Genomic DNA, 264,647 nt, shown 5'->3' with positions numbered 1-264,647 from the left:
CCGATTATTTTTTCTCTTTCTCATCAGAACATTTGGTACGTTAAATATTGCCGAAATCTGCCTAAACTATCAATATCCATCTGGAATTTATTCAAAACAAAAGCTGTTGTAAAATCATCTGACCTTCCGACATAATTATCATGTCAGACCCATTGTCAGGTAAACAATGTCGATCTATTAGGTCTGATCAAAAAAAAATTTTTTAATCCGAAACTAACAGTGCCAAAGTTGACATGTGAAAAGTTTGATTCACTTTGGTTTCTCCCTCTATAAATTTAAAATTTAAAAACCCGAGTGTATCGAACTTATTTGATTTACGGCTTATATGTCCAATGCTAAATTAACAAGTGATAATAGTTAGATAGAACAATCAACAAGTGATCGAATATTAATTACTCGATACGGCTTCTGTTTATGGCACACGCCAAGGATGATTTATAGAATAACTAATCGAAGAATTCAAATAGAGAAAAATAGTCAACGAGTGACCGAACAAAACATTAATTCACGAATGCGCGTAGCGCATGAGTTAATTATCAGTGTTGTTCGGTCACGAGTTGACTATTTTTCGATATTTGAATTCTTTGTTTAGTTATTCTTTTTTTTTTTATGAAATTAAAGTAGAAAATGTAAGGAACTATATCTTTTTCTACGCATTCACAATTTGTTATGATCCGACGTTATCGACGTCTTGACAACGCCTATTGTTGTATGACGTCAGAGGAGTGAAATAACCACGTTTATTTCACATGTGAAATAATCGGTTTTTATTTCACTGGGAAATCAATGTAATTCATTGCAACCAATGTAATAATCAAGGTTATTACCGGCATTAATATAAAAGTGGAATGTTGTCAAAAGTTAAGGTAGATATGGGGGGGGGGGGGGGGGTGGGGGGGGTCTCAATTAAAATCCACAGAATTTTTTAATAATTTGTCAAAATGTAGTTTATGTCATGCTTTTTTAAAAAATATATGATAAAAAGTATAGGTTACCGGGCTTTTTATCACACTACAGGTTGTGCAAACTTGTCAGATTTTGTATAGATTATGCATGGAAAACCCAATTTTGTGTGATAAAAAGAAAACTACGACAAAGAATTTTAAGATAAAATATGAGAAGATAGCTCTAATAATATGCTTTCAGATAAGAAAAAGAAAAAATGGGGTCACCGAACTCGTTTTCTTGCTACATAATAAAATACTAGGTAAATTCACAATACATCCTATAATTAATTTAAAGTTACTTCATCTGAGTTATGTTCCCTTATATCTGAGTTATCTACCCTTATGTGGCAAAGTGGGAAAAAAGTTAATCAAACAAAAATATTCTATTTTTTGTAAAAAAACAGCCATAAATATGATAAAACACATAATTTTCTATATTAACATAACAAGTCTTGCACATGAATTACATACTACTCTCAAAATTTGCTCATTTCATTAAAGATCTAGACCGATTGCTATCTGCTATTTCAAAATCCAAGATGGAGGAAGAAATCCCGACTACCTTAAACATCGTTATCGATCGGAAGGTTTTGATACCGAAATAACATTTAATAAACTTTCAACTCGGCAAAAGAAATACTCACTATTTTACACTCTAATGCGGACATTAAAGGACCAGAGAGCATGATCGAGAGGTCCCAAACTGACAGCAGAATCAACATTGACTCAAAGACAATACACATCCTCTCCAGTTAAGATTATCAACCCCACAAACTGTTACAACTTAATACAAGGATCAGGATTACTTTAGCAGGTTGGGGAGGATCCTCATAAATCGGTAAATCCGTTTTCAACTGATTTTTATAGTGTGTTCTTATCTTACACCACTGTTCCAGGGAAGGGGGAGGGTTGAGCGCTCACAAACATGTTTAACCAGCCACATTCTTTATGTGCCTGTCCAAAGTCAGGAGCCTGTAGTACAGTGGTTTTCGTTGGTTCACGTCTGTCATATTTGTTTTTCGTCAATTGTTTTGTTTTAAATTAAGCCGTTAGTTATCTCAATGAGATTCTTTCATATTTTTCATGGCAGGGCCTTTTATAGCCGACTTTAAAGTATTGGTTTTTCTCATTGTTGAAGGCCGTACGGTTGCCTATAATTGCTTACATCCACTTCATTTGGACTTGGATGGATAGTTATCTCATTGGCAATCATATCGTGACAAAATATGGTAGTATCAGGCATTCTCAGAGTTGGACGTAGACAATAACAAACAATAATTGGTGACCTCGCATGGTCATTTCTTGGAGTCATTCTTGGAATTATTTACTTTTTTGTTCGGAATAATTTTTTAAAGAATAACGATTTTCAGGGAAAGAGTGGACACTTAGAGATGCATCATTATAACTCAATGTTTTTGAGATAAATTTAAACCAAACCATCATGATGAACTGGAATGTTGTTATTTTTTAAACTCAATGCGAATAACCACAAATGGTGAAAATTAAAATTGCCCCTAAATATTCAATTGCTCTATGTCATGTATGTTGAATATAAAACACAAAATAAATTTGTTTGTAGAAAAAGTCAATCCTCCATTGTCCTAAGTTGCTCTGTAGACGGTACAATTTTATATTAAAAGATATTTGTGCATTAATATACTTAACAATAATATGTTCTTTGGAAATGCAATGTAGAATTATCATTTCCATGCCATTATAATTGAAAAATATCTAGATATCTGATGCTGTTAGCCTTTCCTGGAAAGTAATATGTTTGATTATAATCAATCTGTGCTATGAAATCATAAATCCTGTAGGTAACTGCCTTTTCTGCGCATTCAAGCTTTGATTTTAGATGTCAAACGTATCCCTTTTAATCCTAAGTGTAAATATTTAATACACATACATCAGAGCTACAGACCGTCTAAAATTCAAACGGACCACACGCACTATACACGTACGGACGATACACGCACGTTGAATGCACGGTGAATGAATGATCCACGATCCACGCACGATGAGCGATAAGCGTTACACGGAGGATTACAAAAAAGAATGATGAATGATGAACCCATGATACACGCACGGTGAATGCTGAATGATGAACCCACGATACACGCACGGTGAATGATGACTGATGAACCCACGATAAACGCACGGTGAATGATTCTTTGACGAATGAACGATGAACGCTTAACACACGATTCAAAAAGCCATTTTATTTAGAATTACATTTAAAATTGAAAAACAGATGATAATTAAAATGTTTCAGGGTATACAAATTTTAAATATCGCGCTTTCAGTGTTGATTGGTAGGAAATTTTACTAAACATTCAATGTCATAAATATATTAATTGTCGTATATTTTTTAGTGTATTTCCAATATCAATGAGTGTTGTCAAATTACAAAACTCATCGATTTTTATAATTTAACTTAATATTAAATAAGATAAATGATTTATTTATAAATTGTAACATTTTTATAGTCACAATCGTCGTCAGACATTTAGCAGTGTTTAGGTCACGATAAGTAGGGAAAATGTAGCAAGTTGCGTTGTTTTAACAATAATGTGACTTTATACTGGTGAACTGCTTTTTAAAAATCAAGCTGCTGCTCAGGATACATAAAATATGAGCGTAATTTTGATATGTTAGAAGCAGATTCACGAAACTACGACTTCAAGTCAAGCAAAATAGTGGGTAAAGGGACGACAATATGATAATTTCGGGGTAAGGGCAGGAGGCAGGAGGATGTTTTATTTATTTTCATTTATGTACACAACTGTTTGTTTGTGTTGCGTAATATTCATTTTCATCCTTTCTTATGAAATTTTATTTAATTACAGCCCTGTTTAGAATTATAACACGTGTTCACATCACCAGAAATCAACAACTACTGATCATGCTGATGACAAATATTATGACCAAATAAACAAAAAAATCTTGAACATTTCTGCCACTTTTAAATTCTAGTTTGTTAAAATCCTACAAGAAATGATTTCAAAATAGTTTTATGGCAAAAAAAAGTACGTGATGAATGCTAATGGCCATTCACTGTATAATTTGATAGCTTGGCATCTACATATAATCAGTATATTTATTATTATATTTATCGCACCTCTGGATCCGTAGTAGGTCAGTAGATTTTATATGGGTATCATGATGTCACGTCTACTATTTATGGTGATGTCATCGATTAATGTATTTGTAATTCATCGCTAATTTTTATACATAATTTGACAGGAAAAGTCCTGCGTGCGATAAAGTTGTTATATGGTTCACTACTGATCCATACGGATCAACAGAGAGTTAATACATAGGAGATTTGGCCTTTCGGCCTCACCCCTATGAATTCTCAATGAATCCGTAGTGGGTCAGTAGCAATCCATACAACTTATAATATATCATACCGCTTTGTTATCATGCTTATTATTTATCGAAATACTTTATTATCACCTTCTGACATTATATTATTTCTCCTTATTTTTTTTTATTTTTTTTTTTTTTTTGTAATTTTTCCAAATTAAAAAAAATATTTTTTTGAACAAAATTTTTTTTATGTGTCTTGGATCTGCACTTTCAGTCATAGCTCATTGAATTTGGATGTTTTCCTTAGTTAACATGTTTAAGTATTGCCATATTAATTTTAACATTTGCTTTATACTGTCAAAATTACATAAAGGCTAGACATATCTCTGTTATCAGATTTATGAGTATAATCCCCGAAATCAGGGAGTGATTATGACATGAGAACTAAATTCAATTTTGAAAGGCCATTACCTTTCATCAAAGTTATATTTTAGTAGTGGTGTTTTTGGGTGAAATGTTATCTATTACATCTGGTGCGTCTAAACACTACTAAGGACTTATAATATACCACTAAGGACTGTTACATGTAAAAAAAATCAAATAATGGTAGAGATTGTTATTTAATGCATAAAATCCATTTTTTATAGAAAAAGAATCACAAATAAATGAGTAATTGAACAATGTTTAGGCACGTGCCTTTTTTTCTTTGATATTGCAGAAAATCAATGGACCGTTAGACACGTGTCAAATTATATAACTTATAACAATATTATCTTTGGAACAAGTAATTAACAGTTGTATCAACAAGATTGGTAAAAGTTAGATACTAATAAATTAATTGTTTTTTAGTTTAAGATTATTTCAATGATCAATTTTTGACGAGTGACATTAATCATAAAATTTCATTTTTAATGCACCCGCCTAACATACGGCTAAATCATATGGTCCGAGGACACAGTTATCGTCCTTAGATTTTCGTTGTCTACAAATATAGTCCCTAGTGTGGACAGTGTACTTGCAAATTGTTTTCAAACACTTTCCAAATTTATTTCTTTATATTTTATGCATGAAATATTAAGTAAGGGGATGAAATTACATGTTAAAAAAATTTAGTTGCTGAATCTTGATGTTAAAAATTGATTTGGTCAGTTAAAAAAGGTCAAAAACTTGTATGTCTGAAGCTGTCAAACTGAATTTTTGACCCCCTTAACATAGAATTGTCAATATTTTGAGTTAGAGCTGGTAGACTTTTCTATAATTTTGATATTATTTGTCCCAATAGTAGCACACTACACTGTAAAAATCTTTTTGAGATAGAGCAGGTGCGATTTTTTTAATTTGACTTTATTGTCTAAAAGAAATGCACTACAAAATAAATGTGTTCTCGGGCCATATACCACTTGAAAGCATACCATCTGTACTATCTGTTTTGCCCGGTCGTCAAATATTCGTACCGTGCAGTAATAGCGTTTTGTAAAAGAAGGAAACACCTGAACAGAAACATATAAATTGTATTGTATGTCTCTGTGCTGACTAACCATATTAGTTTTGATATTGATGTTACTACAGCTACATGTAACAAATAAATGTCCTTAATAGAAACTGAAATATAAATAAGTCTTTGAACTTACTTGGCCAAGGTTTTGCATTCACATTTTATGGTAGATGTGCCATAAAATATTCTTATTTAAGGTATTCAGAAAACCAGGGCACTGTTTTAGTAGATCATCTGTCACGCATTGATTGAAAATTTGCATATTAAAGATAACATATATACAATAAGAATAAATATGGTTAAAATTAAGTTATATTAAACGATATATATTTTGACGATTATTGTGAGAAATGAAAATTGCGGTTGAATTAATCATGTTTTAATAAGTTTTATGTCATTTAAAACCAATTCATTTTCTAGGATATTTGGGTTTTTTTTTTTTGTTTTTTTTTTTTTACATAAAGCCCTTTGCAATTGACCTGGCAGCGATTTGTTTTACTATTTTCTCACTTTATTTTAATACTAGAAAAGAACAAGATGGCTTATATATTTAATTGTCTAATCACAAAAGTCGCATAAATATATTGCTTGCCAAAATACTTGGTTAGACGTATTTTTTTTTCCAAAAAAATAGATTAAAAAGGAAACCCCTAAACTTTATCCAAACAATTAGAAAATTGTTTTTTTTCACCTTCCAATGCTTTGTATGATATAATGTGTTCGTTTTGTTTTCTAATGGTGCGAAGATCTCAGAACTGCAACACGTATCTGATATTTTTAACATGAAAAAAAAACATACAAAATGGAATTTATGAATGTAAAAAAAAAAAAAATGTTTTAAGATGAGTTTACTTGGCCTCGGTTTTGCATTTACATTTGATGGTAGATGTGCCACTTAATATTCTTATTTAAGATACCAGAGCTCTATTTTAGTAGATCATCTGTCACGCATTTATGCAGAATATTAAATTAATCTTAATTAACGATAAAACATGTAGAATAAGAATATATTTGGTTAAAATGAAGTTATGTTAAACTAAAATATATATATATAAATAATAATATAACATCTTCACACGCTTAAAACACATGTCTTATGTCTATCTCTAGATTCGCCTTACGTGACAAGGTAACACTACGACTATTGAAGTTATATTTTAATAGCGGATGTGGTCGTGTGGTCTAGAGCGCTGGACATGAGGCTAAGCGATTGGTGCTGTAGTGTATCAAAGGTGTGAGTTCGAATCCCGTTGAGGGACTAAAATTTGTCAGCATAAAAGTCTAATTCTAACACTGTTGGGTGTAATTTTCAGACTTATATAAATATTTGTATTAACCCTGTGTCTCAAACACACTGAGATCCAGTGGGCATATATATTGTATGGTTGTCACTTGCTTAGACTTGTTTGTATGATATACTTATTTCTAGTGACTGTATAATGAATTGAATCATTATCCCATACGGTATATAAAAATTGTTGAGTTAGATTGCTGACAAATAACAAATACATTGTGTATTAAATAATAATATAACATCTTCACACGCTTAAAACACATGTCTTATGTCTATCTCTAGATTCGCCTTACGTGACAAGGTAACACTACGACTATTGAAGTTATATTTTAATAGCGGATGTGGTCGTGTGGTCTAGAGCGCTGGACATGAGGCTAAGCGATTGGTGCTGTAGTGTATCAAAGGTGTGAGTTCGAATCCCGTTGAGGGACCAAAATTTGTCAGCATAAAAGTCTAATTCTAACACTGTTGGGTGTAATTTTCAGACTTATATATATATATATATATATATATATATATATATATATCATTTATCGATATCTGAGTTTTAAGTCCTGTTGTCTTTAATTGACTGATCTTTGAACAAGCTAGTTACCTTTTCATCGGTTGAAAGAAAGTAGATAGTAAGGAAGCAGTCATATTAAGTCCTGCTGTCTTTAATTGACTGATCTTTGAACAAGCTGGTTACCTTTTCATTGGTTTAAAGAAAGTAGTAGCAAGGAGGCAGTCTCAAACTATAGCCAAAGAAACACAGTTAACACCACGACCAAAAGAAAAAAAGTAGGACAAACAAACAACACGTCTTAAACACTACACCGGAATGTACGAACACTGTCTAAAACCGATGGTGATCGCAGTTGCTTAGGAAGGGTATTTAATCTTCCCCAATTTTTATTTTTAGTAAATAAATATAGGTTATGTACTAACATAAAAAAAAAAGCCGGATTTGTGATTGAAAAGCGCAGGTTGCGATACAGTATTCAATCGAATATTGAATGAGAATTCACTTCTTAATGTTCTTAGACTTCGAAAAACATGTTTGTTCTGTATATACCTTGTTTTATTTCTTATTAAAAATTTCATTACCCGTTTTTTAAATATGGTTTATCATTTTCTCCTGATATTGACAATATTATCTAAACAAAGAAAAGCAAACGTATCCGTATTTACAGATGGTGGTATTTAGGGCAACTGTAAAAGCTTCGTTAGAAGTCTGAATTTTGACTTATATCATATAAACTGCAGTTTAAAACGAAGAAATAAAATCCCTTGAGCTATTAACGATAAATTTATTTTATTTTTGACATATAAATATTGATACCTCAAGAAATGTTTAGCTTTTAACGCAATCCTATCATTTTTTGGAGGTTTTTTAAGAATAGCAATTTCTGTGTAAATATCGCGCAATTAACATGTTGGTTTGCATTTGATTTTGAATTAGGGTATTTTGTTTTATAATGTTCATATGATTTTTGGAAAAAAAAGAGATCATACAAGAACCTGAAAAGGGCATTTTGTATAAACCTAGCAAAATTTAGGAATGTTCATTCTTGACCTTTGACCTTGATTTAACAAAAAATGCAACCTACGAATTATTGTCGACCGGGCAAAATAGAAAGTGCAGGTAATAAGTTTTCGAATGAAATATAATACAGCCGTATGTTAGGTGGGAGCATTAAAGTCGTTAACTAAGCGTCTTTTTGATAAATGTCAATCGCCTGTTTTGATTTGACTTCTCAGGGAATAAGTTGTTAAAATTTTATCTATGTTTTTCTTTTCAGGAAGATTAAGTATTTTGACATTATTTCTTGTAAATAATAAGATTGTTTCCTGTACAATTTTCTCGACTGTCGTTTTTACTTTGATTTTCATAATAATAAATAACTGAAATATTGGTGTTTTTAATATTTTAATTCAAAAGATCAATTGTCACTGATTTACACATCTTATCAACCATGAATGCCTGTTGAATATCTCCAATAACAAAATTGATCATAAATTCCGTTCAATGTATCCTTCATGTTACAAAAAATGCTCCTATCAGACATGCCCTTGTTTTTCTGTGTTATTTCCGTATTACTCTGATCGTTCGCCTTAATTTGTAATCTCACCTTATTATTGATAATTTGTTTTCGTTCAGAAATGTTTGAAATATTTGCCACTTGACATTAAGCAAAAAACAAGCAATCATCTAACACATATCCAAGGGATGCCTTCAAATAATTATTGTGGTGTCAAAAAAAAAACAAACTTTATAACATTTATACATTTAAACAAATATTTGTTTTATCAAAATGTTTGGAAATATCGATAAGTAGCAGTAAACATTAAAGAATATGGAGGAAAAGAAATATATATCTATATGAAAAATAGCGTGCAAGGTGAATGCAACATTGCAGATAATACTTTTTAAAAAATCACATTAAAAATTTTAGGACTTTCCAGTTTAGTATTTTGACGGGATAATGAAGTTTAAGAATTTCCTGGCCCATAGAAAATACCCCCAAGAGATTAAAGAAAACCCTCTTAGATAAAAAAAAAACGTCTTAGATGGCCATTGTATATAATATTATTTTAGAATTTAGTTTAAACTTAATAATTTGAACATCCGTGTTCCTTAATCTGAACAAGAAATTGTTCAATCTAAATAAAGGCAACAGTAGTATTCCGGTGTTCAAAAGTCATAAATCAATTGAGAGGAAACAAATCCGGGTTACAAACTAAAACCTAGGGAAACACATCAACAACAAAAACAAACGCCAACATACATAGACACGAACTATTTGATAACAACTGCCATATTCCTGACATGGTACAGGACATTTTAAGAAAAAAATGGTGGGTTGAACCTGGTTTAATGGCTAGCCAAACCTCCCGCTTTATGACAATGTTAAAAAATATCGCTAAAATGACAACACTACATGACAGAAATATAGCACAAACACATAATATAATAGTCGACACAACATGCAAACCGCAGAACAACAACAAACATATTCCATCAACGACAGACACCACAGGAAATCACAAACAGTGACGCGCTTATGTAACTAACATGCAATCTCGAACTTTATACAATAATTTTCACAATACTCGTCCAAACAATTTTCATGATAATAATGTTATGGAAAGGCAGTTTTATAATTATTTCGACTATAAACGATAAGACATAACAGATTATCCAACCGAAACCATAACAGAAACATCAAAAATAAATACATGAATGTTGGATATACAAAATACCGAGACACGTATAAATTTCACCATGTCAGGTTATAGTGTATTATTACTTATTAAATATGAAGTCATGCTAAAGAATGTCAATTTCCGTCTTTGATATAAAAAAAATCCAAAAACTATTAATTTTTTTAATATATTGGTCTAATTACCATTTAATTATTTGGCACGCGCCGATGTTGTCGGTAAGTCTTTTTATCAACCAACACGTGTTATATATGCAGTCAAGCATTATCGGGAGTTTAAGACAAAGTTATGCTTTTGATCGTCTGTGACGAATTTTCGAGAATTGAAATTTAAAAGTGTAAAATAATTCATTGTTTTATTTGTATTAAATCCATTTTTTTTTAAATAAACATTTAATTGGTTGTCATGCTCTCTCTCTCTCTCTCTCTTTGATGTCTTTGCAGACAAAACAATTTGCTGAATTAATTTAAATTGTCAGACATTAAACTCTCTCTTATTAAACTTTTAGCATTAAAATTTAATAAGTATTCTCATCACTTTTGCGGATGACTTTAATATCATTTACCTGTAAAATGATTTTATTACAGAAGGTATTGCCCGAGGGAAATATGATTTATTTTAAGGTTTACAAATCTTCATAGCTGTAATATTTTGAAGCTTATGTAACGAACATATATCTCTTCTTTATTAAATTGAAATGGAAATTAAACTCATAACAATACTGTCTTTTAATTATAGTATAAAATTTATTTAAAAATTACCGTTATAAGGTGTTGTTTTCATTTATAAAAGCACTGGATCGATACCGCTGCTGGTGCACTATTAGTAACTGAGGGTATCATCAGCTCAGTAGTAAGTACTTTGGTACTAACATGATTCGTAATAAACATTTCTTAAATTGTCTGTTTATAAATTTAGAAAATCATGAAGAAACGAAGGTTTCAGCTCCCTCGGGCAAAGTTGACCCTAGATGGATTTAGCTCTTCTGTAAAAATAAGGAGAAGTGGTATGATTGCCAACGTGACAGCTATCCACCAAAGTTAAAATGAAGAGGATGTAAGCAATTATAAGCAACCGTAAAATCGGCTATAAAAGGCCCCTACATGAAAAATATGAAACAATTCAATTGAGAAAACTAACGGCCTAATTTATAACAAAGCAATTTACAAACAAAACCAATATAACAGACTTGAAGTAACGACAACCACTGAAATACATGCTCTTGACTTTGGACAGGCGCATAAAGAATGTGGCGAATGCGTAGGTCCTTTATGGGTCATATAGCTCTTCACTCCTTTCTTTTTATATATATTCTTGGCTTTCAAATACTCAGCTCTGAGTGTTCCTGGTGAAAGTTAATCCATAAAATCGTTTCGGATGGATGAAATTTATAGAGTGTTTTGTGAGGGGATCGTGACGTAGGGATGTGAATGAGAGGTTTAGGTGTGCAATAATTTCGGTCTCCTAACTATAGTGTAAATCTGCAGTTGTTTCATGTTGTTGCTATACAAATTATAGCAATCCTTAGGATAAGATGAATGAGTTAATAGTTGGTTGTTTTACGTCCAGTGGCAACTGTTAGATGCATTATTATAACATTAATTATGATATAAATTTGAACAAGGACGTACATATGCAGATGTTCAAAATTTATTTTTAATTGACAATTTCCGATCCCTGGCGTCAAAATCGAATTTAGACTTGTGTAAATTTATGAAACATACATTTCATTATTTAACCAATGTAAAACGTTCCGAATTCACTCCACATTTCTGAATTTATCCTCATTATGAAATCAAGAAGAAAGAATTTTCAAATGCTCAGGCAAAACAAAAATATTACCGTTTTGAGCTATAAAGCCAAAACAATCCTGTGAGAAGGATACACATAAGACCTAACAATTCACCTTTTATTATGTTGAACCAATTTGAAAGTCAAACGTAACGTACTACATGTATATTTGATGGATGAATTCTGTATTCTGTATTATTCCCCACAATGAAAGTTCGGATGAAAAAGAATTGGAATGATTTAAAAACCAAAGTTGAAAATGTACACGAACAAAGAAGTGTACTCCATGTCATTGGTGATTAACTTGCATGACACATAGTTTGACTATTATCGTTTTGAATTTGCCAATAATGCACAGCACTTTGCAGCAAGCAAACAACATTCAACCTTATTTATAATATGACTTGCATTTACAGGAAGAGAACATGTTTTCCGATACACACTGACAGTGTGCGCATTACTAGACCAAATTACTGAACAGGATCTTTTTACCTTGATAGATGCATACGAAACTTCAATGAATTATTTGTATTCATCAGAATAACTATTATATCCGATAAAAATGAAGAAAAAAAATCTATCGGATAAAAACTACCGTTGTTTTTCCTATGAGACAAAATATATCCTATATTGGAGTCAAATTTCTCCTATGGATTCGTAAAGGACAAAACTATCCTCAGTAACGGAACAAATGTTTCCCCAATGGTAGAAACATTCCGTCATTTTTTAATAATCCTAGAAGGTTAACAAAGTTCTAAAGAAAATTATATTTTCGGAAATAATCCTTTTGACATACATTAAAACGATGTGCCAGATTTGCAATCATGAACACGATGAAAAGCGCAAATTAATCCGAGAAAGTGTGAAATTTTATTTTAAATGAAATACAGAATTAATATGATAATACCCTAAATTCAACTATTTCGTCACAAAATAAATATGTGTATTTTAAACCTGTAAACACAATTTCAGGTAAAAAATGTTCCTATATTAAAATCGTTCTTAAGGAATACTTGATATATTTGCCTGATCTTATATTTGTTTATTTACAAAATGCCCTCAAATACATCTGATGTCTATTTTTTTTTTAATTCTTCACAAACGTATTTAGCTTAGTTTAAATGATAAAGAACAGAAAATAAAAATATTGTTGAAGAGAAAATACATATCCGTGTTGAGTTCACCACAGTCTATTAATTCAAGTTTGACATTCAACTTCTAAATCCGCAATCCACATTCACCCTACAACCTTGTATATTGTTTATTTCTGATGGAATAACCTCAAGTACATGTGACCGTTAGGAAATGAAACAATTATGATATCTGTTATGATATTTATCAAAACATAAATGAATGAAAATATCTAAGTAGAATATGAATTTGCCAAAAAAGCGTATATACATTGGACATGATCTTATGAAATGATATTATCAGAAGTTCGTTTCTTTAAATTACAGAATTCTGATACTATAGTTGTGGGTTATAAGTTCCTTTTCAATTATAGACTTAAGTAAAGTTTATAACACAAATTTGAGAATAGGAGATTTGATATTTGCTGTTTCAAATATAATGCAAGTAAATACAGATAAAGTTAAGAATCAGAATACACATAATAGTTAACCTATTTTTATAACATCATAATAAAATTATACATGTATGTAAATGAGAAAATTAGTACTCTCAGAATAAAAAAAATGCTTCTAGTCAGTACGTAGTGGTTATATACAAGACTGTAAAGTATTTTTGCAAAATGAATTAAAGACTGAATGAATATCAACCGATTTAGAATTAACAAACGTTGAGTCCACATTTCACGATTAAGAATCATGAATGAACTTCGAGTGCACTTTACACGTTTAAGAATGAGTGAACGTTGAGCGCACTTTACACGATTAAAAATTAGTGAACGTTGAGTGCACGTTGAATGGCAACACACGGAATGATAAACGATGAGCGCACGCACGTTGAATGGACGATGAATGAACGGAACACACACGCAGAACGGACGATGAATGATGAATGAACGGGAAATAGGTCAGTTTGAATTTTAGAAGGTCTGTAAAATATAAAAGATAGATAATAATTGGTACAATAGACAAATTATAGAGAAAATGGTCTTAAAAAAATAAAGAATGAAGAAATGAACGATCCTTAATTCTATTAAAAGTTTTAAAAAGTTGATTAAAGTAAAAATTGCTTAGAACTTTATTGATTAAAAAATGCAACATTGGTATTGTCGGTTCTTACCGTTTACTGTAAAGGCTTTAAGGAAAACAAGGTAGGGAAGGGGGATCGAGCTAGATTAAAATCGATATAATGTTTCTGATAATTTGCCAAAATTTTAGTTTATATGATGTTTTTTTTTTTAATAATATGATTAAAAGTATGGGGCGGGGCTTTCAACCTACAGTTTGTGCAAAATTGTAAGATTTTGTGTAGATTATACATGATAAACCCAGTTATACAATTTTGGATGATAGAAAGAAAACTATACGATAGTTTTGATATTAAATATGTGAAGATAGGTCTTACAATATGCTTTCAGCAAATAAAAAAAAAATTGGAGTTGCAGGACTCGTATTCATGCTACAAAACAAAATTATTATGATTTTCCAAATTATTAGAGTTATCCCCCCTTGTATGATGAAATTGAAAACAAATCAATCAAACAAACAAAAATTCCGTAAAGTTCTTCAGTTAGATTAAGGCTTACAGATAAATTACATAAATCTCTCAATATTTGCACATTTCATTAAAGAAGTAGACCGATTGTTTACTTCTATAATTGTACAATCCAAGACGGCGGAAGACACCCTGTCTGCATTAAGCCAGGAACGAATGTAATGAAATAACCATATAAGCTATACTTTAATATTGATGTGAAATCAACAGCCAGTTCGATATTCAGATTTGCTTAACCAACTCAAATATACCTTGCCCCTGTTTAAATAAAGGCAACAGTAGTATACCGATGTTCAAAAGTCATAAATCGATTGAGAGAAAACAAATCCGGGTTACAAACTAAAACCGAGGGAAACACATCAAATATGAGAGGAAAACAAAGAAACAATAGGAAATTTGAAGTGCAACAAAAACAAACGCCAACATACATAGAAACGAACTATTTGATAACAACTGCCATATTCCTGACTTGGTACAGGAATTTAAAGGAAAATTGATGGGTTGAAACCTCCCGCTTTTATGACAATGTTAAAAAATATCGCTAAAATGACAACACTGCGTGACAGAAATACAGCACAAACACACACAAGAACACTCATCACAGGGAAACGAACAAACAAATAATATTATAGTTGACATAACATGCAAACCGCAGAACAACAACGAACATCTTCCACCAACGACAGACACCACAGGACATCGAAAACAGTGACCCACTTACGTAAGGAACATGCAAAGTAAAAAATATATGAAAAATAATTTCCTTTAGTGATTTATTAATGTTTATCAATAGAGAAAAGAAATGTGTGGATCTAAATACAAAGAGTCAAACAACATGTGAAAAATGTATAACTATGGAACGCAAATGGAAATGATATGGGGCATGCACAATTTTTCACAGACAACATGTAGACAGACAGAGTAATTCCTATGTAAACACTTAACTTTATTGACGGAAGGAATTTTATGTAAAGTTTGTGAGTATGCGCCCCGGTTTACACATCAGTAACAAAAATGTGTTTAATCCTTATAATTCTTAAGCCAAACATTCGCGATTTTTAATTAACATTTTTTTGTTTAATGGCTACTATTTACCATCAAAGGTACAATAGACTATTTTCATATTACCGACTTTTGACTCCAGATTATATAATTTTTCGACAGGTTACCTAATCTGTGGTAGGACATCCTGGTACTCGGTCAGCTAAGAGCAACCAAAAAAAGTAAAATCAAATACTAGTATATAATTGGTGCAATTTTGGGGGAAAGTTTACTTTTTTCCGATTATTTTGTCGTGTATAGAAAACATAAAACAATTAATTTCCTCCCAATATTGTACCGATTGAAAGCCTGATTTTACTTCTTTACGTTGCTCTTACTTGAACAAGTACCAGGATGTCCAACCAAAGAGTAGGTAACCTGTCGAAAAAAATAAACTCCGGAGTCAAAAGTCGGTAATATGAAAATGGTCTATTGACATGTCGTAACTAAAGAGTTATCCGCCATATTGACTTTCTAAAATCCATAAATGTTCGATAAATACAATAGAATCTAAAATGAAATAGAACCTAGCTAAAAAACTTCATTTTATTGAGATATTATCCGAATTTGAAGCGTACAAGTAATGGAATAATATTTAGCTTGAAAGTTTTCATTCGTATGTCGTCATGTTTTGCCAATTTGTTAATTCGCTAAGATCATTCATGAAATTTCATCTAATCTTAATTTTAAACATTTTCAAAGCTTTAGCACATTATTTCTTTCAGTTATATATGTATTAGAAAAGAAACAACAGTTATATATCTGTTTTTCAATCTCAATTTGCTTAAAATCCAGGGATCCCATATGCATGTGAATCGCGCATTAATAGATTACAGTAAAGGTTACGAAAGTAGTTTCGGAAACATGGTTTATCGAAGTGTACACCAAGGGGAAAAATTCTATCTGACCAATCCGTTTCAAGTATTTATAGATATGCAAATCATATAAGAATTATCTTAAATTATTCAAGGTAAATGTAACGGCCAAGATGATCAAAATGCAACTACCCTGCTATTGATATGGTTATAAAATAGACATATTTTTATCATTCAGTCATCATGATCAGAAGAATTCTTAACAAACGACGTTCATGAATATCTTACCCAAGGTGGTACATTATATACGGCATATTGTTATATAAATGGATTGAAGTGTTTAAACATAAGATCTTTGAAACATTATGAAATAGAGAAAATAATTAACATAATATTTCATAAAAGTCATTTATGGAAAAAAGGGCACTGAATATGATTGTTTGTCGATGTTAAAACTTACTACTTTTACTGTGGTATATATGGCTTCTATCATCATCGTTTTATATCACAGTCAAACCTGTATATAATGGTCACCCTCGAAACAGGAAGAGGTTGACCCTGAGGGTTGACCTGACTAGACAGATTTTCGCTTAATAGAGGTGACCTTTATAGCATGTGTGACTGTAATATTTATGTTTGTTACTGTATAACTTCATTTTGTATTTAGTTCTTATCGTAATATAATGGAGGATAACTCTAGATATATATTTTCCATGAAACCTCATTATAGAAAGCACCCATGGAAAAAACTCTTCAACGCCCTTTGTAGAAATGCACTTACATGAAGGTGTCAATTGGTTATGGCAAAATGTTGTAAATATGTCACAACTTTTGTTTGACCTGTATTACTTCAAACTAATATTTTGTGTATTTTAAATTTGCTTTTAATAAACTTAAACTAACATTTTTGTACAATTATGAAAGATCATTTTACCCTGTTTTCACATTCATACCAACGGCGCGGCTACCATTGTGTATGTGTGTGTAAGGCGTTTCTAGTTGGAGTGAGTGTAACCGTTATAGGGCACCACAACCGTCTAGAGAATATGAAAATTACAAACTTTGTTTCTTAAATTATAACACAATAAAAACATATAGGTTAATCGGAACAAATCAAACTGCAGTCTGCACAAAAAGTCTTGTGAAAATTCGTTTCAAACCATTTTTTATTCGTGAAAAAAAATGCCATAGTCCTAACTCTGTACTGACACTTTTACATGAAAAAGTGTTGTTTTAGTCTGTGTTTTACTGTGATTAAACCGACCTCTTTCTTGTGTAAAAATTGTTTCTAAATGCAAATAGGGTAGACAAGATTTTATATTTATTCATTAGCAACATGCCCTAGAAATAAAGAGTAAAAATGTTAACAATTCCTATACTCCGACTTGTTTTATTAAAAGAGATGTATAATAAGGCTTAATTTAATCAACTTTCAATTATAAATAGTATTGACTGATACTTGTGGAAGAAGAAAACAATGCAAGCGTGTTATGTTTGGCAATGCAATCATAGAGATTTCCAATAAAATGACATACGTACCTAACTCGACTTACGCACGTAACGGGACCGGTTATTGCTAACATATTAATTTTGTTTAGTGCGTCACTCAAGTTTTAAGTGCCTGTCTGCCTAAGGATCAGGCAGTGACCAAAACATGATAGTCTCAGATTTTGATGAAAACTTGCACAAATCATCTCAATAACAAGTTTTAAAGAAAAAAATACTTTTCAAACCATTAACATATGGTTGCTATGGTAACCAAGCCATTTGATTTTTCCAAAGCAACAGTTATTGAGATTAGCATAAAACTCACAGTTTTTCACTATTTCAGTCTCATGAAAACTGCTGATAATATAAAATCTAGTATTTCTCCATTATACTGCAATTTTTTCAACTATTGAATATTCTTGAAGAACAGTTGTTATGATGAAATTCTATTTCATTCTAGAAATTTTTGGGTACGGATGGTCTCCATGTCCAAAATAGCCAAAAAAGGCCAGAAATCAAGTTCAAGTATTTTCTATTACCAGAACAGCACATAAATGGTGTTACTTAATATGGAACAAGTAGTGGTCATTCTATCATTATTTCATAAAAGCTCGGTGGGTTTTTTCCAAATATTGAGTAACCATAGCAACAAAGTTAACCCTATAGCAACAAAGCTAAAAAACAAATTGTAACAAATGTATTCAATATTAAAGTCTAAATGCATATATATGGACTAAATAAGATTTATTTAAGCTAGTCACATTCGAGTGTTGTCAATTGTTCCCATTTTTGCTCAGAAATTATTACATAGCAACCAAAAAATGTCCTTAACAACCAAAATGAACAAACTTTTAATTTTGTTTTCTTTAAACAAAAATATTCTCCAGTGCAAAAAGTGACATTTTTGTGATCAGATATCAATCATTTCTATATAGAATAACTAAATTAAACAATATCTACATTACATTAGCAACAACTTAGACCTCCTAGTAACAAAATGGATTCTTACCATGCCAATAATTAAAATAAAAAAAGATAATAAAAAAATTCTATCAACATGTATTTTTTTTATCTAAAGAGCTGTATTTTAATAAAAAAAATCTAGGAAAAGCCATTATAAATATTGTGATGGGTTCTCATTACCCCCTTACTTATAACTGATAAACAGTTGAATTCTTATACTAGATTCATATTGGTTTGAGACCTATCATTATAGTCACTGACATTATCATGCTTTAAATTTTTTTATTACAACCTGGTTGTTGTTTTTTTTAAACAAAGGGATCTGCATAACAACCATGAATACTCCTTAGCAACAGTTAAGTATGCATATTCCACCTTCATTCTATCAAAATTATAGGATATTATCAAAATTATGCAATGTTCTTATGTTAAATACTTCAATATTGAATTGCTATTAATACTTGAAAACTGACCGGAACTAAAAAACCTTAGCGTTGACCTTTGAATCGTAAAAATGAGATCAAGGTCAGATGACACCGACTTCTTAGACACATACACCTTGGAATCGTACTATACACCAAATATAGTTTAAGCAATTGCTTACAGTACTTGAAAAACAGACCAAAACTCACTAAAAAAAAGTTGACCAATGAACCCTGAAAGTGATGTCAATGTCATATGAAACCTGCCAGACTGACATGTTCTTATAATTATTTCATACACCAGAGAGGGTTTAATACCTATTGCTTTAAGTACTTGTAACATGGACCAAAATACAAAAACTTAACAATGACTAATGAACCATGAAAATGGGGTCAAGGTCAGATGGAACCTGCCAGATATAGACTGACATCTATCCCTTACAAATATTCCATTCACCACACATAGTTGACCTACTGCTTATAGTATAAGAGAAATGAACCTATTCATACATGCATGTAACTTTGACCTTGATCACTGATCCATGAAATGAAGTTGAGATCAGGTGAACCCTGTCTGACCGACATGTAGACATAGCCAGTAACCCATATACCAAATATAGTTATCCTAATTTTACTCATAATAAGTGAGAAATTCACATGACCAAAAAACAAAAAAAAATCAAGCAGTCGCTAAACCATGAAAATGAGGTCCAGGAAATTGGACATATGACAGACGGAAACTTTGAAACATAAGGTATCTGCAAACAAGCTCTTCTTATTTATATGAAGAATGCAGGTCTTCTACCATCTAAAATATAATATATGAAGTTGACACTGCAACCGTTAGATAGTAATGCCTTTGTCTGGCATACTGCGAGACAAAAATGTATGTCATAATAAACATGCAACATTTTTCAAAAAGAAAACAATAAATTGCACAAATTATTGCATTCATTTATTATAATGTTTTTAAAAATAACTGACCAAAATTAGAGATAAATTTGTGCTAGTACAGGAAAGGCTCATCCAAATTCTGATTTCAGAATGCAAGTTCTTATCATTGAGATACTCAACCAATCTCAACATTCAAATGTTTATAAAAATTTACAGTATTCAGATTGTTCAGAGTCTTATTATATTTATCATGTCTTATTATTTAATCTGTCATTCAGATTTGGTATATCTGTTCTTTAGGTTCAAACATGGCTATGCAATCTCCATGAATAGAGGCTATAAGTTGTCATCCTTCACTTCAGAAATGTTAATCAATTTGAAAGCATGCTATTTCCTTACGTTCCTTCGGTACAAACATTTTGATCATCCTACTCCAGTGTGCAATATTGGCATCACAATTTGATGAGCCACATTGAACTTTGCTGTAGTCGAATCTTTTAATCATAAAATCCTGCAATCATATGAAATTTCAGTTAAAATCAAAATAAATATATTAGCTATTTATTTACAGTTCATATTGATAGTTTCAAGTTCAATGGATCATTTTGGTTGAATAAAATGTAAATGATTGAAGTTTAAAAAACGAACACTCAGGCAACAGCCATGAATTTTGGTACATGTATCTGGACAATGGGACCAATATTTAAATTTATGTGCAAGACCCTAGGTGGAAGATTGTTTTTTCTTACTTACCAGTGATTTCGCAATCACTCGTCGTTTTTCCCTTTATAAATATCAAAAGTATTTCTTCATTTTTTGTCACTAAAATATGTAAAAGTTAGTTTAAAAATAAACTTGACACAGTCTGTATGTTAATTTGATAGAAAAATTCAAATGATGAAATCAAATAGTTTTACTCTGAAATGTAAAAATATACAAAATATTCAAAGTGAATGAACCATTATAATTACTGAAAGTAAAGGGCCTAAAAATGTTTGTAGAACTAAGAAATGCCATTAATGCTAAAACCAACTGCATACCAAATAAGAGGTTGGTAATGGGGGTACCATCATGACAAAAAACGATAATAAAATGCTCCGCTGGGCGCAGCTTGATATGACCGAAGAGGTCGAACCCTGAACAGTTTATATTTCCTGACGTCAAACACGCGAAGCAATGAATGTGGTTGTTAAATTTGATAGATACTTTTTGTGCTTCTTTTTTAAATATTTGTTTGTTATGAGATTGTGACACAGTGATGACTGCTGTACCCATATTTTGAAAATTTTACCTGTTATATCTGTTTTATTCACGCATCGTGAAAAGGGGGCCTATTTGGTCAACTTATATGGCATATTATCAAGTCAAAGAGAAACGAAGAGTGTTATTGAGATATTAGTGTTTCTAGAACATAGGAACATACAAGGATAAACAAAATGTTTCACTGGCCTTCTTAAAAAGCTTGACATGTTGCTTTATTAATTTTAATAGGATCATGAAAGTATTTATTTAACATCCTTCAATTCATCATGGCATTTGCCTTAAATAAATTTATCAAAATTAAAGAAACATGCGCGATATTTTGAAAGATTGTGGACTTTTAATTTCTGTTAAACAGACCACATGTGTATAATCTGAGCAGCTTAATAACGTTGTAAATATAGATTAAGGATTTCAGACCATGAGCAATGCAAAAACATTTAGATCTATATCTTAAAAAGTTTTAGCATTTTACTTATATATCTTTTTTGTCAAATAGAGAAGGGGGAAATCCCCAATTCATGCATAAGTAATTGGACAAATCAAATTTCCTTTTTTGTTACATCAAGTTAATAAATTGTTATTTCAAACAAGTGTGGACACAGATCAGTGTAGATAGTATATTTGGATGTTTGACAGTGTTTTATAAGACAAAAGAAGTACTATGTTTTTCCCATTGGGTTCTATATTATTAACTGTGTTGCACAATATGACAACCAACCTGAGCATGAGGAGTGTTGTTTATTTAATATTTAGCTGTTTATGTTCAAGACGGGAATGGAAGAGACACTAATTGCATTGATTGCCAAATGATTATGATAGAATATGTTCCACATCTTTGATTTGGGATACACATAACAGGTTCATTTTTTCATGATGTGATTTTTTTATATGGGAGATGGTATCTGAGAACATGTATTTGCTTACTATTTGTATGGTTCTATTTATTATTACTTTGTGGTGGATTATCAGTATCATAAGTAAAAGATTTCGTTTAAATGTCGAAATTTGTTTCTCAGATTAGAAGACTTTTAATGGTTTTTTGTAATTACTCAGATTAGAAGACATTAGTAATGACAATGCCTGACATGATGCTTGGGGCTAGATGAGCTAAAAAGTAAACTTCTGTGTTATTTTTTATTAATTCTTTGAAAATATTTCTTCCAAAGCAGGTCAAAGCAAAAACAAATTGGCCAGTATGAAAATGATATCATCAAAAGAATCTTTGTGAGCATGCTTCAAAGACTCATAACTGCTACAGAAGTCATCTGATAAAATTTCAAGTGGATATGAACATCTACTTAATATGTCTAAAGATCTAAAAAGTTATAGTATACAATATGAAAAAGGTATCGCAAAAATATTATCTTTTCAATTTATTTTGTTATATGGATACAAATTTATATAAGTAATACCAATACAGTAAGGCAGTTCTGTTGTGGTTATGAAAGTGTATTGCAGTAATTAATAATTGCTGTTCATTCACACAAATTAAGAAATAAACAAATGAATGATAAATGTTGAACCTGTACAATGAAATATAGTTTTAGAATTCAATTAGGCCAGATAGGCCTTATAAATTTTGGTCTTTTTTTAACATACTGAATGATCATTTACACTCAGGACTAAGTCGTCATGTAGGCAGTACAGATGTATAAAAATAAAGTGTAACATAACAATCTAGCATCATATTGCTAGTAGCAAGAGTAGCATTGTTTGGTAAATTTGTGTTTTTTTTTTTAATTTGGCTAATGAACAAACAATGTTTGATTCAAATCTAAATAAAATGCTATTATCTCCCTATTACTTACATTGTACATAGAATGGATACTACTTTGATAATTTCTTGTACATGAGAGTTGTCTGTCAAATCTTTATTTCACAAAGAATGAATTGCATAACAATGAACTGAGCTCAAAGCAAAGCACTTTCATAATACACTTAGACAAAGAGCTCAATCCAGTGATATACTTTGTACTACAGGTCCTTCATGAACATCCATCGACCAAAACCATATCTCAATAACATGCCATACTACATGGTTAGATCAGAAGTCCTGAAAAAGACATGAATTTTATTATTGTATTTTAAGTATGTACACCGGTTAAAACTTTCACAAATTTGTGGTAAAAGCATTCAGTATCTAGCAAATATCAATCGCTTCATGCACAAGTTGATATAGGTTGAGTGCCCCTCTGTTGGAAATAAGAACATATCTCCACCTAATTTTAGTTATACATCCTGTTACAGGCCTATAAAAATGAGAAAACCCCATACTGTTTATTCTGCTGTAAAAAAGCCCAACATGTTTATTTATACACTTTCATGACATCAAAATTATTTGCATTTGTTCTGTTGATTGATAGCTATAGTGGTACAATGTACATGTACATGAGGACTGGGATGAGGGTTAGGGTTAGGGTTAGGGTTAGGGTTAGTTTCATGGTAAATAAGTTGTAGTAGGCTGTAGTAGGCTGTTTGAAGTTTGCAGCATATTCAACTTTGAACATCTTTTTCAGGTCTGCAATCCATATAAAAAATGCAGTATATGTGGTATGATTGCCAATGAGACAACTATCCACAGAGACTCAAATAACAAAGTAAATATAGGCAACAATACAGCCTTCAAAAATGAGAAAACAGTCCAGACATGTTAAATAGGCAACAATTAAATTGAGAAAAGTAATGGCCTGATTTACAACTTATAAACAACAGGTTGGGACCCCCCCCTCCCAAAAAATAAATAGTTCTAAAGAAGGTAAGAACATGTAGCCTTTACAACTTATAAAGGGGGATCTGGAGGGGATTCATTACATTCCAAACAACTTTTTTAAAGGATGGATACATATAGAAATTACAATGTGTAATATATAATATGATTGCCAATGAGCATGATAAGACAACTATCCACAGAGGTTCAGATGACATAGCAATTATAGGCAACCATACAGCCTTCAAAAATGAGGAAAACTGTCCCGTCATGAAAAGTATGCATCAAAAATGAGGAAAACTGTCCCGACATGAAAAGTATGCATAAAAAATTAATACAATTGAGGAGTAATGGCCTGATTGACAATTCCACTAATAAACAGGTTTGGAACATCCCTCCCCCCAAAAAAATGAGGGATATTTTGCGGTTTTAAAAAAAGGAAAAAAAAGATGTAGCCTTTTTAACTTATAAAGGGGGTGTGGTTCATTACCATAGGAACAACTTTTCTAAAAGATGATTCCACTTATATTGAAGTGTATCTCAGGCATCTGGGAACAGACTTTTGAATTGAATCGGTACATCTATACATTTTTGTTCAGGGGCCAGCTGGGAGTTTCTCGCTGCATTGAAAACTCATTGGTGGCCTTCGGCTGTTGTCTGCTCTTTGATTGGGTTGTTGTCTCTTTGACATATACATGTATACCCCATTTCATTCTCAATTTTATGTATTGAAATATTCCAAATTGTTGAGGCATTTGGGAACAGACTCAACAGTATTTTATGCATGTATAAAATGTATTCCAAAATGTCAGTGGACAAACCCAAAATATGGACAAACCCGATATCAAATGTTCAACTTTGAATGCAAACGACCCCTAAATGGCTAACAGATATTGATATAAAGAATAGTCCATGAGGATACTTGATAAGAGTTCATGAAATGTAAACCGATTCTGTCAGTTGAACGGACTAGAGTGAGATTAGATATATATTATATACATATGTACATAACGGTCAATTCAACAGTTGTGGTGTAAATCAGTTGTATTTTTTAGTTGACACATAATGTATACATGTAGATCATTGGCTTTTCTACACATTGATATTTTACAATATCAATTACAATGTATCTGTTTAACGTTCTATTGCTGGTATTTTTCACCTCCCTAAAACTTTTAACACTACATGAACTCCAAGCTTGATAGGGTCTCCTCATATTATGACGGGGCTTAAAAATTTTGGTTGACATATTTATATATGTCCTCTTTTCATGGATTTTCGTGCTAGGTATCCGGTCGTTCCGTCCCCAAACCGATCCGGCCCCAAGTCGATCCGGCCCAAAGTCGATCCGTCCCAAGTCGATCCGGCCCACGTCGATCCGTCCCTACGTCGATCCGGCTCCATAATAAAATATGAATAAACTGTATTGACTTTGGAGGATTTTGTGACAATTTTTAACAGTATAAATGGAATTTGTAAAAAGTATCGTTGATGGATGAAAACAGGTAAGTGAAGTATTGGAGTACCAGTCAAAGAATTATTTTACATCGATACGAAAATGAGTGTGATTGTGGCTGTGTTTGGATATACGCCAGAGGTGGCCTATGGTTATCCATAGGTACCTTTGGTTTGATATTCTATATATCAAAATATCAAACCATGGGTACCCAAAGATACCTATGGGTAACCATAGGCTGCCTTAGGCGTATATCCAAACACAGCCTGTGTCTGTTTGTATAGCAGCTTCAACATATTTTAATATGAAGTTATTTTCCATGATAACTTTGAATGTCATGGCGATTTTTATTTTATTTAATTCACACACAGAATAGCTAAATAAATATTTACAGTCCAAAGGAACCTATAAAATTTAACTCATCATAATGACTTGTTTAATCAAATCATTAGTCTATAATTGGTTTGTTTATTCAACAATTGTCTAATGATTGTGAACTAAGGTAATGCCACTCCTAATCACTTAATTCAATCAAATCCTGATTGATTGAAGTTACGTAATCAACAAGGTCTTTATAGCTTGATCTTTTGTTTGGTGTTATGTGTTATAATAATTAATTGTATTTTTTTTTTAAGGTAACATCAGAGGCTTCTATAATACATGTTTTTTTTTTTTTTTTGTAATACCGAATATAGTCAATATATTTTTTTTTAAAGTTGACAATATTTTGAATAGTTGTGTGTAGATAAAAAAACAAGTTATATGAGTATCCATTATTCTTTATTGCAAGATAATAACAAAATAATTACACTGAATGCACATTTTCACTCTCTAAAATATAAAATCAGCATTACTATAATATAACAATAAATTCATACACACTAACAAACACACTATCTCTGACACTCACATAAATATATATAACTCTTAAATCATTTACACTAACAGTTACACTGTCACTTACATAATATAAAAGGGGTCACACTTGCAGCACTACAATAACATATACAGTAACTATCATACGCAGTACGTATACATATATAATATATATCCATTAATCTTGAAAACTTGTGATGAAAACATAATCAACATAGTTGTTTTAAACTCATCTGAAGAAAATATTTGTCAAAGGCCAATTTTTTTTTTACCGTACACCTTTTACATTATAATAAAATTCATAAACATTTATGAATTACAATTAATATATATCTTTAGTTTTATTCCTTATAAATATATTTTTTTATTGGGCCGGATCGACTTTAAATATGGGCCGGATCGACGTTGGGACGGATCGACTTGGGCCGGATCGACGTGGGGCCGGATCGACATGAAAGCTTCGTGCTATTAAGAATGCATTGTGGCGTCACAACTTCCATTGAAAAGACATGCATAGTATTTTTTTGGTTGACACATTATGTATACATGTACAAATCAACTGAAAAGGCATGCATAGTACGAATTCATATGACAAATGTATGACGTACGAAAACATATGATCTGGCCATATATGTACAGATTATCAGCTTTTCAACACATTGATATCCTCAAATATTAGCCAGTGAAACGCAATGAACCTTCTTAGCGAGTGAGCGCAGCTAATACGCTAAAATGAATCAAATTGTGTCCTCAGTGGGTGATATCTTAAGGTATCTACATTGTATACAAAGAAAACCTGATTATCTGTTTATCGTTCAATTACTGGATTTTTCATCCCTTAACTTGGCAAGACAGTTTTTACCATAGACGAAACCAAGCTTGATAATGACTCCTCACACAGTGACATGTATAGATTATCAGCTTTTCTACACACTGATATCATAAAATATTAGCCAGTGAGCCGCAATAAACCTTTTTGGTGATGAGGTAAGTAAAATGAATAAAATTGTGTCCTCAGCGACAGTGGGTGATATTTTAAGGTATCTATACACCTTATCGCTATTTGTCCGCCATTACTGGACATCACATAGGTTCCCGTAAAATTTTGACGTCATAATACAAAATATCTGACGCAACAATGGAAACGTGATTGTTGTATGACGTCAATAGTTCAAACCGGACAGATTCTTGGGTCAGCCGGGAATAGCGATAAAGTGTATACTAAGATAACCCGATTATCTGTTAATCGTTATATTATATTACTTATTTATGCATGTATAAAATGTATTCCAAAATGTCAGTGGACAAACCCAAAATATGGACAAACCCGATATCAAATGTTCAACTTTGAATGCAAACGACCCCTAAATGGCTAACAGATATTGATATAAAGAATAGTCCATGAGGATACTTGATAAGAGTTCATGAAATGTAAACCGATTCTGTCAGTTGAACGGACTAGAGTGAGATTAGATATATATTATATACATATGTACATAACGGTCAATTCAACAGTTGTGGTGTAAATCAGTTGTATTTTTTAGTTGACACATAATGTATACATGTAGATCATTGGCTTTTCTACACATTGATATTTTACAATATCAATTACAATGTATCTGTTTAACGTTCTATTGCTGGTATTTTTCACCTCCCTAAAACTTTTAACACTACATGAACTCCAAGCTTGATAGGGTCTCCTCATATTATGACGGGGCTTAAAAATTTTGGTTGACATATTTATATATGTCCTCTTTTCATGGATTTTCGTGCTAGGTATCCGGTCGTTCCGTCCCCAAACCGATCCGGCCCCAAGTCGATCCGGCCCAAAGTCGATCCGTCCCAAGTCGATCCGGCCCACGTCGATCCGTCCCTACGTCGATCCGGCTCCATAATAAAATATGAATAAACTGTATTGACTTTGGAGGATTTTGTGACAATTTTTAACAGTATAAATGGAATTTGTAAAAAGTATCGTTGATGGATGAAAACAGGTAAGTGAAGTATTGGAGTACCAGTCAAAGAATTATTTTACATCGATACGAAAATGAGTGTGATTGTGGCTGTGTTTGGATATACGCCAGAGGTGGCCTATGGTTATCCATAGGTACCTTTGGTTTGATATTCTATATATCAAAATATCAAACCATGGGTACCCAAAGATACCTATGGGTAACCATAGGCTGCCTTAGGCGTATATCCAAACACAGCCTGTGTCTGTTTGTATAGCAGCTTCAACATATTTTAATATGAAGTTATTTTCCATGATAACTTTGAATGTCATGGCGATTTTTATTTTATTTAATTCACACACAGAATAGCTAAATAAATATTTACAGTCCAAAGGAACCTATAAAATTTAACTCATCATAATGACTTGTTTAATCAAATCATTAGTCTATAATTGGTTTGTTTATTCAACAATTGTCTAATGATTGTGAACTAAGGTAATGCCACTCCTAATCACTTAATTCAATCAAATCCTGATTGATTGAAGTTACGTAATCAACAAGGTCTTTATAGCTTGATCTTTTGTTTGGTGTTATGTGTTATAATAATTAATTGTATTTTTTTTTTAAGGTAACATCAGAGGCTTCTATAATACATGTTTTTTTTTTTTTTTTGTAATACCGAATATAGTCAATATATTTTTTTTTAAAGTTGACAATATTTTGAATAGTTGTGTGTAGATAAAAAAACAAGTTATATGAGTATCCATTATTCTTTATTGCAAGATAATAACAAAATAATTACACTGAATGCACATTTTCACTCTCTAAAATATAAAATCAGCATTACTATAATATAACAATAAATTCATACACACTAACAAACACACTATCTCTGACACTCACATAAATATATATAACTCTTAAATCATTTACACTAACAGTTACACTGTCACTTACATAATATAAAAGGGGTCACACTTGCAGCACTACAATAACATATACAGTAACTATCATACGCAGTACGTATACATATATAATATATATCCATTAATCTTGAAAACTTGTGATGAAAACATAATCAACATAGTTGTTTTAAACTCATCTGAAGAAAATATTTGTCAAAGGCCAATTTTTTTTTTACCGTACACCTTTTACATTATAATAAAATTCATAAACATTTATGAATTACAATTAATATATATCTTTAGTTTTATTCCTTATAAATATATTTTTTTATTGGGCCGGATCGACTTTAAATATGGGCCGGATCGACGTTGGGACGGATCGACTTGGGCCGGATCGACGTGGGGCCGGATCGACATGAAAGCTTCGTGCTATTAAGAATGCATTGTGGCGTCACAACTTCCATTGAAAAGACATGCATAGTATTTTTTTGGTTGACACATTATGTATACATGTACAAATCAACTGAAAAGGCATGCATAGTACGAATTCATATGACAAATGTATGACGTACGAAAACATATGATCTGGCCATATATGTACAGATTATCAGCTTTTCAACACATTGATATCCTCAAATATTAGCCAGTGAAACGCAATGAACCTTCTTAGCGAGTGAGCGCAGCTAATACGCTAAAATGAATCAAATTGTGTCCTCAGTGGGTGATATCTTAAGGTATCTACATTGTATACAAAGAAAACCTGATTATCTGTTTATCGTTCAATTACTGGATTTTTCATCCCTTAACTTGGCAAGACAGTTTTTACCATAGACGAAACCAAGCTTGATAATGACTCCTCACACAGTGACATGTATAGATTATCAGCTTTTCTACACACTGATATCATAAAATATTAGCCAGTGAGCCGCAATAAACCTTTTTGGTGATGAGGTAAGTAAAATGAATAAAATTGTGTCCTCAGCGACAGTGGGTGATATTTTAAGGTATCTATACACCTTATCGCTATTTGTCCGCCATTACTGGACATCACATAGGTTCCCGTAAAATTTTGACGTCATAATACAAAATATCTGACGCAACAATGGAAACGTGATTGTTGTATGACGTCAATAGTTCAAACCGGACAGATTCTTGGGTCAGCCGGGAATAGCGATAAAGTGTATACTAAGATAACCCGATTATCTGTTAATCGTTATATTATATTACTTATTTATGCATGTATAAAATGTATTCCAAAATGTCAGTGGACAAACCCAAAATATGGACAAACCCGATATCAAATGTTCAACTTTGAATGCAAACGACCCCTAAATGGCTAACAGATATTGATATAAAGAATAGTCCATGAGGATACTTGATAAGAGTTCATGAAATGTAAACCGATTCTGTCAGTTGAACGGACTAGAGTGAGATTAGATATATATTATATACATATGTACATAACGGTCAATTCAACAGTTGTGGTGTAAATCAGTTGTATTTTTTAGTTGACACATAATGTATACATGTAGATCATTGGCTTTTCTACACATTGATATTTTACAATATCAATTACAATGTATCTGTTTAACGTTCTATTGCTGGTATTTTTCACCTCCCTAAAACTTTTAACACTACATGAACTCCAAGCTTGATAGGGTCTCCTCATATTATGACGGGGCTTAAAAATTTTGGTTGACATATTTATATATGTCCTCTTTTCATGGATTTTCGTGCTAGGTATCCGGTCGTTCCGTCCCCAAACCGATCCGGCCCCAAGTCGATCCGGCCCAAAGTCGATCCGTCCCAAGTCGATCCGGCCCACGTCGATCCGTCCCTACGTCGATCCGGCTCCATAATAAAATATGAATAAACTGTATTGACTTTGGAGGATTTTGTGACAATTTTTAACAGTATAAATGGAATTTGTAAAAAGTATCGTTGATGGATGAAAACAGGTAAGTGAAGTATTGGAGTACCAGTCAAAGAATTATTTTACATCGATACGAAAATGAGTGTGATTGTGGCTGTGTTTGGATATACGCCAGAGGTGGCCTATGGTTATCCATAGGTACCTTTGGTTTGATATTCTATATATCAAAATATCAAACCATGGGTACCCAAAGATACCTATGGGTAACCATAGGCTGCCTTAGGCGTATATCCAAACACAGCCTGTGTCTGTTTGTATAGCAGCTTCAACATATTTTAATATGAAGTTATTTTCCATGATAACTTTGAATGTCATGGCGATTTTTATTTTATTTAATTCACACACAGAATAGCTAAATAAATATTTACAGTCCAAAGGAACCTATAAAATTTAACTCATCATAATGACTTGTTTAATCAAATCATTAGTCTATAATTGGTTTGTTTATTCAACAATTGTCTAATGATTGTGAACTAAGGTAATGCCACTCCTAATCACTTAATTCAATCAAATCCTGATTGATTGAAGTTACGTAATCAACAAGGTCTTTATAGCTTGATCTTTTGTTTGGTGTTATGTGTTATAATAATTAATTGTATTTTTTTTTTAAGGTAACATCAGAGGCTTCTATAATACATGTTTTTTTTTTTTTTTTGTAATACCGAATATAGTCAATATATTTTTTTTTAAAGTTGACAATATTTTGAATAGTTGTGTGTAGATAAAAAAACAAGTTATATGAGTATCCATTATTCTTTATTGCAAGATAATAACAAAATAATTACACTGAATGCACATTTTCACTCTCTAAAATATAAAATCAGCATTACTATAATATAACAATAAATTCATACACACTAACAAACACACTATCTCTGACACTCACATAAATATATATAACTCTTAAATCATTTACACTAACAGTTACACTGTCACTTACATAATATAAAAGGGGTCACACTTGCAGCACTACAATAACATATACAGTAACTATCATACGCAGTACGTATACATATATAATATATATCCATTAATCTTGAAAACTTGTGATGAAAACATAATCAACATAGTTGTTTTAAACTCATCTGAAGAAAATATTTGTCAAAGGCCAATTTTTTTTTTACCGTACACCTTTTACATTATAATAAAATTCATAAACATTTATGAATTACAATTAATATATATCTTTAGTTTTATTCCTTATAAATATATTTTTTTATTGGGCCGGATCGACTTTAAATATGGGCCGGATCGACGTTGGGACGGATCGACTTGGGCCGGATCGACGTGGGGCCGGATCGACATGAAAGCTTCGTGCTATTAAGAATGCATTGTGGCGTCACAACTTCCATTGAAAAGGCATGCATAGTATTTTTTTGGTTGACACATTATGTATACATGTACAAATCAACTGAAAAGGCATGCATAGTACGAATTCATATGACAAATGTATGACGTACGAAAACATATGATCTGGCCATATATGTACAGATTATCAGCTTTTCAACACATTGATATCCTCAAATATTAGCCAGTGAAACGCAATGAACCTTCTTAGCGAGTGAGCGCAGCTAATACGCTAAAATGAATCAAATTGTGTCCTCAGTGGGTGATATCTTAAGGTATCTACATTGTATACAAAGAAAACCTGATTATCTGTTTATCGTTCAATTACTGGATTTTTCATCCCTTAACTTGGCAAGACAGTTTTTACCATAGACGAAACCAAGCTTGATAATGACTCCTCACACAGTGACATGTATAGATTATCAGCTTTTCTACACACTGATATCATAAAATATTAGCCAGTGAGCCGCAATAAACCTTTTTGGTGATGAGGTAAGTAAAATGAATAAAATTGTGTCCTCAGCGACAGTGGGTGATATTTTAAGGTATCTATACACCTTATCGCTATTTGTCCGCCATTACTGGACATCACATAGGTTCCCGTAAAATTTTGACGTCATAATACAAAATATCTGACGCAACAATGGAAACGTGATTGTTGTATGACGTCAATAGTTCAAACCGGACAGATTCTTGGGTCAGCCGGGAATAGCGATAAAGTGTATACTAAGATAACCCGATTATCTGTTAATCGTTATATTACTGGCTTTTTAACCTCCCTAACTTGTCCTAGCCCAGCCCTAAGACAGTTTTACGCTAGACAAAAGCAAGCTTGATAACTACTCCTCACACATACACCTAATCGCTATTTATTCCATTCCGGATAAGTTCTAAAATTAAACAACTTTTTCATCCAGTTGAAGCTATCTGGGGCCCTGTTTAAAAAATGCACCATGCATGATACTTTTTAATGAGATCTTTTTAAAACATCGTAAATACTTCAAACAAAATATTTTTTGACTATACTTTGTGTTTCGAATAAGGGATCATAATCTATCAAAGTTTCGTATGGATCGCTTTCTAAATTTTTCCCTCCCTCAGCTCGTTACTGTTGACCTTTGTTGTTTACCTGTTCAAGGCCTGTTGACCCAAACAGGAAGTTGTCTAAATGACTGGTTTTTTTTTCGGATTGGACTAAATAGCGATAAGGTGTATTGTGACGTCGCTGATTACATCTCCTCAGACTTATGATGCGAGTTATGACGTTGCTTATAATGCCTGTTTTCGTCTTAAAGCAGCGATATGAGAATACGGAGCGACTGAGCCATAATTGCCAACTGTCACTATTTGCGGGGGTTTTCCCTCATGGAGGTTCCCAAATGGCAATTTTGAAAGAGCAATTTTGTCCACAATTTTAAAGGGGCACTTGCTACGAGATCCATAAAATATCTAACATATTATTTTTTTTGCTCAATCATTATATTAATGAAATGGAAAAAGGGAAATAATAATTCGCTTTTAGCAGCCAGTATGGTTTAATTTTATTAAAATAAGATAAAAGAATATTGATTTTGAATTATTCACTTGCAAGTGAATAATTCGACCTCATTGAATCCGTATTCATGTGAACTTCAATTTAACCTCTTAGCGTGAGATGGATAACACGTGAATTGTATATGTAAAGTTATTTAAAGAAAAAGAATGTCAACATTGAAAGTGAAACAAAGGTAAATCATTTCATTGACTGATTCTATCTACAAAAAAATCTTCCTTATACAGGTAAAAACGATGATAAACATTTATTTTTCATCTATAATATGAAATTAAATAGACCTAGAAAAATCCAGCAGCAGGAGTTTGCTTATTCTATTTATATCTATATTTATGTTTACGTCGCTTATATGGTCATCGGATGACTTTAGAGGTCAACTCGATAGTTAATTAGATGGCCTCTAGACTAAATTACACACGAAACGAAGCTACGTATTTTTATGCCCGTGCCCTGATAATTGTTTATTTTAGACTTTTAATAGTTTGGATAAATGTTTTACATAGTTATAAATCAAATATGAGAATTTGATTAAAATTGGGGAACATGAATATGACAGCTAGTGCACCTTTAAAAAAAATCAATTTTATATTGGCTATAATTTTGTAAAAGTATGAAGAAGCCAAAAAACACCATTATAATATATTCGAAGGCCCCCTTAAAGGTTTTGTAGGACTAGAAGAGCCATATTGGACGTAAAAAACCCATGGGTATTTCGAAAAGTTGGCAGGTATGCTGAGCAGTGGCGTAGGGAAGGAGTAGAGTAGAACACCATGTAAAATCATGTTTTTGTGACAAATCAGTTTGTCCTTTGGATATAAAATTTGTTCTTGTAATCCTCGGGAAATTGTGGTACCCGGGATATGCAGAATTAAATTGAGAATGAGTACATCAGATCTGACTGGACTAGAGACTTCATGTGTACAAACCTGATGTCAAACTATGTACTATAGAAGAAGAGACAAATAGTATCACATTAAATCCTATCACATTACATCTAAAGATAACAATAATCCAAAGTACATTACGATGTCAATGGAAGAAATTCAAATGTCATGACTGGGATAAACCAAAAAGAATTTTAGGTCTAGCTATCATTCACATTCCGATCAATTTACTCATTTAAATAAAATATATATTTTAACTATATTTAAATTGGTTTTGAATTTAGTTAATCTATTATAAAAATGATTAATTTCTCGCAGACAAGCCTTAATACTATACACGAACTCGACACTGAAGGTAAAAAACCCTAAAACATAATGGTATATGGAATCGTCCAAACGGATTTCCTAATATTGGTAAAGGTGAACTATGTAGATTTTGAATTGTGTACACAGAAACAAGATTAGAAATAAAGCCCTATGAAAGCTGAAAACAGAAACATACAATTGTATAACATCATTGTTATTAAATTTGCTTACATAAGAACCGTGAAGTTAAAATTTATAACGATTCCGTGTATCCTGTCAACCCCTGAAAAAATAATAATGTCTTCTTGCCTACTTCCGGACGCGGTGGTCAGGAAAATTATATTTTGTTATTTAGTATGTTAATAATTATAATCTGTTATATCAAATTGATAATCTGTTAATAGCAAATAGCAAAAGCAATAAAAAGCAAATGGAAATTAGGAAATATATGCATTATAAGAACAGAAGAATCGGTCTACCCGTATCGCTCCCTCGATTTGTGTATTGTAACTGTTATGAATAATTTACATTTTCAGCACTGGAACAATATACAAAAGATACCATTTACAATTATATGTATGATTAAACGATTTCTATGCGTTCGAGTTAAAAAAAAAATGATAAATAGAAATAAGAAGATGTGGTATGAGCGCCAATGTTACAACTCTCCATCTAAGTCACAATGTGCAAAATGTAAACAGATATAGGGCACAGTAAGGCTTTCAACACGGAGCCTTGGCTCACAGTATATTTTGTTCTACTGTGAGTCTATCGGAGCCAAAAAGTAACACGTTAGTGGAAATTCTTATTGGAATCTATAGGTTGTGTCTTTGGCGAGGTACATTGAATAGTTTGCATTTTAACAAATAGTGTTCCGTTGTTTCAGGGTCTCCACAAACACACTTCGGTGATTGTATCAAGTTTCTGTCATAGAGGTGTTTGTTGAGTCCACTACAGTTCATTCTTAATCTCGCATGATATATTTACCAGACCTGGAACCACAATAATAAAATTATTTTTGAAGGCGAGAAGGGACTGACTATTTTTTAGTTCAATAGTCTGCGAGTTTCAGGATTTTACTGTTGATGAGAGAAAAAAGTCAGAGTATAATTTTGTTCTAGCTGCAATAGTTTGAAAATCATTCGCATTACGCGTATTATATTCATCATGTATATTACGGAACCGTTCAGGTAAAATGTTATTAAGATAAGATGGAGTAATATTGTTAGTCATTTTGTACAAATATATAAGTCTGTGGGCCTCTCGTTTATCCTTTAGTTTTTCCCATCCCGTTTCCTTGTAAAGTAAATTAATAGATGTTAACCGTGTTCCTCCAGTCACAATCCTTGCAGCCTTTATTTGGACGCTGTTTATTTTGTGAACTAAAATCAATGTTGATGTATCCCAAACTACATCAGCATATTCAAGAACTGACCTTATATAAGAAAAAGAAAGTTGTTCTAAAGTTTTCTGTTTAAAATGAATTCAAATTTTCTAAGTATATTTAAGCGGGAATTTTTAACTATCATATCGATATGCTTGTGCCAATTACCGTCGTTTGACAGTATCACACCAAGATGCTTGTGTTCATTTACAGATTTAAAGGGAAATTATTCTTCTAAAGCGGTGGATGCAATGGTTTTTTAAGTTTCCGGGATATGGTCATGCTCTCAGTTTTATTTGCATTAAAATTAACCAACGACTTCTCTGACCAGTAGTGAATTTTCTTTAAATCGTCATTTAACTTTAATGCATCATTTTCAGGATTGTCCCCTATAAGACTTATTAAGAAGGGATATAGTTACGATACTGTTGTCAGGTCATTAAAGATTGCACATTTTGGCTTTAATATTGATTCACTTATAGGGTCTTTGCTTCGGAATTAAACACATTTATTCTAAAACCAGTTGTTGGCATGACACGGGTTATGTTCTTCTCATATATTTCATGATGGTGTAATACTAAACCCCTTACAGGAGGGATTGTGCCTGATATTCATATGATGAAGGCATAATTTTTCAATCAGTTTATTTGAGGTCTGGAGCTGGCATGTCAGTAACTGCTAGTAGTCATTTGTTATTTATGTATTATTGTCATTTTGTTTATTTTCTTTTGTTTCATATTCTGACATCGGACTCGGACTTCTCTTAAACTGAGTTTTACTGTGCGTATTGTTGCGCGTTTGTTTTTCCTACATTGGCTAGAGGTATAGGGGGAGAGTTGAGATCTCAAAAAACATGTTTAACCCCTGCCGCAATTTTGCGCCTGTCCCAAGTCAGGAGCCTCTGGCCTTTGTTAGTATTGTATGATTTTTAATTTTAGTTTCTTGTGTATAATTTGGAGTTTAGTATGACGTCCATTATCACTGAACTAGTATACATATTTGTTTAGGGGCCAGCTGAAGGACACCTCCGGGTGCGAGAGTTTCTCGCTACATTGAAGACCCATTGGTGGCCTTCGGCTGTTGTCTGCTCTATGGTCGGGTTGTTGTCTCTTTGACACATTCCCCATTTCCATTCTCAATTTTAGACTTGTGTCATCTGCAAAAAGTTGTATTTCTGACTGAATTTCAGCTACAATATCATTTATAAATATTGCAACTTTAAAAAAAAATATTATCATAATTACGTTTTACGTGACAGCAAGCCTACAAAGATTGTAGGAAATGATCCTTCTTTATGAACAGTGTTAACATATTATTTGTTGTTTGAATTATTTTTTACCTGCCGTTTGTTTTAGGCCAAATAAAAATATATGTGTGGTTCCAGTTACACTACCTAAACCTACGTTTAAGTCTTGATAATAGCATACCCTTAAGATTATTTCTTTCAATTTTCAATAAGCACTGTTAAAATCAGAATATTGCTCACATACACATAACATGCATAATGAAGTAAAAAAAAAACATCAAATAAAAAAAATCTATACATACATACACTTACTTTTTTTTAATGTATCTGAAACCATACATACTATTTTATTTTGTCTTATGTTTTGGAAGATATTTTTTTTTTCAAATAATCGATCATATAAATATACATTTATTTAAAAATCTTTTAACAATATCATGAAATTCCTTAGATGACGTCACAAAGAAAAGGCCAAAAAAAGTATGTATGTTTACTGTACTCCTACATACCCTAATGTTTATCCCCAACCCTAAAGTTTTATTGGCCATTTTTTATTAAGCACTGTTAAAGTCACAATGTTGCTCCCATAGACTCAATGTAAAAAAAAAAAATTAAATAAAAAAAATCCCTACGTACCTACCCTGTTTTTTTTCAACATGTGACAGTAAAAACACATACTTTTTGTTTGGACAAATCGGTTTTTAGATATTCTAAAAGTAACCACCTTTGCTACAGCCGTTTTCTATTTACTTTCAAAAATATAGTTTAACATGTGACAATTCCTGAGCAAATCAAATTAGTTAAAATGTATATGAATTAATAATACTTTCTTTTATTTTGCCGCCCTATTCCAAATTATTATGACGTCATGAAACATTGAAAGGCTATGCTTCAGAGTATAAAAAATAATAGCCTTTCAAGACTTCATAATTGTTAGGACTATTGACTATTGCCACAATTGCGTTCCATATGTACATGTATAAATAGAAACGAAGCATCCCAGGTAACACTGTAACATGCATATTAACTGAGCTATGCAATTTTAGCCTTGGTGTCTAAAATGACATAGATTTAAATAATACATTTAAAATAACATTATTTACTCGGTGTAAAGATGAATTAGCCCGCTAAATAAACGTTTTTCAAACAAGTTTACTTGCAACGAATGTATCTATGGGGGATAACCACAAATTAATACCCATGGAACGTCTAGTAAACAAAATCAGCATCTTAGCTAGCCAAGGGTTACGATCCACTCCCCTCCTATGGACAGGAGAGGAGGGGAGTGGATCGCCTTGGCTAGCGAAGTTGCAAAATCAGAGGAAACAGTTTAAACAAAAATCTAAGCAGTGGCGTATTTTGTTTGAAATTAAATAAATATACAGCAACAATACCGTTTTTTTTTGCTCAGTAAGAATTATTCCAACAAGAACACGAGAGGACTTGATTTTTGAAATTATGTTTTTATTCTTACTATTCATCAAGTTTATATTTAAAAGATTATCATTGGCCTATTTTTTTAACAAATCGATAATCACATGAATACAAGATATTATATATCCTGAAATTTTGCCGCTCTATTGTTAAAAATAACAACACAATTTATAAACCTTATAAATCTGTATTAAAGGGATACTAGCTACGAGATATTTAAAAACAAATTTAAAATATGATTGTTTTGGTTCAATCATTAATAAAAGTGAAATAGTGAACATTTTATTAAAATTCGCTTTTAGCAGCAAATATGGTTCATACAAAGAACATATCTACCACTTGTTAATGTCATACAAAGAACATATCGTCCACTTGTTAATGTCATACAAAGAACATATCTACCACTCGCTAATGTCATATACAGAACATATCGACTACTCGCTAATGTCAAACACAGAACATATCGTCCACTTGTTAATGTTATACACAGAAGATATCGTCCACTCGGTAATGTCAAACACAGAACATTTTGTCCACTTGTTAATGTTATACACAGAACATATCGTCCACTTGTTAATGTTATACATAGAACATATCATCCACTCGTTAATGTAATACACAGAACATATCGTCTACTTGTAAAAGTCATACACAGAACATATCGTCCTCTTGTTAATGTCATACACAGAAAATATCGTCCACTTTTTAATGTCAAACACAGAACATATCGTCAACTTGTTAATGTCAAACACAAAACATTTCGTCCACTTGTTAATGTTATACACAGAACATATCGTCAACTTGTTAATGTCAAACACAGAACATATCGTCCACATGTTAATGTTAAACACAGAACATATTGTCCACATGTTAATGTCAAACACAGAATATATCGTCCACTTGTTAATGTCAAACACAGAACATATCGTCCACTCGTTAATGTCAAACACAGAACATATCGTCCACTTATTATTAATGTCAAACACAGAACATATCGTCCACTTGTTAATGTCAAACACAGAACATTTCGTCCACTTGTTAATGTTATACACAGAACATATCGTCCACTTGTTTATGTCATACACAAAACATATCGTTCACTCGTTAATGTCAAACACAGAACATATCTTCCACGTGTTAATGTTATACACAGAACATATCGTCAACTTGTTAATGTTATACACAGAACATATCGTCCACTTGTTAATGTCAAACACAGAACATATCGTCCACTCGTTTATGTCAAACACAGAACATATCGTTCACTCGTTAATGTCAAACACACGTCAGAACATATTGTCCACGTGTTAATGTCAAACACAGTTAATTAGATGGCGTCTAGACAAGAATACACACGAAAAGAAGCTACATATTATCGAGCCCATGGCCTGTAAATTGTTTATTTTAGACTTTTAATTATTTAGATAAATGTTTTACATTGTTATAAATCAAATATGAGATATTTATTTCAAACAGATTTTTTTTACAGTTCTAAGCTAAGTGACTGTGTTCAAGTTCAGACAATTCATTTAGAGCATTATTGACTATTTTTATAATTGGTCAAAAAGTTACAGCATATTTCGAATTTCGAAAAATCGAGTCTGGATGGTTTACACCCATTTCATTATTGTGTTCATTTGTGTCTTTCACTTTAGTCCCAACGTTTTCCTTTTTGTTATAATTATTTTCTTTTCATTTATAGTGAGTATAAAAAAGTTTTTAAAAAGATATCAAAATCGAAAAGGTACACCTTTCAATTGGACATAACATGCACATTGTATTAATTCATCTTTCTATAAACTGATTTTGCAGTTGTTTCATCATTATTTTCTTTTAACTGACAGATATCAAAAGTGGAGAAATATGAACGGAACATCAGCTACTTCTATGATGGTCTCCCTGGTTCAGACTTCCGGTCCATTAATGACGGAACGCATAGTTTGCTCTCATGAAAGAGGAATTAGTTATACTTGTAAAGTGTGTGGTAAGGAGTGCAGTAGCAATGCAGATCTAGAAGAACATATGATAACTCATACTGGAAACCAAGCTTTCAAATGTAAAATCTGTAAAAAAGAGTTTCGTGCATATAGTGTTTTACAGATGCATTTAAAGACACACGCTAGATGTCATATCTGTGATAAATGTGGTAAAAGTTTTCGTAAGGATGATGACTTAAAGACACACTTGAAAATTCACTCTGAAGGTAAACCTATAAAGGTTTTTAAATGTGATGTATGTGATAAAGGGTTTAATCAACTTTGTTATCTACGGGTCCACACGAGAACACATACGAGTGAAAAACCTTATAAATGTGGTGTATGTGATAAAGGGTTTAGTCAGCTTAGTAATCTACGGGTCCACATGAGAACACATACTGGTGAAAAACCTTATAAATGTGATGTATGTGGTAGAGGATTTGTTTATAAATATCACATGCAAAAGCATATGAGAACACATACTGGTGAAAAACCCTATGTATGTGATGTATGTGGGAAAAGTTGTGGCGAGCTTAGTAGTTTACAGAGCCACATGAGATCACATACAGGTGATAAATCTTATAAATGTGATGTATGTGGTAAAGGGTTTACTACTAGTTGGTACTTGAAGAGACACATAGCAGCACACACTGGTGAAAGACCTTTCAAATGTGATATATGTGGTAATGGGTTTAGACGAAATTACGACTTAATGAGGCACATGAGAATACATACTGGTCATGACGATTATAAACAGTATAAATGTGAAATATGTTTGAAAGCGTTTAGGAAGAATCAGCACTTAACAACTCACACGAGAACGCATACACACGAGAAACCATTTATATGTGATGTGTGTGGGAGGGGGTTTAGCCAGGGAGTAACCTTACAGAGTCACATGAAAACACACACTGGTGATAATTCTTATAAATGTGATGTGTGTGGTAAAGGATTTAATAAAAAATGTCACATAAAAACACACACGAGAATACACACTGGTGATAAACCTTATAAATGCGATGTGTGTGGAAAAGGATTTAATCAAAAAGGTCACTTAAAAACACACATGAGATTACATACTGGTGATAAAACGAATAAATGTGACGTAAGCGCGAAAGAGTTTAGTAAGAGTAAGAACTTGAGGTCTCACTTGAGTTCACACAATGATGATAAACCTTTTAAATGTGATGTTTGTTGTAAAGGGTTTCACCAGAGATTGACCTTACTGACACACATGATAACACACAACGGGACTAAACCTTATACATGTGATGTATGTAGTAAATCATTTCGTAGTTTTCAACCCTTACAAACGCACATGAGAATACACACTGGTGATAAACCTTTTAAATGCGATGTGTGTGGAAAAGGATTTAATCAAAAAGGTTACTTACAAACACACATGAGATTACATACTGGTGATAAACCTTTTAAATGTGGTTTATGTTATAAATGTTTTACACAGAATATAAATTTACAGAGTCACATGAAAAAACACACTTGTATTTAGACACGCACTTACAATTATCTACTGTTTGGCCGTACAGTTACATGGTTACATTCACAAATTGAAAGAATGTTACTAAATAACAAAAAAAAAGTTAAAAACCAAAAGACTAGCTTTGTTCTTGTTACTATTTTGGTTATCGTGACTATTTTTGTTATTATTATTATTGAAGATTTAATTGTTGTACAGCCATACAAATTACGACTCGGATGATTCGATAATTGTTTTTTTATGTTAACATTTACTTTTTATATATTATATATATATGAAATAGGATCCCAGTTAACGGATACAAGAGCAGTATTCACGAATGAAGTCACTTTTACCATCTTTTTAACATGTTAAATGGGATATTGTACAGACATGAAAATTTTGTAAAGATGCTTCAATAAACTTTAAACTTTCGATTTAAATTTAATTGATTCTGAAATGTATAGGGTGGATTGTTATCTGAGAAATAGTTCAATTAAATTTTTAATTTTATCAAAATTACTCTATTAATACTCAAAAAAGTATTGCTCTCTTAAATGCCGATCAATAAATAAAGGCAACAGAAGTATACCACTGTTCGAAAGTCATAATTCTCCTAAAAACCACGAAACTGAAAAATTAAAGTCTTATATAGTGAATAAAAAAATCTGCCCCTCAATTTGGATAAAATTGCATTGAAGTAATGGGGGAACTGATTGGATCCCTGTTTCACATTTAATCGTATTTGCTATTTAATGTTACCATAGTTACTTGTCAGTTTCTATTATAATACATGTCACACATGTACAATTTTTTGTTTGTTTACATGTCACACATGTACATTGTTTTGTTTGTTATTTTGTGTTTTATAAGATGCATTAAAAGAATCCTTGATGCCAGTGTGTTATTATTTACTCATAATCCATTAAATTATTTACAAACGCTGCATTATTTTTACGAACAATGAACATAAGTAATAGATCAGTCAAAAACAATGTAAATATAAGTAGCTATATGATTGCCCATGAGACAACTATCCACATGAGTTTAAATAACTAGTGGATATAAACAATTAGTTACAGGTCATCGTACGGCCTTTAACAATGAGACTCGAAATACTGAAGTACTGCACATCGGATGACCGCAAGCTCTTGATTTGATTTGATTGTTTTTACGCCACTTTTATGCACTGCTTTTGGGCTATTTCTTGGCGGCCAGTTTTTATTGGTGGAGGAGGCCGGAGTTATATCGTTATCTCAATATATACAAATCGTTATTTCGATATAATTAAATCGTTATCTCGTTATATTTATATCGTTATCTCGTTATATTTATATCGTTATTTCGATATTTCGATATTTATATCGCTATAATGATATATTTATTTCTTTATCTCGATGTAATTATATCGTTATCGCGATATAATTATTTCGTTATCTCGATATAAACATATAGTTAAGTGGGGTTATGTCACCTTTTTGCAAAAAACTCAAAAAAATATACAGATATCAAAATCTAGCAGAGAGTAAAATTGACCACTGTACATTGTGATCTGCCTCTGTCGAAATTTAAGTTCTGGTTGATCGGAAAATTCGTTTCAGAGCTATGGCTTTATTTGCATTTTTCTCATTTTTTTATAATTTTGACAATATCTTTAAAATCGTAAAAGCTATGGCCTTTTTTATTAATGTTATTCCAAAATATTTCCTGTTTACAATTATCTTAGTCGTCCAGGTAACAGATTAAGGTTCCCGGTTTGCAGAAATGCTATCTATTCAGTGTCAATAGAAAGTAACGCATTTTTGCGATAGCTACAGATCGATACAAAACCGTTAACGATATTACATTTTAGCACCGGCAGTTCGATCGGCTTTCCTGGTCTATCGCCATCTTCTTTTCGTTCCGATTAAACATGAAATCTTTGCGACTGGACGTTAAGCAAACAGCAATCAACATAAACAGAAATTGACATATCAAGCAAGCGGATCAAACTGCCAGCGAAAAAAAAATAAACAGAGTTTTCAAAAACATGTTTAACCCCGCCGCATTTTTGCGCCTGTCCCAAGTCAGGAGCCTCTGGCCTTTGGTAGTCTTGTATGATTTTTTTATTTTAGTTTCTTGTGTATAATTCGGAGTTTAGTATGACGTCTATTATCACTGAACTAGTATAGATATATGTTTAGGGGCCAGCTGAAGGATGCCTCCGGGTGTGGGAGTTTCTCGCTACATTGAAGACCTATTGGTGACCTTCTGCTGTTGTCTGTTCTATGGTCGGGTTGTTGTCTCTTTGACACATCCCCATTTCCATTCTCAATTTTATGTTTAATTTCTGTCAAGGTTTGACATCCATCTGAAGCGCGTGAAATGAAGAATTATTGATTAATCCCCTATTGGGGTTAGCCAGCGCTGCCCGATAGTTATCTGACCTCGGTATATGTGTTTTCAAATTATGAGATGTTTCGTTGCCTAACTTTTTTTATTATTACATGTAAAATGTCGGTTTATGGCTCATTTTAAAGAAAATGAAATATACTTTTGAAAATTTAAAGATGTTGATCCAGACAATTTAGTTGAGGTCTAGAGCTGGCATGTCAGTAACTGCTAATAAATAGTCCTTTGTTAATTTATGTATCATTGTAATTTCAAACTAAGTTTTACTGTGCGTATTGCTGTTTGTGTGTTTTTTCTACATTTACTAAAGATATAAGGGGAGGGTTGAAATCTCACAAAACATCGTTTAACCCCGCCGCATTTTTGCGCCTGTTCCAAGTCAGAAGCCTCTGGCCTTTGTTAGTCTTGTATGACTTTTAATTTTTGTTTCTTTTATATATTTCTGAGTTAAATATGACGTCCATAATCACTGAACTATTATAAATTTTTGTTTAGGGGCCGGCTGAAGCACGCCTCCTGGTGCGGGATTTTCTCGCTGTATTGAAGACACATTGGTGGCCTTCAGCTGTTTTCTGCTTTTTGATCGGGTTGTTGTCTCTTTGACATATTCTCCATTTCCATTCTCATTTTAATATTACATAAATAAAATACAACGAGCAAACGAAGGCCATTTTCATGATTTGTCGAATAACTGACCTTGTGTATATTATAAAAAAAATAAAATTCAAGCAAACCTGGGGCCTATAGTTTTCAATAAATAACTAAAATTATGCGAAAATCTGCAAATTTGGCTATTTTAAGAGAAGCAAAATTTGAAAGTTTTGCCCACAAGAACTTATTATAGCACTTAATGATCTGAACAATTTGCAATTCAAACTAACTAAAGGCTCTAGCTTTTAACCTAAAATTTGAATTGAATTGATTTGATTTGATCGATAAAAACAAATAAGAAACAGTAATTTTGAAAATTTAGGCGAAATGTATTTCTTACTCTAAAAGAAGTATATAAATAAACAAAATGTATACAGTGTTGTATCTGTATATATATATTTATAATTCCATATCTACTACATGTACCAATGAAAACCTTTATGTACTTCTCATGCATTTAAATTTTTGATATCATAATGCATAGGGAACTGTGTATTTCTTTTAAGTTCGATGTCAAATAAAGGTTAAAGTGGACTTTGATAGCGTTCTATTGCTCCTGGATAGATGACATTTCTGTAAACAGGGAAATTTGTCTGTTACCTGGAAGAGTAAGATAATTGTAACAAGAAATACTTTGGAAAATTTATGAAAAACTGAAAAAGGCTCTAGCTTTTACGACTTTCAAGATATTGTCAAAATTAAGATGAAGATTTGAAAAAATGCAAATAAATGCCAATAGCTCTTGGATAAGTTTTCCAATCAACCTGAACGTAAATTTTGGCAGAGATAGATCATTATGTACTGATCATTTTACCCTCTGCTAGAATTTTGAAAAATGTACAAGTTTTTGAGTTATTTTTAAAAAAGGTTGCACCTTAAGTACATGTATATAAATATCGAGATAAAAATATTATTATATCGAGATAACGAAATAAATATATCGATATAACGATATAAATATCGAGATAACGATATAAATATATATCGAGATAACGATTTAATTATATCGAAATAACGATATACATATTGAGATAACGATATAATATTATTTTTTTGTTGGTCCCCTATGGGCTTCCGTAAATATAAACCAATTGTAAAATAAAAAACAAAAGAAACACGCGTTAAACTTTGGATTTTCACTGTTGTCTTTGTTGATGATATTAAATAGGAATGAGTGTACGGTTTGTGCATGACTTATTGATATTTAGTCTCTCAAAAAAAACCCAGTAAATTACTGTTAGGGTTAAGTGTGATCAGATCAAAGATCACCAGTAATGATATGAGAAATTAAAAAATTGATAAAATGTGGAAATTATGATAGTTTATTGACCAGTTTTAACAGATAAATAAAAGTCATATATTCAATGCTTTATTTGAAGTGCTTAAAATGGTTGAATCATGGCCAATACATTGTTTAACATCTTCTCAGTAAATAATTATTGATTGATTTGCGGGGGCCTTGGTGGCCGATTGGTCTAAGTAGTTACTACTGTAACCACTAGCCAGTCAACACTGAGGTTGTGAGTTCGAATCCCGCTCGTGCGGGTGCACTCGACTCCAATCTTAATTGACTAGGATTGTCAGTTTTCCTATCGAAGGTCGGTGGTTTTCTCCGGACACTTCGGCTTCCATAATTAAAAGCTGACCGCCACGAAATAGCCTAAATGCGGTGCTTACAAGTGGCGTTAAACACCAAAAATCAAATTGATTGATTTGGTATAGTATAATAAGAAAGAAGTGTGGTATGATTGCCAATGAAATAACTATATCCTTAAGTAAAACTGGAGTGGATGTAAGCAGTTATAGACCGTACTGTGACCTATAATGGTTTACTTTTATAAATTTTGACTTGGATGGAGATTTGTCTCATTGGCACTCATACCACATCTTATTATATCTATATAGGCAATCATACAGCCTTCAAAAATAAAAAAAAAACCCATACAGTATAGTGACGGTCGCCATAAAAATCAATCAACAAGCGGAAGAAAAGAAAAGAAAAAAAAGTTCTCTTTTTCATGAAAGTGAGATTAACACAAACAAATGAATTTTAATAACAAAAATATACATGTCGATCATTTCTGACGATGTGAGACAAAAATTTAATTTACAGTTAAAGTTAACGATAAAACTTTTTTTTTCAATTGGATCATTCGTATTAGACAGAATGAAAATGATACACAGTTTTCTATCAATTGTGATGTAGCCATTTAATAGTATAACACCTTTTGATGAACAATTTATTCTAAAATAGTTCAAAACGTTTGATATTTTAGCCTGCCAAGTTCTCTTAACCAATTTATCAAACGAAGAACAACCTTGACCTCTTAACCACTCAGACTGACCTATATTAACTACTTGTTTGTCCTTGGTTTACCTTGTATATTTTACAAATATAGCACAAGGATAAGTATATAATAAATATGTTTCGTCCGAATTACGACGATTGGCACGGCCATAATTTCTCATTCTGAAGGTGTTTTTTTATATACATATATATATACCGATTTTTTCATTCGCTTAAAAGTGATCTTAACTTTTCCTTCCTTTACTTCAAACAGGAAAAGCATATTATGTTTATAACATGTATAAATAGTGAAATTATAATTTGTATAAATAAAAGACAAAGACATTTAAATACTTAATCAGTAATCTGTAAAATACGTAACATTTCACCTTTGAGAGGGGAAGTGATATTTTTATAATATATGCCTCACTTGAAACATAACTTAATGAAAGGGAAGTATACTACTCCAACCAATTATAGATATACATGTAGACAAATATGCCGCCCAATCGGTATTAAAGTGGAGCGCTATGTCTTAGATCATATTACATGTATTGTTCTCATATACTCTATAATACATGTTTCGCTAGTATTTACTATATAAATTGTAATATGTAGTATACCATAGGACGTTCTATACTCCATGGCGCTTATTACTGTGTTTGGTATTGTGGTTTTTAGATATATTTTCATAGCAGGTAGGATTATTTGCACGGAAATGAATATCCGCATTATAAATTAATGTTATTCTGATCGTAGTGGAAAGTTATTCATATCATTTAAAAAAAGATAATATTTACAATTAATTTTCGTCGTTCTGAACGAGCTCGAAGTAGCCCAGACCTCACAGTAACCAGTGTCGTTAGAATATAAAAGACGTGAACATTTTTAACCATTTCATTGTGTTCATTGCTCACTCACAAAACAGTAAATGCAGTTATCAACAATATAAATTTCAATAAAAAATATATTTATATTTATATTTATGTAAATGATACTATGGAAATCAAATGAGGTGCACTGTATTTTAGTATGAACCCTTTAAAAAATAAAAATCAGATAAAACTTGATAAATTTGTTTCGTCCTATGCGCTTTTCTGTATTTATCTTCATATGGAAAGATCGTACCATTAAAAATTTATAGCAAAGTTACCTCAAATTATAATATATAATATTTACTGAGTTAAACTAAAATTGAAAAATATGTTGTTTGACGCGTGTCATCAATCTGCGAGTCAAAGGGGATTAAACGTTTACCCCGTCCGTCAGGTAATTCTCCATTAAGTTTTTCCGCTTCTTTTTCTAAATATCTTCAATACATTTATTAGATGTAATAAAAAATCATTAGATTTTAAGGATGTTCGCTCCTCTGGTTTTTTCATGTACTGCCATTAAATTTTTTCCCAACTTACCCCTACTTTTCTTTGCATAATTTGATAACATACAGTTTTACTGTGCTTATTGATTTTTTTTTTTCCTACATTGGCTAGAGGTATAGGGAGAGGGTTGAGATCTCAAAAAATATTTTTAACCGCATTTTTTAGTCTTTCCCAAGTCAGGAGCCTCTGGCATTTGTTAGTCTTGTATTATTTTAAATTTTAGTTTCGTTTAAATATATTTCGGAGTTTTATATGACGTCCATTTTCACTGAACTAGTGCATATTTTTGTTTGGGGGCTAACTGTAGCACGCTTCCGTGTGAGGAATTTTCTCGCTGTATTGATGACCCATTGGTGGCCTTCAGTTGTTTTCAGCTCTTTGGTTGGGCTGTTGTCTCTTTGACACATTCCCTATTTCCATTCTCAATTTAATTAAATGTAATTTTTGAGAATCTTATGAACCCTTGCTATTTGTTCATAGTTATTGAAGGAAAAAGGCACCAATGTTAAGTGTAAGAAGAATTTACAATGAAATATTTCCAGCCATATTTTCAAGGGCTTATATATATCTCGAACACAAGCACAGGGACCCTTCATTTTTTTCTGCTTTTTTTAGTTTCTTTATTTATATACTATCCATTTATAAATTTACAGTCTTTTGAAAAGCTTGTTATTTTAAAACAGAGTAGCGAACATCCTTAAAGAGAACTTATTAGTAGTATCTTTCTTGCTTTAGCGCAACTTTTGCGGCAGTTGTGGCCATTGAAATCGACACAGTGAAATTGTTTTAAAATATCTAAAAGTTGAGAGTAACGCAAAATGTTCCTTGCTAATTATTTCATTTTTAGTGCAATCAATGTCCGAACTTTTTACTGTCTGTTTTTTTTTTTTTTTTTTTTTGCTATGATGCTGTCGTCATCCCTCTGTTTCATTTGGAGGGTTAACGGTATTGAATGTTTTGATAAATCAAGACCATGTAAAAAATATATCCGTAAATAAGAGCTATTTTCCTAATGCTTTCTGTTTAAAGGTTTGGTTGGCTTGCTTGCTTTGTCTTAATTAATGTTTTCTCAAACTATCATTATACAAGCTGATGCTCTGCATGTCTATTGATTGCATATGTCAATCTTAATTACAAGACTGAGCAAACATTTATATATAACTAGTCATGTTTCCAAGAAAATATGTTTTTTCTATTTGTATTATTTCTGATTTTCTGTGTTAATTTTTTTCAGAGGCAGATTCTAATTCCAATAGTTCGTGTTTCCCGGTACCTGTGCAAAATGACATGTGTAAAGCCATAAACATTAGCTGTCCACAAGGATCGGTAATTTATAAACCAAACATCGAAGCTTCATCTGACGAATGTCCGGCTTCTGGTGAAAATTTTCAGAACAGTGGATCTCCTTGTGTTGGCAGACCAGGCGATCTTGAAGCAGATATAGCTGATTGCTTTTGGAAACAATCCTGTTTAATCCAGTTTCCTTTGCAACCGATTTATACACGAAAATGTATAAATGTGGCCCAATCAATCATAGTTCATGACTGGATTTGTATCAAAGGCAAGTAATACAAAAAAAACCAGTGCAACATATGCACTATAAAAATCAGTTGAAAAGGACTTTACTCATCAGGTCCGAGTACACAGTTATTTCGTAGTGCATTTCTTTTAGACAATAAATGAAAATTAAAAAAATCCCACCTGCGCTTTCTCAATAATATTTTTACAGTGTGTTGTACTACTTTTGGGACAAATTATATCAAAATTATAGAAAACTTCATCGGCTCTAACTCAAAATATGGACAATTCTATGTTAAGGGGGTCTTGAAATCTTTTGACAGCTTCCGAAGTGCTAATTTTTAACCTTTTTCAGCTGGACCAAATCACTACTTTACCGTTTAAAATTCATGACCCACATTTTTTTACAGTGTTATTTCATCCCCCTACTTGCTATTTGAGGCATAAAACATGAAGAAATACATTTGGAAGGGGTACTAAAAAAATTGGCAAGCAACACACTGTCCACACTAGGGACTATAAAGGACGATAACTGTGTACTCGGACCATCAGATCGATACAAAGCACAGAAGCAAGGAACAAATCAAACAGTGCAGGTAGAATGACACGTATACATCCCCACAACAAAAAGACACCAAGTACAGATATGAGAGTTCTCATAGTTACTGACAGCTAGCCCAAAGCCAATCAAAAATAAATAAAAAAATCATGCATCTATTAACAAATGATTAAGACTGAACCTTATAATTTCTACATCCCAGCAAACCAAGTTTAGAAAAACAGTACTTTGAGCTTCTCTATTTTACCACCTTAACGTTTATCTCAGACTACGTTTTGATTTCTTTGCTAAGTGTTTTAAGATGTTTAACAAACTGAGGAATATGTCAGGAGTTTGAGAATTCGATTGACGCTGAAAAATGAGTAAAATTGAGAATAAAAATTGGGAATGTGTCAAGAGACAGCCCGACCAAAGAGCAGATAACAGCCGAGGGTCACCAATGGGTCTTCAATGCAGCGAGTGTATGTTACATAGTTTAGAACTTAATTAGATAATTATGACAATCAAATATTTCCTTTGAAATCAACTTCTATGTTTTGTTCACCTTTTAGCTGAACAGACTAGTGTTTACTTTAAAGAATTAATATGTAAAAGCCAGTACATAGGAAGACATGCCAAAAGTGGTGTAATACTGAGCCATCAACATATACCATGGAATTACGACAGAACGATGTTTGATGACAATTTGAATAAGTTACAGATTTTAAAACCTGAGGAAACTTGTGAAACTACAATAATCGTACCTACTGCAGGCGGAAGCAGGGTTTTAGTAGAGATAAATTTATTTGACATCGATATACAGAACGATCAGCTGACCATTAATGAGATCATGGTTGACAAGGAAGATTTTCATAAAGAATTCCCGCCTAACACCCAGGTCAACATCAAATTTTCGTCGAAAACTGACAAATCTAAATCGGGTAAAGGCTTCGTTATATGTTTCAGAAGTAAGTTTAAAAGTACAATACTTTCAGAAATAGAGATAACTAGAGGATAAATATGGGAGCTTTCATACTGGGTCCACCGCTAGTAAGTAAGTGCATTGTTATACAATTTTAGAAGAACTCTGGGTTATCAAATTTAGCTTATACAAACGGAAGACATGCGTTTAATAGGTGCTTAACTAATGCATCCCCACATTGGCCCACAACATACTGTAATGCCTTCAAAATGTCCATGGTCAATGTAATAAAAAGAATATCTAATCGAAAATAAAAGAACTTCAACTCGTGACCGAACAACATTGAAAATAAACTCATGCGCTACGCGCATCCATGAATTAATGTGTTGCTCTGTTAATCATTGAATATGTTTCTATATTTGAATTCTTCTATTAGTTATTCTATAAGTAATGGTTTCTTGCATGTTCGCGTAACACGATCTTGTGTAGCGAATTATAAAACCGAATATTGCATTACTCAACTCCATTTTTTTTTTCAAAAGATGGAGAGCGGAAACAATTCATTAGTGACGGACGGAAAACACTGATTACGATTGGCCGGGTCATTTATAACAATGACACGAAGTTCGCTAAGATTATATGTAACACATAGTAAAGATAACAGGAATTACCAAATTTATTGGATAGCAGGCTACACCAACCACACAATAGTCGTTTAAACAAAGACAAACAACACACGGTGCATATAGTCTTACTTGATGCAGCAACAAAGTGGTGGGGTGTTAAATATCAATGTTCGACAGCTTGTCTTGATATCACTTTTAATTTCTTTGCCATTATAAATAATGATCAGAAAATATTCCACAATACTACGATAAAACTAGCCTTTTGTCATTTTAGAGCTGAGTACACATTCCATGTAGCAACTTTTTATTGTAAAAGAGTGACAGAAGATAACACATGGATATTTAAACTCATAAATCGAAACAAACTGACAATGCAATGGCAAAAAAACGAAAAACGACACAAAACCAACAGTACCCAAAACACAGCATAGAAAACTAAAGAAAATGCAACACGATCATCACCAAAAACCGGTACTGATCTCAGTTGATCATGAAGAGTAAGCAGATGTTGTAAATACAAACCTGGCTCGTAACAGTTGAACAATGCAATTTGACTGATACTAGATATTTCTTCTTCAGTTGCTGTTTTTCTGCTACACGTATACATATCACATATTCTTCTCTATATGATCAGAATAGAACATAATCTTGAACTACGTGCTTACATTATCTTTTTTTTCAGTACAATTGATGTCGGCATAAAGAGAGAAAATAAAATTCACTAAATAATGATTATAATAGATATTTTTTTGTCAATTTACAGGACTTTACAAACAAGAAAGCAATAACAAATCTGCATGTGACGGAATTTTCGGGTTTGGTAAAGACCCAAAGCTAACATTTGGTAAGATTAATGCAATTGCTATATACAAAAATTCCTTAAATTCATGATTACGGATAAAAACGTATTGTATGTTGGTACATTGATGTAAGCAACACAAAACCTTATCTCTTGACCACATGAATATATGGTGTTTTTTATGCACACCAGTTTTCCGGTATTTTAACTGAGCTCTGTTTTAACGATCACAGAAGGTTGCAACTCACATATAGATATATAAGGCCTTTGTTAGTCTTGTATCATTTTTAATTTTAGTTTCCTGTGTATAATTTGGAGTTTAGTATGACGTTCATTACCACTGAACTAGTATACATATTTGTTTAGGGGCCAGCTGAAGGACGCCTTCGGGTGCGGGAGTTTCTCACTGCATTGAAGACCCATTGGTGGCCTTCGGCTGTTGTCTGCTCTATGGTCGGGTTGTTGTCTCTTTGACACATTCCCCATTTCCATTCTCAATTTTATAAGATAGATGTGGTATGAGTGCCAATGAGACAACTCTCCATCCAAGTCACAATTTGTAAAAGTAAACCATTATAGGTCAAAGTAAGGTCTTCAACACGGAGTCTTGGCTCACACCGAACAGCGAACTATAATGGGCTCCAAAATGACTAGTGTAAACCATTCAAACGGGAAAACCAACGGTCTAATCGACATAAAAAAACGAGAAACAAGAAACACTTATGAACCACATAAACAAACGACAACTAATGAACATCAGATTCCTGACTTAGGACATGTGCAAACAAATGCAGCGAATTTAAACGTTTTAATAGTACCAACCTTCACCCTTATCTCAAACAGTTGTGTAACATCACAACATAGAAAGGCACACTATAAATTATCAATTAAAATGGCTTAACTCAATCAAAAGACATATTAACACTAGTGAACATACATTGAACGAATAATATATATATGTGGATATATACTGTCATCTGACACACATATCTTACCGAATTGATTATTTCGATAAATGTTTTCGTTTACTGCAGCACATTTGCATGAAATAGTTGCCACATGACGTTACGTATCGACAATCAATCAATCAATATGTACGTGCTTGCAAAGAAACTAACAGCTCATACCCGCATATATCATTCTTTCAAGCAAAGAAATGATTATCTTACTTATGATGGCGAGTGTAAATCGAAACGTTTAACATAGACCTACCGAATTATACTTAAGTGTCTAATTATTGGGTTTATACTTACGCGAACAACACGACGGGTGTACGTGTCACGTGTTGAAAATGGTCGGATTCGGAGCACATGATATCACCCGTTGCTCAGTTTCATTATTGTGTTTTGATAGTGTTGTTTGTCTTTAGGTTGTTTTTCTGTTTTTTTGTAATGCCATTGTCAGTTGGATTAATGTGTTTGATTATTTCTTTAGTATATAACGCCTCCTTTTGCCAACATGTTTTGTATGTTTCGGTTAACGATGCTTTACTTGTATTATTTGGGAATAATGCTCATTCTTAGACAAAATCTTTCAATTTTTTTGTGCATTCCTCAGGCGTTGATAATTTTACTCGGCGATCTGACATTGTTTAAAAAGAAGGTTAAACATTAATTAGAAATTGAACGTTGATTTTTGTAAATTTATTGGGGTGTAAAAGCGTTGATCGAAGTACAATTTTACATTTTGTTTCAGCGCTTCATTCTAAAACTGTGCGCACGGTCAATACTTTGACAACCCTATGAAAATTCTAAAAGAAGCATTCAATTCTTAAATAATGTTTTAGCTTCTTTTTGAACACTGTCCGATCGCCGAGTAATACGTTCAATATTTCTAATTATATGTTTTGCTACAAACATGAAAACAGGATTTCTATAAAAAAATAATATTTACCTCAGCACTTTATTGTTGAAGCTCGTGTAATCATGAATGTTACATTTCATTTTGAAATGAAGGTTAAATTAAGAATGACGCGACATTACCGTTATGCAATTAAAATAACGTATTAAAATAAAATATACCTGTAATGTAATTATTAGCAGCCCAAAGTACATATTTGGATGTGGTAAATTTCAAAGGAGTTTTTCAAATTGCTCTTGGGTGAAATAAATTCAGGAGAAATGAAAATATTACGACTAAAATGCAAAATTACATGCATCATATTTTTTGTGAAGTTTTTCGTGTAAATTATTTTTAGTGAAAAACAAGAATGTGCATATAGTACACGGATGCCCCACTCACACTATCATTTTCTATGTTCAGTAGACCGTGAAATTGGGGTCAAAATCTAATTTGGCATTCAAATTAGAAAGATCATATTATAGGGAACATGTGTACTGGGTTTCAGGTTGATTGGACTTCAACTTCATTAAAAACTACGTATACCTTGACCAAAATCTTTAACCTGAAGCGGACAGACGGACGGACGAACGAACGAATGGACGAACGAACGAACGGACGGACAGACGAACGAACGGACGAACAGACGAACGGACGCACAGACCAGAAAACATAATGCTCCTCTACTATCGTAGGTGGGGTATAAAAATCAAAATTATGATTTTGTACGGTAATGAAGCGATAACCTAGCCACATAGACAAAACAAGATTATGTATGTATCAATTAAAAAACAATGACTTAATAATCAAATGAAATAACTTAAGACAATAAAAAATTAAAACTTCCACTAGGCAATTATGAAGGAATATGATATCAGAGATTTACAGAATTACACAGTAGTTCGGGATGGCCTAATACCCCCCCCCCCCCCCCCCCCAAAAAAAATCACTCGGACAAATGTAGACATTACAATTATAAAGCTTTCAAAGAAAAATGAACAGTTGATAATTGAAGACAATTTAATGTTTAACTCTGTATCTTATGCGAAATCAACATTTGAAAATGAATATCTTATTGCAGACGAAGACATACAACTAGAACAAGGAACACCAGCTCCAACAGAGGATAGTACAACAGTAGCTACAACAGCCATAAGCCACACAACCAAACCAACGCCTAGTACTGATCAACAATGTACAAAATGCTTGGAAAGAAAACGTTCGAGAGAAAAATGTAAAACACTTTGTTGCAAAGGGCAAGTAACTCATCCACAATGTCAGAGCCAAGCGTCTCCAATAATAACAGCAACACCTACTCATGGAAAATGTAAAGTCAAGAAGAACAGAATCGATAAGCTTTGTAAAAATTGTGTCAAAGGCAAGATCAAATGCGCGAAAAAAGACAATTGTTATTCATGTTGTCCAGGCAAAACCATTTCTGCGAAATGTAGGAAGGGAAGACAGGGTCGTAACAGAAATAGGAAAGACAAGAAAAAGAAGAAAACGAAAAATAAGAAAGACAAAAACAGTTCTTGAATTTCGAACACTCTTTAATAAATGTTGTTTCTTTGGTTATATTATCCAATATACACATTAGAAAACATATTACAATAAATAAATTTGGTGTATTTACTGTCTTCTGATTGGTTAAAAGTATTACCTTTATTTTCAATGTTGTGAATTTTTATGGCGGATTATTCAATGTGAAGAATCAAAAATTAATTTTATGGTTCAATAAATTCAAAATAAATAATAGCCATTCATTAATTAATCAAAACTTTAAAAAATATAAGATACAATGGGGGAAAATAAATTGGGATATGACGTATACGTCAATGAGGCAGCAAGCCAACGTAAAAAAGACATCTAGAGATAAAAATACAGTCTCCAATAGTAGAATAGTGTCTATACAATGTGTAAAACTCCAAATCGTCCATCGTTTACGCAAGTTGTGAATAATTAAAGAGAAATTTTAAAGATATGTTATCAACAGCAACATTCTACGCAAAATTTATTATAAGTCTCATAAGATTACCACGGTTCCTCGTATGAAATAGGCACATAAAATTGTGACAAGTTAGGTTTGCCTTAAAAAGTCGTTTTCTTGCATTTTCATATTTTCATATTTTCTTACATTTGGTAGTTGTATCTTATTTGAACAGATAAAAGAGAGGCAAAAGATACCTAAGGGCCATTCAAACTGAGAACGTCATGGTTAAAAAAGAAAAGACAAAAGACAAACAATAGTACACAAAACACAACATATAGAAAACTAAAGACTGAGCAACACGAACCCCATTCAAACTGGGTGTGATCTCATGTGTTCCGGCAGGGTAAACAGATTTTAAATCACATGATTTGATGTCAATGTTGTTTTATTTACAAGAGTGCACACGTTGAAATGTCTCGCCATCTTTACTTATCATTGATATTAATGTGTATAGCCCTAAATATAAAGTTTTACTACAACTATCACATAAACTTAACATGATCCAACAAAATGAGGTTAAGGTCATATAAACCAAACAAGAAATACATGTTCACCTTACACTCATTCAATACACTAAATATAGCTGACCTATTGCATATAGTTTCTAAGAAACAGACTTAACCAAGAAAACTAAACATTGACCAATGAACCATGAAAATGAGGTCAAGGTCAGATGAGCCATGCCAGCAAAACATGTACAGCTTGCAATCCTTCAATACAATAAATATAGTTGACCCATTGCTTATAGTTTTAGATAAAAAAAAAACCAGACCAAATCACAATAACGTAACACTGAGCAATGAACCGTGAAACTGAGGTCAAGGTTAAATAAAACTGTCATGTACATCACGAAATATTTCCATACACCAAATATAGTTTACCTATTGCATATAGTATTAGAAAAAAAGACCAAAACTCAAAAGCTTAACTTTGACCACTGAACCATGAAAATGAGGTCCAGGTCAGATGAAACCTGCCAGCTAGACATGTACACCTAACAATCATTACATACACCAAATATGGTAGACCTATTGCATACAGTATAAGAAAAACAGACCAAAACACAAACACTTAACTATAACCACTGAACCATGAAAATGAAGTCAACGTCAGATGACACCTGCCAGTTGGACATGTCCACCTTACAGATCTTCCATACACCGAATATACTAGACATATTGCTTATAGTATCTGAGATATGGACTTGACCACTAAAACATAACCTTGTTCACTGATCCATGAAATGAGGTTGAGGTCAAGTGAAAACTGTCTGACGGGCATGAGGACCTTGCAAGGTAAGCACATACCAAATATAGTAACAATGTATCCTATAACTCATAATAAGAGAGAAATTAACATTACAAACATCTTAACTTTTTAAAAGTTTTCACGAAACCATGAAAATGAGATCAAGGACAATGGACATGTGACAGACGGAAACTTCGTAACATAAGGAATCTATATACAAAGTATGAAGCATCTACTTCTTCCACCTACTAATATATAAAGCTTTAAAGAAGTTAGGTGACGGCGCCGCCGGATCACTATCCCTATGTCGAGCTTTCTGCGACAAAAGACAAAAACATAATAACAAAATTGATTTGATAACACTATGATATCCTCTATGATAACTACATCGGTGGATTGGTGCTCATCTAGTTAGGTGCGGGATGTATTGTGGTCCAAAAAAGTGTCCTGTGAAAAGGTGTCATTTCAATGTGACTTAATTTCATGATAAAATACTACTAAATTCCGTCATGCAAGGTTGATTTTCAATAAGAGGACACTGAAATGTTTTGGCTATATTTGATTTTCTATTACTAAAACCGACCAATCAAGAAGAGGGTTTCTTATCGTCGAGTTGCAAGTTGCGAGTTGAAAAGGCCGAGTTGCGAGTTACAAAAGTCGAGTTACGAGTTACGAATGTCGAGTTGCGAGTTACGAATGTCGAGTTGCTAGTTATGAAAGTCGAGTTGCGAGTTACGAAGGTCGAGTTGCAAGTTACAAAAATATTATGTTTCTCTGATTTCTTAAGAATTATATATAAACGGTCGTGTCGTCTGATTTTTGAAACAGAATTTTCAGGTTTACTTCGCATTTAATAAACAAAGCATGCATGTACCCGAACTTAGTTATACATTGCACGAGGAAGGGTCCCGGTATTTTGATTGCAGGATTTGAAAGAGTTATGTGATACTTATTTATAAGAGTCTGTATGTTGCAAAGTCAAGCACGCTTAAATTTCTTTCATGAGAACGACATTGTTCATTTTCTAACATAAAACAGGATATACTGTAGATATAAGACAAAATGTATACCGTACTGAACAAACCAAGCATAAGAAGATAAATCATGTAGACAAATGAAATATACCTTCAAACAGGGGCGGATACAGGCGGGGGCGTAGCGGGCGTGCGCCCCCCCCCCCCCCCTAAAATTTGCAAAGCATGGGTTGTCCTCAGCTTAATAAAGTATCTAAAGAGACGACGAAAATTAAAGTCGTCGCATTCCATTCGTTTTAACATTCAAATTGTATTATAAACAGTAAGTTTAACAGAACCAACGTGAATTGATTACTCATCAACTGAACTACGGTTTATTTAAGTTCTATAAATATTATATACTTCAAAGGAATGTGTCAAACGCGGTAGTGCGTTTGATGACAAGTATTAGAGGCTTTTAGCAGTTAAAGTAAAAACAATTGCTACATTGGTTTTTATAAACAATTTCTTTGATAATCGAAGTTTCAAAACATCCCTAACTCACATTCCCACGAAGTAGGTGAATGTGCCCTACCCGCGGTTGGGTTGGTTATTTCATCATGGCACAGCCAAGACAACAATCCAGGTTAAATTCATTCTTAATGAAAAATAGAAATACTGTTTCAAGCGAAAGGTTTGTTTATTAATTTGTATCATTATTTAATATCTCTGTGTCTATATATATTTCTCACTTGCAAAACTTAAATTTTGCCGAAGTATGCATAAACGATCAAGGCCCCCGACCCGTACCACCGTATTACATGGGATCCCAAGAAAATAAACATAACTTCGTAAAAGCATCTAATTTTGATTTTAGTGGTTTGCGGCGAAAACAGTATATATAAAGTCTGGCACGACCTCCGAAAATCAAAAAATTAAAAACTCATTATGAATCTCTTAGGGCGTAAGCTAGGGATGTTTTCTGGTAAATATATGGGGTTAGGTCCGTGTAACACTTATCAATTCAAAATTTTAAAACGTTTTGAAATTTTCGATTTTTTTAATTTAGATCAAAGTTTTAAATTTTTTTAAATTTTCACCAAATTATTAAAATTTCAAAATTCTAAATATCGTTTTTAAATTTGATAGTTTAGATATTTGGTCAAACTTTGAAAGTACTAAACTTACAGACATACAGTTTTGATAATTTCGCTTTTTGAAATTTTAATTTTTTAAATTTTTTGATGAAGATATCAAAAATAGAAAAGGGGCGAAAAGAGGGGTACCTGTAAACTGCGAAACGGAATAAAAGCGGAAAGAAACGAAACAAAATGAAATGAACAGTTGCTGTTGCTAAAATGTCAATGTATAAAATAAAATCAGGGGCAGACAGTTGTAATCGGTGAAAAATTGGATAACAAAATAAATATTTCTCAAAAGCGGTGAATTCACGGCTCTGATTATGATCATTCTTAGTTAGGAATAAAAAGCCCGAAATATATCAAATAATGTTTAATTGCAAAATAAAAGATTAAAAGAAGAAGTCGTTTTTTTATTAAACAAATTGGACATCACATGAGATAACAGTATCCTGATATTTTTAAGGTTTTGCATCTATTGCAAATTTTTTATTTAAACCTATTTAAACCGGCATCAAACAAGTAGATTTACTCTTTAAAAAATCTCTAATATTAGCTTAGCGTTTCAGATAAATAATTCAGATCTATTTGATTTCCCCAGCGCCCAACATTTAGAAGTAACAGTGAAAACTGACCAACTCGCGGTAGGCCAAATAGTATGGTAACTAAAGGTTAATTATGTTTATATTTTCTGCTGCACTTTAGGCAATAGAATAAAATTCCCTTAAATTTGATTTCATTTTTTTGGCTATTCGACTTCTTACTAATTGTAATCATGTCGGCCTAGTCAGGGAACGACCGTTTTACTTCTAAGGGGGTGGGGGTGGGGGTGGGGGGGGGGGGGGGTATGTTTTTTTCTGAAGTTCTGAGTCCAGATTTTCCCCATACCTTATAGTGTTAAATCTTGAACCAAATATATTGATTTATAGCGTTGAAAAAAATAATAAGATTAGCGCGAAAAGAAATTTCTCACTTCGACAAATACCTATACCCCTCCCGCTTTTAAATTAAACGGTTGCTCCCTAAGACAACGGTTTTGACTTATGCTTGTAAAAGGTATATGCATTTATCATATATATAGCTCCACTAGGGGTCCCAAATCCGCCACTGATTTTAAATAGCAAATAAAAGGAAACGGGATTTTTTTTGTATAATGGGATAGTTCCGTATTTGTTATTTGTACATTTTTAAGTTACCGCACGACAATCAACTTTCAGCAGAGTAAAAGTACGCAGCGAAGTCTAGTCGTCAGAATAAGGCGTATAGAAAGGGTGCTAAGCTCTCTACACGTTAAGAACCCCGGCAGTAACTCGTAGGTTTGCTGCAAGGCAACATTTCAGTCCCTATCCAATATACCCTCATTTTCAAGTATGTGTCATACAAAGTCAATCCTCACCATGAACGAACTCTTACATGACCTACCTGTTGTATTTATTGTTAATTTGTTATCGTCCTGAACATGCATGAAATATTTGCCACTAGAAACCAACAATCAATCATTTAAAATAGGTCGCTTATATACAAGTCATAAAGAAACTTAGGTTTCAACTCCCTCGGGCAAAGTAGCCCTTAGATGGATTTTGATATGTTTAACTTTCCTTTTGGCCAAACACCTCTTCAATTGTTTCGGTTCTTATATTTACTTGACTTTTAAATATTCAAATTTCTCAGCGTTTCGTAGATAAATGCTTTACTTAAAATTCAGCGCTTTACATTGTCATGGTTTTTCGAAAACAACATTGGTGTATGGCCAAAATGGTAAAATCCATCCTCTGAGCGTGGCACTCCCTTTAGACGCCCCATTCTGACTGGACGTAGCTGCGTACTTGTACTTTGCTCAAATTTGATTGTCCTACGATAACTTAAAAATGCGCAAATAACAAATACGGAATTTATCTATTGATACAAAAATATCCTGTTTCCTTAAATTTAAGTCGCTATTCAAAAACAGAGGCGGATTTAGGGGGCCGCCCACCTCTAACGGAGCTACATATATAATAAATGCAAATCCTTTTTACAAGCATCGGTCCTAAGTTGTCTAACTAGGCCCCCACATTTTCAAATTCATGGATTCACACCTGAAAAAATGTACCATTATCGAAGCCCCCCATGGATGTATCCAAGTCAAATATAGTGTCACCTTAGTGACAATATTAATATTTCCGATTCTCAAAAAGATTACCATCTAGATTGGTCACTTGATCATATGTTAATCGTTGATATGAACTTTTTAAAATTATTTCAAATTACTATTTCAAAATGTCGACACCTACAAATGAATATATGGGCGCTTAATGTACAGCGGCAGCTATTACATAAATATGCAGGCTTAAAATAATTAATTATGGTTACGCTTATATGGTATAAATGTATTCAGCTTTTAGAAGACTAGCACGATCAGTTGGATGTTAACATTAGATACATTAAAACAGTATCCTGGCTCCAAGCTACTGATATTTGATGTTACTCTTAAATTCAGCGTGTATAGCAGGTAGCAGTGTAAAATAGATATCAACAACCTCCCAGATTCGTGGCTAGCACAACGTTCATTGCGACTTCTTTTTATAATTATTTATTTTGTAATTAAAAATGATGTGAAATATTTCGTTTTATTCCTAACAAAGGAACAGTTTTAGTGAATGTTATGGCGTGTGTTTTTACGGTATGAGCACGGAAGCCTTGTCTGTCACAAGTTCACAGTGGGATATCCAGTGAACGAGAACAAAAGAAAATTCACTCTTCTTATGATAAGAGTCGAAAAAGTCAATTATAAAACAATGCCGGGACGATACTGATCAAAAGCTATTTCTAACTGATAATTGTTCATTTTAAATAAATTAATTGTGAAACTGTGTTATAAGAAGTATACATGCAAATACACGATGTTTTATGTTCAGTATTTATCGAGATAATTGCATTAGAAGCTTGTGAAACTGAGATATAAAAAATCATGAACATACAAAATCTAGAGATCTTTCGGGTGACCAATTTTCTGAGTGTTCCAAAAAGTCCTTAGCATGTTACAAGTTCCCAAGGTTTACTTATTTTTTCACACCTAAGTTATCAAGCACACCGGTCTGCTCTTGTCAGATGTACATCCAGAAGAGAAATGTTGTCTTTTTGTGAATATAAAAATTTAAAAGTCTTTCTGTGCAGGTTAAGAAATTAAAGATAACTATTTTTATAAAGTAGGTATCTTTCTTCTATTTTTATACAATTTTAAGAAAAGGTCGTCATAAGTTTTGTACATGTATTTGCGGTCTTCTTGATCTATTCACATTCAATGTTTACATCGAGATAAGGTCCGTTTGAATTTGCTTAGTAACTTAATTTTAAAAGTGCCAATCTTTGCTGCATATCAATCGATTCCTTTGGAATTTTTTCCCTGACTTTCTCAGATCTAGCTGTGTATATATTCGGATAATCAGCATGTTCCAGAAAGGTATACAGCCAGTAGAAAAATAAATTGAAGTTGGTACTCCAGGAATTTATTCGCATAGCAACATTTTAAACCAATTTTACATCAAGCTTCTATAGCCTGCTGTACTCGTCGTTTGCTACTTAAGGAGGGAAATGATAACATTGAATGGAAGTTTTGTTTTTATTTTAACTTATTTCTATTTTTACTATTTACCAGAACGTTTTCCCGTGAATCCATAATTGATAGCGTCCTTCCTAAAATGGGACAAACATTGAGAAGATCTAGTTTTCAATATTTACAGGGGAGGTAATATGTTGTCACTAGATTTCCCACTGATGCAGCCTTGATACAAATGTTGTAGTTTCAGATATCAGCTGGGTATTGTACATTTTTTTTAAAAAAAAATGTGCTTCCTTTTCATTTTAATATCATGTTTAGCCTGCCACTATAGCACCTGAAAAAAAGTTTTACCCAGGTAAGTATGGCATCAAGTTGTACTTTCGGGCATCTGCCATCCATATTTTGGAAAAGCGTAGGTTTTTTTTTAAAGAATAGTTTGATTCTGAATTCCTTGAGAAAAAAATTGTCTAAAATGGAAGTGAATAAATTTAAATATTATTTCTACTGAAAATTAGGAGAAAACATATATATATTGATAATAAGTTTCTAATAAATTGTTCGGATTTTAATGAAAACAAAACACATTTGGTGTTTTATTTCTGAAAATATTTGAAATAAATGTATCCTTAAAGGACGCATGCACCCCAAAAAAAAATGAATTAAATAGCCATTGTGCATCATATAAAAAAACGTTTTAAAAAAGTCAAAAAAGTTATTTGTCAGCATGTTATTCCTAAATTAACTTGATTGATTTGGTTATAATTAACCCGTTTTTTAGAAAGAAGTTACACATTCCAATACTGCTTCTTTTGTCTCTTTTACAAAAGTATCTTTGACAGCTACATGTATAGAATATAGAATGGAAACGGGGAATGTGTCAAAGAGACAACAACCCAACCAAAATATGCAAGTCAACCCAAGGCCACCAATGGGTCTTCAACACAGCGAGAAATCCCACACCCAGAGGCAGCCCCGAGTAGGCCCCGAAACACAATGTACACTGTATCAAGAATATGGACGCATTTCTATGCTCCAAAACATGTAGATGAACCAAAATTAAAACATATACAAGACCAACAAAGGCTAGATGTTCCTGACTTAGGACAGACGCAAAAATGCGGCGGGGTTAAACAGGTATTATGAGCGCTCAACCTTCCCCCTTCACCTCTAGCCAATGTAGACATAAAAACGTCCACAATTTTGAGTGCCACTGTCAAAGAATAAATTTTGGGGTTCCTAACAAATATTGACTCTGCAGCTGCCACAAAGAGTCCTATAGAAGGGTCTTTAACATATATGTACTATATTTTTGTTGCTATCAAAATTTAACGAAATCTGCAGAAGGGGTCTTTTACATATATGTACTATAATAGTTTAGTTGTTATTTCCCTTTACGTTTAATATGACGGTGCTATCTATGAAATTTAATAATAATTAGAATACAAGCCATCCGCTGTATTTAAAAAGGCTATCTGTTTCTTTAGAAAATAACCATACTTTGCGTAGTGATTATGTAAGCAATCCATTTATTTGTTTTACACGAGACTCAGATGAAGCCCAAACAACAAAAACGTCCAAACAACAAAAACACCAAAAAATTAAAATAGTTTTCCCCATTTTCACGCAAATCTAATTTTGTAACTCGCAACTCGACTTTCGTAACTCGTAACTCGACTTTCGTAACTCGCAACTCGATTTTTGTAACTCGCAACTCGACTTTCGTAACTCGCAACTCGACATTTGTAACTCGCAACTCGACTTTCGTAACTCGCAACTCGACTTTTGTAACTCGCAACTCAACTTTCGTAACTCGCAACTCGACATTTGTAACTCGCAACTCGACTTTCGTAACTCGCAACTAGACATTTGTAACTCGCAACTCGACTTTCGTAACTCGCAACTCGACTTTAGTAACTCGCAACTCGAGTTTTGTAACTTGCAACTCGATACTCGACAACAAGTGAATCTCATTTTTATTACACTCGTGGTGACATCTTTGTGGATTATTTTGAGATCTGCTGATTAGAGATGACATGCTTCTCTGATTACAATTATAGGGATTATTTTGACAGATTAACATACTGTTTAATTTATGGTTGTTTCTCAATGAAAGGTTAATTAGAATTCTTCTTGGACGTAAAATATTGCTCAAAGCTAACAATGAATGTTACTTATAATTGAACAATGTATGTTTGGTTCTCATGTTAGTTCACAAATTATTTTAGACCTTTACACCCAATTTAAAATAACCTTGACAAGTCTCACTACTAGCCTTGTTTGTAGTCTGCTCGACTGTCTTCTCTACTACTTGATTGTCTATTATTGTCCTTTGTATCCCAATGAATTCTTTAGAAAACTATTTAGTAACGCTTCGAATACCAGATAATTAGTTTGTTTGGTGTTTAAAGCTCTTCAATTACTTGATTACTCTTCGTTGCCTAATCTAGTTTGCTAATAGATATCATGTAACTCAAAAGGCATGTTTGTTTCGCGTTGATTTTTTCGTTTGAATTGTTTCACATTTTGTCATGTCGGGGCGACCACTTTATATTCTAAGGGGGAGGGGGGCAATATTGTGAAAATCAAAAGTATTGCCTGGTTGTAAAATAATTTCCATCCGACAAAAACCCTACCCCTTAAAATGGTAACTGGTTGTCTCCTTAAATTTCTCATTGGCAATAATACCATTTCTCCTTATTTCATATACGACTTTGAATAATCAATGCAACAAATTGAAATATATAATATTTTATAAAACGACCTTGGCATAAAGATATAAGTATACAATGGGCAAACGTATTCTTTTCACCAATATCGAGTTTTCATATGCCATGATCTGGTCAGCAAAGTAACACATTAACAAAATGAAAAACATGTGAATATTACAATATTAACAGGTAAGTTTATAAAAATCACATTATAATTGGTATATAACTTAAAATGTCACAGTCCAACGGGTGACCATATCTTGGGTGGCTTAGACTTGTCCTCTTGTGCGTCTTCGTCGGTACTACTGTTGTAAACATCGTCTGCGGGTGTGGAGTAAGAAAAGTAAGGTGATTGTAGTGGTATAACTTGGAGAGGCATTTGATTGAATTTGAAAGAAGGATTACGCGACGTCGAAGTATTTGATTATATAAATAGGATTATACGAAGGCTGCATGGATACTGTATACTGGTCAAATAAGTGCTGTGATTGAGGTTGTTGTGGCTGGCACGTTAGCACAATTAACTGAAGGGTATTGCGGAATCATGTTATACGGAGTGGGATGGTGTTGAAGAACTGTTTGTTGAAATTGTTGATTCTGGTATGGCATATTGCTATACGTCTGCAAGACATTTTGATTTGGTTGAACAGAAGAACGTGCCTTTTTAAAAGTACACAAAGCTTTCATTTTCAGAATCCGAATTTATTTCTCGTTTCTTTTCATCTGCCCTTTCTACCATTTTAGGAAGCTCAATTCTGTCATTTTGTGTGACAGGTGGGATTTTACCATTATAAATAGACTTGAGACACATAAGATGGCGCATCAGCACATTTGGTTTAGAATATTTCAAAGGGTCTATTTTTCTTAAACGGCCTTTCATTACTTTCATAAATGAAGCGTCGTTTCTTTCTTTGTACTCGGAGAACTGGCTTTGCTCGGTTATGAGAGACTCTACCTCTAGACGTATGTTTCGAATTTTTGTCTGCAATGATTTTCTTTCCTCGCGAAACTCTTTGTGTTTTTCTTTCTGTCCACAAATCAGATAAGTAGAACAGCGGTCATTCTTGCACATATTATTTCCTTTGTTGTTGTCAGCCTTATGACCTCTAATGTGACAGTTTGTGCATCTAAAAATCAAAATAAACCCTTAAGAATGTGACAAATAAAAGTGTTCGTGATGACTTTTTTGTACTTGCATGACATTAAACAAATCTAGAATTTAAAATTGATACTATAAGTTGAAAGAGCATTAGTTAAGCAACAGAATAAGCTAAAACAAATATAGGTTATGGAGCTCTTTTCTGAGATAGGAATGTGACGTACTCATAAGTACCGGTATAATTCGTTTGACTTCTATAACATGTATAAATCTTCAGAAAATAATTCTTAAAAATCAACATTTTTTTTCTTGATGTAGGTTTGTTTGTCATATACGAACTCTGACTGTGAATATCATAATTTTGGGCCAACAATAAAAAAAAGTTACCCATCAGTCTATGTTGGTTCTATTTTTTTTGATAAAAATTAATACTTGATGAAGTAAGTATGAATAGTGTAACAGCCTTCTATTCAAAACAAAAACATTAGACATGTGCTTTAAACCTGTTTCATTGTACCATGTAACTTTTCTCATTTACATAACTATGACCAGCAACAAATTTGGACTTCATTTTAGTTATATGTCATCTGATTACTAAACTTTCTGACTGTATACATGATTTTTTATTTTTCATTATTCAATTTCTATAAGAAACCTTAGTAATATTTTCAAATGGACATTTTTAAAAACAACCTTAGTCAGAGTTCGTATATATCATACATTAACATACGTCAAGAAAAAAAAATGTTTAAGAATTATTTTCTGAAGATTTATAGAAGTCAAACGGCTATTTTATAATAAAAGTTGTGTTTGCTTTAAGCAGTCGATGTATGTCGTACAAACTAATTAACGAATCTAGTGTTCACCCGAATAGATAAGATAGCAAAAGAGAGAAAACATAATAAAGTAGATGTCACGACAAGAAAAAAATCTCAGAAAATCATAGATTGAGGAGCAAGAAAAATATATACAAAAAAAACATTTACCTATAATTTAAATTTCCTTGTGGTGGCGGTTCCTCTATTGGCATTTCCAGTTGTCTAAGTTGATGCTCTTTATCTGCCAGTTCTATCTTTTTCTGTGATAGTCTGTCTTCAAGCTTTCCAGAAATTTTGTTGAGTGCTGAAGATTCAGGTTCAAATTTACAAGTTTCTCTTTCATTTACGGCGACATTTTTTAATTCCATGAGGGCATTTTCAATTTGTCTCTTTGTAATACAGTTCCAAAAATGTATTGTATAAATTCCGTCCCAATTTGAGAAAGAAATTCAGTCACTGTCATATTATCCATTTTGGCAGTATATAAATGAATAAGATTGAATTATAGTTCATTTATAGTAGAAAGGATGGCATGTGAGTACTTTAAAAAAAAATGATAAACATGCATGTACTTGTAAGTTAAAAAAAAACCTGTTTTCAAATATAACGGTTCTAAATGTAAAAAGCTGAACAGTTATTCACATTCCTTCAGAGTACATGTAATATGATCGAGCAAAATTCATTTGGAAGATACTATGAAGTTGGAAAGGCTATTTATGTTGTAACAAGAAAGACTATTCTAGACGTGTATTTATCTGGAAACCATACTTGTGCATTTATTTCAAAACACTGTGCATACGTTGTCCAGGCTATACGATACTATAAATTTTGCCAGCCATCAATTTATGGGAAGGAAATTCAAAGTAAGTTATTGTCTGATGGAGTAACGACAAATGATCTTTTACCAAGTCTATCTTCAATTTCAAAAATTTTGAGAAATGACTGCCAAATGTCACACAAAAAATTAAAAGCATGTGCTAAAAAAGCTTTAAGCGCTGAGAACCAACGACGATTTGATGAATATGTAAATACTGTCTCTGCAATTAATCCTTATACTTTACATTTCTTTGACGAATCATCTGTCATAAAAACAACTGGAAATAGACTTTATGGACATGCAACAGTCGGGGAAAAGGCTATAGAGGTACAAAAATATGCTTCCAATACCACCCACATGGTAAACCTACTTCATGGGCCATTTGGAATTGATTATTTCAATGTTTTAGATGGACCTTCAAATGGAAATCATCTCGTTGACTTTTTTCTTATACTTTACAGGAATTAGATCGATTTGGAAATTATTGCTTACATCCCGGGGACACTGTTGTTTTGGACAATTGTGGCTTCCACCACGGTAGATTCGCCGAAAATACCCTTAGATTTATTTTGGGACACCGTCACGTAGACTTATTATATATCACCCAGACTTGAATACATGTGAATTATGCTTTAAAGTAATGAAAGACTATTTGCGTTTTAAACATACGATTTACGCACGTGAATTGACTGAGATGGCTATATGTGACGGTCTAGGACAAGTTACCGCTTCAAAGTCTATTTCTATATTTCGTGGATGTGGTTATTTGTAAAAACACTTGCTTAGTATATCATATATATATCCTTATAATTAATTCAATTAAATTTGTTCATGTAATTCTTTAGTGTTGTGTAAACTTTGAGGGTGGAGGTAAACAGATCTATTAAAAGTATAATACTGAAAAAGAACCTTTATCAACTGATTATAGCTGACTATGCGGTATGGACTTTGCTCATTGTTGAAGGCCGTACGATGACCTATAGTTGTTAATTTCTGTGTCATTTGGTCTCTTATGGAGAGTTATCTCATTGGCAATCATACCACATCTTCTTTATTATCTTCGTATGATTGTTTATTTATAAATCGGACATACGATGGATACCAATATCATGCCCCGCCTAGCTAGTTAGACAAATGAAATTTAGCTATAATAGACTATTTATGACATAACAATGATTTATCAACTCAATGACGAGTTTATACGACCAAGCCAACTAATTATCTGTTATTCGAAGCGTTACTAAATAGTTTTCTATAGAATTCATTGGGATACAAAGGACAATAATAGACAATCAAGTAGTAGCGAAGATAGTCGAGCAGACTTTTAACAAGGCTAGTAGTGATATTTGTCTAGGTTATTGTAAATTGGGTGTAATTGGGTCCGTGCAACACTTACCAATTCAAAATGTTAAACAGTTTTCATTTTCTTTAAATTTTGATTAAGGTTTTGAAATATTACATTTAATTTTTTAATTTTTACCAAATAATGAATATTTTAAAACATTCTAAAGTATTTTTTCAAAATTTGATAGCTTAGATATTTAATCATAAATTAAAAATGCTAAACTCAACGTACAGTTATAATTATTTAGCCTTTTTTAAGTTTAATTTTTTTTTTTTTTTTTTTATTAAGAAATTATAAATAGAAAACGAACGAAAAGAGAATATCATGTATGTATCAATACCGTGTTTTAGGGTGCAAAGTGCAAAAAGGAATAAAAACGGAACGAAACAAAAGAAAAGAAAACAAACCGGAACGAAACGAAACGAATCGAAACGAAACGAAACGAAACGAAATACATTGGATTTAGTTAATGTAAAAATAATTAAATAAGAGGCAGATAGATCTTATCGGAGAAAAAATTGAACAAAAAAATTATTATTTCTCAAAAGTGGAAAATCAATTTTAGAATAAGAAACACTTTGATCATGATCGTTCGTAAGAATAAAAAGAACGAAACGAATTTAATCATTTATAATTACAAAAAAATAAAAGATTAAAGAAGAGTTTGTATTTCTTTAAATAATTCTGACATCACATGAGATAGAAGTATTCTAAATCTTTTAAGGTTGTATAGCTTTTGAAAACAAAACACAATTTCTAAACATGTTTAAAGCTGCATTAAACAGATTAAACTTACTTATTAAAAAAGCCTAGAACAAAAGCTTAGCATTTCAGATAATTCATGCAGAACATTTTGATTTTCACAATTAATCGAAAGGCAACAGCGAATACGATTTATTGGTAGAAATGGACAAAAGGAGCTCTAGGTTGGATATTTAACTCCTTTTGCACTATTGTGTTTGTTCTACACTTTAACACAAACGTCACTTGCTTGATAAAGCGCCCATCATTTAGGAGTACTGATGTTGGTACTTACATGATGTATCATAAGCCTTTCTATAATTGTACCTCCAACGGGGAATCGGGAACAGAAATATGGTAACTTTATAGGTCCTGTTCCGCCCGGCAATAAAACCCTTGCAAATGTGGGGCGTCCGTTTGGCCGTGCAAGATATACAATTATACAGTCCCGTCCAGTCAAAATGGGGAGTGAAGAGAGAGTGCTACGATTTGTTTAAGCTAAGAACCTTTGCGACAACTCTTTGAGGGGTCCGTTGGTAGCCTGTTGCAAGACAGTATTTCTGTCCTTATCACAAATTCTATACAGAATATATCACAATTCTACAGTGTCAGTCGAAATTTCTTCGACCTTCATTCTAGACGGCCTATATAATAGGACATTCCTATTGTATTTGTTCTTAAATTGTTCTAGTCCTGAACATGCTTATGTTATTTGCCACTGGACTTTAAGCAACTAACATTCAATCACCTAAAATCGTCCGTTTGCAAACATTTTTTTTAAAGAATTTAATATTTCAACTCCTACAGCCAAAGCTGGCCTAAGATGGATTTTAGTCCCTTTTGCTCATTTTACTGTTCCAAATCTTATATATATCATTGGCTTTCAAATATTCATCTCAGAGCGTTTCGAATGTCGGTAAATCCAGAAAAGTGCATGACATTTATAAAGTGCTTTTTTCATTTTCCTCTGGATATTCCTTCACTTCAAAAGTTATTGTCAATGGGAAATTATAGTACAAGGTGGATTAAGTGCTGTTTTTGTTTGTTTGTTTGTTTGTTTGGGTTATTTTTTTGTGATCACACGGAATTTTTCTGATTTTTCTCTACTATTCCTTCGTTTTCTTACCTTTTTTAAACTCTAGGGTTCGCCACTGTAATATATAGCAATCATAAAATATTATTGACTACAAAAACAAAGGTAGCTAGAAATGAAACTCAAAATGAGAAGATTGTGAGTACTCGGATGTAAAGATCGTTTTACAAAGGACCTAATGAATTCTTATGTATCGTAATACTGCAAGGCTATTGTAAAATGTTTTAAAAACAGAAAATTATCATTAAGTCGAAATTTTTTTAATTTGATAAACATTGTTATGTTTGTGTGGCTTACTGAGAATATTATATAAATAACATATAGCTGAGAGGGTGATAGAGAAGATTGTTACCCTGAGAAAACATTGTCAACCGCGGCGAAGCAATCTTCTCTATCACTCTCTCAGCTATGTGTTATTTAATTCATTATACTGAATGTCCTATCATTATTGTCTTTTACAGATCAATTTTATTTTAAAAGTATTTTCTATGACGTCACGTACATAACAACGTAACGGGTATTAGAAAAAAACAACAAAAGTGAGGCAAGATGTTTTTTTTTTTTTTGACAGTCAAATAATAAAATATTAATACTTGATGTAAATTCAATTCATTGTCCTTTAGATTATCGATTTTTGATTGGTCTAGACGAGAGGGTGTTCTTCGTTATATACAGTTATAAACTAGAACAAAATCAGTTTCGAATACTTAGAATGCCTTCTTTCTTATTCACGTTTTCTTCAAATACCCAGGAATGTTTGTTAGAAAAACCTAGACATTTTAAATGTTGATCTAAAAAAAAAACCTGGACAATGACAATTGCAGATATGTTCCTTGAAAAAGGACAATCGAAAGTGATATTTTGTCAATAACGATTGTATGAACAGTTGCTTATTTATAAAGTAAACTACAACGATATAGTCATGAATACAAATACGACGAATATTTATCGTGACTTTTTTAAACTAGAGGCTCCAAGGAGTCTGTGTTGCTCACCTGATATTTTTGTTTACAATTAATGCATGAAATGATGCAACAATTATACTTTTGCTTTAGTTTCAGAGGTATAAGCCAAAAAAACTGCATTCTACCCCTATATTCTATTTTTAGCCATGTCTGCCATGTTGGATGGAAAGCAGGGTCATCGGACACATGTTTTAAACTAGATACCCTAATGATGATCATGGCTACGTTTGATAAATTTGTCTCAGTTGTTTCAGAGGGTAAGACTTTTGTAAAAGATTACAAAAATTTACAAAAATTGTTAAAAATTTACTTTAAAGGGAAACAACTCCTTATAGGGTCAATTGACCATTTTAGTCATGTTGACTTATTTGTAGATCTTACTTTGCTGAACATTATTGCTATTGTTAGTTTATCTCTATCTATAATAATATTCAAGATAAAAACCAAAAACTGCTTAAAATTACAAATTCATGGGCAGCAAACCAACAACAGGTTGTCCGATTTGTCTGAAAACTTCAGGGCAGATAGATCTTGACCTGATAAACAATTTTACCTCGTCAGATTTGCTCTAAATGCTTTGGTTTCAGAGATATAAACTGCATTTTACCCCTATGTTCTATTTTTAGCTATGTCGGGCATCTTGGTTGGTGGGCGGTATCATCGGACACATTTTGTAAACTAGATACCCTAGTGATGATTGTGGCTAAGTTTGGTTAAATTTGGTCTAGTAGTTTCAGAGGAGAAGATTTTTGTAAAAGTTAACGACGACGGACAACGACGACGACGACGACGGACGGACGATGAACGACGGACGTCAAGAGATGAGAAAAAAAGCTCACTTGGCCCTCTAGGCCAGGTGAGCTAAAAAGGAAAGTCCGTGATCAAATAGCAAAATCAAAAGCTCTAACACATCAAACGAATGGATAACAACTGTCATATTCCTGACTTTGTAAGGCATAATCATCTGTAGAAAATGGTGTATTAAACCTGGTTTTAAAGCTAGCTAAACGTTCTCACTTGTATGACAGTCACATCAAATTCCATTATATTGACAACGATTTGTGAACAAAACAAACAGACATAATAGGTAAAAATGTCAAAAATAGGGGTACAGTCGACAACATTGTGTTATCATCTTAATCACTATAAAAACAAACAAATATGTAACAAAGAAACAAAAAATGGCATATAGACCAAATATTAAAGACAAGAATACACAAATTTACCATAGCACGATAACACAATGACGGGATGTACAAGTATAGAGCCAAGTTATATATGTATCAAAGAAACATAAAAAGGCATATAGACAAAGCACATTAGCAAAAATGAAAGACAAGAATACAAAAATGTTTTACAATAGCATAATAGTGGCACTGTATAAGTACAGTGCCATGTCATATGTACCAAAGAAACACAAAAAGACATATAGTCAAAGCCCATTAGCAAAATTGAAAGCCAAGAATACGAGAATTATCATAAAACAATAACACAATGACGGGATGTACAAGTGCCGAGCAACGTCAAATGGATATCAATAAAAACAGACTAAACAGTAAAAGTAATACCATATAGACAAATAAAAGAATAGTATAACACGTTATTAAGATGATAAACAACGTCATTACCCAGAATCTATACTTCAAGACCATCGTATATTATTTGTGAAGTTGATACGGAATATTTATCAACAAGTTCTTGGTACCTATCGATGAACTTTTTTAGGAAAAAATTACTAGATGTTCTTTGACATACCCCTGGTTCATCAACTGTCTGCTCTGACACTGGTGACATTTTACAAAGTCTGAGTAGGAGCTGCAGGCTCTTGAATACCGAATTAGTTGGGAAATGTATATCCCATATGCAGGTGAAGTTTGTATATTGCTACTATGGTGGGGGAAATTGATAATTTCAAAATTAAAATCGTCCCGTTTGTCATAGAATCTGGTACTAAGATAACCGTGTCTGTCAAATTCGAGGTATAGGTCTTAAAATGAGGCGGAGGAAGCCGTTTCTATTGTTTCTTTAATTTCAAGTTCTGGGGGACATTTCAATGGAATCCAATCAGAAAAGATTGGCTTGTTAATGGAAAGAACATCATCAATATATCTGAATGTGAAATTAAATGACCTGGCTTCTTTGATCTTCTTGTTTTTGACAAGTGTCTGACGGAACTCCGATTCATATGAAAATAAGAAAAGGTCGGTTATGAGAGACGCACAGTTCGTTCCCATAGGAATGCAGACAATTTGTTGAAAAAGTCTACCTTCGAATTCAACAAATATTTAAATATGTTGTCAATACAAAACTCCAGCATACTGATCATTTGTTCTTAAAGATATGTGTAGCATGTTTTACCTTTTTGTTCACTATTAATAAAATAAGGTCACCTTTAAGGTCAATTTTACCATGGTAGTAGTGCTGGGTGTTTCAAAATATAATCTTTATGTACCCACCTTGAAATTTCACTATGACGTTTTTTTTTGAAAGATGGTCGCCACGAAATATTAAAATCAACATGTATCCCTTATATCAGTTCAAATATGTCATGTTAGTAGTGCTAGGTGCTTCGAACATTATTAGCTAGGAACCCAAATTAAAATTTCAATATATAAAAAAGAAGATGTGGTATGCATTACAATGAGACAACTCTTTACAAGAGACCAAATGACACAGAGATATGGCAGTTGTTTCCTAGATGACCGGGCTGCCTTCAGTACTTCCTTCGACACTTGACATTACTTCCTAGATGACCGCCATAAGTTATCAAACTCAACAAATAATCTTTATAAAAGGTTAAAAAGTGTTTTGATGTACCTTTAGTGTTACTAAGTGCCACATTTATCATAAAGCCAAACATTAAAAGATTTTTGGGGAGAGTAAAAAACGGTACCATTCTTGCAGAAAAGTTATCAACAACGAGGGTTTACGTATAGACAATTGCGTTAGGACAATATTTAAGCTAGACACAATTAGAATATATGCTTCTAGACTCGAACAGTTACTTTATGATCAACTGAAAGGGGACACAGTAATGATCAGTGGCGTAGCTAGGTCATTTTTACGTGTACACCCGAACCTCGGTGAGGGACATGAAGGCCCAAGCGGGTCCAGGCCAAAGAACCTGCTGGTAGTGGATTAGCGGGGACGAAGCCTCCGGAAGTTTAAGAGTTATCCAGAATGACATTCATCACGAAAATTAACTCATCATAGATACCAGGATAAAATTTTGTACTTACGCCAGACGCGCGTTTCGTCTGCAAAAGACACATTGATCAACGTCGCTCGAAACAAACGTGACAAAAATTCCAGATCGTCTGATTTAAATTCCGTCTGTAATTTTAAAACTGAAAAATGAACGAAAAAAATTTTGCTTCAGAAATTAACCATGAAAAAAAAAAGTTTCATTAAATACGACGAAGGTATAACAAAGTAATTGAAATGTAACAAATTTTAACCCCAGACTGTTGATGCAAAAAGAAATTCCTTTTATCCATAAAACACGGGAACACTGGTCATATATAATTTCGTCATTATGCTCTGGATACTCTTTTGACCATAAACAGTTTTTGTCCAGCTACCATAAAATTTTACGAAGGTTTGACAAAGTTATTGATATCTTTAAACTTTAACCACATACTGAACCTACATGTACATAGTTATAATATTGTCACTACTGACGAAATTTAGGATCAAAATGTCTCACTTTCGCGACATAAATGTCAATGGCTCGACAAAAATGCAAACCACATATCCAATCTTAGCACATAATGCATTGCATTAAAAAAAAAATGCTTCGCTGAGCGCAGCTGGATACGACAGCAGAGGTCCAACCCTGAACAGTCGGGGCAAAAATGGACACAATATTCGCACTTGATACAGATCTGAATTTGGATTGTAATTAAATATTTGACACATAATAGGTTTCTGACACAGAATAATTGTAGTCAAAGAACTTGAATTGGTTATGTGATGTGAATTTATTTTAATTTTTTTTGCTTTTGTGCAATACACTATGATGTTGCGAATTGTCCAACCCCCCACCCCACAACCCCCGAAAATTTCTTTATCTCTAGATAAAGTCATAATCTCAATTCAAATTTCAAATGGAGTTTGCAAACATAATAGCCCATATAAATACATCATAAAAGTCTTAAAAAAGAAAATGACGTACATAATCATGGCTAAAATTAAATTACCTTCATCAGCATTTTTAAAATAGTAACTTCAAAAAAGAAATTGACAGCTAATCACCTCAAGACAATACAACATTTCTTTATATTCAATTTAAAAGCAATGTAAGGAAGGTAATTCAAAATGTTGTGTTTGAATCACTTTCCTTACACTGCTTTTAAATTATGTTGTGTACTTAAGTAATTGTCCATTAACCAGGACACCCTTGTTCCCCCTTTTATGCCCATAATTCCTAAACGGTTATAGCCATAACGCCCTAAAGCCAAATTGAACCATCCCTTTGTGGTATGGAAACTTGTGGTATAATATCAGAGAGATCCATACACCATTCCACAAGTTATTGTCTGAAAACTAGAAAAATGCTTATTTGGGCCACTTTTTGGCCCCTAATTCCTTAACTGTTGGGACCATAACCAAAATCAATCCAAACCTTCCTTTTATGGTCATAAACCTTGTGTATAAATTTCATAGATTTCTATTTACGAATACTAAAGTTATTGTGCGAAAACCAAATGTCTTCGGACGATGACGACGACGACGACGTGATACTAATATATATACGACCGCAAATTTTTTTGGGGTCGTATAAAAAGGAAAGTGAGTGTAGAATTGAGGGGAGATTTAGACTTTGACAGAAAATGTACAAATATATAACATGCTACTAATTTTCGTCACTTTTATTCGCAATTACAAGCCATTGAAGAAATACTTAGAAGGGTGGTGAACTGTTAACCAATTCTTTTAATTTTATTTAGATGAAAATATTTTTTTATACCAAACTCAAGTGTACGCCCGGGCGTTTTGACGTAAACGTAGCTACGCGCATGATGATCTAGAAAATTGTAGTAATCTCAGACTTGTAAGGCCATTAACAAGACAGGTGCTTATCTCTTTTGTTTAATGATTATTTTGGCGATGTAATTAAACGAGCAACAACCTGTTTGAAAGACAAAGATATTTGAAAAATCTGCACATGCAGATATTTCAAAAATATATGATTCGTTTGGGTGCTGGGACCAGGGAAGAAGGTACTAAATTACCAGTTTACGTTTGTCGTTTATAAATGATCCAATCATTCAACATGTACATTGGATATGTGGTTCCTCCCCCACATCCTGGTGGTATTAAAACAGCAGCCGTGTTCAATATTGACAGCAATACTAGTTCAACTACGGCTAGAGAATCGTAAAATAAAACGACACTTTCAATAGTTTAGCATTTTCATTGCCTGACTTGACAATTCGTTTTAAATTTGTGTTTGAAATATATGCATTTCCATTTTATCATTTCGTGTATTTTAACCAATATATTATGCACCAACACAACTGTTCGTACTATTCCTATAACATATTACTATATAATAAGATATATCTAACTACTAACCAAATATAACCATGCTTTTCACACTTGCATCTAGTAATTACTGTTTTATGAATATGCACTCTGTCAATTGTCTAACCAGAAATAAACGTATGTTATCCTGGTATAATTATTTTTCTAAGCTTATACTGACAAAAAAATGATACTCGCTGTAAAGAGCAAATTATTAGTTCACTATTTTACTTTCATGAAAGATTGTAGCGAGTACTCCTAGTGAAAAAAGTGTCGAAAGTAGAGAAATATCGTATTGCAAGAGATTCGATGGTGGAATCTCTTTCTCAAATGATTTGTAAAACTATATGTAGACATACTTTTCACTGATCTACAAAAAAATGTTTCCTTTTTTAAAAGTTGACGTCATCAGTCTTCAAGTATAATCACCTTTTTTCTTGACTTTACAATAGACCTTTCTAGGGACATCAAGAACATTTGATGAATTGAATCTTGACAAGTGAAAAACTGATATCAAAGAAAACACACGTCGATTATAAAACGGAGACGTTCGGGAAAAGTATATCAGGTCAGAATTAGAGAAAATATTTATACCTTTGATTAACTGTATTTTACATGTTTGCGTATAAAGAATCCATGAATTTAAATTGAATTTCAATATCGGAGTGTTTTATACAGTTTACGCGAATTACACTTTAAAATATAGCATAAACCGAATTATAATTCAACTTGAATTTTACGTGAAATTACTCGTGATTGCATATGTTTTTAAAACACCTGAAAAATACATACAAAAACAGATTTATCACAATTCATTCCAGTTCTTTCAATATTCAGAAATAAATCATTTAATAACCAAAATCATTAACAATTAATTGATCTCCATTCTTTTTCATTTTGTTAAACAAAGTTCTACTCTCCTCATTTACAAAAATATGCTGTCAATTATTTAAAAAGTTCTCCATAATGTATTTTTTGTTCATTACGAAAGGAGTCATATTTCCTTTTTACAACAGTTCAATACATGTAAATTACTTTAAATGTTCAAATCAATTTCATTAAGGGTATTTCCCATTCTAACATTAGACTAAAAATAATCACTTCTTTCATTTCGAAAATTTCCATTTTCTTATTGTTATATCCGATAGAAACACGAGGAATTCCACCACAGTTTGTTAATTGCATACCTTGATAAATACAAAGTGTTCATTTAAAAAGGTAAGTTTGAAATTGATTTTTATCTCTTTTAACTTTGTTTGCAATATCATTTTGATTATGTCAATTTAAACATTAAAATAAACCGTTGTGTTTAATAAACGTATTTATATTTATTAAAAAGAAATTGAAAAGGGGAGAGAAATTATTATTTTTGTTATTTCTTTTTTAAATAATTTTCCGCAAATGTATAATAATTTCCCTTCTGATGAATTATTCTTTAATCAAATCTAATACGTTATTGCAAATTTTTTCTTGGCTCTTTTGAAAAATTGCGTTTTATGTCAGTAAAAAACATAAGTTTTCGGAAGGTTATAACTTATAGTTGTCCGTCATAAATTGTAACTCATTTGCTGGATTGTTCAATGACCAAGGTATAAAAATAACCTATAAGTATGTAAACAAATAACTATACTGGAGGTAACATTAGTAAGATAAATTATGCGTATAGGTATAACGTAGTATAATTTGGTTTTGATCAGTTATTCCTAGTCGTAGAAAAAACACAACGTATTTCAAAAATGGTAACATTCTAAAAACTGCATAACATATCGCTTGTCTCATCGATATATACTTGAATTTCCTTATTATTCAATATGAAATAAGGACAAGTGGTATACATACCAATTAGAAATACAAAAATCCGAATACCAAAGAAAATTCAAAACGGAAAGTCCCTTATCGATGGCTCAAACAAATCAATCGAATAGAAAACAACTGTCATATACCGCAGATGGTACATATAAAAAAAAGATGTGGTATGATTGCAAATAAGACAACTCTCCACAAGAGACCAAATGACACAATTTAACAACTTTAGGTCACCATACGGCCTTCAACAATGAGCAAAGCCCATACCGCATAGTCAGCCATAAAAGGCCCCGAAATGACAAATGTAAAACAATTCAAATGAGAAAACTAACGGTTTAATTTATGTACAAAAAATGAACGAAAAACAGACATGTAACACATAAACAAACAACAAACACTGAATTACAGGGTCCTGACTTGGGACAGGCACATACATACAGAATGTGGCGGGGTTAAACATGTTAGAGGGATCCTAACCCTCCCCTAACCTGGGACAGTGGTGTAACAGTACAACAAAAAGAACGAACAATAAAAATCAGTTAAAAAAGGCTACTCTCTTTGTTGGTCAAACAAATATCTTTGTCTCTGTAATTACAACAAATGTATAGGAAAAGTTACACTATGGCATTTACATAAGCAACACAGGCCTTATTTCATAAATTACATATGGATAGAAACAAGTGCAATACTGCCAACAGTGCCTTTGATAAGCAGTATAACTTTTACTGTCTTTTAGGTTTGTTTGTTTGTTTTTATTTTTTATTAGCATATTGTCCTTTTGTCCTAGTCTCAAGTTTAATCTGATTTTGTTGTACATTAAACAAGTAAAATGTGCGTTTTCTTCTTGTCTGCTTGAAGTTGTCGTCTGCTATCCCAGGTGAAAATTCCCACCAACTATCCATTCACATTCTGTATAAAATGTAGTGTTCTTGCTTCTCAAAGGGAGAACTCCGTCAGGGGAGATAATAACTGAAGTTCCAAATGGGATAAATTACCAAATTGAATCATTTCTTTTTAAACATGCATACTTTGGGTAATTTGTGGTAAAGAAATCCTAGTCTTATTAATCTATCAGTAATACAAAGATTACGTTCATAGACAACCAAAACGTCACTATAAACACAGGAACAGTGAACTGGGGTATATCAACGCAATAAGATGATGCCAAAGTAGCATCACCGACCAAAATAAGAACAATAATCAATAAGAACTAAGAAGCGAAAAATCGTCGCTTTAAATTTTTGTGTAAAGTTTTCCATGTTTAAATACATATAAATCTAAGACAGTTATTGCTGTTTATACTTGATTTATATAAAGTCAGTTTCTTTGGCTTTCTATCAGCTAACTATCAAGCTGCGCCTGATCAGTTTAAACTCATCAGGCTAAATGACGAAGTGAAGGATGACTGTAAAGTGCATAATTACACAGGAGATTTAAATCATCAATGAATTTAAATTACATTTGAATTTCAGACTCTAAATATAAAGCGGTATATTTAATACAATGAAGAATATTTAATGGTTTTACGTGAAAAACCCACCACATCATATATGAATGCATTAAAAAATTCTATAAAATATAAGAGATTTTTATTTGAAATTAAAAAAAATATCGATGAGTCAAATTATTTTGGTATTTACTTATTGAAATAGTAGTGATGAAATAATTGAATACTAGTAAATAAGTATGTAATATTATATGTTTTTGTGAATACTAGGTATTGAAAATGCAAAACGAAAAAATAAACATGGCGATTTTTAATATCGTCAAACCCAAAATACTACAAAATTAAAAGTCGGAATCAGCAGTCATGTACTAGTGCTGAAAAAGATTAAACAGATAAAATGGCCGACCTAGAAAATATTTCAAAGGATACTTTGATATACATTATATATTCCAATAAAGTCAGTACTTAGTATCATCTTCGTGTGAAGGTATATTCTAAATAAAATAAATCAGAAATATGTATTTATTAAATTAATAATAGCATAGAAGCTTGGGAAATATTGAAATAGAATAAAACAATACAAATTGAGTCAAAATTAGAACATATTTCAGTTCCTCTCGATAATAAAACAAATATCAAGAGTTTAATAGATGATATGTTTCAAAAAACCTTTGTCTGCACAACCCTATGTAAACCATTTTTACAAATACTTCAAGCGCTAGGGAATCCTTCCGCTATGTTAAATTTGTTTTTGTGTTATCTATGCGACGAAAACGTTGATAGAAATAGGTATCTATTTGAATGAATTCTATTTATCAGGTCAAATATCCCTTTAGTTTATTTCGAATTTGTATGACTCTTTATTTACTTTTTCTTAAACCATAACTACAAATTTCAAATACTACCTTTTTCTAAATACAAATACATTGTATTTCTATTTACGTTTTTCAGCCGTCCATGCTTTATGATCAAGTGCAATTATTAAGTAAGATTATATGAACCTTTCACTTGTATTTCCTTTTACAGAGGTGACATGTCCTGCAAATTAGTTTTCCCCTTTTAAAATATAAGTAAAGGCAATCTTAATTAAAGTCACTCCCTAAAAGGAATAGACTAAACATGAACGAGATATATTCTCAATGAACGAAAACAGGAAGTTTAAATGTTTTCGATTATGACGTTTACTTTCTACGTGTGACAATTTTGATTATGTGTAATCAATAACGTTATAAAGCACATGTTAACAATTGCCAAATAATACCTATATATGGTCTAAAAATAGGAACAATCTACATTCAATCTATCATGACATGGTTCAGTGTGAAAATGAACTGCTTTATAACGGTATTGATTACAAATAATAAAGATTGCCAAACAGAGAAAGCAATATATACATAGTATAGGTCTTATTAAACTTAATGAACATTTCCACATATTTGCAATGTCCCCATACTGTTCTCTTGAAATTTCAGATGAATGAAGAATAGATGAAGATAAGAATATCGTTCCTTGCCATTGCATTTATATCCATAACTACTTATAATGTGACAGGTAAATATAGTTTGTGAAAATAAAAGCATTAATAATAACTTATCGATCATATAAAGCCAAAAATAAAACTGATAACATAAATACATTTTGTACTTTTAAATAGCAACAAAAACAAAATAATAAAAAAAGTGAATAGATGTAAGATTTATTGCAAAGACCCCGAAAAAATATTTCAGTATTTAGTATATGTAAGAGAATGATAATCCCTTTCTTCATGAATAAGTACGAGCGTTACTCATGAAGTAAGGGATTATCATTCTCTTACAAACTTAGAATATTGTAAAGTGCTCAAGGCTCAAATGATCTCTTGATTGGTTGTATTCAAGAATTAGTTTCATTGTCAGTGCAATGTTTATAATTGATGCATGACTTCCTTTTTCGGCATGTCATTTATGGATAAGTTTTAGTGATGTGAGGACTTTCTTAATCATTTGGGAAATATTTTTTAAAAAAATGCGTTATAGATATTAGGTGACACAACAGTAGTAAGAAAAGGTAGGAATTGTATGTTTCCTGATTGTGAGTATGAATGTAAATCATGTGAGGAATTATCCTATTTTATTTACAGTTTAAATCAATTAATACATTAGAGTTACAACTAAATTTTATTTCACAGCCAATAATTTGGTCCGGCTTTTTACATCAAATACTGTTTCATTATGTCAGGGAAATGCTCAAAAATAATGCCCTTAAAAGTTTTTAATATGTTTAAAATTTAATTCCTTTTTTTTTATCGGAATAATTGTATTTGAAATAACTATTCTCCCCAACCGCTGATCAAGTTATCAAAGTTTTGGAACGCTAAAGATTTAGGTTATTTTTTTTTTTGCATTGCTTTGGTATTGTTTAATTTTATAGTAATTTGAAGTTATTAATATTTTCATAATAAAATTCACGGTACCAATTTTTTGCTGCACCAGTCAAACTTCAACTTATTTTGAGATTTTTGTTTGTTTCACAATTCAGCTTTTAGTCAGTTTCAATCACTGTGTGATAAATCCTTTCAATCTGATAAATGTGCTTCTGGGCAGTTGTAACTCATTTATAGAAACTCTTTGTTTTGAACTGTAAATAGACCCAAATAATAGGATAATCCCTTACTAAGAACATGATTTACATTCATTCTTCACAATTAAGAGGCATCCAATTCTACAATTTCATTGGTCGAGAGTACTTTGCTATATTCTAATTATATTAAGCGGTTCAGACGTATCAGGTATTAAATAATAGTTTCACATTAAGTTTATGGGACATAACTCTTACATTAAAAGACTGGCATATTTGTGTAAAACATTTTAATATAGATGATATATGTATCATATACTACAAAGATAAACAAAAAGTTTTAACTCGGTTACTCACCAATAGTTAAATTATTGTTGACTATATACCTTATCAATAATGATTTTAAATTTATGTACAGCGGAGACAAGTCTTTGTCAGATTTTTTACACATTTGATGCTCCGAAATTTAAAATCCCTTTCTTTCATATCATATATGAATGTGACTTATCTCTTGGGATTCCTGTCTCATTAACGTTTATTCTGCATTTCATTCTATTCATATTTTAACCATGTCGTTGTCAGAATGACTTCTATTTATCAGATCAAATATCCCTTTAGTTTATTTCGAATTTGCATGACTCTTTATTTACCTTTTCTTAACCCATAACTATAAATTTCAAATACTACCTTTTTCTAAATACACATACATTGTATTTCTATTTACGTTTTTCAGCCGTCCATGCTTCATGATCAAGTGCAATTATTAAGTAAGATTATATGAACCTCTCACTTGTATTTCCATTTACAGAGGCGACATGTGCTGCAAATGAGTTTCAGTGCGATGACGGAGCTTGTATTCAATCTGTTTATAGATGTGACGATAGCTTTGAATGTACTGACCGTTCTGACGAATTAAACTGTTGGTATTATTATAATAGTATAATACCATATTGTGGTGGTTTTATATAGTTATTTAAGTATCTTTTGAAGTCCATAATTAGATTTATCCATCGTCTCTATCAAAGAAAAAACACATTGCATTGGTTAGGCTTCATTCAACTACACTTAAGCTATTTAAATAAATATTATATATCTATTTAGAAAATTCCAAATTTGTGCTACCATCAAATAAAACAAATATGTATACGGGTCATGTCCTTCAAATATTTGGCTTTGAGCGTTCCTGATGAAGGTAAATCCAGAAAAGCGCTTTGAACGCATGACATTTATAACGTGTTGTTTTCAATTTTTTTACCAGCACTGGGTCGATACCTCTGCTGATGGACTATCAGTCCCCGAGGGTATCATTAGCTCAGTAGTCAGTATTTCGGTACTGACATGATTTATAACATAATATCTAAAATTTCCCGTTTATAAATTTTGAAATTATACAGAAACTCAAAGTTGACCTTTAGATGGATTTGGCTAATTATTTTTAAGGTTCTATTTTGTTTATAGCTCTTCAACGTTTTCGGTCCTTATACATCCTTGGCATTCAAATAGATGGCTTTCAGCGTTCCTGATGAAGGTAAATCCAGAAAAACGCTTCGAACGCATGAAATTTATAACGTGTTGTTTTCAATTTTATTTTCATCTCATACATTTTATGATTTTAATATATGTATCAGTGTCATTTTGCTTAATTTCTTCTGTTCTGACCACAGACTCGGAGTTATTTGAATTGAGTTTTACGTTGCGTATTTCTGTGTGTTTGTTTATTATACATTGGCTAGAAGTATATAGTGGAAGGTTGAGATCTCACAAAACATGTTTAACCCCGCCGCTTTTTTGCGCGTGTCCCCAGTCAGGAGCTTCTAGCCTTTGTTAGTCTTGTATACTATATTGTTTTAGTCCATTTATATAATTCAGTGTTTAGTGAGACGTTCATTTTCATTGAATTAGTACACATTTTATATTAGTGGTCAATTGAAACTGAAGACTGGCCCAAGGTATGGGATTTTCTCGCTGTGTTGAAGACTCGTTGGTGGCTTTGGGCTGTTTGCTGCTCTTTGGTCGGGAGGTTATATTTTTGACACATTCCTCATTTCCATTGTCAATTTTATTTCTTACTATCTTGTTTCTTTCATATTACTGTCTTCGATAAAATCCCACTCTCACGTGCCAAACTATATATATATATATATCACATCTGGTGATCCTATTATTTGGCAATCGCCTATGGCAGTCAGCAGGGTTTAAGAACATCAGTTGTTCGATCTGCTAGTCAAATGCGTTTGTTAAAATATACTTTTTTGGTCTTTTCGAAAATGTTGTTTGTGCTGTTTTTAGACCTTTCTACCAAGGGATTTGTTTTGCATGCACACGTATAAAAATTGCGGTTTTTATCCAACGCAATCATAGGTTTGAACGTTGTTTTCAATTTAGACTTGTTTATATTTTTTCGTTTGGGCTTGTATTATGTTTGCCTTCGAGTTTATATGATCCGTTCATTCTATTTCGACTCTTCAAAATTCAAGAGTCGATCCAAAATTGAGGTAAATTATATAGCCTTCCAAATACCGTTTCGATTCCTAACATCACTGAAGAGACATTAATTGTCGAAATCCGGATATGGTGTACAAATTTTTGCACCTCATGTTCGCGGTATACCATCTTTTCCGCAAGTTTATTGTTTTCTGTTTGGTATTAAATAAATAATAAGATCCATTTTTACATTTGATGTTTCTATTATTTAGCAATGTTAAGAACATCAGTTGTTCGACCTGCTAGTCAAATGCGTTTTGTTAAAATATACTTTTTCACTTTTTTGGTCTTTTGGAAAATGATTTTACCAAGGGATTTGTTTTACATGCACACGTATAAAAATTGCGGGTTTTATCCAACGCAATCATAGGTTTGAACGTTGTTTTCAATTTAGACTTTATATATATGTAGTTTGCATTCATACTTTTTAATAATTTTAACTTGTTTCAGCCTATGGTGGGATATGTCAATTTTATATTTAATGAAATATAAAAATGACTTCACGATTGCAAAAAGCAAATTTTTGATACTTGAACATAATCTGTTTCTGTTTAACTTAGTAGTTTGTTGTTGTGATCCATTCAGGTCACATTTTAAAATATTGTGGTTTGCCAAATCCATTCACAAAGGTTCGACAGTAGGTTGGTAGGTAGGCATTTTCATTTTTCTTTTTTCTTTTTTTTTCAAAGAGATTTTGAAGTGTCGAATGTTTTTAGTCTTCATACCTATCTGAAAAAAACAAACATTTTCACATCAGGTCAATTAAAGATTTTGAATAGGCAGCTATTTTCTAGGTATGCAGGCTTATGGCAAACAAACATTTTCTTTGTGATGGCCTCATCTCCCTTTTATACTATAGTATAGTAGTTTTGTTATCAGGACATTAATTTCCAATTCCTTATTTATTTTTTAGGTGTAGTTGCACCACACTGTGTGGAGGGATTACAAAGATGCATTCAGGGGAATGTGTTGCTGACATCACCGATTGCCCTTTGGAAACATCCGAAATACAGACATCAACAGCAGGATCACAAGAACAACCATCAGGTAACGTATTGTCATTTTGTCGCACATCTGCTTTATAGGACACTTATAATCCCTCAGGTAAAGTTGACCTTAGATGAATAAGTCAATTATATATATTTTTTTTTATTTTGGTGTGATGAGGTTTTTTTCGGTGACATGGGCGTTCAACTGTTCTGATAAATTCTTGGCATTCCAGTATTTGACATTGAGCCTTTCTGATAAAAGAAAAACGCTTCAAATGATTTAAAATTTTTCAAGTATTGTTTTCAGTATTAATTTAATATAAAGTATATTTAAGCAAAATTTCAATTGTAAATTATAAACCTACATTCAATTTACATCTTAAGTTTGTAAATAGGTACACTTTAAGAAATTGTATATAAAAAGCTTTTATATATAGATGAATTTTGACTTTTAACATCCATTAAAATGATTTAAATTCACAGCATCATAGCTCATAATTGGCATTAAGGTTCTGGCAAAAGTATGACTTATTTAAAACAGGGCAACAAATTACAAATGTCTAATGATTGTCTGATAAAGCTTTGTTTAGAACTTATCCAAAACGTCTTTCAATAGGACATCATAAAACAAACATTTAGAATAGTGTTGACAATAAAAGAATCATTTGGCTTTTGGTTTTATCAAAATACGTAAATTATATTCTTCACTAGGCCGAGTGGGTCTGGAGAAATAATAAAATTGAGAATGGAAATGGGGAATGTGTCAAAGAGACAACAACCCGACCATAGAGCAGACAAGAGCCGAAGGCCACCAATGGGTCTTCAATGAAGTGAGAAACTCCCGGACCCGGAGGTGTCCTTCAACTGGCCCCTATACAAATATGTATACTAGTTCAGTGATAATGGACGTCATACTAAACTCCAAATTATACACAGGAAACTAAAATTAAAAATGATACATGAGTAACAAAGGCCAGAGGCTCCTGACTTGGGACAGGCGCAAAAATGCGGCGGGGTTAAACATTTTTTTTGAGATCTTAACCCTTCCCCCATTCCTCTAGCCAATGTAGAAAAAACAATCGCACAACAATACGCACAGTAAAACTCAGTATAAGAGAAGTCCGAGTCCGATGTCAGAATAGGAAACAAAAGAAGATAAACAAAATGACAATAATACATAAATAACAACAGACTTCTAGCAGTTACTGACAGGCCAGCTCCAGACTTCAATTAAACTGATTGAAAGATTATGTCTTCATCATATGAATATCAGGCACAATCCCTCCTGTTAGGGGTTTAGTATTTTACCGTCATAAAATATATGAGAAGAACATAACCCGTGTCATGCCAACAACTGGTTTTAGAATAAATGTGTTTAATTCCGATGCAAAGACCCTATAAGTTAATCAATATTAAAGCCAAAATATGCAATCTTTAATGACCTGACAACAGTATCGTAACTATATCCCTTCTTAATAAGTCTGTTTAAAGGTTTTGTTAGCTTTTGAGGTGAATACTGACATTTTTGTGCTTTGTAAAGAATATTACCATAAAAGATTGGATGTGAAATACCCGAACGTATAAGATGTCTGCATGTTGAGATATATTTACAAACGATGTCCTTATATAGATGATAAAATTTAGTAAATGTTTTGACTAGTTCATGATATCGAAAACCCTGGTGTAATAATTTTTCAGTAATACATAAATTTCTCTGGCTAAAATCTAATACGTTGTTACATACACGAGCGAATCGTACAGTTTTCCTGTAATGTTGCTGGAATCTGTAGTTTATTATATCATGAGTGTTGAAAACTTTGGACCTTTCAATAATACATTACCTTATACTCGGTGTGGCCCGGGGGGACTTTAAAATTTAATTTAAGAAGGTGGCGTACCCTTTTCATTTACTGCGTAGGTAAAAATCTTACCATTTCCATATTGGCTGGATTACGTGTCATTTGGTTGTAAAGTGGAATACCAAAGGACCAAAAGAGTGAAAATTTGTGGATAAAACACAGCGGAGAACATCTCCGAAGATGACTTTTCAAATAACAAGTAATGGGAACTTTATTGGTTTCGTTCATATATTTTGGATAGTTTTCCGCACCTATTCACATTTTTAAAATCTTGTTTTTATGGGAAGTCCCCCCAGCTCCACCAGAGACATGATAACGATGATAACTGCAGACATGTTTGCTAATGTTGCAGATGTTTTGGTCATTTTAACAGTTAACAGTCATGTCTTACATGTTAAATCAGAACTTGCGTGTCTTCAAATAATTGGAAGTATAAAACAGTAAATTTGCTACGAGTATAAGTCACAAAGTGCCACAACATTTTTTTTTATCTTAACCTGTTTGATAATCTATTTAACAGAACGACATACTTGTCACTAGTTTGAACAAAATATAACTATGATTGTGTTATTTATGCCACACAATAATACAAATTTTGTGGGTTTTTCTTAAGACCAAGTTTCAGTGGATCTTTTTGTGGGGTTTGCACTTATTAATGTTCATGTATTAAATCCTTTTCAATTATTTTTTCAGATGACTCTTTTCCTCCTTGGATAATAGGCGTTATCGTTAGTGTTTTTGTACTGATGTGTATTGTGGTGGTGTTAGTAGTTTTATATATTAGGTATGAGTACCTAAGAAATATATTTTGGAAAAGCTAATTTGAAAAATACTTCCATTCTAATTATGTTTATTACATTCTAGTTATTTTTTTTTTTATTCCCAATAAAACAATAATGGTAATGAAATATCGCCAACTCTCTATTATATACCAATAACAAGCAGAAAAAGTATAATTTTATATATAATAACGGATTCAAACTTTTGATTAACATATGAGTCTTATAAATGCAGTCTATTGCTTGCTGTCGAAATCTAATGCCACTTAAAAATTGTGTATGACTTATTTGTAATAAGAATAAAAATCAGAAAGTGTCAGTTGAATAAAACAGGCAAATACAAAGTATAATGAAGCAGGGAATAGCTATTCATAAGTCACCTAACCACGAAATCGAAGGGAAATTTGGGAATGTACTCCGTCCGTCTGTTTGTCTGTCTGTACATCCCTCAGTCCGACAAGTCAGTTTTCCACACTTTTCCTCGTACTTGAAGATATTGATTTGATATATGGAGTATTGCCTAATCATGACAAGTTACAGGTCAAGTCCGAAATCGGTTCCGGTCTGACGATTTTTTGCAGAGTAATGGTCCTTTAACTTAGATAATTCACTCAAATAATCAGTTTTCCGCACGTTTTTGTCACACTTGAAGATATTGATTTGATGAATGATACATATATATATAGTTTTATTATTACAAGTTAGAGATCAAGTTCGAATTTTGTCCCGTCTAATAATTTTGTGCAGAGTTATGGTCAAATAATCAATGTTCCACATTTTTTTGTCATGATTGAAGATATCTGTTATATGGCTAACACAATTACAAGTTGTACATGTAGATAAAGTTAGCATTTTGTTTAAGTACACTGAATTAGAGGGGACTATAAAGAAGGGGAATATAGATTGCCAGGCAATACTCACAGAATGTTTTTTTTTTTAATGTACAAAATATGTATGTGTGTGTGTGAGTAAACAGGAAAACTGATTTATATAAGTTCTTCTTTTTACCAAATTCCTATTTTTCTGTTGTATATTTGTAATGTGTGCACTATTGAAAAATAAAAGGATTTAAAAAACCATTATGGATTTCGCAACGATGACATGAAAAATAAATTTACGTTTTCGTAATGACAGTATGGTATCCAAGTTGAACTCACCTCTTACAGCCGTGATTTTTATAAAGCGATAATGATGCACTTGTGAATGTGATATTTGAATTTGGAGTCTCGACTATCATAATGCTATACTTAGTATCTACTTGATTATTTGTTCAGCAACTTTGAGATAATATTCGAGTGACAAATATGATATGGGGTACTTCATGGATTCGCATAGCATTTTTAATGTTCATTGCTGATTTGTGAATTGTTGTGTCAGCAGTACTGACTTTAAGATTATATTTTGAAATAAAAAAAATATTGTCATAACATAACTTAGAATATAACTGAAGAGTACATGAACAAATACAATATTAAGACAACCATTGTGCACATCGATATATATATATATAAAAAGAAGATGTGGTATGATTGCCAATGAGACAACTCTCCACAAGAGACCAAATGACACAGAATTTAACAACTATAGGTCACCGTACGGCCTTCAACAATGAGCAAAGCCCATACCGCACAGTCAGCTATAAAAGGCCCCGAAATGACAATGTTAAACAATTCAAACGAGAAAACTAACGGCCTAATTTATTTCCCATAAATATGCCTGTATACTAATTTCGATAATACCACGAACAAAAATAATGTGCGATCCAGATCTTGATATTGTTAACATATTTACATTATGCGCATCTGGTGCAGTAAAGTCGGTTCCTTTAATATTGTTTATGACATAAGAAACCGTTTAAACATTTGGCTCTTAATTGGCATTTCGAATTTGATTAAGTTTCACAATCAAAATTAACGGTGATGTTTTGTGAAATGTTCTTTACCTATTCGTTTTTCTCCCGTTTTGTTTACGGAGTTGCCTATGTTTATTCAGTTATGCTTTTTGATTATGCTATTTTGTAAATATCAGAAAATACAATTTTAATGCACTGCATGTACTTGCAAAACGAAAATTTGATTTCTTTCCCATAAATTTAGCACTGAAAAACTGTAATTTATTTACAGACCCAATTGAACAAATGCGGATTGAATTATTGAGTAAGAATGGTAATACAAAAATATCTGACAGTGTTTTAGGTGTGTGCCCTGTACTCTTTTTCTATATATAACATGAAGCATGTATTTTTACGACATCACAAATTAGAACTGTTATCAATTAAATAAGCTATTTTAACTAACGGCATCTATAATTAACTTTTTGATTCATTTCAGAAAGCCGGGATCAGTTGCTCCTACAACTTTCAGCGATAGTTGAAAAGACTTACAAAATGATTATTGTTGATATGTGATTTTAGTTTGTCAGCGGTACTGACTTAGTTGTTAAAGATTTTATGTTGCTATTGATTATTTATTTTTATTACAAATTGTGGTTGACTTTCTTTGCCTTTCTTTATATTTGGACTGACTGTCCGTTTTCGTGTGTTTTTTTTTTTGTTGGCTTGTTTCCTTTTGTTTTCGTGAACTTTGCTGCTGTTTATTTGTCCCGTTTACCTATACTTTTATTTAAAAGACCAACATATCAGTGAATATAAATTAGTTGGTGTTAAGAATTAAACCTGGCCTTTTTTAGAAAAGTTAGTGTCAAAGACTTTTCAGCAATGATAAAAAAGCACATCAATAAAACTACGTTCCTTGTAATATGTCCATAATTTTGTGGAATTTTAGAAGGGTACGTCTAATTAATTAACTTTACACACACACTAACCAAGATTTGCTATACGTACATACACAAACACATATGTTAGATATATGTTTTGGTTCCTAAAAACATACGTTAAGTTCCTGATGTCAACATCATTTAGCTCCAAGTGTTGTTTAATACTATTCCTAGTAGAAAATATTATTTATTTTCAAATATTTTGAGAGTGTTAGTATTTTATAATAGATAATATTTACAATAATTTGTGATAATCATATTGAAGTTATATTACATTCGTATGCCGAATACACTTAATAGCTTGCAAGTCCAATTATAACATGTATAGAACAGACATTCACTAAAAGAATTCCATGAAATATAAACGCCGGGGCTATTAACATTTGATATAACCTGTGCTTAAGTGTAACGTTATTTAAGTGGCATAAATATGAACTGTAGTGAGACAATGAAAAAGGTGAATAAAACTTTCGCCCGCTCCGACTTTTATTTCAGTCGGTAGAAACAATTCTAAAAAATGTATTTACATCAAAATGAGAAGATGTGGTATAATTGCCAAAGACACAAATCTCGACCATAGAGTAAATTACATATACGTTAGCAACGGTGTGTCATCTTACGACCTTCAACAATAAGTACACCCATACATCATAGCAAGCTTTAAAAGGCACCGAAGTGACAAATGTAAAACATAAGAATCTAGGGGTTAAACATGTTAAACAAGGCTCCGTCTTGAAGACCGTACTTTGACCTATAATGGTTTACTTTTATAAATTTTGACTTGGATGGAGAGTTGTCTCATTGGCACTCATATCACATCTTCTTATATCTATTTACAGACACTCAACCCTCCGTTAATTTTGAACTGGGGTGTAACATCATTACATAAGAACAAATTATAAGGACCAGTTACATCAGTTACATCAGATCGGTACAAAGCCACAAGACAACTAATAAAAACACAAAAGACAAATAGAACAGATCTGAGAGTACTCACAGTTACTGAAAGCTGGTTCAAAGCCAATATCAACTAATAAAAAATCTTAAGCTTGTATCTAAGACTAAAATGACAATTCAGTACATAGCCAACTTTCAATGGATTTAATGTAAAGACGTCATTGGCAGTATGAGAAATAATATATAGTCTTTTGCAAAGCTAAAATATAGGGATCGACAGATGGTAGGACCATGAATGTACATATGTGATTAGCAATAATATTTAGTAACGTACAATGCAATGATAAAAATATTTATTATTTATACAAAAATGTATTCCATTCTAGAAAATTAGGATAACGATACTCATAACTGAAACACAATAATTATGGAAACCTTTAGACAAATATAGATTCATGCAATTGCGTAAAAAAGTTTAATACTGTTGCGAATAAAATTTGCCATAACTCTTTATTATAAGAAGAAGTTTATAATTACTTAGTGTTTGAAATTTTAATATCTTTCGATTTGAATATGATAGCACCGCCATTGTTAACAATGAAATAGTTGGTGAAATAAAAGTTTACAAACGATGACATGTGCATCAGTCTTATACAGTTATTGCACTGGTTCTTTAAAGTGTAAAGAGTGGGGTATTCTCCTTGTAATGGGTTATTGTGTTTACATTCTGAACAGACAGCTTGAAATTCTTAACGATTTTGCAAAGAATTTCAATGAACAGAATAAATTCGGCTCTAATTAGTTTATTTTCAACTCTAAGGATTGTAAATGTAAATGATAGTCTTCATCCGCTTTGTAGCCAACGCTTTGCTATAGGCATTTATTTTTCTTGAAAACAAACTTGACTTCTTTGCAGTTGTTGCTTAATACTTTCATATTTTTTCAATTTAATATCACTATTAAATTAGCATGACTTTGGTTAAGTTCAATATAATTTCAAAATATCATACCATCTCAATGATTTAAAAGTTCGATCGAATTTTATTAATCAATTGCCTGTCATGTGAAATAATTGAGATTATTAATTTGACAAATATTTTCATCGCTTTAAAGCACATTGCACATTCAACAACGTGATATAAGTCGACGGCATTATTCATAAAATAACAATTTTTTTAAACATCCTCTTCAGAGAAACATTCAATTTCATTTTTTTCCTTTTATTCACGTCATCGATTTCAGAGGATTGTTCTAATGGTTATCAAAGGTTCCAGGGTTATTATTTAATACGCCAGACGCGCGTTTCGTCTACATAAGACTCATCAGTGACGCTCAGATCAAAATAATAACTTACTGCACATGTGGAATGGACTATCTATTGGATTGGAATGAATAGTCATATTTATTATTAATGAGTGTCACGAACCAGGAAGACTGTCTTTGATTAATTATTATTGATTTTATTTAGAGAAAGGAAAATAAGATGAATTATTTCTTTCGTTCTTTATGTTCAAATGATGACATGTATAAAAAAAAATATGTATGCAAAACCAATAAGCAAACATTGAATGAATATTTGATTTAAAAAACAAAACAATCAAAGCAACGGCTAAAATGAGAGATATCCCATTCAATAATATACTTTATATCAAAAGCAAACAAAAACTATCGTAATGTTAAGAACTAAAATAAAAAAATACAACAGTTACTTTTCCAATTGAGTTTAAGTCTTAGCACTTTGCGAGGGACAAAAGATGTACCGCTTTGATAAATTTTCATCTAGCAAGATGAAATTATGGCTTAATATGCAGATTGTTAAATCGTAGTACTGAAACAAACAATATCTGTTTGAATGGTCAAGCATACTCCACAACAAATTACAAATGTGTAGATATATCTTCATTTTTACTTGTTTTAAACTACTGTGGTCCGTTTTTAAGTATTATTCGGGATTTATTACATAGATTTTGATATTCAAGTTTTTTAAATTTCCCTTTTCAAACTTTTCTTTATGTCCTCGAGTGCTAATTTGGAAGACTCTGTTTTTTAAATGATTTTATAAGCCAATTTGTTTTGTTTTCTCGTATGCTTTCAAAACTTTGCTGTGGCCATGATTAAGGCTAACCCTAAACAGCTTTAAAAACCCTGAAGTTCACTTTTAATGCTTTTGATTAAGCAGGTAATGTTTTTTGGATTGATTTTCATAACCCACAAAAGTACTCTAGCATCAGTTTTTAAATTGAAAACTATGCATGATTTCACAGTTCATAGAAATTGGTCCAATATCCATTCGTTTAGGTGCGAATAATATCGCTGGCATTACATTGATACTGTTCTATGTAAGTAATGTTTCGAAGTTTTTTTTTCGGAATTGTGTTTATTCCAGGAAAACCTTCATCAAAGACCACCACTTTTGCTTTTGTTTTTCATTTATTTATTTTTTTTTATCTTTTATTACAGTTTTAATTTTTATTTTATTTTATTTTATCAATAGTTTTTTTTTTTTTTTTAAATCATATTTTTTTTTATTTGTTAATTTGAACATGTTGAATGTGCATTTTGGTTATTTTGTTTTTTCAAACTATTTCAACCAATGTTGAATTAAGTATTTCAAAGTAAGATAGTTTCGTACTTTTTACTTGGATTGTTTAGTCATAAGAATATCAATTTACATGTGTTGTATACATGATGGTCATTAATTAGTTCTGCATAACAAAATGTTTAGTAGGAACTGTTAGGTTTGTATAAATTATTTCATAGCTCGTTTCGCTAATTCGTCAATGTTTCAATGTTTCTGTGAAATTATGTCTATGAAACTTTGAAATAATAACAAATATACTGAAACATTTTCAACATTCGGACAACATAATAATACTGTCAATTTACAGGGACGACAGTTTTATTTATTCAATTCGGATAAAAAATACATAAAAGATATTTTTCAGATCGCAAATAATATTCATTCGCTTCTCAAATTTACTGATAAGATTTCGACAAGTCAATTAAATTTCTTAGATATATTAATATTTAAGGGAAAAAGATTTGAAACAGATCATATAGGTTGCAATTCTGTAAATATAGACAATGCAATTTCCCATAGGAACTCCCTTTGCGGCTAAAACTGTGACACTTTTACTATGAAGTTTCGTGAAAAATAATATCCCAGAACGGAAAGTTTATATGCACTACTATTTTATTCAAAGGTCAATATATAGAGCTGTGCGGCATATTTTCAACATTTATATGCCCTGAACTTCTAAGAGTTTAAACTTATACTAAAATTCTATACAACCCTTACCTTCAAATTTGGACCTCCTAAGAATTAAAATTTAGGCGCTACCATGTTTTTCTATACTGGTTAGATTTCCAAGTGATGTCTCTATGAGATGAAACACAGAGATCATAAATGGGAACCAGTGCAGTAACAAATTAACATATCTATGAATATTATATATCTCCCCAAAAGAGGCGTGGTTTGAGAAACAGCTGTATTTACAAAGTGCAACCTATACAAACATTTATTCAAATACAAAGCCTTCTAAAACACTTTTTCTCACAACAATACTTATTTATTAGAATTAAAGCCTTAAGGAAATCACTGCATATACTCTAAGTTTCCTTTTACAGTACATTTTATACCCCTACCCCTGTTTCAGTTTTTTTTAAGAATTTGAAAACAAGACTTTAATCATTGCCAGCTTATCCTATGTGCATGTTTTCTGACATGAAATGTCTCAAACATGTTTGAAACTATTCTGATAACAAATTGAAAGCATTTTAGAATACTATAAATGTATTGTTTAGTAGTTAATCATTCTAACATTCAAGATTATACAAAGTATCCAATCCTGCCTGTGTCTCCAGTCCACATCTTACTGTATAAAATTGAGAATGGAAATGGGGAATGTGTCAAAGAGACAACAACCCGACCATAGAACAGACAACAGCAGAAGGTCACCAACAGGTGTATGCCTATTTGTCAATGAAAGTTCACAATTTCTGTCTCAAATGGTCAGTTAAGAATTCTTGTCACAACAGTATCATCTCTAACCATATAACTAACATAAGTTAGTTAATGTATGAACTAGAAGTGTCTAAACAAAGCCATATTTGCAAAATTGTATTTAAGAAGATATCAGTCTGGTGCATAAATTCACTAAAAGTTTGATAGAAATGACTGCTTACATCTTTTTTTTTGCATAACTTTCCAGCACAGTTATTGTTTTGTTTACAAAAGACCTTGAAAAGAATAAAAGCATAGCATTTACAAGTTAAATTATCTGTTTTATGACCCAGAGTAGGCATTTTTTTCTGTTTTTTTTGCCCCCCGGGGCCTCACATTTCCTAAATATTTTCCATGTTTCTAGCAATGTGGAGTATTTAGTCTTTATTTAGGATAGGACACACTATTGTAAGTTTTATTGAGGTCTTTTTGTAATTCTAGCTTGTACTTTTTAATGCCGCGGTCACAAAAAAACACATTTAGGTGTTACGGCTTACTTTTGGGTTATCGACAGGACAAAAATAACGCAACAAAATTATTAAGGAAGGATCAATGAGTTGCAATGACTGCGAAGAGTAAGTATAAGCACTTCTAAACAATTTAAATCACAAATAGGCATATATTATGAATTTATTTTGAATTCAGGGCTTTAAGTAAACCATTCATACTGTAAATTGTAAAATTGAGTCATCATAGTTAAGGCTCAGGATTTTCTCAATCTTCATGAAATATTTATAAAACTTCATATTTGAGTTAAATTCTTTAAAATCTCTGAGATAAACCAGATTTTGTGAAATTCTGTATGTTCTTTTTTTTAACCCTATATAGGTTGCAATTTTGTAAATATACACAATGCAATTTCCCATAGGAACTCCCTTTGCGGCTAAAACTGTGACACTTTTACTATGAAGTTTCGTGAAAAATAATATCCCAGAACGGAAAGTTTATATGCACTACTATTTTATTCAAAGGTCAAAATATAGAGCTGTGCGGCATATTTTCAACATTTATATGCCCTGAACTTCTAAGAGTTTAAACTTATACTAAAATTCTATACTACCCTTACCTTCAAATTTGGACCTCCTAAGAATTAAAATTTAGGCGCTACCATGTTTTTCTAAACTGGTTACATCCCCAAGTGATGTCTCTATGAGATGAAACACAGAGATCATAAATGGGAACCAGTACAGTAACAAATTAACATATCTATGAATATTATATATTTCCCCAAAAGTAGCGTGGTTTGAGAAACAGCTGTATTTACAAAGTGCAACCTATACTTGATGTTAAATTATATTGTACTGATAACTTTCAATACTTAGACAGATCGTCGGCTCATCCAACTTCGGTATTCAAAGGGATCATTATTTGAGAAATAACACGCATTATTAGGACAAGCAATCAAAATGACCAGACGAAACAAACTGAGCACTTCAAACGTTAGCTCCGGCAAGTAGGTTACAAATTGAAATAGACCTGCTAACGTCGAAAGCAAAGCAAAAAACCGATCTAACAAATTATGTTATAAAAATAATAAGAAATGTCAATTACCACCATTTGTAGTTGCTACTAAATTTAATCCAATATTCAAACATTTAGGTAAATGTATTAGATAAAAAAAATTAGCGCTTAATAGAAAAGGACCCAAATGCCCAAAGGTTATATCCTAAACCACCTATTATTGCATATCGAAGACATAAAGATATAAAAGAATTTTGGGACAACTGCAAAGAAATAAATTATTTGTTGTATAACAAATTACACAACGCTACTGAATATTAAACACAAATACACCTGGTGTTCTACTCCTCCTTAAAACACTTCGCTTACACTAACTAATAAGGCTACAGCTACAGATTTGAACTAAATTGAGATCCGAAACGCCTGAATGGGGGAAAAAACTGACATATAGTCCATTAAAATTTTATAGCAAAATAGAAATTAATATTTAATATCTATGACATATAATTAAAAATTGCGGCTTTATCGTATTATTTTAAGAATGATTGGATTAGTAATGAACACGTCCTTTATTCAAATGCTTTAAAGATTGATTTTTATAATCTACAAACGTACCATTAGTTTGCCCATTGAAAACAATAAAAATGTCGGAAAGATTTTAACTAAAGTTTGGCCATAGAATAAGTGCGCTTAAACTTTCTTGCAATATGAAATCCGGTATATCATCAAAACTTCATGTATGTACTGCTATTGAATTATTGTCTTCCCGTATCCTAATTCGCCAATCTTTTCCCGTATGCGGTGACCTTAGATTCGAGACCTCTTGTTAGAACTTCGGCTACATCACAGTCAAGTGCGATTCAGTAAACTTCGACAACCAACTCGAAAAATTAGCTTGCGATCAACAATCTCTGAATTAGATATCATTTGCAGATAGTACGTTATAGGTTCGTAATATATATTAAAAAAACGTGCATACATGACTAATTTTAGACTATATGCATGCATTGGTTCAATAATTTCGATAACATTAAAATTACTAGAAACTCGTTTCAAATTACTTAAAAGGTCAAGTCATTTAATTAACTTACGTTTTAGTCCTCTTTATATGAATATGTTGTGTATGCATCATAGTTTATTTCAGATTAAAATTGGGTCAGGTTAAAACATTCAGTTTATCTCCCACCTTACAAAACAAGTTGTTAATCAATACAAGTTATCTAGTAGGTAAAACAGTAAAAGGAATATTTATTTCTCATATCTTTAAATGACCAGCAAATATATTTTATCAGCTTAGTAACTTGACTACAAGCAAAACAAATAATTCTGCAAACTACAAAAGATCCCTGCAGGTAAATGTTTAAAACTTTTTTATATCGGTAACTTTTATAACCGTCTAATACTGACCATTTTGACCTGACTAATCTCTCTCTCTCTCTCTCTCTCTCTCTCTCTCTCTCTCTCTCTCTCTCTCTCTCTCTCTCTCTCTCTCTCTCAACATTTATACTGAACATAGATAATTTAATATCTAATTTATTATTTTTTTACAATTTTCCCCATCTAAAGAATGAACAATATACACGTATGTCATATCAAAACAAGTATTAAAGCACTTGCAGTATTTCATTTTAATGAATGAACTTTCCGTAGCAGTACCACTAAACTATTCCATACTATTATTTCTTTGTAGATGCCAGGAGTGATATCAGGATGAGAATTAAGATTCTTTTTTTAATGTTTGTGTTAATCACTGTTGATAAAAGTTCCGGTAAATATTTTTATATTAGTTACATTTTTTCAAGATAAACAATCTTAGGAAATTTTAATCCTGTCAGCGTATTTGAAAATATTGAGGCACATAAAGGAATAGGTTTCCACCGACATTTTATTAATATAAACACTCTAATTTATGGATATATGTATATAGAAATTTCAACATATGCTAATCAATACCAAAAACACAATAGACGTTATTTTTGTTTTACATTTTTTTTCTCCGTTGAACTATAAATCGTTTCATTGTAAATATATTGAAATACCCTAAACAGATTATTAAGATTTAATAAAAAAAGATGTGGTATGAGTGCCAATTAGACAACTCTCATTCCAAGAAATAATTTGTAAAAGTAAACCATTATAGGTCAAAGTACGGCCTTCAACACGGTGCATTGGCTCACACCGCACAGCTAATGATCTGACTGTAATGGAGTACCATCTGTAGGTAAGGTCTGATACATTATATATGAGTATACTATTTTCCCAGTATAGTACAGTCTGATATGATCTGTGGAGTCCAATGCATACACAAGTACGTTTGCTGTGTACTTTTTTTAAGCACTAAATCATTGAAATACTGTGAAGCACATTTATTTACGAAGCTACTTTGTACCAGTCCAGTACTTTCATAATATTGCATTTTATGTAAAAAAATCATTTCCGAGATTTAACTAAAAGAAAGTACTATATAATTATGGTGTCTTCATAGTACTATAAAAAGAGTAAAATAACAAAAAATTCCAGACTCAGAAGAAAGTTCTAAACGGAAATTCTGTATTGAAATGGCAAAATCAAAAGCTCAAACACATAAAACGAATGAATAAAAACTGTCATATTCCTTACTTGGTACAGGCCAATTTTCTTGGAGTTCTGTATTTTTGTTATTTTACTACTGACTTTGAAGTTTCTTGGTATCTCATGTCTCTCTTTGACGAAACGCCTTACTTCTTTTGACTTCAAATGAAATTGCTTGTACTGAAGGATACAACTGTACCTTTATTTTGACAGTAGAGACATGTCAAGTGAACGAATTTCAATGTTCTGACGGAAACTGCATTCCAATTGAAAAGAAATGTAACTACGATATTGATTGCCCAGATCGTTCTGATGAAATCATTTGTAAGTTTCAAATTATTGTAAGGTATAATATTTATACACACATGGTCTTTAATGAACAGCTAAAACCATAACAATTTGGGTTTTTTAAGATTGTTTTTAAGGATGGTTATTTTAGAATGAATTGAGAATTGTAACGGGGTAAGTGTCAAGGAGGCAACAACCTGGCAAAAGAACAGAACACAGCACAGGGCCACCAAATTATCTTTAGCACAGATCTATATTTAGTTTAAACAATCATCTATGATTATAGAATAATATAGAAATGCTTTTCGTAATTTTTGTAAGAGTTGTTTTTCTTCATAAATAAATCATGTAATCGTGTTTTCAATCCCATTCTGATGCATTAAATACTAACACGCATTTGTCATGTATGTAAATAACAACATATTCTCAATTAGAAATGAAGCAATTGAATTATGTAGACCTTATAAATGATTTTCGGTGAAGACCATACTAGTATTCAAATCTATGACATTTCTACCATAATCTTATATAACATGTATTGTTATATACTCTAACAGGCCCTACTGTGCGAACTTGTCCTGAAGGACTAAGCCGTTGTGGTTCAGGAAAATGTGTTGTTCATCATTTGGAATGTTCAACGGCTGCTAATTTTGGAAACCATACCACGTCAGAAAAAAAATCAGGTGAGCTATTAGATATCAAATATAAATTGATCAGTCTTTTGATATAGGTTTATGTATTGTTATACCCCTGCTATATTTTGATGTGTCTGTCCAAAGTAAGGACCTCATCATTGTTTTTTATTAAATATATGCAAGTTATGTGTTGATGTAAAATGGTATGTAGACTCGGTTCACACCATGTCTGGCATTATTCAAGCTTCATGTAAAGTATAAAGATACTTGTCGATTGTTGGCGAATGCATTTTGAAATTTAGATATGAATAATATGTGTAAAACAAAATGAAGGCTATACAAACCTTTTATTATACAAATGTATCGTCTAGTCAAAAGTAAAGCATGCATTTTGGCAATGCACAAGGTTAAGTCTTTCTCTGACAATGAATGACGTCTATACACTAAATCCATTGGATGTTGGATGTTTACTGATTGATCATTTAGTCTTAGACACATGATTTTTTTTTAAGTTGTTATTGGCTTAAAACTAGCTGTCAGTAATTTGTTATGTCGGGGCCATTTATAGCCGACTATACGGTATGGGTTTTTCTCGTTTTTACAGATCGTACAGTTACCTGTAAATGATTACGTCCACTACATTTGAACTTTGACGGATAGTTGTCTCATTGGCAATCATACCACATCTTCTTATTTTTAGAACTGAAACATATTGTTTCGCTTCTTACATGAGTGTCGTGATAAGAAAACTGATCCGAGTGTGGTATCATAAGTAATTCGTCTAATCAACAGATTACCTATGCATATGGCACAAGAACTTTGTATCTTCATATTTCTAGCTTGCCTCTCAACAAAATTCTTAAAACAAACATGATTAAGATTCAACTTATTAATACTAGTATAACAAATACAAGACACACGATCGATGATGATGATGATGATGATGATGATGATGATGATGATGATGATGATGATGATGATGATGATGATGATGATGATGATGATGATGATGATGATGATGATGATGATGATGAACTTCTTTTGTACTATGCTGACACGTCAGATATGTAAACAATTCTCGATTAGACCTCTCACCCTCCCAGGACACATTATTCTGATTACAGGCCGACCAGTCTTTTTAATCTTCTAACTGCTGCATGCTAATTTAGCAGAGTAGCAGCAAAATATTAAATAAATTCGTTAGACCACCTCGGCTTATAACTTTTGTATCAATGGTTGTAGATTTTTTTCCAGAAATGAAATTCGTACAACTGAAATGAGCTTTTTAAATATTTTCAGATTGTGATTGGAAAGAATGCGTACTAGTAACTATCTGTGCTGTAGTGGTGTGTGTCGCATCTGTGCTCATATTTATAGTATTCATGAAGAAACAATTGTGAGTCCATATTTCTATATCGTTTTAATTATAGAACTGCTTAAAGATGGAAGATCCTCTAGCAAAAATGTCAACGGTGTGACAAAACTAATCTTTGAATCGTAATCATTCGTTAGTTTCCTCCCCCTTTTTTCCAAAAATAGAATTAATATCAATATACCTTATATTTTCTAAACAAATGTTACATTTGTGATTAGCATGATATGTACTAAATAGTCTGGTATTAAGGTATGCTTATGAAGTAAATTTAAAAACAATATGAAAAGCGTGTTAAGATATTAAAAGTACACTATTATCACCTTACATCATTAAAACGGAAAATTTTGTATAAACAACATATAATTTTCAAACTATGGATTTAAAATTGGTGCGTTGATTATTGTAAGACAAATTAAAAAACGTTTTCCGCCGATTCTATTTGCTTTTCTTACAGATATTCACCTATTTTGAAAGAATTCAATCAGTTATATTTCGGATAATAAAGGAGATATATGCATTTTGTTTCGTTCAAGGAGCCACAAGCTGTATGCAAAAATAACCAACAATCTGTGACATAGCCCATTTACTGTAACTTGACCCTAATCAATAGATTTGTCCAAATGTTGTTGACGAAGCAGTTTTAAAAGAGGGGCGAAAGATACCAGAGGGACAGTCAAAATCATAGATCGAAAATAAACTGACAACGCCGTGGCTAAAAAATAAAAAGACAAACAGACAAATAATAGTACACAAGACACAGCATAGAAAACTAAAGACTAAGCAACAAGAACCCCACCAAAAACTGGGGGGATCTCAGGAAGGGTAAGCAGATCCTGCTCCACATGTGGCATCCACACGACGCAAAACGACGCAACAAAGGGTACACATAGATATCATACTTTGATGAGACTAAAGGGTAATGTGATGAGCGCAGTCATGCTTTAATGACACTTTATTATTATATAACGCTGTGTTTAATAATTTATTTAATTGTTTATTCCAGGAGTTCACAGTCAAAAACAAATCCTGTGGATAAACCATTGAAACAATAAGCGCTGAATAAATGTGAAGAATTGAGGTTGATTTTTGTTCAAATTTTACATAATATATAAACTTTAACATATTGTTCAATAATCATTTTAGGAATAAACGTAAGACGTGATTGCCTGTTTACTTTTATCTATCTATTTAGTTGTAACTTTTTTGTCATTTCCATAGCAACGTGGAACTTGTCTCGAAACCATATGATTCAAACTGCTTCATATAAAAATATGGAGATTAGGAAGACACAAATGTCAAATGTGTCTACAATATCAGGACACTATATCGCCTTCAACATTCAGCAAAACCCATTCTGTATAGAACAGTATACAAGTGTCGTTAGAGTTTTGTTTTCAAATGATAATAACTATTTTAATTTGATAACATAATTGTTTGGTCAAATTTTAAATCTCCATATATATCATCTGGAAGTACAGGAAGACCTCAATATTTGGATGAAATGAACTCAATTGTATTCATGTTGACGTTTAAAATATATTGGTAGGTACACTGAGACTAGTAATAGAGTGTAACATGTGTAACTAAAGTATAAAAACTTGAGTAGTGTGAACGGGATTTCAACAACAACGAGTATGCTTGTAGGATATCTTAAAAAATTATTCAGCTGTAATATTGTTTTTATGTTTGGTAGAACTGAATTTCATTGTGCTTTCTTTTTCTTTTCTTTTTTTTTAAATTAAATCGAAAAGCAGAGAAAATTTGACTCTTGCAGAGCACTTAATAATATGCATTAATCACAGTAATACGTTATGTTCGTTCATATTGTCACTATACGGACTTCATTTGACCGGTGTCGGTGTCTTAACTCAATGGCTACATGCTTTGTGGTCTTAGATATTTATATGCCAGTATAATTGTCAGATCTGTAATTTAGCCGATTTGGTCCTATACTGAAATCAAACAAGCTAATAAACAGGTAACGGGGTTAAACGTTTTTACGTCTTCTATCCCATTCCTTCCCGCATACAAAGTCCGTCCAGTTTACTTAATTTTGATAGAAATACAATGAAAGCAGTATAAATAGGTACTTACCTATATAGAAATCATATAAAACCAACAACATACACAAATAATTTGAAAAATTAAGATTACTGAAAAAATAGATGCAGTTACTGAAAACAGACTCATAGCCAGATTCAACCTGCTAATTTGAAAATCAAGATATAAACGATTATGCATACACGCTAATGATGGTGGATGTATTTCAATGAACATAAACATGAACATTAAATTTTCATATATAACTGGGCATTCTGGTCATTTTGTCATTTGGTCTCTTGTGGAGAGCGTTGTCTCATTGACAATCATACCAAATTTTTTTTTTACATAAACTACTATTCCTGCTTGAGGAATTTTAAACCCATTTATTTGTGGTAGAATAAAATATTTTTGTTACAAACTCATTCCAAGCAACAACAAAACAAGTAAAATAACCCAAAATACCGAACTCCAATAAATTTTCATAACGGTAAAAGTGCACACGCTGAAATGTTGAAGGTAAGTCCAGAAAAGCGCTTCGTACGCATGTTTAATAAGTGTTGGTCTTGATAAAATGGATGCTAAAAGACTGTAAGTTGAATGTTTTACCATGATTTTCAGCTCTTGAAACCCAATCAATTAATTGACCCGTTGACGATACTTACATGAAAGTTTTTGAATTGTATATGCAAACTAATACAAATAAATTATACGCATTCAAGAGAAGGTTCCAAATGGGATAACGAACTGTTTCAAACTAAAAAGTATATCTAAAGGTCATTCTTATTTATCATTTTTTTAACATTCGTCCTTCTTTTATCCAAAATTTGAGATGGACAGAATTTGGCATTGGTAAACATGTTAAAAGATTTATTAAGTTCATGAAATGTAATGAAATATGTGTATATATCTGATTACTTTATCTACGAAGAAAACATTCATAATATTGTCAATTTAGGATTGACAGTACCCGATTTATTTATTGTGTTGGCAATTGTTCACGGTATCAATTACAAATAATCAATGAACATGTACGTCATAATAAAAAATATTTGAACTTCCTGTTTTCGTGTATTACAGATATGTCACATCTATTTTGTTTGAGTTAGGATCAACGATCCTTAAAAACACTTTCCAAAATCTTTATACTGCATTTGTTAGTTGTAAATAATGGTGTTAAGATAAGCTTTTCTAGCAACCACATATATGATAAGATAAGAATGACGTCTTTGAAAATTTTCATTTTTGATTATTTTTTACTGTATGCAATATTTGAATATATCAGAACTTGTTAAAAAATTTTCCATTTTGAATTTTTCCTTGAAGTTCGGTTTTTGTTATTTCACTTTTTAACCTTACGAAATTGATATATTCATCATATCAGAAAAACTGAATTAAAAATAATGACCATGAAAAAATTGTTTTGTTTATTTTCAATTATTGATTTTGTCGCGCAATGATAACAGCAATGTTTTTGTTTATATTAGTATTGCAAAACGATTTCTAGCATCTCGCATGCCTGCATGGTACTAACGGGGACCTGAATTGAGATAGTTAAGTCCGTGATATAATTGATAACAGTGTGTGTAATATTGCTGTTGAAAAAAAAATCGCGAATGTTATATTCATACAAAAGGTTTATAAAAAAGGACAAAATGCTATTAAATGCATATCAGCTAACCTGTAATTTTTTTGTTAATGCGAGAAAATGAAATTATTTGTGTATTTTCGCAGTTCCAGTTATTGTACGTCACTATTTTCCTGCTGCTCCGTTATAAGTACGTCACTATTATATTTACCATCAAGATATACAATCTCACAAAGAAGATATCAAGATATTTTTCTAGTTTTACCATTTGTTCCGCTTAATAATTATACACACTGAATCCGATTTTCAAATTATTCAAAACTCGTCAATTGTTTTTTTTTTTATCTTTTTGAGTTTTTAATATCTTGCATTCACCTTAAGAATTTTATCAAACGAGCAATACAATTCACTTATTTTTTTTATTATTACAACTCTACTATTTATATAGCTACATCCATAAATTCTTGGGATTCCAAATAAACCTATCTTATACACTAGGTGATTATATATTAAATGTTTATTGACTAGTAATGTAAGCCAAATTATTTTCGTAGATATTTTATTTCGTGTTTAGCCCTTTTCTATTCTATTTTGCGGCGAATTAGTTTCGCGTTATTTTTCGTCTCACGAAAGTCGCAAAAATAAATCGCTCGCAAAAATTAGTTGGTTTACAGTATGATATCGTATCTACAATTTTAAACTATGTGTGTTAAACGCGTACAACTGTTGCTTTATATTCTCCCTCTTTATGTTACAATTGTATTTGTACATTGTACGAATAGATTTTTAATTTTAATCCCGATTCTTATTCAGTATTTCGATTGAATCTCATCATTTGCATAATATTAAACATTCACTTATATGTTAATTAGATAAGGTATAAACTTGATAACTATGTTTTACTTCTTCACCATTCAATATATATTTCCAAATGCCAGTATACAAATAACATAGAATAAAATATGCTGGAAACGGGTTCGGAGTTTGTTTCTGCAGAAATAGATTGTACAATTGTATTTTTGATTTCAGTTAGAAAGGGAGGGTATTTATTTCGAAATCAAGAAAAAAATTCTATAAATTGAGATTTTGAGACTGTGTCCGTACTTTATTTTAAAAAAAAAGTTTGCCCCAACAAATGATGAATGATTGTTGTCTTCCTCTTTGTTAGTTTTAATCTGATCTGGCAAACATCTAACTTTTATGATAGTCGCATCAAATTCTTTTATATTGACAACGATGTTTAAACACAACAAATAGATCTAATAGATAAAAATGTCAAAAATAGGGGTACAGCAGTCAACATTGTCTTATAATCTTAATCACAATAAAATTAAACAAACATCCCAATAAAGAAACACAAAAAGGCATATAGACAAGCACATAAGAAAAAAATGACAAAAACACAAAATTTTACCATAGCACAATAAAAAAATGACGGGATAAATAAATACCAAGCCACTTCAAATGGAGATTAAACAGTAAACGTAATATTCACAAAGACAAATTAAAGAATACTATAACACATTATTAAGATAAACACAGTTTTAAAATGTAAATATTTTGCCAAATAGATTCTTTATCTAGGAATAGTTGACAGTAGCCAGATTTGGAACATAAATAGGTACATAAATAATAAAATGACGATATAATAATATTGTGAAAAAAAATGAAATTAAAGTGAAAAACATAAAAAAGGGGTTAAAATATTTTAAAAAATTACTGTTAGAAAACTGAACTACTTATGTTGTATAAATTGTGTTTGACATCCTCATTTCCTATGGTATTATGATAAGAAATTGAAATATAATATGTTTAGTCAAAATGCTGAAATGTGATTGATTTTGAATTATTCTATAGACTATAATACTTCTGTTTTGTTCTTGTAACTTGTGTGCACGAAAGTTTCTTACGAACAACATTTGTATTCTAAATTGATATGATTTAATTACGTTAAAAAATCTCTTCAGACATACAAGGCTTATATAAATTTGTACGCCATACGAGCGTTTCATCTACAAAAGATTCATCAGTGACGCCCCAGTTCAATTACTATTCGGATTATATGTTTTGTTATGTATTGTGCGTTTACGATAATCTAACATTAACATTCAATTTAAATTCATGGGGTGGTTAAACTCATGCATTTACATTTATATATTATTTATTAAAGGTATAAACATATAAACATATCTTGCTAAAGGTTGAGCACCGATTGATTTCAAATAGTTGAAGTATAAAAAAAAATCAAATAGGCAGGCTCTACATAAGGTTTCGATCAGGATTTAGGGGGAAATTTTTTCTGCAACTGGTGAATGATACAAATGATGTAAGGGGAAGGGAAAAATTACATTGCAATATGCCACCCACGAACCCTTAAATTTTTTTTTTTAAAGTCGTTAATGGAGGCATGGATTATGGGAATGTCCCTTATAGAGGCTTCGAATTTAATAATAATGATAATAATAATCTTTATTTAAAGAGGGTAACCGAATTCGTTTTTAAAGATATGATATAGTACATACAAATATAAAATATAAACAAACAAGCAGTATTTATAAATAAAATTAATATTATTCAGTGTTCATGTTAATTGATAAAAAATTGAAAACAACACGTTTAATAATTTCATGCGTCCGAAGTGCTTTTCTGGATTTACCTTCATCAGGAACGCTCAATGTCAAACATTTGAAATCCGAGGGATGTATAAGTGCCGAAACAGTTGAAGAGCTATATGACAAAAATACCTAAACAAATAGCCAAATTCATCTGAGGTCAACTTTGCCTGAGGGAGTTGAAACCTTAGTTTCTTTATAATTTCAAAATTTAACAACGGACAATTTTAGAAAGGTTTGTTATAAATCATGTCAGTACCGAAGTACTGACTACTGAGCTGATGATACCCTCGGGGACTGATAGTTCATCAGCAGAGGTATCGACCCAGTGATGTAAAAAATTGAAAACAACACGTTTAATAATTTCATGCGTCCGAAGCGCTTTTCTGGATTTACCTTCATCAGGAACGCTCAAAGTCAAACATTTGAAATCCGAGGGATGTATAAGTGCCGAAACAGTTGAAGAGCTATATGACAAAAATACCTAAACAAATAGCCAAATTCATCTAAGGTCAACTTTGCCTGAGGGAGTTGAAACCTTAGTTTCTTTATAATTTTAAAATTTAACAACGGACAATTTTAGAAAGGTTTGTTATAAATCATGTTAGTACCGAAGTACTGACTACTGAGCTGATGATACCCTCGGGGACGATAATCTATGACAGTGTGCTTGACCGAGATATTTGAAGCATTTAGTTTTACTTAAACATAAAGATGTTGATGTTCCTTGGTAAGCTATTCCATAGAATTGCAAAAGATGTTTTCATTATATTTGTGTTAGGCCGAATAACTACCAAATTATTTTGAGACGGGTCTTACTTTTTTTCTTACATTTCAGAGTTTTAAAAACACAACTTTTTTAGATAATTAGGAATTTTATCGTGTAAGAATTTATATACTAAAATAAATTTCTGATATCAAATTTTGTCTCGGAACTTAACCAATTTAATCTGTCAAAAAAGTCTCTCGGTGATGACAAGAACTGCATCTAAAACTATTAAATCTGCTCTTTTTTTTGGAGATTTATTAATCTCTGGAGGAATTTGTCATTACAATTACCCCATACTGTGCAACAGTAGTCCAATATTGGTACAATCTAAGAATTATAAAATACAACTTTACCTTAAGTTTGTGATCTAATTATATTTTGATTTTGCAAAAAATAAACAACCTTGAGCTAATGGTTTTAAAAAATTGGATTTATTTGCTCTTTCGATGTAAGGTGGTGATCTATTTTAATTCCTAATTCCTTTTGTGTATTCACCGTTTGAATAACTTTAATATCTATACTTTTATTTGCGTGTCCAACATATTTTTCTCTGGGGAGTACCAATTAGTATACTTGTAGTTTTTGCTGGATTTATTAACATGTTGTTCTGAATACACCAAATATTAACTAAACAGAAATCTTCATTTAAATTATTTTTGATAGAACGGATACTATTACCAGCACAGTGAAATGTTGTATCATCAGCATACATATCATACTCCTCTTTTTTATACCTAGGACAGTGGTGTAACAGTGAAACGCAACACAAACAATAAAAATCAGTTGAAAAGAGCTCATAACAAACCTTCTTTTTTATATTAACTCATTAGATCGATTTAAAGAAAAACAACATACAAAAACACAGAACAGACAAGGCAGGAAATTTCTAAACCCCCACAACAAATAAGACACTAAGTACAGATCTGAGAGTACTCTCAGTTACTGAAAGCTATTTCAAAGTAATAACAAATCACGAAAAAAATCATTCATCTAAGACAAAATTATCAATCAGTACACATCCAAAATACAATGGATTTAGTGTAAAGACGTCATTAACAGTCAGAGAAAAACATGATACTGATAATAAAAAAAACTTAGAAGTAGTGTAAAATTGAATAAGAAATCAATCCCTAAGAAAAATAAATTACACAACGGATTAAGACGAAAAGGAATAAGCTTACATACCGATGTTAAATTAAATACAGGGATAGAAAGGGCACAAAATATCAGTGGAAACAATTGAAAACATATAAACTCGAAAAGAGAGTCAAAGATACCTTGAAAGGATATTCAAACTCGTAAATCGAAAACAAACTGGCAATGCCTTGGTGAAAAACAAAATACGACGGAAAGACAAAAAGAAAACAGTACACATAACACAACATAGAAAAGAAAAAGAAAAGAATAGAAACCCTTTGCGATGGTACCATACTTATCTTATGGAAATAAGCTTCCTGTTTATAATTAATTCAATTCAACAAATCAGATTTTCCTTGCACACGGAAAATGTTCGCTTAATGGCTAACCCCATTTGACATATTTTGTACAAGTTCAAGTTCAAATTTTTTATTGTAAACTCTCAGACACATATATTGTTACAAGAGGAATTCAGTACATGTATTCAAATGGAAATGGCAGCTAAAAAATACAAATGCGTATCATTTGATTAGTTATGAGCAGTACAGCTACTTACAATATTTTTTCTACATTCCTCAAAAATACAGCTATATTCTTTAAGAATTTTATATTACATAATGAGAATAGTCCATACATATTATATACAGATGGATAACGTGTATAATATGTTGGAATATACAGAGTTCTAAGAGATGTTACTTTAACATGGTTACATACCAAAAAGTAGTGGTATTCATTACCTATTTCATTCAAGTTACACAAATGACAAATCGATCCTGTGTTCCATGGATGTACCAACCCATCTACCTGTTTCGACAGGAAATTTTACATTTGAGCATCTTAGTTAACATATAGTTAAACGATCAACTTTAGCTAATTTTAAAAGATATCTTTGTAGTCAAAATTCTTTCTTGAGGCATAGATAAAATCGCCTCTAGAAGATTTACCCATATTACTATACCAGTTCTGGTATAAGTTATATCTAATAAATTTTGCTTTACTAAACCATTAACATCATTATTATGTAACAAATACTGACCATTCCATATATAAGATACACCTATATTATCAAATGTAGACTTGATACATTCTATCCATTTAAATCTAAAGTTATGTGTACCTTGTAATGTATACAATAATTTATACAATATACCTGATAACTTACTTGGGTTTTGTAATAATTTCTCCCAGAAGTTCAACATTTTAAGTTTTAGACTGAATATGCAGCGGATATCTTCCGCTTCCCCATAAACCATATAATTTGGTGTACTAGTACGAATTCCCAGGATCTTCTTTAATAAACTGCAAATGAACTTTCTCAATATCTATCATATTTTCGAATCCCTAGACCTCAGAGGTATATAGCAAAATAGATGACACTAAGCTGTCAAATAATTTTAACTGAAGATCTACTGGAATATTCAAATTCCTAGTACGTCTAAACAAAGCAAAAAGTGATTTTTGTGCTTGCTGCATCAAGTTTCTTCTTGCTAGAAAGAAATTACCGTTATATTTTAGAGTTAAACCCAAGTGAGAGCAATCATCGACAACTTTTAATGTTTCACCAAATAATTTTAAATCATAATTGAATCTGGATTTTCGTTTTGAAAAAATAACAATTACTGTTTTCTGTGAGTTCACCTTTAGTTTCCATTGTGTACAGTAGTTCTCAAATTTTTCTAACATATTTTGCAATTTTTCGGGACTCTCAGCTAATAATATTGTGTCGTCAGCATAAAAAAATAGAAATAAAAGTACATAACACTGAATTTTTTCTTTACACAAGTTGGTAATCTTGTCCAGTCCTGAAACGTCATTTTCATTGAAAAAACTTTCTAAATCATTCAAAAAAATTGCAAATAAAAATGGAGATAGATTTTCTCCTTGAAGTAGACCAATATCACAACTAAAGAACTCAGATAATGCATTACCTTGTTTGACACATGATTTTATACCGTTATACGTATTAACAATTACTCTCAATATTTTACCGTTAATTCCACTAGCTAAGAGTTTTTGCCATAAACCTACCCGACAAACTGTGTCAAACGCTTTTTTTTAAATCAACAAAGGTACAAAACAGTTTTTTTCCCATACATAAATAGATTTGAGTCAAAGCATACAAACAAAAAATGTTATCTGTGGTAGAGTAGCCTTTCCTAAATCCAGCTTGTGATTTTGATATAAGTTCTATGTAGTCGGCAAATCTTGTCAGTCTCAGAGGATAAAATCAAATAATCAATAAGACTACAACCACCTGATGTTACTCTACCAATACATATGTCTTGACAAATTCTCCCATTTGCTATAAACAAATTCAAGTTTTACAAATCTGTAACAATTTATAGCCATAAGCATTAGGCTTTGACTTATCTTGGTTGAATCTTTCCAGTGGAACATTATATAAAAGTATTTTTTTAAAGTTGAAAACATATTCAATAACATCACTTTCTACATTTTTAAATATGCATCAAATTTTCATTTGCATAAAAAAAATCTGGTAAAACAGCTCTCCTTGAGTTGAAATTCCCAACAAGCGTATAAAAAGTGCTATCATTTTGAAAAGAAATAAACTCATTCTCAATCTCATCAAATGACTCTGTAGAAGAATATTTACTATTAGAATGGGGGATATAAATACACCAAAGTAAAAAAGAAGTGTCTTGCTCAGGTGTATTTTCTATTTTCACCCACTGCACACATTCACTGTTACTTATTAAAAATTTCATCTGTTTGCTCAGACATTTCTTATTAATTATTACGATTCCCCCCTTTTTTTTGTTTGGGCTTTTCGATTTTTTGAAAATTGTATGTATCAACCTGGCAATTTTAGTACATCAAGATCATATGTTTTAATTTCTAGACAAATAAGGATATCATACATCTTAATCAAATTAATAAATTCAGGTAATAAAAGTTTGCTTTTGTTCCCACGAACATTTGAACACGATATGTTCAGACTGTTCTGTGTTTGAGCACTATAGTCAGTGCCCCTAATAGGGCCTCTTGTAACACTGTCCTAATAAGTAACTAGCTGTGGAGGCTGAGTCGGTGGTCTCACATTTTGCTGATTCTGAAATACAGGGAACCTTGTTTGACCAGTTCTCGGTTGAAATGGTTGCGGAGCTCTAGTGTGCGGCTGGTAATGCGGAATGTTAGGGACGAAGGAAGGTCCGGGTTGCGGGAACTGCTGTTGGATATTTTGTTGCGGGGGCATTTGTACGGGAGGATAACGAGTGTGTTGTACTGGATGAGGAGCATAAGTTTGGTCAAGTGGTTGTCGATAAGTGGACGGATAAATTCGCCTTCCATTTACTAGAAGTTTGTCATCGTAAAACTTGACGGTGTCCTCCTGCTGTTGATGGTGACGGAACGCGGGCCAAAGTTCATTGCGTCGTGCAATAATTTCAGGCGGAAACTGTTCATGAAATTTAAAATCACTTTCTTTTAGTTTACTTCTCACTGCCTTCAATACTAGATTTCTATCCTTCCTTTTCTCAAATTTAGCCACTATATTTTTTGGTTTACCATCCTTGCGTGGTCGTAATCGGTGTGTTACATGAAATTGTATATTGTCCTTAATTTCGAGTTTTTGTTCTATGAACCTTTTGACTTCTTGTTCAGTTTCCTCCGGGGTTTCGCTACGGGCCACTTCTGCTATACCGCTTAATATCAAATTGTCCCGCATCGACCGATTCTGCATGTCAAGTAACTTTTCATACATCTCGTTTGTCTCATTGTACAATTGTGTGTTTTGTTGGTTGAGACTTTCACACTCTTTAAGTAAAAAAATATTGTCATTTTCTGTTGTTTCAAGTCTGATATCATGTTGGTTTATTTGCCCCTTCATTGATTTTATTCGCTATCTAGATTGTTAAATCTAAGTTCTAGGTTTTCGAGTCGATTGTTTATCGTCGGCATAAGATCTTTTGTAAATGTCTTTAATCATATCATGTAAGGTTTGTGTTTCATAGCAGGACGGCCTAATGTTCGGAGATGACCCCTGGTCAGTAAACTGTAGTGAATATGGGTTAGGGTATATAGTATTAAACGGTGTATTTGGTGGAACACTGACTCCAGTATTAAAAGAATGAGAGTTTTTGCCGCGAATAACATCATTTGCTCGACCAATCGCATTTCCTATCGGAGTTGCTGGAATCATATTCGATGCCGTTGCCATTTGTTTGTGTTTGTGTGCGGGCTTGGGGTGTAACTAACTGTAGAATTTGATGATCTTTTACGTTTCCCTTTTTTTTTGTATTGTTTTACCTACCACCAGAGGTACATTATTGCCAAATTTAATGATTCTACTGTTAAAAAAGGTGTGGTTCCAATTTGAACACATGAGAAGTGAAAATTAATTCAAGAAACTGTTAATAGCACATTAGTATAGAGAAAAATAATAGCACATTAGTACAGAGAATAATAATAGCACATTAGCACAGAGAAAAAAAATACCACATTAGTACAGAGAAAAATAATAGCACATCAGTACAGAGAAAAAAAATAGCACATTAGTACAGAGAAAAATAATAGCACATTAGTACAGAGAAAAAAAAAAATGACATATTAGTACTGATAAAAATGATAGCACATTAGTACAGAGAACTGAAATTTACTTACATGTACAAGTACACAAGATTATACTATACTATCAATATATGATGTGTGAATTGCTGTTATTAAAAAATAAACAAAATTAATACATATTGTACCATATTAGAATATGACATTTTTTAAGATATACATGTGAATTCATAATAACAAACAAATTAAAGCAAAATATATCAAACAAAATCTTCCTTATGATGTGCAACAAGAAAAGTATCTCTCCCACTCCTACGGGTAACATGGAAGAAAAAAGTAACTCTCCCACTCCCTATGACAGGTAAAATGGAAGAAAAAAAAGAAAATCTCATTCTCTTTATGACGGATAAAAAATGAAAGAAAAACATAGGAAGAAATAAACAAAACTGAAGGTTAGCTTTACACCAACCTGTCATAACTCGTTTTACCATATGTTCACACAGTGAATATAATTAAAAGGAGATTTTGGTATCAGACAGTAAACCAACGACACAAACATCTTTATGACATCTTAAATATACAACCTTCATTGATAGACAGTATTGTAACAATATGTCATACTAGAATTAGTACCAAGTCGATCTGTTGAATATGAAAGTTGAAAATAGAATTATGCAGAAACTATCAATGATGTACAATCAACACCTAATTATCTAAATAACAAACAAACATTTGACGTAAGACCACAACTGACAAGGTTAACGACTTAAATTAAGGCAGGTAGACGATGATGTGGTGGGTTTAAACTATTAATTTTCCGTGCTGGCCTACAATATATTTTAGCAAAAGGAATTTTCAAAGAAAAGAAAGTCGATTAGGGGCACTGAAGTACTACAGTCACCTTTAATTCTCGCTCTTTGCTACCAAAGCAACGTGTAAATGAAAAGTTACCACATTCCATAGACCAATATTTGTCTTTCTTTCTTCTTTTGTCCTTTGTTACTTTAGAAATAAATGTTGCTTTAACGGAAGGTAATAAATATGAAAATCCTCAGATAAATTAAAGCACGTATTCTATGATTATATTACACGGACGCGTGTAATTTTCTGAACACTGACATTGGTGAATGAAAAGTTCTCGTTCCGAAATGATGTTGCTGCATGCTAAATTATGCTTAGCCAAAGGCACAAATTATATGATGGTAGCATTATAGTTGTACGTTTGTCTAATACATATAAGTAGTTGTAGTTTTTAAAGTCAAGCGCTGGAGCTGCAAAGTCTAGCACTGTACATTTAAAGTCAAGCGCTGAAGATGTAAAGACCCGCGTTGTTGATCTAAAGTCTAGCGCTGTAGGTCTATAGTCCAGCGCTGTAGATGTAAATTCAAGCGCTGGAAATATAAACATCTCCAGCGCTCGACTTTAAATCTACAGTGCTAGACTTAAAATCTCCAGCGCTTGACTTTAAATCTACAGTGCTATACTTAAAATCTCCAGCGCTTGACTTTAAATCTACAGTGCTAGACTTGAAATCTTCAGCACTTGACATTTTAACATCTGTATGAGACCAACAGGGCTCCGTATATTTGAGAAATGAACTTAAAGTTTAAAGTCAAATGGCTATTGCTAATTTTAACTTTCTTTTCCATCTATTATCTTTGGTAGTCCTTGAGGCTAGTCAAATCATCCACTTTTAACCAAAGCAGCCCAACCTTGTGGAAAGATGGACACGTATTTTGAAGCAGCACGACTGCGTCTCAAAATTGATGCAGACACAAATGATACTTCAATAGTTCTACATGAGTTTATTGAGGCAAAATAACAAGATTAAATATCAGATTATTTATAAAGTGTGTTATAGTGTTATGGAGATTATCAAAATAAAATGGGTTTACCCCAAATTTGACTCTTCATTTAAGTAGTTTCATTTTCAGTATTTCAATTTGTCACGATTTAAATTTTGTTGCGATGAATGAACATTCCTAGAATAACCATGTGCTCTCTGAGTAGGACATCTATGCACACAACATGTGTTTCTTGAATTAATTTCATCAGACTTGCTTGAGTCCAAAAGTTATAAAAGCTCAAACTTTGAAACGTTTAAGAACATGAAATGAAAGTGTACAGAGAAGTAACGACCAAAAACCAGTTTTAGGTAAAATATGAGGGAGAGAAACTTTAGTTTTTGGACAATTACACTAGAACGAAAAAAAAAGTCACCAGAAAATTAAGTCAGATATGTCAGGAATGTTTTGAAGTACTGGCTTTTTGGTAGAATTTACCCTTGGGGACATGCAGCAGCCGTAACGCCATAGTGGTAGCAATAAAAAAAACATATCATAGTACCTTTTTTCTTTGCGGACGACTCGTTTTTAATAATTTGTACCTACAAATCACCTTATTTTGTTACAGTTCAATTTTGAGACCAAAAACGGAACCAAGAGCACTTCCCTAAAGCAAGCCTACTTGATACTTCTTCTTTCATAAAAAAGAATCGGAGTATAAAAATGGATAAAATATCATACTCTTTAATCCTTTTGGATGCACAAGCGCCCCTTATATTGCTAAGTGAATAAACATAAAATTTCGTCTGTCTGATATGGAAGGTTAGTAAAAATCAATAGATAAATTGTATTTAGAAAAAAAAATGTTATTAAAGTCGGAAGTTGGTTTAATCACTGTAAAACCCAGACCAAAATAACACTTTGTCATGTTAAACTGTCAGTACAGAGTTAGGACTACGACAGTGAATCGCAACTTTTTCCAATAAAAAATGGTTTGAAACGAATTTTCTCAAAACGACGATAGTAATGAAAATGATTTTAAAATATGTCTCTATGTTAGTAGTAATATATAAGTACATTTGTTATTTCCTGTATTTGAATAGTGTTTTTTTTTTACCAAATCTTTCACTAACAGTAGGTACTAAAACAACTTCTGCAGTATGCTGTGTTCCGTTTTACCTATATGTTTTTATTGTGTTATACTATTAGAAACAAAACTTGTACTTTTCATATCTTTCCATACTGTTTAACTGTCCTATCACTGTGCTTAAATATGTTTATTTCCTTCCCTCTTGGTAACGAAACACAAACACATTCACACAAACGCACAGAGCCAGGGCATAGACAATCCGTTTGTATTCATTTGAAAACTGGGTAATATGATTGAGCACAATTGTGATTTCAATTTTATTAAATACAAAAAGAAATACACAAAGTATTAGTTTGAAGTAAGACAGGAAAAAAATAAGTAATGACATGTTTACAATATGTTGCCATGATGTTTATAGAATTCTTCTGATGTCTGAATGATATACCTTTTTTACAAAAATATCAATATACATTTTAAAGAAACACAGGTCATTTGCATTTTGCTTACATTGGCCATTGCATTTTGCTTCAATTTTATATCTCAGAAAGGCAATAATATGTAATTGACGTATTTCTGTTTTATAAAACTAAAATAGTTCCGCATTAAACAACCTAAGATTTCATGATTTTACCTGTTTCTTAACTTTACCAACAAATAATAATGTGTTTATGTTATATCTTATGTAGAAGTGATTTGATTGATTGATTTATTGATGGATGTTAACCACCCCTTCAAAACACTTGGCTATATCATGAAATGATTTGAAGTTTATGACATAGACAAAGTAGACCAATTATCTAAGGCAACGATGTAATGGTTTTTTCGTGTATACATTACATCGATGTTCAGCATGAATGATGTAGGTATTATTTTGCAAGCTCCCGATCAAAATCTTAAAAAATTAGGCTTAATTAAGCCATTAAAGGGAGTTCCAACCCTTAAGTGACATGTTCCCCTTTAAATTATCCGAGGCCGATAAGGAGACATAGTTTTCCTACCGAAAGTCGGTGGTTCTTTCCTGGAACACCAGTTTTCTCCACCAATAAAACTTACCGCCACGAAATAGCCAATAGTGCTGAAAGTGGCTTTAAACACAAAAAAATCATTCAATTAAATTACCTAAATATATTTCTACACACATTTGTGCTAATAGTATAATTCGAGGCTTCAGTTTGATAAACCTGAGTTTAAACACGATTTCCAGGAAATATTGCGATTGTTACAGTTTAGTTGAGATTCAATATGTAAATTATTACTTTACCCTACCCTTACTTTACATAGAAGATGGTAGTAATATAGAGCCCGTTTATCAATTTCATAATTCAAAGGGGGACATTAATCCCGTGTGATTCAGAAAATTATGTTTTTCTTTAATTTTTATTACTATCACCGGCGACTTAATATAATTATTTCTTTCAGGACAATTTGATAATAAGTTCTCATAGGTTGAACAGTTTTGTTGGTTGAAATACATAGCATGAAAATAAATCAGGTCACGTAAGCATCACTCAGACAATGCACCCTAAACACATAGTTTTTCCTTTCAAGCATTTGGTATAAAATGTCCAGTCGTGTGCAGCAAACTTGACAACTGGTTGACTCCCTGCAACGAACTGACATTCTTTGGTTTTGTGATGAAAGTTAGTTCCAAGGCAATCATCACCTAATGTACATTCCAATGCACAATCAAATACACTGTTATCAATTCTGGTGGATAGTAAGGTCATATTACCATAGAATCCTGTTACACCACAGTAATAACCAGTGAATAAAGCTGAAAAAGATAAAGCGCCATTTAAAAGCGAACAATGCTTTTCAAGTTCAGATAAGGCCTTCATAAGTTATGAAACAGAAAAAAAATGTTTCTTTGTTTCCTAACTTTTCCTTGTCCCCTGTCCTCATCACCAAAAAGGAAACACATATAACACAAAGGGTTAGCGGTGTACAATAAAGAGAAACATATCCTTTTCCATTCTTTGAACCGTTAAATACAGGTAAAGTTTGATTTTTCTACTTTTACATTTACAATTCAAGGAAGATGCCCAATACTGACAAATTGGGACATTTTGACCAAATATATTTCAATCTTGAAATCATTTCCAACCGTGCGGGGCCTTTATAAACAGTTAAGGTCGTTAAACGCATCCATCATCATCTTTAAAAAAATCAGTAGATAGTAAATGACATGGAGATATCAGTTTTGATAGACTTTACAATCAACGATTTGTTTCTTTTGAAAATCAGAATTTTGTAACATAAATGAGGGAAATCTTTCAAAAATGAATAAGCCAGCTGGTACCTTTGATGTCTTTTTACATGTAACGAATCACTGAGTTAACTAGGTTGCTGATTCAACATACGGTCCCATTCAAAGAGGTTTGTATTTTAATTATACAGTATATATAGTAAACTGAGTACAAACAGTTCAGGAATATCAATTCTCAAAAAATTCCCTGAACTAAAATAAACAAGTGAAATCATTTTTTTTATACTTGTGTTTTTGGATTGTTTTATCATTTAGTATGGCTTTTTTATATACTTCTCACCTTGGGGATTCTTTTTAAAACCTATTTAAATATTGTTTATTAATTCTTAGTTTTGTTGTTTATTTCAATAAAACTGAAAACTGAAAACATTTAATTTGTTAATTTCATCTTTTGTGTCCGATTTTTCTGTGGAAAACAAATTGTATGTCTTTAGTTTTGAGGATTTATGGAATAAATACACGATATAGAAGAACTTTATATTACAGTATTATAAATCCAAAGAATAATGTCCTTCTGTCGGATATAGATATTAGCTATCGGAATTATGTACATGCACTTTTTTAATTTTGCGTTAGGCCTTTTCCATTATAATGCAAACAACTGTAAATATAGTCTCATAATCAATATTGAGATATTATACAATTATAGCCTTTGTATGAGGTCGATATGAGGTTATATCGACCTAAGAGAAGCATATTGACTGAGGACGAAGTCCGAGGTCGATATGCTTCTCTGGGTCGATATAACATCGTATTGACCTCAACCAAAGGCTACAATTGTTATATTATTAATCAACAACTATAGCATGAACAATGTAAAATTGGGGATTTCTAGAATCTATTTTTAGTAACATGCTGTATGCCCTGTGCAATATGCTGTTTTTGACCTACGAAAAGCTAAACACAACAGTATTGGTGTGCAAACTGAGCAAATACAAATGAACATGTGATCAAGTTTTAACGAATCACAAATCCTTAAAAATATTCGATTAATAATATCATATGATATCAACTTTATTGGAATGCAGTGAAGAATCAAAATAAGCATGATTGTGTATGCATAACATTTTTCTTTTTCTCTTTATTATGAAAATTTTTATTTTATCTATTTTGTACAAATATTTTGCGTTTATCTCATTCAAACCAATTCTTTTCATAACTTACAAGAATGCTTCAAAATCCACATTCCATCAGATCCCCATCCTGTCATGAAACCTACACCTTGTATAGGTATTGGTGATGTGTCCGTCCAATCCAAGACAATTCCTGTTTCTGCCGTTAGAGTTATCCTTCCTGATACTTCCCAATTAACTATAAACGTCTTGTGTTCCGAACAGCTTAATAAACCAGGTACATCAAACTGATATTCCGAAATAGCAGAACTGAATCGACGTATATGCAGATATATTTTTGTATTAGAACCTCCACCGATACATATTTCATAAAAGTCAGGAGACTGTAGATTGATTGCAGAAGAAAGTAGAACAAAGGCGTCGCTGCATGCTTTAATGTGGAATTTAATAAACCCCTTCTTTGCAGGAAATATCTCGTAAGTTGACAAACTGGTATAATAATCGAAAACATCTGGAATATAGGCATCAATTGATCCACTATTTTTAGTTTTGATCCATATGTCATCAAACAATTTGCCTACAAGAACAACACTGGTATTCTTAGTGTATGTATACATACGTGTGTTTGGTATAAACAGAGAGTGACTAGTTATTAGCATGAAGTAAGCAATAGCTGTGTATGACATTATAGTTTCCTACCAGAATGATGTATGCTTGAATATATTAATTTTAGGCCACTTCACTATGTGGTTACAGACTTAGATACACTTGGATATATACGACAATGGATTACATGGTAGAGAAAACGTGTTAGATAATAATGATCAGAATAGTTGGTATAGCAGTGTCAGACACCTATGTAAAATTATTGATCTGCCTTGTAACTTTATTAATCTTAGTAAATTTCAAACACAAATTTAGAGTATGTTTACTTAGTTGTTTAAAAGTATCTTGTGTTAAATCTTGGGCTTATTACTTAATAGCCAAGGAAAATTAAGAACATATTGACAATTTAAAACATCATTTTATAAAGAAAATTATTTAAACATCTTGAACAACTTTGATCTGCGAAAAGCTATTACAAAATTCAGGAGTTCGTCTCATCGACACAAAATTTAAACTGGGAGATACTCCAAATTAGAAGTTCATCAAAGAATTTGCACTAAATGCGATTAAAATAAAGTGGAAGATGAACTTCATTTTGTTACAGAATGTCCTGCATACTCTAAGGATGGAGATTTGCTATTTGATTTGATATTTTAAAGAATGTAAAGATTTTCACTCCTTAGATATGGTTAATAAATTTATCTAAAACTGTGAGTCTATTAATATTTTAAAATAACTTTGCTATTTCTTATCAAAGCACCTGCCTTGAGTTATATGTATTATGTAACACAGTGACACTGTTAGCAATATTTACAATGTCTAACTTAAGTATACTGTTTTGCTGTTTTTCTTTATTGTATATGTGATTGTAACTATATTGTCATATATGTATATGCAATTTGCTCCTTGAGGGTGCCTCTTATGGAAATAAAATTAAGTTAATAGCGTATTCAGTATATACACATTTTTTTTTTAATCTCATCATTTACCTGTGAATGCAGTCTGTGTCTGAAATATTCGATCAATGACAATGACATTCATCACGTCAAACTTTCTTAGAATTTTGTGAAACATTGGCAGTATTTTACTGATAGTTTTATTTAGTTTTTTGCTGTTTACAATTACGTACAGTCTGTATTTTTTTTGTTTTACACATCAGTTACTTTGATTAACCTTCATAGACGTTATAACAGAAGTTTTTTTTTAAGATCAAGAAATAACATCTCACTTTAATGATAAATGGACTTATATGTTTGGCAGTTAGCATTACATTTTTACACTGAGAGCACCAATGGTAGGCGAGACACATGGTTCCGTGGAACCCTTTATGACTTTTTATTGTAATTTCTAACTTATGCCAATTAATAATAAAATATATAGAATGTATTTCCATAATAAAATTACATAAAATCGTTAATTAAACCTTACCTAGACCAACTGAAGTCAATATAGCCACAAACGTCAGCAATAAAATCATCTTTGCTGAAATATGTTACCACTTCAAAATTACAAGCTTTAAGACTGAATGATAATACTATGTTTTCTTTTGAATCAATCACTTTGTCAATCATCTCGATATCTATCCAATGGATGTTACAGTTCGAAAAATACTAATTATAAATCAGAATTTGATAAAAGAAACCCGAAAAAAAAAAAAATAACCCGATTGATTTTTTTGAGAAAATGATGATTACATTGTTTAAGATTTGAAAAAGGGTGGCGTTGTTTATCCAAGGTTTAAATTTAGTTCCTATATATTTGTTTTTGGTGGGCTGTATTCTACCTGCATAGACAACAATGTGTATGGATAAAGTTGAATAATAATTAAGATAAGATTGTTCTGGACCAATCCCCATTCAAAGACTTTATCTTTGTTTCTGTCAGGGACGAAATCAGGAGCCAAGGAAGGCCCAGGTCCATAGTTATGATTGAGATATTAAGAGGTCGATGTACATTTTAAAGACACAAAATTGTCAAATATTTTTCTAGATGGCACAATTGTTTATATGATTTAAGCTAGATCTAGGTAATATTTCGTAAAGTTCGAAAGATTAGGAAGGTCCATCTAACACCCTGTCCCTTTTTCCTAGATTTTTAATTACTGAAATAAAATATCATAACTGGCACCTTTGGTCCTGCGTACATACCGAATTGAATTAAACGTTGCTGGGAACTCTTTTGATAAAATCTGTAACCTTGTCAGCTAAAGGAAATATTCCCTATATGCAGTTGGGTCATATTTTAATTTGTTCATTTCCCATTTACGTTCCATTGTTATATAATTTTCACATGTTCTTTCTGAATATCGAACTTACTGTTAATTTCACATCAATTTAAAAAAAAAGTTTATATGGTTATAATTCTTATATGATTTTCAGATACTTAAATTTGATTGGTCCATTTGCATTTTTTCCCTTGGTTCACACTTCGATAGACCATGTTGCCAAAACTATTTTCGTAACCTTCATTGCGATCTACTCATGCGCGATACAGATGCATGAATCAATGCGTTCAAGCAAAATGAGATTGAAAAAAAAACCCAAATACAAATACATAACTGTTATTTCTATATTAATGAATAATAAACAGAAATAACGCATTATAGCTTGGAAGATGAATAAATTTACAATACAATAAAATCCGCAAAATCTCATGATTGAACTTGGCACGTTAAACTTGAATGACGTCATACGAATGAAAACTTTCAAGATGAAGATTGTTCCGTTTCTTGTGCGCTTTAATTTAAATAACATCTCATTTAAATGAGTTTTTGAGGTAGGTATTATCTCATTTTAGATTCTATTGCATTAATCGAAAGTTAACAGATTTCAGAAAGTCAATATGGCGGCTTACTCCTTAGATACGAACTGTCAATTGTCCATTTGATGGTTAAAAGTAGCCAAAGTACCTAAAATTGTTAATCAAAAATTGCAAATGTTTGGGTTAAAAATTATAAGGATTAAAAACATTTTGTCTAGAGGTTATTGATGTGTAAACTGGTTCGCTTACTAACAAACTTTACATAAAAGGCCGTGTAAAAGTTTGTGAGTTAATCGCCCCAGTTTACACATCAATAATCTTTAGAGAAAATGTGTTTAATCCTATAATATTTTTTAAATTGTTCCTGGCTTAAGACAGAGAGGTTGTCTTCCGCCATCTTGGTTTGTAAAATATCAGTAAACAAGCGGTCTACTTCTTTAATGAAATGTGCAAATTTTTAGAAATGTATGTAATTTATTTGTAAGATTTTTCTTCTTACCGAAGAACATGTTTTTACAAATACAGAATATATTTTTATTCTTATTTGCCGAAAGCATATCATAATTCACTAGTGAGCAATAAAAAAGAATCGTCAATACGGATAAACAGGTGGCTTAAAGTTCTACCAATGTAAGAAGCTCCAAATATGAATTCACTGCATTACTTTATTTTTAAATATTCAACTTAAAATAAATTAAAAATCTTCAAATGGAAATTATTGCAGTTTATTGTTCCAACAAAAAAGCTTTTATTACAATGGAAAATAACTAACAGTGATATGTGTAATTTTTGTAACTTAGAAGAAGACTATGCTCATTATTTTTTTAATTGTTCTTATTTGACAAGACTTTGGCAACCAATATACGATCTCTTAAAAAGAAGTAATATAGAATTTGTAGTAAAACTACAACACCTAATATTTGGATACAAAATCAGACAACAAGTATTACTCAATATTTTTTTCAATTACAATACTTATTGTTCTATATATAAGTCATACTATGTATCTGAGCAGAAAACAAAAAAACATAGAAGTCTACAGAATTTTTGTAAATGAATTAATATACTAAGAGAGTAGACATCAATATTAATGGACATAAGGTGATAAATCCAATGTTACTAATAATCAAAAGAAACATAAGTATCATAGGTCAAATTTATTTGTTCAATGTATGTTCACTGGTGTTGATATGTCCTTTGATTGAGTTAAGCTATTTCAGTTGTTATTTTATAGTGTGTCTTTCTATGTTGTGATGTTACACTTTTGTTTCAGAAAAGGGTGAAGGTTTGGTACCATTAAAACGTTTAAACCCACTGCATTTGTTTGCACCTGTCCCAAGTCAGGAATCTGATGTTCAGTAGTTGTCGTTTGTTGATGTGGTTTATAAGTGTTTCTCTTTTTTTATATAGATTAGACCGTTGGTTTTCCCGTTTGAATGGTTTTACACTAATAATTTTTGGGGCCCTTTATGGTTTGTGTATAGCTTACTGTTCGACGTGAGCCAATGCTCCGTGTTGAAGACCGTACTTTGACCTATAATGGTTTACTTTTATAAATTTTGACTTGGATGGAGAGTTGTCTCATTGGCACTCATACCACATCTTCTTATATCTATATATAAGCAATGACTAGTCTTTTAGTATTGTTATTCTAGTGTTATCAAAACAAAATGTATTTGTCGATAAATCTCTAATCAGCTGATTATTACCTGGGTAGTTAGTGGAGTGTAACACGGTACGTCAAGAGAAGCTAGGAATCTTGATGGTTTTTGTAACGAGCAATATTTGATGAATAAAAATATAATGTTGTTAAAAAAAAATTGTTGGCACTTTATTAAAAACATTATCTCGATTTTATTTTCATTTTTTTTTGGGGGCGATTTGTTGTTTATGAAAGATCTGTTAATATAGTTTCTGTTGAAGATTTTGTTTTACCTCTTGAAGACTTTTTGTTATTTTTGTCGTATTCTTGCTTTGTCCTATGTTAAATTTAAGCCAACATTATAAATAATGTGTATTTCACATCCATGGTTTCGGTGGCATTTTAGATTTTTTCGATAGGATGTCATAGGATGTCATAGGATATATGAAATGTTCCAAAGAATTACATTTTTCTTGTTTGATAAAGATCTAAGTAATTTTTACATTAATCAGCTGTCACTGTCACTTTACTAGAATACGACCGTTGTACAGGGAAGCAAATGCTAAGTTCCGTATTTTCTGAGACTGATCATGGAATTTTATTTAAATACAGTCATCCAATTCCAAGAACGAACAGTACTAGACCATCATATTAACCATTATTTCAAGTTATGTTTTCTGAAGATGGAGATGACCTATATCATTCGTTTTTCGTTTTTAATATACTGTATCATGTATACCACGAACTCCTCAAGATAAAACAAAACAAAATGATGCCACAACCATGCATGTTCCTTTTTGATACCTCAGATATCATTTTTCGTCTTATTGCATTTACAGAAAAGCAAAAATCCAAAGTAGGACAACAAAATTGAAACTTTGTTATATTTATGAAAATTGCAAATGCAATTAAAAGTCCAAATGATTATATCTAGTAAAATGACTCTATTGCAAAAAGAGTCGTACAGTGTATGTATATTTATTACAATTAGTTGTAAACATTTCTACAATTACTTATTTTCGAAGAGAGCGAAATGAAGTAGATTTCATGTTTATTACTATTTGGGAAGTTATCTCTATTGGCTCGTGTAATATTCGATACATCAAATATATAAAACAATAGAATCTTATTAAATGGGACAATAGTTTCCCCATACTATACCGGTAAATTATATAAACGTTTGATTGCTTACAATTTGATCAGAAAGAAACAACAAGATGCATAACTAATCAATTCATTTAATATGCAGTATTCTATTATATATCACAGGGAATTGGATCATGTACCTCAAATTATTAAATATCTGTTGGAAACAGACAACACAGGATATAACAATAAATTATTTTCACAATATCTTCTTGAAGGTTGTTTAGTTTAAACATTTTTTTTTAAAAACAACGACAAAACAGTCAGACAAAAGTTGTTTTTTTTTAATTTAGAAGTCTTCTTTTTAAACTTATAATTTTCCGTTTCATGGATTTTTGAAATTAGATCAGATAATTAATAACATAATTAAACGATCAAAGAGGGTCTGGATTTGGGGTCGTTCATTTCTTTGTTCTTTATTTTTTCATACCATTTTCTTTATTGTTTATCTATTTTACCCATTATTCTCTATTCTTTATATTTTAGCACCCCATTATTCTCTATTCTTTTTTTTTTTTTTTGCCTATTTTTCTTTATTCTTTAATTTATTCGCCCTTTTTTCTGCAGTTTTAGCCCCTTATATTCTCTTTTCTGTAAACCCATCCAGACCCTCATAAAAGATCATATACATTAGTTGTAGTCACGGTGACAAATGTAAGGATCATGAATACATTGTCGGTTACTAAAACAGCGATAATTATAATTGGACTACGTCGTAATTCTTCGAAACAAAAACTATACACTGAACCAGAGGACTAGAAGCCATAGAAATAGACGAAATAAACATAAGCTTATTCTGTTTTATGAAATATTTAAAAAAAAATATCATGTCAGGACAAGTAACTATAACGCTCACAGCCGATTTGTCCTTGCGCTTACTCGTAAATGCCGTGTGCTTAGCGAAGAAATTTCGTTTACATATGTTCAATTAATTCTTTTGTTTAAACCTGCCAAGATGTAGTTCTATTATGTTTTATTCCAATTTAAATGAAATTTAGAACTCTCAGAAAAAATTGTTGCTGCTGTTTTAATTTATTTCAAAGTTTCCGATCAGACATTATAAGCGATCGACTTTACAATTTCGCAAAACTATACTTCTTCGAAATTTATAAATTGAATTATGAGGGAAAAAAGTGTATTGCATGACCCCTATGTTTATACGTTTGTTGTAGGTGTTGTAATTATACTGTTTGCATATGTCGTGTGTAAAAAGTAAGTAGGTTAATTCCTTCTTCCTGTCAAATGTGATTCATTGGTCCTAAAGCATGTGAAACACAGAATAATTTCTAATAAATTATTTACATCTATAGAACAAAAATAGTTAATAAACGAGGTCTATAAAAAACTAGTTGCTTTATGAAAGAGACGCGAAAGATACCAGAGGGACATTAAACTTATAAGTCGAAGATAAACTGACAACGCCATGGCAAAAAAAGAAAAAGACCAACAGACAAACAGACAAACAGACAAACAATAGTACACAAAACACAACAAAGAAAACTAAAGACTAAGCAACACGAACCCCACCAAAACTGGGGGTGATCTCGGATGGTCATGAAGGGTAAGCAGATTCTGCTCCACATATGGCACCCGTCGTGTTGCTCATGTAAGTACAAACCCGGTAATAAGTCTAATTCGGTAGGTCACATTCGTGCAAAGGGGATATGATTGTAGTTACGACATTAGGAACATTTCCGCTATAATCTGTGAAACGGATATTCCATAACGGTCAACCAACTCGTGATGGCGTCCGTAAAATTTACAAAGGGATGATTTCAACTTCACCACTTGGAACTCTTGGTTTAATAGCTTCCTTGTGAGCAGCAACCCTCTACCAAGGAACTCATGATAGGAAATACAAGCCTTGGAATATGGTGTTAGATATTTAGATATATAATTATATATTATATATGTGTTATTCAGTTTCATATGTTTACACGAAATTGTACAAGTGATGTCCGGAAACGCCTTTTTATTTACTCTCTCTGTGGTAATAAATGTCGTTCATGTAAGACGTGTTTTGTATGAGCTAGTTCCCAATCTACAAATACTAAAAGACGAGTCCCATATCGTCACATGGTGGAGAGACCCTAAAAAGCTTTTAAAAAGACATTTACAAAATTTTTGAGAAATATCTGTGCAGGTATCAAGACACAATAAATTTTATTTCTGAAAATGTGACTCACGTGCATGTAGACCGCGCGTATACGAGTACTGGACACCTGGTTGTTATTCGTCAATGTGCTCAGGACAAATTTGCAAGCCAGTCAGTCAAAAGTTAAAGATTCCTAGCACAGAAAATTATAAACGGAAATAGATCCGATCTTACTCATATAGTTTTGTGAACCAGTCCAACACGCTATGTGGATTCAGGAAAATCAGCTTGGACCGAAAGCAAAGGCCAATATATATATATATATTGACAAGCTACTATATGTCTGTGAGATTATTCTCATGACTATTTTATGAAGTAGCTATGTACAACTCGTGATGGCGTCCGTAAAATTTACGAAGGGATGATTTCAACTTCACCACTTGGAACTCTTGGTTTAATAGCTTCATTGTGAGCAGCAACCCTCTATCAAGGAACTCATGATAGGAAATACAAGCCTTGGAATATCGTGTTAGATATTTAGATATATAATTATATATTATATATGTGTAATTCAGTTTCATATGTTTATACGGAATTGTACAAGTGATGTCCGGAAACCCCTTTTTATTTACTCTCTCTGATAATACATATCATTCATGTAACACGTGTTTTGTATGAGCTAGTTCCCAAACTACAAAAACTAAAAGACGAGTCCCATATCGTCACATGGTGGAGAGACCCTAAAAAGTTTTTAAGAAGACATTTACAAAATTTTTGAGAAATATCTGTGCAGGTTTCAAGACACAATTAATTTTATTTCTGGAAATGTGACTCAAGTGCATGTAGACCAGTCAGTCAAAAGTTAAAAGATTCCTAGCACAGAAAATTATAAACGGAAATAGATCCGATCTTACTTATATAGTTTTGTGAACCAGCCCAACACGCTATGTGGATTCAGGAAAATCAGCTTGGACCGAAAGCAAAGGCCAAATTGAATTCTTGACCTCCGCCACAAATGTAAACATTTTATTTTCCTGATTCAGTGGATTGTTTTATATCAACATATACTCATGGAAATAGTGTCAAAACATCATCTTCATTTAATAGGCGTCCACGCTTTATACTCGTTAGATTTATCACATGAGTGCATGTGCAATACAGCTGTATATATATATATATTGACAAGCTACTATATGTCTGTGATTTTTCTTATAAATATTTTATGAAGTAGCTATGTACAACGTAAAATTCCTCTTGATTTGGAATATCTACTCATAAATAAGGAATTCGTCAGGATCTTTGTGATTGATTTCGCGATATTGTTAGTGCCGTCTGTATCTTATTCTTCAATTAGAAGCTCAGTGTTCATGCATACTTATTTGTGAGATTTATCTCATAGTAATATATCCGACAAACTGCAACTTCTGTTATAGACAGTCTTACATGTACATGTTATTGGCAGTGTCAGTAAATAAAGACCATAGATAAAAACCCAGACATATTGACATTTATGATGTGTTGCTTGAGTATATTTTGTATTGTTATGGGTTGATGTTTTTATGATATCATTCCGGCATCACTTACATTTTGACTACTTAAATATGATTATTGAAATATCGTATTTTGTATTGATTTTTGATAACATGGACAATTTTGTTTGATTAACATGTTTTGATTAGAGTTTAAAGGCAGTTAGCCTAAATTGTTTTTGAAAGGAAAATTTATTGAATATAGAACAGGTAGAATGTAGTTAGAATATTTACGTGGTTATATCAACCTCTTGTTCCTTCTAAATTTTAGATTTATGTATATCGTATTTGAATGTAATTTGTCATAATAAGGTATGTTTGAAAGTTGGAAGGATTAGTTAAACAAGAGGCTCTCAAGAGCTTGAATCGCTAACCTGTAATTGTTTGCTTAAATCTTTCATCAATGACTATTTTTGCTTTGCAATATATATATTAATGAGTGGCTTAAAAATGCCATTTAAATGTTCTTTGTATCTGTCATATTTTCTTCAAAAGTAAAAAAATGCATTTTACCCCTATGTTCCATTTTAGCCATAGTTGCTATGTTTCTTGACGTACAAGGAAATAAAATACAAAACTTATACTAGATACGCTGAAACTCATGCCCAGGTTTGGCTGAAATTGATCCAGCAGTTGCAAAGGAGAAGATTTTTTAAAGTAAGCAAACTAGATGAATGAATTATGAAAAAATGTCTTTAAAGGGCAATAACTCCTTAAGGGGTCAATTGACAATTTTGGTCATTACACTTATTTGTAGATCTTACTTTGCCTAATGACCTAATGAACATTTTTAACCCATGTCAGATTTGCTCCTCATGCTTTAGTTTTTGAGATAACAGCCAAAAACTGCATTTTACCCCTATTATCTATTTTTAGCCATGGCGGCCATGTTTTTTTACGAAACAGAAAATAAAACACAAACTGTATTCTAGATACCCTAAGGATCATTCAGCTTTAGTTTGGTTGGAATTGGTTTAGTAGTTTCAGAGGAGAAGATGTTAGAAATAGTTTACACCGGACGGACGACGACGACGGACGTCAAGTGATGGCAAAAGCTCACATTTCCTTCGGAAAGGTGAGCTAAAAAGAAATGAATCGCATTGTCAAAACTTTAAAAGAAAACTACACTTTATTTTAAGAACTGAACATTGTTTTTCTTTAGTGTTGATTGTTAATGAAATAAGTTTTTACAACCCCCTATACATCGAAATTGGAATATTAAGTCATAGATAACCAAATGAGATTGTATGAATAACTGTCAGTGACTTTTATATGTTAATCACAAATAACCTAAGTAGTATTGCTGTGAGTGGTTAATGAGAAATTCCCAGTGCGTGAGAGTATTATGAGCTGGTCTTATATTGTATGTGTGTGTGTGTATATTTCATCACTTTTAGCATTTATCTACATGTTATTTACTGTCACGCTTATGACAAGCAAGATATTTTCTATACATGTAGTACTTCTCAATACGTTACAAGATGCTTATTCCACAACGTTATCCATACCAGTTTATTGTTTGTAAGCTAGAGAATCTTGAATAATATGAAAATTAGAAATAGAAAGATATATTGGTAATCTTGATCATGTACTTTTATTTGATTGTGCTCTGAATTCCACATATGCAAAAATTCATTGGAAACTCTTTTTTTTCTGCCAGAGGATGTTATATATTTAGATATATATATATGTCAGCAGAGTTTAAGAACATCAGTTGTTCGACCTGTTAGTCAAATGCGTTTTGTTAAAATATACTTTTTCACTTTTTTTGGTCTTTTGGAAATTGTTGTTTGTGCTGTATTTAGACCCCTCTACCAAGAAATTTGTTTTACATGCAGACGTATAAAAATGGCGGTTTTTATCCAACGCAATCTTAGGTTTGAACGTTGTTTTCAATTTAGACTTGTTTATATTTTTTCGTTTGTGCTTGTATTATATTTTCCTTCGGGTTGATATGGTCCGTTCATCCTATTTGGACTCTTTAGAAATTCAAGAGTCTATCCTAAATTGAGGTAAATTATATGGCCCTCCAAATACCGTTTCGATCCCTAACATCATTGAAGAGACATTAGTTCTCAAAATCCGGATATGGTGTACAAATTTTGGCACCTCATGTTTGTGGTATACCATCTTTTCCACAAGTTTATTGTTTTCTGTTTGGTATTAAATTAATATTAAGATCCATTTCGTTAGATCTGGTAATCAATTTATTTGGCAATCGCCAATGGCAGTCAGCAGAGTTTAAGAACATCAGTTGTTCGACCTGTTAGTCAAATGCGTTTTGTTAAAATAGACTTTTTCACTTTTTTTTTTATCTTTTGAAATTTTTGTTTGTGCTGTATTTAGACCCCTCTACCAAGAAATTTGTTTTACACGCACACGTATAAAAATTGCGGTTTTTATCCAACGCAATCATAGGTTTGAACGTTGTTTTCAATTAAGACTTGTTTATATTTTTTCGTTTGGGCTTGTATTATATTTGCCTTCGGGTTTATATGGTCCGTTCATCCTCTTTTGACTCTTTCAAAATTCAAGAGTCTATCCTAAACTGAGATAAATTATATGGCCTTCCAAATACCGTTTCGATTCCTAACATCACTGAAGAGACATTAATTGTCGAAATCCGGATATGGTGTACAAATTTGTGTACCTCATGTTTGCGGTATACCATCTTTTCCGCATGTTTATTGTTTATTGTTTTCTGTTTGGTAATTTATTAATAATAAGATCTATTAGTATTTTGTTACATCTTAATTTTGTGATCCGTTTATTTGGTAATCGCCAATGGCAGTCAGCAGGGTTTAAGAACATCAGTTGTTCGACCTGCTAGTCAAATGCGTTTTGTTAAAATAGACTTTTTCACTCATTTGGTCTTTTGGAAAATGTTGTTTGTGCTGTATTTAGACCCCTCTACCACGAATTTTGTTTTGCATGCACACGTATAAAAATTGCAGTTTTTATCCAACGCAATCATAGGTTTGAACGTTGTTTTCAATTTAGACTTGCTTATATTTTTTCGTTTGTGATTGTATTATATTTGCCTTCGGGTTTATATGATCCGTTCATCCTATTTTGACTCTTTCAAAATTCAAGAGTCTATCCTAAATTGAGGTAAATTATATGGCCTTCCAAATACCGTTTCGAGTCCTAACATTACTGAAGAGACATTAATTGTCAAAATCCGGATATGGTGTACAAATATTTGCACCTCATGTTTGCGGTATGCCATCTTTTCCGCAAGTTTATTGTTTATTGGTTTCTGTTTGGTAATAAATTAATAATAAAATCTTTTTTGTTACATCTTGTGATCCGTTTATTTGGCAATCGCCAATGGCAGTCAGCAGGGTTTAATAACATCAGTTGTTCGACCTGCTAGTCAAATGCGTTTTGTTAAAAAAGACCTTTTCACTCATTTGGTCTTTTGGAAATTGTTGTTTGTGCTGTATTTAGACCCCTCTACCAAGAAATTTGTTTTGCATGCACACGTATCAAAAAATTGCGGTTTTTATCCAACGCAATCATAGGTTTGAACGTTGTTTTCAATTTAGACTTGTTTATATATATATATATATTTAGCCAGCAGTGTACACGGAAAATTTAGTGTGAAATAGAAGGATATTTAGATGTGCGTTATACGTCATTGGAACAGCAGCCCAACGACAGAAATAACCCAAAAACATCGTGATGCATACATACAGTCTACGACAAATAGACAGGTGACCAAACATTGTCAATATGTATCGCTCTTAGTTGTCTCGATTCCATAAAAGACATAAATAAATACAACAGAAACAATCAAAGATCTGGTGTTAATACTCAATTCCCCACATAAAGGGGGAAACATACGACCATTAACGACAACGTTCCAAATGTAGGATACTCAAAGAAAATGTAACGGGATTAAAGTAAAGTTATTGTTTTTTTTATGCTTCAGCCACACCCTCTTATCTTACAGCATTACTAGGAGAAATATGGCAGGAGTAGCATCTAAGATTTAATCCCGTCGCCTCAACGTACGTACGGGTTTCACTAAATCCCGACAAGGGTTAAGTTCCCAACAGATCTAGACTGTGTTAAACTAGTCTGCGGTTATTTAACAAATGTTGAACACAAAATTAAATGTAAAAATTATTTCTTTAAAAAGGTATATTAACACGGCTTTTTTCATAGTTTTGCATAATTTGTGTTTGTTATCAGGAAAAACCCATGATAAAGACTCATTTTATAGTTTCTCGCTGCATTGAAGACCCACTGGTGGCCTTCGGCTGTTGTCTGCTCTATGGTCGGGTTGTTGTCTCTTTGACACATTCCCCATTTCCATTCTCAATTTTATTTTATCATTTTATAATCTAGTCGTTGTTTAAAATTTTTTTGGACTTTTTAATTTAAATCTGCGCAGATTACAACTTAAAAAATACGAAAAATGCCAAAAACCCTACAAACGTATATAATACGTATATACACGATCCAGATTTTTGACAATACCTCCTCTGAGGAAATTTTTCAAATTGTGTATTATATAAAGGTTTCAAGCCCTATACATCATATGCTAACCTCTGATAGAAGTAGCTTGTTTTGTTTCGTATTATGCATGGAGAATATTTTTTTACTTTCACTTTTACTGTTTGCATTGTTTTGTGTTTTTGATTTTTTTTTTAGAAAAGAGGGGGGAGGGAGCCGTGATATAGATTTTTTAAAATGATAAACAGCAGCTATAAAATGAGATAATATTTCAATGTTTAGTAAATACATGTAGGTAACAACTTTTTGACACATAAAACATAAAATATGAATAAAAGTAGATGCAAAGTATACATCAATAAAATAGCAACCCAACAACACACAACTGAACAGCATGAATTTCGCTGTTTTTACTTTATTAGATTGTCAGTTCCATTATGCACCACTTTTCACGTGCAAATTGTAGAGTTTTTATTATGACAACATAAGAGTGAAGTATATTAGCAAAAAACTTAGACTTTCCTCAGCGCAATGCCGTCAATCTGAGTAGATGTACATTTTATATCACAGTGTTGTATCGGCAACAGACGAAGAAACAGTATAATTTCATCGTAAAGGATTAAAACTGCTAAAGTCTGTTTTCAGTCAAAGTCAGAGTCACACTGGCATAACCATTCCGCGAGTGGAAAAAAGTCGTAAGTCGAAGTTGATGTCAGTATGATACCAGATTTATCGGAGTTGTGGAGAAACAATCCAATTAGTTGACCATGCAGAGAGGACGTCAATTTAATCAATCGTCTGGAGAAAAAACAGAGAGAGGATCTGAGAAATCGGTGTACACTGCAGAGTAAAAGGAAGAATCAAATGTTAACACTGCTGAAGAAGCAGTTAAAGTGATTACACCCAGACAGAATATAAAAGAACAAAGACAATTGCATATTAAAAACGGTTCTTTTTAGAGTCAAAAAATTATTTCGAAAAGAGTCTGACTATTGTTGATATAAAAATGATAGTTAATTTTAATTTTTTTTTTTTTTTCATTTTTCTATTCTTTTAGTTTGCGCTTGTTTTTATCTGTCTCCCGAAAATTGGTGAGACTTACGTAGAGCGTATAAGGACGTTTGAGCAAATTTCCCAACATTGTGTGTGAGTTTATTATTTTATTTTTTGCTTGACATCCAAAAAACACCTCTGAGGCAAGTACGTGTGTGCGTTTCTGGAAAATTAGTTCTTTCTTCATTCAGAAAATACCCCAAAAAAGCAAGTGTCAAAATAGTCACATGTGTAATATCTTTACACTGAGAATTTCTGACACAATGGCTTTAATATGCATGAAGTATTTGCCACTGGACGTTAAGCAAAAAAAAAATAAAATCAATCAGCTATATTTGAGACAAACAAAACTGGCAGTGCTAACACAGATTTATATGATAATATATTTTTTTTTCAGCCATCTGTGCACACGGAAAATGAAGTGCTGCATTAATAAAAGGAGATGTGAGGTATACGTCAATGAGACAGCAACCTAACTACAGAAATAACCGAAAGACATCTAGAGGTAACGTTTATAGTCTTCAACAATAGACAGGTGTCTTAAAAAATATGTTATACAAGTGCTATCAGATTAATATACATATATATATATTTTTTTTTTTTGCCAGCAGTGTACACGAAAATTTAGTGTGAAATAGAAGGAGATTTAGATGTGGGTTATACGTCATTGGAACAGCAGCCCAACGACAGAAATAACCCAAAAACATCGTGATGCATACATACAGTCTACGACAAATTGACAGGTGACCAAACATTGTCAATATGTCTCGATTCCATAAAAGACATAAATAAATACAACAGAAACAATCAAAGATCTGGTGTTAATACTCAATTCCCCACATAAAGGGGGAAACATACGACCATTAACGACAACGTTCCAAATGTAGGATACTCAAAGAAAATGTAACGGGATTAAAGTAAAGTTATTGTTTTTTTTTATGTTTCAGCCACACCCTCTTATCTTACAGCATTACTAGGAGAAATATGGCAGGAGTAGCATCTAAGATTTAATCCCGTCGCCTCAACGTACGTACGGATTTCACTAAATCCCGACAAGGGTTAAGTTCCCAACAGATCTAGACTGTGTTAAACTAGTCTGCGGTTATTTAACAAATGTTGAACACAAAATTAAATGTAAAAATTATTTCTTTAAAAAGGTATATTAACACGGCTTTTTTCAAAGTTTTGCAAAATTTGTGTTTGTTATCAGGAAAAACCCATGATAAAGACTCATTTTATAATTTAGTCGTTGTTTAAAATTTTTTGGGACTTTTTCATTTTAATCTGCGCAGATCACAACTTCAAAAAAATACGAAAAATGCCAAAACCCTACAAACGTATATAATACGTATATACACGATCCAGATTTTTGACAATACCTTCTCTGAGGAAATTTTGCAAATTGTGTACTTTACAAAGGTTGCAAGCCTTATACATCATATGCTAACCTCTGATAGAAGTAGCTTGTTTTGTTTCGTATTATGCATGGAGAATATTTTTTTACTTTTACTTTTACTGTTTGCATTGTTTTGTGTTTTTGATTTTTTTTTAAGAAAAGAGGGGAGAGGGAGCCGTGAAATAGATTTTTGTAAATGATAAACAGCAGCTATAAAATGAGATAATATTTCAATGTTTAGTAAATACATGTAGGTAACAACTTTTTGACACATAAAACATAAAATATGAATAAAAGAAGATGCAAAGTATACATCAATAAAATAGCAACCCAACAATACACAACTGAACAGCACGAATTTTGCTGTTTTTACTTTATAAGATTGTCAGTTCCATTATGCACCACTTTTCACGTGCAAATTGTAGAGTTTTTATTATGACAACATTAGAGTGAAGTAAGTTAGCAAAAACTTAGACTTTCTTCAGCGCAAGCCTACGTAAAATAGGCGAGTTACAGCATTGTGCAATGCCGTCAATCTGAGTAGATGTACATTTTATATCACAGTGTTGTATCGGCAACAGACGAAGAAACAGCATAATTTCATCGTAAACGATTAAAACTGCTAAAGTCTGTTTTCGGTAAAAGTCAGAGTCACACTGGCATAACCATTCCGCGAGGGGAAAAAGTCGTAAGTCGAAGTTGATGTCAGTATGATACCAGATTTATCGGAGTTGTGGAGAAACAATCCACTTAGTTGACCATGCAGAGAGGACATCAATTTAATCAATCGTCTGAAGAAAAAACAGTGAGAGGATCTGAGAAATCGGTGTACACTGCAGTGTAAAAGGATGAATCACATGTTAACACTGCTGAAGAAGCAGTTAAAGTGATTACACCCAGACAGAATATAACAGAACAAAGACAATCGCATATTAAAAACGGTTCTTTTTAGAGTCAAAATATTATTTCAAAAAGAGTCTGACTATTGTTAATATAAAATTATAGTTAATTTTGTTTTTTTTTCATTTTTCTCTTTTTTTAGTTTGCGCTTGTTTTTATCTGTCTCCCGAAAATTAGTAAGACTTACGTCGAGCGTGTAAGGACGTTTGCCGAAATTTCCCAACATTGTGTATGAGTTTATTATTTTATTTTTTGCTTGACATCCAAAAAACACCTTTGAAGCAAGTGCGTGTGTGCGTTTCTGGAAAATTAGTTCTTTCTCCACTCAGAAAATTACCCCAAAAAAGCAAGTGTCAAAATAGTCACATGTGTAATATCTTAACACTAAGAATTTCTGACACAATGGCTTTAATATGCATGAAGTTTTTGCCACTGGACGTCAAGCAAAAATAAATAAAATCAATCCGCTATATTTGAGACAAACAAAACTGGCAGTGCTATCAGATTTATATGATAATATATATATTTTACAGCCATCTGTACACACGGAAAATGAAGTGCTGCATTAATAAAAGGAGATGTGAGGTATACGTCAATGAGACAGCAACCTAACTACAGAAATAACCGAAAGACATCTAGAGGTAACGTTTATAGTCTTCAACAATAGACAGGTGTCTTAAAAAATATGTTATACAAGTGCTATCAGATTTATATATATATATATATATTTTTTTAGCCAGCAGTGTACACGGAAAATTTAGTGTGAAATTGAAGGAGATTTAGATGTGGGTTATACGTCATTGGAACAGCAGCCCAACGACAGAAATAACCCAAAAACATCGTGATGCATACATACAGTCTACGACAAATAGACAGGTGACCAAACATTGTCAATATGTCTCGATTCCACAAAAGACATAAATAAATACAACAGAAACAATCAATGATCTGGTGTTAACACTCAATTCCCTAGTTAAAGTTGGGGTGGGGGGGGGGGGGGATATTACGATATGACATACGACCACTAACGACAACGTTCCTGACGTAGGACACTCTAAGAAAATGAAACGGGATTAAAGTAAAGGGCTTTTTTTATGTCTCAACCACGCCCCTCTTATCTTACAGCATTACTAGGAGAAATATGGAAAGAGTTGCATCTAAGATTTAATCCCGTCGCCTCAACGTACGTACGGGTTTCACTCAATCCCGACAAGGGTTAAGTTCCCAACAGATCTAGACTGTGTTAAACTAGTCTGCGGTTATTCAACAAATGTTGCAACACAAAATTAAATGTAAAAATTATTTCTTAAAAAGGTATATTAACATGCCTTTTTTCAAAGTTTCGCAAAATTTGTGTTTGTTATCAGGAAAAACCAATGATAAAGACTCATTTTATGATTTAGTCGTTGTTTAAAATTTTTTGGGACTTTTTAATTTTAATCTGCGCAGATCACAACTTAAAAAAATACGAAAAATGCCAAAAACCCTACAAAAGTATATCATACGTATATACACGATCCAGATTTTTGACAATACCTTCTCTGAGGAAATTTTGCAAATTGTGTACCATATAAAGGTTTCAAGCCCTATACATCATATGTTATCCTCTGATAGAAGTAGCTTGTTTTGTTTCGTATTTTGCATGGAGAATATTTTTTTACTTTCACTTTTACTGTTTGCATTGTTTTGTGTTTTTGATTTTTTTTTTAGAAAAGAGGGGGGAGGGAGCCGTGATATAGATTTTTTTAAATGATAAACAGCAGCTATAAAATGAGATAATATTTTAATGTTTAGTAAATACATGTAGGTAACAACTTTTTGACACATAAAACATAAAATATGAATAAAAGAAGATGCAAAGAAGATGCAAAGTATACATCAATAAAATAGAAACCCAACAACACACAACTGAACAGCATGAATTTCGCTGTTTTTACTTTATTAGATTGTCAGTTCCATTATGCACCACTTTTCACGTGCAAATTGTAGAGTTTTTATTATGACAACATTAGAGTGAAGTATATTAGCAAAAAACTTAGACTTTCTTCAGCGCAGGCCTACGTAAAATAGGCGAGTTACAGCATTGTGCAATGCCGTCAATCTGAGTAGATGTACATTTTATATCACAGTGTTGTATCGGCAACAGACGAAGAAACAGCATAATTTCATCGTAAGCGATTAAAACTGCTAAAGTCTGTTTTCAGTCAAAGTCAGAGTCACACTGGCATAACCATTCCGCGAGGGGAAAAAAGTCGTAAGTCGAAGTTGATGTCAGTATGATACCAGATTTATCGGAGTTGTGGAGAAACAATCCACTTAGTTGACCATGCAGAGAGGACGTTAATTTAATCAATCGTCTGAAGAAAAAACAGTGAGAGGATCTGAGAAATCGGTGTACACTGCAGTGTAAAAGGAAGAAACAAATGTTAACACTGCTGAAGAAGCAGTTAAAGTGATTACACCCAGACAGAATATAACAGAACAAAGACAATCGCATATTAAAAACGAGTCTTTTTAGAGTCAAAAAATTATTTCAAATAGAATCTGACTATTGTTGATATAAAGATTATAGTTAATTTTTTAGATTTTTTTTTTTTACTCTTCTTTTAGTTTGCGCTTGTTTTTATCTGTCTCCCGAAAATTAGTGAGGCTCACGTAGAGCGTATAAGGACGTTTGCGCAAATTTCCCAACATTGTGTGTGAGTTATTTATTTTATTTTTTGCTTGACATCCAAAAAACACCTTTGAGGCAAGTGCGTGTGTGCGTTTCTGGAAAATTAGTTCTTTCTTCACTCAGGAAATACCCCCAAAAAGCAAGTGTTAAAATAGTCCCATGTGTAATATCTTTACACTGAGAATTTCTGACACAATGGCTTTAATATGCATGAAGTATTTGCCACTGGACATTAAGCAAAAAAAATAATAAAATCAATCCGCTATATTTGAGACAAACAAAACTGGCAGTGCTATCAGATTTATATGATAATATATATTTTTTTCAGCCATCTGTGCACACGGTAAATGAAGTGCTGCATTAATAAAAGGAGATGTGAGGTATACGTCAATGAGACAGCAACCTAACTACAGAAATAATCGAAAGACATCTAGAGGTAACGTTTATAGTCTTCAACAATAGACAGGTGTCTTAAAAAGTATGTTATACAAGTGCTATCAGACTTATATATATATAAAAAAAGTCTAATTCTAACACTGTTGGGTGTAATTTTCAGACTTATATAAATATTTGTATTAACCATGCGTCTCAAACACACTGAGATCCAGTGGGCATATATATTGTATGGTTGTCACTTGCTTAGACTTGTTTGTATGATATACTTATTTCTAGTGACTGTATAATGAATTGAATCATTATCCCATACTGTATATAAAAATTGTTGAGTTAGATTGCTGACAAATAACAAATACATTGTGTATTAAATAATAATATAACATCTTCACACGCTTAAAAACACATGTCTTATGTCTATCTCTAGATTCGCCTTACGTGACAAGGTAACACTACGACTATTGAAGTTATATTTTTATATAGCGGATGTGGTCGTGGGGTCTAGAGCGCTGGACATGAGGCTAAGCGATTGGTGCTGTAGTGTATCAAAGGTGTGAGTTCGAATCCCGTTGAGGGACAAAAATTTGTCAGCACAAAAGTCTAATTCTAACACTGTTGGGTGTAATTTTCAGACTTATATATATATATATATATATATTTATATTTTTTTAGCCAGAAGTGTACACGGAAAATTAAATTTGAAATAGAAAGAGATTTAGATGTGGGTTATATGTCATTGGAACAGCAGCCCAACGACAGAAATAACCCAAAAACATCGTGATGCATACATACAGTCTACGACAGATAGACAGGTGATCAAACATTGTCAATATGTCTCGATTCCACAAAAGACATAAATAAATACAACAGAAACAATCAAAGATCTGGTGTTAACACTCAATTCCCTAAATAAAGGGGGAAATATTACGATATGACATACGACCACTAACGACAACGTTCCTGACGTAGGACACTCTAAGAAAATGAAACGGGATTAAAGTAAAGGGCCTTTTTTATGTCTCAACCACCCCCTTTTATCTTACAGCATTACTAGGAGAAATATGGCAAGAGTTGCATCTAAGATTTAATCCCGTCGCCTCAACGTACGTACGGGTTTCACTCAATCCCGAAAAGGGTTAAGGTCCCAACAGATCTAGACTGTGTTAAACTAGTCTGCGGTTATTTAACAAATGTTGCAACACAAAATTAAATGTAAAAATTATTTCTTTAAAAAGGTATATTAACACGGCTTTTTTCAAAGTTTTGCAAAATTTGTGTTTGTTATCAGGAAAAACCCATGATAAAGACTCATTTTATGATTTAGTCGTTGTTTAAAATTTTTTGGGACTTTTTAATTTTAATCTGCGCAGATCACAACTTCAAAAAATACGAAAAATGCCAAAAACCCTGCAAACGTATATAATACGTATATACACGATCCAGATTTTTGACAATACCTTATCTGAGGAAATTTTGCAAATTGTGTACTATATAAAGGTTTCAAGCCCTATACATCATATGCTAACCTCTGATAGAAGTAGCTTGTTTTGTTTCGTATTATGCATGGAGAATATTTTTTTACTTTCACTTTTACTGTTTGCATTGTTTTGTGTTTTTGATTTTTTTTTTTAGAAAAGAGGGGGGAGGGAGCCGTGATATAGATTTTTTTAAATGATAAACAGCAGCTATAAAATGAGATAATATTTCAATGTTTAGTTAATACATGTAGGTAACAACTTTTTGACACATAAAACATAAAATATGAATAAAAGAAGATGCAAAGTATACATCAATAAAATAGCAACCCAACAACACACAACTGAACAGCATGAATTTCGCTGTTTTTACTTTATTAGATTGTCAGTTCCATTATGCACCACTTTTCACGTGCAAATTGTAGAGTTTTTATTATGACAACATTAGAGTGAAGTATATTAGCAAAAACTTAGACTTTCTTCAGCGCAAGCCTACGTAAAATAGGCGAGTTACAGCATTGTGCAATGCCGTCAATCTGAGTAGATGTACATTTTATATCACAGTGTTGTATCGGCAACAGACGAAGAAACAGCATAATTTCATCGTAAACGATTAACACTGCTAAAGTCTGTTTTCAGTCAAAGTCAGAGTCACACTGGCATAAACATTTCGCGAGGGAAAAAAAGTCGTAAGTCGAAGTTGATGTCAGTATGATACCAGATTTATCGGAGTTGTGGAGAAACAATCCACTTAGTTGACCATGCAGAGAGGACGTCAATTTAATCGATCGTCTGAAGAAAAAACAGAGAGAGGATCTGAGAAATCGGTGTACACTGCAGTGTAAAAGGAAGAATCAAATGTTAACACTGCTGAAGAAGCAGTCAAAGTGATTACACCCAGACAGAATATAACAGAACAAAGACAATCGCATATTAAAAACGGTTCTTTTTAAAATCAAAAAAATATTTCAAAAAGAATCTGACTATTGTTGATATAAAGATTATAGTTAAGTTTATAATTATTTTTTTTTTCATTTTTCTCTTCTTTTAGTTTGCGCTTGTTTATATCTGTCTCCCGAAAATTAGTGAGACTTACGTAGAGCGTATAAGGACGTTTGCACAAATTTCACAACATTGTGTGTGAGTTTATTATTTTATTTTTTGCTTGACATCCAAAAAACACCTTTGGGGCAAGTGCGTGTGTGCGTTTCTGGAAAATTAGTTCTTTTCTGACACAATGGCTTTAATATGCATGAAGTATTTGCCACTGGACGTTAAGCAAAAAAATTTAAAAAAAAAATCAATCCGCTATATTTGAGACAAACAAAACTGGCAGTGCTATCAGATTTATTTATATAGCAACCTAACTACAGAAATAACCGAAAGACATCTAGGGGTAACGTTTAAAGTCTTCAACAATAGACAGGTGTCTTAAAAAATATGATATACAAGTGCTATCAGATTTATATATATATATATAAAACAAGCGCAAAAAGCAAGTGTCAAAATAGTCACATGTGTAATATCTTTACACAGAGAATTTCTGACACAACGGCTTTAATATGCATGAAGTATTTGCCACTGGACGTTAAGCAAAAAAAAATCAATCCGCTATATTTGAGACAAAGAAAACTGGTATGGCTATCAGCTAATACCTGGAACGTAGTACCGGGAACCAGGATAATTGTTCGCTGGCTTATTGTTCACTAGCTTGAGTCTGGTGTTCATTATATCGCACATTACTATTTTTGTTAGAAGCATATTTATGCAGTCTCTGTTGTAAATACTTAACCTACGTCATTTTTGAAATTTTCGAATTGTACAAGCGTTGTTCGGTTTTAATTGTATAAATCTAAAGATTGTTATAGTTTTAAATCAGAATAGATTGATATGATTAATTTTACATCATAATCATACTGATGAAGGATGTCTGTTATTCGAAATATTTATAGATAATTACATTTTATAATGTTTCCTTTTTTTAATATTGGTGTTGTCTTGTACACTTTTTGGGCGTTTATATGATTTATTTATTGTGTACAGGTATCGTTACTCGTAACGATCCAGCGCCCTCGTAAGAAAGATCGTTGACTTATATCTAGACGTTTTACATGTATAGTTATCTCGTGAATTTTGATAAAATGACAGTGTTCTATTTTTATCCCTGGATGGAAAATCCATATTATTTTACTTTCATAATGAACTGAAGAAAAAAGAAGAGGTTAGTGATACAAAAAAGAAATTTGATGAATAGTTGTGCATGCATAAGGACATACATGTTAAAGGTTTTAGGTATTTATCCACCCACATTGGGGAAATGTATGTCGGACTTATAATTACACTTTTTCACTTTTTTTGGTCTTTTGGAGAATGTTGTTTGTGCTGTATTTAGACCCCTCTACCAAGACATTTGTTTTGCATGCAAACGTATAAAAATTGCGGTTTTTATCCAACGCAATCATAGATTTGAACGTTATTTTCAATTTATACTTGTTTGGACTTATAATTACTATATATATACAGCGAGTTCAAATAACGCCCTTCTTCTCATATTTTTTAAGTAAATGATAATTTTGTTTATTGTAATAATGGTTTTATGGTTTATTTTCTTACATATTCTCATATTCAACTTAGACTATTTAATATGAAATGCAATTATACCACAACGGATAGAACCTACTCAATAAAAGTGGGTGTGTATGAAAGTAGATTATTCCTAATTTTATGCAAAATTAGTAAAATGTTCGAAATAAAACATTTGAAATATTCCGGAAACGTCGTGGTAGGGTAAAATGTCTTCCTGTGGACTGTTATCACGAGAACCTTCACGTTAAAAATTCGGATCGATGTATTGTTCTAGCACAAAGCAGTGTTCATGTCTCTTTAACATGTTTTCGTCTTGATATGTATATATTATTTACCACTGGACGTTAAATATCAATCCATGATTATCATTATCGTCATCATCATCATCTTTGTTTATCGTTAAAGATGACGGTATGTTCAGTCATTAATCAATTGATTGGTTGATTGAATGACTGATTGCTTGTTTGCTTGACTGTTTGCACAACGTAAAAATATTTCATATTGATTAATTAATTGATCGTGTGTTGTCCAGTGACAAATATTCAACGCCAATGTTTAATGTCAATGCTCCCCTTCCTTCAAATTAAGATGCCGCGCGGGAACAAGTTCCAAGATGAAATACACACAGCCGGGTTTGTAGAACAAGCAAAAAAAATATAGGGAGGACCATGATCCACCTAAATTACATTGGTCAGGTCAGTGAAAGATCTTTACTTTTACTTTTGAATTATGGTTATTCTAGAAGCATGCATGGATTTAACACCCCTTTTTTCCCTTCCAAAAATGTCTTTCTATATTTTGACTTTTTTTTTATCTAGGTACCCGGAGTTTATGCTTAATTTATTTGTTGTGTTCGCATTTTGTTTTCATTTGTAGAGAAATGAGACATTGATCTTAAATTTTGAATTATTATGTAGTACTTTCAAATCATATTTGAATCTGAAAATGTCCTTGCACTTTCTTTCTCTCTTAGAGACCCATCCTTGTGTGGTTAATCGAGAAACTGGTCCTTAACTTGCCTCTTATTTTGAAGGTAAGGGGGGCATTTAACCTATGTCTGTGAGTAAAGAATATGCGTTAAATATTTGTCACAGGACGTCACATAAATAATAAAAAAAATAAATAAACAACATAACATATGCGTCTCTTTATGTTAGGCAAACTGTCAACCAATCAGTCAATCAACCTATCAATCGATTAATGTATGCAAAATACTTCAAACTTGACATCATGTAAATTTTCAATCAATTTATCTATCAATCATTTGTACCTTTCAAACAACCAATCGATATAAATAAAATGTCAACTGATGCAATGCAAAACATTTAATCCTATATACAACCACCAACCAACTAAAAACTAGGTTATACTTGTATCTCAATTGTTTGTAAAGCAATTGAAAGGTCTTTCCCTTAAAAGTCTGATATTTGTAATGTACTGTCTACGACCTTTCATTTGATATGCAACAAGTATACTTTCTTAAACATTTCACTTTTCACACTTTATGACCGTATCCACCTCAATTATCGAGATCGGAATTATGATATTTGTGATACAGACTTGATGTCCTTTCATTTGATATGTGACAACACCATCTTCTTGGAAGTTTAATTTTTTGCACTTAATAACCCCATCTAAATCATTTTGAGGAACAGGAATTTTAAATTTGAAATGTACACATTAAGACCTTTCATTTCAACCTAACTTGCGAAGACAATTTATGTTTTGCACTCAATGAACCCACCAAACCCATTTTTAGGGGACATAAATTTGATATTTGAAATGTACGCTTTATGGAATTTCATTTGATATGCGACAAGCTTACTATCTTACAAGTTTTAATTTTTGCACCTGATGACCACACCCTTCTCATAAGGATGGTAAAGGGGGTTTTAACATTTGAAGGTCAAGATGATATTTCCTCATGACCTTGTCATTGACGTCAAATTGAAGACTAAAATTAACTGATCATTTTTTGCAGTTTATAGTAGGTTTGATATCTGTTACCATTTCAAAAATATTCACAATAAAACTATTCTTAAAAGAATTATCTCGTCGTAACTTTTGAACGGCAGGTCGGAGAGTTTTGGATCTAATGTATAAATTGTAGAACTCTCCGAGAGGAAAATTTTATTTGCTGTGTATATGCAGATATCTCATATCGTTTTCTTAACACTTAAGCTTGGAATTTAAGGGGAAATTGTTGTTGCACTCTATGACCTTTGACCTTGGTTGCGAATGAAAGGTCCGATGATTAAGAATATTGGTGAAGGTCCCATGTATCTATAACTTCTTGTTCTCGAAATATATTTTTTTTTTCAAAAATTGGGTATAATAAGGGTTGATTCCAAAAATAATTGTTTATGTTTAATAACATTGCCATCTGTTTCTGTACATGCTTTTCTTTTCAGATCGATTCTATCTGTAACAGGTTTTTAAGATATATGCAAAAAAAGTAATTGTTTCAAGGGTATTTAACTCTAAAAGTTGACTATAAAACCCTATGCAGCCTCATCTGGTAATACTTCTTGATAAGATCTACCTATTGGCCATGATATCTTTAAGAGAAATTGGTGGTTGGGGGGAGGGGGCATGTCGAAAAAAAAAATAACCTCTAAAGGGGATGATGAAATCCTACACAACGTCATCTGGTAATACTTCATAATGAGGTCTATCGATGGTCTTACTTTGGTCTTGATAACCTCAATAGAAACTGTGGAGAGGGGCCATGTAATGGAAGTTGAAGGGAAGAATATGTTTTGGACTGCATGGTTTTTCTGTGGATTTGCACATTACATACAATATTTGAGTGTTTATATATAAAGGTAATCAGACATGTCACATGTGTAATGTAAACAACTGATAGACGAGACATTTATATAAGCGATAATCTCAAAACTATTCATTTACAACTGATTAAATCCGTGTCCTTATAGCTTTCTTACATTGCTACAGTCGTTAGGTAAGGTCTGGTCTGTCCGCCTGTTTAAAGTCTTTCTCCTACCTTAAACAGAACGACCTTATTGTTTTTCAAATGTTTTTCTTTCATTTTATTCTTCTAACAGTTTTTTTACATACCCTGAATCGTCTTCTTCTTTTCATTATAAATTTATGTTAACACAATCTCTACAATTGTTACCAAAGCGGTCAGTTTTTAATGGCGGAGGAAGCCGGAGTGCCCGGAGAAAACCACCGACCTTCTGTAGAAAAACTGACAATCCTAGTCAATAAAAATTGGAATCGAGTGCTCCTGCCCCGTGCGAGATTCGAACCCAAACCCTCATTGTTGAATAAAGACTATAGGTTTCTTGTTAATATCTAGGAAATGACGAAGATATAGTCAGCCAACTCCTGTTTACCTAAATTGTCTATCGGTGAATATATGTTTTGAATCAGGAACTTAAATATAATAATAGCTAGGAATTGTACAATTAATAAATAAAAGCTCCTCTCGCTTTGCACAATTTGACTTCTTGCAACATTTCTCAAGTCACATTTTTCAAAAGCAAAAGCTTATAATAAGATATATCAGATTATCTTAAACAAAACCACAGTTATGATAACTAAATCAAAAATAGACATTGATCCTTATAAAAAAATGTCTCACATAGAGATAAAATGATTCACGTTTCTTACTGGTTTAAACCTTAGAAGCCCATCATGTAATTCAATTTATAAAACATAAACTAGACATTCGATAAGACTGTTGGTTTTCCTGTTTGAATGGTTTTACACTAGTATTTTTTAGGCCCTTTATAGCTTTCTGTTCGATGTGAGCTAAAGCTCCGTTGGTTTTCCTGTTTGAATGGTTTTACACTAGTCTAGTAATTTGTGGGGCCCTTTATAGCTGGTTGTTCGGTGTGAGCCAAGGCTCCGTGTTGAAGGCCGTACTTTGACCTATAATGGTTTACTTTTAGAAATTGTGACTTGGATGGAGAGTTGTCTCATTGGCACTCATACCACATCTTCTTATATCTATATTATGGATTGACCAAACAAATAAACAGTTGAATTGAATAAGAAGCCTATAAGATTTGCACATGTTATACGCATTTTTGTCGTTCAATTTGATGCAGTTAAGACTTGTATGCGAAGCAAACAAGAAGAACACTAACTGTTACAACTGTGGGTAACTATTTCATAACTGTTATACCAAAAACAAATACATGGAATACTACTATTAGGGGCTTCATATAGAGAGATACATGTTTTAAAGAATTTGTTATGCATAGATTCAATCCAATTCAATCTTTCAATCCAATTAATTACAGCCTGATCCAAACTAGCATCTGAGTCATATATTTTAAATAAAATAGTCTAAAACAAAATTATAGAAAAAACACCCCTCCCCTTAACCATAATATTAAGATCATGTTGTCAATATATTCAGTTTTGATTGAATGATTGATTGTTGGTTGCTTTACGTCCAGTGGCAATTCAGTTTTAATGTTCTACCAATATATTGATTTTAAATGAAAAAATGACAATTCAATAAAACAAACAACATGAAAATTTGTTAATTTGAACTTTGTCAAAGGAGTAGGTCCAGTAAGACCCCTTTTTGACCCCAAAATATAGCAGTTTTACAAAATTGTCAAAATGTAAACTTTTATCTATTTATTGAAAAGTAGAATACTTCTGTTACATAAATTTGGGCTGTTTCTGACAATACAATGCACATATATCGAGTACTAACATCATTAATTCAGAGTAAATTACTGAAATCTTCACAACTGTAGCATTTGAGTTAAATTTTAGACGGTTTCTGTCTTAAATGGAAGTGGCCGCATTTGTGTTCATTCTTTATATTGACATGTAAGTTGTATTTGATGATAATACATAACATATATAAAGGTTGAGAGTGAACACGGATGCGGCCACTTTCGTTTTTGACAAAAACCATCTGAAAAGTGATATATTATGGCATATTTGATCGATTTTTCATATTTAAGCTTGAGTTTGAGCGTCTGAAATGACTAAATCAGTTAAAATCTTTCACATTAGCTAATTGAATATACTGAAGTAGACACTTAAATGTTAAAAAAGTGTCCAAAACCTTTCATCAGATGAACCTGAAATTTGAGGCCAAAATCGGCCCTTACCGGACCTACTCCTTTGCATCTAATAAATTAAGAACTTAAAAAAAAACGATTCAATGAACAAATCAGTTGAGGATCACTTAATGTTCGTGTTGCTCAGTCTTTTGTTTATGTTGTAATTTGTAGACTGTTGATAGTCTTTAAGTCTTTTCTTTTTGTTTTGGCCATGGCGTTGTCAGTTTATTTTCGAATTTAGAAAAAAAAAATAGAATAATATAAGAGCGACTATCAACAAATATATGTTCAATAAAAACAGAAAATACCATGGAAGACAAAAAATCTAAAGAAAATACAAATATTTATACACACTACACAAAAAATTTAAAATTCACACGAATCCCAAAAAACTAGGTTGTGAACATGGGGTGATCCAAAAGGATTAGCAGTTCTTGCACAACTAGTGACACCATTCGAACCAACTTGTCTATAGTTTTGAAGCATGATCGTGCCATTTGAGCATACACTTATTAATCGAAAAAATTGGACGACGTAGCGTGTTTATGGACTATTTGTCAATGAGATGAAACTCTGACATGAAAAGAACTTGTATTGTGTCTTTCAGCCTGGAATGTCTATGATATTAATTCTGTATTGATAATCACATGGTGGCAAAACTGTTATATAATTGCTTTTCATGAGTTGTTTATTAGTGGTAGGAACTCATTTAATATTGCTTAATATGATCGATGAAGCTAGGCTTTGTGTCAGGAAAATATTTCGAATATATTTTCGCACATTATCATGAAAGTTTTGTTCTATTTTGAAGTTAATTGCTTTCTAACACTTATATTTCAAAATAGAACAAAACAATTTTCATTTAACTTTGACGCGTTTATTTATAAAGCATTTCAACCTTTTAAAATATTCAAATAACTATAATATACATATAAAGATGATGAAGAAACGATATGTGTACCTTAAATTGACACAAAGCTATTGTCAATTTCATTTGATTATTTATATGAAACAATATCAAATGCATCGAAATGTTTTAAATGCACTTCTTCATTCAACAGCCATGTTCTTACATTTTTAAGGCTGCAATGGCAAAGTCTACTGATAGCCAATCTGCTGAAATGAAAGACCAACTTTACAGTTTCTTAAAGGACAGTCTTTTAGATCCATTATATTGGAAAGATGTGTTCGCAGCAAAACATGTAACGCTACCAGAACAACTGTCATTTCTAGAGGAAGACGACTGGCAGTCATTTAAAGAAAAAAGCAGAGAGCCGTGGGAAAGGAAGATAATTGAAAAGATTCGAATCAATTCTCAATTACATCTACCGTCGTCGGAGGAGCTCAAAACAATTATTAACAATCATGGTTTAGAAGAAGTTTATTGGATACAAGTCTTCAATGGTATAGGCGTAACAACTCATCAACAACTAAAAAACATGCATTCGGACGCTTGGGATCATCTCATATCTATGTCACGGTCATCATATCAAAATGAAAAAGCTGCTTTAAAAAACCTACAGCGTCAAACACAGGAAAAATCAGTTTCATGTTTACCTGATGAAGACTATATAAATTGGGATAAACAAATGAAGGAAGGGAAACTCAACCGGCAAATAGTTAAATGCGATAACCTTGGCCACGAAACAAAAATAATGAAAGAACAGATGAACGATAAGAACACAGCGCTTTCGTTAGATTCGTGTAGAAAAGTTGTTAATGGGCATGAAATGAAAATGTCTAACGCAACCACACCTGCAGTTTCTATTAGTTCTGTTGAAATGCTTAAAGAGATTTTAAGTAAAGCATCCAGCGGTATAATCTGTCGCGGGTTTTATATATCTAAAGATGGTGATGAAAAACCCGGATCACAAGCAATAGAAATGTGTGGCCAATTGAAATTATTGGCACCAGAGACAAACGAAAAAGAGGAAGGAAAGGAATTTTTTACAAAGAAGGACTACGATGAGTTTCAAAGTCGTATAGATGATGGAATATTAGATATATCGCTACTCGGAAGCCTTGGAAAAGGAGCATACTCACGTCAAAGCAATTCAAAAAAATTAGCAGGAAATAAGTCAGGTGAAACGTTTTACTCTAAAATGAAATCTTCCATAATATCAGTAAACACAACTGAATTAGATAAAACCAATATTCGCTTAACTGTAGGTGCGGTAGATCAATTAAAAAAAGTAGAAAACTTGATGCTAACGTTTGGAAAGAATAGCATCTTAGCACGGGATACAATGCTCACATTTTTTCAAAATGTTGGAACGCATGTACATTTTGGTTTAGTTACGCTTGGAGGAGTATATATGTCGTTTGCAATATGTGAACAAACGACGTCACAGTCGTTATTCAAGTTGCAGAAAAATATCAACTTTGTCCTTGGTGCCATACATCCAGTAAAAGCACAGCAAGCAAAAGGCTTCGGTGTTGGTGGTGTAACCAGTTCATCAAATGAATCAGCCACATCGACAGAACAAACCATAAATGAGGAAAACATAGAAACGAAAATTTTAAAAGTCGGTGGTCCTTCTGCAAGTGACTTTCTTGAATGGAAAAGGGGAATAGTAAGCAACCCTTACGATCTTGCAGTTATTCACATGGATAAAGTAGGTATATGGTGTTTAGTCGAATGGAGGGACTATGGTTTGAACAATCCTAATTTTCTTTCTCGTTACATTTACGATTCTTTCAAAATACACGAAACAGAGATAGGGTCTTCAGATGACAGTTTTCAGTTCCACCTTACGAAAACATGCGATTTATTCCTTAATCTACAAGGATGGCTTAACAACTGTCAGAATGTGCAGTTGCCTCAATTGTTTGAAATGCTTGATCTGTTTTTGAATCAAAATGATAACCCTTACTATGACGAACTTATTCATTCTAGTCTTATTATAAAATTTATTGAAAGAGTCATCGAAAATAAATACACATTATCATGCCATGATACAATACTGATTAAATTTCGTACACAAGCACTTGTTTCTGCTTTGCAATCAGCAACTGATTTTGAAATCAATTACAAAATCTTAAACTTTCAAAACGACGCCGTCTGGAAATGGGAGTTTGATAACTTTGAAACATGTGTAGACTACATTAAAACTGATATGCTTCCAATATTCGAAGATGAAAGCATAAAGGAAAGATTTCAGGACCAGTTGGAACGAGAATTATGTAGATTTTGTGACTTATCATCCGAATCAAATGCAACTGGTGGAAATGTGTTTCGTCGTCGTCTTTGTTTATTAGCCCAGGCACGGCATAGGGAAAGAATGCAAAAATGTTTTAAGTCCTACTCGATTCTGTCAGAATTTTCTTTTCTCGTTAATAGCTTTAAAGACGGAGACTGCAAGGCTGTGTTCTCGCATAGTCTATTAAAAAGTGATAAAGAGTTCAAAACTTTTATCGATGAAATTTGCATCCCTATGTGGGAAGACATGGAACAGAAAGACATAGCTAACTCAGAAAGTGAGACTCATGAGCTTGATAAACTTTTGTTGTCGAATATCAAATTGCTTTGTGGGAAATCGATATCCTCTTCGCCTAAAAATAGCGAAATGTCATTTAGAAAGGGTATTCAACTCTGTTGTAATGAAGAGACATCATGTTCGCTTTTCAAGGAAAATTGCACGAAGATAAAAAAACAAATCCTTTGTTCAAACAAAGCAAAGGCATTTATATTACTCATTGGGAGCATTGCTACATTTACATGTATTTTAATCCGTCTTAAATAGCAATAATTGACTGAATTCAACATGTTCAACTGTACAAAATCAGTTTCGTTCGCATCATTTTGTTACTGTGTTAAACGATAAATTGTTAATACAAAAGTCGTAAAAGGGTATAAGTCTCTGATGCATGTTTTTTTTATTATTATTAATTGTTTTGGCTTTTAACTAGCTGTCAGTAACTGCGAGTACTCTCAAATCGTACTTTCTCTTTAATTTGACCTGTTGATACTATTTGTAATGCTTTTTTTGTTATTTAATGTTAACATGGATCTTGTCTATATACCAGCTTTGATTATTTGGTATTACTACAAATTTTCACTTCTTTGTACTATGAACATCAAAATTATTTCATTTCTCCGTAAAAAATGTTCTCGGACCTGCACAGGAAGTTTTATCTAGCACTTATAGTATAGTTATATTGTTGATATTCACCCCATATGTACCAAGTGTTAGATTAGTTTCATTGATATTAAAGAAATCTCTTGGTATTCCTAACCGGAAGATTTTATACACACAGAAGAAGAAGTATACTTAACAACAAAATTATTTTCATTTACCTGTGTATAATATGGCGCAGGTTTCTTCAAAAGTGATGAATTTCTAAAAATTGTTTAACATTTCACAGTGATATCATACTTTAACTTTGTTTAAACCTGTTTATTTACTTTTGACTTTAATTATTTATCCCTTATAATTTTTATTAACTATGTATTTGCATTCAGGTATCACAGATCAAATTTATTCGTTCATAGTGTGTTAATCTACGTTTTTTTGATTGAGTTACGCCTTCCAATTGATATTTTATAGTGTGTCTTTCTATGTTGTGATGTTATACTATTGTTTCAGAAAAGGGAGAAGGTTTGGTACCATTAAAACGTTTAATCCCGCTGCAAATATTTGCACCTGTCCTAAGTCAGGAATCTGATGTACAGTAGTTGTCGTCCGTTTATGTAGTTCATACGTGTTTCTCGTTTCTCGTTTTTATATAGATTAGACCGTTGGTTTTCCCGTTTGAATGGTTTTACACTAGTAATGTTTGGGGCCCTTTATAGCTTGCTGTTATGTGTGAGCCAATGCTCCGTGTTGAAGGCCGTACCTTGACCTATAATAGTTTACTTTTATAAATTGTAACTTGGATGGAGAGTTGTCTCATTGGCACTCATACCACATCTTCCTATATCTATATAAAGCAGTAGTTTTGACATTTCCGCTGAATTAATTCCTCAAGGCTCATTTTATAAATGTACTTCAATCTTTATTAAGTTATTACAATTGCAGTTATGACAGCTTTTAGCTAATTTGAGTTATCATAAACAAAATGTACAAAAAAGACGTTCTTCAACAAAACCATAAAATCAATAGAAGAATTTTCATATAATGTTGCTGAATTCAATGGACTTAATTCAAATGATTTCGTTGTCCTGTATGGCATGGTATTGGTTGCAAAAATTTGATATTTTTCATTTAAATGCAATATTTTTTATTCAATTGGTATATTTCTTCATTTGAATGCAATATTTTTTTATTTGAATGGTATATTTTTTCATTTAAATGCAATATTTTTTATTCAAATGGTATAATATGTCATTCAAATGCAATGTTTTTTTATTCAATTGGTATATTTCTTCATTTAAATGCAATATTTTTTATTCAAATGGTATAATTTGTCATTCAAATGCAATATTTTTTATTCAATTGGTATAGTAGTTTTTTTTATTTATATGCAATAATTGCATTATGGGAAATTCTTTGACGTCTTAAGGTCAAACTTGCAACAACGTTTCTGATTGGTCGGTAATTGTTTGGATTTCCCCCTTTCTTTCTAAACATGAGTGACCAAGAATTAAAAAACCGCGTCAGAATATCGCCTCTCTAACTAAATCTGGCGTTCGTGCGAGTCCTGCACTGGCTGTTAAAATCTTCTGGTCCTAACTATTATTTCAATTGCAAAATTTCGATGGTCAAATCGTTCGGACCACCACTTTTCAAAAACTTTCATTGTATATGGATCTATATGCAAGTATATCGTTTTTTTAACTAGATTAGACACCGTTGATTTTCCCGTTTGAATGGTTTACACTAGTCATTTTTTGGGAGCCCTTTATAGCTTGCTGTTCGGTGTGAGCCAAGTCTCCGTGTTGAAGACCGTACTTTGACCTATAATGGTTTACATTTACAAATTATGACTTGGAAGGAGAGTTGTCTCATTGGCACTCATACCACATCTTCTTATATCTATATACAACATAAACCAGACGTTTCTCATACTGTTTTCTTTTTTAATAAATCCTTTGCCGCGCGCTGTGTACTGATTGATACTTCAGTCTGGGAAAACAAGATTTATTCCAGTACTAGTTGTAGTTAGCTTTGAGCAAACTTCCTGTAATTGTAAATACTCTTATGTCGGTGCGTTGTGTCTATTGTCTTAATGTTAGTTTTTTTTGTGTGTGTCTCATACCGATCTTTTGAGTTGATCTAATTGCAACTGATTAGTGCAGGTTGTTCATTTATTGTAATGTTACACCACTGTCCCAGCTTCGGGATGGGTTGAGTGCCGCTCACAAACATGTTGTTGTACTGTTACACCACTGTCCCAGGTTAGGGGAGGTTTGAGATCCCGCTAACATGTTTGACCAGGCCACATTCTGTATGTATGTATGTGCTTGTCCCAAGTCAGGAGCCTGTAATTCGGTGGTTGCCTTTTGTTGCTGTGTTATACATATTTGTGTTTCGTTCATTTTTTTGTACATTAATTCGGCCGTTAGTTTTCTCGTTTTAATTGTTTTACATTTGTGATTTCGGGGCCTTTTATATAGCTGACTATGTGGCAGGCTTTGCTTATTGTCGAAGGCCGTACGGAGACTTATAGCTGTTGATTTCTGTTTAATTTGGTCTCTTGTGGAGAGTTGTCTCATTTGCAATCATACGGTACCACATCTTCGTTTTTATATCAACCCTGCAATATTCTTTATTTGCCTGTCCCAGGTCAGCCTGTAGTTTAGTGGTTGTCGTTGATTCATGTCTCGACCTGTATTTGATTTTTTGCAAATTGTTTTGTTATGTATAATTAGGCCGTTAGTTTTTTTCGTTTGAATTGTTCACACTTTTCATGTCGGACCTTTTACAGACGACTGAATAGTATCAGGTTTTTATCATTGTTGAAGGCCTTACGATTGTGTATAATTGCTTACATCCACTTCATATTTGAACTCCGGTGGATAGTTGTCTTATTAGCAATCATATCCCATCTCTTCATTTTTGTCGAGCCTTCGACTTTAGTCATAGCGATCCTACATTCCGTCGGCGTCGTCGTCGTCGTCGGCGGCGTCCACAAATATTCACTCTGTGGTTAAAGTTTTTGAAATTTTAATAACTTTCTTAAACTATCCTGGATTTCTACTAAACTTTGACAGAAGCTTGTTTATGATCATAAGATAGTATCCAGAAGTAAATTTTGTAAAAATAAAATTCCATTTTTTCCGTATTTTACTTATAAATGGACTTAGTTTTTCTGCCGGGAATTTACATTCACTCTGTGGTTAAAGTTTTTAAAATTTTAATAACTTTCTTAAACTATCCTGAGTTTGTATCAAACTTGGACAGAAGCTTGTTTATGATTATAATATAGTATCCAGAAGTAAATTTTGTAAAAAAATAAATCTATTTTTTCCTTATTTTACTTTTAAATGGACTTAGATTTTCTGCCAGGAAACAACACATTCACTCTGTGGTTAAAGTTTTTAAAATTTTAATAACTTTCTTACACTAATTTGGATTTGTACCAAACTTGGACAGAAGCTTGTTTATGATCAAAAGCTAGTATCTAGAAGGAAATTTTGTAAAAAAATAAATCCATTTTTTCCGTATTTTACTTTTAAATGAACTTAGATTTTCTGCCGGGAAACAACACATTCACTCTGTGGTTTAAGTTTTTAAAATTTTAATAACGTTCTTATACTATTTTGGATTTGTACCAAACTTGGACAGAAGCTTGTTTATGATCAAATGCTAGTATCTAGAAGGAAATTTTGTAAAAAAATAAATCCATTTTTTCCGTATTTTACTTTTAAATGAACTTAGATTTTCTGCCGGGAAACAACACATTCACTCTGTGGTTTAAGTTTTTAAAATTTTAATAACGTTCTTATACTATTTTGGATTTGTACCAAACTTGGACAGAAGCTTGTTTATGATCAAATGCTAGTATCTAGAAGGAAATTTTGTAAAAAAATAAATCCATTTTTTCCGTATTTTACTTTTAAATGGACTTAGTTTTTCTGCCAGGAAACAACACATTCACTCTGTGGTTAAAGTTTTTAAAATTTTAATAACTTTCTTACACTAATTTGGATTTGTACCAAACTTGGACAGAAGCTTGTTTATGATCAAAAGCTAGTATCTAGAAGGAAATTTTGTAAAAAAATAAATCCATTTTTCCGTATTTTACTTTTAAATGAACTTAGATTTTCTGCCGGGAAACAACACATTCACTCTGTGGTTTAAGTTTTTAAAATTTTAATAACGTTCTTATACTATTTTGGATTTGTACCAAACTTGGACAGAAGCTTGTTTATGATCAAATGCTAGAATCTAGAAGGAAATTTTGTAAAAAAATAAATCCATTTTTTCCGTATTTTACTTTTAAATGGACTTAGATTTTCTGCCGGGAAACAACACATTCACTCTGTGGTTTAAGTTTTTAAAATTTTAATAACGTTCTTATACTATTTTGGATTTGTACCAAACTTGGACAGAAGCTTGTTTATGATCAAATGCTAGTATCTAGAAGGAAATTTTGATTTCTTCCAGTTAACATTACATTCAGTTTGCAGTTAAAGTTTTTAAACATTTATTAGATTCATAAACTATCCTAGATTTTTACCAAACTTGGACAGAAGCTTCTTACAATCAAAAGATAGTATCAAGAGGAATATTTTTATTGATTTACTTCCTCATTTTTGTTGAGCCTGCAATTTACAGAAAAAGTAGGCGAGACACTGGGTTCCGCGGAACCCTTACGAATTTTTATATTATATACCTGACTTCTAAACTCGTGTTTTCCTGAACAAGCATGAAATATTTGTCACTGGGCGTTAACAATTAGCAACAAAACAATCAATCAATTTAAACTTGTGTTAAATAAGAGGAAAACCATTTGATATTTATTTATTTGTTGGGGTGGGGGACAGAAGGATTTCATATATATGAGTATGGTTGCCTGGTAAGAGCTGAAAAATAGGCACGATTAGCGACAGATTAAAATGAATAATAATGCCCTCTCTTCCCTTCCCCATCCTTTATCTATAAATTTAAAATGACCACTACGGAATAGCCCAATAGTGTTGAAAGTAGCGTTAAACACCAATCAATCAAAATTCCTTACCTAGAATATCGATTAATCGTCCCTTAACTGTTATTGTCCGTGTAGTTCTTATATTTATCCAGCTTATCGTCCTACAGGGATGTCTTACTAAGGCTTTCATACCATAAAACGTTTATAACATAGCTCACATTCTAATATATCTGAATTCATAAATTTATTAATGTTATTTAGACTAAACGACGCCATGTTTGTTATGTGCCTCTGCCGTCTAAACAACCTATCAAAAAAGAAGAGGTGGAAGAGAGCCAGAAGATCTTCCCAATGCAAAAAAAAAAAAGAAATGGACTTCTTCTGGCTCACTACCGAAGAACAAAAAAACGCGCCCCATTAATATGTTTTAAAAACGCCTTGCCCCTACCCTTTCAAGTTTCCCAAAAATTGGCATTGTTAAATATATATACATATATATGATCATCATTAAAATGCTATTGTATTTTTATAAGACCTACTTTATTACATGATCTGGGACTAATGACATCTATCTATAAGTCCAAGAATACAGTAAATTATTATAATATGAATATGTTTCTTGTTTTAATAACCACATTTGATGCTATGCATGAGTCACCATTTATCAGGACAGGAATTGGGTTTACATAGAGAGAATAATGTGCAAAAAATGGATATGGGGCGGGACCAAACCTATAGATAGCATAATAAAGAAATGATGAAATATAAAGAATGCGTCGATTGTTTTTTGGTTGTCAAATGTCCAGTAACAAATATTTCACGCATGTTTAGCACAAATATAATAGAGATCAAAGGATAAAGAATAGAGTGAAATGGTAAAAACTAAAAGATAGAGAATTATAGAAACTATCTTTAATCTGAATCCCCTCCCTTCACACACACACACACATATTAACCATTACTGCAAATATCGCATATATACATCTCTATACAAATATCTTAATCTGACACCCCCCCCCCCCCCCCCCCCCCCGCACTCCCCTAGACACCGAGGTTTTGGATCCGCCCCTGTTAAATGTATCTTATAATATTATACATTTTGTACGGGTCTAGACGCTAAACGTACAATCCTATAATTTGTTGGATACAAATCATTAGAGATTTGTATCTAATTATATTATATACTGTGTCACAATATAAACTTGTATACCCCCCTCCCCCTCCCAATGCAGTATTGAAAAGTAAATCGTTTAAAAGTCCTGAAGAAAAAATATGTTTTGAAATATGCCCTGCATACTTATTTTTGCAAAGACATAGGTATATTAATTATTGAACTACTGTGGGGCTTGAAAAACAAATTCTATTTAAGGGATTCGGAGATGTGAACAGTAAAAAAAAGCTCAGCAACGAATCATAAATGTAAAATGATTTGCAGCATAAGACATGAGAGCACATATTATAGATAGTCCAAAATGTGAAGTTCACGCCTTATACAGTGTACGTCCTATGTCATAGGACTATTGTTGTAACATGGGTTAGTAACTGGTTCCAATTTATCCCGAATTGTCTTTATTAAAGAATTAGTTCCGGAGTATCACAGCTTAGGTCTCTGTTTGTGGGTCTCTGGTTCTGCTGTCGTAATTAGGTGATTTTTTTTCTACATGAAGCAAAAAAGATGGGGCTTAGTCAAAATAATTATAACGTTCTGGAAGGCTTTTTACTCTTTTTTATGTTTGCCTTCCTGCAACGTCTCTGTGGATCAAGAAAAGAAAAAATAATATAGCGCTCGACCTGGCCATTATTGGCACTAACAGCCAGTGCACGAACTCGCACGAACGTCAAATTTAGTTAGAGGGGCGATATTCCGACGCGTTGTTTTAATTCTTGGTCACTCGTGTTTAGAAAGAAAGGGGGAAATCCAAACAATTACCGACCAATCAGAAACGTTGTTGCAAATTTGACCTTAAGACGTCAAAGAATTTCCCATAATGCAATTATTGCATATAAATAAAAAAACTACTATACCAATTGAATAAAAAATATTGCATTTGAATGACAAATTATACCATTTAAATAAAAAATATTGCATTTAAATGAATAAATATACCATTCAAATAAAAAAATATTGCATTTAAATGAAGAAATATACCAATTGAATAAAAAATATTGCATTTGAATGACAAATTATACCATTTGAATAAAAAATATTGCATTTGAATGACAAATTATACCATTTAAATAAAAAATATTGCATTTAAATGAAAAAAATATACCATTCAAATAAAAAAATATTGCATTTAAATGAAGAAATATACCAATTGAATAAAAAATATTGCATTTAAATGACAAATTATACCATTTGAATAAAAAATATTGCATTTGAATGACAAATTATACCATTTAAATAAAAAATATTGCATTTAAATGAAAAAAATATACCATTCAAATAAAAAAATATTGCATTTAAATGAAGAAATATACCAATTGAATAAAAAATATTGCATTTAAATGACAAGTTATACCAATTGAATAAAAAAATATTGCAATTGAATGATAAATTATACCAATTGAATAAAATATATTGCATTTGAATGACAAATAATACCATTTGAATGACAAATTATACCATTTGAATAAAAAATATTGCATTTAAATGAAAAAATATACCATTCAAATAAAAAAATATTGTATCTAAATGAAGAAATATACCAATTAAATAAAAAACATTGCATTTAAATGAAGAAATATACCAATTAAATAAAAAATATTGCACTTAAATGAAAAATATCAAATTTTTGCAACCAATACCATGCCATAGTCCTGCAAAGTAATTCGTTATGTCCTATGATGTCCTTTTATGCAATAATTTGCAAAACACGTAAAATTTGCAACATTTAGCGCTGAATAACACGTTGATGCTATGTAACTATGTTTATTTGTTGCTAATTCTTTTAATGATATTATATAGGCTCCATAATAATCGACTTTCGGGGGATTTGACTTCTTTCTAATTTAAATCCTGCGAATTACCCAATTGAAATTGACCATACCTCTTTGTGAGATACACATGATACATGTTAAATACTAAGCTGATGATACCGATACCTGCAGTAATTGAGCTGAACTAGAATTTTACCATAATGATACACTCTATTTAAAGTCTGGTGTTTTGTTTTTATGCCCCCGCCGTAGCGGTGGATGCATTAAGTTTTACCCTTGTCCGTCTGTACGTACGTACGTAATTATGAACGTAATGTACGTACGTACGTACGTACGTCCCAAAATTGGTTTCCGTTCTCTAACTTGAGTTTGCCTCAACCAAATGTTACGAAACTTATATACAATGCTTATTAACACTAAACACAGATCAAGTTTGAATTTTGGTGGCGTCACCTCAACCGTTCTAGAGTTATGCCCCTTTATAAATGGAAAAATTGCAAAATTTTTAGTTACTGTTCTCTTACTTAAGTTTGCCTCAACCAAATGTTAGGAAACTTATTCACAATGCTTATTACCACAAAACACAGATCAAGTATGAATTTTGGTGGCATCACTTTAACCGTTCTAGAGTTATGCCCATTTATAAATGGAAAAATTGCCGAATTTTTCGTTTCCGTTTTCTAATTTTAGTTTGCCTCAACCAAATGATATGAAACTTATACACAATGCTTATTACCACAAAACATAGATCAAGTTTGAATTTTGGTGGCGTCACTTTAACTGTTATGCCCCTTTATAAATGGAAAAATTGCAAAATTTTTATTTTCTTCTAAATATCAAGTAATTTTTAAAATTGGAGTTATCTTCCTTTGTCCATGATTATAGTTGAATCTACAATCAATGCTTTATACAATGCAATGTTTAATTTTGAATTCCACTGATAAAACACAGATCAAGTTGAATTTGGGTAGTGTCACTTTAACCATTATTGAGTTATGCCCCTTTATACTTGAAATCGAAAGATTGCAAAATTTTTAGTTTCCATTCTCTAACTTAAGTTTGCCCCAACCAAACATTATGAAACCTATACACAATATTCATTACCACAAAACTAAGATCAAGTACAAATTTTTTGTTTCCGTTTTCTAACTTTAGTTTGCCTCAACCAAATTTTATGAAACTTATACACAATGCTTATTACTACAAAATACAGATTAAGTACGAAATTTGGTGGCGGCACTTTTACCATTCTTGAGTTAACTTTAGATTGTCTCAACCAAATGTTATAAAACTTATACACAACCGTTCTAGAGTTATGCATGTTTACAAATAGAAAAATTGCTGAATTTTTAGTTTCTGTTGTCTACTTAAGTTAGCCTCAACCAAATGTTATGAGACTTACACACAATGCTTATTACCACAAAACTCAGATCAAGTTCAAATTTGGGTAGCGTCACTTTTATCGTTCTTCAGTTATGTCCCTTTATAACTACATGATATGCAAGCGGGGTCATCATCTGTGTCCACATGTGGACACTATCCACATTTATTTTTTTAATAATTGAAATATGTTTTTATGAATGTGTCGAAACCGAAATTATTTCGTTCCCCTGACCATGCAGTCTGTTGCCGATTAAATTATGGTGTCTGCACTTACCATCAGCAAATTATATACTGCTTAGAATACTTATTTGTGCAGATAGTATTTAAAATATTTTGTTTAGTTTAAACAATATTTATTCAGACAATTCATCACATACGTATTGATATTATACTTATAAGTCAATATCTAGCACTCGAAAACAAGCAAATTGCTTTTACAAATCTGTCTTCTGGGATATTTTGTTTAATTTTTAGTGTTTTGAATATTTTTTTATTTTTTAGTGTTTTGAATATTTTGTTTCATGTTCAATGTTAAGAATATTTTGTTTTGAATGTTATTTTGTTTTATTTCAATCAATGTTATGAATATCAGTGGCGGATCTAATAATTTTCATAAGTGGGGGCCCACTGACTGCCTAAGAGGGGGCCCGCTCCAGTCATGCTTCAGTGATTCCCTATATAAGCAACCAAATTTTTTCCAAAAAAGGGGGGGTCCGGGCCCCCTGTCCCCCTAAATCCGCCTCTGAATATTGTGTTTCATTGCAGGAAAAATTGCCTATGCATATATCGATAGCAGAATTTGTATTATTGAATAGACAGCAAAAACGCTGAAGAAAAACACTTTTACTTTTACTTTTTTTGGAAACTGTGATTGAAATTTAGCTTTTTCTATTTGAAACAAATCGTAAAATTATACCCTAAAGAGACAACTACTTGAAGAAAAAAAACACACACACACACACAATAAAGAAAAAAAAAATTTCTCAGTCAGTCGACAAATTATAGAATTATGTCTTTTAAATGATGACGTATACCATTTGTGAGCTTCGTCGACTGTTGGTTTCCAATCGTTCCGTTGTTGGTTGATATTGTTGAGCGTTTAATTTTGTCCGGTTTTAAGGACTTCTCCCTTCTTAAATTTACTCAGAGTTCGGTATTTGTATTATATTAATACTTATCTACCATCTTAAGGAAGTTTGCTCCTCTTGTTTTTGAATTTTTGCCAGATATTCGGAATCCCCTGGTTTTATCCATGTAGTGCCATTCAAAAGTTTTGTCCGCTAACCCCTACTTTTCTTTTCATTATTCTATTACATATAGTTTCAAAAGCCATATTTAAAAATCTTATAAAATCCTTGTTATTTTTTCATAGTTTTTGAAAGAAAAAAGGTGCCAATGTTGAATGTATGAAAAATCTAGAGAGAATTATTTCCCGCCAAATTTTAAATGGCTAATATCTCGAATACAAGCACACGGGCCCTTTATTTTTTTCTGCTTATTTAGTTCCTTTATTTATATTCTATCAATTTATAACAATCTTTTTAAAAGCTTGTTATATTGAAATAGATTAGATCATCCTTAAAAGGTATAACAGATAAAGCGAATCTGAAAACAGCAAAAAATGATCAGCTAGACAAGATATACAAATAAATCACATGTAAAAAAATCGTTGAATGACTCATTACAGTAGTTGTGGTCCTTCAGTGAAGATGATTATATGTTTTTTTTATGTTTTGGGGAATGCTATAGAAGAATTAAAGAAAATTAAATCTTAAAATATGATCAACAAATGAATGACAAATAAATCACCATGACCGAATCGACAATGTACTCTTTATAAGAGTTGTTTACCTTCAAAATCGTTAAATGACAATATCATCTATTTTGTTTCGGTATTTTCTTGAAAGCTATTTACAATGAAAAGTAAAAATGACCTTCAAAATAAGATTTACAAATAAGTTTATATAATCGACAATCGACAATCGACTCCTTATTCGCGTCATTAGCTTAAACTGTCAATGGACTCCTCATAGGAGATACTGCTCTGAAATGAAGAGCTTAATCGTTTTTGAGGTAGGCTGCTCGTGTCTCTTGAAAATTATTAGAGAGCAAGAAAGACAAACAGTAAGATTTATAATTTAATCGATTTAAGGTGGTACCCAACACCTCGACTAATATTAATTTGGCTCGTTTAATTTTCATAAAATTTTGACGAAATGTTTACTTTGACCCTTTGACAAAAATATAAAAATTTCAAAAAATTTAAACCAACCACTTTATCAGAAAAATTTCATTGGTTATATAGCAGTTTGACAAACACTAATTTTGATCATTGAGGAGCTTAATATTTCCTTAACAATACAACGTGATTAAAACGTTTAGCTGATTTTTACAAGAGTTATCTCCCTGTAGTGTTAGGTACCACCTTAATACGAAGTTGAAGAGCATTAAAGACCCACAATACAGCTACGGTAATATGTTTCATGCGTAGAAAATCCTTGTTTTTTCAAATAATTAAAAAAATTAATTTATAACTGTAAAAGACCATACTAGTATTATTCTGACCTATGTTCAGTTTGGATTTTTTTAGCATTGGGAAAATACGTTCACTATCTGCATTACAATTTCGCAGAACAGCACATGCCAGGGCCAACCTAGAAATTCCCTTGTAACTTTGTCTTGCACAGATTTTTCTGAACCTAGTATATGTGGAAATATTGAAACAATATTTAGAACTGAAAAAAAAAAAAACACTTTGTAAGTTACATAAAGAAAAAAAACAATTATCGGCAGTTTTTCCACAAGGCAGGTTAACAGTAGGACTAGTCTGGTCAAGCTGTCCTGTCCATACGTCTGGTCAATCTGACCTGTCCCCTCTGCTTCATCAGACCTCACCTCAGGTCTGGTCTACTAAGGATAAAGTCAACTTGTAGGTTTGCTAAAAATTTCTAAATATAACTTGGAGAGCGGTCAAAAGGACTGTTCTACTTTAACCTTTGTACGTGATAGGACTGCACCCATCTGTAATGTGCAAAATGAAGTGAACTTGGTCGTAAAAAATTGAACATATTTCATCTAAGGGAGCTACCATTTGATTTTTATGGGGTGGGCAAGGGGGGGGGGGGGGGGGTTGCTAGGATGAAATTTGAAAAAAGGCAGGATGAGCAACTTCGCCAAAAAAAAGGCAGGATGACAATTTATGTTAAAAAAAGGCAGGATGACAATTTATGTAAAAAAAAAGTCAGGATAAACAACTAAATAAAAATGCAGGACAAAAGTTTTCATCCTATCTCCCCCATAAAAATCAAATGATAGCTCCCTAATCTGCTTGACATTTACAGTTTTTTTCTTTTTTACGGTAAGACTGTTTAATAAACTATTTATTTTAAAATAGTACTTTAAGTAGGATATTTGAGCCTCGTATTAACCAATATGTCAAATAAAGAACAACCTTGACCTTTTTACCACTCAGACTGACCTATATAAACTACTTGGTTGTCCTTGGTTTACTTTGTACCCTTTACATATAGCACAAGGATAAATATGTTATAAATATGTTTCGTCCGAGTTACGACGATTGGCAAGATCACAATTCTCATCATCTCTTCTGAAGGTTTTATTTTTTTATATACTGGTATTTCATTCGCTTAAAAGTAATCTTAACTTTTCCTTCTTTACTCCAAACAGGAAAAGCATATGCATATAAATAGTAAAATCATTATTTGTATAGATAAAAGACATGTACATTTAAATACTTAATCAGTAATCTGTAAAATACGTAAAATTTCACCTTTGAGAAGGGTAGTGATATTTTTATCTACACCACTTGAAACATAACTTAATGAAGGAAGACTACTACTCCAACCAATTATAAATATAGACAAATATGCCGCCCAATCAGTATAATAGTGGAGCACTACACCTCGGATCATATTACATGTATTGTTCTCATATACTGAATGTTTCGCTAGTATTTGTTAAACATACTTGTGTATGTAGTATCGTATAGGACGTACTATAATCCATGGCACTTATTACTGTGCTCAGTATTGTAGTTTTTGGATATATTTTCATAGCAGGTAGGATTGTTTGCATGAAAATGAATATCGGCATCATAAATTTATTTTATTCTTATTGTAGTGCAAAATTATTCATATCATTTTAAAAAAAGATATGTCGGTTTAATATTTACATCCATATTTTTCGCCGTCCTGAACGAGCTCGGAGTAGACCTCAAAGTAACCGGTGTCGTTCAAATATAAAAAACGACAACAAATTTAACTATGTCATCAACAATATAAATTTGAATAACATATTTGAATTAATATTTATGTAAATAATACTGTGGAAATCATACAAGGTGCATTGTATTTAAAGTATGACCCCCTAAAAAAATAAAAAAATAAAAAGCAGATAAAACTTGATAGATTTGTTGCGTCCGAGGCGCTTTTCTGTATTTATCTTAATTTGTAAAGATCGTTCCCTTAAAAAATTAAAGTAAAGGATGTATAACTACCTTAACACCCGAAGTTATCTCAAAATATATATGATATTTACTGAGTTAAACTAAAAATGAAACATATGTTATTTGACGCGTGTCATTAATCTGCGAAGTCAAAGGGGATTCAAGCTGTACTCCGTCCGTCAGTTAGATCTTCATTAAGTTTTTTGCTTCTCTTTCCTGAAAATCTTCAATATATTTATTAGATATTTGGTATTTTAAAGAGAGATAGATATTAGTATCTTCCTTGTTTTTGTGCAAACTTTGCGGCAGTTGTGGCCATTGAACACAAGACATTGTTTGAAAATATCTCAAAGTTGAGAGTAACGCAAAATGTCTCTTGCTAATAATTTCATCTTTTATAGTGGTATCAATGTCCAAACTTTTTTGTTGTCTTGTGTTTTTCTATGATGCTGTCGCCACTCCTCTTGAAGGGTGCACGGTTCTGGTTGTTTTTTGATAAATCAAGACAATGTATACGTGTATCCGTCAATCTGTTGTTAATTCTACCTTTTCTAATTTTTTTCATGTTTTTTTTTCTAAATAACCAATCATCCTTCCAAGAAAATATTTTTTGCTATTTTTATTATTTTCTAATTTTACAGTATATATTTTCAGAGGCAAATTCTAATTCCAAGTGTTCGTGTTTCCCTGTACCTGCACAGAATGACATGTGCAAAGCCATAAACATAAGCTGTCCACTAGGATCGGTCATTTATAAACCAATCATTGATGCCTCATCTGACGAATGTCCGGCCTCTGGTGAATTTTTCCAGAATAATGAGTCTCCTTGTGTTGGTCGACCAGCCGATCTTAGAGCAGATGTAGCTGATTGCTATTGGAAACAATCCTGTTTAATCCAGTTTCCTTCGACACCGATTTATACACGAACATGTGTAAATGAGGCACAATCAATAATAATCCACGAATGGATGTGTATTAAAGGTAAGTAATACAAACAAATCCGAAATGGTAAATCTTACAAAATTGTCTTTTTTCTTATGAATTTTTACTTGCTAAAATGTCGTCCTGTGTCAAATGTTTCAGTAATATTCAGGACTGGATCAAACTAACAATACATTCACGCGTTAGCTATGCCTCCTCCTCCTCCCCAGGGTGAATTGAAATCAGGACTGAAGACATGCTGGATAGGGATAGTTTACCCTAGCTTCAACCGGTACAGGCCACCTTCGGACATCTCTAAGATCTATTGCATACTGATCCATACTCCCTACACGAGTTATCGGGACTCGTATTTTTGTATTTTTACAAAACATAAACTGACATTTCCTGTTTCATGGGTTTTACTGTCGATTTTTATTATGGCCATGTGACCTTTTTTCTAAATCCCAGCTAAATATTGATTAGAAAAAAAGAATTTTGAGTTCACTATTTAATAATTTTAACGTTGTATCTCAAACTCCGTTTTGAGTTTTCTTCTTCAGATATTAAATTGCTAAGTTTTTTATGATGTTCAGCAAATTGATTGTCGCTTGGGTCAGATTAACTGAATTCCTATAACCAAATTTTTTAAATTAAAGTGATCTAAATAGATATGTTATCTTGAAAAAAAAGATATCAAAGTGCAATATTACAACAAATGAAAACAAACCAGAACAATAATTATTGCGTCATAATAATATGCAATGTACATGTACTCCACTCAAATCGAGGAACAGATCGGGAGTTTTTGAGAATTCGATTGACACTGAAAAAAGGGTGTATGTTACGTAGTTCAGAATTTAATAAGATAATTTTGACCATCCGATGTTTCCTTTGAAGTTTTTTTCTTTACCTTTTAGCTGCACAAACAAGTGTGTACTTTAAAGAATTAATATGCAAAAGCAGGTACATAGGAAGAAATGCAAATAGTGGTGTAATACTGAGCCATCAACATATACCATGGAATTACGACAGAACGATGTTTGATGACAATAAGTTACAGATTTCAAAAATTGAGAAAACTTGTGAAACTACAATAATCGTACCTACTGCAGGTGGAAGCAGGGTCTTAGTACAGACAAGTTTATTTGACGTCGATATGCAGAACGATCAGCTGACTATTAATGAGATCGTGGTTTACAAGGGAGATTTTCGTAAAGAATTTCCGCCTAACACCCAGGTCAACATCAAATTTTCGTCGACAACTGAAAAATCTAAAGGTGGTAAAGGCTTCGTTATATGTTTCAGAAGTAAGTTTAAAAGTACATTTGCTTTCAGAAATATAGATAATTAGAAGATAATTCCTTGTATTTTATACTTTATTTCCATTAAGAAGTTCATGGTCTATGTAATAATTCAAATACTAATACTAAGTATTGTAAGTATAAAACTCGTGACCAAACAATACTACAACTAAACTTATGCGCTACGAGCATTCATGAATTTATGTGTTGTTCGGTTAATCATTTAATATTTTTCTATATATGAATTCTTCGATTAGTTATTCTATAAGTAATGGTTTCTTACTTGATCGCGTAATACCGTCTAGGATGGTGAATTATAATACCGAATATTGCATTATAATACCCAACTCCAAGGTTTTTAAAAGTTAGAGAGCGCAAACTATCTATTTGAGACGAACGAACACAAGGACGGACACGCTGATTATGATAGGCGGGGTCCTTTATAGCAATGATACGAAGTTTGCCAAGATCATATATAAGTATTGATAGGAAATACCAAATATATTGGACAGTACAGTAAACCACACCAACCGCCAACACTGGTCTCATCTGAATACCAATATTATATTGGACAGTACATCAGACCACACCAACCGCCAACCCTGGTCTCATCTGAATACCAATATTATATTGGACAGTACATCAGACCACACCAACCGCCAACACTGGTCTCATCTGAATACCAATATTATATTGGACAATACATCAGACCACACCAACCGCAAACACTGGTCTGATCTGAATACAAATATTATATTGGACAGTACAGCAGACCATACCAACCTCCAACACTGGTCTCATCTGAATACCAATATTATATTGGACAGTACAGCAGACCAAACCAACCTCCAACACTGGTCTCATCTGAATACCAATATTATATTGGACAGTACATCAGACCACACCAACCTCCAACACTGGTCTCATCTGAATACCAATATTATATTGGACAGTACATCAGACACACCAACCGTCAATACTGGTCTAATCTGAATACCAATATTATATTGGACAGTACATCAGACCACACCAACCGTCAATACTTATCTAATCTGAATACCAATATTATATTGGACAGTACATCAGACCACACCAACCGCCAACACAAGTCTCATCTGAATACCAATATTATATTGGACAGTACATCAGACCACACCAACCGCCAACACTGGTCTTATCTGAATACCAGTATTATATTGGACAGTACATCAAACCACACCAACCGTCAATACTGGTCTAATCTGAATACCAATATTATATTGGACAGTACAGCAGACCACACCAACCGTCAATGATTGGTCTCATCTGAATACCAATATTATATTGGACAGTACAGCAGACCACACTTACCGCCAACACTGGTCTCATCTGAATACCAATATTATATTAGACCTTACAACAGACCACACCAACCGCCAACACTGGTCTCATCTGAATACCAATATTATATTGGACAGTACATCAGACCACACCAACCGTCTACACTGGTCTCATCTGAATACCAATATTATATTGGACAGTACAGCAGACCACACCAACCGCCAACACTGGTCTCATCTGAATACCAATATTATATTGGACAGTACATCAGACCACACCAACCGTCAATACTGGTCTAATCTGAATACAAATATTATATTGGACCTTACAACAGACCACACCAACCGTCAATACTGGTCTAATCTGAATACCAATATTATATTGGACCTTACAACAGACCACACCAACCGCAAACACTGGTCTAATCTGAATACCAGTATTATATTGGACCTAACAACAGACCACACTTACCACATAATAGTCGTTCAAACAAAGACAAACAACAACTAGAGCAACGAACACTACATGGTACAGATAGTCTTACAACGAACACTACATGGTACAGATAGTCTTACAACGAACACTACATGGTACAGATAGTCTTACAACGAACACTACATGGTACAGATAGTCTTACTTTGTACAGCCACAAAATGATGTGGTTTAAATACCAATGTTAGGACGCGGACGCAGCCTTTATCGGCGTAACACTTGAGTCCAGAAATTTTCCTCAGCTCGATTAAACTTCTAATTTGTTTTAAATTATAAATTAAGATCAAGAAATATTTCACTACAATGATAAACCTAGTCTACTTCCACTTTAGAGCTGAATACACAGTTTCGAAAATATTTATTGTAACAGTTGAAGAATGAACTTTGAATCCTATATGATTTTTCTTCTTGAGTTGTTGTTTGTTTCCGCTACACATCACATCTTCTTCTGTTGTAATCAACATAAATCATAACCTTGCACTGAATGTTTACATCAGCTTTTTACACCAGAACGATCTATGTCAGCATAAAAAAGCAAATAAAATTTACAAAATAATGATAATAGATCTTTTTGTCAATTTATAGGATTAAACGAACAAGAAAAGAATGACAAATCTGCCTGTGACGGAATTTTCGAGTTGGGTAAAGACCCAAAGCTAACATTTGGTAAGATTTATTCAAAATATCTATAAATTAAAAATCCTTTAATACATAAGAACGTATTGTATGTTATCATACATTGATGTAAGCAACACGAAAGCTTATCTCTTGACGACATTAATATTTGGGTTTTTATTGGGTTTTTTTTTGTACACGAGTTTTTCTGTATTTCAACTGATCATGAGCTCTCTTTTAACAATCACAGATGGTCGCAACATATATTTCGGACACTAACCAAGCAAAGCCATCAATAATTTTATGCCCAGCGCGTCTAATAAGTAATCTCAATACGGTCGGTATATTTTGAAACCTTTATATTTCAATATTTTTTTAAATCTTGTTCTTGCGATTGCATGTTTTTACATTTTAACATTAATTTCGGACCAAACCATTATCTTTGCTAGCTTTTGATTTAACACAAGGCAGCAGAAGTAAGAAAAAACACGTTACTTTGCTTAGAAGAATGATATTTGCGGGAACGAACTATTGGCTTCATGAACACGTAAATACTTATCAATTAATTGTTGGAACGCAATGTCCTGTGGCAACTATGTCATGCATATGCAGTAAACGAATTAGTCGAAATAAACAATTCGATAAGATCTGTATGTTAGATTACATTATATATAAATAACATTTGAAAAGAGGTTGTGTTGGGTAAGAACTGTTGTCTCGCAATATGTCACCTACAGACCCCCACAATAACTGCAAGGGTCTTTTAGATTCAGAGAATTCATCAATCTCTCTACACGAAATATTAAATTTAACTATCTTTTTGCTAAGGGACTGCGTCTTTAAACTAGAGGCTCTCAAGAGCCTGTGTCGTTCACTTGTATCTACTGTGGTTTTGGAAATCATGTAAAATAAGGTTAAAATCATAATAAATAGTATTAGATACCCTAACAATGATTAAGGCCAATTTTGGTTTAGTTCGGCCCAGTAGTTAAATTTAAAGCAGGTCATACAATTGTAGTCTTACAATAGTTAATGAAGACCATTTGAAATTGTTTTTTTTTTACAATTTCCCCATAGACTTCTATAGTAAACCCCTATGTTCTATTTTCAGCCATGACGGCCATGTTGGTTGGATGACGGGGTCAACATACCCTATTGAAAATTGTGGCTCAGTTTAATTCTATTTGGCCCAGTAGATTAAGTGAAGAACATTTTTGTAAAAGATTACAAAAATTTACGAAAAATTGTGAAAAATTGACTTTAAAGGACAATAACTCCTGAAGGGGTCAATTAACAATTTTAATCATTTAACTTATTTGTAGAGCTTACTTTGCTGAACATTTTTGCTGTTTACAGTTTATCTCTATTATTTTCTTAAAATTACCAATTCCGGGGCAGCAACCCAACAACGGCTTGTCTGATGCGTGTGAAAATTTCAGGGCAGATAGATCTTGACCTGATAAACATGTTTACCAAATGTCAGATTTGCTCTAAATGCTTTAGTTTCAGAGATATAAGCCAAACTGCATTTTACCCCCATGTTCTATTTTTAGCCATGGCGGCCATCTTGATTGATGGGCGGGATCATCGGAGACATCTTTTAAACTAGATACTCTGAGGATGATTTAGGTAAAGTTTGGTTTAATTTGGCCCAGTAGTTTCAGAGGAGAAGATTTTTGTAAAAGATTACAAATATTTACGAAAAATTGTGCAAAAATTGACTTTAAAGGCCAATAACTCCTTATGGGGTCTATTGACAATTTTGGTTATGTTGACTTATTTGTAAATCTTACTTTGCTGAACAATTTTGTTGTTTACAGTTAATCTCTATCTATTACAATATTCAAGATAATAACCAAAAACTGCAAAATTTCCTTAAAATTACCAACCCAGGGGCAGCAACTCAACAACGGGTTGTCTGATGCGTCTGAAAATTGCAGGGCAGTTAGATCTTGGCCTGATGTACATGTTTACTCACGTCAGATTTGCTCAAAATGCTTTAGTTTCAGAGATATAAGCCAAAAACTGCATTTTACCCCCATGTTCTTTTTTTAGCAATGGCGGCCATCTTGGTTGATGAGCGGGGTCATCGAATAATTTTTTTAAACTAGATACCCTAAGGATAATTTAGGCCAAGTTTGGTTTTATTTGGCCTAGTAGTTTCAGAGGAGAAGATATTTGTAAAAGTTAACGAACGACGACGGACGACGGACGCCAAGTGATGAGAAAAGCTCACTTGGCCCTTTCGGGCCAGGTGAGCTAAAAACGGATGGGAATCGGAATGAATTCTGACCTCGCAATGTGTCACTTAGACGAACCACTTTAAAGTGTTGAGGGTTTTTTTTTTTTTTGCAATCGACGTCCTGTTACAAGTAGTTCGAGTATACTCAGGACAAGGGCCAAATACAGAGCTCTCAGAGATAAATAAACTACACAAAAAAAAAGAAAAATATCGTTTCATCTCGGCCTCTAGTAAGTGTTCTACTACTAATCTTTCGGTGCTTTTAACGATTTCCTTAACAACTATCAAAGAACTTATCATTAGATTTTGTAACAATATATTTGAAAATAGTTGGAATTAACCATTTTTGGAGTGTAAAAAAACTCTTTGGATGATTAAGATAAATTACGTGCTTTTGATGGTCCTTTTGATTCGGGTGACAGTTTTGACTTTTCCACTTTTTATACTACACTTCCATACAATCTTATCAAACAAAAGTTTTCCTATTTAGTTAAATATGTCGTTTAATAACTCTGAATGCAGATTTATTTGCTGCAACTCATATAAAGCCTTTTTCTCAAATGAGAAAGGTAAAAATGCTAGATATACTTACTGGAGGTGTGATGAGATGATTAAAGCCGTAAATTTTCTTCTTGGCAACATTTATGTACGTTTCGGCAATAAAGTTTATCGACAGGCTGTAGGTATTTCTATGGGCACCAAGTGTGCCCCTTTGATAGCAGACTTGTTCTTATACTGTTATGAATCACAGTTTATGGCCAAACTCAGTAAAGAACCGTCTTAATTCTATTTAATTGATAAATTCAACAACACTTGCCGTTATTTTTATGATATTTTTCTTTTAATAATCAAGAATTCTCTAAATATACTGCTGAAATTTACCCAAAGGAACTTACTTTAAATAAATCAAATATTAACAACAATAACAGTCCTTTCCTAAATTTAGATATTTCAGTGTTACACCAGAAACTCTACACAAAAATTTACGACAAAAGGGACGATTTTCTTTCCCTATTGTTCGTTTTCCTTTTTTGGACGATGATGTTCCTTTGGCAGCGTCTTACTGTGTCTTTTATATATCCCAACTCGTTCGCTATGCCCGTGTCTGTAGTGACAATTTGGATTTCAATCCGCGTAATCTATCTATTACTAGAAAATTATTAAGTCAGGGATTTCGTTACCACCAATTACTTTACTAAATTCTTCCATAGATACAAAGATTTGATTTGCAAGTTTGGCTGTACCTGTAGAAAACTTATTTCAAACAGAATAGCACATCCTAAATTTTACGGTGGTATTGTTAATCAGAAATTTAGATACGATCCGGGTAAACTTATCAATCCTTTAAATAAACTAATTCTAAAAGGTTACCAATTCAACACTGTAATTAAATGTTTGAATATTGTTTTTATTGATATAAATATTGATTTTGTTATCAGTAAATTAAAACCATACTAGATATTATTGTTATACACAAATGTAATTTCACGGTACTACAATCATCGGTACCTATATTTTGGCATTGCACAAGGTCATGTTTTTCTCTGATTGTTAATGACGTCTTTACACTACATTCATTGGATGTTGGATGTACTGATTGATATTTTAGTCTTAGATAAATGTGGTTTTTTTATAAGTTGTTATTGGCTTTGAATTAGCTGTCAGTAACTGCGAGTACTCTCAGATCTGTACTTCGTGTCTTTTTTGTTGTTAGCGATGAGAGATGGATAAATACCTTGATACGCCCGGTCTGTGTTTTTGTTTAATTTTTTTCTGATTTGTATCGATCTGATGAGTTAAGCTTTTTTCAACTGATTTTTATCGTTTATTCTTATGTTGTGCTGTTACACCACTGTCCCAGGTTAGGGGAGAGTTTAGCGCTCACAAACACCTTTAACCCCGCCACATTATTTCAGTGCCTGTCCCAAGTCAGGAGCCTGTAGTTCAGTGGTTGTCGTTGGTACATGTATGTTATATTTGTTTTTCGTAAACTGTTTTGTTATAAATTAGGCCGTTAGTTTTCTCAGTTGAATTGAGACTATACGGTATGGTTTTTTCTCATTGTTGAAGGCCGTACTGTTGTCTATATGAAAATAAGGAGATGAGGTATGATTGCCAATGAGACAACTATCCACCAAAGTTCAAATAAAGTGGATGTAAGCAATTATAGGCAACACTTCAATTGAAAATTGCTTACATCCACTTCATTTGAACTTGGGTGGATAGTCATCTCATTTGCATTCATACCACATCTCCTTATTTTTATATGATGTCAGCGAATTGAAAGAATCACACAGTAGTTCGGGATGGCTTTATGTGCACCTCCCTAGGACAAATGTAAACCATAACAATTATGAAGCTAATAACGTTCTCCAGAAAAATTAACCGTTGATAATTGAAAACAATTTAATGTTTCTTTTCTGTATTTCATGCGAAATGAATATTTAAATTGAAAATCTTATTGCAGATAAAGACATACAACTAGAACATGGAACAATAACGGATAGTACAACAGTATATACAACACCCATGAGTCAGACATTCAAATCAACACCTAGTACTGACCAGCAGTGCATAAAATGTTTGGAAAGGAAACGTCCGAACGAAAAATGTAAAAAACTGTGTTGCATAGGGCAAGTAACTCATCCACAATGTCAGAATCAAGCGTCTCCAACCACAACAACGACACCTACTCAAGGAAAATGTAAAGTGAAGAAGAAAAGAATCGATAAGTTTTGTAAGAATTGTGTTAAAGGCAAGATTAATTGTGGGAAAAAAGACAATTGTTATTCTTGTTGTCCAGGCAAAACCATTTCTCCGAAATGTAGGAATCGAAATAAGGATCGTAAAAGAAAAAGAAAAGACAGGAAAAAGAAAAAACCGAAAAAGAAGAAAGACAAAAAGGGTTCTTGAATTTCGAACACACTTTAATAAATCATGTTTCTTTGTTTATATTATCCAATACACACTAGAAAAATATATATTGCATTTAAAATAACTTTTATATCAAATATAAAATATCATTATCGTGGAATGGCAAGCACCCCCGGGGTCAAAATAAACTTGAAAAACTTCCAGTCCAGCTCACAAAGGAATTCTGAATCCCCTCAACCCAATATAATATTAGTTACATAGTGTGCTAGTGACCTAATACGGTATATATGGGGTCAGTAAATTCCATATGGGGTGAGAGCGAAGCTCGAATCCCCATATGGAATTTACTGACCCCATATATACCGTATTACGTCACTAGCACACTATGTAACGAATTTATCTTACCGACTATCTTGACGTGTGAAATTTAGACTAGTGACCTATCAAAATGAGCAAGTCTTCAATACCGTTAGCATTAAGAAACTACTTCCATTGATCCTACAAAAACAAATTCCAACAATAACAACTTGTTAGGTTTAAATGTGTTTTATGAATTTATTTCTATCTTCATGATCATCATCAATTTCTTCGTCTGTTGAAACCTTTAAGATTTTTTCTCAATACCGTTTTGTTTTTATAAAGGGACGTAACACCACTACTAACCGTGTATGAAATAAGCCCCGCCTCCTTACTAAACTAATATGGAATATACACGGTCTCCACGCGGACGCTTTTAACCAATCATATTCCTAGAAATGTATAGAAGGTAAGATAAATTATATTATACAGCTCATGTTATCCTATGTGAAACCTTCAACATGATTTGGATCAATAATCACCACAGGAGGTCCCTAATACCATCAGCTGATTAAGAGTCTGTGAAAGTTCCATTGAAATCAACATATGGACTAATGGATAGTGATATGTTATTACAAAGAAAAGGGAAATTAACAATTTGAAATTAAAGTTAATTTAGATAAAATAATAGATAAACAAAATACTACAATACGAAATAATCCCTAAAACTTAATAAAATGGTAAAAAAGGCATTATGTAAAAGTAAAAAAAAAGGTCTCAGTTGAATAATCTTACTCCAAAGTCCGCTATAAATAAACCTTTTGCAGTTATGGTCGTTGGAAAAAATTCATTCGTTTTCGGTCACTCCCATCTTTCTTTATTTATAGCGGACTTTGGAGTAAGATTATTCAAATGAGACCTATTTTTTTACTTAATATAATGCCTTTTTTTACCATTTTATTAAGTTTTAGGGATTATTTCGTATTGTAGTATTTTGTTTATCTATTATTTTATCTAAATTAACTTTAATTTCAAATTGTTAATTTCCCTTTTCTTTGTAATAACATATTCACACATCCTGTCACACGATATATAAAATTCCATTTCTTGGCAAAATTTTGGCTAGAAGTATTTGTGTCGTTGGATTGTTGTCTCATTTCTACCTCACGTTTTCTTTTACTCTGAAAGTACTGTCTTTGAATATATTCATTCAGTTACAATCAGCTCACGTCCCTGGTTTTAAAAGGTAGCATATTATTGTGACTTAGACATGTCCTAAGATGGTCTTAAGACATATCTTTGTCTTTAATCTTAAAAGTGTCTGGTGTTGTGACACAATTTATGTCATTATTTTTTTCGAAATACTTGTACAAAGATAGTCGTCCCGGAATAGTGATACCATTATTTCCTGTATAATTATATAAATAAAACATTTCTATGGCCTCATTTTTAGCCTTTTAATGCTTTTAAATTCCAGTCAATGGCATCTTAATATGAGAAATGTGTTTTCCCATGAAATTATCACGCAAGGCGTGCATACGGTGGCTTATAGTTGTCATTTGGTCCTTGGTGGAGAGTTGTCTCATTGGCAATCATACCAAATCATCTTATTTTTACATGTATTTTCCTGTATAAGTGGTATCACCATATGGATCAACATTGAATGATAGAACTATGTATGTGTTTTATTTCGGCCATGATCTTCTCTTTTTATCTTTGACTTTATATTTTTATAAACACTTTGGTGGTATCTTCCCCCATTGTATTCTGCCTCGGTGATCTCTTGTTAGCATTCTCGATGTTACTTGTGAACTAGCACATTAAAAATCCGCATATGATGTCGGTCTAGCACAAACAGGGTTCATTTCAATATCACAATCACATTTTTTCGTCATTATATATGCATGTGATATTTGCCACTGGACAATAAACACGAATCAATCATCATCATCATCACCCTCATCATCCACCCTTTTTTCACCAATTTTCAGTTTCAATTTACTAGTACTACTAAAACGCAGGATTATAAGATTTTTTTTTTATCAATATCTATTATTTTTAAAGTCAGATTTATATTCGCTAACTAAGATAAAATCATAAATATTCATCAATCAAATAACAAATTATCAACATGTACTTTACTTATAGAACATTCAGCTATCATATTAAGCTGGTACAATCAAAATAAACAATTTATAAGAATACAGAAACACAATATATATTTAAGTGAAAAAATTATTCTTATTCAGATAAGTCAAATTATAATGTTTTTTTTTTGTAAAATTCTAAGGCCATGCTTCTAATGCAAAAGTATCGCTGACCAAATTTCAACTACTAGTATGATAGGTCTTTAATATTTTCTTAACTGCACTATAATAGACCATTTTGCTGCAATTACTATGGTTTAATGTAAACATTGTGTCGATTTTACTGTGATATATTCATGCCCGATGTAATTGAAAAGAATGCTGTGATTCCACGAAAGGAAAACAACAATAAAATAACGGTTATTAGGGTTGAGAGTTTTAGGATTAAACAAGTAATTCTTAAAGTTTATCGATGTGTAATCAGGGCAGATGCACTTAAAAACGTAAATAAAAGGCAGAAGGTCTTTGCTTAAATAGTTTATGTAACTGTATGACTTTTTGTGTTGTTGTGGGGTTGTCAGGAATTTATTTATGAAATAGAAGAGGATATGAATGCTGATGTTTCAAAAACATATGCCGTTTCAGCATGAGTATTGTCTTTAAACCAAAAGGAAGTTGAGACTGACGTCATTCCATATTTAGTCCTTTTGATTAAAAAAAACAAATAAAACTAAAGTATGACTGTGAGAAAGGAAACAACCCTTTATTTTAAACGTGGCCAGAGTTTTGTACAGTTTTCAACAGAGAATCAAATTTACACGGCACAGTTTTTCAACAAATCTAGTGTAAAAATCATATAAACATTGTACATATATCAGTTTGATAATGTTTTAAAACTAAACTTAAAACATTAAAAAAAAACTTTTGAGGAACAATAACAGACCTCCATTGTTACCCCTAACCTTTCTTACATGAAATAATATTAATAGTGACTGTCAGTCGTTATCAGTTATGCGTTTCCAAGTGTCTCTTCAGATGCTGAATCTGATTAAAACTCTTTGAACATATTTCACACTTAAAAGGTTTCTCACCAGTATGTATTCTTATATGCTTTGTCAAATCATTACTCTGACAAAATGCTTTACTACATAAATTACATTTATATGGTCTTTCTCCGGTATGTATTCTCTGGTGTGAATACAGGGTACTAGATGTGCTAAACCGTTTTTGGCAAGTGTCGCATTTAAATGGTCTTTCTCCGGTATGTATTCTCTTGTGTTTTTTCAAGTCAGTAACCAGATGAAATCCTTTATCGCATACATCTCAAAAATATCGTTTTTCTCTGACAGACTCAGCGCCAGTATGAGTTTTCAAATGTCTCTGCAGAATGCTTTTGTGACCATATGTTTTTAAACATACATCACATTTGTAAGGCCTTTCACCAGTATGTATTCTCAAGTGCTTTTTTAAGTATTCATTCGATTTAAAAAGCTTACCACATGCATCACATTTGAAAGATGTACTAACAGAATGTGTTCTCGTGTTGTGTCTCGTTAACTGTTTCTTTTGATGAAATTCTTTATCACAGATATTACATTTGTAAAGTTCATCATGTGATTGTGTTGTCATGTGTTCCCATACTTCACCCGTATGTATTCGTATGTGTTTCCTGAAGCTAGAGTTGTAAGCAAATTGTTTACCACATACATCACACTCAAAAGGCTTTATATTTGTGTGTGTTTGCAAATGTTCCTGTAAGGTCCTGTTGTAACCGAACTTTTTACTGCATACGTTACATTCATATGACTTTTCCCCAGTATGTTTTCTCATATGTTCCCTCAATTGACGATCCTGTAAAAATCTACGGTCACACATTTCACATTCGTATGGTTTTTCGCCAGTATGTATTCGTGTATGTCTCGTTAAGTGAGAAGAATTTAAAAATGCTTTTCCGCACAAGTTACATATATGACTTCTTTCTTTGGTACATGTATGTCTCTTCATGTGTACCTTCAGAATAACAGACGAGATAAACACTTTACTACATACATCACACGCATGATTTTTTTCGCCGGTATGATATTTTGTGTGTTGATTTAATTCAGCTTTACAATAAAATTGTTTACTGCAGAGTTCACATGTATGTTGTTTTTTACCTAAATGTCGTAACCCGTGTATTCGTAAGCTATAACTACGTCTAAAACATTTTCCACAGACATCACACGTGTGACTCTTCTTCTTCATAACTATAATTGAGTATAACAATTGTGTGTACACATATACGGTAACAGAAGTAAGATAAACACTATTTACACACCAACCTGAATGATTCTAATATAATCCTTTTAGTAATCAGTACTACATGGCTTTCCAAATTTTTACAACACTTCTTGCATTTGTCGATAACCTGCAAGCAAAAAAATAAAACAATACTTCTAAGTTGTCTTCATTTTGTGGGGTATTAAAATGCCAAAATAAATTTGCGGCGTGATATACCTGAATGCTGACGAAATACAATACAATGGCTTTTAAATAGTTTAGAATATAGCAAAGCGCTCTCGACCAATGAAATTGTAGGATTTGATGTTTCTTAATTGTGAAGAATAAATGTAAAACATGTTCTTAGTAAGGGGTTATCCTACTGTTTACTTACAGTTCAAAACAAAGAATTTCTATAAATGATTTACAACTGACCCAAAGCTTATTTATCTGCTTGACAGAACTGCTTAAACATAAAAAAAATTGAACCAAACTAAAATATCAAAATAAGTTTGATGTCTACAACCACCTCAAAGTGGACAGGCTAGTTATCACTGTTGATGAACTACAAAATGTACTAAGATTTCACGGCCGCAGCACCCCCTGCACCCCCCCCCCCCCCCCCCCACACACACACACACACAATTGTTGTCATAGGGTGTGAAATTCAAATATCATTATCTATTGCTTATGTCGATAAACGGCCACCATTACTGAATAGAACACCTGGATAATATTGTGATGCAGAACTAGTGTACTGGGACTTCAGCGAGGGTTTGTCGGGGAACCTTCAAAACTCTTTCTGTTACTTGCAAACAAAAATTAAAAAAATACCCAGTTTGCACACTATACTGTTATACGCCTCAACATGCAAGTGAAATTTATATTTAGATAACAATATATTCCAGTCATTTTTTATTATAAACATAAATGAATTATTCATATAATGAAAACCATGCGAAATGCGTGCACAAAACTTATTGCACCATATTTTATTTACAGTTTCTGGACAATTATAATGACTCGATATATACATTACAATATAAGCCCCGATAATATAGACCGGCACGAGGGAAAAAAACGCAAATACAGTTTTCTCTACTTATCTCTCCCAGTTATGTATCATTTATTTAATAACCATTTTCAAATGGGGGAAAAGGGGGTGCGCACCCTTAAAACTTGTTTTACTTCATCATAATTTGTGCTTGTACCTACTCCGACGGTTTGAACCATGTATAAATATTCGCTCATTTGGCTTTGTTTGTGAGTCTGTTTTTTTTCGGAGGAGTCGTGAGTTCGAGTTTCATTAAGCTTTTTGTAATATCCGGCTTTTTTTTGTTGTTTCGATTCCTGTTATCGTCTCTATGTACTATTTTTTTCTTTTCTATATACTAGGTGTTATTAATTTGTAAATATTCAATATATTGCCCTAAAACACTTCAAATAATTCCAATGTTAATTGTTGTCTTATATTATATTATCATGACATCCAAAATTTTATACATGACTGCATAAATCCGTTCATACCGCCACGTACTAGTATTAAATCCTACACAGGCGAAATTTTTTTGTAAGTGTTCATGAAATACTTGATCTGGGAACCTAGCATCTATAAGCACTACAAAAAATAACATGCACTATGAAATATATATTTTGAAACAAGTTTAAAGAAAATAGCGTAATGGAAAACAAATAGTTTTTGATTAGGTTGCTGTCTCATCGATGCATACCTAAGGGTCTGGATGGGGTATGCAGAATAGAGAAAAAAATAATTGATAGAGAAAAATGAGCAAAAAAATGAAGAATAGAGAATAATATAATTCAAACGAATAAAGAATAACTGGGAAAAATTAAAGATTAAGGTAATAAAATACTTATTACTGTGATGAACCATGTACAGAATAAAGAAATCATGTCATAACAAATAAATCTAATAGTAAAATTATTTTCATGAAAATTTAACAGAATAAGCATTATTTTTTAAAGATGAAGAAAATGATAGTTAAAAAACAAAAAATAACAAATAAAAATAATAAATAGCAAAGTAAGTAAAAAGAAAATATCAGAAATAAACAGAAATAAACAGAAATAGAAAATAATGCTCCCGAGGTCATATATTTTAGGACTAGCCAGATACAAACTTGGAGTATATTTTTCTGGACTTTTTAAAATAAATTGAGGAAGATGGACATGATACTAATGCATAATGTACAAGCAACAAAGTTTTTTTAATACTTATATTGAAAAATGACAGTATAAATGATATGACTAAACAAATAATAACTACATTTTCAATATCATTTTTTAAAGAGTTTTCAGTGTATACAGTATCATATAAAAACACTGCAGGTGTATTTTTCATTGCATATACTAAACAATTTCCTAAACGTACATGTATGTCAAAGATAAGCACGAAAACACAACGCAACCGAAACTGTAATGGAATTTCACTTTTCCAAAAAGATGACCTCTTCTCCCTCCTCTCTCATCGAAGGAAAAATCAATTCTACCTCTCCAAAATCCTAGATTAGATCCTCAATTACTATATTAAAATTCAAGATCACCATTTCTGTGAACGCGAAAGTTGACATATTAGTACTATAACCTTTTCATAGTAAAGTATAAATCAAATCATTTTGATATTACAGTACATACAAATGAAAGAAGGATGAATTTTATCATTTTACTTACCTAAAATGAACGAATACACAGTTGACACACTTAATTATTCTTCATTTCAAGTAAGTGACCAACCTACTGTCGTATTTAAGATAACTTTACTCAACCAGTGATGACAACTTGAAGGCTTATTTTGAGATCAGATGATTAGAGATGTTATGCTTCTCTGATTATAATTATAGGGATTATTTCGCCAGATTAACATTCTGTTTAATTCATGATTGTTTCTCAATGAAAGGTTAATTAGAATTCCTCTTTGACGTAAAATATTGAACAAAGCTGACAATGAATGTTACTTATTATTGAATGTATGTTTGGTTCTAATGTTTGTTCACCAACTATTTTAGTATTTTGGTCTAAATACTCGTTATAAACGATTATGTCATTTCATTCTATTTTTGACAATATATTCTGTGTGTCAACAGTTATTGCATTTGTATTCTTTAATTAGGGGTTTCCACTTTTCCGTGGAAAGACCTTTTAATTTAATTTGTTGTAATTATTTTGTTTTTTTTTGCGCCACTTTTAATTCTTACCAGGCTTTTTTGTTTCCCCAAGATGTTACTAAGATTTTTGGTATATGATATGAACAGTTATTACGCCTTTGAAACTGGCACCGTTTAACCGAACACTTTTCTTTGTACGAGTTATCTCCCAGAACACTGTTTTTCTTGAGTTTACTACTTCGAAACCATAAAAGATTATGGCAAATTCATTTTCCCAAATTGCTTGTTCTAAATTTTGATTTTTGCTTATTATCACTTCTCCTCAGAAACAATATAAGATACTGACAAAATATTTTCACTAAATTGTTAGTTTTTCGGTCTGACATCCAGTTAAAAACTCTTGTTAACTAAATAGTTTGAAATTATAGCTAGAAACTGGGGCTATTTCATTTTTATGGCGGGGGGTTGTGGGTGGGGTGGGGGGGGGGGCTAGGATGAAAAATTTTGTCCTGCCTTTTTTTTTTAGTTGTAATCTCTGTCCTGCCTTTTTATTTTTCACTCTGGTCGGTCCTGCCTTTTTTTTATTTAGTTTATCCTGACTTTTTTTACATAAAATGTCATCCTGCCTTTTTTTTTGCCAAGTTGCTCATCCTGCCTAATTTTTTTTAACTCAAAACTCCTGTCCTGCCTTTTTTTTCAAATTTCATCCTAGCCTTTTTTCCCAATTTTTTTTCAGTACGGTGAACCTACGTTTTTTTTTCCTTATTTTGTTTAATATAAAAAAAGGATATTCTATTTAATTGTCATGAAGAAAAAAATGATAAATTTTTATTCAAACTGGCCATGGATTTTTTGTAGATATTTCACCATAAAAAGGGCGGGAAAATTATTATGACAACTTATCGTTATCATTTGTCCCTAAGAAGATGATAATATCAATAATATAATTCCTTCTAACAATAAGGTTAAATAAACAAACAATTTGTATGTGATACAGACTTTTTATATAAAAAAAAAAAAAATACACTGCTAATAACAACATGTACCGACTTCCAAATTCCATGAAAAAGATGGCGTTGTAAATCAAAAACTAGGTTGGTGACCCCATTTTTTATTGGCCTTTTTAAATGCCTGAAGCAAAAACAAAAATTTAAGGAAGATATGATCGGTAGTTCTGAATAGAGGGGTTCGTCTTTATTACAAAATTTGTGTTCCTATCAAACAGTCTCGTTTTCAAGTGTTAATCTCAAATTTACAAGCCTTTCATTTCAGTGGACCCACTTCACAGAAGTAACTCAGTATGATATAAGTGTTCAGTCTTGCCCTGAATATACATGAAACATGTGTCACTGTGCATTAAGCAAACAACAATTAATTAAATCACTCTAGAAGAATGTGTTAAGCTAAGAGTTACTTGAAACTCTCCGACATCACATGGACAAAAAACGGCTAAATATTTAACACTTGTTTTTCCTCGGAATCTTTTATCAAAATGTAACCAAAAAATGGGGAGATTTCGTTGTTTGTTACGTTGTTTTACTTATTTGTTCATCATTACTTTACTGTTTTAATTTATTTATTCGTACATTTATTTTTTTTAAACAAACGTGATATATAATATTCGTATCTTTCTCGGTGGGTTTCTAAAGCAAGAAAAGCAAATAACCAAGACATGCCTTTGACATTATATTTAATGTTCGTAATCCATCCGTTTAAAAATTGTGACATTGGATTTTCAAAAATCGGTGAAAAACTGCCAAATACCATTGCAAAAAAAAAAAAAACCAACGAAAAAATGACAACAGGCAAATGATAATGTATAAAAGAGTAAATAGAAAAATTAAAACTGAGCCACACTAAGCCAACTAAAAATGTTCGGTGATTTGGGGTGCTTCCGGAGAGTAAGCAGAACCTGCTCCGCATTTGGCGCCCTTCGTAATCGAAAACTCAAAACAACGGTCGGTAAAACTGCTTTCATGTATTAGTCTTGCTACATTACAATAACGTTTTTTTCACGCATCGAATCAAGTACGTTAGTCAAAATCAATAGGAACTCAAGTCTTTGGACTAAATTGTTTAAAGCGCCTCTGGTTCCTGTGTTGTAAAATTGAGAATGGAAATGGGGAATGTGTCAAAGAGACAACAACCCGACCATAGAACAGACAACAGCAGAAGGTCACCAACAGGTCTTCAATGCAGCGAGAAATTCCCGCACCCGGAGGCGTCCTTCAGCTGGCCCTAAACAAATATATATACTAGTTCAGTGATAATGAACGCCATACTTAACTCCAAATTGTACACAAGAAACTAAAATTAAAAATAAAACAAGACTAACAAAGGCTAGAGGCTCCTGACTTGGGACAGGCGCAAAAATGCGGCGGGGTTAAACATGTTTATGAGATCTCAACCCTCCCCCTATACCTCTAGCCAATGTAGAAAAGTAAACGCATAACAATACGCACATTAAAATTCAGTTCAAGAGAAGTCCGAGTCTGATGTCAGAAGATGTAACCAAAGAAAATAAACAAAATGACAATAATACATAAATAACAACAGACTACTAGCAGTTAACTGACATGCCAGCTCCAGACTTCAATTAAACTGATTGAAAGATTATGTCCTCATCATATGAATATCAGGCACAATCCTTCCCGTTAGGGGTTTAGTATCATACCATCATAACATATATGAGAAGAACATAACCCGTGTCATGCCAACAACTGGTAGTCTATCTAAATATATTTTCCGTACACTATGTATTTTTACCAAAACTGGGTATCGTAGTATACAATTTTAATCTGAAAATTGATTCTCGTTTATTTCACTTTACAATTTATTTTGCGAATTGAACGTATTCTTTCATTATTAGTCAAAGTTATAATTTTGTTGACTTGGAATGTCATTATTCATCGCACAGCGACGTAGCTATGTATAAAGTCGCCTGAAAAAGAGAGGCGAAAGATACCAACGGGACATTCAAACTCATAAGTAGCACATGTGAATATCTGAATTCTAATATGTTTGTTGAGTAAACTCGCCATTTAAATAAAGTAAGGAAATCTAATGAAGAGGAAATGTTAATTAAAAGCCGAATATAAATACAAATTAAAACTTTGTAAAGATGAAATCATTAGGGGAACAATCGAACTGAACAAACCTAAAGCAACAAAAAAGTTTAGAGACAAAATAGAATATTCGGAAGAAGTAAACTTAAGCGTATGATTCTATGTAGAAAATGTACAAAAATAAACTAGGTAAATGCACATTATAAGAAATGCAATGCTTAAATATTAGTCCGCGTTGCTCCAAAAAAATAAGTACCAATTGTATAAGCATAATTCATTAACAATTATAACAAACACAGAAAAAGACAATACAAAAACAAACAGGACTTAAGAATAAATATAAATTTCGTGTAACACAAACGCCTTAGCTACAAAGTTCGTGATAAAAATTAATAACTTACTTTTGTTTATTTAACGTCAAGTGGTAATTTCTTCAGATCCATGGACAGATACAATTTAACATATTCAGAAACTAATTATATAAAGCTGAACTTCGTTGTGTGCACGAAATATCTTCATTTTTGGACTGAATTTTGTACAGGAAGCAAACATCTTCATTTTGGACTGAATAATTTTGTACAGGAATCAAAAAATGATACATTCCATAAAATAATTATCCTACCAGCTCAATAGGCCTCTCTCAGTTTCGAGTTCATGCTATGCAATTGTTTTCACTGCAATTTTTTTTCTTTTTATTCATTAAAGTTGCACCACTTCTCTTTTTCTTAAAAATCTCCAAATTTCAATTTCGAATTGTTAATCTTCTTTTCCTAAGAAATAAAATACTTAAACATATCATGAGTTCATGGTATGATATTTCAAACATTATCATAACAAATGTATTTTTGTCTTTTTGGTCATTTGTGTAAGGTTGCTGTCTCGTGTTAGATGTGCTAGAACGTATAAAGACGCAGTCGTGTCCGAAAGGAACAAAGATGTTTAATCCGATTTCATATGCAGAGATAGTCCCACGCTCTTTGTGCGTTACAAATCTCTTATAACATCTGTAAGTGGTGTCTGTAAAGTTGCTATTGCAAATCAAAATTCCTTTCCCTTATCAATATTCCCTCGCAATTAATAGCAGAAAACGTTCCCGCCCTTCATCCTGGTAGATCCAATTTGCAGTGCCTGTCTATTTTATTTATTTTGCCGCCCTAAATATGATTTACATACTTACAAAAAGTAAAATAATAAAAATACAGAACTCCAAGGATAATTCAAAACGGAGAGTCCCTTATCAAATGGCAAAATCAAAAGCTCAAACACATCAAACGAATGGAAAACAGCTGTTATAATCCTGACGTGGTACAGGTATTTCCCTATGTAGAAAATGGTGGATCAAACCTGGTTTTATAGCTAGTTAAATTAAAACCTCTTACTTGTAGGACAGTCGCATAAAATTCCATTATATTGACAACAATGTGTGAGCAAAACAAACAGACATAATAGGTAAAAATGTTAAAAATTGGGGTACAGCAGTCAACATTGTGTTATAATCTTAATCACTATAAAAACAAACAACGATGTCAACAAAGAAAAAACAAAATGGCATAAAGACACCCTATAGACAAAGCTCATAAACAAAAATGACCATAGCACAATGTCGGGATGTATAAATACCGAACCACGCCAAAAGGATATTACCAAAAATGGACTAAACAGTAAGGGTTAAAAATATACAAAGACTAATAAAAAGAACATTATAACACGTAATTAAGATGACAAACAACGTCAGTATCTAGAATCTATACTTCAAGACCATCATGTATTATTTGTGAATTTAAGACGGAATTTTTATCAACAAGGTCTTGGTATCTTCCGATGAACTTTTTTAGAAAAAGGACGAGACGTTCTTTGACATAACCCTGGTTAATCAACTTTATACTCAGAAACTGGTGACGTTTTCTAAAGTCTGAGTAGCAGCTGCAAGCTATTGAATACCGAATGAGTTTGGAAATGTATATCCCATATTACATATCCAGTAGCAACTGAACGTTAAACGACAGGCTGTTAATGCTTCTCCCTGTCATATTAAATCTAAATTGTAAAATCTTGATTTGAGAGCGATCTTAAAAAGATATATTTTTGTCGAATTCTATCGCTGCTTCAAGTGTGATACGATATTTCTCATCTCGAGACAGTTTTATTTTCAAATTCAAAACGCCAGGCATGTCGAACTGTTTAAGTATCGAAAATTTAAGTGTTGGATGAAGAAAAATGTCGTATTGCACGAAGTTCGGTGGTGGAATCTGTGTCTCTAATGATTTTTAGATGATATGTAAACAATTTTTTTCACTTATCTGCAAAAAAGATGTGTTCTTTACAGTCATCAGGCAGTATCACCTTTTCATGACTTCACAATAGACGCTTCAGAGGACATCAAGAACATTTGATGAATTGAATCTTGACCAATGAAAAACTGAGATCAAACGAACCACACGTTGATTATGAAAATGATAAAAAACGGTCGCTTTTAAATTTTTAAAAGTATATAAATCGAGTCAGAATTAGAGAAAATTATTATACCTTTCATTAACTGTATATGAATATATGAGTACAAAAAAACCTATGAATTTAAATTGCATTTTAATATCATAATATTTTATCCACAAAATCCACTACAAAATATAACATAACCCGAAAAGTAATTGAATTTTACTTTTACACGCCATTACTTAAGATTGCATATAGTTTAATAACTTTTATTCACATAAATAAAACATACGAAATCAGATTTATCATAATTCATTTGAGTTCTATAAATTTTCAGAAATAAATAATTAAATAAGCAAAATCAATAATAGATAATTTATTTCGAATCTTTTTCATTTTGTATAACGAAGTTTAACTCTTACAATTTCCTGGATATTTTGCCAATTATTTAAAAAGTCGTCCTTAATGTATTTGTTGTAAATAGGTATTTTTTTCTTTTATTACAAAATGAGTCACATTTCATTATCACAACAACAGTTCAGTACATTTTGAACCCATTAAATGTTCAAATTTATTTTATTAAAAGTATATCGCATTCTAAAACATTAGACTAAATATAATCGATTTAACATACTCCATTTTTGAAAATTTCCATTTTCTTATCGTATAACCGATAGGAACACGACGAAGTCAACCACAATTTGTTTGTGACATACATACAAAGTGTTCATTTAAACAGGTGCGTTTTGAATTTATTTTTACTTTGATCTTCTTTTTGCTATAATTTTGTTTGCAATATTATTTTGGTTATGTCAATTTAAACATAGAAATGTACCAATTGTGTATAACTAACGTATCTATATTTATTAAACAGAAAATTAAAAGGTGAGAGAAATTATCAGTTTTTTCTTTATAAAAATATTTGTTTCCAAATGTATAATAATTTTCCTTCTGATGAATTGAATTTAATCAATTAAAATTTAAGCCCCGTCTTAATTCACTTCTGACCTATTTGTTATATCAAATTAAGCAGTAAGTGATTTGTTGTTTTAGTCAGTATTTAAACAGGTCGACACCACTAGATTTCTAACGTCAGAAGACATTTGCATAGTCATTTCCTAAACATGTTCCTGAGAAATCAACCATTCGAAACAAAGAACCACAGTGCATTGTGGACTACTACGAGTTTACTATCACATAAAACACGTGGAACTTGGTTGAAAAGTGTCATTTGGTATTGTATCTAGAAATCTCATGTTTGATATTTTGCTTAATCTAAAGTAATACATGTAATGTATAAAGCATATTCTTCAATTTGCATGCTCAGACTTGAAAAAAATGTTCACAGGCTTCAGATGACGATGATGGATAACTATTTAACGTCCAGCGGCAAATTAATATGAATATTGAGGACGAGAATATGTTAATGTCATATGAATATTTACCCTGCTTTGTACTAGACCGACATACTAAGCCGAATTTTTAACGTGCTAGTTTACAAGGTATCAGTCCTTAGGAAGACATGTCACCTTACCTTAACACATTATTCTGACTCCGAGCCGACCAGTCTGCTCTTACCCCTTAATGCCGCGTGCTTAACAGAGAAGCAGCATGCAAATACAAATTTTGAAGTCTTTGGTTTGAACCGGCCGGGGTTCGGACCCACGACCTTCCGCACTCGTGGCGAACACCCTGTCACGAGACCACCGAGACGGTTCACAGGTTTCAGCTTTCGACTTCTTTCGTCCTGTTAAAGTAGTAAAATCAGGTTTCGTCTATTGTTATGCACTTTTCATGGGCATTCATTTCATACAGCCTTTGAATTGAGAGAAAAAACAAAAGTAGGCCGAATATCATAAAATCAAAATTGATTCTGTGCCTTAAAGAACAAATTAAATGTGTGCATTTTACGAACAGTCTCTTTCCAAATTTTACGAGATAATGAAAACATGAAAGAGCCTCCCGTCTTGGAAATTTGAATGCAAACTTGTACCACTAGTTATCTTTACGGTGATGTCGTTGATTTGCTGTATTGTGAACGATTGTCTGAAATCTTTGTTTACCTAGCCGTAATATTAGTGGGTATTGCACGAGTATTTCAAACGTTATTTTCTTAGTTCAGAAACAATTATTCGTTAACCTGAGCTAACACCGGTACTTTATAACATGGTTTACAAGTGTAATCACATAAAAAGATAAAATAACATGAGAAATTTTTCCGGCACTCATTGAAAAATTGCGTTTTATGTCACTAAAATAATCGTGGTCTCAGTAATTTGTAACCTGTAGAAGTCCGTTTTATGCCTTCCAACTCACTCGTCCAATTGATGGTAAAAAGTTAGATAAAGCTACCAGTCTTACAATACAGTACGCCGTATGCCCTTTTCGTCTTCACAATTCATTATTGGCGTGTATTAAATCGTAGCTGTTTAAAGGCCAAATGAATTACGATTGACAGGCATTGCCAAACGTCGTGCCGAATTCGTTTTTGACCATTTATTCCTTGGTATAGAAAAAGCATAGGTTTTTCTAAGAATTCTAACATTCAAAAACTGCATAAGATGTCGATTGTCTCATCAATGTATACTTGACTTTTATTATTGAATATAATATAAGGACAAGTAGCATAATGGCCAATGAAACAACTATATAAAAAAAGCGCAAATGACGTGAAATTTAGCAATTTTAAGTCACCGTACGGCTTAACACAATGATCAATAACCATATCGTATAGTCAGCTATAAAAAAACCCAAAATGATAAAATATAAAACAGTTCAAACAAAAAAAAATAACGGCATTATAAATGGCAAGGAATAAATGAAAAACAAATATTACATACAACATAACGTCTGTTTGTCTTCGACTTGTGAGTTTGTCTTCGACTTGTGAGTTTGTCTTCGACTTGTGAGTTTGTCTTCGACTTGTGAGTTTGTCTTAGATTTGTGAGTTTGTCTCAGACTTGTGAGTTTGTCTCATGCAGACTTGTGAGTTTGTCTTCGACTTGTGAGTTTGTCTCAGACTTGTGAGTTTGTCTTCGATTTGTGAGTTTGTCTTAGACTTGTGAGTTTGTCTTAGAATTTAGACTTGTGAGTTTGTCTTCGACTTGTGAGTTTGTCTTAGAATTTAGACTTGTGAGTTTGTCTTCGACTTGCGAGTTTGTCTTAGACTTGTGAGTTTGTCTTCGACTTGTGAGTTTGTCTTAGACTTGTGAGTTTGTCTTAGACTTGTGAGTTTGTCTTCGACTTGTGAGTTTGTCTTCGACTTGTGAGTTTGTCTTAGAATTGTGAGTTTGTCTTCGACTTTTGAGTTTCAACATCCCTTTGGTATCTTCATCTTCTCTTCGACAACCTGTTAAATTTCATTTAACATACATAACTGATAATTTACAAGGAGACAACTTTAATCATCTCTTCACATTTCCAATAGTATATATCTAGCATATTTACCTTTTTCATACAGAAAAAAGGCTTTAGTGTAGCTGGGATGTCTAAATGTTCAACAATAGATTTTTCTTAAACTTCTGTAAAAGACTTCTGTGTCAATTTACTTTTAAATTTCCATTTAAAAACTGGGGATTACGAACCTTGTTTTTCTGTTAAAATACATGAAACTAACGAAATCGCGTTTATTCTATATGAGTTATATAGAGGAAACTTAATTTTTCCTCGTTCTAATTGAGGAACCATTAAACAATAGCATTGGTTAAAATTCAATGAGAGAATTGCTTTTCATAAAGATAAAAATACTATCAAATAATAATAGGGGTCACGGGCCTTATTTTCTTGAAATATCCCCAAAACATAAATAGTCCTATCAAATTCAATATGATTATCTGCCCTTGATTTTGAAAAATGAATACATCACGTTAATGCGTCCGAAGCGCTTTTCTGGATTTACCTTCATCAGGAACGCTCAAAGCCGAAATGTTTTTTTTTTCTGAAAATTTTAAATTCACTTAAAGACACTTTATTCTCTGGTAGTTTAATCTTTAAATTTCAAGTTTTTGATATTTCTGTTGTATACTGAATGATACTTGGCAAAATATTTTTCAAACAAAAAAGTATTTTTGCAACATGCCTAAAAGGGATGCTTAGAAAAAGACACCCGATCTACCTTAAATGAGTTGCATCAAATAAATCTCTAATCTAATATTTTGTAAATATTTTGCTATATTGTGTGGAAGTGTAGTGTAGAGTGTCGTAAAGTGTCAACCGAATTGAATGAACCATCGAAAGCACGATATTACCCAAAACATCAAAAGAATATTCTATACTCCATTAAATCCATTATTTTCATATGCTTTATTACATTTTTAAAAAATTTTAGTAGGGGAACTAGTTACAAAATAAGATAAGTAGTAGAACACTTACTATAAGCTAAGATGAAACGATAATTGACAGACTTTCTTTACGTAGTTTGAGTAGCCAATACAGAGCAAGAACCTTTAAATTCTAAGAGAAAATCTTAAACTGAGATGTGGCAGTGCTATGATTATTTTGCTATTTGGCTCTGTATGGAACACATTGCTTTGAAAATAGAAGAATTTATAATTTAAAGCTAGTTTAAAGACAATAACAACTAATAATACAATCATGTATCTAAGACTAAAATATCAGTCAGTACACATCAAACTCCCAATGGATTTATTTTAAAGACGTCATTAAAAGTCAGCGAAAAACATGACCTTATGCAATGCCAAAATATAGGTATCGATAGATTGTAGTACCGTGAATGTGGATATGTGTATAACAATAATATTAAGTTGTGTTTTGAATTTATTTATAAAAAAAAACAAGTTATACAGATACAAACAATATTGAAAGATCTACTTATAGTGCTGAGTTGGTATTTTTTTTTAGAATAAGTTTATTTAAAGGATTGACAACTCTACCCGGATCGTATCTAAATTTACGGGCTCGGTAAAAAACATCACCGTACATACTAGAATGGGTTATCCCGTTTGTAATAAGTTTTGTACAGGTATAGCCAAACTTCCAAACTAAATATTTGTATCTATAAAAAAAAACTTTAGAAACACTTTAAGTATTTTTTGGTAACGAAATCCTTGACTTATTATTCTATCAGTAATAAATAGATTACTTTCATAGAAATCCAAAACGTCACTATAGACACCGGGAGAGCGATTGAGTTGGGATATATCAACACCGTTAGATGATACCAAAGGATAATCACCGTCAAAAAAGAAAATAAACAGAAGGAGCAAAAAATTATCCCTTTTGTCGTATTTTTGTGTGTGTGCATTTTCCCGTGTTTAAATCTAGTACAGTTATTGAAAACATTCATTAATTCAAATTGCATTTAAATGTCAGACGCTTAATTCAAAGAGGTATAAAATATAATGAAGAATATTTAACGGTTTCACAAGTTTAACACGCAACATTTAAGACTACATACATGAATACATTATACATTATACTAAATATAAGATAGTTTTATTTGAAATTTACAAATATCGATGATTCAAATTATTTATGTATTTCTTATTGAAATAGTAGTGATGTAATAATCGTATAAATCAGTTTGTTATATACATGTTTTCATTACATTTTTTTCAGTGAGTACGGTTTATTAAAAATTCAAAAAAGAAAAAACAAATGAGCAAGGCCATTTTTGAGCAGCGTCTAACCCAAAATGGTACTCAATTGAAAATCGGAATCAGCAATTACGTATAGTAATGCTGAAAAAAGATTAAGCGGAAAGAATGGCAGACGTAGAAAAAAATTCTACGTCAGACTCTCGTTTCATCTCCAAAAGATTCATCAGTGACGCTCGAATCAAAAAAGTTGAAAAAGGCCAAATAAAGTACTAAGTTTAAGAACATTGAGGATCCAAAGTTCCGAAAGGTTTTGCCAAATTCAGCTACGGTAATCTATTCATGGAATAGAAAATCCTTACTATTTCGAAAAATTCAGTTTTGTAAACAATAAATTTTTAATCAATTTGATTGAATATATCAGATACATGTATATAGTGACTTAATAATAACGTAGCAGCCGGGAAAATATTGTAGTAAAATTAAAAAAACACGAACTGGGGAAAAAAAGAAATATATTTCATTTTCTCACGGGCTATCTGACATGCTTAAAAAACGTCTTGTCTGCACAACCATACATAAACCATTTGTATAAATACCACTTGCCCAATGCGCAATGTTAAATATCAGTTTTTTGTTATCAATGCGACGATAACTTTGATAGAAATGTAAAAAAAAAACATATTCTTCTCTGTCTTCATTTCAAAACAATCCATTTTCAATAAATAGATCAATTGTTAATTTTTAAATATAAATAAGTCTTACGTTACAGCTAAAAATATTCATATTGATATGCTTCATTTTACTTTTAAAAATCCCCAACACGTCATATTCATATAATATTATGGTTGCTAGGAAGTAAAACCATTTTTCTACAACTTATGGAACGAGTAGAAAGTGTTTTAACAGGTACGTTTCAATACTAGCTAGTTTAATCAACTTCAATTTAAACTTTAAGTTAATGTTTTTCTATATTGTATTACTAACAGCTACTTGTATAAATTAACAGTAGCAAAGAAAAAAAAAGCAGAGATAAATTATCAGTGTTTCTATTTAAAAGTATTGTATTAAAAACAAGGTATCTGTAATTTTCCCCTTAAAAAATATAAGTAAAGATAATGTGAAGTAAAGTCACTTCCTAAAATAAATAGATAAACCATGAATGATATACATTCTACATGAACGAAATCAGGAAGTTTAAATGTTTTCGATTATGACGTTTGCTTTCTTTGTGTGACAAACTTGATTATTCGTGATCACTACCGTTATATAGCACATGTTAACAAGTGCCAAATAATATATGTTTATAAATATATATAAACAACAATCAACATTCAATTTATCTTGGCTTGGATCAGTTTGAAAATAAACTACTATATAACGGTATAATTGATTACCTATAATCAAGATTGTCACACAAAGAAAGCAGTTTATATGATAGATTTGATTACATTTCATAAACTTAATGAACCTTTTCACATGTTTGCAAATTCTCCATACTGTTCACCTTAAATTTCAGATGAAGGAAGGATAGATGAAGATAAGATTATCGTTCCTTGCTATCGTATTTATTTCAATAACTACTTATGGTGTAGTAGGTAAATATAGTTTGAAAATAAAAGCAGTATTGATAATTTATCGATCATATAAAAACAAAAGTTTTGTAGCTGAAACATATAACATGGCATATCAAAATCCTTTTAAATATCAGCAAAAAATAAAATACTAAAAACGTTAAAAAATATGAGAATTCGAAATGGTTTTGGTATTAAAAAGACCATATATTTCGTTGTTACAATATTAAGCGGTTCGGACGTACAGGATATTACATGCTAGTTTCACATTAGGTTTAAGGGACATAACTCTTATAATAAAACAGTGGTATCTTTGTGTAAAACATTTAAATGAAGATATCATATACTAGAAAGACAAATTATTTTAACTCGGTTACTCAACAATAGTTAAATAATTGTTGAATATATATATATATATATATATATAGCGAGCACCTTATCCTTAGTGATTTGAAAATAATTTACATTATTATATATGATATGAAAGAAAGGGATCTTATAAAATCCCTTTCTTTCATATCATATATAAAAATGTAGATTATTATAAAAAGTACATAATCTAAACAATCTTTGTTGAAACAGTTATTTGTTATTATAGTGATTAAGATTATATTACAATGTTGACTGCTGTACCCCAATTTTTTACGTTTTTACCTATTATGTCTGTTTGGTTTGCTCACACATTATTGTCAATATAATGGAATTCAATGCGACTGTCATACAAGTGAGAGGTTTAGCTAGCTATAAAACCAGGCTTAATCTACCATTGTCTATATAAGGGAATGCCTGTACCAAGTCAGGAATATGACAGTTGTTTTCCATTCGTTAGATGTGTTTGAGCTTTTGATTTTGACATTTTATAAAGGACTTTCCGTTTTGAATTTCCCTTTGAGTTCGGTATTTTTGTTATTTTACTTTCTACCTGTGCATCTAACGATCAAATGAAACATCGAACAGGCAAAACAATCGGAATTATATGAATTCCTAGTAGGGCTGGTGAGAAGAGACAGTAAGCATCTCATGCTATGAATGAATCACCTATCAAATAATTTTAAAATCATACAACGCCAATGTGAGGGAAATAACGAAAATGTTAAGTGACAATGATTAATTGGATTTATCAACAGTTACAGTGTGTAAAATGTCTCTAGCAAATTTTTAAACTGAGACACTGAGAGTGTAATTTTAGCGATCAAAGCCCTAGCAAATGAAGCACTTCAGTGTCTTTAAAGACTATGGAATATTATTTTAATATCACGATATACGTAAGTGGCGACAGCTTAGCGAGAAAACAATAAGGTATGACACATAAATGATTTATTGAGTTTAATGTCACTAGGAAAGTTCCCGTCCTCTTTTCCTCGAATGTGACCTACCGAATTAGACTAATTACCGGGTTTGTACTTACATGTGCAACACGACGGCCGCCACATATGGAGCAGGATCTAATAACCTTTCCGGCGCACCTAAGATCAACCCCGGTTTTCAGTGGGATTCGTGATGCTCAGTCTTTAGTTTCTACATATGTTGGGTTTTGTTTACTGTTGTGTGTCTTTTGGTTGTTTTTCGTATTTTGCCATGGCATTGTCTGTTTATTTTCAACTAGGTTGAATGTCACTTTGGTATCTCTCGCCTCTCTTTATTAAATAATGTTAGTAATACTTAGTCTACTATCGGATATTTAACCCGTTTAATTTGAAATCCCTTTCTTTCACATCATATTTAAGTGTGACTTATCCTTACGGGTTGCTGTATCATTTATGTGTACTCAACATTACATTTTATTCATATTTTAACTATGGCGTTGTCGGTTAGTGTTCGACTTATGAGTTTGAATTTCTTAAACCATAACTATGAATTTCACATACTACCTTTTCCTTAGTACAAGTAGAACTATTTACGTATTTAACGCAGCCGTCAATGACTCATGATGAAGTGCAATTATTCAGTAAGATTATTTGAACCTCTCACTTGCATTTCTATTAACAGAGGCAACATGTGCCGCAAATGAGTTTCAGTGTGATGACGGAGCCTGTATTCAATCTGTATACAGATGTGACAATAGCTTTGAATGTTCTGACCGTTCCGACGAATTAAATTGTAGGTATTATTACAAATAACAGTATAATAAACTTTTGTGGTGGTTATATCTAGACATATAAGAATCTTTTGAAGGTTTACAATTAGATTTACTAGTATTCATCGTCTCAATCTAAAAAAAAACAAATTGCTTTGGTATGGCGTCTTTTAACTACACTTTAAATTTCATTAACTTTTTTTGCAAATGCAAAATTTGTGTTACCTTCAAATCAAACTATAATATATATAAAATATAACTGAACTGGTTTCATTTGAAGTACTTTCTTCGATTAAACCCATGCTCACCTTTTGAGGTTCGAAAAGCCTTAAATTATATACCTTTTGATAATTTTGACCTGTTCCAACAAATAGGAAATTCCAATTTGGTACTTAAATTATGGAATATAATTTGACTCCAAGATTGCAAAAAGATATCTTTTCATTCTTGGGCATAATTTGCTTCTGTTGAATTGCGTAGCTATTTGTTATGGTCTCTTCAACACCTACTTGTACTTGAGTACAGTTGTTGTTATCAGGACACGAAGATTTGACCCCTTATTTATATCTTAGGTACAGTTGTACAACCCTGTGTGGAGGGATTACAGCAATGCAGTTCAGGGCAATGTGTGGCTGACATTAACGATTGTCCTTTAGACACATCGGAGATACAGACAACCACAGCAGCGTCGACGTCGCAAGAACAACCATCAGGTAACGTATTGTCAAATAAGGTATTATCATTTTGTCGCATCTGCTCTAAAGGATATTTTCAATTCCCCCATGAATAGTTGACCTTAGATGGATTTGGCTAGTTTTTTCTTTGGTCTCTTTGGTTACATAGCTCTTCAACTGTTTGAGTTCTTATAAATCCTTGATTTTCCAATATTCAGTATTGAGCCTTTCTAATGAAGGAAAATCCAGAAAAGCGCTTCGGATGCATATAATTCATAAAGTGTTGTTTTCATTAAATATCATCTATAAAGTCGAATTTAACAAAGTTTTAATTGTATATTGTAAATCCACATTTAATTTACATAGTTTGTAAATAGGTACTCATTAAGAAATTGTAAATATAAACCTCAAGTATTTTTACTTTTAACTTCCATGTAAATGACTTGAATTCACAACATCATAGCTCCATTATTGCCAATACATAGTTGGTTGACCGTTATGGAATATCCTTTTCACAGATGATAGCGGATATGTTCCTAATGTCGTGACTACAAACCCGTCCTCCCTTTTCCCGAATATGACCTACCGAATTTGAATTAATACCGGGTTTGTACTTACATGAGCAACACAACGGGTGCCACATGTGGAGCAAGATCTGTTCACCCTTCTGGAGCACCTGAGATCATCCCCAGTTTTTGGTGGGGTTCGTGTTGCTCAGTCTTTAGTTTTCTATGTTGTGTTTTGTGTACTACTGTTTTGTCTGTTGGTCTTTTTCTTTTTTAGCCATGGCGTTGTCAGTTTATTTTCGACTTATGAGTTTAAATATCCCTCTGGTATCTTTCGCCTCTCTTATACAAAAAGGAGACTGAAAACAAAGCCAGAAATTGTTGGCGTCAATTTTTTTTTATCATTTCATCGGCGATCCGTTTTAAACGTGTTTGCAAAAGATGTATTACAGTAATTTTCTCTTTATATGATTATGTTAAACGAGCTATTTCTTAATCTTATGTAGTTACTGCAGTCGTGTCTCGGAATATTGGATAGCTTGTTGTCTTAAATACACGTTCTTACCTTTACTGTCAGGAATCGAGTGTTTTCAATTACGTGGAAGAATAAAAATGCAAACAAAATACAGTTAACCATGTTTGAATGCATACGTTGTAATGTGCATAAGCTACACAGCATCCAAATAAGCTGAGACTTTAATAAATTGTTTCAAAATGTTCGATAACATGATATAATCCGTACGGTGGCCTACAGTTGCTGACATCTACGTCATTTGGTCTCTGGTGGCTAGTTGTCTCATTGGTAATCATATTATATCTCCTTTTTATTGTAAAATATACTGGTCTCTAGTTAGAACAAGAAATAACTCAGATGGTGTCATTTATTGTCACCATTAAAGTGTTTTTATTATGTTTCTCTTGTTGTTTTTTTTTTTATCATTTATTGGTATAACTCTCACGTATTTAATTAGTTTATCATTTTTTCAGATGACTCTTTTGCGACTTGGAAAGTTGTCATTATAATCATTAGTGTTGTTGTTGTAGTACTGCTGTGTATTGCGGTGTTAGTAATCATACTATACCACGTGTTATATAAAAGGTATGAGTATGGTCAAGTAACTTACCAAACATATATTTTGAAGAGGCGCTTATTTATTAATAGGAAATGCTTTTCATTTTAATAAATTTATGCTAACAACTATTACAGTCAAATCATTATTTTATATATTCCTTATAAAACAAGCGAAGTAACGCAATATTTTTACTCTCTTTTTATACAAGTTTGGAACAGAAAAGGCACACTTTTATTCAGAATTATGGATCATTATTGTATCTTAAAATATCCAGACTACCCTCACGTTGAACATAATATTTGGTGTTTTATGCTGCTTTAACATTGTTTTATCTGCAAATTTCATGTCCATCAAATTGCCCCAGCTTTCAAAAGATTTTTTATCAGAATATAGCCCATAAGTCCAATAGCAAACAATTAAAATTGCACAAAATGGTAAAACGTATCAACCTTTTAGAACTTGACACAATGTAATTAACCACCGACATTTCCATCAAAAGATTGCTGATAGACACGATACCATGATTTATATACAGTTTAATCATAATAACACATGCAATAGTAAACAACGATTTTCATGTAAGATTTCATATCATAAATAAACAAAAATAATGTACATCATCGCTTTATTTGTAATATTCAGAAGAATAACTTTTGGGGGTCGAATACCTAAACGAAATCGTTCTTCCTGTGGGATCCTTAATTTTACTTTTGCAGCTGACATTCTTTAGAATAACTAAACTGGCTGAATACATGTGAAATCATCTCCAACTGAGGTCATATTTTGATAAAATTGAACCAAACTGATTGCTTATAACGCAAAATTAATCAATATTCCATTATTTGAATGTTTGAAACAAAAATGACCCTTCGTAAATTTCGTGCGTCCAAAGCACTTTCCCTGATTAACCTTCATCAGGAACTCTTAATTAAGGATGTTCGATCCTCTTGTTTTTGAATTTTTGTCAGATATTCGGAATCCTCTGGTTTAATCTATGTAGTGGCATTTAAAAAAAAAAATGCCCGGTCACCCCTGCTTTTCTTTTCATAATTTGATTGCATATAGTTTAAAATGTCATCTTTGAAATTCTTATTAAATCCTTGTTATTTTTTCACAGTTTTTGAAAGAAAAAAGGTGCCAATGTTAAATGTATGAAAAATCTAGAGAGAATCATTTCCCGCCAAATTTTCAATGGCTTATATCTCGAAAAGAAGCACACGGACCCCTAATTTTTTTCTGCTTATATAGTTCCTTTATTTATATACTACTAATTTATAACAGTCTTTTAACGAAAAAAGCTTGTGATTTTGAAACAGAGAAGCGAACATCCTTGAACCCAGATGCATTTGGCCTTTCTCTTTATGTCATTTTACCTTTCTCTTTATGACATTTGGCCTTTCTCTTTATGACATTTAGCCTTTCTCTTTATGACATTTGGCCTTTCTCTTTATGACATTTGACTTTCTCTTTATGACATTTGGCCTTTCTCTTTATGACATTTGGCCTTTCTCTTTATGACATTTGGCTTTCAAATGGGTGGGTTTGAGTGTTCCTTTTAAATTTAAATCCAGAAAACCGCTTCCAAAGTACGAAATTTATAAAGTTTTTGTTTCTATTTTGTATCTATTTCTTCTCCATATACATACCAAACAACTTTATAAAATTCGATGGCACCCAAAATTAACAAAAAAACCAGATTTCTTATCATTAAGTATTTAACTAGAAGATTCCACCAAAGACCTGCCAAATATCTTCCGATCCATTGTCAAATGTACGGACTTGACTTTTAGAGAAGAATGATAATACGAAAATATCAGATCATGTTATATATATGCGCCCCTATTAGCTATTTGTATAAATATTCCATATTAGAAATAAAGATGGTCATGACATCAAACCTAGAATATTAACGAATTTAGAAATTTTAATTAATTTTTCTTTGACTTTTCTATATATTATTTTATCTTTTTATTTCAGAAAGTTAAAAACAAAAGTTGCACATAAGGCACCGGACAATGATTCAAATGCTGACGAAACAAAACATGCTGTACCATAAGATGTACTGACTTAAAAATGAAAGACTTTTATAAGTTATTATACTGTGTTTGCTAGTCTTAAATTTACTTAAGTTTGTAACTATGAAATGTGTTATCTCTGTGTTATCATTTTTCGTCATTGGATGACCGTCCGTTTTTTGCTGTGATATGTTTTTCGTTTTTTCATAGATGTTGTTGTTCTTATTTATCGCATGTACGTACATATTGAATGAAAGTCCAACGTTATCGATGATAAGTTCGTCGACTGTATCTCTCAGGAAATATTATCTTCCCAAATGAAAAAAAAATATAGAAAAAAAATTAAAGCGCTTTCCCTTTATTTATATGATGATATTCATTCTTGTATTCAAAAGGAGTTTGTCTACTATACACCATTCTCATATAAGCTCATACTTATAAATCAACTGTTTATAACTTTGAATTTTTCGAAATACTAAGGACTTTCTACAACAGGAATAGATTACCTTAGCTGTATTTTTCAAAACCTTTTGGAATTTTGAATCATCAATGCTCTTAATTTTTGTATTTTATTTAACCATTTTAATTTTTTTTATTCGAGCGTCACTGTTGAGTGTTTTGAAGCTTGGTGTCTATGATGAGTTTATATACTTTCTTTTCTAATTATTTCTTACTGAAAAGCCAGTACCTACTTACACGGTGCTACTACAACAAATTGTCTTCATATGGCACAACAAATTACAATCCTTTATAGTTTATTCAAACTGAAACATATGCATTTTATAATGTCATATGAAAATAAAATCGATTTTAATTAACCAAAATATACATGTATGTTTTGGTTAGAAAAAAGACTACTTGTGACCCTAGGTTCTTTATTTGAGCATCTTCCCAATTTATTGACTCATTTAATTAAATTATTGTCGTTAACAATAACTCTTTGCAGTGAGTCTTCCGTGCACACTTATTCTACACATAAACATATACATAGCCAGTGATCTGGTACATTTGCAGGTTTGTGTTTTATAAAAGCTTAGTAATACAAACTATGCGACAAGTAAGCTCCGATCTGCACCCTTATCTATACTCATGTGATTGGTAAATATTGTTCCGAGCAGAGAATTGTATTCCATATGTTTGAGAGTGTAAATAATATTTTATGTGAAATAATATACAATTATTCGTGCAATGGAATTAACGGCATTACTTTTAAAAAGACTAGTGTTATTATTTTCGTTATAGTCTTCATGTTCAGTTAATATGATATGCATTAAATACATTGAGTTCATTTCTTCCATTTCTTATGATTAAAACACATATATGCAGAACCGATAAACAAAACATCAAATGAAATGAAATATTCCAGATTACTGTGGTTGATTGCTTTTCCCAAAGTTTCCAGCTTTCAACTGTAATTCAGCTTTATTTGAATATATTACAAACAATGTGCTTTTCGAGGTGTTTTGCAATTTTCTTTTTTAAACTTCTATCTTTATTCTCTTTTGCTAAATTAGAAGATTTTATTATTCTGGTTATTTTATTATCCAACATTTTTTTCTTTCTCGTATGCTTTCCGATAATTTGTTCTGATCATTCCTAAAGTCAATCCCGAAAAACTCTTATGAAATCCGAAGTTCTCTTTCAAATTTTCAGCTTTAGCATTCGCATAGCATCATAAGGATCCTTACACATGATGACAGTTGTATTTCAAAAGACAAATGTATCTTCTAGCATCATCTGATGTAATTTTAGGGCTTTTGTCAACTGTAAACTATTGTCTGGGGGAATTTTCGAAAGTTAGAAAAACGCTAAAAGCAATCTTATTAATTATTTCGTGGAAGGGCACACTAAACATTTTCTGAGGTTGAAGACTAATTACCATAGATAACAAACAGAGAATATGAAGTTTTTTGGAAGTTATGCGCAAAAAAGATCCACGAGTAAAGGCTGTTGTAAAGTGCTTATAGTAAATATTTGTTATTCAAACACACCTACTACTAGTATGTTGTTATGACTCATTAGAAAGGTATTTCACTTGACCCATATAGTTCATTTGTTGGTACTGTTAATGCTATTATATAAACCTGTAACCTAAATATGTAATAGTAAAAGTTTAATGATAAGTTAATATTGACATTAAAAGACCTTCGAACAAAAAGAGATGTTGAGATCCCCGAGCCCGAAGGGCGAGGTGATTTGAACAGCCCTTTTTGTGAGAAGGTCTTTTAATGTCAATATTAACTTAATCATTGAACTTTAATTTACTGACTTACAAACCATCAAAACATAAGAAAAGTTCGTAAAAAACACTTGCAGAAGCCTAATTCCCCTGAATTGGACGAGTCTAAATATATTCAACTTAAATAATAGTTAAACAGTACTCAGACTGATATATACAACTAACAGTTACCAAATTGCATTGGAAACGGACTGATTAAATGGCAGTACATCAATTGTCATTTATTTATTATATTTTTTTAGCTACAAGATACTACTATAGAGTAGTTTTATGAAATTAAGGGGTTAATTTATATTTTTGAATTCCAACTTTTTAAAATAACGATTTTTATTTTATAAATGAGTAAATCAAAACCCTATACAAAACTCATTTGTAACTGACCAATCATGAATTTTCTGTACAAAAACTTCTTGTTATATATATTTGATATTTTTAATCTGTCAATAATCATGAAATAGATTCGTAAAGACCAGACCATATGAAAACAGTAAGTAAACTCTTCAAACAATTTGTTATTTAAAAAGCTTGTTTCAAAATTTCTAATCGAACAGACCTAGCAGGGGCGGATCCAGCCCATTTGTAAAAGGGGGTCCTAACCCAGGATAAAGGGGGGGTTCCAACTATATGTCCCCATTCAAATGCATTGGTCGTCAAAAAAGGGGGGCTTCCAACCCCCGGAACCACCCCCTGGATCCGCTCCTGCCTAGATGCATAAGGTCCTTAACAATATTCAAGTAAATGTTCATTTTGGTTTTGATTCTGTAATTTTCCTACACTACGTTACATGCAAATGAAAAATAATTAGTGAAGTCTGTTCAGTCCAATTAATTAATTAATTTTGTTTTGTTTGGTTTGTCTTTTTGATAAAAAAAAACTATGCCTATAAACTTAAATGAAACAAAATCGTATTAAATAGCCTAAATGTAACATCTTTAACATCAAGTTATGTAACTTGAGAGGCTCGATCAAAACGTGTACTCTCAGATCTGTACTTAGTGTCTTTTTCTTGTTTGGATGTACAAGTACCCGGCCACGTCCACTTGTATTTGTAGTATTTGTATTTTTATCCATCTGATGAGTTAAGCCTCTTTCAACTGATTTTTATAGTTCGTTCTTATGTTGTACTGTTACACCACTGTCCCAGGTTAGGGGGAGGGTTGGGATTCCGCTAACATGTTTAACCCCGCCACATTCTGTATGTATGTGCCTGTCCCAAGTCAGGAGCCTGTAATTCAGTGGTTGTCGTTTGTTCACGTGTTACATATTTGTTTTTCGTTCATTTTCTGTACATACATTAGGCCGTTAGTTTTCTCGTTTGAATTGTTTTACATTGTCATTTCAGGGACTTTTATAGCTAACTGTGCGGTATGGGCTTTGCTCATTGTTGAAGGCCGCACGGTGACCTATATTTGTTAATTTCTGTGTCATTTGGTCTCTTGTGGAGAGTTGTCTCATTGGCAATCATACCACATCTTCTTTTTTATATATAGATGAGATATTTTCGCAAGGTTGATCGTCATTCTTAAATTGAAAAAAACAATGTATTATATGAAAACCAATTTCTTTTTTTTAGTCGTCCATCGTTCCCTTTTCATGTCTAAATGAAGCATAAACACCTTGAAGAAAAACGTTTACCTTGCTTAGTTTTATAATCGCCTGACATAATCATATATTATAATTATCAATATTGGCTTTTGACGAGGTCGATACGTTATATATGGACTTGGTCAGATTATATTGACCGAGGACGAAGTCTGAGATTCAACATAATCTAACAGGTCCATATATAACGTATTGACTGCGTGAAAGTTCTTCAAATATATATATTACATATGTAAATAGTGAGTGTAAGTTTGAAAATGATATTGACTCGATGTTCCTATTTTTTGGAAATTATATTGACTCGATGTTACTATTCTTAGTAACATGGAATCAATATCATTTAAAAAAGAAAAAAAGGAACGTCGAGTCAATATGTCAAAATAGTGAAAAAATACTAAAGATATATTGGGAAACACGTGACCAAATATACCAATGAGAAACAAGAAACATCAGACCATTTGTAATATATCGTAATAAAACAGAAGATAAGAACCATAGTAAAGAAATATAAAAAAAATAATATAAGTGTTCAGTTATGTAGTAAACTGCAAAAATTTGCAAACAAAAAAACATAAAAAATTTTGCACTATTATTGAGTGATTTAAATGGAAATTTTACATTATAGCATTTTACTAGCTGTTGTCTTCGTGTACCATGTACATGGAATAACTTATGAAGTTGACTGATAGTTGTTTGCTTTACGTCCAGCGGCAAATATTTCATGCATGTTCATGACGAGAACACATAAATTTTAAATACAATAAGTAGGTCTTGCAATAGGAGGTCGTCAGTGAGGTTGGACGTGAAACTTGGAATATCACTGGAAAATGAGGACATATTTAATAAGGACAGAAAATAGCCTTGCAACAGCTGGTCACATCCGAAACCCTCAAATAAATGGAGTTTTTAGTTTGCAGAGAGTGTTGATCAATGAAATCTACTCTGAAGTCGGCCATCGGTATTTACGTGTAGTTTCCAATATCATTTAAGGCATCTAATTTAGGTTAGATACTTTTAGATCGCTTTAGTAACTGTGATAATTCTGTGAAACTGTATTGTTTATTGTACTTGAGTTTTTTTGGTATGATATTATATACTACCGCTCGCCTCGTTGGTCTCGTGGGAGTGTGATCGCCTCGAGAGCGGGAGGTCGTTGGTTCGAATCCACATCGGGTCAAACAAAGACGTTAAAATTGGTATTTGTTGTTTCAACGCTAAACACGCGGCATTTAAGAGTAAGAGCACAGACTGGTCGGCTCGGAGTTAGAAATGTGTCCGGGTAGGGTGACTTTTCTTCCTGTGAACTGTTAGCTTGTGAACTTACATGTTAAAAGTCCAGCTCAGCGTGTCGTCTTGTACAAAGCAGGATTAATATTCCTATTACATTTACATGTTTTCGTCCTGAATATGCATTTAATTTGCCGCTGGACGTCAAATATTAATCATCATTTATTTTACCGTTACTAAACAGTGAAATGTTTTTCTTCTACTGGTTTATATTACACCTTCTTTAATTTCCACCGATCGAAGTTGAAAAAAAGAGCAGGTGATATTTTTCAACCAAACATTTGTGTCTGTTGGGACATCTTTGACGGTAAATATCATTAAATTAACTCCGTATTTTCTAGTCTTGGGGCGGTTTTGAGCTTATTATTCTGTATAGGCATCGTTCTATTTCAAAAGACTGTATATTGACTTTAATGTTTTGATTTGTCTGTGTCGTTGGGTTGCTGTCGCATTAATGTATACCTTTATTTTCTTTTATTAAAAACCAAAGGATTGACTTGGGTATATAAATATTCACCCTTGCTACAGGGGTGCGTCCGTTTGGCTGTTCAGATGTATAAATACGCAGCTTTGTCCGGTCGGAATAGAAATGTCGTATATCAATTGCCTGGTATAGTGAGAGTTTCACGATATCTATACGTTAAAGAACCATTTGAATAACTCTTTGAGGGGGAAATACGATCTTCGTACAAGTTATATGATTGACATCTCTAACCAACAACAAAGGTCAGCTAAATCTACAAATAAGTCGCATGGCTGATTTGAACACATTGTTTGCGCCTTTTGCAAGGACAATTGTAGATGAAAAAAAAACTTTAAAATAACAAAACCGACCAGTAAGACAATATCTAAAGAATAAATAAAACAGTCAAAATAAGTTGAATTCTTCTATAAATTGTTGCCAACATTTTTTTATTCATTTTTGCTTTGTAGACAATTATACCAGATATAAAAAACTGTTCCCAGGTTTGAGGTACAATAAGTAAACAAAAGAGATTCTTTATGAAACGAGATCGTCCCAGGTATCTTAGATAGTTATTTTTTCGTTGAATAACAATGAAAAATGAACGAACAGGTTTGTAAATAAAATAATGAAGCGAGATGATGTATCAAATATGTTTGCTTTATACGTTTTCAAGAAAATAATCAGTCAACTCAAACACGCCTGAGCATATAAAAGTGTGCTCGACTTTCTCTTTTCGATTTGATTTTTTCTAAAAACTGTTGCCGGAAGCAGAGATGCAAATTAATACATTAAAAATAATCAGTCTTTTATCTTTCTGTTGATTTTTTTTTTTTTGGCTGAATTTATTCTTATGCACAAGAAAGATCTACATGTATTCGCACACACCATAATCGACTGTTTTGTGAAAATTTGTCTTTAATTTAAAAGTTTACAAATATCCCGAAGCTCCATACTATAATTTAAGTATGAATACGTATATTACTACATGCTTTAAATCCTAAATTGTGCACTTACATAAACCTTTAAAAGCCTATAGAAAAAGATGTAAACAATTCAAATATACCAACTTGGCCATTTTTACCTTCTCTAATAAAGAGTTGTATTTCTTTTGTTTAATTTCAACTGGATATCAGCCTGTGTTAGTTTGAAAAAATTTTAAAAAAAACTATGATAAAAAAGTCCGAAAAATTTTACTAAAATGGACTGATCATCATAAGTTATTCAAGATTAAAGCTAGGTCAGATTTAAAACATTCGGTTTATCTAACACCTTATAGAAATAATCAATACAAGTAATATAGGTAAAACTGTTAATGGAATATATAGTTCTCAAATCTTTTGATAATAAGCAAATACATTTTATCAGGTTGGTTACATGACTACCAACAAAACAAAACCTTCTACATACTTGAATTGGGTACATAAAGAAATCTTTGTGCATGCTGATTGGAAAACGAATATGTTTGATATGCATGTAACAAAATACAGTCAATTACCACAATAGTCTAAATAAAGTTCATCATTAGTAGTTATAGGGATATTGTTACGATACTGTTGTCAGGTCATTAAGGATTGCATAATTTGGTATTAATATTTACCAATCACTCATAATGTCTTTGCATAGGAAATAAACATTTATTTTAAAACCAGTTGTTGGCATGATACGGGTTATGTTCTTCTCATATACTTTATGATGGTATGATACTAACCCCCTAACGGGAGGGATTGTACCTGATTTTCATATGATGAAGACATAATCTTTCAATCAGTTTAATGGAGGTCTGGAGCTGGCATGTCAGTAAATGCTAGTAGTCCTTTGTTAATTTATGTATCATTGTCATTTTGCTTAGTTTCTTTTGTTACCTTTTCTGACATCGGACTCGGACATCTTTTAAACTGATTTTTACTGTGTGTATTGCTATGTGTTTCTTTATTCTACATTGGCTAGAGGTATAGGGGGAGGGTTGAAATCTCATAAAAACATGTTTAACCCCGCCGCATTTTTGCGCCTGTCCCAAGTCAGGAGCCTCTGGCCTTTGCTAGTCTTGTATGTGTTTTTAATTTTAGTTCCTTTTTATGTTTTGGAGTTTAGTGTGACGTCCATTTTCACTGAACCAGTACACAATTTCATTTAGGGGCCAGCTGAGGACCACCTCCGGGTGCGGGATTTTCTCGCTGCGTTGAAGACCCATTGGTGGCTTCTGCTGTTATCTGCTCTTTGGTCGGGTTGTTGTCTCTTTGACATATTCCCCATTTCCGTTCTCAATTTTATTCTATACATAAAAATAGCATAAAAGGGGGAGGGGTTTAAAGGTGTTTAGAAAAATGACAGAGTTATTATAGAAGGGGCAATATTTCCTTATAAGGGAGTAGTAATATGTTTAAGTGGATGCAATTTGATAGCTACTCATAATAAAGTTTTGCACAGCTTTGAATATAAATCTATTTTGATCTACTGTTAGTCTATCGGAGCCAAAACGTAGAACATTCTGATAATTATTCCCAAGTTATCTATGTGTCTTTGACTATGTACATCAAATCTTTTGCATTTTATTTAATAGTGTTCAGTTGTATCAATTTCTATACAAACACAATTTGGGAATCTGTCATAGAGATGTTTGTTGAGTCTTCCACAATTCATTCTTATTCTTGCATGGTATATTTGACGAGACCGTGACCCACAATATTAGAATACAGGCTTAATTTCACGTTTCCCCTGCAATAAATTTTAAAGGCGAGTAGGAAAGGACTTTTGTTAGTTCAACATGTTCAATAGTCTGCGAATTCCAGGAATTCACTGTTGAGTAAGGAAATAGTTAGAGTATACTGTTAATCTTGTTGCAATAGGTTGAAAAGCCTTACGCGTATTATACTCGTGTATATTACGAAACCGTTTACGTAAAATATTATTGAGATAAGTTTGAGTAATATTGCAAGTCATGCATTTCATAAAAACATGTAAGTCTATGGTCCTCTCACCAACCCTTTAGTTTTCCAATCCTGTTTCCTTATATAGTAACTCAATTGATGTTAACAGTGTTCCTCCAATCAAAATCATTGCATCTTTTATTTGGACAATTTCTATTTTATGAATTGTATCTCACACTGCATCCGCACATTCAAGAATTGGCCTTATATAAGAAAATATAGAGTTTCTCTAAAGTTTTTTGGTGTCAAATAAGCTTCAATTGTCTAAGTATGTTTAAGCGAGAATAAGCTTTCTTTTACTAACATATCTATATGCTCGTTTGACAGTATCATTTCAAGATGCTTGTGTTCATTTACAGAGTTTAAAGGGAAATTATTCATGAAAACTTGTGGATGAATTGGTTTGTTAAATTTCCGGGATATGGTCGTATTCTCAGTTTTATTTGCATTAAAAATAACCAACTACTTCTCAGATCAATTGTGAATTTTCTTTAAATCTTCATAAAGTTTTAATGCTTCATTAACTGGATTGTCCACTATAAGATATACACTTATGTCTGCAACATTTTTATTTCTGACTGAATTTCAGTTACAATATAATTTGGGATTGCTAAAAAGAAAAGAGAACCATAGATTGATCCTTGGGGAACACCGGCATTAATGTCTCGAAAATCTGACTTTTTATTGTGAATAATCACTCGTTGCTTCCTACCACTTAAATAGTCCTTGACCAAGCGAAGCAACTAACCTTTTATGACAATTGCTTCTAATTTACGAATTAACCCTTTATGTCAAATTGATTAAATTCGTAAATCAACATCCAGTTGAAGCCATCTTTGGGGTGGACATCCAGAATTATCAACAGGGTGGATTTCTTCAAGGCTTTATCCTGATGGAAAGCAACTCTCATAAGCTAACAATTATTGATTTCCATCAACGAAAATTGTCCAACTTGTTTTATTAACCCGAACAAACAATGTCTAGATTTCATTAAAATCAGGGTATCAACCAAGAAAAATAGAATTTACAAACATACCGAATTCCAAGATAAATTCAAAATGGGAAAAGTTCCATAAAAACTGACAAAATCAAATGCTGCAAAGGGATAACTATCAGACATCTTCAATAAGGATTTTTTTTTATAAAAGTCTTACTAGTGCAAGCTCTTTTCAATCTAATGCAGTCAAAGTTCCGTAATCATCTGGTGGAAGAAATTTGAGGTTGTCATGAGGGAAAAAATACTATTGTCAATCTCGGTATATGTCTGGTCGTAAGCTCGTTACAATAATAATTCATGATCCTGTATGGAATCACGAATAGACCTATCGAAGACAACTTTAGGGTACGATATATAGAATAATGGCATTTTTGGTTTTGATACTGACTTTTCTAGCAAGAATATCAAGCGAGCCCGATTGAGCGAGCTGATATTCGAGCTGATGAAGTCAGTATCAAAAAATAAAATTCCGTTATTCTTTTTTTTCGGCAAATTGCCTTAACAAAATGTTTTTTGTTTTTTTGTTTAGAATATAAAATAAAAGGAATTTGTTAGTAAAACTACTTTTCCGCGTACAAAACGTTGTGATAGTTGTTCGGTTGTATGCAGAATGAAGTCACATGCATGGACATGAACAGGTGACGTTGCACTGTACTGTTGTGTTACGTCATTGTCTAATATTTTCGAGTATCAGGTCCTGTCCACGATATTGAAAAATATTAGACAGTAAGATAAAAAGTAAATGTACAAATTGCCGATAATAAAATTTATCAAGTAAAAAATCAAACTTGTTTGGTTAATAAAAGATGTTAATCACTCATATATATATATATATATATATATATATATGTGTTATTAAAACATTCGGTTATAAATATTGTTTCGCCGGTTTCGCTCCTTTTGATTTCATGTCATTTCTTCAGTTTTTGTTTGTTAAATTGATTTGTCTCTTCCTTATCGATTTACGAGATTTGAACATCGGTAAACTACTGTCGCTTTCATATAGCGTCATATAATAATGTATTTGTCTAAAGTCAGAATCTTCCGACAGTGTGTGTTCCTATTTAAGTTTATATGAGCTTTAATGTAATTGTGGATCATTGTATGTCCCATGCTTGACTGATTGAATTGAAGTTTGACATGCAGTGTATATTTCATTCTTTTATATTGTTTGTCAATGTTTGTTGATATTTTGATACAGATAAATGAGGAAATTTGGAAACATACTTCGAAAAGACAGACACTGAATTACCCAAAAATTGAGACTCCTCGCTGAGTTTAACATGTTATCGTCAACAAGAGACATAAGACTAAACCGTTCCAACCTCAGAGAAATAGACTATAACGGATTTCCAATGGATAATTAATCTCTAAAATTAAAAAAGAAAACTTAAAAGATAACCACACACGATATTCCTGACATCAAAAAAGCTCATGAACATGTAGCGGGGTTAAACTTGTATACGCCCTCTACCCCCTCCCTTCCCCGTATACAAAGCTCGACCTGCATAAAAGATTGTTGATAGAAGAAATACAATGAAAGCAGTATTAATAAGCATTTACCTATATAGAAATGGTATAAAACCAACACCATACACAAATAAGTAGAACACTTAAGATTACCGAAAAAAATACTTGCAGTTACTGAAATTTGTCTCATAGTCAGATTCAACTTGCTGATTTGGAAATCAACGACCATGCATACACGCTAATAGTGGTGAATGTAGTTCATTGAACATGAACATGAACATTAAATTTTCATAGATAACTGCACTGACAAAAATAATTAGTATACACTACTAGTTTTGTTCGTACTTGATTATCTAAGTTAGTAATTGATTTGCCTACTATTTGCAACAGTAATCAGTCGTCTATAAATAAGTAGATGATAAGATTAAATGATGCTCGGTATCAGATTTCCACTATTTCCTGCCGGTCATTTTCGCGCCACAGAGAACAAAGACAAAGAAGACAGAAACGGTGCTACGTTTTCAAGATTTTGGTAAGCTTAAGCATAATATATTAATATTTGAGCATTGTGAATATAAAGCAACACAGAAATATGACTCAAAATATTTAAAATGCATTTGTATTTACAAATGATTCTATTTATCATAACGAATTTCGAACTTTGAAGGTATATGGCCTTGAAAATTCTGCAGCCCTTTAATCTGTATTAAAGTTATACAATGTGATCCGGTGATATATATATCGTACTGCTCTAAATCTTTGCTCTGACTTTAAATAAGATGGTAAAAATTTGACAATGAAATGATGTAACTGCACAGGAGCGGATTCATCAAATTTAACAGAGGATAAAAAGGGGGGTATAACTACATGTTTACCCATTCAAATGCATTGATCGTATAAAAAGGGGGTTTGAACCCCGATACCGCCCCTGGATCCGCCACTGCTGTCCCCCTAAATCTACCTCTTGTGTATTAATAAATTATTTATTGTAGTCATTGTAAGTTGTTACGTAAATAAGATATAAATCGCCATATATTTAAGTGCTCCTCACTCCACAGGAGAACGATACACATAAACAAATCGTAAACAAAAACAGCAACTTCCGCTTTAAAATAAGATAGTTTAACTTTTTTAATTTTGACGAAAAAATAAATTATGAAGTCTATGAACGGGAAAGCATTTGTCAATGACATGTTATTGTTGGTAGGTTAGGTAGTCAGTATATGTAGTTTTTTTTTATTGTTCACAATAAGTGAAACATGTGCATATACACAAAGAACTAAAATTAAACTAAAGAAAGGTCATCACCATAGTATTTGTCATTTTCAATTTCAAGCCATGCAAAATTGGTCAATAATGTGACTTGTTTATGGTACTGTTAAGTTCATTGACCAAAAGAAATAGTTAACTAATGAAGTCAGGCACCCTTACCATAAAAGGATCCCGAAAAAGTATTATCCTTATCTAACATACAAGTATTTTAAAATGATTTTTTTTGGGGGGCGGGGTTCTACCAATGAAAAGATACATGTATACACATGTGTTGATAAAACAGATCTGGTTAAAAAAATTTGAGTTGAAATTCGCATTAAATATTTATAAATGGGTTAACAATTTTAGATATATATACAATGTATAACATTAATTTTTAATAGACCATAAGGCCTAAAATATTCTTTCGTATCTCTTTACACAGGGAATGGGACGTCATAGTAAGGTCAGTTTAGATGCATATCGCAAGAAAAGAAAGTTGAGAAAAATTCAAAAAAGGAAAACTTTAAGAAAAGCCCAGTCTAACTCTTTGCTGTCTGCAGATCAAATTGAAACTGATAGTACACCATGCACTGATCAAGTTAAAAACCCGCAAATAAATACTTGTACTGATGATCAAAATAACTTTTGTTCGAATTCAGAATCACAGTCAGAAACAGCTGAGGATTCTTCATTGCAATCTGACGACAGAAGCAGATCTCCTTTTTCTTTAAGCTCCACTGAATTAGCTGAAGTTAAAAATCACACTGATAAAAAAAACAATAAAATTCAGAAAAGTGTTTCGAACCCAGAAGACGAACCGTTCATGAGAGATCCTTTGTATGTGAAATGGAAAGAATATCAGCTTCTTTCATACAGAATGCATAAACTTAAACATTCATTCTAGAGCATAGAATATAAACTTTACAATTGTACACTTATTAAGATAACAAGGATTGTTGTAGCATAAATATAGGGAATTGAGTCAGAATGCATTTATGTTTATATTGTAATTTTTCATCAAGATACTTATCAAAACTTGTTCTACATTATCGCTTTGTGCATGAACAGAATAATGATTTTCAAATCACATGTGGAGAAGATGGATGTTGTCGGACATACAAACAGACGGGTTCATATATTAAACATGTGAAACGAAAACACCCTGAATTTCACCATAAACATTTTTCAAAGTGGAAAAATAATATACGGGATTACCGGGCTCTTGACTCGCTTGCAGATTATGGACAGCATGAAGAAAATGCACCTGTAGTTAATGATGTGACAGACACAGGGGACATTGAAGTAGAAAACAATGCAATTGCAATTGATTTTAAAAGACGATTTGCTTTATTTCTTCTTCAGTTAAGGGAAAAATCAAAACTACCTTCAAATGCAATTGTTACAGTTGTAAAAGAAATCAGTGAAATGATAGGATATCACCATGCAGAAGTATCAAAAGATATCATTCAAATAGTTAATGCAACATCTGAAAATGAAGAGTTTAAAAATGATATAAGAGAAAGTCTGAACTGTCAGAGCACTGTTGAATCGGCATGTAATTCATTGAATTCTGAATACAATTTAAATAAGTTTGTTATTGAGAATTTTGGCTTTGTAAAACCAGTTGAGTATAACCTTGCAAGCCACAGGACTAGTTCAAAACAAGGCAAATATCAGTATATTCCAATATTAGAAACAATTCAGCAATTGCTAAAGCATGATGATGTCTTTTCATTTGTAATCAATGGTCATTGTTCCACAGACGGCATTCTTCGAGACTTTAGTGATGGTGAATTTTATTCTAAAAATGAATTGTTTAGTGCTGATTATAAATCATTAGAAATTATGTTGTATTATGATGACTTTACAGCAAGTAACCCAATAGGACATAAGGTTAAAAATTTTAAAATAGGAGCATTTTATATGATGTTAGGCAATATTCCTCCAAAGCATAGATCACAGTTTTCTAGCATTCAGTTAGTAACATTGTGCATGTCTTCAGTTATTAAAACAGAAGGTTTTAAATCTATACTACAACCTCTTATTCAAGATCTTAAAAAACTTGAAACTGAAGGTGTTGATATTGTTAAAGAATATGATGTACATAAATTTTATGGCTCAATCAGTGTAGTAGTTGCTGATAACCTTGCTGCCCATGCTTTAGGTGGCTTTCAGGAAAGTTTTAATTGCCTTCGTAATTGCAGATTTTGTTTTGTTACAAAAAATGATATGCATCAAATTAAGGAATGCAATGGTTTCAGAATGCGATCTGTTGAAATGCATAATTCTCAGCTTCAAAATGTTCAGCAGGATGAAAGTTTGTCCTCAGTTTATGGAGTAAAGTCTAATTCAGTTTTAAATGAGCTTGAATATTATCATATAATATCAGGAATGCCATCAGACTTGGCACATGATCTTTTTGAGGGTGTGGTGTGCGATGTTTTAACTAATGTTATAAAATACTGTGTTACAGAGGGATTCTTTAGCCTGGAAACAATAAATAATCAAATTCAGAAATTTAATTTCTGTAGAATGGATAAAAGCAATAAGCCTATAACTTTGTCTAAAGTATTGAGAGCTTTAAATGTTAAACAAACAGCAGCTCAAATGTGGTGTTTGACAAGGTTTTTACCTTTAATGGTTGGAGATCATATCCCAAGAAACAATATGAAATGGAACAGTTTTCTCTTACTCAAAGATGTTATATTTTATGCGTGTGCCCCTTGTTTAGATCGAGGGCATGTTTTGTTACTACAAGACATAATTGAGGAATTCCTTAATTGTTACTGTGAAAGTTTTCCAGATCAAACAATCAAACCAAAGATGCATTACACTTTACACTACCCGAATCAGATTTTAATGTTTGGACCATTAATTCATATGCAGACTTTACGATTTGAAGGCAAGCATAACTACTTCAAGGAACTTGTAAATAGAACAAAAAATCGTGTAAATATTTGTAAATCACTAGCAGAGCGCCACCAGTTTTACCAAACTATATTTAACACATCTAAAAACTTTTTTAATTCCGGACAATTAGAAACAAGTGATGGCCATCCACTCCCCATATGTCTCTTGCGATATGAGTTTCAAGAAGAATTGAAACATTTAGTTGGAGATTCGACAGAAATTTTCAGTTGCAAGACACTTACTTTGATGGGAATAGAATATAGTAGTGGTGATTCTGTAGTTAGTTGTAATCAAAGTGGACACTTGATTTGTTTCTCCAAAATTCAATACTGTGTAGTAATAAATGGAGCTCCTTATCTACTCTGCACAAAATTGTGTACAAAGCATTTTGACAGACACTTCTATTCTTATGTTGTTGAGAACACTGCATGTGTTGAAGTAATTAAAATAAGTGATTTAGTTGAACCACACACTTTTGGATTGTATAAAAAAAATGACTTGTTGTTAGTGGTCATGAAATACATGGTCCTGTTCTGAAATTTCAAGTTGGATTTTTAATTTATTGCCAGTAAGTGTATACATGTTAATATTTAAGTTGCACAATGCAATATTTTCTGTCATATTTGTTACTAACTAGTATACTCAAATAGAAAAAAAAGAGGTTTGAACTTTCCACACACAAATTTTAGTTTGCCTTAATCAAATATTTTTTTTAAAAACTTATGTTTTACTATATTTACTGAAATGAGTTACAAGTTAAATATTTATTTTGATTTTAACTTAAGTTTGTTTTGCCTTGTTTAAGTTTATTTATTGTGATCTTCTTTATTTCAGAAAAATGTCATTGGAAAGAAAATTTTTGATTCTAAGTCATGATACTCAGACCAAAAAAATTGTTTTTCCTCAATATGCTAACATGAACTTCATAGCAAATGAAGTAGAAGCCAAAGTTGAGATACAAAAATCTGATTGTCATCTCCAATATTTTGACAATGACGTTACAGAGTGGATTGATTTGGAAAACTTAGAAGAAATTGAAATTGGCAGAATCCTAAAAGTTCAGAGTAATTAAGTTGAAACGAACAAGCACATTAGAAGAAACCCAAAGCAACAATGGTAGAATATCACCCACTGACACACCTTCAACATCATCAGCTTTAACACCTTCAACATCATCAGCTTTAACAACTTCAACATCATCAGCTTTAACACCTTCAACATCATCAGCTGGCACACCTTCAACATCATCAGCTGGCACACCTTCAACATCATCAGCTGGCACACCTTCCACATCATCAGCTGGCATCACTAGACCCCCAAGTCCATTAACGCCTCTATCAAGACCGACCAGCCCTGCAGTTAGCTCATCGCCAATCTCAATTGTTAGAAATGACAGGTATGTGACAATTAGTAAATTTATGTCATTTTTTTTAGATGTTTATACATGAAAGATGGTCCTGAAAATATCAACAGTTGACAAGGGGCCATTGCATCTAGTTTTTGTATGCGTCCTTTTGCTATGCTATGAATTATATGTCAGATGTCTGATTCTGATTACCCAGCATGTATAATAATATTTTCTTTTTTATTCATCATTGTTCATACACCTCCACAAAACATAAAAACTCATTGTACCTCTGTTAAAGAAAATTAATGCTCTGTTTGCTGCATTACCAGTCTTGCTACATGACCCCTCTAATGTGTTCATTAAACCTTCGAAATACATGGTGATTATGTTGTGTTCATGTAAAACCATATTCATATTATGTATTATTTTTCAGAAAAATCTGGCCAAGGATTTATTTTTTTCCCGTTCAAACAATACCACAGGGCCTCAGACTAAAATTGGATAGCCAACAACCCCTTGAAAGAGTGGACAGAACCAGGCTGCTTGATGTCATCTACACAGATGTAACGCAGTATGAAAATGGATTGTAAGCATTTAGTAGTGGTACTAAGAAAATGATTCAAATGTTTCTTAAATTTTCTAAAATTGTCATAAACTACTAATTTTTTCTGCATTTAATCAGGTTACTTTACAGTATCAATATGCCTCATATTATATTTATTTATACAATTAATTTATGGACATCATTTTTAATCATTTGATAAAGTAATTGCAAGCATTGATAATATACAAGTCTTTTTTTAAATATACAATTGTACATAACAGGTTAAAGAGCTTAATTTCAACTTAAATTTTCTACTAACAGGTATCCGTCTCAAGAACTATATGATCAAATAGTTGATGGTCTTTTGAGGCAGTATCCATATCTAATCAAAATAAGTGGCGTACCCCTGCAATCAGTCAGAGTAAGTATTTATTGAAAGTGGATTAAATTTTAATATGATGTATGCAAATTGTGTCCCTATTATTAAAATGTATTTATAACTATGACGTCTGTACAAATAGTACAGTCATTTCTTATAATTTAATTCTAAATTCCATTTTAAACCTGAGTAAACCATGAAAAAACGTTGATGACGTCACGGTCACATGACAAAATTATGTCAATGAGCTGATAAACAAAACAACGTCAGCCAATCAGAAGACGCGTTACATCCAAAATTAAATTATTTTCATATATTGGATATTGCAAATTAAAATAACAAAATTTCAGAACATTTGATGTTTTTTTAAAGGTTTATTGGAAGGAAAAATTGAAGTATAAATGGGGAAATGAAAGGAAGTCCAGGGACAAACATCTACCTGAGGTGCAGGCAAGAAAAAGAAAGAAGGATACAGCACCAACTCCTGAAAACATTTCTGGGGGGAAGGTATACCTGACATGGAGTATGGCAAACTTTTTGCCTGCTCAACCTGAGTCTGAGGATGACACGGCTATATCCCTACATTGTGGCTGGCTCAAAAGAGAGTTTATCAAGACAGACCAGAATGAGGCTCTAATCAATTTGAAGATGAACCTAACATTTGCTGCCCGAAGAAAGGCAGTAGTTGAGGGAACTATTTCAGCTGCTGAGCTTGTGGATCAATATCCATTTCTTAAAGATAGGAGACAGGTATTTTTAACTTTTTTTCTGTTGCCATAGATCTCTCTGATTGTTGGTGTGATATTGTTTGTTGTAATTTAACTTGAAATTGTTGTAGGTTTAAATTCATTAATAAAAAAATACTGTCTCTCTGACTCTCTTTATAAAGATGTACAATAAGATTCAGGATTTGTCATCTCACATGTCGTGATTAAAAAAGAAAATTCTTGCACTTATCATATGATTATTTATTCCAATGGTCTTAACTTGTCCTAAGTCAGTAACTTGTAGATATACGTGATATTAATATTAGTAGTAAGTATTGAGAATTTTTTTTAACAAATATTAAAATTGAGAATGTAAAAAAATATTAGCTGATCTTGTGTATGGAATTAGCTTTCGTTTTATTTTTTAAGTGATTGTTTTTTTTTTACTTTTTACAGATACTTATGGAATTCACACGTTTAGGTCCAAATGGAAAAGATGACAGATTGGAGGATGTATTCTATGGTGGTTTGGACAAATTTACAGGTCCGATTGTTTCCCTTACTAAATCCAAGAAACTCATCCCACAAGTAAAAGAAGTTGTAGACCAAATTGTTCTACTCAGAACAGAAGGGGAGAGAAAATGTAAGTTAATATTGATTAATAACAAATTGTAATAACATTCTTTAAATGCAAGACATGACTTCTACATGGTACATTGTATGTTGCTTGCATAATTTGTGACAAATAAGTACATTTTAAATATATATTAAATCAGTTAAAGAGTTGTCACACTTTCAGACTTATAAATCTGCAAACTTGCAGCAGCAAATTTTTGTTTTCCTCACTGGGAGCCTGGAATTTAAACTCATGCGGTTAGGATATTGAGATAATACCACCTGCATTATGTATAGCGCTGTAGACCACTCGGCCACCTAGAATGAACTTTATTCATAGTTTTATAGCTGGAGTGATTCCATTGCATGTATTCATTAATATGTACCAAGGTGTAAACTGTTTGATAAAATATATATTTTCCTTCATTTTTTCAGATGCTAGCCAGTGTATTGCAGTTACAAGTTGTGCCACCTTATTTAAAGAGAAGATTGAGAAAATATTGTTCTTTCCAGGACAGGATTCATCAGTTTCACCAATTGCTTTGATAGTCTGTGACAAACTTTTAACAATGGACTCTAATAGCTTTGAGCTTAAAATTGATAATAACACTATCTTTTCCTGTGACACATTTATTTAACTTATCACAGGTTTCATGGCTGCAATTTATTGCTTCAACCTTGCATATCCAAAACCAGTTTCTAAAACCTTAACCTTCTTTCAAAATGTGTTTTTGAATTTAAATGATGCAGGGAAAATTGACAAAAAAATTGTGTCTGTAGTCACAGATTTGAACAGAGAAAGGCAGAAGAACATGTAATTGGTTCATACTCGAGGTCAACTAGGTTAACATGGTTAACTAGAAAATTGAATTTTGATATTTACAATAATGATTTTCATGGTTTACAATAAATTCTGCTTTTAAATACAAGATTTTTTTTAAAGCAAATTAAATCAAATGACAAGGTAAATTGTGTATCTATTTTGCCTGAAGCTTTTCGAAGAGGCAAGGTGTTATACGCCTTTTGCCTATTGAAAGTGGCACAGGAGGAGGAAAGTACACACATGAGAGTTTTCATTTTTTATTTCTCTGTTGATGTTATGATAATGAAGTGCACTTACTAAACAGCAGAAAATTAAGTATTAAAAAAACATGTGAAGGCTTCATTAATTTTCAATGAGACAAAAGTGGTGTACATACATGTATATACCTTTGCTTTAATTGTTGTACAATTGATTATTGTCATGATATTTTTTTTAATTTGTTTGTTAAAACATTTTAATTATTTACTGTAATCATTGTTCAATTGTAAATATATATGCATGTCTTTCATAAGAAATTAGATTCTTTTTTGGAGATATCAATTAGATTTCATTGAAAGAATATATTAAAGAAATAGATATAAGAAGATGTGGTATGAGTGCCAATGAGACAAGAGTACTCTTTATACATACACATACACTGTCAGAGTTTAGTCTTTCTGGTTTGATTTTGGTATCTTGCACACAACTACCCTGTATGCTTTCATTTTATGTTCTAGTCTGTATATATTTGGAATTAATTTGTGTTGTTTGAATACTAGTAAGTAGAGTTGACAAATGCTTCAAAATTAGTAACTTTGATCATAAATGCTAGCCATATGAGAAAAAGAAAATGCACATCATAGTTTTATCAGTTTATGTCAAATAGACAGTGTCATAATCAATAAAAGTAAAGTTATATAAATGGGGTTGTAAATTTACTCCTTATATAGTGAATGTGTGGACATTTCAAATAAAAAAGAAGATGTGGTATGATTGCCAAAGATTGCTATTTGCACTAGTATCACTACTATTTTCCTTAGTGCTGCGTACCAGTCATCCAAGTGAAATTTGCTCATCAGCTAGTAAAGAATACTACAAAATAAGTATTAGTATACTAGTATACTAGTAACAGTAGTGATGTGTACTTAAACACAAAGTATGAATACTTATTCAAATAGTTGACGAGAACTTTTCTTGTTAGTAATCCTAACTAATCATGTTAGTAAGAAGGTACTAGATACTCCAGTAAATTTACTTTTACAATAGTGAATGAGTGGACAGTAAATTTACTACTCTAACTAGTGTCATTTACTATTCATTTTTCTCAGTGTGGGCATGAAATAGTATTTGTATGATTCCTGCTTGAGGAATTTTACTTGCACTTATTTGTGATAGACCTAAATAGTTTTAACAACTCGTTGTATCTATATTTTGTTGCAAGTTTTTTTTTATACAAATAACAAAAGTGCACACGCAAGGTAAGTTTAGAAAAGCGCTTCGGACGCATGTTTATAAAGTGTTGTTTATTTGTTACTGATCATGATTAAATCTTTTTCAAAAGTCCTTTAGATAATTGTTTTGCCACGAGTATCAGCTCTTGAAATGCGATGAATTGATTGACACGGCATCATGACGATACTTACATGAAAGTTCTATTTTATAAAACAAATGTATCTACTAACTTTAACCAAATGTACTTTTAATTCTAGACGCAATTAACTATATGAAGCAGACCTAACTGTATATGTGATATCTATTAAATATGCAAGTATCCTTTATTTGAAGTTCAATGTGTAAGAAGCGACAAATAAATTCGCAAAACTTTATATTATTCAGAGATTGTCATGTTATGAAAAGTCAAAGATTGAGTTTCTGTACAATATCTGTTGACTTACTGATTTACATCGAATATAATGCCTGTACAGGATATGAACATGTATGTCTAGTCGTACAGACTATTTGGTGGTGGGTGGGGGTAACAATATTAATGGTACCGACTATATTGCACCTGATGCGCATAGTGTATATATAGTAAGCATATTAACATCTGATAAGCACATTATTTTCGTTCGTGGGTATTAAATATTTACACTTTATCTTTTAAAATCAGTAATGTTTTATCAAAATTAATTTGCAGACAATTCGATCTACTTGTGATTTATACAGTTTTTCTACTATATTATCTTAATGTTCTAGTATCTAGATATGTACTATGGTTGTCTAGTACAAATACAAATAGTTGATTTGTTTCTTTGTTTTGTAGTATTATTTTAAGTCATGTAATGACAATATTCATTAAATTTGTGCTTGAAAGACAATGTTATATAAAATTCTATGTTGACCTGTGAAGCACCCTGTATCATTTTCTTTACTCTAAATGTTGTTTTAAAGTTGCTGAAGAAATAATCAAAAAAGGATAGCATTATGACAACATATACTATTCTAATATCGAATTCGCATTCGAAAGTCCATTTGAATTGTATTTGCGAATTAACGCAAATAAATTTTTCGCATGCAAGAGAAGTTTCCAAATGGGATAACGACCTGTTCATTCTAAAAAGTATTTATAAAGGTTATTCTTTTTATTTATCCTTCTTTCAACATTTGTCCTTCTTTCATCTGAAATTTTAAAAAGGACAGTATTTGGAATTTGTAAACATGTCAAAAGGTTCATTAAGTTCATGAAATGTAATGAAATCTATGTATATATATTGAAATACTGTTCCTATGTAGAAAGCATTTTAGGAGTGACAGTACCTGATTTATTTATTATTTTGGCAATTGTTTACGGTATTAATTACAAATAATCATGACAGTCATACAAAGAACATATACGTCATAATAGAAAATGTTTAAACTTCCTGTTTTCGTGTATAATAAATGTATTATATCTGTTTTATTAAAGTTATGAGGGGGATTAACGATACACGTTTTAAACTCTTTGTACTCCTTTCGTTAGGTGTAGAGAATGGTGTTTAACCTTTCTAGCAACCGCATATATGATAAGATGTGAATGACTCTTTGAAAATTTTCATAAGTGATTATTTTTTTATTTAATGTAATATTTGAATACCAAATTTAAGAAATTGATATGTTTATCATGTGAGAATGAATTGAATTTGAAATAAAGACGATGAAGAAATTGTTTTGTTTATTTTCAATTATGAATTTTGTCGGACTGATAACAGCAAAATTTTTGTTATTTCATATTGCGAAAAGATTCCTAACATCGCGCATGTAATATTTATACGAAAGGTTGATGAAAAAATTCTTGTGGAGACAAAAGGCATATCAGCTGAGAGGAAATGAAAAAGTTTCTATATTTTCACAGTTCGAGTTGAATCATAGGCCTTTTACTTCAATATATTCCTGCTGCTATGTTACAGACATCTTTCGAGTTATGTCCTTCATCGGAAAAGTTCGTAAATTATGCGCGCCTTTATGACGTCATTTACCAGATAGATGGGACAGCCTGTATCCCTGCACTATTAAAGTTCATCAAGCGTCTTCGTGATCGTCATTATGCAAGATAAACTAGAAATAATGTTTGTTCCGTATGTTCTTAATCACAATTCCCTAATGACAGCAGTGCTGATTATCAATTATAAGAATTTAATTTGCCGAATAATTCGTGCAATATAGCATCATATTTTTTCACCCGCTCGCTCAACATGGGAAGGAAGTGACCGATGCCCCTAAACGTACATTCAAGACAGATATTCACTAAAACAAAGTTTTTGACGGAAATGCAACGAACTCGAAAGTGGTCTATTAGGTCACTATACTATATACCATTAAAAATAAAAAATCTCACGAAGAAGATATTTAAAACTGACATTATTTGAATATATAATGTTATATCAAATTGTGTAGCCTACTCAAAAATAAAGAAATATTTTTTCTAGTCTTCCTTTTGTTCCTCTTTATATCGTTCTGGCAAAATTACTACTTTTAAAATTATTGAATCAAATTTTCTATTTAGTAGCATTTTTGGGATTGACCTGTTCAAAAATCGTCCTGCTTTTTTATCTTCTTGAATTTATAATATCTTGTATATACCCAAAGAATTTTACCAAAACGTGTAATTTTTATTTACTTATTTAATTTGATTATTACAACACTACTATTCATATAGCTAGATCGATCCATAAATACTTAAGATTTCAAATAAACCTATCTTCTATTGGTGATTAATCATTAATAAGTTTATATTGATTAGTATGTATTCATATAAACAACTTTAAACGATTTTGTTAAACGTGTAAAACTGTTTTATATTTTCGTCCTTTAAATATTTATATCTGTGCATTGTAAGAAGTTAGATTTTTTAAAATTAAAATCCAGATGCAGATTCAATATATTTATTTAAGTTTCACCATTTGCATACTATTAATCATTCACTTACATATATTAAACATAATGTGTGTTAAAACTAACCCTAAAATATCATTAACTAAAATAATAAAACATATACAAGCGCCTTTTTATCTAGAATTATGAGAGACTATTAAAACAATTATTATATACAATACGTTGCATCATTTTTATAGATATATTTGAAATTTAATTACATCATCAGCTTTATATAAAACAAAATTTGTTCTTGTACATAGAATGTTAAAGCAGGTTTTAGAAACCAACTAAAAAACCTCGATCGTCATTTCTAATTTAACATACAAACTTTTCATCTTAGATAAGGTATAAAATTGATAACTATGTTTTCCTATATTTCCAAATGTCTGCACAAAAATAACATAGAATAAAATATGCTGGGGGTTCAGATCTAAAGTTTGTTTCTTTAGAAATAAATTGTGTTATTCTAAATTTCTTCAATAAAACGATTTCATTTAGAAGGGGAAGGAATTATTTGTATTTTGAAAAAAAAGATTGTGTCTGAGGACACTAATGCCCCTGTTTACAAGCTTTGCGATTTTCCAAGTTAAAAGGGGCATAACTTTAGAACGGCAAATGACTCAAAACTCAAATTCGAACTCTGTCTGAATGCTGTGGTTCTATTGTGTGGGAGTTTCATAAAATTCAGATGAGACAAACTTAAGTTAGAGCGCGGAAACGAGCAAATAGCAATTTTCCAAGTTATAAAGGGCATAACTCTAGAACGGTAAGTGATTCACTGTCCAAATTCGAACCCTGTCTGCAAGTTTTGGTTCTTAGCATTTTGTATGAGTTTCATAAAATGTGCATGAGGCAAACTTAAGTTAAAGTGCGGAAACAAAAATGAGAGAAACGGTAGGACGGACGGAATGTCGGACGGAAAGACGGGCGGTCAAGGGTAACTCTTAATGTCCCTGTTGCCTATGGCTGGGTCATAAAAATCTATGCATTGAGATTTTAAAACTGTGTTTGTAAGTTATTTAGAAAAAGTGGGGGATTTTTATTACGAGTGAAAAAACAATGCTCGCCACCACAAAAGATGAATAGTCGTTTTCTTACTGTTTGTTAGATTTAATCTGATCTGGCGCAGCCTAAGTAGGTACATAGATGATTGATTGCGTGAACCCAGGGGTTCACGCACCATATATATAAATTGATGATGTAGTCTTTCGGAATACCGGAAATGCCTATAATAATTGTCTTTTCGGAATACATCTGTTCTTTTCAATGGCCACCTGCGTAATAGGTAATTAATTGACCTAATGAATATGTATTAGCGTCTTACAGTTGCTACAGAGATAAGTGTTAATCGAGAGTCGAGACTGATTGATATTTTACATCAGTAGTTAATTAGATAATAGTCGCATATGATAATTTTTCTGAAATACAAGCTGTGTAAACATTCGACATTAGATTTTAAGCGACAAAAATACCGTCAATGGTTAGGCGTTTTTAAGATTTTAAAACTGAGCCATTTTAGAGAAATTAAAACAGAGCTAAGTCCGTTTATGCAGTAATTAAGGAGTTTTCAAAAATTGTTCCTATTTTAATTCAAATAGCAAAAATGGAATTATTATAATCATATTATTTAATTGGTAAAATATTGGAACAACATATTTTTTTATCGTTATCAAAATACAAATTGAAATAAAAAGAAAACAAATTAAAAGAAAAACAAACTGAACCTTAAAGAATCGTTGAGATGTGTAAAATACAGATATGAGATGCTACAATGAAACATTTCATTTTTTAATAAACATTTAACTTATCAAATATTTTTAGCGGTATGATGATGATTCTGAAAGAATAATTAAATTTTAGGAATTGATGTCTGAGATGACGGATAATAGAAAAGTTGATTATGCATAAATTATGCAATAGCAGGAGTGAAATATTAATGCAGGGTCAGAGATAAAATAGCGATTGTCTTTTATAGGGACTGGGTGATGATAGATACAGTAAGAGATAAGATAATGAATTTCTATTTATATTGTTAGTATTAAGGCTCTACATTTGTATCAAAATATAAATAAGGGAAAAATGCAATAATAAGAATAAAAGACAACGCAATGAAATCAGGCTGTTAGTTTTCTCGTATGAATTGTTTTACATTTGTCATTTCGAGGCATTTTGTAGCTTACTATGCGGTATGTGGTTTGTTCATTATTAAAGGCCGTACGTTAACAACTTCTACGTCACTTGGTCTCTGGTGGAGATTTGTCTCATTGGCAATAATACCACATCTTCTTATTTTCATATGAAGTAAAACAATGAGGTCTGATCTATTCCTCGATGTTTGGATTGAAAACTATTATACTTAAGTTACTAACGGTATGTGATTGCGAAAATATATTAGCAAGTGTCCAAAGAATTATAATAACAGGAAGATGATATACTATCAGAAGCGTATGTTAATTTTTTATAGGAAAATGTGCGAGTTTTCAAAAGCACGTGTGTCGACTACTCTCTTATTCTTTTGTTTTGGTATGTGAACCCCCCCCCCCCCCCTAAAAAAATCAGATTTAAAGTTGAAGTAGCTGGTGCACAACTTGTTGTCCACCGTAAAGAATAAACAGTGCAAGTTTCTTGGAATTCCGTCTATTTGTTTTCCAGGAGTCGAGGAACTTTGTATTCATAAGCGAATTTAGAGGGTCTAGTTGACAAAGGCTTAGAGCGTTTCTGGCAACAACATAGGACGATATCATAAAAATTAGACGATACAAAAACGTTTGTATTCATAAGAAAAAATAGCACAACTTAGAAACAAATTATTTTTTCTTAAAATCACTATCCGTATTCAACGGACATGCGATTGCAAAAACGTGATTTTTAAATTGCGTACTGGACATGAGCTATACTGAATTGGCACTGTTATTCCTGTTTTACTCTGTCTGTCACACACTCGTATAAAAACAACCAATCAGCAACTTTATTATATTTTGGCTAATTTACAAAAGGACAAGTTATGAAATGAAAAAGTGAGATTTGTTTGAACCATGGAAGTAAACCTGATTTAAGTATAAAGTTTAGGTTTCAAACTGTTTCTACTCAAAATACCTGATTTGAGTTTGTTGCCTTGGGTATAAATAAATTGAGATCAAGCATATCTTGAATATGATAGTCAATGACCAAGCCATATTGGTTTTCCTAAATGGTTTAGTTCGGGATTAACAAATAAGAATAAGCTTAGGTTTTGAACTATTTTCAAACTGGCTACAAAAACTAATAATCATGATTTATTTCTTTAAACTTCTTTACAACAAAGACTGTTTTCATAGTTACATTTCGACTTAAGCCAGGAAGCTACCTCTAATTCCCAAAATAGTACCTCAGAAAGGAATTAACATACAGTGGTTGCTTCTTATTTATCATGTTGTAATGGGATGGGAGAGAGACACATTACATCTTTAACAAGAAAATTATGCCCAACATAGAACATCAGTTTCATTAAGAATCCATGTCAGTTTATCTACATCTTATATAAAAAAGAAATAAGGCGAAATCATGCATCTTTATAAAACAAGTATCTGATCTTTCATTCCGAACATGCATTTAGGTTCACGATTGCATTTCTTTTTTTAAAGAAAGCAATTTTATCTATCATCTTCTGAATATAGGGAAGTAAATCTTTATTGAATAATAAAAAAAGTCGGGTATATGTTGATGACACAAACGCGGTTTTAAACTGTTAATATTCTGCGAAATACTGAGATTGACAATGTTCTTTACCCAGGAATAGATGACATTAGCCAGATTTGGAACAACGTTTTGAAATATTTGGTTTTTAATGCTTTTCAACTTCGTCATTGATTTTGCCTTTTGGCGACAAACCGGGCATCTGGCGTACTAGATAAAAACCCTAGTATCATTGATGACTGTTTGCAATCACTAGAACATGGTCACTTCTATTGGACATCTTAAACGGTATAATCTATAATAGCTTAGAAGTCGGCCAACGACAGCCACAAGCGTGGTGTTCGAGAAAGGTCACTGCTAAACGAGTCGTGTTGTTGAATTCAAGAATCAACTCCAGCATAAAGTCGAATATATGGAATAGAAAATAATGGACAAAAAGTGCAAAATAAAGGACAAAAATAAAAAATAGAGAAAAATAGCCTAAAAAACAAAAAGAATAGAGAACACTGGGGTGTTAAAATATAAAGAAAAGAGAATAAGGGAGCTACCATTTGATTTTTATGGGGGGGGGGGGGTGGGGGGGGGTGCTAGGATGAAACTAAATTGTCATCCTGCCTTTTTTTTTTTGCAAAAAATCTCATCCGGTTTTTTTTTTTACTCAAAACCCCTGTCCTGCCTATTTTTTTCAAATTTCAACCTAGCCCCCCATAAAAATCAAATGGTAGCTCCCTAATGGGGGAAATAATAAAAGAATACATATACATGGTCTAAAAAATAAAGAATAAAGAAATGAAGGACAACGATCCAGACCCTCATATAGGACAACGATCCAGACCCTCATATAGGTGCGAAAATAATTTTGAACGCAATTAGTGGGTAAATTTGTCGAAAATAAATTACTTTCCCGAAACATTTTGACAGAAAAGATCATTCATCTTGTTCGCAAAGTTGTAAAACTGACTTCAATATATCAATTGGCTTGCTTTGTTATCTATTTCCAAAACTATGTACTGCTTAGTTTGATGTAACAAATTGGTCAGAAGTGAATCATGTCGTTATTTAAATTCTGATAGCTTTAACTTAATCAATCATAAGGGAAATTGGTAAGGGAAAATATTTGTATAAAGAAATAAAAATTATCGGCATTTTTCCTTCACTTTTGAATATAGAAAGATTCGTGAGTAATACACAATGGTACATACAGATTAAATTGACAGTATGATAATATTGTTAAAAGAATTGAAATTAATATAAATTACAAAAATACGAGTAAAAAAAATAAGTAATTGTTAAAATACTGAACTATGTTGTATGAATTGTGTTTGACATCCTCATTTCCTATGGTATAATGATAAGAAAGCGGAAATTTCGAAAATTGAATAATTATGTTAATTCGTCTATGATTAGTCAAAATGCTATTTATTTTGATAATATATATTTAAACATTAATATGTTCAGAATCTACTGAACCGGAAATCAACACAATAAAATAGTACACTTGTTCCTTGTCCTATATTTGTTTGGCTTTAACCTGACAACAAGGGTGACTCAGGTACTAGTCTCGATCATCCAGCCGCTTTATTTTTCAAAGTATAGCGTCTGGATGACAAATGATATAAAAATGGTTATTTATGACAATCGGAATAGTATCGGCTTTTTTAGCTGGTATTTAAGAATAATGTCCAAGACGAATAACCAAGAAGTTGGTTATTGACTTCGGAAGAAATGACATTACGATAATATTATTGAAAAGCCCGAGTGTATCGATTGTTGTTTAAAGCTATTTATATTTTGTGACGAAATACAAGTCATGGAAAACACCAGACAGCATGGCTTTCATGGCCGCGAATGAAAATAACAGCACATCCAACCTTGGTAAGATGATATAACAACACAAACTGTAACATAAATTTCAATGCAACCTGACACATCGAGTAGTTGTATTATTTCATGCATGTCCGTGCTATGCAAACGAGTTAATAATTATACAATAAATGGCAATTTTTGTATTGACTGGGACCACTCGAACAGTCGTACACGCTATAAATACATTTTGGGGTCTGTGTTAGCGGTAATGGTCGCCACACTCGCCATGGGCGAATGGTTTTATTATGTGGCTAATAAAAATTTAGTTGCAATCGCAACTTTGGCGAACGAAAATTTTATGAACGGAAAAAAAATCTTTGTCAAATTTCAAGCCAGGCGTTGATTCGAATAAACATTTAGCTGAAAAGATGTTAACAAAAGAAATTTGCAAAAACAAACACAAAAACGGGTCTTTTTAGTCATATCCGGAAAAAAAAAACTTCCACACTTAACGGTTCCGTTCGGGAAAATCCGTTTCCGATATCGGGTTTTCTTTTACTTTTTAATGTTTTTAACATGGCCGACGAACCTGACCTTGTAAAGGTCCTCGGCCCGAACGAAGCAAGAAAACGAAAACTTCAAGGGACATTGTCATCGTTCTTTAAAAACCCGACAGACTCAGCAAAGAAAAGTAAAACGGACACCAAAGAGAAAGTAAAAAAAACTTATGACAGAAATGACACTAGAAAAATAAAAACAGAATGGTTTAAACAATTCGAATGGCTGGACATTGTTAATTGTTCTGCTTCAAAATCATCTGAATCAGAAGAAAAATATCTGAAATGCAAGGTTTGCATTGCTGCCAAAAAAACCAATGCATTCACTATGGGAAAGTCCTGTCAGAATCCCAAAAAAGACGATTTCAGCAAACATGAGCTGACCAAAGATCAAAGGTTAGTATAAATATTTATTTTCAAATAGTCCTGGTCAAAATATTTATAATTAGGAAGTACCAAGTTACTACTTATTGCAGAAGTTCTCAGCCTTCTTATCATTGTTATTGTTTGGCTGTACACTTTAAAAGTGCCACTTGTGTTATTGTGCTATGGTCATTTTTTGTATTCGTTATTTTTGTTATTTTACAATTGACCCGTTTTTTGTTCCTTCTGTCTGAAAATTATGACACCTGTATTAAGATAGTACTAATCAATCATCAATGTTTTATTTCACCATTTGTCCCAAAGGCGGTGGACATACAGCTTTACCTTGTTTTATTTTGATATCAAATTTGCTTTACAACATTATCTGTGTTCAAATTAATGTTTTCTCTCTAACTATTTTAGAGATGCTCTCAGGATACCAGAATTGAAATCTAATCTTTCAAGTTGGCAAAGCAACAGTGAACGCATACAGCAGATGTAAAAAAGGAATCGTTGCATTGATGCGAACTGTCTACACCTTGGCAAAGGAGCATATTGCAAACAGAAAAATCAACGCTTTGACTGAGCTTCAAGTTTTGAATGTACGTTTATTTAAATAAAAACAAAAGTTTTTTTTAAAAGATGGATTCAAAATGTTCAATGTAATTTGAATTAAATAATATGTTAATTTTATGTACAATTACTTCTGTATTCAAATTAAAAGACATAAGAAGATAATTTGGGCAAAGAAACAATCAAAACAACCAAGCCACTGAAAACTAAATGTGCACAAAACAAATCATGGGGGAGGAGGTTAGGTATTGTTAATATTATATGATTATGCCAAGGTGTTCTGGATTATTAAAAATGTCAATTATATTATATTATATAATAATAAATAAATAACACATTTCAAATACAATTTTATTAATGAAAACATGTATTTACATTTCAGGGTTGTGAGGAGTTGAAACCTCTGCAATGATTTTGATTTTGATGAGGCCTTCTCAAAGTTGGTGTCTAAAAAAGAAAGGAGGTCATTCAATACTATGTATTTGAAAGAGGCTAGTAGAAATGTTACTGTAGAAAAAGAGAATGAACCTCAAAACTCTCAGTCTACTGAGGGTAATGTTGATGATAATGATGCCATGATTGAAAGCCAGATTGAAAGAAGAATCAGTGCTTTGAGTAATATTGTTTACAGTCTAGTTGGAAATAAAAAAGTGTCTTGACTTAGAACAAAATAGTTCATTAAGTCATGATGAGATTAATCATGGACTTTTATATTGATACAATATCATTTGTATATTTCATTTTACATATTATTTTTAAATAATAATTTTTGTTCCTTGTGCCAACCTTTTTTTTTAAATATAATTTATTTTTACATGATTTTTATTTTGTTAGGAATATGTTTTTATTTCTATGTTGTAGTTTGCAATCTTTTTTTTTAATTTAATTTATACTTTACATTTTTATTGCATATTTCTTTTTATTCATAATTTTACTGTTAAATTTTGTTACTTTAAAATTACTGTATTCATTGTCTAGTCAATAGATAAACTGTTTTAAAATAATTTTATTCATTTGTTGATTCTGTAGTTTAATAAAGTGTTGAATAATTTCAAATGGGTGTTTGTTCATTTTATATTATGAAAGATATGGTTCAATGGCACAAAGACATCACTAACTCACTAAATGCAATACAAAAGAAATCGAATATGGTAACCGGGTTTCCCATCGTCATGACACAAAATCAGTATATGAACAGAAAAAGATCAAAAAAGCATGGGAACAGCGCTTTCATTGCTGATCTCCATCTCAAAGTTACAGTGAGGCTTTTAACGCAGAGCAAACACTCTCACCTCACTCCAATTTTTATAGACTGTTGTTAGTGCCGGTTTGTATCATTCAACATTTCAGGAAAAATGGATACATTCACTGTTATTATTAACCAAACATAAAGAACATAGCTTGGATATAATTTTAAATTATACATAACTACAGTTGCAATATATCCAGCACTTTGATTTATTGAAGGGAAGGAGAATTTTTCATCTGACCTGGAGAAAAAAACAACATTTTATATACACTTCCAGTTACAAAAATGTAACCTCAGAATGCAGGATTTCACATCTAATTTTCCAAAATTTTCGTAGGGGGGCATGCCCCCAAACCCCCCTAGCAGATTCGGATCACTTCGTGATCCTCACCGGAGACACACAAGTTGTTACTAATCACATGAAAATGTGGCTAAGCAAAAAAATAGTTATTAGCCACTTTGGCTATTGACATTTTTTTACTACTGCTAACACAGGGGGTTGATATGTAGTATCTTTAACGTTATAAATACTTGATGGAAAAGTGCTATGACGCCGAAATATGACATTCAAGATTAGTTTGTTGTATCTATCTGTATAAGGGAGTTTGAATCTTGATATGTGTAAAAAGGGGGGAGGAGAGATACACAATGATGTACACATTCAAAGGAGGGAACACAATCCAAAACCATAAGTAGAAGAAAAACAAACAAAGTGTATCTAGAAGATGCCATTTTGTACATACACCAAACGGTCAAAATGTTTTATACTCGATGTTTTTTAAACAAATGCATTTAGCTTATACAATACAAATAAGAAGTGGGACACGTTGTTATGAAAAGTAATTTCGTTTAACTCATATTTCACTATCTAAAAATTTAAATATACTGTTTGTAAACAAAGTCTGGACCGGTCAACTTAAAATAGAAAAATACATTTTTGCACTTTTATTGCACTAGTAAAAGGCATTTTTTTTCACACACAAAAAAGTTCATAAATGAATAAAAATGTTGTCAGGGAAGATATCAAGTGGCTATCTTAACCTGTATTTTTTTTTTAATGCTGAACAAAACCATGGCACGAGAAAAACAATGAAAATTCGATTGTCTGCTAAACAATAGACAATAAAACAATAGATTCAGCATCAATGAAAGGAGGTGTCAATGAGGCAGCAACCGGTGAACCCAATGACATAAATTACAAAAAGTAGACATCAACATGATTAAGAGGTCATCACGTAGACTAAAACAAAAAGTGAAGATAAAAGTACCAAAATGTCAATATTATACAAATAAGGTGATGCGGTATGAATTCCAATGAGACAACTATCCACCCAACTTCAGATGGAGTGGATGTGTGCAATTATAGGCAACTGTAGAGAATAGAAACAGGGAATGCGTCAGAGACACCAACCCGACCAAAGAGCAGGAAGCAGCCCAATGTCACCGAAGGGTCTTCAACGCAGCGAGAAAATATCGCACTCCGAGGCAGGATTCAGCTTGCCCCAGGACAATAATTTATACAATATATTTCTATGATGTTTTTTTTCAAACAATTTGTTTTTCATATATATGCTATGCAGGTGATCAAAAATTATAATGATTTTATTATTTATTTTCTTTTGTAGACAAACCAATGATGATTTCTGGACACATATTTTAAGTGAAAAATGTGAAGAATTTAAAAAATATTTAATGTTCAGGATTTTCATTGTATCATGCTTAAACAGCTTCAATTTTATAAGAACAAGATTCAAAGATTTTTTTTTAAATACTGAAGCATCAATCAGTATAAATAAATCACAGAACCAAAAATGTTGGGTAAACATTATTTTGATAGCAACCACAAAGGGAAAAAAGGTACACCACAGATATTAAGAAAATAAAACAAAAATCAAGAAACACATTGTTGTCAGATATGGCAGAGAATTAAGATTTGTATTAACAAATTAAAAATCATATAAACAATAAAACAGTTAGTTTTCATGTTTGAATTATATCTCATTTTTATGTCGGGCCCTTTTATCGTTGACTATATGGTATGGACTTTTTTTAATATTGAAGGCCGTGCAGTGACTATATTTGCTTATATCCACGTCATTTGAATTCTGTTGGGCCAGGGTTGTTGCCTCGTTAGCAATAATAACAATCTCCTTATTTTTATATAAAGGTTCACAGGAGAAGTTATTGTTCTTGTGAAGCTGTCCTTTATTGCATGCTAATACATGATGGATATAATTATAATAGTTGGAGAAGTAGAATACACTTTTGAGTTCCTTTTTTTACAAGTTACCATGCAGTATGGGATAAATCCCATTCCATCTTCTCCATGTGCATGATACAAACATGCATTTAAACAGTATTGGGTTTCATGAATGACTGGTTAAGTTCTGTATTTCCTTCATAGACACGGGGTTACGCTGGCAAAGTGGTATTGTGTGAAGGCTGGTTCCTAAATATTTTCTTCCTAAAAGGATTAGGCGATATAGATTATTGGTGTAACAGCTAAGAAACATTCAGACTATTCTGTCGTTTGCAGTTAAGATCAATTAATTTTGTAAATGAAAATTGAGTTGGCTCATTGTGTGATCTCACTGATCTGCCGGTAATAGTTGTTCAGGAAGTTTTTCTACATTGCAATCTTAGTATTTGTATGAGTTGTTTTTCTTTACGTACCTTGATGTGTGCTTTTTTTTTGTAAGGTAAGTGTATCAGATATCTGAAGGAATATATAAAAAGGACAGCATAAATTATAACAGAAATGAGAATAATGAGACAAAACTAAGAAAAATGGATAAAAAAAAATAAAGAATAGAGACATATAGTGTGATACAATATAAAGAACAGAGAATAGTGGTGTGCTATAGTATGAAAAATAGAAAATAATGGTATTTTATAGTAAGAAGATAAAAGAATAACGAAGTGTGCTATAATATAAGAAGAGATTGATTGTGGGTTGCTTGGTTATCGTCTTGTGGTAAATAGTGGTAATGTTCAGGACGAAAAGAAATTAACAATAAATATAAAAAGGAGGTCGTGAATTATAGGCCGTTCGGGATACAGGTCGGAGAAATAATGACTCACTAGAAAATTAGGGTTTTTTGTATTGGAGCACACATTTAGCTTTAAGTACAACTGTCCACCTACGGACCCCTCTCTTAGCGCGCAGAGAGCGCGGTATCCTCTATACACGAGCAGTGGCGGATCAAGAACTTGTTATAAGTGGGAGGGGGCCGCTACAGTCATGCTTCAGTGATTCCATATATTATCAAGAAAATTTTTCCCACGAAAAGGGGGGGGGGGGGGCTGGATCCGCCTATGACGAGTGCTATAACATTTAGACAGGGCCGTAACTAGGCCTCAGAATCAGACGAGGCAGGTGTGTGGGTGCCGCCGACTGAGGCACCCAGGTAAAGGGGAACCAGGGGGCACACCCCACCCTCCCGGTCGAAAATTGCAATATTAGGGGTTGAAATATACCTTGTTACATCCGTTTTTGTATCATGCTTACCGGTTTTGTTTCATATTTACCGTAACGAAGAACTGCATTAGGCTATCAGAGCAGATTGACGCATACTTGCCGCGAATCTTGTTCCATCAAACATGTATCCATTTACAGAAGAGGTTCATGTTTGATAGTAGAAAAGTGGGACAAGTGTGTGTGGTCAACGCTTCATTAAAATTAACACAAATTTTCAATAACACTTAATAAAGCCCAAAGATTGGAACCTAGTCACTGTCTGTGATTGCTTGTTCGACCTTTCTTTACCAATTCATTTTTTTCTTTTAAAAAAAAATGTGCATGTACAAAATTCAGGTAAAAAAGAACACCGTTTATTACAGTTTTTAATCGTTTTTTTTTTTTAGAAATTTAAGCTAGAAAAGTAATTAATGATAAAGTCTTAGATAAAAATCATGACAAAAAAACTTATAAGTACTTTTAATCAACGAAAAAAATGTATTTGATAAGTCTAGCAGAGACCTGAAACTCCTAATATTTCAGATAATACATTCATAAAAAAATATCAACTTGTACACACAGATTTGGTTAGCACTAGCACTCTCACTTACATATAAATTCGAAAATATTATATGAAACATACACAGGTTTTATAGTCTAGAACATGTCATTCAACCTCATTTGACACAAATTCTACTCATGAAACGACCAATAAAAACTAGTAATAATAATACAATGATAAGAGAAGGGTGGCAGTCACACACAGTACATTCAAAAATAATAAATCTCAATATACAATAACAAACAAATCAAATCTTTTCACGTTAAACAAGTCTCAATATTGTCAACTGTTATCAACGATAACTGGTCCCTGGTACTGGAGGAATATAATAGCGATGCAATCATCACTGATTAAAACAACATCGGATTCAGCACGTTTGGCGATGCAATCATCACCGATTCTATTAACATCTTCTTAATACACGTGGGGCGATGCAATCATCACCGATTATATCATCATCATCATTGTCCAACAAGTGTGGCGATGCAATCATCACCGAACACCAAATCACCTGTATGTGGCGATGCAATCATCACCGATCATTTGAACATCTTCTTAGGTATTTACAAAAAACACAAGTAAACGGTTAAAAACTACACTTAATTGGCGATACAATTATCACCGAATAATTACTGTATACAGACCTTCCAAAATTCAAACTGACCACACGCACGATACACGCACGCACGATACACGCACGGTGAATGCACGATACACGCACGGTGAATGCACGATACACGATACACGCACGATGAGCGATGAGCGTTACACGGAGGATTAACGAAAAATGAATGATGAATGATGAACGCACGATACACGCACGATGCACGATGAATGATGAACACACGATACACACGATACACGCACGGTGAATGATTCATTGACGAATGAACGATAAGCGCTTAATACACGGTTCTCAAAGCCATTTTATTTGGAATAGCATTTAAAATTGATGTATGATAATGAAAATCTATAAGGGTATACAAATTTTAGATATCTCGCTTTTTGTGTTGATTGGTCGACAGTTTTACTAAACACTCCATGTATTAAATAAATTAATTGTAGTATAGTATTTCCAATATCAATGATAAAAGGGGTGGTTTTAACCATATGTCCCCATTCAAATGCATTGACCCCCCCCCCCCCCTTCTTTTTATCTGCCTAAATTTGTAACCTTAACTAATTAATTATCATATGTTTACGTTCCGAAATTTAGGAAATATTTGTATGTTTCGAAGTTTAGTATGATGTCCATTATCACTGAACTAAAATTCATTTTTGTTTAGGGACCAGCTGAAAAAATCTTCGGTGTGGGATTTTCTACCCATTGGTGGCCTTCGACTGTTTTCTGCCTGTACGTCTAAACACTGCTAAGGACTTATAATATGCCACTAAGGACTAGAAAGGACGTGTTACTTGTACTCTGTTTTCATACTATGGTAGAGACAGATAGATTTTTATTACATAAATTCCAATTTTTAAAGAAAAAGAATCACCATTAAATGAGTAGTTGAATAATATTTGGAACGTGCCGGTTTTTCCTTGATATTGCCGAAAATCAGTGATCCGACTGAAACGAGCGAATTAACATAACAACTGATTAAACAATCATAATCTCTTTTTTTTTTACTTAAATTACAATGTTCCTTATATTATCAGAATCGTATGAGTTAATTTAGAGCAAAATATATAATATGTCAGAAAAATCTGATTCGTACAAATTAATTAGAAATAGCTAAGAAAATGAACTTTACCAAATAATGAGAAAATTTAAACATTTGTAATACCAAATACTTCATACATGTAATATACTTCTGAAACGACTTTTCGTCCTGAATATGCATGAAATTTTTGCCACTGGACGTTTAAACAACCACTGAATAATCAATCAATCAAATTTTGCTCTCAGTAAAAATGAATTAAACAATATAAGCCACAATTGTATCCATCACTTGGTGTCTGTTGTTTGTTTGTACAGTAAACATACTGAATCTTTTTATATTCCTTATACAATTTCAAGTATGTAATAAAATTCATACATATTTTCAAACATCCTGGCACTTCAAATTTCTAGGAGGTGAGATTCTCGGGATTTTACCTGAAACTCTTTGGGAAATGCAATTTTTAATTCCAATTCCAATTCCAAACTGTAAAAGATATCCCAAGGTTTTTTTAAAATGCATTTCTAATTTGATAAGGAGATTTGGAAGAAAAAAAAACGATTTCAATGGTAGTTGAAATTATTCAGTGCAATCATTTTGTGTCCGCCGTTGTCTTTCATACTTTTTTCTCGGGACAAACATTATTTTCCTTCATTAAAAACAACTTAACAATTTTCTATATTTTTCATTTAATCATAAACCGATGAATATTAAATGATTTTTAAAAAATTAAAAAAATATTTTTATTCTAATATATCTAAATATCTGGGTTATTTTCTTATCCAAATAATTATTTTTTCATTTTTTTAAGGAAAAAGTGTTATCAGTTATGGCCCCCTCATTTTAGACATGACATTTTGCTTGATACTGTATGAAGATTATTCGTTGCAACTTTTATGAAGAAATTACCGACTTTTTTTTTAACTAGATAAATATACAACAAAAATACCGTTTTTTCTTCTTGTATCAATTTCTTTTCACAAAAATTAAATATTAACAAAGAATTGTTACACAAATGTAGAGGCCAATTTTATAACGAAGATATTCCTAATCTCTTTACCGAAATCCGCATATCTTTATCTTTTGAAACAAAAAAGTTAAGAATGTCTGTTCAAAGGACAAAAATGTCCAAGAAACCGAAATGTTATAAGTAAAATTTTTTAATGTCGAATGATTCAAACCCATTTGTCTTTTAAATTTAGCACATGAAGATATAATTTTTATTACATATACAAATTTATTTTGTAAAAATTAGCTTGTATATATGTGAACTTTTGTAAAAAAAAAATCACTGTGGTTCTAAAACTGTATCACATGCCCATAATTGTCCTAAAGCTAAATGTCATCGTCATATTATGAGGGTCCGAATAGGGATTCATTATTTCTGTATTCTATCATTTTAGGCAATTTTTTCTAATCGTTATACCTTTTGTCGATCATTCTTTATTCCATATATTCTAGTATCTCATCATTTTCTTTTCTATTTATTTGTCTGGTTATTTTTTGTATTCTTTATTTTTTGGTCAATAATTTTCTATTCTATAAACCCCCATCCACACCCTCATGTATAATGGAAGACGATAAACATTTTAGTATACATACCACCCGTTGTCACTTTCACCTGACATTCAAACCACAAATTGTTATTTTTACCTGGACACGGGACTTATATAATTACGTAATAATAACGGATATAGTAAATTCAGTAGAATATAACCTGTATCAACGCACTGGCTTGTTAAATGAATAGTGATCTGACAACTGTTTATCATATTTTTAGTTATTTTAAAATTAAGAATGGAAATGATGAATATGTCAAAGAGACAACAACCCGAAAAGACGGCAGATGACAGCCGAAGGCCACCATATTTGATAAGGTTTTAGTTTCTAATGAGACAGTAACCATCGTTTTTTCAGAAAATCTCTAAACGGATAATGAGAGTTTAGCGACCTTGACTGGCTATACAGCCCAAGCACGGTCGGTCTCTAAAGGTTGCCGAATTTAAGAGCCTATATCAAGAGATAGGCTTTACCTAGCTTTAGGTGTTTAAAAAATATCCATTTAAGAACCAAATGTGGCTTCTTTATATTTATACCAAAATTGAGTTCAAGGCAGTATTTTGTCGAAGAGAACAATTACACAAAGTGCAACATGCGAGAAGAGGTTTCATTTCCCTTATTTATTTTTTATTGAAGTGAGTAATCTTTTGAGATTACTTCACGGAAATATATTTTAAATGAAAAGGTGCAACTGGATGCATCCCTAAAAAACAAATTTAAATATATATATATATATTACCTGAAGATCTGTAAAAGCAGTGAAAGCGCTAGTAAAAGTGATGAATTGAAACCGTTATTATCTTTTATTAATTTTCTTATATGTTACCAGCATACGGATTCTACTTAACTTTTCTTTATATATATATATATATAATTTAAATTTGTTTGTAATATATATATATATATATATATAAAATGACGGATATTCGTCAATCAGACAGCAATCCAACATAAACACGAGTAAGTTACCTGACATCTAGAATAAGAGGTTTAAGCATACCCCGCGCTGGTCAACTTTCTGAGTTGGTAAAATTCAATATACATGTAGGACTGTGAAACGGGAAATATACGAAACATTTGTTTTTACGTACGATGAAGTGTCATTCCCTCAATACATACGGGTCCACTGTGAAACTATTCTTATGATTATATAACGGTAAATGATGATCTCATTAGAGGAACAAATTAAGTAAAGATACATGTTGAAGCAAGAATAATTTCCACATGCAAAACATCAAATAGGACGATCTCTAAATTAGTACGCGGCAACTTTAACTATTACATTCATAGACAATAGCACTAGTAAATGCTTTATGTACTGACATTGAAACAAATATACTGCTCATAATAATTGCACATCTGTAGACTTTAATCTAGGTATCCCGGGTTATATAAACCATCGCAAACCATCGAACAGCTCATTGCACTTCGGCGCAGACCAGCGCACTTCACGCGTGGCCATCAAACTTTATGATCTCCATTGCACCTCCGAGTCATACACACATATATATTCCAATTTCTAATAATGGTTTTTATTATTTTAATTCCCGTAGGTATTGCCCAAAGAAATAGGGTTTATTTAAGGGTTTACACATCTTCATAGCTAAAATATTTTGATACTTATATCACGAACAGATATCTATGACAAACAATTTCTTAAATTGTCAGTTATAAATTTAGATTTTTTTTTAAGAAACGTAGGTTTCAGCTACATCAGACTAAATTGGCTTTTGATGGATTGAAGGCTTATGTAAAAATAAGAAAATGTGGTATAATTGCTAGTGAGTCAACTATTCAAGAAAGTTCAAATCAAGAGGAATGCTAGCAGTTATATCTATACGACCTTCAATAATGAAAAAATACGGGAACTGTAAAGTCGGTTATTAAAGGCCCCGCCCCGACATGAAAAAAATATGAAACAATTCAATTGAGCAAACTAACGGCCTTCTTTATTTCAAAGCTACATGTATCTTGCCACAAAAAAAAGCCCCAATACATGTATATAACAGAATTGATGTTACGAAAACCACTGAACTACGTGCTTTTGACTTTGGACAGACACATAAATACACAGAATGTTGTGAATGTGTATAGGCCCTTTATTGGTCATATAGCTCTACACTCCTATCTATTTTATACATTCTTTGGCTTTCAAATATTTAGCATTGAGCGTTCCTGGTGAAAGTAAATCCAGAAAAGCGTTATAGATTCATGAACTTGCCGATGATTTATAAAGTGTTGTTTTGTGAGGGGATCAAAACGTAGGGATCGATGTTAATGTCTGTTTTATATGTGCAATAATATCGGCCTTCTAACTTTAGTGAAACTCTGCAGTTGTTCAGTGACGGATCCAGGGGAGGGTTCAGGGGGTTGGAACCCCCCTTTTTTTGGACGATCAATGCACTTGAATGGGGACATATAGTTGGAACCCCCCACCCCCTTTTGCCCTGGGTTGGGAACCCCCCTTTTTAAAATGGCTGGATCCGCCCCTGTTGTTTCATGTATTTGATATGCAAATTATCACAAAACTAAAAGGATAAGATGGATGAATTAATAGTTGAGCGTCCAGTGGCATATATTATAGATTCATTATTAGGGGGAGTACAATAATTATGATATAATGATGAACATTGGCAATCATACCACAACTTCTTTTTTATAAGAACGTACATGTGTAGATTTTCGTCTTTTACTGTAAACGACAGTGTCCCCGGGAGTCAAAGCCGAAATCAAACTTGTGTAAATTTCTGAAACATACATTTCATTATTTAACCCAATGTAAAGCAAAACAAATGATACCGTTTTGAGCTATAAAACCAAGGCAACCCTTTATACTAGTCAAAAGTTGCTGGATCGTGATAGATGCATACGAAACTTGAATTAATTGTTTGTATTTTTTAATCTTTTATATCCGATAAAGATGAACACAAAATCTATCGGATAAAAACTACCGATTTTTCTATAAGATAAAATTTATCCTTATTGGAGTCAAATTTGTCATATGGATTCATAAAGGACAAAAAAATGTCCTCAGTAACGGAAAAAAAATACCCCCATGGTAAAATAATCCGTCATTCTTTAATACAAAGTACTATTGTGAATTATTTTTTCGGATACTAATCTTTTAGACATACATTAAAAACGGTGTCCTTGATATGCAACCATGAACACAATGAAAAGTGAATCTGTGAAAGTGTTCCATGTTTATTCCATTTAAATAAAGACTTGTTATGATAATACAATATATTTAACTATTTTATCAAAAAATTTAAATAAAAAAGAATATCTTAAACTCGTAAACACAATTTCAAGTTTAAAAAGTTCCTCAATTTAAAATCCTTCTTAAGGAATACGGGATATATTTGCGTAATCTTATACTTGTTTAATTAAAAAAATGCCTTCAAATACATATGTTTATTTGTATTCAATTTTCCACAAAACATATTTAGCTTATTTTAAATGAAAATAAAGAACAGAGAATAAAAACACTGTTGAAGAGAAAATACATATTCGTGTTAAATTCGCCTCAGTTTAATTTGTTAATTCAAGTTTGACATCTAAAATCTTAATCTGCAATCCACATTTACCCGACAATCTTGTATATTGTATTTTCTCAATGGAATAACCTTACCTGCACGTGACCATCAGAAACGAAGACAAAAATTATATTTGTAATGGTATTTATCAAAACTTAAATGTTTGAATATTTAGTAGAATATGAATTTGCCAAATAAGCGAAGAATTATAATCTTGCATTGTTCAACATTGGAGAAATGACTCAAGTTGAACATTAATCATGTTAATATTGATTCAATATTTTATTATAGTCTCACCACATACAAACATAAAATGAGAATCACAGAAATAAACATAAAACATTAAAACATTTGCATTGTATGTACCAATCTTAAAAAGAATAATGAGAGACTTTTAAGACACAATATATTTACTCATTTACATTTAAAATTTACAGTGTCCACCTGTACTATATGAAAATAAAACATTTTTTCTTTGAGAACTAGGAAATAAAATGCCGTTTCTTTTCAATGAAATATTGTTGATGTTTTTGGCAACCATAGCAGCAACATTGCCGTTATTAAATAAAAATATAAATTTTTCGCTATCTGATAATTAAAGGTTAAAATGTTTAGCTTAATGTATCATAATTTGTCTTAAATCTACATATAATGGGCATTTTAAAATGACATGAGGTTCATCTTCAATAGTAGAGCTACAACACATGTCATCTCGTGGACTTCTTTTCTTTCATACTTTCCAGTTTCTATTTTTAGTGGAGCTACCCCACATCTAAATTTTGCAAAAGCACTGTTGTTTTTAATTGGCGGAATATTTTTTAACAAATAACAGTTGGCCAACAGTATATTTTTAAGCCCATTTCGCTCAGTTGAATAGAAATTCCAATTTTAACTGTTCTGTCGTAGAAATGTCATCATGTTATTGTTTGTACGTAGAACATGTATCATTATATTAAAATGTGTCAGTCCAAGTCAAGATTCACTGAATGACCACGAAATGTTTACAGATGATAAATAAATTTTACACAAAAATTCATGAATCTGTATGAACGTTATGTACGATGAAGTTAATTAAGTGTTCACAAGAAAGTAAGTATGAATGTAAATTTTATTTAAAGTCGGAACATATATATACACTTTAACCGTGAGATAAAATATAAGCTTTGATGAGCTCTATAACCGACTATCATATAAAAACCGCAATGAATGAACGTTACCCGATTAGAGATGAACGTTTGACAAATGCACGTTATCTGATGTACACAGTTATACACGATTGAAGAACGCACGATACACGGTTAAGAATGAATGATTGATGAACGCACGATACACGCACGATACACGCACCATACACGATTAAGAATACACGATGCACGCACGTTACACGGAAAAAACACGGAACGATGAATGATGAGCGCACGATTGGTACACGCACGATACACGCACGATACACGCACGCAACACGCACGATACACGATGAACGCACGGAATAATGGTCAGTTTGAATTTTAGAAGGTCTGTATCAATGTGCACTGAATGCGTGATAGTCTTACTTGCATTTTGTGCAGGCTCGCCTAGATAGAGAAACGAACTTCCGTGTGGTTTCTTTGCCATGATTCGCTTTATCTTTTCCTGAGCTCCATCGCATGAACTTATTTCATTTAGAAAATTTTCATCACGGTATCTGATAGGTTTTTTAACAACCCGAGATGTTCGCCTTAACGAAGTAGGATTATCATTTTGTACTAGTAATTGAATATCTTGTTCTGTATCTATTTCATGTTGGGAACTGTCGGAATCAGAATCGGAACTAGTTGAAACTGGATTTTGCCGTGGAACTTGTACTAAATAGTTTTGGGGATCTGGTGCTCTTATATGCGCAAGTTTTAGTCGGTTAATATGAACAGGTGATTTTAATTTCCGTTTTCCGGATGGATCTTGTAATTTGATCAAGTCAGGACTAGGAATGCTGTTAACAACAAATGGTCCGTCGTAAAGTGGCTGAAATTTTCTACCCTGACCTGTTAGAGTTCTTTGTAAATATACGTAATCGCCAATCGAAAGTTTTAGTTCATTTAGTTTAAAGTTTGAGTTTTCTTCCATTTTTTCTCCTGAAGCTTTGGAATTTTGCACAATCATTTCCCATATTATTTCAAGACGATCCTTTAAATCCGAAAAAGTAATTTGCATATTGGGATGAATATCATTCAGGTTAAAATGTGCACCGAACACGGGGAATTTTGGACGTTTCCCGAAAACAATTTCAAACGGGGAAAAACCTATACTACTGTTGACTGACGAATTCATTGAAAAAGTAACCGAATGTAGCTCCGTTTCCCATGATTTTTCTTTCAAAACATGCGCAGTTAAGCGTTCATTTAGTGTCCTATGTTGTCTTTCACATGCTCCTAAACAGTGATGAGCAAAGGCAGGCGTGAACTCTTGTGTCACTTCCAAAAGTTTACAAAGTCCAGCGGTGCATTGATTGACAAATTCTGAGCCACGATCTGAAACTAAGGTTCGACACAGACCAAATTGAGTAAACATTCGATAAATTACTTCACAAACTGTCAGAGCATCATTATTTCTCAAAGGATATGCAAATATAAATTTGCTGAACATGTCGACCGCAGTGAAAACATAAGTATTTCCATTTACTGACTTTGGAAATGGACCACATAAATCGATTTGCCACACTTCGAATGGCTCAGAAGGAGTTGGAAATGCCACAATGGCTTGCTTGGTTTTGAAATTTGTAACTTTCCGAACTTGACAAAAATGACATGTTTGTACATAATCCGTTATAATTTTTCCCATCCCTGGAAAAAAGAAATGTTCCTTGGCTCTGTCAAGTGTATTGTTCATTCCGGCATGGCCACCGAGAGGCGAATCATGAACCACTTTTAATACAGAAGGTATCAGCGCTCGAGGTATAACAATTTGATAATGTGACATCATTTTGTTGCGTTTAGATTTTGCAACTCTTGAATGGAACAGTATGTCATCAATGAGCGCATAATCGTTAAATTTCAATAGCACACATCTTGCTTCCTTTTGTAAATCTGGAAGTATATCGTTTTCTAAATAGTCTATAATGGGGGACAATGACGGATCTTGCCGTTGTAACTCTTTAATGTTATTGATAGGCATAGAAATTTTAGCTAAAATTTTGTCATTAACCATTTTATCAATATCAATGTCCGTATCTGATTTTGACGATTCATGTAATATGCGCTGACGCTTTATCTTAAATTGTTTATTTGCATCTTGCGGTTCATCTGTATCGGCATCATATGGATCAGAATGTTCTGATTGTTGTTCTTCTGTTAACACATGTATAGCCTGAACTGCCTCTAAATTGTTTTGAAATAAACTTGCAAAGTTTTGACCGTTTGGTAATGTTATATGTCCAATTTTGTCCGGAACGAAAGGAAAGTACGGGTCATCTTCCACGGGACTTTCGACAATTTCTGCATGGAGATTTTCGCATCTCGACAGAGCGTCTGGAACTTCCATTTGCTCTGCTTTCTTATATACTATTTCGAAATTAAATTGTTGAAGAATAGAAAGCCAACGTTCATAAATCGCACCCTTAAATTGCTTTTGGTATAAAGGCTTCAGCGCTTGTTGGTCGCATTCCACAATAAACTGGTTTCCTCTAAGATAGTCGGAACAATCCAATATACTCACAACCATCCCTAAGAGTTCTAATTTAGTTGGCCCATACGATTGCTGCCAACGACTAAGGTTTTTAGACCCAAAACGAATAATTCGTGGTTTACAAGTTTTGTCCTCCGGATCAAGTTGGTACAACATATACCCTATTCCACGAGAAGATGTATCGACGCTCAAATGAAACTGCATATTAAATTGAGGAAAACTCAACATTTCAGAGTTGACAAGGCGATCTTTTAAATCATTAAATGCTATGTTTTGTTCCTTTCCCCATTTGAATGTTTGATTCTTTTTCAAAAGCCTAGTAAGAGGGCTAATTGTAGCACTAAAGTTCGGAATAAATTTCTTGAACCAGTTAAAAAGTCCAATAAGTCTTCTAAGTTCTTTTACATTTCGAGGTGCAGGGTACTCTTGGATTGCTTGAAGACGATCTGCAGGTGGCAATATTCCATCTTTCGAAATAAGATGACCCAAAAAAACGCATGATTGTGCCGCAAAAGAACACTTTTTCGGTCCAAGCTTCAAGCCTGCATCCCTAAAACGGCCAAGTACTTCACTTAAATCAGAAATGTGCTGATCAAAAGACACAAAACATATTAAAACATCATCTAAATAACATAAACAAGATTTGAATTTAAGTCCATGTAACACCCTGTCCATCAACAGTTGAAATGTATTGGGTGACGTTTTTAGACCCATAGGTAGTCTCAAAAATTTATAAGTTCCAAAACATGTATTAAAAGCGGTATAACGAGAAGATTCAGGTGTTATGCCCATTTGGAAAAATCCCGATGACAAGTCAATGGATGTTATTTAGTTCGGCGTCATTTCCGAAAACGATTCAGTAAGCTCCTGCAGGTTTGGTATTGTATACTTAAATTCCTGTGTTTGAGAATTCAAGTAACGAAAATCACAACAAAAACGAAAGTTCTGAGGAGCATGCTGGTCGGAAGATGTCGAACGTTTGGTTACTAAAACAATTGGACTTGTTATTGGCAAATATTCGGTCTCACTGACTGGTGAGATTATACCTTGTTTCAAAAGTTTATCTAGGTGATGTCTCAAAATCTCACGTTTGTATGGTGGTAATCGATACGGTTTCTGGTGTTTACCAGTAGCATCGGGCTTCAAATGAATCGTGTGTTCGATTAGTTTTGTATATCCCAAGTTAGGATTGTCATCGGTAACAAACAAGTCTATGTTTTTATAAAGAAGTGATGCAAGTTCAGTTTGTTGCCTTTCTGAAAGGTGATCAGACAAGGTGAATTGATCCTTTACCTGCTTTAAATGTTCATTACTACAACTATCACTACAATCTTTCAAATCAGGTGTAACACAACTATTTACAATATCAATATTCTGTACAACTGGACAACTTTGGTCAATAGGTACATAACTGTAATCAGAATTAAGCGATAAAAACTCCGCTATAGCTCTGTCTTTTGGAATAACAACGCTCAGTGCTGTTGCGTTTAAAACTTTCACAGGAACCTTGTGATTATAAGAAACTGTGACAAGAGATTTGGCTACCATTAAACCTTTTTCGAGTATGAACTTATGATTCGAACAAACACCATTTAATCCTGGCAGAACATAAGTAGGAACATGTCCCCATACAATACATTCGGAATTAGGAGGAATTGTAAGTTTCTTGTGTATTTGCACTTTGACTGACTTGAAATTAGCGGAAAAATTGCTAAAGTCAAGAATAATATTGTTACTATGCAAGTAATTAGTTCCTAAAATTAGCGGATGTGACGTAAACGGTAAAATATAAACTTCAATTGCATGTTGTTCATTGTTACACGTAACCAAGATTTTTGCTAAACCAAAAACTCTAACCTTTGAATTATCGGCAAGTCGCACTTCAGACGGAAATTGTTCAAAACTCAATTTAGATTTGTACGGAAGAGTATTATACAAAGTTTGTGAAATAACATTTATTGAACTACCAGTATCTACCAATGCTGCAATGTTTATATCTTCAAATGAAATTTGCAAATGTACAAAAGAAGTTCCATTGTTTTTATGTATGCTGGCACTAACTAAATGTTGACCGAACGACCGTGCCTGTCCCTCGGGTTTTAGCCTTTTCCCGACTGGAATTGCTGAAGGGTATTGCAAAACTGTGCAGTATGTCCTTGCTGGGAACATAACTGACATGTGGCTGATGTGTTGACAGGTCCAGTTCCTGTCCAATTACAATTGCGATGAATGTGACCTTGCCCCCGGCAACCATAGCATTCACGAGAATTTTGTGGCCGAGGCGGGTGGGTTGGTGACTGGCGGTAGTCTTGGCGGTAGTCTTGGCGTCGGTAATTTGGCGATTGATTTGAGCTGTTATTCTGTACCGTGATATTGGCCACCATAGATGTAAGCGTCTTTATTTGATCTTTAATATCGTCCATTTCACTTTTCGTGGTGGAATCAGGTCTTAGCTTAACCTCAGTCTTAATGGCTTGTGTGACATTCCCTTCTGTTCGATACCCACACGCCTCTGCCATTTTTGATGAAGTCAATGCTGCCTGTAGTGTAGTTGGATTTCCGGCACGCACGAAAAACGCCATCTTGTCAGGAAGACCATTAATAAATTTCGATAAAACCTCATGTTCTGGTTTTGATAGAATTTGTGCTTTTTCGACTAAATTACAGTAAAAATCTTCAATAGCTTGACCTGAACTTAGCCGAATATTTTGAAAAATTTCATTTGTCATCAGCATTGTTGAACTTTGACCTGCAAAATCCATATATTGTGTTTTAAACAAAGATGATAATACAGTCCAATCAGAATTGGAAGTCCTTTTGACATCATTAAACCATGTCAGCGCTGGACCTTTGAGATGCAGGTGAAATGCTGCAATTTTTCGTTTATGATCTTGCAGATCATACAGAGTTGAGTAGGACTCGAATTCAGCGAGAAATTTAGCGGCATTTTCTTGTGGATAACCCGAAAATTCCCTACACTTTACAATTTTGTCCATTGGAATAGTAGCGGGTGAATATGGTGAAGACATTAATAAAGTTGTGCTTTTAGTATATTGTAAATGAGAAATGTCCGTTCGAGGAGTAGATTTTGGAATGTTGGTTATGTTGTCAAACGAACGTGTCGGGGTCGGTAAAGATTTAAATTCGTCTTCTTGAATAGCTTGCTTCGATATAAAACTGTCTCTTAATAAATATCCAGAGAGGTCACTAGAATGTGCATTATACATGTGTTCAATGGTAGATTCAGAAATGTTTGGGATTATTTTATCGTCATCAAAAGTTACAGACTTACTCATACTCTTATTACTGTTTGATTAATATGTATTAAAAGCAATCATGAACGTAAACTCCGTCGGCCTGGCGAGACAATTCTCACCGAGAGCCTCATCTGTATACACATAAAACACATAAATTCTTCAACACTAACAATTTTTTTATTACAATAAAACATATAATTATGCGCAATCAACAACAATCAAAGCGACGATACGCAACAGCCATAATTTGGACAGCAATGATGTAGGATGAATTCCATCTAAATAAAAACCATTAAATTTGTATGAAAACCGGCTATTTCTGATTTGACTGCATTTTCTAGAATTTTGAAGATCACAGCTAAATTTTGGTGAATGTTTTCGAAGAATCAAATTTGTCTCATGGATAAAACTATTCACGGTATTGATTTGTTCTTCAAGTTTCAAATCATCATTCTGAAATCGTTCCGAATATTTGTGGCCTTGGTTTTTATTCCAACATACAATGGAATAAACAGGTATTTCTAAAAACACCAATTCAACTGTTTTATACGTAGCGACAAGTGCATAAATTCGCCTGAAGTTATTAATTGTATCATTGACCGGAGGAAGAGTCACGTGATCGGAGACTGATATGTCTATTTTTATGATTAAAATCAGTAAGGTCACAAGTTCCTAGCCACACATATAATACAATATTTTTATAGTGTCGTACAGCTTCTTCAATCTGTCCTTCTAAATAGTTATAACTGTCTCTTGTTGTTGCTCCCTTCTTGTACCAAAAGCGAACGTTAGATTCTATTGGTAAATTTCGCTGTAATTTTAAGTATTTCCCTTTACTATCGATTAAAATAATAGGTGTTTTATTAAAAGTTTGATGATGTGGAAGTTTGTTTCTAAATTTCTAAATTTCTCGATGTAGCTTAGCATTGCTCATTATCATACAACGGTTTGTCACTGCAGTCTAAAAATACATTCCTTATCTGCATGGTGAATTCGTGCAGACGATACACACACTACGCTGATTCAGCAATTTGGGTCAAATTCACACAATCAAAATGTCAGTTTAATTCGTTTATAAAGACGGAATGCAAAAAAAAATATAAAAAATGTTCATAACGTCAGCGGGAAGTATTTGAGGTCCTCCACCATTCAACGTCCTTGGGGGACTAATAAAGGACGAAATCGTTTCTAAAATCTAATTTTACTGCTCTAAATATATTTGTGTGTGACTACCTTAACATGCAGTGGGAAAGAGAGAGAGAGAAGGCATGCTAATGAAATATGATACATAGGATATAGATGATTATACTATTTACAAACATCATCCCGGAGCACCCCTGTGATTCCGGTATGATATGTACTGAACTACGTTTCCAACAACCATATACAAATCAAGTATATAACATGGTATTTGAAGCCGTTTTATTTATATGACATCACGTCTCTATTAAAATTGCCCATCATCAAGTTGGGAAACATAGGGTGAGCTACAAAAATGTCAGTTTTAATAATCACATATACTAATATACTAGTACACTGCTTACTGTTTTTTAAATTATTTTGGGGATAACGGAAGTGCTATTTATAGATAAGTTCTATATTTAATTATTTGTTACGCCCCCTATAAATATCTGACCAGTCCGGTTAATCACCCCAGACGCTATATTTATATATGCGTCTGGGTAATCGAGACTACTCAGGTACCCGTATGTTGAAAAGGAGAGAAACCGTATAGTAAAGGATAAGTCGTTCGTTTTCTCCGTAACTCTTTTGTACTTTTGTCTCAATGATAACGGCAACATTTTATGTATTTGAAGGAAGTTTCAATGGTTTTAATGTATAACTAATATTAGAATAAAAGCTCAAAGAAAAAAAGTGGGTTTTTCAGGATCTTCTCGTAGAAATATTTTCATTATCAAAAGGGTCGTATGTTTCTATTTTTCATAGTATGTGTTATCCGTTAAAAGCAGGGCATTGGTGGCCGAGTAGTCTTAAGAAGTTCATCTACTGTATCACTAGCCTGTCAACACTGAGGTTGTGGGTTTGGGTACTCTGGCTTCCGTCATCAATAAAACTGACCACCAAAACATAGACAATTGTACCAACAGTGGCGTAAAACACCAGCAATCAATCAATCAATCTTTGGATAGCTAGTGTCAAATTTTCTTAACAAGCGATTATGTTTTGCAAAAAATAAAAGAAATCTTGCTTCAATCATGCAAATTAAATTCATAATTTGAAAAAAAATATTGCCATCTGTCGTAGATTATGATTTTAATATCGAATGAGCTAATCGTGGTCAAGTGTCTGCAGTTTAATAGAAAAAACAAAGGAAATGGGGTATCCATCCATGACACAAAATCAGTACATGCACAAAAAGCAAAGGAACAGCGTTTTTATTGCTGTTCTTCATCTTAAAGTCACAGTGAGGCATTCAAAACGGAGATAAAAAAAAATCACCTCACTGCAAATTTAAAACGGCCCCTAGAACCGGTTTGATCGGAATTCTTTCCAAAATGATTCGGATAGACTTTGTAAGATATATCACCACCAAATCGGGCCCGGTCAAAAAAGAACATGCAGGAAAGTATATCAATGAATGAAGGTCAGTAACAATGATTGACCTTTGTGATCATTACCGAATATCATGGATAGTAAAACACTTTTTTTTTAATAATTAGCAAAATATCCTGGACAATATCTAGAAAATTGATAAAATGCAGAAAGAAGAAATAAAATTCCCTATTCAAGAATTTTGGATTTTGAAATATTTAATAGAACAAAATTTAACTATAATACTTCTGTTTTGTTCTTGTTATTCGCTTAAATGAAAGTTCCTAACGAACATTTGTATTCGTAATTGATGTGCGTTAATCATGTAAAAAAAAAACTTGCGTTAATTACGTAAAAGTAAAAAAATATCATAATTGTGTACGCCATACGCGTGTTTCATCTACAAAAGACTCATCAGTGACGCCCCAGTTCAAATACTACTCGGGTTATATGTTTTGTTATGTATTGTGCGTTTGCAATATTCTAACATTAAAATCCAATTCAAATGCATGGAGTGTATACTCATGCATGTACATTAAAAAATTATATACAATTTATCAAGGGTATAAACATATAAACCTATCCTATCACGCTCGGTTTAGTTTCAATAATCCCTCTCACTTTATCAATTTTATATAATCAAGAGAAACATAAAAAGCTTATTGTTGAACACCAGTGGCAAATATTTGAAGCATAAAAAATCAAATAGGTGGGCTCTGCACGAGGTATCGACCAGTATTAAGGCCCGCCTTATGGGTCATTTTTTTCTGCGACTTGAAAATTTTAGGAATGTTGTAAAGGGGAAGGAAATATACATTGCAATAGGCCACCTACGGATCCAAAAAAGAGTTGTTTTTAGTCGCTAATGAACGGACAAAGATCATTGGACTGTCCCTACTGGAGGCTTCGGATTTAACGTCACTATTTCATTCAGACCTGACTACGTTTTCCTTTATCCCGGACAGCTAAATGAGACAGCGACCCTACAACTCAAATAAACATATGTCAAAATAATGTGTCAAATATTATACATTGTATCGAGGATATGTAAGAAAGGGAAATAAACTATTTGAAATTTAATTTATATAAAAATAAGGAGATGTGGTATGCATGATTGCCAATGAAACAACCTTCCACCAAAGTTCAAATAATGTGGATGTTAGCAATTATAGGCAACCGTACACGTATGGCCTTCAACAATGAGAAAAACCCATACCGTATAATCGGCTATAAAAGGCTCCGACACAATAAATGTGAAACAGTTCAATTGAGGCCAGAATCAATTTGAGCCAATTTCAGAAAACTAACCGTCTAATTTATAACAAAACAATTTACGAAAACTAAATATGACTGACATGGATCAAAGACAACCACCGAACTACAGGCTCCTTACTTGGGATAGACACTTTAAGAATGTGGCGGGGTTAAACATGTTAGCTGGCGCAAAACCCTCCCATAACATGGGACAGTGGTGTAACAGTACAACAAAAGAACAAATAATAAAAATCAGTTGAAAAGGGCTGAACTCATCAGATCGTGACAAAGCAGAAAATCAACTTAAAAAGAACACAGACCGGAGGTGGCAGGAAATTTATACATCCCTAACAACAAATAAGACACTAAGTACAGATCTGAGAGTACCCATAGTTACTGACAGCTAGTTCAAAGCCAATAACAACTAATGAAAAAAATCATCTTTCTAAGAATAAAGTATTAATCAGTACGCATCCAATATCCAATGGTTTTAATGTTAAGATTTTATTAACAGTCATAGATAACATGATATTGATAATGGAAAATGAGAAGTGGTGTTAAATTCAATTAGACATCAATCATAAAGAAAAGAAATTACAGAACGGATTTAGACGAATAGTAATAAGCGTACAGATGTCAGATAATATACGGGAATAAAAAGGACAACATCTATCAGTTAAAACAATTGACAAAATCTAACTTGAGAAGAGAGGCGAAAGATACCTTGAAAGGATATTCAAACTCATAACTCGAAAACAAACTGATGTAACCGGAGAGCATGATTCTACTTGCAAAATCGCATGTCTCCACCGGGACTCGAACCTGGGACCTCTGTGTTACAAGGCAGCGCGTGTACCGACTGAGCTAAAGAAGTACTTCGTTAGCTCAACCGCTTACGGCTGACTAAGTATCTACTAAATTTCTAAGGGAAGCAATCCCGTCAAACTGACAATACCATGGTAAAAAGTGAAAAGACAAAAAAAAAAGCAGTACATATAACACAACATAGAAAGGAAGAAGAAAAAAAGAGGAACCCTTTGCGATGGCACCATAATTATTTTATGGTAAGCACCATTCTCGCTTCCTGTTTGTAATTTAATTCAATTCAACAGATAAGATGTTCCGTGCACACGGAAAATTTCTGCTTAATATATCAAATTTATGAATAACAAAATATAAATATATGTTAAATTGTATCTCGTCCTGAAATAATTGCCACTGGACGTTCATCAAACGATAGTCTATCATCAAATTGTATCCCCTATCTTGTAGCAAGAGCTTTGGTTTTGATCTACAGAACTTTGATATTGGTATAGAATTGTGTATACATTATTTTGATGAATTAAGAATTTATTACGAAATCAAGGTTTTAACATTCTCATGCAAAGATGATTTTAGCCGGGCTATTCTGAATTGGTTCTTTTTGTTCAAATAGCTCCCAACGTTTCTACGTATTTATTCATCTCTGGTTTTCGTATGTTGCTTTTGCGCGAACCTTTTTCTATATTTATCTAGTGTTATATTCGTTTTTAAGTCTCCGGGCACATATTTTCTTGCGCTTGTTTTTTGTTGTTTTTGTTGTTTTTGTTATTTGTATAAAAATAAGAAGATGTGGTATGATTGCCAATGAGACAATGTTTCACCATCGCCAAATGACGTAGAAGGTCAGCAACTATAGGTCATCGTACGCCCTTCAACAATGATCAAAATGCCTACCGCATATCAAGCTTTGAAAGGCCCCGAAAAGACAAATGTAAAACAAAACAAACGACCTGATTTATGAAAAAAAATACAATAAACAAAATCAAAAATGGTAAAAAGCAACGAACGACAACCACTGAACTACAGTCAGACTCCTGACTTCCCTGGTCGTTACTGGAAGCTAGTTCAAAGTCTTTGTTTGAGGTTTTTAATTTTTTAGAATAAATTGTGCCTAAACAATCGAGACTTACCTATAGAGCGGAGCATTGCTGACCAGAAATTAAAAGTTATAATTCTTATATTGTGCAATAAACTAGTATGTTGATTTTCTATATAAACTTCAATTAACTTCTTACGGATCTTAATTTTTGTCTTTCAACTTTTTATGTTGCTTTGGAATGGTTGAGTATTGCCCTCATGATTTCATATTCACAAAGTTG

General features: G+C 32.2%; 6 protein-coding genes and 1 long non-coding RNA gene across 13 annotated transcripts; 6 read left to right on the top strand and 1 right to left on the bottom strand.

Moving 5' to 3' along the window:
* Positions 1-41,793: 41,793 nt before the first annotated feature.
* On the top strand, positions 41,794-43,101 carry LOC127703800 (zinc finger protein 235-like; the record flags this gene model as incomplete). The annotated part of the gene is made up of 2 exons (XM_052207877.1): positions 41,794-41,990; positions 42,444-43,101. Coding segments are annotated over 2 exons (830 nt in total), but the record flags the coding sequence as incomplete, so codon positions are not given.
* Positions 43,102-48,906: 5,805 nt separating this feature from the next.
* LOC127703815 (uncharacterized) lies at positions 48,907-182,248 on the top strand. Of its 5 annotated transcripts, none has more exons than XM_052207892.1 (5): positions 48,907-49,070; positions 173,033-173,359; positions 174,217-174,606; positions 176,998-177,078; positions 181,737-182,248. In XM_052207892.1, exons 1-5 carry the CDS (start codon positions 49,016-49,018, stop codon positions 182,180-182,182), a joined length of 1,299 nt encoding a protein of 432 aa, XP_052063852.1. In that variant the 5' UTR covers positions 48,907-49,015; the 3' UTR covers positions 182,183-182,248. The 5 variants fall into 5 exon arrangements, with proteins under 5 accessions (XP_052063852.1, XP_052063849.1, XP_052063850.1 ...); XM_052207889.1 differs by lacking the exons at positions 173,033-173,359; positions 174,217-174,606 and adding exons at positions 50,986-51,312; positions 52,380-52,775 and having other exon boundaries at positions 48,909-49,070; XM_052207890.1 differs by lacking the exons at positions 173,033-173,359; positions 174,217-174,606; positions 176,998-177,078 and adding exons at positions 50,986-51,312; positions 52,380-52,775; positions 54,119-54,199 and having other exon boundaries at positions 48,909-49,070.
* Positions 81,118-94,391, top strand: LOC127703818 (low-density lipoprotein receptor-like). The gene is made up of 6 exons (XM_052207896.1): positions 81,118-81,194; positions 84,702-84,780; positions 86,594-86,704; positions 89,183-89,316; positions 91,811-91,901; positions 94,227-94,391. Exons 2-5 carry the CDS (start codon positions 84,717-84,719, stop codon positions 91,832-91,834), a joined length of 333 nt encoding a protein of 110 aa, XP_052063856.1. The 5' UTR covers positions 81,118-81,194; positions 84,702-84,716; the 3' UTR covers positions 91,835-91,901; positions 94,227-94,391.
* Positions 149,047-158,577, top strand: LOC127703814 (interferon-induced very large GTPase 1-like). Its single transcript, XM_052207887.1, has 2 exons — positions 149,047-149,138; positions 155,640-158,577. The coding sequence occupies exon 2, from the start codon at positions 155,646-155,648 to the stop codon at positions 158,298-158,300; it is 2,655 nt and encodes an 884-aa protein (XP_052063847.1). The 5' UTR covers positions 149,047-149,138; positions 155,640-155,645; the 3' UTR covers positions 158,301-158,577.
* Positions 182,176-183,648, bottom strand: LOC127703819 (uncharacterized). The gene is made up of 2 exons (XR_007983061.1): positions 182,496-183,648; positions 182,176-182,416 (listed from the first exon to the last, which is right to left on the bottom strand). It is a non-coding gene; the product is annotated as an uncharacterized LOC127703819 (long non-coding RNA).
* Positions 183,649-196,104: 12,456 nt separating this feature from the next.
* Positions 196,105-210,171, top strand: LOC127703817 (low-density lipoprotein receptor-like). Of its 3 annotated transcripts, none has more exons than XM_052207894.1 (6): positions 196,105-196,148; positions 202,484-202,562; positions 204,528-204,638; positions 205,188-205,328; positions 206,783-206,894; positions 208,846-210,171. In XM_052207894.1, exons 2-6 carry the CDS (start codon positions 202,499-202,501, stop codon positions 208,922-208,924), a joined length of 507 nt encoding a protein of 168 aa, XP_052063854.1. In that variant the 5' UTR covers positions 196,105-196,148; positions 202,484-202,498; the 3' UTR covers positions 208,925-210,171. The 3 variants fall into 3 exon arrangements, with proteins under 3 accessions (XP_052063854.1, XP_052063853.1, XP_052063855.1); XM_052207893.1 differs by lacking the exon at positions 196,105-196,148 and adding an exon at positions 201,778-201,873; XM_052207895.1 differs by lacking the exons at positions 196,105-196,148; positions 206,783-206,894 and adding an exon at positions 201,778-201,873.
* Positions 210,172-223,402: 13,231 nt separating this feature from the next.
* Positions 223,403-228,987, top strand: LOC127703799 (uncharacterized). The gene is made up of 7 exons (XM_052207876.1): positions 223,403-223,555; positions 225,094-225,431; positions 225,817-225,969; positions 226,249-226,348; positions 226,679-227,056; positions 227,470-227,656; positions 228,064-228,987. The coding sequence occupies exons 1-7, from the start codon at positions 223,403-223,405 to the stop codon at positions 228,264-228,266; spliced, it is 1,512 nt and encodes a 503-aa protein (XP_052063836.1). The 3' UTR covers positions 228,267-228,987.
* The last annotated feature ends 35,660 nt before the right edge of the window (positions 228,988-264,647 follow it).

This window comes from Mytilus californianus, unplaced genomic scaffold (genome assembly GCF_021869535.1).
Source record: "Mytilus californianus isolate M0D057914Y unplaced genomic scaffold, xbMytCali1.0.p SCAF_51, whole genome shotgun sequence".
NCBI classification, from domain to species: domain Eukaryota; kingdom Metazoa; phylum Mollusca; class Bivalvia; order Mytilida; family Mytilidae; genus Mytilus; species Mytilus californianus.
This window is presented reverse-complemented; position numbering and strand designations above follow the sequence as displayed.

What these genes read in the sequence shown, in the direction of transcription:
- LOC127703799 (XM_052207876.1), top strand. Translation starts at nt 223,403, where the DNA reads ATGCATAATTCTCAGCTTCAAAATGTTCAGCAGGATGAAAGTTTGTCC. An exon ending in TACCCCTGCAATCAGTCAGA is followed by an intron (nt 226,349 to 226,678) that starts GTAAGTATTTAT and finishes GTTTTTTTAAAG; the next exon opens with GTTTATTGGAAGGAAAAATT. An exon ending in TTCTTAAAGATAGGAGACAG is followed by an intron (nt 227,057 to 227,469) that starts GTATTTTTAACT and finishes TACTTTTTACAG; the next exon opens with ATACTTATGGAATTCACACG.
- LOC127703817 (XM_052207894.1), top strand. Translation starts at nt 202,499, where the DNA reads ATGAAGATAAGATTATCGTTCCTTGCTATCGTATTTATTTCAATAACT. An exon ending in GTCGCAAGAACAACCATCAG is followed by an intron (nt 205,329 to 206,782) that starts GTAACGTATTGT and finishes TCATTTTTTCAG; the next exon opens with ATGACTCTTTTGCGACTTGG. An exon ending in TACCACGTGTTATATAAAAG is followed by an intron (nt 206,895 to 208,845) that starts GTATGAGTATGG and finishes TTTTTATTTCAG; the next exon opens with AAAGTTAAAAACAAAAGTTG.
- LOC127703814 (XM_052207887.1), top strand. Translation starts at nt 155,646, where the DNA reads ATGGCAAAGTCTACTGATAGCCAATCTGCTGAAATGAAAGACCAACTT.
- LOC127703815 (XM_052207888.1), top strand. Translation starts at nt 49,016, where the DNA reads ATGGCGCTTATTACTGTGTTTGGTATTGTGGTTTTTAGATATATTTTC. An exon ending in TGACTGGATTTGTATCAAAG is followed by an intron (nt 51,313 to 52,379) that starts GCAAGTAATACA and finishes TTCACCTTTTAG; the next exon opens with CTGAACAGACTAGTGTTTAC. An exon ending in CTTCGTTATATGTTTCAGAA is followed by an intron (nt 52,776 to 54,118) that starts GTAAGTTTAAAA and finishes GTCAATTTACAG; the next exon opens with GACTTTACAAACAAGAAAGC.
- LOC127703818 (XM_052207896.1), top strand. Translation starts at nt 84,717, where the DNA reads ATGAAGATAAGAATATCGTTCCTTGCCATTGCATTTATATCCATAACT. An exon ending in CCGTTCTGACGAATTAAACT is followed by an intron (nt 86,705 to 89,182) that starts GTTGGTATTATT and finishes TTTATTTTTTAG; the next exon opens with GTGTAGTTGCACCACACTGT. An exon ending in ATCACAAGAACAACCATCAG is followed by an intron (nt 89,317 to 91,810) that starts GTAACGTATTGT and finishes TTATTTTTTCAG; the next exon opens with ATGACTCTTTTCCTCCTTGG.